We start from the raw sequence: 288,358 nt of genomic DNA on the forward strand, positions 1-288,358 counted from the left end.
TCTTAGCAAATTACTTCAGCATATGCATCAAAAATTCCTTAAAGGATTCTCCATCAGCGAAACGAAGTGTTTTGATATCCCTTTGGATTTCCTGAACGCTCTGTGTTCGAAAACAAATTACTTCAAGTATTTATCAAAAGTTTTTTTTACAAATTTTATCGACAATTACACCAATGACTCATTATGGAAATGCTTTTTTCTATCCTTTTATAAATTCCTTCATAAATTCCTCTCCAAGGGAATATTCCTGCAAGAATTTGCGGTGGATATTCCTACTGAAACATTCACCACTTAAGCGCCATAATACTACTGAACAACTTTGCAGAAGGAATAACAATAATTAATAATAATGAAATAAAACATGCCAAAAAACGCTTTGAACATTTAAATAAACGCTGGCGCAACTAGTGCTTAGTTACACACTATTCTCTATTTGAAAGTTATTAGCTATCTGTTCAACTTAGTTAATAACACGAAGATATAATTGCTATCAACTGTATTAACTGTTTCGTGTGACACCCATTAGCGTAGGTACAGCGATGTGGGCTCCAGCTCCAAAGTAGTGAACGCTGGCTCTAGTGCACAACGAGCGCACACGACATTGAAGCAGAGGGACTAAATGGGTTGTAGTAACGTGCATGGTGACGTCATAACTAGGTATGATGACGTCATACTTTCCCTCTCCGGTATATTGGATCAGCGAGTCTGTTTATAGAGGAGCTACCAATATGAAGAACCATTTCAGCATATATCGCCCCTCACTACAAGTGCTGTGATGGCCTCACTGGAAAAAACGACGAGCTCCTGTTCTAGGTTCTAGCAGTCGTAGGTTCGAATCCCTGGGTTTTATGTATACTATGTGGAGAAGTTTTTTGATGCCAGTAACTTTTTACTTAAAATAAAATTTCACTCTAAAAATTGATTACCCAAAAATGAGTTAATTTTTACACTACTTAATTTTTACCCAATATGTTTATAACTGCTTTATAACAACATGTGATATAATTTGATTGATTTTTTATATCTCATTTTGTTATAAGCTTGTTATAATTGTATCAAGACCTGTTATAATTATGTTATGACTAGAGCAATTTCAGTTATAATTTTTGTTATTTTAACACCTAACCGGCGAATTTTATAACTCATTCTGTTAGGAAAAATCTTTGAAATAAATAACTTAATCGGTTATAATTTTGTTATGCCTTTCTGATCGGGTATGTCCTCTCAGGCCTACGTGTCATGGGAATTTGGGTGTTGAAAGTAAAAGGGTTACGAAAGGATACGATTGGTCAACGTAGGAATTAAAACGATATACAGGAACAAACTCACTAAATTATATAAATTCCAATTCTTCCTAGATGAAATTGTTGACTTCCATTTACGTCTTCCGAGCATCCAGTAGCAATTTCACATAAAATTACACGGAAATCATGCATAATTGAAGACGAATTCCGGCACCCCGATGGAAATCTCGAATAGTCCTTCCCAACACTAAGTGATCCGCTAAACCCAGAAACAGGAGATGCATAGCACTTTTTTAAGACACTACACCGTCTCTAACCAGACGTTGCACAGACTGAACGATCACAAACATGAGCAGGGATGGGAACACTCACTTGCAACGAGTTACATTCACTTGCTATTTTCTCAGCTCAGAAGCGTGCAATCAAGAAACGATATATGGGCGACTTTTGCCTTGTGATTTCGTCTAAAACTTTGCCGGATAAAGTAGGGGTCGCACACGAATCCCAAGGTCGTGACAGAGCTGTGAAAGCGACTCTCCACGAGGTTAGTGTAATTTACATTCACCTCGTGGAGAGTTGGCTTCGCAGCTCCCTCACGACTTCGGTATGCGTGTGCGACCACTACTCTATTCGGCAAAGTTTTAGACGAAATCACAAGGTAAAAGTCGTCCATACATCGTTTCTTGATTGCACGCTTCTCAGTTGAGAAAACTGCAAGTGAGTGTAACTCTTTCCAAGTGAGTGTTCCCATTCTTGCATGAGACAACGGATAACACACGAAACACCCAGTGGTCCAGTGGAGAATTTTCCGTTTGACGAAGAACGAAAAAATTCCCGAGTTCTGCTGAAATATCTGCTTCATTTGTGTGGTGGCCTCCCTTTCCAGATGGAGGAGAGGTCTAGCATCACCGTAAAAATGGTTTTTGCCTTCTGATGGGATTAACCCGTTGAATGGAGCAGCTACTACTATTAGCATAGTAAGCCTTGCTTTTTATATAGGGATGTAGTACCGGTAGTACCGGTACCGAAAATACCGGTATTACCGACCAATTTTTGGTACCGAAATACCGGTACTGACTGAACCTTGGTTCCGGTACTTTCGGTACCCTAAAATCTCCCCCGAATTGCTGAAATCCGATCATTAGTATAGCCGATTTGCAATGGAAATAAAGGAAAACATTTAAAACCAATTACTTTGACAAACAATCATTTCATATATGCAACCTTTCTGCAAATCCAGGATATCATGGCAATGATTGGTTTAATGAACGTTGAATTTTGGAAATTGATTTACTAGCTTAGAATAAAACTTGTTAGATCAGGGTTTCTTGTTATTTCTCCAGTTTTTAGAATCCGTTGATAGCATCAACAAGGAAAAATTAGTTAATTTGTTTCTTCTTCACCTCCCAAGTAACGGAACTAGCTGAATAACAGTTTCTTAAGCCAAAGTTTGCTTGAGAGTTGGTTGTTCCGCTCTTGTACAGCAAAAATGTTTGTTGGGCTTGCAGCTATTTAATAGATAGTATCTACCTGTTTTTGGTACATGCAAGGTTGTTCCTGTTTCATTTTAGACTGACCACTGCCTGTGAAACTGCAGCTAAACAATAGCTCCAAAAACAGTTTCATACAACTCACTTCTTTCTATCTCTTTATGTATCTATTTTTTTGTTTAATTTAGTATTTTATGGTTAGCTATTATGACATTCCAGAAAACCGGAATTCACAAATGTCTGGAAAATTGTAGATTTTCTGTACAAATAGATTACTTTTTTATTCTAGTGAAAAATTTCCCAGTACCGGTATTTTACCGGTACTACCGGTACTGTAAGTCCCAGTACCGAATTACCGGTACTCACCAATAGTGGTCGGTACTGCGATCCCTATTTTTATATATAAAAATAAATCATTCTTATTTCGCTTCTTTAACCGATCAGTCGAGTTAACTCAGCTATCAAGTTATGGACCGTAGTACGAGTAACCATAGAAACGGCCGATCAACAAGCCGAAGATTTTTTTTCCACAACAAGATTTTTTCACGCTAAAGATTTAGAAGATATTTCAAAACGAAAGAAACAAAACTAGGCGTTCCGGAGGCGGTGGCAACCAAATCGGAAGTGGGAATCAAGCCAGAAGCGGACGCGATGGTAGCGGAAGGACCAACCCGAAGGAGGACAAGCGGATGTTACTCTGTGGCCTACAGGTGGTGGTATGTCTCTCATACCGGTGGATACTTGAGAGGACGTGAAAACTACGTTTCCTGGGCGTTTGCCATGATGATGGTAATGATCCGCGAAAGAACGTGGCCAACGGCGGCCCCTACAGAGGGTATCGAGGTGAACGCGGGTCTATCAGAGCGAGCTCTCACGACTATTTGCCTCAGCATCGAACCGTGGTTCAGAAGGCAAAGACGGTGCAGGAGGCGCTATTAAGTGTGAAGACGGCATTCCAGGAGTGCGGCAGGACCTCTAGCGTGCGCAGCTTTTTCTCTTTTCTCACTCGCTCTCGTAAACAAACACGAAAAATTAAAAAGATAAAATAGGGGGCACGCGTCCTTTCTTTTACCTCGCTCTTTCTTGTGTTTATCAAAAATAATGAGCGAGAAGAAAGAAAAAGCTGCGCACGCTAGTGAGCAGGACGCGGAAGATCAACCTGCTACGCAAACTGACGAACTGGAACTGGAAGATTGTTCGTCGGTGGAACGTGGAAGAGTAGGTATGTGTACGAGATGATGCGCACAAGCCACAAGCTCAAAGAAATCGGTTTCAAGTTGAACGACTGGTGGTTTTCGTTGATACTGCTGATGGGTTTAGCGAGGCGGTATGAACCCATGATCATGGGACTCGACGTCTGGAGTACTATTAACGGCGGATGTCGAGTTGAAGATCCTTGAAGATGTGACTTGTGAAAGAGATGGAAGATCTGAACATTCTGCCGGAGCAGGTGGCACGCAACAGGAGAAGCACCAAGAAGAAGAAGCCAAACGTACGCTGCTTCAAGTGCGAGGAGCTAGATTATTTCGCATTTGATTGCCCACATAATCATCTCCCTCCGTACGATCAACGTTGCGCTCTTATACGCTTGTCTATTCTACAACAACGACGTGAACTTCTACAGCGGTTGTTGATCTTCGACATCTTAAGTGGCAATGTTGACTGTTCTGACCTACTGGGTAGACTTGGTCATTTGGCCGAATGCCGTTTGGCCGAAAAATGAATGTTCCCCGCCTCAGTATAACTTGAGTCAAAGAAGGAAAAATCTTTGATAAAATATAGGCAGTTTCAACGCCAACTAAGCCCTGAATATCAAAACTGGAAAGAATAGCCTATTATTATTATTATTATTAAAAGAAGGAAATATTTCTGATGAACATATTGGCAATTAGAATGTCGAAAACTTCTTCTGAATTCTTTTGAACACGATTCGGCCAAACGGCATTCGGCCAAATGACCCATTCGGCCAGATCTCAACATCGACCGCGTCAAGCGGTTGACCACGATGGTCAATGATATCGAAATCCACGGATCGACGATGCTCAGAGGCCCAACAACAACACATGGCGTCTAGTTAATCTCTTTCTAGGTTTAATCACCGAATGACTTTATGATAATTGAATTTTATTGGCTTTTCTCGGTGAACTTTAATACTACTCAAAGAAGGAGGGAGTAACGAAAGTAATTCGCCTTGACGGAGGCTCTCTGAGAGAATTGCGCTGTGCGTGAAATCATTTTTTTTAACATGGGAAAGGATAGGAGCTGCATTTTCAAATGCTTCTAAAATATTTTAGAGACTTCAGATTGAAAAAAGTGTTAATGTTTTGCAATATACTTTCAATTAGCTACATTATAACTGGTTTTAGACAAAAGTTTTTAAATCACAATGTTAGGTCTATAATATAGCGTATCAAATGCAGCTCCTATCCTTTCCCATGTTAAAAAAAATTGTTTTCACGCAAGCGCAATTCTCTCAGAGAGCCTCCGTCAAGGCGAATGAAAGATACGGTGGATAGAATCGCAAGTGTGCGACGAGAGAAATTGAATAGAAGTTGAAAATTAACAGAGGGCCATAATTGAACAACACAATCACAACGACGACCCCTTTGTCTAACGTCGTCGTGTTGAACGGCTAGGTACTAGTAGTTTGATGATGATCAAGGATGCCAGATGATTTTTTCAAAAATCTGTATCAGAGTTTTTAAAAATCTGTATTTATCTGTATTTTCAACATGTTTTTTTGATACCGATTTTTCATGAAAATTGCGTTTTTCATAGACAGCTTGTCGAGCGCAGAAGTTTTACCGAAATCTCACGTACTGATCATTCTATGTTTTTATACCGAAATTCTGTAAAATACCGCATTTCTATCAAATGTTGTCATCCATTTGTAAATCTCTTACGAAGATCGATCAAATCATTTTTTTTCACACAGCAAAGCTAGAATCAGTAAAACGAATTGCCGAATTTTCGGGAAAACTTTAATGGAATCCAGTACAACATTGTGCTTCATCAGCACAAATTGCTGAATGTTTCAGAAAATTGTGCTGAAAATCTGAATGCAATCGGCTTAACAAAAATCAGCCAAATTTACTGGTTATTAATAAACAATTGTATTTGGAAATTTGAATTAAAAAAAATAACATTCAAATTTGTGGGCTTCTCAAATTTTGATTACAAAAAGTCTTAGAACATGATGCAAAAATATCGAGATTCATACGAGAGCAAAGAATCGGATTGTTTAACCCTTCAGGACGCGAGCCGTTGTAATAAGCACGAGTGCGGTGCAGTTTTAGCTGCTTGATGACATGCGTCCTGAAAGGTTTATTATACAATCTAGCATAACCCTTACTATTATTTTTTTGTAAATTTTAGACTATGTTTAAGTCTTTGAGCCTCTTCCAAGATAAAATTTGGACATTTTTTCGGACCATGAGATTGAAAATTTTTGTTTTCTGAAGTTATAAAAAAATAGGTGCTCTTTTTAAATTTTGCTATTTCTATCAACATTATGTTTTGTCAGCAACAATTTCCATATCATCGTTTCAGTTTCACCTCAAACACAATTTTAAAGCTAGTTGAGTTGTTTAAAAAAGGCTTGTGAACAAAGTCTTCTTTTCCACGGTATTCGTATTGAAAAAAACTCATCATCTTTTATGTTCGACGGAAAAAAATGCTTTTGATAATTTTGATTTATATTATTTGTTGGCTAAAACAAAAAAAACTACTCACTTAGTTTGCACAAAAAAATCAACTTTCATATTACTTATATTATTCACCACTTTCAATTTACTTAAACTTACTTAAAGTGTGATTCATTACTTTAAGTAAGTTTAAAAATAATAAAATTTACCTTGCATCTAAATATTTTAATGACAAGGTTTTGACAATTTTTGTCAAACATGAATATCGAAAAGATACAGTTTGTTCGATTTTGTTTTTGAAAAAAAAAACATTTTCTTTAAAAATATGATTCAAGGCAAAACTGGAAGCATTTCCTCATTCATTGGTTTTTGATTTTTTTATTAAATAACGATGCAATGCTCTCAAAATCGGTTTTTGCAATTGCGTTGCTTATTTCGTTACTTTTTACTTGCGGTAGCAATCATATAACGGCCTACTTTTCTTCACTAAAGCAAAAGTGCCGAAAAGTGCTACTTTTCGGCACTCTTTTGAGAACTGAAAAGTACCACTTTTCGGCACCTTTGCTTATGCACACTTTTTACTAACTGGCACATTTTCCGTTGGTACAGCTGTTGCGTCTACATCCACTGAGCACTCGTCCAAATCAGGAAGATTTAGTTTAGTGCAGATCAGGCAGAGAAACACTAGCTGAAACTCTCTTCTCTTGCCCATACTGCTGTTTGATGACGACGGAAGAATGAAAATCTATGACACCTACTACGCCGTAGCCAACCTGATCAAACATAACAGCCGCGCTGTCGTACATGAGAGCTTCCACGTGGTTCTGCCAGATTTCATGTTTGTGAAGCTAGGAAGATTATCCTGAATGGGTATTTTTCGCAATTGCAAAAAATTGTGTATGCAACTTGTTGCAAAACTCGATTTTTTCAGCACTCGTCATATTTATCCAACTCGGCAAGCCTCGTTGGATAAATGTACGACTCGTGCTGAAAACATCATCATTTTGCAACTTGTTGCATAAATAACTATTTCGTGCACTTGTAGAGTATGGATCAAGGTATCTCCTGATTTTTTTTTGTGGAAAATGTTTTCCGTATTGCAGAAACCATGTTTAAACAAAATTTCGCAAAAAAATGGTTTTTGCTAAAACGAAAAACATTTTCCTCCAGGAAAAATCAGGAAATACTTTGATGCATTCTCTACATGTGCAAAAATAAAACTGATTTGGAAAATATAGACTGTTTCAGAAATTATAAATACACTTTGTTTTTCTAATAAAAAGATGTGTTTTGATGATTATAACCAATTGTTTTCACAACACAATATATTGCATTCCATATTTTCACATTTCATGTAAACTGTCATGATATTTTGAAAAACAATCGAGTTCTTCAATTATTTACTTCATGCTTAAAATTTTCATTTGCACAAGGGTGTTTTCAACATTACTTCTTACCAAATTCCAAAAATTAGCTTACTCTTTATCACATTCGCTACCTCAATAGCTTGTCTAAGAAATGCCGTCATCAAAACCTGGGAAAAAATCATGAGTCCATTTCCATAGCACTTTTAAGAGATCAACATTCTTAGTTTTTCAAGGTTTTTCTATGCAACGTAAGGACTTCAATACAGTTTCTTAGCGTTTATGAACACATTTCTTTACAACTAAGTTTGTTTTTTGCAGGTCATCCTATCCTTCAGATGGCAAAGCTTGTCATACTATCAAAGCAAATATAATAAACAATTGTTGAGGTATTAGTTTGTTTTACGTTTGTTGCAGCTAGTGTTGTTCAAAATTTTGCTACTTTTTTCTTGCATTATGATGGCTTTTAATGATGGTTCTTGACTATTTTTTTTCCAGCCAAAATAACTTTGGCTAATAGAGAAACATCTTTTTTTATCGATACAGTAATTTCCATAATGTTTGTTTAAGAAATGTTTCACTTATGAGACTTTTTATATTCCACTGTCTTATATTTCATGACCGTTTTGTGCAACTTTCTTTTTTTAGAATTTGGTTTACAGATCTCGATTTTCTATCTTTTGGACGAAATGGTAACAAAGTTGGTATTATTTGCATCCTTAGGGTGTTAACTATATAACCTATTAGGAACTTTCCTGCATATCACTCTAAAATTAAAATGACAGTCAATCGTAAGTGTATTTATAATTTCTGAAACAGTCTATATGGCTTCGTTGTTTATTAAAAAAAAAACAAAAACAAGTTCCAATGTGAAAAAGATGGATGAATAAATGTTTTTATGTTCCGTATATTTTTTGTCGTTTTATCTTTTATCTTGGGAAAACCTTTATATAAGCAATAAATATGAAAAGGAAAAATCTGTATCATATTTTTGAAATCTGTATTTTATCTGTACTCTGTATCCTGCCTGTATTGACCTCCAAAAATTTGTATAATACAGAAAAATCTGTATATCTGGCATCTCTGATGATGACTACCAGCCCTAGACAGGCAAAAAGATCGTGGTTGTGATCTGTTAAATGTTGTTCGGCTTTGCTTTCGGTCACCGAGAAAAGACAATAAAATTCAATTATCATAAAGTCATTCGGTGATTAAACCTAGGAAGTAAAATCCAGTTGGCAAGAAAGAATGAAAAATGAAACTCGGTTCGAATAAGATCATTTGGACACAATAGGAGCATACGAGATGAAAGCGCGAAAAATCAAATAAGTAACGTTTGCTCGATATGAATCTCTGAACAAGTGTCACAGATCGATAGAACCGAAAGCAAAGCCGAACAACATTTAACAGATCACAACCACGATCTTTTTGCCTGTCTAGGGCCGGTAGTCATCATCAAACTACTAGTACCTAGCCGTTCAACACGAGGACTTTAGGCAAAGGGGTCGTCGTTGTGATTGTGTTGTTCAATTATGGCCCTCTGTTAATTTTCAACTTCTATTCAATTTCTCTCGTCGCACACTTGCGATTCTATCCACCGTATCTTTCATTACTTTCGTTACTCCCTCCTTCTTTGAGTAGTATTAAGTTCACCGAGAAAAGCCAATAAAATTCCAGGGTGTCTGTTACCTGGAAAAGCCTGGAAAACCGGGAATCCTCAGGGAATTTTATTCAACAGGGAAAAACCTGGAATACTCAGTGAATATCGTGAAGCATCAGGGAAATTTTGGACCAATAAAAAAAAACATTAAAAAAATTGGGTCGGTTTTTCCAGAAATTCTGTCAATTTCTTTCTGGAATTTCTTTGGAAATACCTCTTGAAATTCCTCCCAGTTTTTTTTTACAAGATTTCTTCCGTATTTTTTCACGCCATTTGTCCAATGTTAAGTTTAAAACAGTCTGTACAGCCGAAAGCTGAAGACGTTGTCCGTGTCTTTTTTTTAATTCCTTCCGGAAATTCTTCCGGTTTCCTACCAGCATTTTTCCTAGATTCTAACATTTCTTTCCGGGATTGTTCCCTGAGAATCTTCCGCAATTCCGATTGATTTCTTCTGAAATTTTTACGAGGATGATAGTGAATTTCTCTAGAAATTTTCCTAATATTGCTCCCGTGCGTTCTACCAGGATTCATCCCGAAATCTCCACAACAGTTTATCTCAGAATATACCGCAGGATATTGTTGTGGAATTTCTGTTAGAGTTTCTCTCGGTATTCCTCTTGAAGAAGTTATTCCTGGGATTTCTACTAAAGGTCCTCCAATGGTTTAATGAGTTTTTCACTAATTTTCTGCGGGAATTCCTTCCGAGATTTCTTCCGAAGCCTCTCCGGTGATTTCTTCAAGATATTTCCGATAGCTTTCTTCTCCTTGGATTTCCACAGAAGTTTCAGCTGGTATATATCCCAAATGTTGTCGCGGGATTTCTTTTGAGATTACTCGGAGCTTCTGAGAGAAAGATTCCTTCCGGTATTGATTCTGGGATGTCTCAGAATTTTTCTAAATTTATCCTGGACTTTCTCCTTGAATGTTTTAGAGAGTCTTCTGGGATTTCTGCAGGAGCTACTAATGGTGTTTCACATGAAGTTCGTTCCGTGATTTTTTTTTTTGATATTTTCCAAGGCTTTTCCTTGTAGTTGGTTATCTAATTTCTTGCAGTGATCCACCTGAGATTATTTTCTTACAGATTTTCATATTACCAGAGCTCTTCCCGGAACCTCTATCAGAAATTATCCCGAGATTCTGGATGCTCCTCTTTGGAATATCTTTTAAAAATTAATCCCGGAGCTCTTGCTGGATGTTTTCCAATTTTTTCTCGGAATATCTCCTGGGATAACTTACGAGATTTCTTGTTAAAAATTCTTCCTTAAGAAGTATCTGAAGGAATCTCGGTCAAATTTTGCGAAAATCTTTGCAAATACTTATCGAGAGGAACTAAAGAAGAAATCCTGAGAGAAAATGGGATGGGTCGGGAAAAAGTTCTGGGACCAATCCCAGGAGGAAATATTAAGGAAATTTAAGGAGGAGCTCTGAAAACCTCTAAAATTAATCCCGAGAGAAACTACGTGCGATATTCGGCAAAGACATCCACGAGGAATATCTGAAAACTGCCTTGGGAAAAAATCCCTGGAAGAACTTTTGCAAAAATCCCTGGAGAAATTCTTGAAAAACTGTCCCGAAACCACTAAGAGAAATTCCTGGAAGAACTAAGGAAAACATTTGGAAACATCTACAGGAGGAATCCAGCGAGAAACTCTGAAAAAAAGTCCGGGGGGTACGTACTCTAGCAGAATAATACGTAAATAATTAACAGAATATCAGAAATGCGTGAAAACCTCTGGATGTACTTGGGAAAACTGGAGAAAGCGAGAAAAGAAAATCTTTGATAATTTCAAGAGAAAACTCTGCAAGAAACTGGAAATGAATTTAAAGGAGGAATTCTGGACGGATTTGAAGTAAGAATCATGGGTAGAATTTCAAAATCTCAACATTACTACACCACCAGCACAGTACAAACATCCAAGTTCAAATTCAAAACTGTGTATGGAATTCATCTGTCATATACTGCCTATGACCGCATATCAGTCCCATATTTGCTGGATTCATATCGGACAGTTATGCGATCATAGGCAGTATAGTCTGTGGAATTATTGATTGAACTCCTGAATGTTTTTTTCCAGCTTTGCACATTGGTCGGGCTCCATACAAAGGGGCGGCCAAAACTCTCAAAAAACGAAATTGGTATTTTTAAACATTAGTTAATGTATTGTAGTTTTATGATTCTTAATTAAAAGAATACCAGCTTTTGTATTTCAACGACATTTTTACCGCCAAAGTGGCCTAAGTCATAAAATTGAAAAATGAACCATTCGAAAAAAGTAAAATAATAATATTTTGAGAATGGAATATATGTTTTATGTTATCCAGCATATGAAAGCTTGTTGTTGGACTGTTTGAATGCACGTATGGTGCAAAATTAATATGTCACAAAACTTTTCAAATTTTCATATATTGTACCTTACGATTTTTGGTATTTTTTAAGTTAGAAAACGGTTCGTGTCGTCACGTGTCGCCACAATTTCGAATAGTACATGTTAAACATCATGCTTAGGGCTGCATAAGAACATTTAAATATTTTGCAGAAATTTGCAGTTTTTCAAATTAGAGCTATTTAAAAAACTCATGTTTTTTTATATATTTTATGTTATTTTTCCATTTGTGACTGAAATAAAATTTATCTTCCCACATTTTTCACACGTTTAAACAAACTTGATTAGATTTGATCGAAAGTTGATCATTTAATAAAATTCAAATTGATTTTCTAACAAAAAACGCAAAAAATGTGGGGTTTACTGATTTTTACCATTTTTGAAATTATTGAGGTTATGTAATTTTTGAATACCCCTATTTAAACACTAAAAATACGATATAACATATCTAGACAACCTATAACTTCGATTAAACACATAAAAAAAGTTTTGGCCGAACTTTATCTTTTTCCGACCATTGTGCTTTGTAGTGTATTTGGATGTCATTGTAGGTGGAAATGTCAGAGCATTTTTTTGCAATTCACCCAAAAGAACATTGAGAAAAGTTTAAAAATAATCCTCAACCGATTTTTCCATTATTTTCGAAAGATTTTTGTTAAACAGTTCTTTAAAGAATGCAGCGATTTAGTGGAATCTCTTAAGTAATAAATCTTGCACATTTTTTCTCAAATTTTTGTTTTAAGTTTTGAGGATATTATTGTATATTTTTTCAATACTTCTAAATTTTATTAAAATTAGGCTAATTTTTGATTCAATAATATTTAAAATTTCCCTCTGGAAAAACCTGGAAAACTCAGGGAATTTTATTTTGTCTTATGAGTAGACACTCTGAATTCAATTATGTATCATCATACCGAGCGTGTCTAAATGTACGAGTAGGCCCCATGGCGAAGTTAACCTTCACACGATTTGAGTGCTTTAGGTGATATGTATTTGCACAGCTTCAGACATGCAAGTTCGCCCATATGTCCAGGATGCGCAAACTGCGTGGGATTCCGTCACTTCTATATAAAGCTCCAGTGGGTATTGTGGAACCCTATTACAAGTTTTATTTTTGTGTTAAATGTGCTATTTTAACTTGTAAATATTTCACTAGAATTAATGCGCATTTATAGGGTTCTGGCAGCATAGAGGCCCGGAATCCTATTTCGATTGCCAACTTTCAGGCCATTTCGGGCCGTGATTAAGTACTAAAGATGTAAACCTTTCCCTGGCACAGACTTCAAGCTATAGAACTCTAGTGATGAAACCCGAATCGGTATGCCCCCTTAGGATTAGAAATTCCAAAGCCAAACTCCAGCTATGAAAGCAACTAATGCTGCGAACGAAAGGCAACCTGCCAAACAAAATACGATTACAGGATTGACTGATGGACCAACGACATTTAAGAAACCTGTTCATCCTGTCATCGGAAATTGTTATCCACTAGGATAACAGGGCAAAATATATTTTCTGTGTTGTATTTGTTCAACTGTAATGTCCTAATTTATTACGCATTTGTAAGGTCCACTATAATATATTATATTTTAATGTGCATTTGTAGTGATTTATTATTTTTCGTAATAACCCAACGGAACCAGATACGGTGGGGCTGCTTCTGTGTAAGTGCGTGAAGTAGTTGTTCGTAATGTCGTACAAGTTGTGCTTCGGGATGGCTTGTAGATAGGTACCGACCAGGAAGTGTCCTGGGGTAAGGGCTTCCAGGGCACAATGATCGGTAGGAACCGGTCTGGAGTTCAGGCATATCTCAGCTTATGCCAATGGAGTGCGCATGTTCTCATAGCTGACATGTTGACGTTGCCGTTCCCGCGCAGCAGGTTGTTTTTTGCTGATTTGATGACAGCCTCCCATAGATGATGGCTGCCTTCCACAGCCCGCCAAAGTGTTCAGTCTACGACTTGCTTCCGATCTGCTTCGTTGGACTTCGGCATCTCGTAGATTCTGCGCCGTTCGTTTGCTGCACCCTTGGGAGCTGTGCCATTTTCGCTGTGATTTTGTTCATCCTTCCACGGCGGATGACAAAACAGCGGATAGCGGCCAAGAGTGCCGGCGTGGACAGATCGGAAACAAGTTCGATATGAAGGGCAGGGGTAGCAAAACATACAGTTATGACAACTTACGCTTTCATTGGAGGCCGGTTGCGCACCGGTGACTTATACACGGGACCTCAATAGTCAATCCTTAAGTGTCTCGAGTATACCAAAGTGGAGAATCCTTGTCTTTTTGACAGGTCTCCTGCTCGATTGAAATTATGGGGATGACACTAGATCGACTGTTCCAATTTTGACGTTTCTCCTCTTTATTTTATCCAGGCTCGTTAGTCAAACCCACATACGGAACGATCTGGTTGGAGTGACATGAGATGGCGATAAGACAAAAGTCTACGAAAGGGGAAAGGGGTGGTGTGGTTCTGAGATAGCTAAAAATGAGTATACGTAGTTTATAAAGAGTGCCTTATCCTTCTTTGTACCGGAGATTCAGCGAGTGGCGCGAACGAGTGAACATTCAATATACACACTTAAAACAGAATGCTGAGATCGGCTGAGCAAATCTCGGTTAAAGTTCATTCGCTGAAATCTCGACTAAACGCTTGACGTTTAACGTTTGACGGTACCCATGGGTGCTGCTATGAGTAAACTTGACGTTTTGCTGATATCTCAGTTAAATTAGTTGAGCTCAACTGAGTGTGTGGTTTGGAGGGCATTCTAAAGCTATTGGATTGGATTGAAGGTAAATATAGAAAACCAGCAGAATAGGATTATCCTATGAGTTTGTTCCTTGTTTTTTTTTATCTGTATTAACGATATTTTTATCCCTAGGCTAGTTCATCTCGGGACCCACGCTTTACTTCCCTTCCGAAGGAAGAACTCACTTTTTGCGAGTTTGTCGGGAGTGGGATTCGATCTCAGGTCCTCGGCGTGATAGTCAAGTGTTCTAACCATCACACCAGATCCGCTCCACATTGTTTCTTGTTATTCTCTTTTGGATCTCTCCATAAACTACGTAGACTCAGGTGGGGGAGGGGAGTTCTGTCCAAAGTCTACGGTCCATACAAATTTTGAAAATTGTGTATGAACAAAAGTCTACGAGGGGAAGGGGGGGTCTGAGATAGCCAAAAATGAGTCCACGTAGTTTATGGACAGCGCCTTTATATTTGAACATGACATATATATATAGGGATTTCACACGTAAAACAGAATGCCGAGATCGGCTGTGCGAATCTCAGCTAAAGTTCATTTGCTTAAATCTACGCTAAACGCTTGACGTTTAATGTTTCATGATAGCGGCACCCATGGGTGCTGCTAACTTTTTGCTGATATCTCAGTTCAATTACGATAGCCGAGTGCTCGGCTGTGCGAATCTCGGCAAAAAAAAAATTAGCCAAGCTCAACTGAGTGTGAAGGACGCTGAATTAAGTGGTTTCCGGGCAAATGTTTGTGTGGTGGCCACGAGAAAACAACCATCATGTTGTTTTCCGAATGTCTCCAGTGAATTAAGATAACCCTGCTAACCCTGCTACTACAAACCATTAGGTAGATCCGGTAGATCATTCCGTTCCAGCATGACTATCCGGACGGTGATGGGTTACACAATCATCATCGCTGAGGGTACACATTCATTACACAGCGCAACATTTTTTATCTCAAGAGCAAACTTATATGTCTCTGACAGATTTTGGACCGCTGAATCCGAATCTGGGCTCAGAATTGCTCCAGCACGTCAGAATTTTGAACTATACCTCAATTTATAGGGCAAAATATGCGATTTTGGGCTTTTTTGACTGCATGGAAATATTTTGTTAAGTAATCAAATGCTAAATTGGTCAATTAACATCTATATTAACGACACATGCGAAATATTTCATTTTGCTAAATCAAATTTGATAGTTTTAATCGATTTATGTTAGGTACGATATTTCCCATACAAGTCACCCTCCAGAAGTTGCATGCAAGTTTACATACTAACATGAAATGCTTAAATCTATTAAATTTGATTTGGTAAAACAAAATATTTTGCATGAGTCGTTAATATAAATGTTTATTGACCATTGTAGGATCTTGTACCATTTGGGCAGGTGTACCTATTTTGGGCACTTGCCGTTATAACTAAGTCAATTTCAAACCGATTGATTTGAATTTTTGTATAGAGTGAGATACTGTACGTGCCTAACTCTATAAAAAAAATTCAAATCAGTCCGTTTGAAATTGACTTAGTTATAGCGGCAAGTGCCCATAATAGGTACACCTGCCCAAATGGTACAAGACCCTACCTTTTGATAACTTGAAAAAAATATGTCCATGCTTAATGGCTGGCAGTCAAAAAAGCCCAAGATAGTATATTTTGCCCAATAAATTGAGGTATAGCTCAAAATTGTGACGTGCTGGAGCAATTCTGACCCCGGATTCGGATTCAGCGGCCCAAAATCTGTCAGACACATAAGTTTGCTCTTGCGACACACCAAAAGTTAATTTTTGTTGAGTGTAGAATTAGCATTTAAGTTAAAATACACATAAATAAAAATGAAAAAAAAAAATTTTTGTTACGCTGTGTTATCATCATCATCATCATCATCATTAACCACCTCCTAAGAATTTGACCGACCACTAACGAACCCATATAGGTTCTAGGGGTTGATTCTTTCCGCGCTACATCACTTTTTTTTGAAGTCATGAGACCCCATCGATGCAGCATCATTGTTTTCTTTTGGTGTATCATACCTGCACACATTTCATGCTTTCCCTCAGAGGTCACCACGCCACGCACCGTGGTGTGCCGATGATCTTGTCAACTCCTGAAGTCTGGTGCCGCTTCTACCTACTGCACATCGGCCAACTTTCCCAATCACGACGGCGATCGATTGACAGGTTTTGATCCTGCTCCACCCGTCCATTGCGTCCTGCACTTATAGCGATGCAACTCCGCACACACCCAGGTCGCCCATCGCGTCGTGGGTCCGGGTCATTGCGGCCATCTCGCGTTTCCGTGTAGGTTACAGTGAGGGACTTGGCGTTTGCGCGGCGGCGTGTGAGAAAGTGCAATTCGCGGTCGTGGTCGTAATAAAAATAAGATAAAGTGCGTGTTCGTGAACTTTTTATTAAAATCATTTTACGCTCTTCTTCCTCGTTGGGGAATGTGGCCGGCCGGCTGCAGCAGCGCGCACCACGGGCACATATGCGTTGCGGTGCTCACCGCGGAGGGCCAAAGGGGACCATAAATAAATTGATATTAATAAACCGACGACGACGGCCGATGACGATGACAACCGCGGGGCTAAGGATCACAGGAAAAGTGCCCACGCGGAAGGTTCAGAGAAAGGTTGGTTTGGCGTCCCGGGTTCTTCTGCTTTATTTTTGCTTTTACTCTTGCATATTGATGGTTATGACGATGATGACGATGCTCTCTGCAGGGACGCTGATGGTGATTGCATTTAGCGTCATTTACCGGGAGAGTCGATTTCCCATGCAACAAGGAGCACGGCCGGCAGCATCGATGCAGTAATGTAAGCGAGGATCTTCTGGCGGTCGTAGTATGCAAATGTCTTGCTTATCTGAATTCGTTTTTGATTTTTTTTTTTGTGTGCTTCAATTAGAGTCAATAATTCGGTATATTTGGGATGTAATAAATGGAAGTTTGAGCTTCAACGGAGGGGGTCAATTATTCCGGTGGGGTTGGAAAAATAAGAAAGCAATGCGTTCTATAGTAAATAAATTTGAATTTATGGAAAATGTCAATTAAAACAATCTGCACTTGTCAGAGTTAAATACTTTTCAAACTTGCCCTGAGAAGGGCACTGTGATAACGCATAAAGCGTAAAGAGAGCCTAAAGCTCTTTCCCACAACGAGTCAAGAACAACAGAATGTCCAGTTGATTCAGGTTCCTGAAGTCAGTTTCACTTAATAAGTGTTTTCCGAGTACTCGGAAACGCAATTGTGAAAAAACTGGACATATAAAACGATACGAAGTTCCATAATCGGATTCACAGCTATCACATGCAAATGAATCAGCTTGCTGAATATTCGCCATGTGATAGCTGAGTCGGCAGTGGCCAGTCAATGCTTTGACCAGCATGCTGCAATTCTGCTTTGACAGATTTGTTAGATACTTTGCCACCCCTAGAGATGGCTCAGTACAATACAATTTGGTTTGACGACATGACTCCAAACTATTCCAGTATTGTCTGGCTCAGAGCCAATGAAGTCATGTGATACACCAGTGCGAGCTAACTCATCAGCCAATTAATTTCCAGCTAAGGAAGTATGGCTAGGTACCCATGCAAGGTGAACATCGTTTGCTGAATTCAGCTCCTCGATTTGAGTTCGACAAGCGATAACTATCTTCAACCTGGAGTAGGCCGAAGCAAGTGCTTTAATAGCAGCCTGGCTATATGAACAGAAGTACATTATTTACTTTGCCCATTACGTGCTGACTGCATTCCGCACATAAGAGCAAAGATTTCGGCCTGAAAAACGGTGCAGTGTCTACCAAGTGAGTAAGACTGACACAGCCTTAGCTCACGAGAATAAACACCAGCACCTGCTCGACCTTCGAGAAGGGAGCCATCAGTGTAACATACGATGCCGTCTGAAATACTTCTCTCCAGATAACCAGATGTCTACTCTTCCCGGGAAGGGAATTTCGAGGAAAATGTCCTATATGGAAAATTACAAGCAATTAAGATCACTTGGAGCAAGGACAACTTTGTCCCAATTCACCAAAAGTGGAAACAACGAGGTGTGTGTTGAACTGCGGTTCACAGGAGTTTCCTCTAGTAAACCGAGTACCCATAGACGGTAAGTGCAATAAAGTGCTTCTTGTTCGAGATGAATGTGTAGTGGGACAACGTCAAAGATAAATTCGAGCGCTGCCGTAGGAGTTGAAGAGAACGCTCCAGACATCGCCATTAAGCACATCCTGTGAAGATGGCCTAATTTTGGTTGGACCATTTTCACTTCGCCCTTTTGCCACCACACAAGACATCCATAAGCCAATATTGGACGAACAACAGTTGTGTAAATCCATTTGATATACTTGGGTTTAAGATCCCAAGTTGTACAAGCTTTCTTGATTCTGAACTCAACATGAGGTGTCCAGGAAAGCTTGGAATCAAGAATGACTCCAACGTACTTTACATGTTCAGTCACATTGATTTCAGAAACAAAGAGACATAAAGGTCAAACACCATTACGGTTTCGCTTTTCCGTAAAAAGAAAAATAGATGTTTTACTCGGATTTACCGAAGGCCATATTGGCGACACCCACCCTCAACTACCTGAAGAGCGTTTTGCATCAGGTCAAAAAGGGTGCTGATGCCTGATGCACATACCGACTAACAATGTTAGGTAGTCGTCGGCAAAACCATAAGTAGGAAAACCGCTATTATTGAGTTGCCTCAATAGCGTATCTGCTACGAGATTCCACAAAAACGGCGAAAAGACTCCCCCTTGGGGGCATCCACAAACACTCAATTTCCTAATCGCCGCTTGACGCAATGTCGAGAAGAGATGTCGGTTTTTGAGCATTTGGTGAATCCAATTGGAAATCATTGGAGATATAGCATAACCCCGTGCGGCTTCCAATATGGCATCGAAAGGCACGTTGTCAAAGGCACCCTCAATATCTAAGAAAACACCCAAGCAGGAATGCTTTTGAGCGAATGCCTTCTCGATATCGTAAACAACTTTGTGTAAAAGAGTCACAGTGGACTTTCCAGATTGGTAAGCATGTTGGTTCACATGAAGAGGCACATTGGCCAGATGAACACCACGGATGTGATGATCGACAATGCGTTCTAAGCATTTAAGAAGAAAAGAGGTCAAACTGATAGGCCTGAAACTCTTTGCTTCTTCATATGACGCACGACCCACTTTCGGAATAAATTTTGCAGTAATATCCCGCCAGGATTTGGGAATATACCCTGCAGCAAAACTACAAACAAGTAGTTTTTACCTTTCTCGTACAGGGGATAGACAAAATGATCGGGACAGGTAAAATTTTCACTTTTCAAAAAATGTTCAAACAGCTGTAACTTTTTGAAAAGTGCATCAAAAAATCTGAAATTTTTACTGTAAGTTGGTCAACTAGTTGTGTATCAATGGTCAAAATTTGGGAAAGATCGAGCTATTCCACATTAAATTAGAAAAATTCTAGAAAAAGTCAAAATTATCCGATGGCCAAATTTGAACTGTTATATCTCCGGATTCAATGACCCAAATGCAATGAAATTTTGAGCGATCATGACTTATATGATTAGCTTTGAAAAAAGTTTGACTTAGCTCGAACTTATTAATAAGAAAGAAAGTTACAGCGATTTCATTTATTTTATGATTTTTTAGTAAATTGGTCTAATTTTAATATGATTCCCATTACTATTTAAATTTACTATAGGTTATTTTGTTACTTCCTTTCAAAACATATTCATATTTAAGTCAATTAGAGGGATTTCAAATAAACTATAATTTCTATATCGAATATTGAAGCGATGTTAAAATTTTCGATAAATTGGTTTTATATCGGAAAAATAATCTAAGCGCTATAATTTTCTTCCGTGTTAACAATTTTAGGTTATGTCAAATGTTTTTCAAAGCTAATTATATAAGTCATGATCGCTCAAAATTTCATTGTATATCGTTCATTGAATCCGGAGATATAACAGTTCAAAGTTGGCTATCGGATAATTTTGACTTTTTCTAGAATCTTTCTAACTTCATGAAGGATAGCCCGATCTTTCCCAAATTTTGACCATTGATACACAACTAGTTGACCAACTCACAGTAAAAATTTCAGATTTTTTGACGCACTTTTCAAAAAGTTACAGCTGTTTGAACATTTTTTGAAAAGTGAAAATTTTACCTGTCCCGATCATTTTGTCTATCCCCTGTACACTAAGTGTACTGGAAAGGCTATATGTTCACTCCAAAAACGACTTTTTGATAGAAGGCTCGGAGGGTCAAGTCACATATACCAATCAACTCAGCTCGACGAATTGAGGTGATGTCTGTGTGTGTGTATGTGTGTGTGTGTGTATGTGTGTGTGTGTGTGTGTGTGTGTGTGTGTGTGTGTATGTGTGTGTACAAATAAACTCACATCACTTTTTGGCAGTAAACCTCAACCGATTTTAATGACCAACGGTTCATTCGACGCGGAATCTGTTCCCATTGTTTCCTATTGAAAATGGTTCGGATCGGTCCAGCCGTTCCGGAGTTATGGCCATTTACGTGTTCCGGACCAGTACCCTTGGAAGGGGCCATACATAAAAATGTAACAAACACATACATGCGACACATCAAACTGCGGCATTTTGGATAACCTGATGAACAGTTAGAAAGAAAACAGTCTCAGACCATATTTGAACCGGTAGTGTTCCGGAACCGGTTCCGGGAGTCCCACCGGAAGTGGCCAAATATGATAGTGAACCAAATCCATGCATGCGACACATCAAATTGCGGCATTTTGAACAATCAGCAAGAAAACAGTCTCAGACCATATCTGAACCAGTAGTGTTCCGGAATCGGCTCCGGGAGTCCCGCCGGAAGTGGCCAAATATAGTAGTGAACCAAATCCATGCATGCGACACATCAAATTGCGGCATTTTGGATAACCTGATGAACAGTCAGCAAGAAAAAAGTCTCAGACCATATATGAACCGGTAGTATTCCGGAACCGGTTCCGGGAGTCCCGCAGGAAGTGGCCAAATATAAAAGTGAACCAAATCCATGCATGCGATATATCAAAGCGCGACTTTTTTGATAACCCAATGAAAGATTGGCATAAAAAAAGACTCAGACCATATCTGAACCGGCAGTGTATCGGAACCGGTTCCGGATGTCCCGCTGGAAGTTCATATATAAAACTGACCAAACCCATGCATGCGGCACATCAAACTACGGCATTTTCGATAACCTGATGAGCAGTTAGCAAGAAAACAGTCTCAGACCTTATATGAACCGGTAGTGTTTCAGAATCGGTTCCGGGTGTTCCGCCGGAAGTGGCCGTTTATAAAAGTTGACAAAACTCTTGCATACGGCAAATCAAATCACGGCTTTTTCGACAACTTGATGACCGGTTATTGAGGAAGTAGGCTAAGACCACATTATGGACTGTCAGTAGTGCCGAAACTAGTTCCCTCCGAAAGCGGCTAAATATAAAATTGAACCAAACCCATGGCTTTTTTGATAACCTAATAAACTTTAGCAAGCAAATAGGCTCAGACTATTTAAGAGACTATCGGTAGTGTTTCGCAACCGGTTCCGGGCCGGAAGTGACACCAAACCCATACATGCGATACCTCAAATCACGGCTTTTTAGGTAACATGATGAACAGTTGCAAGAAAATAGACGCAAGCCCTATCAGTGTGTTACGGAACTGATTACGGGTGTCCCGCCAGAAATGATCAAATGTAAAAGAGAACCAATACATGCGTCATATCGATGACTTATTCAGTAACAAGATAAACGGTTAACCAACAAATAATCTCAGACCATATTTTGGAGAACCGGTAGTGTTCCAGAACTGGTGACAAGACGAGTAACGCGTCGGCAGTGGTAAAATATAGAAAGGAACTAAACCATAGCGGCGTTTTTGATAATCTGATGAACAGTTAACAAGAAAATAGTCTCAGGCCACAGTAGTTCGGAATCGGTTGTGGGTGTGATTTCATACAAGTGAACCAAAACCATGCATGCGATACATAAAATCGCGGCATTTTCAAAAATTTGCCGAACGGTTAGCAAGAAAATAGCATCAATTTCCGGCTTTTCGGGTCGCACATCAAATAGCGGATTTATAAAGGTTAACAAAATAAATGTCAAAGCGATAAATCAAATTGTGCCTTTTTTGATAGCATGTAAACGTTGGGTAAGATTATAAATGAAGAAATGATCAAAGTTTCATATATGCGAGAGAATGAAATCGTGACCAAAGCGATCTCTTCAAATCACACCATTTCAGATTCCTGCGGTGTAAATGTATAGTAGGATGGATCAACGTTTTATATAAAAAAATATTTTAATCGCGTCAACCTTATACAGTTTTTCAATCTCCAATCTCCTTATGCTTCTAAAATTACTGCTCACAATTTGGGTGCGGCTGGTTGATCCCTCACTCTTCTCATTGCGATTGAAATTTGAATGGAAAATTTACATTTTCTGCATTTTCCTCGTAGGAAGGTCAAATTTTACATGAATCGTGTTACCAATGATAATAAAATATAGCCTAAAGTGTGCTGAAATAAACATTGGCGAAGATCACAAAGTGATCTGTGACTGTGAATAAAGTTAACCTTCTTCAAGCATTAGCTAACGCTCACCCCGCTGCCGTAGTGGATGGAATGGGGTCACAATGACCCCAATACACGACTAGGGTTAAGGTGGTCAAGCAGTCAACTGAGAGGTCTGATCTTTTTCTGCTCTGTTTTGTTGTTCAACATAACATCGGAATATGTATCATCAATAAGTTTCGAAAATCGATGATGGCTTTGTTAAAATTAATGCTAGTGTAAAGTGTTTTCAGGATTCAGGAACATTTTGGCTAACGTCGAAGAAAAGTTTATGAGTACATATTCGACGAGAAAGGCACTATCACCACTAGGTGGATTAATCTGGGTTTTTTCAATACATGTTTGAAATGATCAAATCTCATCTGAAGCAAATTAGGATAAATCCCATTTGCCCAGGAGATTTGAAAGGAGCAAATCGATTCTAAAGTTATGATACTCCGAGCCGAATCTAAAGAATCATAACTACAAGAAAAGAGGGCCCATATAGCCGAGGCGGTAAACGCACGGGTATTCAGCATGACCATGCTGAGGGTGACGGGTTCGATTCCCGGTCGGTCCAGGATCTTTTCGTATAGGAAATTTGCTTGACTTCCTTGGGCATAGAGTATCTTCGTGCCTGCCACACGATATACACATGCAAAATGGTCATTGGCAGAGGAAGCTCTCAGTTAATAACTGTGGAAGTGCTCATAGAACACTAAGCTGAGAAGCAGGCTTTGTCCCAGTGAGGACGTTACGCCAAGAAGAGGAGAGGAGGAACTACAAGAAAAGACATTAGGTTCATCCGAAGATGTAAAAACAACAATGTAATGAACATTCCAGAACTTCCTCATCAGAGGAAGTGAAATCACCATTTGGCAAACGAAGTTCGTTAACTTGAAAATCCTTAGATTTTGCTAGGATTTTGTTCAATCGACTGGCTTCACTCAGACTGGAAACATTTGTACAAAGGTTTTTCCAGCCGGATCGTTCAGCAGACCAAAGAGCTTTTTGGTAGGCCTTGCGAGCCGACCTGAAAGCCTCCGATACAGCTGAACGTCGTCTGTTCCAACTCTTTCTACATTGTTTCCTGAGTTTCGCCAGATCAGAGTTCCACCAAGGGGTTTCTCTTGTGGTCCTCACAGACCGCAGATGGCAAGCTTCTTCAAAAACTTCCATGATGAAGGCCGTTGTAGTGTCAACAGCATCATCTAAATCACTTGGAGTGTCAATTGATGGTGAGTATCCATGAAATTTGGCTGCAACCAAATCGGTAAAGAGATCCCAGTTGGTTGACCGGGGGTTCCTGAGACGCAAAGTTTGCGAAGTAACATTCACATGTTCAAAAAAGATGTAGCGATGGTCAGATAAAGATTCTTCATCTGACACATGCCAATTGGTCAGCTCGTGACTAATTCTGCTCGAGCAAAGCGTTATGTCTAACACTTCTTCTCTGGCAGATACCATGAAGGTTGAGCGGTTGCCTATTTCAAGTAATCCAAGATCTGTACTACTTAAGTATTCCATCAAACTGGAGCCTCTCAAATTGATGTCTGGCTCATCATGCGGTAAATAAACCGAATAATAAACGTATTTCCTGTTGAAGTTTCCAACAGATACATCGATTGTTATAGCACATACATCTCTAGTGGTTAGTTCAGAGATGAGTGTAGCATCGATTGCGTTGTTGACAAGCACACATGCTCGAGGCATGACACGCGAGTTTGTCATTTCATTTTTACTGAAAGTAGCAAACACCGGATTCACAAGGTTTCATAGATAGAAAGTAAGGTTCTTGGACTAACGCCACATGCATAAGTCTGCAAAGATAGATCATTGCTGTTCGTTTGGGCTAAAGATTGATCTGAGTTATCCTAACCATAGTCACTACCCAAACTAGGCAAGATTATACTCTTAACAATCACAGCACAAAGCAGAACAGCAACAATAAAGCCAGATCGGTATCGATTTGAATGCGCCAAAGGCGAGGATACACAGAATACACTGTGCAAAACGCATAATGCGAAACCGTATAGGTGAAATTTTAAACTAATTATTAACATATTCATAATCCCGCCCTTTTTCTGCTTCAAGTATGAGATTGAAGAAGGACATCTGAATGTCTCGGAACAAGGTCCACCGCGCTATTGTTCCGGTTAGCGCAGTAAGGGCAAAATACTGTGGAGGGTGCCCTGGTACCCCACAGGCTCCGTTTGCGATTAGGTTTTTATAAGACCCCCCTAACCATTCATTCCTAGGCACGGTAAGCACAAAGCCGCATAACACCTTGAATTAGGGGCCACCTGATTAGGCGACTCTTACCACTGGAACAGGCGGTCCGTAGTGTTATTCTTAACCAGTTGAACCAACCGCTACCGACACTACACAGCTATCTAGGCTGATCGGGAAAAGAAGTTGATATTGGTGATCAACTTCATACGGGCCCGAAAAGCCGACAGGCCAATCGTTACGACACATTTTTTTATTATCATACAAAAATGTGTTATGATCTAAGGGAAGGGCATATGTTTTAGCGTTACTTAATAAACGGATGCTGCCAGGGCGTAACTGAAGATAGTGATCTATCGAAAATCATCCGAATCAGTAAAGATATTCTCTCAGATTCGGTCAGTGCGACGAGAAATTGCGGTGGGTGCAATACGGAAGACAATGTCTAATAGAAAAAGCAACTGAATCTCACATTTACTCTGTTATTGTAGGGTTGGCACTTGCACTCTCGTCCATCATCCCTCTACTAAAACTAGACTCAATCTGACTAATCCGCTCCAGTGTCATCGCAAACAGACATTCAGCATAGCAACAGCGCTCATCAATCCCCCGAAACCCTTCGAATACTCAGGTGCGTGCAGGCAGGTCGACAGTCCAGAAAAATGGAACCCCCGCTTCAGGCAAATGCGTGGTGGGCACGATCGTGGTGGTGACTTTCCGCTTTTACAAACCACCCACCCTGTCGCGCCTGCCGCCCAACCCTACCATACACAATTCCATTCATTCACATGATATCCCAATTCCCAACGCACACACTACACCACCACCGTTGGCCATCCCGCGGCAAAGGCACACCAAACAAAAACAAAAGCAACAACAAAAGTATACCCCGAAATGAAAACATTCATTTCGATGCGTGAGGTCAATGGCCGGGGAGCTGCGCACATTCAGCGGGTTGCTCTTCGGCGGACGTTTGCTCAGATGATGGGTGTGTATACTGTGTGTGCCATAATGCCATATAATCGAAACGAGGCAGCGAGGATTGCAGCAGGCAGTCAGTCAGTGGCAGCATTGGTCGTTGTCGGTGTGCCGAAATTTGGTCTTCTGGGGCCACCACCACCCAGCTGGACACTGTGGGTCACTACTGGGCCAGGAAAGAGATTCCGTAGCAGACCTTAATTATGTTCCAGTATGTTTATACAAAATACGTCCAAAAATTGTCCAACTCAACTTGGGAACAGCCTTCGATCGTAGACATTGATATCAAAAGTTTCAATTACAGCCCACAGTACAGGGTCAGGAGCGGTGCCCCCTAGATCCGGCAGGCAGGTACATACATAATGCGAACACAGGCATCCAGTTCAGTCCAGTGGGTGTGCGACCGTCGACGACGACGACGACCCGAGGGTGAAACGCAAAAGAGCGAAAACCTGCTCCAGCTTGGACATGCGCCCATGTGCGTGCGTGCGGCGAGCCTGGCGCGTATACGCGCGTTTATTTAGTCCGGTGGTCATCGTCGCCGCATGATGATGAGCGAGCAGCGACCGCGAGTTTTACTTGGGCCATAAGTATATGCTTGGAACGGACTCACACAAACCACCCGTCCCGAATGGACGGACGGACACTGGACAGTGATTTCTTTTTCGGGTTTGTTTTGTTTTGTTTGGTGTGGCCAGTCTTGCCGATGCAACTTATTTACGGACGTTGACAAGTTTTTGGGGTTATTACACCAAAAGAGAGGACGAGATTGGTGGAGAACGAGAAGGTTTTGTACCACACCTTGAAAATTGCGTTTCAATTGTGGTTATCAACATCAAATCACTAAAAGAGAATAAGAATTGGAAAAAGATTGGACAACGCCAAACTTTTAACTGTCAATGATCAAGTTTCTTATGGGCTAGTACCCTACTAACTGAAGGAGTGGTCCAAAGTAGACCCAATCTGGGTCTTCATTCGTTTAAATTGTCTGAAAGTCCTTGGTCAGCTGAACAACTTTATCCCGTTTGAACCAACATGTTACAGGGTCCTTTAGGGAACCTGTGAAGGGTCCTCAAATCGTCCTCCATTTGATCGACCGACCTAGCTCGCTGCACACCACGTCTTCTTGTACCGGTCGGATGACTTTCGAGAACAATTTTAGTCGGGTTGCCATCCCACATCCTGATGACGTGACCCGCCTGTAGTAGTTATAGCAGCCGTTAAATGGAAAATTTTATTTAGTAATAAATCTCGACCCTCCTTAAGATAATGAATAACCTAGAGAGTAACTTTCAATTCCGAAATTAAAGAAAAAAAAAAGTTTAAATAAACTTAAGCGTGTAGACAACGAGAGACTCAGACTGCAATAAATTCTGACTCGGGGAGGTGACTGCCGAAGCTGATGGCAACTATGAAAAGTCAATCTTCGGAACCGTTTTAGTCTGCTCAATAATATGCAGCTTATTGAACGGGAGAAGAGAAAGAGAAAATAGAGCACCCGAAGATGCTCTGGTTGGTGGGTAAAAGAGAAGAGCCTAGGTGAAAGGAAAGGGAAGGAAAGAGAGAGAATATGGGTATGCGGTTCGGGGAAACATATGTGTTCGTGAGATGGCGTTTGGATGTTAGGAGGGGAATGTTAACGAACGAATCATACGAGGGCATTGGACTTCGTTTTGAAACGATACGGCATTCTGTTGGTTATTTTCGGCGCGATAGGACGTACTTGCGGACGATGGCGTCTAAAAGGAAATCGGGCCGGGAATTGTCCGCCGAAAGGCACGACAATGGTGCAGCTGGTAATACGGAGGACGAACCTACCCGGTAAGTTTTATTCAACGCAAATCCTACTTTCTTTTTGAGATAATTGGTTTCAAATCGAGGATAAATTATCAAAAAAGGTGGTTCATATTAACAAAATGGCTACAGAGTGCTACTGGAACTAAAAGAACACGTGGTCGAATAAGAGGGTGGTTGCATGTATGCGGTTAGAAGCGGAAGAAGTCAAAAGATACGAAAGAGTGCCAAATTCGGAAGAGTGAAAAAAAAATAGTCACAAGTGAATGCAAACGAAAAAAAAAATGTCGTTAGAAGCTATAAAGATACGAAAAAAAAGAAATCGGTCTTGAAAAAAAGGATGGAAGAAAAAAATAGAGGAACGGAGAATAGAAAAAATACCAAAAAAATGAGCGGTATTCCAAAAAAAAAAAAAAAATGGCGCGAAGAAACAAAAAAAAAAAATACCAAAAAAAAGAGCGGTATTAAAAATTAAAAAAAAATGGAAGCAAAAAAAAAATCGATATAAAAAAAAAATAATGAAAAAATAATGGAGGAACAAAAAAAAAATAATAAAAAAAAATGAGCGGTGTTCAAAAAAAAACGAATGAACTTTGATAAAGTGCTTCCTGATTTCATATTCAAATCATATTAATAAACAATCGAAAAAAAAAGATAATAACGACCATAATTTTGTTCATGTGCGGATGTTTCAGAAAATCGAAAAAGAAAAACACGAAATTGGAAACGGCACTCAAGGAGTTGGCAGCTGCAAAGGCGAGTAACGCGGTACTGAGTGAGGAGTGGAATAAAGCTCAGGAAACGATCAGATCACTTCAAACAACCTTGAATGCACCCCGGAGTGAGTCTAGCGACGCAAACAGCGATGAATTTATCAGGGAGGTAGGGCCATCTAGTACGTACCGCCTCGGAATGCAAAGGGAGACTAGTACGGAGCTTTCCCGCTTCATGTCTTCCGTCAACCAGATGTCGCTTTCCTCGGTCACCGTACCCGAATGTAAACCATCGGCGGGAAGTGAAGAGATCGGACGTCAGGATTTCGAGGCTTGGAAGGACCTATTGGTAGATACCATGAAGCTTGCCGGGGTTGTGGACGAGCCCACGCAGTTCATCATTTTTAAAGTGAAGGCCGGACCAAAACTCCTGGAGATTTTTAAGAACACGAAATCGTCTGTTGAAGCTCCCGATCCAAGTCTACAGCCATTTGCAAATGCAATGTTCCGTTTGAAGGCTTACTTCACATCGGGATCAGATGTCATGCTTCAAAGACGGAAGCTAGCATTGATGGAACAGAGATCGGACGAAAATGATCTTTCGTTTGTCTTACGAGTGGGGGCAACGGCAAGACTGTGCGAGTTTGCCGAAGACAAAGAATTCGAGGAAGTGGTAGGAGCAGTGGCAGAACACGCACAGAACAGAGAGGTGCGCACCGCAGCTCTGAAACTGCTGAGCAGGAAGGGCACACTTACCGACCTAGTCAACGAGGTCCGCGAAATAGAAGCGATCCGGCTAAATGAGGAATATTTCAACAAGAAACATGGCGGTCTGAATCAGGCTACGATAGCGCGTGTAACGGACGGAGATAATCGCCAGCGATTCAGCGGAAGGCAGACAAGTTACGGGCGCGGCAGGTATGGTATGCAGCAGCCTCACCGAGGTGGAGCCGCACCGGCTTGGGGCCAAGCGAATTGGAGAGGATCAAGCAGTTCGATTCCCGAGCGATGCTTCAGATGTAACAGTCTGTTCCACAAACCGATGGACTGTTTCGCAGTGGATAAGGTATGTCGGAACTGTGGCGTAACGGGACACTTACAAAGGGCGTGTCGAACTTTCGTACGAGGACGGCCGATGCAACTCCCAGGAGAACGAGATCGAAAGGTATCGGAGATTGCCGCAGTGAGCACGAAGGATGAGACCAACACAGAGGATCAGTTGGTTCAGAACACCGTAAGTGATATGTCTTAATCATTCATACGATATTTTGAAGTAATGTAGAGAAAAATATGGTCACTTCTTGCCAACATCACTGCATTGAATTTTATAAGCAGGAGGAATTTAAAATAAATAACTTTAAAACAAATGATTAATATTCGTTCTGACAATATTTCAAAAAAAAAAAACAGAAAAAAAGTCATTCGAAGATGTTAACCAAGCTGCGATTGTTTGTTCCGACAGGTAATGACATCCCAAGAGCAGGGCAACGTACCTCCCCAAATCGCTCAGATATCTAACATGCGAGATGACGGAGTAATAAGGGCCCTAGTGGCGGGATACCCTTGTGACTTCCTCATAGATTCGGGGGCTCAAGTCAACACGTTGACTGAGCACTCATTTAACAAGTTGATCGAGAACGAAGCATGTAAGAAAGGTTTGCATAACATCCAATACGGAGCAGACCGAACACTGAAAGCCTACGCAGTACCTGGAAATATTCCAGTAATAGGGACCTTCGAAGCTTTTATGTTCGTATCGGAGGACCGACCAGTGCTCCTGGAAAAATTCTATATCGTCCAGGAATTGCAGTCGTTACTAGGTAGGCCTACCGCAACACGCTACTGCGTACTATTACTCGGTCTTCAGGTTCCTGTCGCTTCGGATACATCTCGAAATTGTCAGGGTCTAGGTTTCGACATCGCATCCGTAAGTTGTGAGAAAGCTTTTCCGAAGTTCAACATTCCTCCGGTTGTTATTCGATACGATAAGACCAAACCTCCGTGTCGGAATATATTCTTCAACATTCCGATCGCTGTAAAACCACGCGTGGAAGAAAGGTTGCAGCAGTTAATGGCTGCTGACATCATCCAAAGGGTAACAGATGAAATGGACCCTTCGTTTTGCTCCTCCATGCTGGTTATCCCAAAGGGCAAAGACGATTTCCGTTTGGTTATTGACCTTCGAGGTCCTAATCAATACATTCTTCGCACTCCCTTTGCAATGCCAACCCTCGAAAAAATTTTGGCGGAATTGAAAGGAGCCAAATGGTTCTCGACCATTGATTTAAGCAATGCCTTTTTTCATATCGAGCTCCACGAAGACAGCCGACACTTAACCAACTTCATGACGGAGTTTGGGATGTTCCGCTGCGTCCGATTACCGTTCGGCCTCTGTAATGCTCCGGACATTTTTCAAGAAGTGCTCCAACAGAAAATCTTGAATGGCTGTGAAGGTGTCAAGAATTATCTCGACGATGTCTTGATATTCGGGGCGACCAAAGAAGAACACGACCGTAACTTGGCTGCAGTGCTGGAACGTTTCGAAGAACATGGAGTTGAGATCAACCAGTCCAAGTGCGTTATTCGTAGCCAAAGCCTTCCCTTTTTGGGTTTCGTTTTAACCCCGGAAGGTTGGCAAATTGAAGAAGAGAAGCTGACGGCTATCAGGGATTTCCGCCGACCAGTAAACTGTTCGGAGGTGAAAAGTTTCCTTGGGCTTATCACCTTTGTAGATCGCTTTCTGGTACACCGAGCCACGGAAACAGTACACCTTCGGAGCTTGGCCAACGCTGAGAAATTCTATTGGACCGACAAAGAGGAAGCAGAATTTACCAGGCTTCAGCAGGAGACATTGGATAGGATCAAGACCCTTGGATACTTCAGTACCACAGACAGAACAGAAGTTTTCGTTGATGCCTCACCGGTTGGTTTAGGGGCGGTTCTGGTCCAGTTCAGCAACGATAATATTCCCAGAATCATATCGTGCGCATCCAAAAGCCTTACACCGACCGAGCAAAAATACCCGCAAACGCATAGGGAAGCTTTGGCGGTGGTATGGGGAGTAGAGAGGTTCTCGTTCTACCTCACGGGGCGACAATTTACGGTACGGTCGGATGCAACGGCAAACGAATTCATTTACAACTGCCAACATAGAATTGGAAAGCGAGCAGTCTCAAGGGCCGAAGCATGGGCTCTCAGGCTGCAATCGTACGATTTTACAATCAAAAGGGTTTCTAGTGAGGATAACGTCGCCGATGCCCTATCACGTTTGATCCAATACTCCCAGAAGGCGGAACCGTTCGAGGTCGAAAACGAACAACATCTTCTATACGCTTTGGATGGGGGCATGAATATCACCTTGGATGAAATCGAAAAGCAATCGGAGACGGATGAAGAAATGCAAAACTTATGCTTGGCCTTGAGGTTCGACGAGTGGCCACATAGCTTGCGACGATACGAATGCCAGAAAAAAGATCTATCCCATCTCGGTTCTCTGATCTTCAAGGATAATACCATAATCCTCCCCAAGTCACTACGCATCAAAGCCCTGAACTCAGCGCATGGAGGTCACGTCGGGGAAGTCGCCATGAAGAGGATTATGCGGGAGTTCTTCTGGTGGCCCGGGATGGCAAAGGACACAGAGAACTTCGTCAAAAACTGTGAGACTTGTGCGTTGCTAGCTAGGAAGAACCCACCAATTCCGTTGTCGTCACGGGAGTTGCCGGAGGGCCCGTGGGAGATACTCCAAATAGATTTTCTGGCGGCAACGGGCTTCGGCTCGGAGAAGTTCCTGGTAGTTGTGGATACCTACTCACGTTTCCTGTACGTCATTGAAATGCATCATTTGAATGCAGAAAGCACCAATGCCGCTCTGTGTGATATATTTAAGCTCTGGGGTTGTCCATTGATAATGCAAAGCGACAATGGGCCGCCATTCCAGGCTTCGAGCTTCTGCAGTTTCTGGGAGGAAAAAGGAGTCAGAGTGAGGAAATCTATCCCTTTAAGCCCGCAGTCCAATGGTCTAGTAGAGCGGCAGAATCAAGGGATTCTGAAGGCGCTCGCGGCTTCTCGGATCGATGGAACCAATTGGAGGAGTGCTCTTCAGCGATTCGTGCATCACCATAATACTCTGGTGCCACACGCGAGACTTAAATCTACACCATTCGAACTTATGGTGGGATGGAAGTTTCGAGGTAACTTCCCAAGTCTCTGGAAGGAGACCGAAAGGGAAGTGGATCGTATTGATCTTAAGGAAAGGGACTCGGAAGCTAAGCTCATTAGCAAAAAGGATGCGGACAGAACTAGAGGAGCAAAGGAGTCGGAAATCAAAATTGGGGATGTAGTCCTTCTGCATCAACAACGTAAGTCGAAAACTGACCAATCGTTCTCAGCAGAACGTTATACCGTCATTGCCAGAGAGGGGGCGAAGGTAGTGGTAATGAGCGGGAATGGCATTCAATATGCTCGGAACGTTCGCGACGTGAAACTGGCCCCTGGAATATATGAAATTGATGAACCGTCCAGCAGTCTAGCAAATAATTCCCAGGATGATCCAGCACAAAACTTTTTACCACAAACTCAGTCCCAAGCAAATGCAGCCGTACTACCAGATCAGGGCTATCAGAGAGATCTTCGCGCTAGGGGAGGTTTGCAGAGGCCGTCGAGGTTTGACAACAACTTCGTATACCGCATCTACCAATAACCGATCTGCTTGGCACTTATATTGGATTATTTACTAAAACTAGAGAATGATTAATAAACATAATTCGAAACGAAAAATTACCACATAGTTTTTGTTTATCACCATCGCGAAAACCAAAAACAAAAAAATAAAGGTGAGACAAAATTGAAAGATGTTGTGGTTGGCTTAGCACGATTTGCAGATTCACGAAGTAGCAGTATACGTATTTATGACGTACGAGCAGCACGAGCAGTGCTGACAGTAACAAAAACAAAAAAAGAACTGATAACTAATACTATGATGCGTTGGGGTTGGATGTAGAATCGGTAAAATCCGTAGCCTCCCGATTTTTGGCGGTGTTCCACACCAATGATGGTTGATTTTATCAGCATCTGATGCAGTTCGTGCTTCATTCGCCTTCTCCAGGTCCCGTCTTCCATCTGCACTCCACCGTAGATGGTTCGCAATACCTTCCGTCCGAAAACTCCAAGGGCGCGTTGGTCCTATGGTATCTCGTAGAGTCGATGCTTTGTGCCCATAGAGAACTACCGGTCTAATCAGCATCTCATAGATAGTTAACTTCGTGCGACGGCGAACTTTATTCGATCGTAGAGTTCTGCGGTGTCCAAAGTAAGCTCGATTCCACGCCGCAATGCGTCACTGAATTTCTCTGCTGGTGTCATTGTCGACGGTCACCAGTGATCCCAAGTACACGGATTCAACACTTCGATAGAAATTCGGGGTGGCAGGACTGGTGATTCCTCCCTGTAGCTCTTTACCATCATGTACTTTGTCTTCGACACATTAATAACTGATCCGATTCGCCAGGCTTCATTTTTCAGTCGAATGTACGTTTCCACCATCGTCTTAAATTTGCGAGCTATAATTGCAATATCATCAGTGAAACCAAGCAGCTGAACGAACTTCGTGATAATCGTTCCACTCGTGTTTATCCCCGCTCTCCTTATTACCCCTTCTAAGATGATATTGAACAGCAAGCGCGAAAGACCACCACCTTGCCGTAACCTCCTGCGAGATTCGAAGGGGCTCAAGAGTGCCCTGATACTCGAACAACGCACATCACGTGATCCATCATCGCCTTGATCAATCGTATCAGTTTATCCGGGAATACATATTCGTGCATAATCTACCATAACTGGTCTCGATCGATTGTATCATAGGCGATTTAAAAACGATGAACAAGTGAAGTGTGGGCACGTTGTATTCACGGCATTTCTGCAATACCTGGCGGATGGCAAACATCTGGTCCGTTGTAACGCGTTCAACCATGAATCTAGGCTAAGCCCACGAACTCTCTTTGCAATCGGTGATAGACGGCGGCATAAAATTTGAGAGAGTTTCTTATAGGCAGCGCTCAGTAGTGTGATCGCACGATATTTTCCGCAATCCAACTTGTCTTCCTTTTTGTAGATGGGACACACGACACCTTCCATCCATTCCTCCGGTATTACTTCCTCCTCTTAAATCTTGGTAATGAGCCAGTGTAGTGCTCTCACAAGTGCTTCTCCATCGTATTTCGCTTGGTAGTTGATCTGCTCCAGTGGCTTTGTTGTTTTTCAAATCTCCTCAATCTCCTGGAGGTTGAGATCAATATGAGTGTCGAACTAGAATGCGTGTCTTGGAGATCTTAGTATGGTGCCAGTGCCAAATCTTCGGCTGGAACGACGCGTCGGCGAGGGCTTTAGTGGAGTTGGATGCCCACTTCTCAAGCGGAAAACCTGCTGCTGACAACATGGCGGACATCTCCTGTCACTCTTGGAATGCGGAGTCAACATCGTCAGACGCAGACATCAAGTCATCCAAGTAGAAAAACTTCTCGGCCTTCGGCGCTGCGGCTGGATGGCTGGATACTCTTCAGTTGAGTCTTGGGTGATTTGTACGATGGTTCGGGTTTCCAGGAATGGAGTGGAAGCGAAGCCATCCGTAACAGTTTGGATCTCGTTTCAAATCTCATACATATCAATCGGTTGGCATGGATTGGAACGCCAGATGATGCGTTGATATCAAGGTTGTTAATCGATAAATTATCGTTATCGCCGATAAAGTTAACGTATGTTATCGTTTATCGCCGATAACGATAACGTCTTCAGACGTGTTCGTCATCGGCGATACAGTTAACTGTGGAAATTATCGACTCGATAAAGTCTCCGGAAAATTTTCTTCGCGATCTGAGCCGTTGTTGATGCCGTCACTAGCGTAACTAGATTTATCGCAAAATTATCGAAGGTACGTTGATCTTCGCGTTGATTATCGTTATCGAGAGATTATCGAGCAACCATTATCGTTATCGAGTTTGCGTTGAGTTAACTGTCGATAATTTATCGGTTAACAACCTTGGTTGATATTAACGGTAACGGGGATGGATCACCCAAGCAACACACATGTCATATAAGAGTTACGTCAGCGCAAGTTTTGGTTGTATAGAAGTTATTTTGACGTTCTTCTAACGTAAGGTTAAAATAACGTCAAATTTACTTCTATACAACCAAAACTTGCGCTGCCGTATCTCTTATATGACATGTGTGTTGCTTGAGCATAATTTAGAGACACATTTTCGTAACACTGCCTACAAGTACAATCTGGTGACTGCGGAAACGGATGTGGATTGACAGCGGATCATCTTGAACGACGGCTCCAATTAGCTGTAGGTCGTTCACGGAAAATCCAGACGCTGTCTTACACGAGGCATCAAAGACGACTCGAACTGAGACGTGACCTTCGCTGGATTCTTTGAGCACCGGATGGTGTGGAAGATAGCATTGCGGCAGGGTGCCGTCTATTGGTACCACGAGCATCACCATGTGATTAAGGGCTTTGTATTCTGCGATGAAGCGACAGTAGGCCTCCTTGGTGGTTGGATCTTGCTCAACTCGTTTTTCAATGTTGAGGAGGCGGCATTTAGCGATTGATCAAGATTCACCGAGAGTGGTGGTAGTGACCCAGTCAACCAGTGATAAGATGTTGCATAAGATGATAAAATGGAGGCAATATACGTGCATTTTACATGCGCCTAAATGGAGGCATGCATGCATATGGCCTCCACTTTATCATCTAATGCAACATCTTATACGATTACTGGTTATTTGGGGACACACAGTTCTTGACCTTCTTCACAGATATTCTCATCGGCCGTGAACTTGTCAACGGCCTCCAGTTCCCAGAACTTTTGCTGGGCTTGTTCTAGGTTCCGGTCCACAGTGTTGAGATGACAGACTCGCGGCATTTGCGGAGATTAGATGGATGGATACTTTCTCTGCAAAGTCCATCCGAAGCGAGTCTCGGCTGAAAAAGGCTGTCCTTCGCCGAGCGATGTATTGCTGCCAGTGTGCAGTTCGTGGTAGACGGTAATGGGGATGGGCTGAGATGTGGAATCCTGGATCGGCTAACGGATTTTTGGAAAATTTCCGCGACGATACATCTTCCGGAGTGTTTGGCAAGCATACCGTTGGGCTTTTGAGGATCAGGAATTCGACAGACGTAGTGTACAAAAGCATTTTGGACTTAATAGTGGCAATCAACAGGAGTTTGATCTGCTTGGAGGAATCGTCGATTCCAGATAATTTCGTATGGCGGAGGTTCAAAGCGTTGGCCAGTTTCGTCTGACACGAGATTGGAGAGATCTATTACAAAATTCAGGCCAGATAAGAAAACTCCCTCAAAGGATTCCTCAGAAAAATCCACCAGGTATTTATATGGGAATTCTTTACAAGATTTATTCAGAAACCCTGGAAAAGAAATCCTCAAGGGTTTATCCTGGGAGTTTTTCTAAGGATTTCTTCGGAAATTTAATAAGTGATTCATTCGGATATTCTTCCAGGGATTCCTTATGAGGTTTCTTCGTGCATCCACCCAGTGATTCCGGGAATTCTTCAAGGGATCCCTCCGGAAATACCAAAAAAAAATTCCTTTGGAAATTCCTCCTTCAATTATTCCTCTGAAGATATGTTTGGAAATCCTCAACGGGTTTCCACTATGAATTCATCTAGGAATTTCTCTGTCTCTAGTAGCGTTGGGCAGTTTTGAATCGATGTTCGCAACATCGATATTTTTGTCCCACGAAATAGACCGAATTCGATTTTTTACATTCGATTTTTCTTTCGATTCAAAAATATTATAATTTTTTTTTGAATGCACTGTAGAATTTAACCGAAGTACATAAAATCGAGGGTCTATATAATCTATGGTCCACTAAATCGAGGCATACCTGTATATCTCAGGCATCTTGGGAGTCTTAATGAATCTTTCTCAGGATTCTGGAGGAACCCTTCTGGTCCAGAGAGTCCCTTCAGGGTTCTAGCGCATTCTTCTCAGGATTCTAGGTCAGCCCATCTCTGAATTACGAACATTTTTTTTTTTTTTTGAGAATATCCCTCTCAGGATTCTAGGTAAATTTCTCTTAATAATGAGAAGAATCTCTTTCAGGGTTCTGGGGCAAGCTCTTTCAGGATTCTAATGGAATGTTTTTCAATACTGCGGGAGAATTTCTCTCAGGATTCTAGGAGAATTCCTCCCAGGATTCTGGAAGAATCCACCAGGGAGTTCGTCTAAGCATTCTGGGAGAATCCCGATGAAAATTTTGTCTCAGGATTCTGCGGCACAGCATCCAGTGTGAATCCATCTCGGGAATCTGAGAAAATTCCTCAGGAGTCTGATAGAATTCCTCTAAAGATTCTGAGAGAATCCATCTTAGAAAACTGGAGTAATCTCTCCCAAGATTCTAAGGAAATCCTTAATAGAATTCAGGGAGAATTCATATTGAAAGAGTCTTTCTTTCTTTTCTGGGATAATGTTTCTCAGAATGCTGGTGTGATAAATCTAGGAAATCTCCGGATTCTAAGGGAATTCATTTCAGGATTTCGAGGTATTTCCTACCAGGGTTCCCTACCATGGGTGAAATTCCTTTCAGGGTTCTAAGAAATTTCTGGATGATCTGGGTTGATTCGAATAAGGATTATGTAGACCCTCACTCAGGATCCCACTCAGAATTCTAAGGAAATCTTTCTCAACATTCTGAGCAACTCCTCTCAGACTTCTTGGAAAACCATACTCAGCATTCTCAGAATTGTGGTGGAATTCCTCTCTGAATTCTGGGGGAATATTTCTTTGGATTCTGAGAGAATCCCACACAGAATTCTAGTGGAATCCATCTCAGGATTCTGCGTTAGATCCTTCTAATATTCTGGGGGAATATCACTAAATATTCTGCGGCTACTCCTCCCAAGATTCTCTGAAAATTAGGTTTTCTGGGGTAGTCCCCGTCAGGATAATGGGGAAATTTCTCTCAAGATTTTGGGGAATTTGTCTCATGATTCTGGAGAAATTCTTGGGATTCTGGGGCTATATTTTTCAAGATTGTAGGGCACTGCGTGTCTAAATTATTAATTATTGAACAATCTCTCACGAAATTCTGGACAAAATTCTCTAGAGAAATTTGGATGTTGGAGAATCCCTAGCATAGATTTTGTGATTCCTCTTAGGGTTCGTAAGAAATCCTTCTTAGCAGTCTACGGAATCCCAGTAGAATTCTGTTTTCTACAGGATTCTGGGAGAGTCCCTCTTAGTAATCAGGGATAATCCCTGACAAGATTATGGGAAGGTTCTCTTGAGATTCTGGTGTAATAATTTAAAGTTTTCTAGAGGAACTACCCTCAGAATTGTGGAACAATCCCTTTCAGGAGTTTAGGGGAGTCCTTTCAAAGATTCTGGGGAAATGTCATTCAGGAAGATGCGGTAATTTTTCTGTTTTATGTGGGATACCTCTCAGAATGCTGGAGATGTCCATTCTAGATTTTCTTTTTGTAATCCCTTCCAGGGAGAATCCTTATCAGATTTTCGGAAAAATCCTTCTTAAGTTTCTAGATATATTTTTCTTAAGAATGTGGAAGAATAATTCTAATGATCTCAGGATTCGGGGGGAATAACCCGTAGAGCTCTAGGGAATACCTTTCGAGATTCTGGCAGATTTATTCTCAGCATTCTAAAAGATTTCACCCAGGATTTTAGGGAAAAAGGATTCTGGAGGGATTCTTCCCAAGATTCTGGGGGAATCCCATCTCCTAGAATTCTGTGAGAGTATATCTCAGATTTCTTTGGCAATCCCGCCTACTATTTTGAGAAAACCTTTCTCAGGATTCTGGAGTGATCCTTCTTAGGATTCTAAGCTACCCTTTTCAGAATTCTGTGTCATTTCTTTCAAGCTTCTTGGGGAATTCATCTTAGAAATCCGAAAATCTTTTTTTTTTTTTTGAGAATGTCTCTCAGTATACTAGTTGAGTTCATCTCAAGAATGTAAAAGAACCGCTCTTGGAATTCCTCTCATGATTCTGAGAGAATTCATCTTAGGCATCTGGCATAATCCTATTCAGGATTCTGGGATAATTCCTCTTATGATTCTGGAACATTTTGGGAGATTCCTTAGAGAAAGCTTCTCTTAGGGTTCTGAGACAAGCTATCATAGGATTCTGGGAGAATTCCTCTCTTGACTCTGAGACAATCCGTCTCACAGATATGGAGTAATATCTCTCAGGATTCTAGGAAAACCCTTCGCTCAGATTCTGGTGTAATCATTTTCAGCATTCTGAAGAAATCTCTCTAATAATTCTAGAGGAACTGCTTTCAGAATTCTAGAGGAGTCTTGTCAAAAATTCTGGGGGCATTTCTCTTGCAGGGAATTTATCTCAGTACTATATGGGAATACTTCTCTGAGTTCTGGAGAATCTCAGGAATTCTCTTTCATTTCAAAAATATTAAATTACATTTTTTTTCAGAACACACTATTTTAACGAAATATCCATTTTCGAATCAGTGTCGCGAAATGTTTGATTTACAATCTCAAATTTTGAAATTGAATTTATTTAGACAAATAAAACATACCATGAACTTGAATTACACGCAGCAAACGAATCACTTTATAGTTAGATTGCTTTGGAAATCCCTAGAGTGATTCCATCGGAAGTTGCTTCAAGCGTTTTTTTTTTCGGAAATTCCTCCAGAGATTCCCTCCAATATTCTTCCAGAAAGTACTTCTGGAATCCCTTCAGGGTTTTCTTCGCTTACTTATCCAGGAATTCCTTCAATATCCTTTTAAGGAATTTTCGGAAATTCCACCGGTGATTCCGCTGAGGATTCCTTGAGGGATTTCTTTGAAAATTCCAGAAATTCCTTCTGTGATTCATCCACGGATTATTTTTTTTTTTTTTTCACGGATTCCTACTGGGATTCATTGAGAGGTTATTTTGAAAAGTGCTTCAGAGATGCTTCTGATATATAATTTATGGTTTCTTTTAGGAATTCCTTCGTATAATTATGCTGGGGATTGCAGAGGAATTGCTACGAGAATACTTCCTGGCAGTGGCGTAGCCAGAAATTGTCTCTGGGAGGGGTTTTCAACGGTCAATGATACCTTTTTTGATTTGACACTTACAGTTTATAAACAGTAATGAGCAGTTGTATTCGTAGTTTGAAAATAGCGGCGCAGCCGAAAAATTTTTTAGTCGCAAAGCGCTTTATACTGAAAATTTGTTCCACAAATTTTGGCTCTGGGGGGGGGGGGTTTAACCCTAAACCCCCCCCCCCCCGTGGCTACGCCAGTGCTTCCTGGAATTCGTTTGCGAAGTCCTCCCGAGGTTCTTTTAAGAACTTCTGCAGTGTTTCATTTGGAAATTTGTCCTGAAATTAGTTCGTGCAATTTTCCAGAGTGGCATGGCTCGTGGCACAGTTTGTTGAAATTAGAGCCACTGTTTCATTGAATTTTTATCTGGTTTTATATCTCTTTTACCAATAAAAATTCCCGAAGAAATTCTCTAAAACTTTTGTTAAATACTATTAGGGAATCGCGCCACTTGGGCAGTGGCTTCTATATTCGTCTGTTTTCCACTATAAGTCAGAAAAATTTTAACCAATTGACACAACTTTTGGAATGTGGTGAGATAGGTACAGTATCTACCAGTGTACAACATTTCAAGTCAATTGGTTCAAAATTGACTGAGTTATAGTGGAAAACAGACGAATATAGAAGCCACCGCCCATGTGGCGCGATACCCCATGATAACTTCCTGAATAAATTCCCAAGATTATTCATTGAAAACTCCCATGCGGTATTGCCGGATAAAAACTTTCAGAAAATCCTACCGATATTCCTGAAGTAGAACAAAAACCGCAGGAGAAATTTCTTTATACATTTTCTGAAAAATCCTATGAGCCTTTTTAAAGAAATCCCTGGAGGTATACCTGCTGAAATCTCTGGATGTATTCAAAACAAATTAAACTTCTACAGAAATTCTCGAAAAAGCGCCCAACGAATTCTTGAAGTTTTTCTTAAAAATTCCATTCGAACATACCTGAAGAAACCTCCAAAAGAATATAAAAATAAATCATTGCTTCTGAAAAAAATATCGTTGAACGTATTCTTTACAAAAACCGCGGATGCTCTTGTGGAAAAAATCTTCAAAATATCCTAGAGGATATAACTGGGAGGATTCCAGGAGCTTGTAAGTATTCCATGACAAATTCTTGAATGATTTGCCAAGAAAAAATGCTGAATGTATAGCAATGATGATGTCCGTGAAAGCATTCCGAATAATAGATGAGCTTCTGTAAAAAATTGAATTCCGATAAAAAAAATGGCGTTTGTTCCAGTTGAGTAGATGTTACGCTAGAAAGAAGAAAACTATAGTGAAGAGATCTATCTCTTTTCAATCGTCTTGAGCCAATTGAGTGAGACCAGTTTACAATGTCTCAAGCCCTCGCAATCCAACCCCAAGACTTCCTGTATTGATCGTTTAACACTCTAGTGATTGTTAGATAACACTGAAGGCCGTTGACCGGGCAGCTCGATGGTACTGATGCAGCTCTGTGAGTGATTTAAACCAGCCTCCACCTGTGTACCGGCTTTAGGACATTTGGTCGAATGACATTTGGTCGAATGACGTTTGGTCGAATGACATTTGGTCGAAAGTACGTTTGGTCGAAAGGACATTTGGTCGAATGGACATTTGGTCGAAACCCATTTTGTGGAAGAAGAAGCATATGACATTTAGTCGAATGGTCAATTCGTCGAATGGACATTTGGTCGAAAGGCGCTAACCGATGAAAAGAGATTTAAGTGGAAAAAAATATTCTAGATTTGGGTATCTGAATTTATTTGTTACTGAACTTATTTGGTTGAAAGTATGTTTGGACGAAAAATATGTTTTCACCGAAAAAATCAACAAATCTCGAAACATGAAATTTAACGGTGACGAAAAACTCCACAAAGAATAGACGTTGAGTTGTATAGAAATTTAATCAAGTTAATAATATCAAACAATAAACAGCAAATATTTCATTCAAGGGTGTTTATTATTAAGGTAACTTATTTTGCAATGTAGTTTTCGTTGGCATTGGTGAAGTAGTTGATTTTCCATCGAAGATTTCTCCTAATTGGCTCTTCTTCCAAGTTTCATAATTTCACTGCGTTTTTGTGTAGCACATACTGGCTTTTCCATCAAAGGTTTCTCCTTCTTTTCAACATATGTTGTTCTTTCAAATTTGTTATTTGTGCTGACAGTGGACATTATGGTTGTGATTTTTTTATTGATGATTTTTCCTTCTTTTGAACATAGGCTATTCTTTCAAGTTTCGTATTTGTACTATGTTTAAATGTTATGGCTGCTGTCTTTTTCTCATGTATTTTTCCTTCTTTGAAACCTAGGCTATTCTTTCACGTTTATTAACCCTCCTAGGATGTTCGGTTTTTCGCGCCACGATGGCGTAATGTACGTTCAGCGTGCCTGTTTGGATCATATTGACCCCAACATCATTTTCCTGTACGCTGTACAAACTGCTGAATGTTTCATAAGAAATTTTTCCTTTTGACCACAAGCTGTTCTTCATTAGCTGATGCCTTTTTTTAGATATTTTTCCTTCTTTCAAACATAGGCTGGTCTTTCAAGTTTACTCATTGCGTCATGTATCAACTGCTGATTTTTTTCATCAGTGGTTATACCTTCTGGGGTTTTGTTCAAGTTTCCAGATTTTATGTACTATGTTCATATGTTGAAGATGCAGATTTTTCATCTGATATTTTTCCTTCTTTTAAACATAGGCTGTTCTTTCATGTAGTGTTGCGCTTGAACTGAACACGAGTCGAAAATATAAATGCTTTCAATGTTTTGATTGAAACGCAGTAGAAATTTAACTTGCGTGTCAGAGCTCAAGACCGCCCGTTCAGATACCGATTCAGCTCCGAACTCATATGTGCTTACTCTATCGATATGTTATGCGAATAAACTGGTCCGGTCACCCGGAGTTTCAGAAAATCCGTCAATACATTGTGTGGTTGAGAGGGGATGAGGTGTAAGAAAATGTTATTGATAGCCATGACTTTTTGAGATTTTTTTTTTCTGGAATAGCCCACCAATGGACTGATGACAAGACTGATTGGTTTATTGGTTTATGATCTTTGATGGTTATTGTAGCTGACATGCCGAACATATTCCTGAAAATCCGGATTTTCCGAAAACCACGGTAATCAGACCGGTTCACTCGGATAAGCTCCCAATAAAACATAAGTTTCTGAATCGAATCCCAAGATTATTCAAATCTTTGAAAAATGGCAGATATATAACCATTTCAGTTTTGAGGATACCAGGGTATCATGCGTTCCAATTTCCAACTGAAGAATTTTCAAATATGTCTGACCGCAGCGTGCCGAGTTTAAACTTGAACGCATCACTTTTTTCATGTTATCCTATTATGGTAGTATCATGCACTACAAGCAGTATCATCATTCGGGTATCGCTAGGTGTATTTTCGGACATTCTCACGTACGAAGTAAATAGGTACTGCTGATTTGCATTGCTCTAGCAGCGAATGCCACAAGCCGCAGAGCAATATTGTTGGTAACGAGATGATAGTTTTCCAATGACAGGTTCAACAAAATTTGTTTTTCCGTTGATCTGCGAATAGTAGCCCCATTAACGTCGGCATTCTGCAGTTCACGAGCCAGGTGCGCAAGACGTGTGGGTTGAATTAAAGTTCTCACGTTCCAAGATTTGATTTTCCAATCGTTATCCGTAAATCGTTGCCTGGTCTGTTGCCGTTAAATCAATCCGTTTTCTCTAGTTTTGCATTTTTTCTGGTAGGTGACGGTTTAAAACAGGCTTCCTTACCGGGGCTGCTCTGCCTACATGGCGCTCAAGGGGCTACCACCTTGGGTACGCACCTCCCTATTGAGTATTCGGAACGTACCTACTCAAGCTGAAGTCGGAAATACAACAGTGCGCGGACTGCCCTACCTGCTAAGCACATAACTCTTATCTAGCGGTTTTTGTCATCGGCTGGTCTAGTGTCTTTTCATCAGTTAGTGCCTTTCGACCAGATGTCCATTCGACGAATTGTTCGTTCGATTAAATGTCATATGTTTCCTACTCCATAATATGGGTTTCGACCAAATGTCCATTCGACCAAACGTCCGTTCGACCAAATGTACTTTCGACCAAATGTCATTCGACCAAACGTCATTCGACCAAATGTCATTCGACGAAATGTCATAGATTCCTGTGTACCACCGCTGGCGCTGACTGGCTGTTCATTCACATAAAACGAGCAAAAACGACACAACGCTCCACGCTCTCTCGATCGGACCGTGGACGGACGACGGACATGCAGTTATGCAGCGCGCGAAGTGGATAGGTACGCAGATGTGGAGCATCAAGCAGCAGGGCACTGCGCTGCAGTGCTTTGGAGATATACCCCGTAGCGTCCCATCATCGCATCGTTGCCGTCAGCTAACATATTATGCAAATATGACCAGACCTTCATATCGTCCGCCTAAAATGATCGCACCGAACGCACCAAAGAAATCGATACGTTTTTGTGACAACCTATACGTGTGTCCAAAAGTTAGTCGTACACCTACCTATTCGGAGAGAAGCAACCAGCAGCTGATGCAAAACGTAAACAAACCCATAGACGAGGGGCCAACGACTTTATGGCGTGCCGTCCTACAACGAGTTTTGGGTTTAGTGCAACGTTCGAGCACAGCAACGCTCGCACGTGTCCCACCCGGATAGCTTCAGGTGCTTCACATCCTTCAATGACGATGGGTCGTGAAAGTTTTAATTAAATTTATGCAATTCAGTATCATAATGTACATTTTATATAACTCATTTTGGTATCATAATGGCCACTTTTTCCGAACTGGTTCATTATGCAACTAAATGAGTTGCATAATGAAAAATAGTTGCATAATGTTCATAATGGAACTCATTTGAGTTGCATTATGAACATTATGCAACTCAAATGAGTTGCATTATGAAAAAAATCATTGCATATAATTTTGTATGGAACTCGTTGGAAAACTCGATTTTTTCAGCACTCTTCGTATTTATCCAACTCGGCAAGCCTCGTTGGATAAATGTACGACTCGTGCTGAAAAAATCAACTTTTTGCAACTCGTTACATAAATAACTATTATGTATAACACACATATAATCCACTCTCACAGGTTGACAGCGAAATAGTTATTTATGTAACGAGTTGCAAAAAGTTGATTTTTATTAAATATAGAAGACAATCTAAAATACTCCACGAAACAGCACATTGATCAGTGAATGTAGTTTTTAAGTTAAATTTACCATAATTGGGTGATAGACGTCCACGTGCTTTATTGTCTTTATTGTTCACAACTGTATCATTTAAGTACAGTTTAAGGTACACCGGGGCAAGTTAAAACGGGTGTAGTAAGATGAAACAGCGGGTTAATATGATGTTTTCTAATGATGAAAAACAATTTGATTTCCATAATACATAGTTTTAATTCAAAGATTCTAATAGCGATGGATAAATTTTCAAATTTGATTGAAATCTGTTTCAAAACTTCACGTTTCATCTTGCCCCACCCGTTCGAACTTACCCCGGTGTACCTTAACAGAATGCTAACAAATTAAAATTGAACCATGCAAGAGATCTACTACTTAATTTATAGTATGTAATATCAATAGCTATATTTAGTATATTCAGAAAGCTAAACTGAATGAACTCCCCATCCATAATATGATAACACGTTTCACACGCGTCAAGTTTAATTCCCATAAGTATATTTTTCCACTGCATGCGTATTGTATGTCTCGTGTGTACCAGGAAGCCCCAAGTCAGTTTGTATACTGAGTAATGTTATAGTAAACCAAGAGTTACATTTGTTTTGTTGGATACCCTTCGATGCGGACGACAACAACAGCAGAACCGGACCTTCTATAGGAAAAACACCACACTACTGGCCAAAACGAGGAAGACACTGTCAGTTCGGCACAGTCAGCAAAAATCGGCAAGCCTCAACACACCACACGCTGAGACAGGAAGACATATGAGCTTGTAAACTTTGTGGTAGCGATGGCAAGAATGATAATACAAAATAATACAGCTAGTGACAGAACATTTTTTATACTAACTGTAGTCAATATTTTGGTTCCGCTGTTTTTGTTCGTGCAAGACTCAAACAAATATCAGAACTGGAAACAATGCCAACAATAGGAAAGGCCCCAGTTTGCTCAAAAATATCAAGTTGATTGAAGTTGATAAGTACCTAGGGTACAAATTTACTTCTTCATGTGCGCTAATTACCGTCACATCAGATGGAAAATAACCAATCATTACAGCTATTCCGATTTACCTTTGCCAATGCCTCATTAGATCAAAGCAAAAAAGATGTAGACTATCGATAACCAGGCTCTTTAGCACTGGAAATTGAATAATTACACACAATTGACCGTTTCAACTTCTCTCGTTGACTAACGTTTCGTCACAAGTTGACAATTTTTCTCGTTTTGCGTTCGACGAAGGCAACCGCATCAAAGCAGCAGCCAGACTAATTGTTCTTCATCACCGTTCAATTTTGACTTCGCCAGATTCACTTGTTGAACCAACCTACAATTCAGTAGCAAATTTTGAAAACGACGTATAATCAATGGTGTAGCATTGAATATACGTCGTTTTCAAAATTTGTTACTGAATTCACACCCCACAAAAGCTCTGTGGCCCTTCAAAGTTGGATTTCACTGCTGTAGAATGTAGCAAAAGCTGTTCAATTTATTAATTAAAATGTTTTTTACCGTCGGTAAAATGTAAACAACAAGTTGCCTTTGCCCAGAGAGGATGTGAGTGGATTTTCTGTATTTCATCACCACAGAGAAAGATAAGTGAAGAGAAGTTAGTAAATACGTTAGTGAATTGGTAAGTGGGAAAGTCTGAGCTGCCCCATGATTAAGTGAATGAGTCAGTTACTGACTAAAAAAGCATAGAGCTTAGGACAGCGATTTCCTCCGTGAATTTGAGTACGTTAGTAAGAGAATTAGTGTGTTTGAAAAAATTAGTGAGTACGTGAGTTGGCGAGTTTATTAATAGGTGAAAACTCTTTCGTGGGAGTAAGTGTATTAGTGAGTTAGTTAGTATGTGAGTTAATGAGCGTGTTTTTAAATAAGGGAGCTAATGAGTGACTATGGGGAATTATGGACGAGAACAGCTTCCCCGGGAAGCTGACTACCCGAGCAGAGTCTAACAACAAAATGATAGAAAATCGAAAACTCGATTTGTATTCAGCAGCAAATTGATATCAGATTTTGATATCAGATTGTCTTGAATAAATTTGATTACAAATTTAGATTTTGTTTTGCTGTCACTTCAAACTATTATAATAAATAAGTTGTTAAGGTATTTCAAAACTTCTTAGCCAACCTTGTATAATAACTCTAAGAATATACTATTAGTGTAATTATCTTGTAACATTAAGAATTACATATCAATCAAAAAACCCCAATATTTAACGATTTTTTCCATTTTTTCTTACTGATAGCAAAAACAGTTATCAATTTGCTATCACTGATAGCAGGATTTGTTTTCAACTTGCTGTTACGGGAACATTTTTCTGCTCTCATTTTTGATGTTTAACCGTTAAAACGACCAAAACGACAACAACCTGAGTTATCATAAACAACATCAACATTTGTTTTCAATTTGCTGTCAGACTCTACTCGGGTAGACTGATAAGAGCAACGATGGACGGTGTGCAGAACAGCGTAAGGATTTCGGGTGAACTATCCAGTTCATTCGAATCTCGACGAGGACTACGACAAGGTGATGGACTTTCTTGCCTACTATTCAACATCGCCCTGGAAGGTGTTATGCGACGAGCCGGACTCAACAGCCGGGGTACGATCTTCACGAAATCCGGCCAATTTATCTGTTTTGCGGATGACATGGATATTATTGCTAGAACATATGGAACGGTGGCAGAACTGTACACCCACCTGAAACGCGAAGCAGCAAAGCTCGGAATGGTGGTGAATGCGGCTAAGACAAAGTACATACTGGTAGGTGGGACTGAGCGAGACAGGACAAGCCTTGGCAGCAATGTTACTATAGACGGGGATACTTTCGAGGTGGTAGAAGAATTCGTCTACCTCGGTTCCTTGGCTAACGGCTGACAATAACGTGAGCCATGAAATACGAAGGCGCATCATCAGTGGAAGTCGTGCCTACTATGGGCTCCAGAAGAAACTGCGGTCAAAAAAGATTCACCCCCGCACCAAATGTACCATGTACAGAACGCTAATAAGACCGGTGGTTCTCTACGGACACGAGACATGGACGATGCTCGAGGAGGACCTGCAAGCACTCGGAGTTTTCGAGCGACGGGTGCTAAGGACGATCTTCGGCGGCGTGCAGGAGAACGGTGTGTGGCGGAGAAGGATGAACCACGAGCTCGCTGCACTCTACGGTGAAACCAACATCCTTAAAGTGGCTAAAGCTGGACGGATACGGTGGGCAGGGCATGTTGCAAGAATGCCGGACAATAACCCTGCAAAGTTGGTGTTTGCTTACCATCCGGTTGGTACAAGAAGGCGTGGAGCGCAGAGAGCACGATGGGCGGACCAGGTGGAGCGTGATCTGGCGAGTGTTGGGCGTGACCGACGTTGGAGAGCTGCAGCTGCAAATCGAGTATTATGGCGGCAAATTGTTGATTCAGTATTATCATGAATTTGATGTTAAGTAAATAAATGAAATGAGCTAATGGGTGAATGAGTGAGCTGATAAATGAGAGAATAAATGAGTGAGTGAGTGAGTGAGTGAGTAACTTGGTAAATAAGTGAATTAATTACTTACCCGGATAGAAGTGTAATACTGACGATCAAAGCATGATATTAATTTGATTGATATAAGAGAGTACATGTGAATATGAAAATAATATCTAAAAATGTTCCTGAAACATCTGAGCAAAATCAAAATTTAATATTTAGATCAAGGGAACAGCTTGCTGCTATTGGTTAGATTTTAAAAGAGCTATACATGACATGATAGTGATGTTCCAGGAGTAAATTTTAGATATTATTTTTAGATTGTTTATCTTTTATATCAATCAAATCAATATAATTTTTTATCTCCATATCAAAATATGCTATTATTGAGATCCTTTCCTCAACTCGGGTAGTGAGTGAGTAAGTGAGTGGAAGAAAATTAGTGAGCAAGTAAATTAGTCAGGTAATTAATGAGCGAGTATGTGAGACAGTGAGTGAGTAAGTAAGTTGGTGAGTTATTGAGCTAGTGAGCTCATCCCAGGCAATGAGTTATTATTATTATTATTATTTGTTTATTAAAGACACTTTACCACTAGAGTGGCATTCGTGTCGACGGCAGTGAGTGATTTAGTGAGTTAGTGAGAGAAGTAGAGAATTACTAAGTATAAACGAGTGCACCTCATTATCGAAGTTCACTCCATCCGATAATTTTGACACTATAGCGGAGTACCAGGTACTACCCAAGTATGAATTACAATATTTTATTTTGCTTTGCTTTCTCAATAAATAAGTCGAAATATCAATCAGCACATAAACTATTGCTTTACTCTGAATGCAGCAAAAACGGGTTTTGCTTACACGCTTTTTTTAGAGTATACCTCGCTGTAGTGTCAAAATTCTCGAGGCGAGTGAACTCAAAATTCAGCGCTGCACTCGTGTATATGAGTGAGTAAGCGAGTGAACTAGTGTGTTAGTGGATTAGTGAGTGAGTGCGCTTGTTGGTGGGTGAATATGTCAAGAAATGAGTGAATAAATGAAAAAGTGAGTAGGTGAGCCTGTTAGTGATTGATTGAGTGAGTTAATGAGTAAGTTGGATATATAGTGAGTTGATAAGAAAAAGGGTCAATAAGCTAGTGAGCAAGTTAGTAAGTTAGTGAAAAAGTAAATAAGTGAGGGAAAAAGTTTACTTATTAGTGAGTAAATATGTGGCTAAAAGAGTGAGTGAGAGATGTAGTGAGAAAATAATGTATTGAGTGGGTGAGCGTCAGTTATTGACTGAGTGAACCTGATCTTGTACCGACTTTTCGAACCCTCTAAGCAGAATACCCTTTTCGAATGAGTGTAATCAGTTTCGTACCTTTTAATTCCGCCCTATGTTGCTTATCCTTTGACAGATACGCGTATTTCGACTACCACTTGTAATCTTCCTCAGTGTCAGTTATCCAGTGCCCGATCCAAAAACCAAAAATTCGGCACAATTGGGGATTTAATATTCGATGAAAAAACAAGAAAACTGTGTGATACGCCTTGCAAGATAATGTTTTTTTTTTGTTTTTTTGGCGATTACCAAGCCACTAACTCCGGACTCACTAACTCAAATCAAGTATCCAAACCACACAGTATAATCAGAAATGAATAAAATCTCACATTTTTACCAACTTGCTTACACTCTGAGATTTTTCACATACGATAACATATACCAGTCCAGTTAGCCTAGTGGTTAAGGCTATGGAACGCCAATCGGGAGACGGCGGGTTCGATTTCCGTTCCGGTCGGGAAAACTTTCTCGACTCCCTGGGCATTGTACTTGCCTCACAATATACAATTTCATGCAATGGCAGGCAAAAAAGCCCTTCAATTAATAACTGTGCAAGTGCTCAAAGAACACTACGTTTAAGCGAGGCAAGCCAAGTCCCAGTGAGGACGTAGAGACACAGAGAAGAAGAAGAAGAAGAACATATACCAGTCATTAAGGACTGTTCATTTTATAAAGAGGACAACTTTGCAAGGCTATAAAAAGAAAACGCGTAGTTCAAATTTGAGCAGCCTTGGTTAGTTGTTCAGTACATTATATTAGCAGATAATAACCATAAATAAATTGGTTCAATATTATTGAACTTCATAGAAATGTGGCAAAGTGTTTCGAGAGATCAATTTTTCAATTCCCAAAAACTAAAGATAAACACAAAATTTCTGTAAAACATCGGTGTATCGTTTTTAATTGCAAAAAAGTGTTTGCCATGCTGCAGCAGTTTGAGTGATACATATTCTGGCAAAATATAAACCTAATCGGAATAATGGTTGTTGAGATATTAAAGTTACAAATTGAACTCGATTTTCAGAATAAAATTTATTTGTTAAACAAAAATGAATAAAAAATATTAAATTTTGAATGTTTTCAATGGATCTAGTCGAAAGTACTAATAATGCAAATTCAAATGCAGAAAACCGCTTCTTGATAGCATTGTTGGCTTGGTTACTGTGCTTCATGGCAGTTACCGGAGATAAAACCGCTTCGTTCTATGAAGGTTCTTCTAAATAACGATGTACTCTATTGCAAATACAACGTAACAATGATGTCGAAAATAAAAAATAACATGTAGTTATTTTCAAATAAGGTATATAATTACATAGGGTCAGACCTTGCTGAAAATAAATAATAATAAGCTTCTCTAGAATCAAAAACTTGCATTTATGGAGCAAAAAGTATGCAATTTTTCATTATGGCCATCATTAAGTATTTAATTTATGATGAAGAATGTACTTTAAAGCATATTTTTCTTCGGTATCATTTAGAATGCGATTCTCTTCTTTACTGGACAAATTTTGAACTGATTCCGTAGTGTTATTGCATCACTGGACTTAGATAAGTATTTTTTATCAATTTCATTGATAACAAGGCAACTCACTATATCAAGCTGTGTAATGCTTGGTGCATTATTACTGACCAATGTGAGATATAAGATGTACTGAATAAAGCTGTGATAAAGAGAATGATCACAGCAGGCGATATAGCGCATTTGAATGTGATGCGAACTGTCAAGCAGACAATGTTAGCATCCCTGCTTGCGTAGCAACAACTCCAGGCGTCACCCAACCACATTCACTCTTGCCACTTGCGAACCGACGTCAGCCTGGGTAAGTTGAGTGTGCTGCACGTGAGGGGTGATTCCTTCCCAGAGAAATCCTAAACTCCACAACCAACTATTACACTCTACCTTTAGAAGAATAGTATTAGATCCCAACACATTGAAAAGTTCATGAAAATTTCAAAGTTATGTGGAAAGTTGTGTAGAATTTTGAGAAATGGGGTTTTATTGAGTTTTAACGAAAACCGCTTCAGTTCCATAACTAAGGACAATTTGTATAATGTTATATTTTTCCTACACTGTAGAATAGCTATGGAAATTTATGCAAAAAACCGATAATGATTTTATTGAAAAATAAAAAAGATATCACACAAATAAGGTGTCCTCTTTATAAAATGGACAGTCCTTATGTATATCCAAAATCCTCAACGTAATTTTGCATAGCTAATTGCATCGGCATCGTCTTGATACACGACATTAGAGCCTATTGGATAAAACTTTAGTTGAGTTGTGAAACGGACCTTGTGTGATGGTTAAAGAACGTGACCATTACGCTGTGGACCTGGAATTGAATCCCACTCCCGACAAATTCACAAAATGTGAGTGCCTCCTTCGGAAGGGAAGTAAAGCGTGGGTCCCCAGATGAACTATCCTAGGGCTAAAATGAGCGAAAGACCAAAATTTCCAAAATCGGAAGCATTTCACAAAGATATGACCATTTCAGTTAGGAGTTTATAACCCACGGAAACTTTTTGAGGAGAGGGGAGCAAAAGTTCAACTCCATACAAATTTTAAAATTTTTGTATGGATCAAATTTTACGATGGGTATGGGGTATCTGAGATGACCAAAATTCGCTCTACAGGTTTTTTGATCGGCTCCTTTCGTGGATATCCGGGCATGGTACTTAAGGGTGTATCTTTTGCTGATAACACTATGGTGAATTTGTATTATCTTCACTATTTCATTAAGCTTTTTACAATTTGAGTACAACATCAGTATTATATCAATGCATTTCTGCATTGAAAAAACAACAACAAAAACAAGCGTACCAAACCCATGGATCACATTCCGTGTCCACCCAGCGGTGAAGATTTCCTCCAGCAGTAAGATAAATTTTCAATTTTATATTATGTAATCTGCACACAAGCCGCTGCTCCAGCGCACAACCGCATGCACATCCTCATGACTTGGAGGAGCAGCACCTCATCTTATGCGTCGTCCGCAACTGCTGCTGCTGTTCAAGATGCTGCTCGCTGCAACCAAACCAGAAGAGGAAAGACGAGCTTGGAAAAATGATCATTCCGCGTCGAAGTCGTCATACCCACCCAACAACCAACCGAAGTGGTGCGCCGGCGGCGGCGGGTGAGACGCATGCCCCGCACGAAGAAAATATCAAAATGGAATCGGGAAAAACACGGAGAGAGCAACAACCAGCAGCATGCTCGCGCGAGCGCATGACTTACGTGACGTAACATCAAGCTCCCCCCGAAAAGAAGCCCCACCGCACCGCGTGAAGAACTACGACGTCGCGGTAGATACCAACCAACAAGAAAAGAACCCAGCCGCGCACGGGAGAGGCTCGATCGAAGACGACGATCGCGCGCGCACGCGAGAAGTGTGAAGAAAGAGAAAGAGCGCGAGCGCTCGCGAGGCGAGGTTAATGCACTGGGCCCATGTTAGTAGGTCACTGTTGGTACCGGTCATCCACCTTTTGGCCTCAACACACAGCGCGCAGCGCACCAACCAACCAACCAACCAGGGTATTCGCGAGTATTTTATCTGGTTTTCTGTTTTCTGTTCTATCTTTCGCGTATTCTGTGGGTATGGTGAGTGAGAATGGCCTCGCCATGGATCGCGATGTGGAGCATCGAGCAGTGAGTCGGATCAGCAGCGCGATCGCGATTCATGCGGGGTTTCATGGCTCGCGGAACAAGGTGACGACGCGCGTGGTAAAAGTATCTATTTCCTGGGATGTTTTACGACCCTTTTGCTGGACCACGGCACGGCGATGTTATGAACCATACAGGGAAAAGGATGCTGACTGTCGTTTATATGGATGGGAAAGAGGCACCACTGAGCTGTAATATTTTTTTCTGATCACTTCCCGTTTGTAGATTCGATTGGTTTATGACCCTTTATTGGGCGCTACCAAGATATTATATGGCTTTTTTTTCCTCAACTAGGCATTAGACATAAGAGAGGAAACCATCCATGAACCACTCAATGAGTTTGATGACCTGGGTGGTCTGTTAGATGAAGGTGTTCAACCTTTTCTATATGGGGGTATAGACGGCTTCGACAGTTTCTTAGTTAATTATCTACTCCAGGAATAGTCGTATTAGTATTATTTTCAGAATTCCTTGTTGCAGCGGCTGAGCTGCGAGCAACCTTGGGGAAGATCGGGTGACCAACCCCGGGTAGTTTCGGCCGTTGGCTGACAGCGAAGAGGGAGGGGGGTTTCCTCCTGCATATCTGAGCATCTGTTCTCCACGTTACGGGCGGCTGATCGACGTCCAAGGGCCACTGAAGGTCCCGAAGCTCAACTGTGCACCACGGTATTTCGGAAAATTAGGGGTGTCTTGTCTGGCCGTTAGAACCAGCCCTAAAAAATGCAACCGAAAATCAGTTACAGAATGATATGCCCTCAACAAACCGATTGAACGCTCGGTACATGGAACTGATCTTAACTTCATCTGGAGCACCCGCACTCGCCGATCAACTGAAGGACCGCGAATTTGACATCGTAGCGCTACAGGAGGTGCCTTTTTTATATATAATGAGAAAATCTGCAACAGATACCCAAGAGGTGGTTCCTCGGGTGATGTGGGGATCGACCCACTAAAAACTCATTCTCTCTCTTCCTTACCTTCGCGGTACGCCCGTTAGGGATGACTTCGAGAAGGGGGGGGACCGTACATGAGTACACTCTAATAGTAAGCGTTCCACCAGCTACCGCCTTAAGTTGTTCACTCTTCCCTGGAGGCTCGGGTCCTGGCTAGTACTTAGACTACCCATTGAACTCAAGCTCCTGGATGGGGAAGGGCGGCCAACTCAACAAGCTGTTGTTCGGCTCGCCATTTACTCTGTAGTTCAAGTACGATTCGAGAAACCGTGGAAGTAACGGAGTCCCACTTGTCCGCCCCCATACACATCCTTTCAACAATGTTGTCAGGCGTGATATCTCTACCGCATACCTCCTGCATACTCGACCTTTGCTCCACGAAACGTGGACATTCAAAGAGCACATGCTCCGCGGTCTCGTCACAGTCTGCACACTCCGAACATGCGGGGGAGCCTGCATGTCCGAATCTGTGCAGATACCACCTAAAGCACCCATGGCCTGACAGAAATTGAGTCATGTGAAAATTCACCTCGCCATGGGGCCTGCTCGTCCACTTGGACACGCTCGGTATGAGCCTGTGTGTCCATCTACCCTTGTTGGAGGAATCCCATTCGCTCTGCCACTTCAGCATAGACGAGGTTCAGGCCATACGCCTCGCGCCGCGTCGCTCGAAGCATTCTTCATCCTCTGCCACCACTAAAGCTATGGGCATCATGCCCGCTAGCACACATACTGCGTCCTTTGAGACCGTACGGTATGCGCTCACCACCCTAAGGCACATCAGCCTGTGGGTACTCTCAAGTCGCTTCACGTTTCGATTAACCACTAACGCCTTCGTCCTTGCAGCGGCGCCATACCGTAGTATGGAGACCGCTACTGCCGCGAGCAGCTTACGCTTACTCGAGACTATTGCCGAGCTATTTGACATTTGACAATTGCTTCAGTGAGCGCTTAGAGTTGATCGTGCATCCACTTGTGGTGACCACTGCCTGCTGTTCAGACTTGCGGTTGTTTACCACCACCACCTCCGTTTTGTGGTGCGCAAGTGCCAAATGTCTCGACCTCATCCAGTCCTCCACTATGCCAATTGCGTGGGTTGCTGTCAGTTCCACTTCCTCTATCGACTCGCCGTATACCACGAGGGTAATATCATCGGCGAAGCCGACCAGCTTTACGCCCGGTGGAAGTTTGAGTCTCAATACGCCATCATACGCCGCGTTCCATAGTACCGGGCCCAAGATGGATCCCTGCGGTGATGTTGTAGCTCCTCTCGCCTTCCTCGGTATCATAGATTAGCACCCTATTCTGGAAGTAGCTCTCCAATATCCGGCATAGGCTAACCGGGACTCCTAGGTGGTGTATTGCGCACTCAATGGCGGTCCAGCTGACGCTGTTGAACGCATTCTTAACGTCCAGCGTGACGACCGCGCAATAGCGGATTCCTGTTCGCTTCTTTTGGAGCGCTATCTTGGCCGTTTTGGTTACAGCCCTAATAGCGTCCACCGTCGATCGACCCTTCCGGAAGCCGAACTGGTTATCCGAGAGACCTGAGTCATCGGGTTTCTCGGTATAGACCATCAGCCTCGACAGAATGATCCGTTCCAATAGTTTTCCGGCGGTGTCCAGCAGGCAGATAGGTCTGTATGCCGACGGGTCGCCAGGTGGCTTCCCGGGTTTGGGCAGTAGATCTTTGCCTTTTCCACCTCTCCGGAAATTCGCCTCTGTCTAGGCACATCTGCATAGCCATTCTGAACATGTCAGGCTTAGCCTCGATGGCCGTCTTGATGGCTAATGTCGGGATACCGTCCGGACCCGGAGCCTTGTTCAACTTAAGCGACTTCGCTATTGCAATGAGTTCGTCGTTCGTCACCGGGGCTACCTCGCGATGGCCGGTTTGGCTATAGGGAACGGGGGCCCATGGTCTTGTATCGTGGCGCGGGAACAGCGTTTCCACGATCTTCTGCAGCATCTCCGGGGAGCGTTCTGGGGGTGCTAACGCGCCCTTCGTTTTGGCCATGACTACTCTGTAGGCATCACCCCATGGGGTCATGTTGGCTGCCTGGCAGAGATTTTCGAAGCACGCCCGCTTACGAGTCTTAATCTCTTTATTCAGTGCCAGTTTAGCCGCTCTGTAGGCCTCGCTTCGTTCAATTCTATTCTCATCGGTACGAGCCCTTTGCATCCTCCTTCTAGCTCTTAAACAGGATGCGCGGAGTTCTGCGATTTCTGGACACCACCAGTACACCGGTTTGCGTCCATTTCTGGGTAGGGATCGCCTTGTCATAGCGGCGTCACATGCACGGCTTAGGGTTCCGACTAGATCATCGTTGGATAGATCGTCGGTGTTACTCTCCATAAACAATCGCTCCACAAATGCCGGCTTATCGAATCGCGAAGTCAGCCATCCCCGATGACGGTCGATGACGGTCGATGACCTTCGGCTGTGGCCGTCTTCCTCCGTGTTCCACTCTGTATCGAATCGCCAGATGATCACTATGCGTGTATCCATCGTCGATCCTCCAGTCCGAGCTAGGGTTTAGACCCGGGCTCCAGGAGGTCACATCAATGATGAACTCTGCACCATTCCTACTGTAGGTTTTTTTGTCGCCTACGTTCGCGACATCCACGTTTAGTCTAGCCATAGCTTCGAGTAAGGCCCAACCTCTCGCGTTAGTCAAGCGGCTACCCCACTCAATCGCCCAGGCGTTGAAGTCTTCACCGATGACCACGGGACTCAATCCCACCATTGCGCTTGTTAACGATTCCAGCATAGACGAGAACTGGTCTATCGTCCACCTGGGAGGGGCATAACAACTGCAGTAGTATACCCCGTTGATCTTCGCTATTACGAAGCCCTCGTGCGATGTGGAAACTATTTCCTGGACCGGAAAACGACCGGTTGTACAGATCGCCGCTAGCTTGGCCTTATCCGCTACCCAGTTTCCGTTATCGGGAGGGATGCGGTATGGGTCCGATAGTAGTGCGATGTCTGTACTTGACTCCGAGACTGACTGCCATAGCAACTCTTGTGCGGCTTCACAGTGGTTCAGGTTTAGTTGTGTAACCTGCATTATCGTTTGGAACTTCGACCTCCTCGCGTGCCTGGACATTTAGGCCCGTCCGTCGTGTGGCCCTTGTTCGCCGTGCAAATCAGGCATTTTGGTGCAGAGTTGCACTCCCTGGCGATATGGCCTTCTACTCCACACTTCCTGCAGAGCTTACTCCTGTCTGGGCCTTTGCATGCCCAGGACTTATGCCCTTGCTCAAAGCACTTGAAGCACGCCACTGGCGGCTCGTATATGCTGAGCGGGCACACTGACCAAGCTACCTTGATCTTCCCGACTGAAATCGCCTTATTCGCATCTCCTACGGGGAGTTTGATCGCGGCAATCTGCGTACCAGCCGGACCCTTACGCAGGCGGATCGATGCACTTGGTACATCTATCTCACACTGCTGTTTGAGTGCGGCTGCGAGCTCCTCTGCGTCGGTAATCTCGTCCAGGTTTTTACACTGGAGAGTTGCCTCCGCCGTTAGGGCTCTTACCTGCACCTTTTCGCCAAGTACCTCTTGGGCTAGTGCTTTGTAGGAAGTACCTTTATTGGCTGCTTCCTTCTTCAGCACTAGCATCATCTCTCCCGTCCTGGTGCGCCGGATGCTTTTTACATCCGCGCCCAACGGTGAGAGACGATTCTCGCCTCGCATGGCCTTCAGCACCTCGGCGTATGTGTCTGCCTCGGTTTTGAAGACCAGCGCGTCACTTCTCGCTCGTTTGCGGGCTGGTTTCGTAGTTCTCACCTTCTTCTTTTTTCCTACCGTAATCCAAGGGTTCTCCTTCCCTTGATCCGGTTGGCCTCCGTTCTTCCTCTTGTTGGCTTGCTGGGGATTGGTTTCCCTGCCCCTTGCGCGCTTCGCAACCGGCTTAGCAGCCTGGTTACCTACGCTGGTCTTCACCTTCTCTTTCTTCGGGTTTGCACCCGACTCTGCCAGGCGCTTCTTGGGCCGCGTCTCCTCAGCAGGTTCAGAAGGCTCAGCAAGGAGGAAGTTGTCCGTTTGGGTGGACCGCTCTTCCCTGCTCGCACCAGCAGCACTTCGCTCTACCACCAGGAGGTCGTGAGGTCCGCACCGGTCATCTGTGCTTCCTCCGTCGGCGCTGTACCGCTTCGTGCACCACTTGCTCCACTTGAACTTCCTGCCGCTGGTTCGCTGGTGAGTGCACCAGCCCCTCGGAGTGGCGATCTAGCCAAGCCTCCACGCGCGAACGGGTTCAATGCCGCTCCCTCAGTTACTCCACACTCGACCACGTTGTTACAGTTGTTGAATTTCGAAGTCATGTCTGTTGGGCCCCCCTTAGAGCCGCTATCCCTCACTGTAAATGAAGTAGTCGCCAAGGATCCTGGTGGTTATCTATGCAAGCAGAGAGGCCACCCGAGGGTTGGCCCAGGCCCTTATGGGGACTGAGCTCAGAGCCGGATCAGCGCTAATCAGGAGTGTTCATCTGAACCTACTTCCACCCAGTTAGTTGCCTAAGCTGGGCACAGATCAGGAACGTACTTTAAGACCATGCCACGGTTTTATGGGGCGGAAGACAGCGTCGACATTAGCCTATCCACCGTTTCAAGTCAGTGTCACCCGACTTTACTAAGAGGATAGAATGCCGTCGCCATCAGCTCACTTGTGCATAGTTACCTTAGCGTGTACCATCTCATCTACCAATTACTAAGCATGACCAGTATACCATAATCAGGAACTTACTGGCATCGTTCCTGATGTGCCCGAGGCACTTCTAGCTGGGCTGTGACACTTTGGAAGCGGTGCCATATCGCTTGAACAGAGTTGCTTCCGGATGTGTGGAATTTCTGAAGAGGACCAGCAGAGCCACACTGATGTGTGGATATGGTTCGCTTAGGAAAGAATCCTAGGCTCCCACCTCAAAACATGTCTTGTGAGCATCGATTTGAACAAGGCTTTCGACAGAGTAGATCATTCGTATCTGTGGAAAGTCATGAATAAATTTGGTTTCCCAGAATCTCTTATTATAAGGAACATATACAAGACTGCCACATCCAGAGTACAAATAAACGGATTTCTCACCGATGAAATTAAGATTAAAAGTTCCGTTAGGCAGGGTTGCCCCCTTAGTATAGTATATATTCTTTTCACATTATATATCGAGCCATTAATTAGAAAATTTTCAGAAAATATCACAGGATTCTGGGTTTATGACAAATTTTTAAAAATAATAGTTTTCGCTGATGATTTCAACATTATTATTCGAAATGATGAGGAATTTGACCGGATTTTAGAAATATTTGACGAATTCGCATTATGTGGAAAAATAAGAATAAATTTGGCAAAATCTGCTTACATGAGATTTAATCAACCAAAAATGGGACCACAAAAGATTCAAGAAGTAGATCGTCTAAAAATTCTAGGCGTAACCTTCTGTAAAAGCTGGTACATTACAGTGAGTACTAATTACAATGCAATAATAAATAACATTCAATATGCTCTGAAGAAGCACTATGTAAGGAAATTAAACTTATATCAAAGGTGCTGGATACTGAATATTTTTATTTTATCAAAGGTGTGGTATTTGGCCAAAATTTTTCCACCATTAAACAAGCATATCGCTCAAATAAAATCAATCTGCGGAAAATTTCTATGGCATGGTTTCATATTCAAAGTCGAGCGAAACCAGATGTATCTAGACTATTTGAAAGGTGGTTTAAAGTTGGTAGACCCTGAGGCTAAAATCAAAGCTTTGTTCTTAAGAAATATTTTGTACAATCCTGATGGCGATGACGCCATACTAGAGGAAAACTATCTTCTAGAAATGCGAGATTTACATACACAACGGCTGACAAAAAACGCGAGGGAGTGGATTTCAGAAGGAAAACAATTGAAGGAAAATTTTGGATACAATTCAACAAGTCTGATGTATAACTATTTTTAAGTTTAAATAATTGTGTGTCTAAAGTAGAACAGAAATTTGATTTGAACTGGACTGTCATATGGGAAAATATTAATATGAAATTTATTTCAACTGACATTCGGTCAGAGATTTTTTGTTTTCTCAACAATATAGTTGCAAATGGTAGAAAACTCTCGATTTACAGCATTCGCAGTAGTCAAGAGGCTTGTAGAAAATGTGGATTTTTGGATATGAATTTCCATCGAATTAAGGAATGTCCAAAGGAAAAGATCATTTGGGAATGGTGTAGTACAATTGTTAGATCGCGATATAACATAAACGTTGTGGATTTAGAGGACATTCTTCCGTTCATGATAAACAAAACATCGCAAAAACATAAAGCTGCTTTGTGGTTGACCATGAAAGTGATTTCATACAATTTGAGAGTAACAGAACCGTCGCTATTTGTATTCAAAAAAGAAATCAGAGAAGAAAGATGGAACAAAAGGAAATTTTTTGAATTCGAATTCGGAACATGTTTGAATATTTGCTAATTGTTAACAATCGTTGGAGCTACATATTATAGAAAATAATAGTAGAAAAATGTAGAATAGCATGTAGTTAGCTGTAAAAGCCAACATGTATTTCACGAACTTATTATTCTAATCTAATCTAATCTAATCTAATCTAGTGCTTGCACAGCCAGTATTGAAAAGCATCCTGGAAACATCAAAATTTCTTCTGATATTTTCTTGTCAGCATTAATATTTGCAGCATATCAGAGATGATGTGACACAAATATTAAAATGGCCAGGCCCACTGTGCAGACTAATGGATTGAAAGATAATTCAAAAACATAAGGCAATCAGGTTATTCACTTATGAATAACATGATTGACAAACCTTTTTGAATTGGATGAAGGAAGAAACGGGGACAACCGTACCAACCGTTTCGTTTTAGGGGAAAGGTGTTTGGACATAAAATCGTTGGGAGTGGTGCTGCTAAGAATGTTAATGCACACTCCGTTATAGTTGACGTCTCTTCTCCTGGGATGGGGCACAGGCATTTCTCCATGTGTCCTGGCTTCAAAGCCTAGGCTTAAGCGCCATTACTCGCTCTCTGAAACGAGAAAAAATAATAATGATCCCTTCCCCGAATGGAATGTACAGAATAATAAGCCTATATAAAAAGCAAAACAAATTACTACAAATATGTCGAAGAAATTTTAAATGATAATTTCAAAAAGTCATAGGTATCATGATTTACAAATAAATGTCTTCCTGAACCTAGGTTGGATCTGACGATTACCACAACGAATCACAATTGCAAGGCGAACCGTATTTTGGATCGCCTGTATTTTTTCTAGTTATATTTTAAGTCGACACTCTTGATGACAAACTATACAAATTTGATGAAAGAATATGTAAAGGGTAGGTATACTTAGAGGTAAATAAATTTTATCTCTGTATCAGGGTAAAGAGTGTGTTGTGCAAATATTGCAGCACCGTAACAGTCCTCATCCTTTCCGTCGACGACTGACGCTCAATACCGCGGAAGTATTGAATCGTGGTAATAAATAGACATGTATTGTATCAAATGTTACATATCCTAGCAGGCCGATATTTATCTGGTGTTGTGCTTGGCGCTTCAGGTAGATTGTCTGTCTTAAGCATAATTTCACCCCAAACCCGGTGTACGGTGCACACAAATTGGCCATATGACTCGTCAAATTCAAAAAATCCCCAATGTATGCCCAAAGATCAAACCATTATATATTATTACTAGCTGTCCCGGCAAACGTTGTCTTGCCCAGCTGTGGTGGTTTGACAACTGTTGAGCTCATAACGTCACCGCACATTGATTTCATTTCGATCTTTCCTTCCCAGCTCATGAAAAATCAAAATTTTTCAATTTTGTTTCTTTTATAGCTGATTTTCGTAACTTTTTGTACATATAAACACAGCCACTACGAGTACGAACTGAACCGTGCAAGAGTCATCCTGATCGGTTCAGCCGTTCTTGAGTTTTGTTGCCTCAAAGGAGCTTCAAACTCATTTTTATATATATAGATAGATATAATGGTTTGATCTCACCAAGTCAATGCTTTCTCCCGGAATCCATAGTTTGATTCATCTTGATCCTCTGCCTTATAAACGTCCAATTGACGGAATCTTGGATGGAATCCATAGCACTTTGAATCACCATTCACTTCTCATTTTTTCGCAGACCACGGCGGAAAAATTGGTCTGTCGTATCGTATGTGAATTCACTTGCCCGTAGTTGCTATCTACCGATGTGTCCAGTTTTGAACCGTCCAATGTTTATTTTTTTTTTCATACGCCGCACAAACTCCTCTCTATTTGCTATATTTTTTGTTCACTTCGTGTTCACGACCTTTTCAATAACTCTATTGTTTTAGCTATTCCAAATAGGTCTTCATTAAAACTCGCGTTGTTTAACACAGATACGGCACGGGAACACTCCACCGGCAGAATCCTCAGCAGAATTTTCATTTTTTCAGCCGAAGCGTTACGCGTGAGAAAAATGCTACCGCACACCACCACCGCTCACTCTCCTCACTTCTCTCGTGCTGATTTTGCATAAAACTAATTCACATCTTATTTATCATCCAATTCGCTGAACGGATAATTATATGCAACTGACAACGTGTTTCTGATGATGAATATGATCGGGACCCACTCGCGAAATCACATTTTTCGTGGCGTAGCTCCAGCTATACCACAAACAGAAGAGCAAAAATTCGCGGAAGGAAAAGTGACGTGACGAGCAATTTGAAACACCATGTATTTCACGAACTTATTATTCTAATAAATAAATTAAAAAAATAAAAAATAAAAAAAATAAAAAATAAAAAAACCGACCAAGCTGTTCAAAAACCACAAATAACCCCGCCGTTTCGCTCGCGGAATACCTCACGGAATCTAAAGACCGCGACAACGGAGGATCTTTGTTGTTTGGGATTCAGAGAATCGCTGGCTGACCTAAACAACGCCGTAAGATGCACCGTGAAACGTGGGTTAACGAGCTAGAGAAGTTTAAAACTTTACTTGACCACTAGCGCCACCAAGCGGCGAAATCGCCCACCTAACCCTAAAAGGGATACCTGGGGTCCATTGGACCCCAGGCGCCTTTCAGAGCTCGTCTTTGATGGAACACACTCAGCGAGGTGACGAAACTGAGGCCATGAAGGTATCCCTTTTAGGGTTAATGTTGAACCACCAGATAGATTTTGACTTCCTGAAGAACTTTGCCCTGGAAGGCACTTTTCTATTTGATCTGGATCTCCAGAAAAAAAGTCAAATAAAAGAAATTTTATTTGACAATTAGCGCCACCTAGCGGCGAAATCACAAACTAGTTGTTGAATCACCAGATTGCTGTTGATTTCCTGAAGAACTTTGCCGAAGACGTTAACAACCCTGGTCGACACCTCTGATTTATTTTTTATCAAACTTCGGCCAAACGACTAATTGGGCCAGATGTCATTCAGCTGAATAGGGTTTGGTCTAACGACAATTGGCCAAATGGCCGGACACTATAAAACAATGCGAGCATTTTTTTTATATTTTACTGTTTTTATCTAATTTGTTGCTAGTTTCTGCTGGTAAATCAATTCAATAGTTTACTAAAATGAGACGTAATATATGTCTATAAACCCGTATTTAGTCAAATCAAATAAACAACACTGTAGTTAGCAGCCCTTTCATAATTTAAACCACAAGCTCTTTCCGTACCCAAACCTCGCACACACATGAAATGCTATCTCCACTCGTCGTCATCTTCGAGCTAAACTCTAACGGTACTTTCTCCAGCGGTCATTGGCGTAGCTAGGGGGGGTTCCAGGGGTGCCTGGCACCCCCTAGAATGAATTTGGCACCCCCTAGAATTTTCCTTGATATTAGCCTAAAACTAAAACTTCACATGATAATTCCAACATTTATTAATGGCGCATTTGAACAAAAGTAAAGCTACAAATGGAATGACTTCATTAATCATTTTACGTATTAGCGTTTTGGACTTATGCTCTATAATTAAAGCACTAAAAATTATGTTTTTGCTGATTAATTAGTTTAGGATTATCCTGAGACGGTATATGAAATGTGTATCAGTTTTTCGGTTCTGGCAGTGGTCTGGGTGATTAACTTTAACCATTGACAATAAAACTGCACCGCGCTAGCGCTGTATACGACGAGCTTGGTTTTTTAATCAGCAATTTCATTGAAAATTTGTTTTGAAATTTCAACGGCAACTCACTCATATGAATTTCCTTCTACAATTCGTTTTTCAGTTTCTTTGCAAACTTCTTTGGCAATTCCATGGTGATATCTTTTGTAGTTATTTATGATTTCATTTTATTTATAATTATTGCTTTTAAAAATTGCTTCGGCAATATGTCTATATTTTTTCAGCATTGTTTTTTTATTTTATTCGGAAAATTCTTAGGGTATTCCTTTGGCTGCATCATCAATAATTTTTGCAGCGATTCCTTTGTGAATTACTTCGGTGTTCAGCACTTTCTTTGAACATTTCAATTGTTATTTGTGTGAGAAATCTTACAGTAATTCCTTTCTCATCTTCGGCAATTTTATTTCAAGCTTTTTCGTTAATTCCTCTGTAAAATCCCTAGGCAGTTAATTTGGAAGTTTCTCAAACAATTATTTTGGGAATTCCATGGGAATTCATTACACATTTTCACAAGAATATACAAATTCTTTGGGGATTTTTCGGCTATTTCTTTGTGAATTTCTTCGGCCATTCCTTTGCAAATTCTCTGACAGTTCCTTTGGAAACTCAAAAATTCACATTTTACAACGGAATTGTGATTTCCCAAACAATAGCCGAAAAATTTTAAAATGGAGTTTCGGAATCTATTTGCAAAGAATTCTCGAATAAAAAACAACAAAGATATAACAAAACAAAATCCTGAAAAATTCCCACAGAAATGGCTGGATACATTCCATCAAAGTTACTGTTGCGGGAACCACTGGGTCGACAATGATAAATAGTGCGACCGGGCACTCCCTCATTTCTGTTGGACAAGATTGTCAGGCAAATACGTCAAACGATGATGATAAGCAGATTTGAGAAAAGTAAAAAAGTATGTGAATTCGATAACGCTATAATTTGAAGATTTTGTAGATTATTTGAAGTTGTTTTCTTAATAAGTTGAATTTGTACACTATTATAATGACAATAAGTAAGTAAGAATTTAATCCATGCAATGTGCCATCTCTTATTTGATCTGTAATCTAAATTTACAGTTATCGCCAATAGCAACCGCTAATAGATAGCCTAAAACTGTTCTTTTTGCTATAGAGTTTAGGACCAACACTGAAATGTAAGTATCCTCAAATGTAAACAACTGACCCTGAATTTAACGTAAATATAATTGCAGCTTTGAAGCTGTGCAGTAGCAGCTAGCGAAATTTCAGTTTTATTGGCGATATCGCAACATTTTCTTCAAAGATTTCATCGTCTACAAGGATTACGATGAATATAGATAAGGATTCGTCCCAGAATGCGGAAAAGACTGCCACTGGCCAGTGTATCTGTGCGAGAGACCAGATTCTGCGGACAATTTAGTGCAGTGCGATCGCTGTGATTGTTACGTTCATTTCAGTTGTGCAGGGGTGAACGATTCGATATCTAACCCGGATCGCAGTTTCGTATGCAAGAAATGCACAGAGCGTGATGAGATCGTTTCGCTGGTGTCGAGGAGGTCGAGTAAGGCCTCGCGTAGTAGCAGAAGATCTGCACAACTGCAACTCAGCCTGAAGAAGCTGGAGGAAGAAAACAAGCTCCGGATGAAGAAAATCGACGAAGAAGAACGGTTTCGAAAGATGAGGTTGGATGCGGAAGAAGAAATGATGAAGAAGAAGTTCGAGCTATTGCAGGCGGGTTTTAGCAGTGATGATGACCAAGTCAGTGAGAAGAGCGGAGTAAGCTCTCGCAACGTTCGACGAAGCACAGAGTCGTGGGTGGCAAATATAGGTCAGACTGAAGGAGCATGCAGTAATGCTACCACGTCGGCCAACAATCAACGGCAATCTTCGATGATCGAGAAGTCCATCATACCCGAAGATAGGCGAACAATACCTACAGAAACGACGAACAAATCTTCATCATGTCAGGTTGATGTTTCCTTGGCAAGCATTCCGGAGAGTGGACCGGTTGTTGCAATGTTGTCCACGTGCGTGGCGAACCTCTCGGATGCTAACAAGCTGCCAGTTTCATTAGCAAATACAGAAACTCCAGCAACCGTTTCGATGCACACCCCGAAGTGCTCTACGAGTGTGTCAGCTTTGGGGGCTTTTTCGAAAGCTAGCTCCAATATCTGCGCATCAGTAGTGGAGCCCGATAGATCAAATGCGCTGATTTCGGAAAGAAGGAACATCATCTCATCGGCCGAATTACAACAATCCATGACAGCTGGTTCCTCGTTGTCAATATTACATCAAAGGAAGCCATTCACTGCAATCGACACCGCAAATCCAACGCCGGCAAACACGCAACCAGAGTTTGGAGCGCAAATTCGGCCACCGGAGTGGTCAGTATATGGAATTGGCAACAGTGCATTCGGTCAGAATACCATCCAGCCAACCAGCATTTCGTTGAGCCCACAAGCGAGAATGGCCCCAGCTTGCAATAATCAGTCGCCATTCAGGACAGTACCCTCTGCGTCGCACGTTCAATGCACAATCTCGTCAGCTTCATATCCCACAATAGCTTCGTCGGTGGCGGTCCCACCAAGAGTGGATGTTCCGTACAATCAAGCGGCATCCAGGAATGTGTGGCCAGTAACCATGGCTGCATCCCATATGGATCCCGAAGGTCGAGTTCCGCCATCTATGATAACTTCGAGGCCAGCGCAACACGGGTCGGGGCAAATCAACCACAACTGTTTCTCCGGACCGAGTGCAGCACAAATCGCCGCTCGACAGGTTATCCCACGAGAACTACCAGTATTCTCCGGAAATCCTCAAGCTGCAATGACGCAGAAAATTTAGCACGCCTACAGCGATGTCTTCGTGGACATGCACTTGAAGCTGTCCGCAGCCAATTGCTGATACCTGACTCAGTACCGTACGTAATGGCCACCTTGGAGCGAATGTACGGTCGACCAGAAGTCATTATTAATGCGTTACTCAAGCAGTTGCGAAGTGTGCCTTCGCCCCGAGCCGATGATCTGAAAACGCTAATCAGATTTGGCATGGCTGTTCAAAATTTGGTTGGACACATGATTGTAGCTAATCAGCAGCAACACATTTCGAATCCCATGTTGCTATACGAGTTGGTCGACAGGCTGCCGTCAAATTTCAAACTTGAGTGGGCGAACTATAAGCGCACTAGCTTGGACGTGAACTTATCCACATTTTCGGAGTTCATGACTGATTTAGTGGCAATGGCTAGTGACGTAACATTGCATGTCGACCCAATTAGTGAAACGGATACGAGGCAGAAAAGGAACAAGTATGAGAAATCCAACAAGGAGAAGATGTTTGTGCACCAGGTAGATACAAAGCAAAGCCAGGACAACAAGAGTCAGACTACCACAATGGACACACCGATCAAAACATGCACTTGTTGCGGACATCCAGGTCATCGGATTGCAGACTGTGATACGTTCAAGCGTTTAGATATCGACGGTCGCTGGAAAACCGTGCGCGATAAGGGTCTTTGTCGTATTTGTCTTGTGCCTCACAAGTCATGGCCATGTCGATCTAAGAAGGAATGCGAACACGAAAACTGTCGACTACGTCACAATACGCTACTACATTCCACCAGTCCGTCTAACAATCAAGCTGTTTCGACAATCAATGTGGCTCAGCAGAATCATCATTTCGTGAAGGCATATTCTCTATTGCGATACATACCAATCACACTGTATGGCCGTAGATGTTTTCGCCTTGTTGGATGATGGCTCGTCGTCCACGATTCTTGAAGCGGAGGTAGCTGAGTTCCTCGGAGTGTACGGTCCAGAAGAGCCATTGCATATATAGGGTAGAAGCTTCAGTTTTGGCCAGTTCGGAGTTTTGGCCATAGTGCGGTATTGAGCCTGTTGCGATCTAAATCGGCGTAAATTTATTTTTTACTAGTACTAGTATTACTAGTGATGATTACAGCTGTGAAAACCACACATTTTGATTGAAAATTGGAAGAAAAAAATATATTTCCTTAAAAAATCTGCTCCCATATATCTATTTTGGCCAGGGTGCTTCTAATTTGGCCACTCCCATAAGAAATACACGTGATTGGCCAAAATAGAAACCAAACTTAAGAATATGGCCAAAACTGCGGCAGAGCTTCTATTTTGGCCAGTGCCACTTTTAATACAAAAATCAAGTATTGGCATGATTTCTGCATTTTTCCTTCAAAATATAGATTGAAACCTTTCTTTTGACGCATTGATTGTTTTCATAGGATTATTGGTTATTTTTATAAAAATGATTTCCCTTAGACTGGCCAAAACCGGTGCCCGCACCCTACTGGACGAGTGACATTAGTCGAGCCGAGCAAAAGTCGCAGCGTATCCAATTGACAGTATCCGGATTTGAGATGACTCAGCAATATCCTTTGCGAGATGTGAAGACAGTCGCTCAACTCAAACTCCCAAGTCAGTCAATGAACTATGCAGATCTGTGCTCAACACATCCGCACCTTAAAGGGTTACCAATGAAGAGTTACTCGAATGCAACACCACGGATCATCATAGGAGTCGACAACGTGAAGTTAATCAACACAATGAAAATACGCGAAGGGAACAATGGAGATCTTGCTGCCGTCAAATCCAGATTGGGTTGGACCATTTATGGAAGGCACATGGAATCAGAAAGTAAGGAACATCTGTATATTCACATGGAGCAGAAAAAGGAAGTAGTAGACAATGCAACATTGCATGACCTGCTGCAGCAATTCTTCAACATCGAAGAGTCTTGTATCACAGTCAAGCCGGAAACCGAGGAGGACAAAAGAGCATTACAAATACTCCACCAAACAACGATCAGGAATGATAAGGGATTCGAAGTAGGCCTCCTGTGGAAGAAGGATGAGCGTACTGTTCCAGATTCATTTCCCTTGGCTCTACGTCGTCTAAAATGCTTGGAGAAACGTCTGATTCGAGATGGAGACCTTTATGCTAAGGTGCGAGAACTCATCCAAGCGTACCTTCAGAAGGGTTATGCTCATCGTGCGACTGAGGCCGAGTTAAGATCCGTTGATTCCCAGCAGACCTGGTATTTGCCTTTGGGAGTTGTACAAAGCCCTAAAAAACCAAACAAAATACGCCTTATTTGGGATGCGGCGGCAACAGTGCAAGGTGTGAGTTTCAACGACCTTGTTCTCAAGGGTCCCGATTTGACGGTGTCACTTGTCGCCGTATTGATTAGGTTTCGAGAGAGGAACATCGCAATCGGTGGAGACTTGCGAGAAATGTTCCACCAGATTGCTATACGGTCCACTGACAAACAATACTTGCGCTTTCTATGGAGAGACCATCCGGAAGAACAGCCCAGAGTGTACATCATGGATGTTGCCATATTTGGAGCATCCTGCTCTCCTTGTATTGCACAGTTCGTTAAGAACAAAAATGCGGAGGAGTTCTCCGCCAGTTATCCTCGTGCCGCAAGGGCGATCATCGACAATCATTATGTCGATGATTACCTCGACAGCGTGGACACCGCACAGGAAGCAATCGAACTGATGAACCACGTCAAAGACATTCATTCGAATGGAGGATTTGAATTACGTCAGTTCGTTTCCAATTCACCAGATGTTTTGAGTGGGCTTGGCGTGCTACACGCGACTGATAACAAGAATCTTAATCTAGATTCGGAATCGGAACGGGTCCTTGGTATGTATTGGATGCCGGCGCTGGACACCTTCACGTTCGCCTGCCCCTCGAATACCGATATAACGCAATATCAGGTCCCGACAAAGCGACAAGTGCTCCGGATCATTATGAGCGTTTTTGACCCCTTGGGATTAATAGCCCATTACACCATACATGGAAAAATAATTATGCAGCACATATGGAGAGCAGGAACTAATTGGGACGAACCTATTCCGGAATGCCTGCAACAGAGCTGGGCTGCATGGCAATCCTGCCTGGAACACCTGAACAAAATACAAATTCCCCGATGTATACTTGGCCATACCCGTACAGATCAAGATAGATCGTCGGAATTGCACGCGTTCGTTGATGCCAGTCAACACGCTTATGCGTGCGCTATTTATCTACGGACGATTGGCGAATCAGGTGTACAGTGTTCCCTAATCATTGCCAAAACTAAAGTAGCCCCGCTGAAACCAGTTTCCATACCACGGTTAGAGCTCCAGGCTGCATTGATTGGAGCCCGGTTGATGGACCATGTGTGCAAAAATCTAACATTACCGGTACGACGGCGAATGTTTTGGTCGGACTCATCCACAGTACTCTCTTGGATCCATGCAGATAGTTTTCGCTACCATCAATACGTTGCTCTACGGGTAGGCGAAATTCTATCACTAACCAAGGCCAACGAATGGAAATACGTACCGTCAAAACTCAACGTGATCGATGATGCAACAAAATGGAAAGGCAATCCGGATTTCACCAAGGAAGGTGTTTGGTTCAGCGGGCCGAAGTTTCTTTGTCAAACTGAATCAGCATGGCCAGTTCAGCCGAAGACGAAGGAAACTACAGAAGAACAGATGGGTCATCTACAGTGACCCCACAATTTATGAATCGGCAAAAATGACCACAGTTTATGGATCACTCCATTTGATCAACATGGTGATTCATAAATAGTGTACAAAAATTAAGGAGATTCATCGGTGTGGGGTCACTGTACTTCATCACCTAGAAGAATCGTCCGATACTGTCATCGATGTGAACCGATTTTCAAGTTGGCATCGTCTACTCCGGACGGCTGGATTTGTTTGTAGGGCAGTCAATAAGTGGAAGAACTTCAGAACAGAAGACCGATCGCAAGCCTGGTTGTCTTCTAAGGAATTCGTGGAAGCAGAGAATCTTCTATTGAAGCAAGTCCAGAAGGAAGCATTTGCGGTGGAATATCGTCTACTGGAGACAAGCAGTGACGGCACAATCAAGCCAATTGTGAACAAAGCCAGTTTGCTGTATAAGTTGTCTCCATTCTTGGACCAAGCCGGAGTTATACGGATGGGAAGCCGAATTGGAGCTGCTCCCTTTGTTCCATACGAAGCGAAATATCCCATCATTTTGCCGAAAAATCACAAAGTGACACGTCTTCTCACAGATAGCCATCACCGCCGTTTACTGCACGCCAATAACGAAACGGTGGTGAATGACATGAGGCAGCGATACTATATTCCAGCACAACGTCGCATTGTGAGAAAGGTGGTATCCGAATGTCAGTACTGTAAAAATTTGAAAGCTGTTCCTCAAGTTCCGCTAATGGCGCCTTTACCAAGAGCACGACTAACTGCTTTTGTGAAGCCCTTTGCGTACATTGGGGTCGACTATTTTGGCCCTATGTTAGTCACGGTAGGACGGAAGCAAGTTAAGCGCTGGATTGCCTTATTCACGTGTTTGAGCATAAGAGCAGTCCATATGGAGGTGGTACATAATTTATCGACCAGTTCGTGTATCAAGGCTTTTCGACGATTCGTGGCTCGACGCGGAGCACCTCTCGAGGTGTATAGCGACAACGGTACCTGTTTTGTTGGCGCGAACAGACAACTTCGGAAGGAGATACGGATGATCAACGAAGGTTGCGCAGGAACATTCACGAACGCCCGGACGAAATGGGTATTTAACCCACCCGCAGCACCACACATGGGTGGACTGTGGGAAAGAATGGTGCGATCGGTTAAAACTGCTATGCAGGCCATTGGATCGAGTCAACGCCATCCAAATGAGGAGACATTCGAAACTATTGTCCTGGAGGCCGAATCAGTGGTCAATTCACGGCCCCTGACCTACATTGCACTTGAATCATCCGACCAGGAGGCGCTTACACCAAGCCATTTTCTTCTATATGGTACGCAGGGAGTTATCCAACCATCAGTTCAGCCGTTGCAGTATAGTTGCGCCCTCAGAGATAGTTGGACGTTGGCTCAGTGGACGATTGACGAATTTTGGCGTCGATGGATACGGGAATATCTACCGGTATTGACAAGGCGGTCCAAGTGGTTCGAGCGGGTGAAGCCGATTCAAGTGGACGATACGGTGATTGTGGTAGATGGCAATTCAGCGAGAAACGAATGGTTGAAGGGAAAAATAGTTGAGATTTTCGTTGCTCCAGATGGACAAGTGCGGAAAGCAAAGATTCAAACCACCAAGGGAATCCTCTTGAGACCGGCAGCTAAGATAGCAGTATTAGACGTTCGAGGTAGTGCCGGATCACACGGGTCGGGGGATGTTGCGGGAACCACTGGGTCGACAATGATAAATAGTGCGACCGGGCACTCCCTCATTTCTGTTGGACAAGATTGTCAGGCAAATACGTCAAACGATGATGATAAGCAGATTTGAGAAAAGTAAAAAAGTATGTGAATTCGATAACGCTATAATTTGAAGATTTTGTAGATTATTTGAAGTTGTTTTCTTAATAAGTTGAATTTGTACACTATTATAATGACAATAAGTAAGTAAGAATTTAATCCATGCAATGTGCCATCTCTTATTTGATCTGTAATCTAAATTTACAGTTATCGCCAATAGCAACCGCTAATAGATAGCCTAAAACTGTTCTTTTTGCTATAGAGTTTAGGACCAACACTGAAATGTAAGTATCCTCAAATGTAAACAACTGACCCTGAATTTAACGTAAATATAATTGCAGCTTTGAAGCTGTGCAGTAGCAGCTAGCGAAATTTCAGTTTTATTGGCGATATCGCAACAGTTACATAAAAAGTTTTCATAACATTGGCAACTGTTTTAGAAATTTCTTAGGTAGTTTTGATCCAAATTTATCCAGCTTTTCATTTGGGAATATCTCTGAGAAAAACTATTAAATTCCTGAAGAAATTATGGAAGCTTTTCGCAAAAAATGCGATCTGAAGCAAAGCAAAATTGAATTGCCGAAATATATTCCAAAGGGGTTACCGATGAAATTTCCATGAAACTTTCCACAAGTATTAAATACTTTTTTTCTCAAAGGGATTCTCGAAAAAAAAATGGAATAAATTTTCAAAAAGTTGCTTGAAGAATTTCCTAAGAAATTGTCGGCGAAATTCTTAAAGGAATTATTGGCAAAACCATTAAAGGAATTTCTGATGGAATTTCAGAAAGAGTTTCAAAATTGCCGTAATTTTGAAAGAATTGCCGAAGATGTTTTCAAATAAATTCCCGAGGGATATCTATAAGAAATTTGCCGAATAAACTTCCAAAGCATTACCGAAAAAGTTCCCAAAGCAATAATAGAGCCGTAGCGTGGTCCCATGGCGCCTTTGGCAAGCGTCCATGTTGGCGCCCCACGAAAAATTGACATTGTTAATTTGCTTAAATTTGTAGTTTTTCTTTTTGTTCAAATTTTCTTCAAAAGTTATATTTTGATGTTTCGAAAAAAAACACATTCCCTTCGATTTTGTTTTTATTTTCTTATAGTTTTTTTTCATTCGTGTAATTTCTGTAGGAATTTCAATTGGAGTCACCCATAAACTCTCCGAAATTTGCCCATTTTGCATTTCAAGAATCTCACTAAGACCAGCTCAATAATTAGAAATAACATTTCAAATTCATAATATAAATACATTATGCATAATTTTCTACAGGAAATCTTACAGTATTTTTTTAAAGTTTTGTTAATTTTGTACTTAATTGAGTTTCACGGGATTTCAGGAATCGTCAAACGAACAATTTTACTAATTCTAATCTCTACAGAGGTTTATGTTCTCTGGATGAATTCCTGGTGAAATCATTTGAATAAATTATGCAAGAATCTCTAAAGGAGTTTCAGCAAAAATATCCAGAGGAATACAGGATGAAAATCCTGGAGAAATTTCAGCAAAAATTTCCAATTGAATTCATGGAGTAGCTCTTGCAGGAATTTCTGAAGCAATTTGTGAAGAAATGCCTGTAAGAATATGTAAAGAACAACTGGAAGAATTTCTGAAATGTATTTGGAAGATTTTTTCTCAAGGAATTCCTGAAAAAGTTTCTCAAGTATTTTTTTTGGAGATCTAGAAAAAAATCTCTAGAAGGTTTAATGAAGAAATCCCTGGAGGAAGTCGATGGAAGGCTTTCAAAAGAAACACTTAGAGTTATTTTGGATAATATCAAATGCGATTTTTTTAACGGCAAATCTGGAGAAAAAATTTAAATGAATTCTAAATTTACGGTTGTCTGGAGGAGTTTATATGGAAATTCATGAAAGGTTTCTTAGCGCAATTCTAGCAGAAATATGTGGAGCAATCCTTAGTAAACATGGAAGAGTTTTTAAGCGATGTGATAGATTTCTTGTTTTTAAAGAAATCTATAGATGACTTTCAGAAGAAAACTTTAGTTGAATTTCCAAAGTAAGCCGTTAAAAAAATAAAAAAAATAACCTTGGAAAAATTCTGAAGGAAATCTTTGGATTTCTAACTGAATCTGTACAGGATTTTCCATTTCCATTGGTTCTTAGGTTCTAATCCTTAAAGATACTTTTGCAGGAATCTCTAGAAGAGTTCCAAAAAAAACTTTGTAATTCTGAGAAATCGTAGAATATTATTCAATAAAATTCTTGGAAAGATATCGGGACAAATCCTTTGGCTAATTTATGGATAAACTCCTAGATAACTGCCTGAAAGAATTTCTGATGGTATTTAGAAATTCCTTTGAGAAATATCAAGAAAAATCTGCAGAAGAATTCTTTATTTTTTAAGGATCTCTGAATGAGTTTCTGAGAGATTTTTAGAGGAATCCTTGAGGAATTTTTTAAAGAAATATTTTGAGAAAATTTCTGAAATTTTTTCTGTAGGATTTTCTGATGGCAACCTATTAAAAAATTCTAAAAAAATATTTGGGAAAATTGATGAAGTAATTTCTGGAATATAAAAATTTTATTTTGGGGGCTGGGAGTAAAAAAACTCAATGGTACTTAATGGACCTAAAAAAATCTGCTAGATTTGCAAGAGATTAAGCGCAAACAAGCATTCACTGGAAATAACAGTTGATTTTTTTTTTCATTTAAAATACCGTAAACCGGGGTCAAATTGATATTCGGGTCGAAACTGATCAGACGTTTTTCGGTTAGGTCTGGCATATTTTAAACAGTTTCCTCTCAACTATCGTGCAGTTGTGAACCGATACTTAACGATATTTGCTTGGAAACTATTGAGCATGAGCATGAGCATAGATGACCGTACTATTCGTAGTTGCTACTCCGTGATTGACCAGAACAATCGAAGTTGCACAAGGAACCAACAGACGGAGCTTGGGAGTAGCTTACCGTCCTCAATGTGCATCTTCGAGAATTCCAATCTTTATTAGGTCAATAACGGCGCCGGCCACGTCCTTACGGTCATCGAGGAAGGAAAGGAATGTTATTATGACGTGCGTTGCTTACTAAAGACCGAGATCACCTCTGCGTCTCCACGTCTGTCATGGGAAGGACTTTTTGTTAGTGGGGAGGGGAAAGGGCGCATGATATGAGTTCACTTTGGTAAGTGGAGTGATTCATGCAACCCTATTAATATCAAACCACTTATTTTCATTTGGACTAAAACAAAACACATGCCGACATCGAAGATGACGAACCATTCAGATAGTTTTCGAAGTGCGAAAATTAACGAAAGAGAAAATAAAGTGATTTGAACCAACGTGGCTTTGGAACTTGGGCCGACACTTGACGTGACGAACATTTCAATGTCTGTTGACTAAAATCGCAAAAAATGTTGTTTGTTGCATTTATCGTATCATAAACCGCCCCGTTCGAAGATGAGCAGTCAAATAGACGACGACGACGACCGAATGAAAACGCGGCCTGTACACTTTGCCTCCAAAAACTCACTCTCGCAAAAATCTAGCAAAGCGAGCGCGCGAAACTTTGCTGCTGCCGAACTACCGCACACTACTGACTGCTTGGCGTCCCGTCGTCGAAGCCCCGCAGAGGGAAGAGGAAAAAAAAATCGCAAAAATCTAGTAAAGCGAGCGCGCAAAACTTTGCTGCTGCCGAACTACCGCACACTACTCTAACGATATTTGCTTGGAAACTATTTGAAGTAAACTTTATCTAACGGAAAATCGCCTGATCAATTTCGACCCGGAGATCAATTTGACTCCGGTTTACGGTACTTTTTAAATACTGAAAAATATTCCATTAAATGCGAAAAAAATCTTCGAGCTTAACCTCAAGATCACACACCTAACCACAACTCTCTGTGTCAAGACCTTCCCCAGTGCCAATGTTTTTGGAATATTTACTAAACTGTCGAAAGCCTATTGATTATGTTTTGCTCAATAAAAAAACTAAAAAGTATCTAAATTCTAAGGTTATATAAATATTCAAAATAATCTAGAGAAATCTGACTTTTTGAAGAATGCGGAAGAACGTAAAAACATATGATCATTCTCAGATATTGATAATGAAGAAATCTTGATAACATTCAAGTAAACATTAGCATACGCCTGTTTCCTTCAAGCTTTAGGTTCTTTCGGCGCCCTTGACGGGGCCATCCTGACCAACCGTACGCTACGGCTCTGAGCAATAATCGGAGAGGTTTGCCGGATTGCCGGATAATTTTTCAGGAACTGTTAATGAAATTCTAAAGAAATTTTCGAAACAAGTAACATTGGAATTGCTGAATGTATTCTGTAAGAATCTGCTTTAGGAATTCCTTACACACCAAATTTTTCGAAACGCTTCCAGCACAAAAAAAAATCAGCAAAATAAATTGCTGAATTTCAGCAAAATTTTTGCTGATTTTCGGCACAATGTTGCTGATCAACTGTCAAAATTGCTGGATGGTTCAGCAACTTGAAAAATAATTGCTGATATTCAGTAAATTCGCATTGCTGAAAGAAATCAGCACAAAAAAAATCAGCAAAATTTGCTGAATACCAGTAAACAAAATTTGCAGTGTAAATTATTACTGAAGAAATCTAGAAGAAAATGGCGAAGTAAAACTGAATAGCACAGTTGAAACATTAAAAAAAATCCGACGGATTTGCAAAGGGATTTAAAGACAATTACACCGCCATCGACCTTGCGGCCTCTACAGACTGAACATTACAAACATTCGACAATGGACATCATTTGCGAGGAAGTTACTATTTAGTGTCATTGTCGAATGAATTACCAAAAAAACTGCTGAGGTAATTGAAAAATGCTTGAGAGAATACCTAATAAATCCGAATGATTTGTTGATGGAATTAAAAAAAGCCAACCAACTTCTCAAGGGATTTCCGAAGAAGTTTCCATATGGTAATTATCGATGAAATTGTCAAAGGATGTGTCAAAAGGTATTTTGTGAAAAATCTAATTCCCAAAGAAATTGACGAATTATTCGGTCAAGTTTTGGAACTTCCCAAAACGTGTGACTTGCTAACAGAATGCTGTAATAAGCTGAAATTTTGACACTGATTACTAATCAAAATTTCACCAAAGTTAAAATTTCAGCTTTATACAGCATTTCATCTGTATTGTTGTCTTTTACAAAAAGTTTGTAATTTGGCTCAAGAAAAATGCGTTGATGCCACCAACACGATTTGACGCAGTCGCGCACATCTATTTGCGATTGCGATCAGATTTACGGGTTAGTTCTTCTCGCGCAGTATATTATTATACTAGGAAATTGAGGGTATATAGCTTCTGAAACTGGCACCCCCTAGGCACCCCCTAGGAAAAAATCCTAGATACGCCAATGCCAGCGGTCCCTCCGCTTCTTCTAGCCGGCAGCCTGATTTCGCATTCGACCCACACACCCAACAACGTTCGAACCCTATTAAATGCTTTCTCCCCACGAATCCCAATGAATGACTGCATGCAACGCAGGACCCAAAGACAACCAACCGAACCAAACCGCAACAGTGCGATTACGCTCACCACTACGCCCCGATGATACACGTTAAGGGTCATAAAAGAATTAAGACCACCAATAAAATGTTGCCCTACGGGCTGCTCTTCCCACCTCATTCACCCACACCGTTCTGACCCACCTTGCGTCCAAATCGCACACTTCTACCACCCCCTTCTAACCCCCTCACGTGCGTCACGCAGATAAAAACGGAAATCTTCTCATAGGCGTGTGGAGTCTCAGCAACTAAAGATCGTGATTGTACCACTTCTTCACCGCAGCCGCCAGCCGTGCATCATCCCCGTTCTCGTTCTTGGTAACATTATAAACACAGTCTCCCATGGGACCACTCCAGGTTGTGCACTTCCTATATACCTGGCGGATTCACATTCGTCTGTCCGTACCTACTGTACTGTGTGTACATATGGGACACACCAATGACCGACGTTGGCCTACTTCTGCGCACACCGATGCGACGGTGTGGTTTGGTCAGTGTTCCATCCAGCAGAACCTACCATACGTCCATCAGCTGGGCTGGGTGTGGCAACAACGGGTGAAGAACGAAAATTTCATGTTATAGGTAGGTAGATTTATGACTTCTGCTTCTGCGCCGCCTTGAGGGGGACTTCTTCGAGTACAGTCCATACTGAAGCAAATATGTGAGGGAATTGAAATTATTCGTAGAGTACGAAACTTGAAGAATTCACTTCAGATTTTCCCTTATCGTCATATAGCATTTTCACTAGGTGCAATTGTAAGGTTCGTCTCTTATACCCTCGAAGCAGTCTTTCAAGAGCATCCTTCTACTCCAGGATTCAAATAAGCATGCTTTGAAATGATCCTTAATGCCAGGATCGATTTGGATCATGATTTTTTCCAATCCCAGCGTGCGGGATTCGTGCATAAGATTCAATCCCAAGATTGAATCCCTAGTGCACTAGTGCGCTGAATAGGTTGGTTGTTTGGTTTGACAGTGTTTATTTTAGGAGAAAAAATTCCTCTTCGGGGTCATTCAAATATGACGTCCATCGATTAGAGGTAGGGGGAGTCTGAGAAAGTGTGACTCGGTGTATAAGTATACGAAAAAGCGTGACAGAGAGGGAAGGGGGTGTCTAAAAATCTAGAAGAATGATGGACGCCGTATTTGAATCGGCTCTTCGGGTGTCTGTTGCCCGTTACCCGTTACACTGAAATTAGTAAATTGGTAGCTATTGGCAGTAGTACATACCGTACATAGACGAACCCTGTTATTGAACGCAAATGTTTAACGTTTATCGCATTTTGATTTGTGTAGGAGGATCTTCACAAGATGAGCCCCCTCTTGTGTGTTAACTGTAGACCCATTTGTGATAAAAAGGTAGCGTCAGCACAGGAAAATTGTTTTTCAAAAGCACCATCTCCGGCAAGGCTGGCGTTTGAGTCTAGCTATTTGGCACATGTCATGAAGAAAACACCAATGCAAAACCTATAGGCCTATAGCTATCGCGAAGGTCAGCCCAGTTTCCTGGGTTAAACGGTTGGTGACAGACCCTGCGAGCCATCCGTAAAACCACAAACCGTCAGCCTAGAACTTTACGTTCTCCCGTCTCGAAACACTTCTGTGGGTGGTTTTTTAAAACAGTTTCCATGTAGGAATTTGTAATCTCAAAGCAGATTACAGAGACCATTCTGCTGATATGATCAAGGAATCAAATGACTTCCCGTGTAAACTGTCCAAGATAATTTTTCTATCAACACTCAAATGAAATATCTATGGCAACGCGATGCATTTTTCCTGCTGTAGGAATCAATCAAGGATTGAATCATGGGATTCAATCCTCCCATACATGAGGCAAGATTCATTGCATGCCTGGATTGAATCGAAATAAGCGCGTCGAATTGATCATGCTCCTGTGGTTTTGAATCCCAGCAGCTCTTGGAGTGAGATTTTTTGAAGACTGCCTCGAAGTAGTCAACATTTGAAACCAACAACTTTTCGGGGGTTTTAGAGGCGATTCAAGACGTTTCAAAGCGTTTCAAGGTGTTGCCCGGAAGTTTCAGAGGTGTTTTAGGGGCTTCATAGGCTCTCAGGTGAGCTTCACGATGATTTCAGCGAAGATTTTTAAATTCCAAAGCGTTTCAGGACGTTTTAGAGGTTTTTAGGAGGCTTCACAGGTTCTCAGGCTAGTTTTTTTAGGTTTCTGTGGCATTCCAAAGCGTTTCTGGGCGTTTCAGAAGATTTGAGAGGGATTTATTGGGCTTCAGAAGCTCTCAAGTGAGGTCCACATAGATTTCATGGAGGAACGTTTAAGAATTCGTGGAGCACCACTGGAAGAATTAATTAAAGAATACTGGAAGTGTTTTTGGAGGAATACATGAAAAAGTTTCTTAAGGAATCTCTGGAGGATTTTCTGGAGAAAACCTAGAAATCCCTGCAGGTCCAAAACTAACCATCCTTTCCCATTCCTCAGCAGTCGCAAGGACGTGGCCAGGACAGTGCTCGACCATTGGAGGATTGCGTCAATCTTGTCTAAGAGTCAGAGATTAGTCCCAAATATTTGTGCTTTGGTTCGCACGGGAAGGAGGCAACCCTCATAACAGCGGTCTAGGGCTGTACCACCTACGAATTTGTGCGACTCGCTTAATGCTAATGCTAATGCTAATGCTAAAAACCTAGAATTCCCTGCAGGATTCCATGGAAGGCCTTTCAAAGAAACCGATGATGAAATTTTGGATTTCTCAATACCTTAAATTTCTGAAAGAATTCGAAATTTATGATTTGCTTGGGAAACCTATGAGAAAATTTTGGAAAAAAAAAATCGGAAGATTCTCTAAGCAATTTCAGAGATATCTTTTTCCTAAAGGAATAATTTCTAATGAAATCTATAGAAGATTTTCTTTGAAAAAATCTCTGGTACAATTTCTGAAGAAATTATAAGAAGGCAAAAAAAAACACATTATCAATCTTGATAACATTTTAGAAAACTATAGCTCCTCTTAGCCCCTTTGAGGCTAGCTGGAGTGCTTTCTTGGATTCCTCAAGGAACTTCCTGAGAATTGACGCAGTTCACCGGGAAGTCCTGCTGGAGTTTCCCAAGAACTATTCTAAGTGCATTTAGGCGTTCCTCCAGAAGTACCCCGGGAATCGCTTCAGGAGTTTCCAGGAAATTTCTACAGAAGCCTCCGAGAGCTCATCTTGGAGTGCAAAGGGAATTGCTCCAGGATTTTCCGGGAGTTTCTCTGGGAATTTCACAGAATTTCTCCAGGAGTTTCCGATGCTTCTCCACGAATACCACGGAAATTCCTTTAGAAGTTTCCGATGAATTTCTGCATCATTTGTAGCAGAATTCCTCCTAGTTTTCCTGGGAATTTCTCCCTGATTTGACTGGGAATGACGACATAAATTATCCGAAAATTCCCTCTAGAATAAGTTTGAAATTTACTTCAGGAAATCCTAAAGAAATTTTCGGAAAAGTCTTGGAATAACGCCCGAGGAACTTCTGGAGGAAATCGCGAGGAGCTCCTGGAGAAAATTCTGACGAACTCTTGAAGGAATTTCTAGAGGAATTTCTGATGAAATCCTGATGATGGAATTCCAGTGGAAAAGTTCTGGAGGGATTCTCGAAGAACTACTGGAAAAATCTTAATAGGCTTTTTTGAATGAATCTTCGGACAAACCTGCGAGCAAGAAGTTTTTCAGCAATAATGCATGGTTCTCGCAGAATTTTCCTGGGATTTTTTCACAGTTTTCCCGGAATTCCTAGAGACGTTCCTTGGATTTATTTCCAAGAGTTCCACAAAAAAACTCCGGGAATTCTTCAAGCAATTCATCGGGTATTCCTACGGATTCTTCAGAAATTCCTCCAGAGCATCATCAGGTATTTCTCCAGAATATCTTCAGAAATTCATCCTGGAGAACCTCGAAAATTCCTCCAGAAGTAAGTCGAAAATTCCTACAAGAGGTTCTCGGAAATTTCTTCGGGAGTTCCTCGAGAATTCCTCTAGGAGTTCTTTAAGAATTCCTCCAGAAGTATCCAGGAAGTTCCTCCTGGAGTATCTCGGGAATTCTTTCAGGAGATTCTCGGAAATTATTCCAGGTGTTAGGGACGCAACTTCTTGGAAAGAATGAAACCTTTTGACAGCAGCTCTTACTGTATCGGCAGCTTCAAAACTGCAAGGAATTCAAGATTTATTTACATAAATTACAACGAAATCAGCACAATCTTACATTTCAGTAACATTACAAATCTCCCAAGATGCGTTTCTCCTAATCTTAGTTCTCGATTCATAAAGGTATCATAGAAGTATACCGGCACTTATAAGACTAATTGAAAAAGCTAACTAATTCACTTCTGTGCCCACATTTGTAAACGATCCTGCCAGTAAACATTCTCAACTGATCACATCTGGATTCAGCTGCCAGAGAGTGAGAGAATGGCAAACGTTGATATGTACGGCATGCAGAACTCGGAACTCACAAAGCACAGGAGGAAATCGTTGTACTATTTCCAACATACCCCCACCCGTGTAGTTCCGAATTCTCCGATGTGTACAGAGTAACTTGGACACTCTTGTTACCTTTCCATATCTATCATTTGCGGATCAAAACATCTGTTTCTACCCTTATACTTCCCAAATTACCTCGAGCCTTTGCAATAGACTCCCACAAACGCATTTCCTAATAAACATTCCACTGGATGTGAATGTGATCACTCAATACTGCTGTAACCATTGACACTTTGTTGGTCCACATTACCAATAAACTACAATTTGTTTTTACATAGAACAACTGCTTTGATGATGTGTGGTAGCGTACACACTACTGCGTCGTATCTCATTTCCACGATGTTGGTCAGTGTAGTTGACCATGGCACTTTTAATAAGTTGTACAGTAACAGGAACTCGGCTCTCTCAAATTTGTCGCCGCCGTCGCACTCCAACTGTGATGAGTGGTTAAACACGAACCCGTAAGCTTTCAGCTTGATCATCATATGTGTGCTGCAGATATCGACACACATGCAATTTAGACTATCCATCAGGTAGCTAGAACTCCGCAGTATGCCTGGCGTTATCGTTCATCCTCCCGGGTCGAATCCCATACAGGTAGTTCTTCTCAGCAGATCACATCTATCGTAATGGGAAGCGGAGTCCGTCACTTTAATCCCAAAGGCTGCATCAATCGATCGTGCCCGAATAAAGCTAATTTCCACCGCGACTGCATATTGGTAAGATTTACATACCATCAAATAGGGGCACATTTGTGTATAATCTCTGTAGGACATGCGAGTGTGCGAAGTTGTTTTTTTCGCTTGACTGATGGGCACAGTAATAATGCTGGTGTTTAGTTCGGTTTTACCCATACTACGGGAACTACTTGACTTGGACGAAGTGTAAATCTCATCATTGTTACTGCCTTCATACTGGGCGATACTGTGGCAGCTCGAATTGGCACTAGCTGGAAAGTGCATCACTACTTGCACAATCGATTCTTCCTTACTGCGGAAGTTTTCCATTTCGCTGATTTCGCCAGCCAGCTCAGGACCAGATAATGCAGGTGGGTCCTCGACACCATACTCAGCAGCAGGTTTAAAGTGGGGCAGAATATTGGGCTGAAACATGTGGGCTCTCGGCAAAGGTGGATCACGATCTATTCTATCGAGTTGTACAGGCAGGCTATAAGTAAACTTGGTAAGGGTTCCGTCACTAAACGAATTGTACACCACTGGCATTGTTTCGCCGACATTTTCCCTATTACACTTCCTCGCCCTTGCGTCTCTCTTAGCTTTAAAGTACAATACGATTCTTTTAGCAGCTACCTCTGCCGCTTGGTCGATCCGTTCCAGATTTCGATGGTACTTCTCCCGTGAAACTCTGCTTTCTTCATCAAGCTCTGCAATCCGTAGTCGATGCTGCTCTTCTAGCTCCTTAAGACGTTTCTCCATCCTTTCCCTGCGGGTACTGCTCCCGCCGAAATCCATACCTACCATACAGGTAGCCCATGAAATTTTTGAAGTTTGTTAGGGACGCAACTTCTTGGAAAGAATGAAACCTTTTGACAGCAGCTCTTACTGTATCGGCAGCTTCAAAACTGCAAGGAATTCAAGATTTATTTACATAAATTACAACGAAATCAGCACAATCTTACATTTCAGTAACATTACAAATCTCCCAAGATGCGTTTCTCCTAATCTTAGTTCTCGATTCATAAAGGTATCATAGTATACCGGCACTTATAAGACTAATTGAAAAAGCTAACTAATTCACTTCTGTGCCCATATTTGTAAACGATCCTGCCAGTAAACATTCTCAACTGATCACATCTAGATTCAGCTGCCAGAGAGTGAGAGAATGGCAAACGTTGATATGTACGGCATGCAGAACTCGGAACTCACAAAGCACAGGAGGAAATCGTTGTACTATTTCCAACACCAGGAATTCTTCGAGAATTCTTCCAGGAGTTTCACGGAAACTCCTCTAGGAGCATCACGGGAACTCCTCCAGGAGAATCATCGGAATTCCTAAGGGAGATCCTGGGAAATTTCTCTAGGAATTGCTTGGGAATTCCTCCAGGAGTTATTCTGAAAAACCTTCAGTTACTTGAGAATTCCTCCAGAAGATCCTCGGGAAATCCTCCAGGAGATCCTCGGGAATTCCTCCATAAGTTTTTCGCGTAAAATCTCTATAATTAAGGAATTATATAAAACTAGCTGTACCCGGCAAACTTTGTCTTGCCTACTGCGTTTTTTGACGTTTCAAGTTTCTACCCAAGACCAAGTCCCCGGTCACAAAATGTATGGAAGATCAATTTTCAAAAACTCTCATTTTTTTCATATTTTATGCCTCATAAACCTTCCTTGGGTGAAAACTAACAGAACAAAACTAAGACAACCAAAATCGGACCTTCCGTTCGCAAGTTATACGCGGTCCCACGTATGCCACTGCATTTATATATATTTCTCCAGGAGGGCCCATACAGCCGAGGCGGTAAACGCACGGGTATTCAGCATGACTATGCTGAGGGTGACGGGTTCGATTCCCGGTCGGTCCAGGATCTTTTCGTAAAGGAAATTTCCTTGACTTCCTTGGGCATAGAGTATCATCGTGCCTGCCACACGATATACGCATGCAAAATGGTCATTGGCAGAGGAAGCTCTCAGTTAATAACTGTGGAAGTGCTCATAGAACACTAAGCTGAGAAGCAGGCTTTGTCCCAATAAGGACGTTACGCCAAGAAGAGAGAGAGAGAGATTCCTCCAGGAGATCCTCGGATGTTCCTCAAAGAGTTCCTCGGAAATTCCTTCAGAAATTCCTCCAGAAGTGCTTCGGGAATTCGTCCAGGAGATCCTCGGGAACTCCTTCAGAAGATCCTCGAAAAATCCTCCAGGATTTCTTTGGGAGTTCCTCTAGGAGATCCATGGTGATCCTCCAGGAAATCCATAAAAAATCCTACAGAAGACCCTCTTAAATTCCTCCAGAAATTCCTCGAGAATTCCTCCAGATGATGCTCGGGAAATACTCCAGGAGATCCTCTGGGATTCCTCCATAAGTTTTCCGTTAAAAATCTCTATAATAAAGGAATTATATAAAATTCCTCCAGGAGATCCTCGAAAATTCCACAAGAAGTTCCTCGAAAATTCCTTCAGAAGTTCCTCGGGAATTCCTCCAGAAGTTCTTCGGGAATGCCTCCAAGAGATCCTCGGCAACTCCTTCAGAAGATCCTCAAAAATCCTCCAGGATTTCCTCGGGAGTTCCTCCAGGAGATCCATGATGATCCTCCAGGAAATCTACAGGAATGCCTCCAGGAGATCCTCTTCAATTCCTCCAAGAGCTCCTCTGGACTTCCTCCAGAAGATCCTCGAGAGTTCCTCCAAGAGATCCTCGGGAATTCCTACAGATCTTGGGGAATTCCTGCAGGAGTTTTTCGGGAATTCCTGCAGGAGTTACTCGGGAATTACTCAAGAAGAACATTGTGAATTCCTGCAGGAGTTCATGGGGAATCTTTTCATAAGGAGTTTCTCGAGAATTTCTCCATTTGTAAAGTGTTTCTCGGGAATACGTCCAAGCATTCGACGAGAATTTCTCTAGGTTTTTTTTGCAGCTTTAAGGGAATTGCTCTAGGTTCCCCGGAAACCTACTCCAGGAGTTTCCTGTGAATTCCCGAATATTTCCTGTTTGTATTCGTAGAAACATCCAGTTGAACCTCTGATAAACTCCTGAAAGATTACTTGAGAATCTCCTGGAAGAATACCCGTGAAAATGCTAGAGGAAATCTCGAGAAACTTCTGGAGGAATTCCCGAAACACTCCTGGAGGAATTCTCGAGGAGCTCCTGGAAGTATACTCGCGAATCTTCCGTAGAGATTGCCAAGGAAATCCTGGAAATCGTGGAGAAATTCCCGAGGAATTGCTGGAAGAATTCTCGAAGAACTCCTGGAGGAATTCCTGTGGAACTCCCGAAGAATCCTTGGAAAAAATCCCGAGGAACTCCAGGTGATTCCCACGAAACTCTCGGTGGAATTCTCGAGCTATTCCTGGAGGAATTCCGAGGAATTTTCTAAGTACTACTGGAGAAATTCTCGAGGAACTCCTAGAGATATACCCGGAAATCTCTTGAAGAGATTTCCGAGGAACTCGAGGAGAAATTCCCGAGGAACTCCTGGAAGAAATTCTCCGAGGAACTCCTGAAAGAATCCAGAGTATTACATGGAGGAACTTCCTAGGATTGATTGATTCATTTAGCTTTGATAGCGAGCCCTTGGCTCAACTTCCTAGGAATTTTTAAAAGGAATTTTAGATAATCTCCTAGATGAATTTCCCAGAGGAACTACTGAATAAATTCTTGGCAAACTCCTGGAGGAATTTCCGAAGAACTCATGGAGAAATGCCCGATGAACTTCAGGAAGAGTTCCCAGGGAACTCCAGGACGAATTCCTAAGAAAATGCTAGAGGAATTCCCTAGGAACTCCTGTAGAAATTCTGCAAGTATTCCGATTAACTCCTGGTGGAATTCTCCAGGAACTCCTAGGGGAAATCCGAGGAATACATGGAGGAATTTCCTATGAACTACTGGAGGAATCTCGAGGAACTCCTAGAGGTATACTCGAGAATCTCTTGAAGAGATTTCCGAGGAACTCATTAAAGAATCTCCAAGGAACTCGTGGACAAATTCTCGAGGAACTCCTGGAGGCATTCTTGAAGAACTTCTGAAGAAATTCTCCAAGGAATTCTTGAAGGAATTTAGCAGGAACTCCTGGAAGAATTCCGACAAATACATGGAGGAATGGCCCATAGGCCATATAGCCGAGGCGGTAAACGCACGGGTATTCAGCATGACCATGCTGAGGGTGACGGGTTCGATTCCCGGTCGGTCCAGGATCTTTTCGTAAAGGAAATTTCCTTGACTTCCTTGGGCATAGAGTATCTTCGTGCCTGCCACACGATATACGCATGCAAAATGGTCATTGGCAGAGGAAGCTCTCAGTTAATAACTGTGGAAGTGCTCATAGAACACTAAGCTGAGAAGCAGGCTTTGTCCCAATGAGGACGTTACGCCAATAAGAGAGAGAGAGACATGGAGGAATGTCCTGAAACTCCTGAAAGAATTTCAGAAAATCGTCTAGATGAATCCCCAAGGGATTCCTTATGAAATTCCCGAGGAACTACTGAATAAATTCTCGGAAAACTCTTGGAGAAATTGGGAACTATTCAAATATTTTTCTTGGGAACTATTCAAATAATTTTCGAGGAACGCTTGGAGAAATTGCCCGAGGAACTCCAGGAGTAATTTCCGAAGAGCTCCTAGAGGAATGCCCAAGAAACTCCTGTAGGAATTCTCGAGGAACTCCTATAGGTATTCCGAGCAACTCCTGGTGGAATTCAGAGGAACTCCTAGAGGAATTTCCTAAGAAGTTCTGTTGGAATTCCCGAGGTTCTCCTAGAGGGATCCTCAAGGAATTCACAAGGAAATCCTGAAGAAATTCTCGGACAACTCCTGGAGTAATTCCCGAGGAACTCCAAAAGGAAATCGGAGGAGCTCCTGGAGGAATTTCAGAGGTACTCTTGAAGGAATTTCTAAAGGGATTTCTGATGGAATCCTGATGAAGGAATTCTCGTAGACAACTTCTGGAGGGATTCTCGAAGAATTACTGGAGAAATCTTAACAGGCTTTCTTGAACAAATCTTCAAATTGAAGACATGTCTTCATATCTCGCAGGTGAATTTCACGGAGGTTTCGAAGCGTTTCGAGGGGTTTTAGAAGCGTTTCATAGCATTTCAGGGCGTTTCAGGGAAACTTAAGGGGGTTTTAGAGGCTCCTGAATTTCACGGAGGTTTCAGAGGTGTTTCAATGCATTTCAGGGCGTTTCAGGAGATTTCAGCGGGGTTTTAGGGCTTAGAGGCACTCAGGTAAATTTCGCGGAGATTTCATGGAAATTTAATAGGTGTTTGAAAGCGTTTCAATAAAACAGACATCCAAGTGTAGTTCCAAAACTGTGAAAGGAATTTAACGGTCGTTTGAAATGGCAACACAAGTGGCAATTCCGTGGGGGCGCTGCTATCGCAAAGTTCCAATACCGTTGCCAATGGTGAATATGAAATTTTTCTAGATACAGGGGATAGACAAAATGATCGGGACAGGCAAAATTTTCACTTTTCAAAAAATGTTCAAATAGCTGTAACTTTTTGAAAAGTACATCGAAAAATCTGAAATTTTTTCTGTAAGTTGATCAATTAGTTATGTATCGATGGTCCAATTTTGGAAAAGATCGGGCTATTCTGTACGAAGCTATAAAGATTCTGGGAAAAGGTATAATTATCCGATAGCCAACTTTTAGCTGTTATATCTCCGGATGCAATAAACCGAATGCAATGAAATTTTGACCATTTATGACTGACATAATGAGCTTTGAAAAACGTTTAACTTAACTTGAAACTATTAACAAGAGACAAAGTTATAGCGATTTCATTTATTTTTTGATTAATCAGAAAATTTATCTATTTTTAATATGCATCCCATTACTTTTTCAATTCATTACTTGTTATGTTATTACTTTCCATCAAAACATATTTTAATACAAGTCAATTAAAGGGAATTTAATTGATCTATAATTAGAATCTTGAATTTTGAAACGATGTTGAAGCTTTGGAAAATTTAGTGTTTTATTAGAAAAATAGTCTAATCGTTATAATTTTCTTCCGTGTGAACAATTTTAGGTTATATCAAAAGTTTTTCAAAGCTTATCATACAAGTCATAAACGCTCAAAATTTCATTACATTTGATTTATTGTATCCGGAGATATACCAGTTCAAAATTAGCTATCGAATAATTTTGACTTTTTCTAGAATCTTTATAGCTTTGTACAGAATAGCCCGATCTTTTTCAAAATTGGACCATCGATACACAACTAATTGATCAACTTACAGTAAAAATTTCAGATTTTTCGATACACTTTTCAAAAAGTTTCAGCTATTTGAACATTTTTTGAAAAGTGAAAACTTTGCCTGTCCCGATCATTTTGTCTATCCCCTGTATGTATACTTACCACTGATTGTGGAAATATGCTGTATGGTGGCGCTAGTGTTGTCAACGTTAAAAATATTTTAGTTCTTACACAGCTTTTGAAATAAAATTTGCTCTAGTTTGGATGACTGTTCTCTGTGGTTTCAAGGCGTTTTTCACGGAGGTTTCATGCGGGTTTAAGAGGCGTTTCATGAGGTTTCCTGGGGGTTTGAGGGTTCTTCAGAGGCTCGCAGGTGAATTTAGCGAAGGTTCCAAGGTATCAAGTCGTTTGAAAGCGTTTCCATGCGTTTCAGAGCGTTTCAGTAGGTTTCAAAGAGGTTTTAGGGGGATTCAGGTGAACTTCACGAAGATTTCATGGGGATTCCAGAGGCGTTTCAAAGCTTTAGTTGATCAGGTGGGCTGAACTCCAGGAAGTTTTCGGATACTCCTATACTATCATAGAAACCACCACTCGATATAACATTGATGTCTGAGGATAACGTGCCTCTGGAGCCACCCAGATGAACAACGTGAGAAGTGGGCTAGCTAGGCTCCTGTTAACCCTTTGGAGTTGTATTGTTTTGCCCGTCGCTGGCTGCCGCAACCTCGCTAGTCCCGAACACGTTTGTTCGGTTAAATTGCCGGGGTCATATATGACCCATCCAGCTCCAAGGGATTAAGGATATCAGAAGGAGTTGTGGAAGCTGCGCACGTAGTGCGTGAGCCTCCTATCATTCTTGCAACGATTCGAATTTTATCAATACATTCATAATATTTTGCCTTAAAAAAAACTCTTCCACAAAGTTAACCTCTCTAGATTACAAGACACAACACAGAGAATTCCTCACGAGGGAGCAAGGAACTCCGTCTTCAAGCGAACAAAGAACCTATACTCCAGCAGCACCTATGCGCATTGCCTTTAATACTAGTTATACCTATCACGTGTGGCGGATTGCCTTATTGGGCATCATGATGGGGAGGCCTGACTATTAGAATTATGTAATAGCACACACAAAGCACCCTTAGCCAGAGACCGCGAAGACGCTGAAGCAAATCAACTCCTTACTCTATACTTTCCGCAAATGGTCGGTCCCGGTCGTACGACGACGATGATTCCCAGGATCTGACCTAACGGATCGACCGTGCTCCGGCCATCGCTGTGTGTCGGTCGTGATCTTCTCAATCGTTTCTCCAGCCAGCCATCGGCTCCCATATGGGGAGAGAGGGAGAGATGCAAACCATTCCCGGTCCCGATCTTGCGAATATGTGTAATTTTAATTAGAAAAGAAATAACACATTCCCGGTACGGAAAACCACCATCCGTGTCCATAAGAGGCGAACCCGAGCCAAGAAAAGATAATATATTGCATACGGAAGCTGGTTGTTCTGCTGTACGAAGAATGGCGGCAACACGTAACTCAGGCAGGCAGGCAGGCATCACGCTTATTGTCGTCCGCTGGCCGCGGTTTCACCACAAGATTGCCATCATCCCCGGCAGTGCAGGACCGTCCACATGGTGCTACCGCCGCCACCTCACTAGATGCTGGTTAATATCAATAAATTTATGGCGAAACGAGAGATGATTATAGACATTGTTGCACCGCCCGTGTTCGGCCGGCGTTGGGGTCTGCCAAGAACTGTAACAGGGCTGGTAACAAATCGTCCTACGGAAACCATGCATGGTAAGGATTCTAGCAATTCCTTCAGCAGAAATAACCTACAAGAAAAAAAAAACGCTAAAACCAAAGAAAAATCTCATAGCGGATACCAGCCCTGCACTAAGCTATGTTTAGGTGCTATGAAGAGGCTGCTGGATGATCGAATCAGTACGCAGAAGATGAGGGAAAGATGAGCGAGCATCAGCTTTCTTTCATACTTTTTGCACGTCTTCATAAGCCTAAGAGGTAAAAAGGCGTTGCGTCTTTTTCACCCGTCCGTCCGTCGTCGTCCACTATTTTGTAATCGAACCGTAATCAGATTTTGTTCCGCACGGTAATGATGCACTATCGGGGTGGATAGATTCACTTCGAGTCGGTTCACAGGAAAACAGCATACAGCAGATAGATGGAATGTTGCAACGTGTTATGCATTCGGAATGTGTTTTGTGTGGGAACAGTATCATCTTGTGGTGCGGATGGATCATTGTCCTTTGAGTACCTAAAACAGGAGTATGAGCTCAGGTATTGAAGAATGTTTTACGTAGTTTGGAACCTTCTTACTTACTTTCTGTCCTGAGTATCCATGGTGGTGCAGAGGGCTGAAATGAAAGATCTCCATCCTAGGATATTGCTCGCCGTCGCCTTGACCTGTGGCCAGGTCAAATTTCTGTCGACTTTCTTTTCTGGTTGAAGCTGTGCCGACATAAGCCTCTGGATCTGCCTCTGCTGCAATGCACTGTTGGGTTCTAATCTAACGCTATCGCTATCGGCTTTTGATGACATCGACAATGGAGCTCCACGTTGGAGATCCAATTGTAAGACCACCATGCACGAAGTTTGTACCGCTGGCATCTATTGATGAAGACCTGCAGCCGTTGAGTGTTCTCCACTGATACACACCAAGTTTCACTGGCGTATGTACAGCAGCACAGATTTCACATTCGAGTTGAAACTTTGGATTTTGGAGCAACGACTAATCTGATTGTTTTTCCATAAATCGGCACCAACATTTCAAAAGGGCGTAACTGCATTTGGAAGTAATACCTTCTTTCAAAGCTGTAGGTCGTACTGCCTCCCTTACACTCAAAACACCGTGATTGTCGGAAAGAGGAGAGTTTTTCCCATCTGGTACTCGTTGTGAAAAACATGGAAATCATAACACATGATCCACAGCGTTAAAAGAAGGTGATGATTCCAAAAGCAGTTACGCCCTTTTGAAATGTTGGTGTTGAAATTTCTTAAATTCGCAAAAGCAGCCCTCGCCTTCTTGATCCATGCACCTATGTCGATCTTGGTGCCACCATAGGCCGCCATTTGGCTACCAAGATATTGGAAGCTTTCAACATTCTCCACCAATAGCAACCGTAAATCTGAAAGGGTAGACCATGTTTATATTCATCGAATTGGTATTGTTGACGTTGATGGTAAGACCTGCCGCCGAGGGGCGATCGGCAACATCAACGAGCTTACTTTGCATATCAGAGTGCCCTTGAGCTAAGAGAGTCATCCACCAGCCAGTTCAAAGTCGTCGAGGTGCTCCATGGTAATGGGCTACCACAGCAACCCATGATTTGGTTCACGATCAATCGCATCTACCAGAATTTCGTCGATAACAATAAGGAACAGCATCGGTGATAGTATACAACCTAGCCTTCCTCCAGCAACGACCCGGATGGGATCGGACAAGGCGGCGTGGTGTAGTATTCTGCACGAAAATGCCCTGTACTGTGCTTCAATAAGGCCGATTTTTCTCAGGGTCACCCTTGCATCTGAGGGTTCCCCACATGTTTTCGTGATTGAGTGGGTCGAAAGCTTTTCCGTAAACAATGAACATAAGGTAGAGAGACTCTTGGAATTCATTGATTTGCTCCAGAATGATACGGAGTGTTACAATATGGTCCACACAGGATCGTACGGCACGGCATGCTGCTTGCTGCCGCCGGAGAGTTGCGTCAATCTATTTATGTATCGGGTTATTACCCGTTGCAAGAAAATAGCGAGCGAAAAAGGTGCAAAATCGCTAATAGACCTCCGCTGGTATGTTTAATCGTTATGGTGTCTTCTACAATAAGTGCGCGAATTGGCCAAGGAATACTGCGCCGAAAACACCGAAATGATTTTTCTTACAGGCGGAGATGTATGGGCGCTTGCGCGTACAAATTTTCGCGCAACGCATAATAAAGTTCACTTTACAGAGGACGTTGAGAACGATGCACAGCAACATCATACCCCGCCAATTATCGCATACAGTCAGGTCATCCTTTTCGGCTGTTTCTATCTCCTGCAATGATGGAGCTTCGGTGTTGACACGGGTTATGCGTCCAACCCTTTGGATCATGCTGCGGTGTCGGTGGTGTAGTCGACACTTCAAAAAGGTTTCCAAACTGCTCGAACCAGCGTTTCAGCTGGTCAGCGGGGTCGGTCAATAGCTGTCCAGATGTGTTTTTCAAGGGCATCGTAGCATTCATCTTAATCCCACTGCACTGAGGTGTCGTGAGACATCGTAGAAGAGACGAATGTTGCCGGTATTCGTGGCTTTTTCGCCTTCGTCGGTTCGCCCACGCTCTTTTGTCCCACCTACATGAGCGCTTCACTTCCCTCTCGAGAGCCGAATAGCGCTATCGGGCTACGGCTTTGGCTCCTTGTGTTTTCACTCGCTCTATCGCGGCTTTGGCGTTCCTTCGCTCCTCTATCTTCTTCCAGGTGTCATCTGTGATCCACTGCTATCTCTGGGAGTAGCTCGTCCAAATTATTCTCGCCGGTGGCGATGAAGGCGATCTTGGTGGCGCTCCGAAAGCTAGAAGTTCCGACATAAAGCCTGTATCCGCAATATTTGGGACACAGAAACACAGCTGTAACTCTGCAATAGATACATTAAAATTGCTCAAATTTTGTCTAATAACATCTTAAGATGTGTTCATTTCACCTACAAAATTTCATGTAAATCGGTGCAGTACTTTTTGTTGTAGCAACGAAAGAGTAAAATGTGCGCCATTGAATTTTGTACAGCCCCAAGTTTTGCTTGTCAGCGCTGTAACTTTTGAATTTGGCAAAGGAAATGGCTGAAATTTTGAACACAAATCTCTCAATCTACATTTGTTGCATGGGCAAAATTTCAAAAAAATCGATGCACTAACAACAATTTTATAGTCGAAACATGTATTGGGACTGAACGTGATTTTAGCCTCTCAGACAGCAATTAGTCAGCACCCTTTATTGTTTCGGTTGTACTATTGAAAGTGCTATAGCAATAATCATCAAATTTTGCAGGCATAATATACACATAATAAACTAGCTTCCGTGAAATTTTCATGAAAATTGGCAGAGAAATTCAAAAGTTATGAATAGGCAAAAATTGCACATGAAAAACACGAAAAATTTTCACTAACACTCACCCCTATCAACACCAGTAGTAGCGTGGCTCAAAATACCACATGTCAAAAAGTTCGATGGGCCCCCTTCTCATTTCGATCTATATGACGCCACGATGCTGTGGTCAAATTTTCAGCTAAATCCGTTTACATTTGGGCGGTGCTAAACTCATTTGAATTTTGTATGGGAGTTTATATGGGAAAACATCGTTTTTAGCATTTTTCTCATGAGGGGCACTATTTTTACTTAAAACACATAACCGATTGTATTGAACTATAGTCTCACATGTGCTGAAAAACTTTGTCGAAGACCGCAAAGTCATCCGAAGCTTGTAGGAAAAGATATTACACGCAGACCATCTGGTGGTGCTTAACATTTAACATGTAAAGGAATAACAATAGCAATAACATCTCATTGAATGGGCCCGTATTGTCTAGGCTATAGCTTTTTTCGCAAGTGTCTGATCGCGTAGCGGTCTTCGACAAAGTTTTTCGGCATATCCCAGGCTATATTTCTATAGGATCGATTACGTGTTTTAAGGGAAATTGGAACGCCTCAGAAGAAAACTGCAAAAAACGATGTTTTCCCATATAAACTCCCACACAAACTTCAAACAAATTTAGCACCGCCCTAATGTTAACGGATTTAGCTGAAAATTTGACCAGAGCATCGTGGCGTCATATAGAACGAAATGAGAAGGGGGCCCATTGAACTTTTTGACATGTGGTTTTGCCATACAAGCTTGAGCCACCCAAACCAGTAGCTTTCAAACCAATTGGTCAAAGTTGATGAAATTTTGCAAGAAAGTGTCTCTATAAGTATCATAACTGCTAACGAAATTTCATAATTACCACCACAGAACTTTGAACTGTAGCGTTAAAGAACCATCTACTATGCGAATGAAAATTGGTCATGATTGTACAAAATGCTTAAAACCGCGTCTGTTTGTTTTTCATCCACAGTTAAAAGTAATGTATCGATTTTTATGAAATTTGACACAAATAATAAACATACAACAAAGAGTTCTCAGTCAATTATTTGGTCAATTTTATCGATTCATTACAGAGCTAATGACGTATTTCTGTGTCCCGATTATTGCGGATACAGGCTTTATCCGCAGCACGGTTTTGCAGCTCCTCGACCAAGGACCTTTTCACCGCAGCGTCTTTCAGTCGGATTGTGTTGAACCAGCGCCCCATTTTCTACTCCTGTCGATGGATCCTCGCAATGCGCAACCGGATTTCGCCGAGATGGTGGTCGGACGTAATATCGGTGCGTTGTTTGTTTTGCACATCAAGAAGGCTCCGTCGTGGTCGATTAGAATTTCCGTGACGCCATCACGGGCAACCCATGCCACTATGTGCACTGGTCGCCGATTTTCATTTTTCGCGCCGGTGTTCAGTGCACGAATGATCACTATCATAAGAGTTTAACTGCAATAATTGATTTCTCATCATCTATTTTCTCATCTGTAAATGTAATCCGATCATTAGCGAAAGAGAAAATCGATGATTCATATTCGGTTACTTTTGCAGTTGCGTCTAGCATGACTATTGACTATTCTCTAGCAGATTACCAAGAGATGATCTAAAAACGGATCGTATTTTTGAAAATATTATTATTAAGAGAATATCAATGAAAAAATCAATCACTAAAGTTATGCTCTTATGATATTAAAATTGAAAACAGTACGTTCTAACAATTTGAAGTCTAATCATTGGAATTTTCGCTTCATCATTGACTTTTTTTCAGAAGATCTCGACAGGAGTACCTACAAGGATAACTCCAGGATTTCCTTAAGGAATTCTTTCAAGAGGAATTCAGAGACAGACACATCAGAGACTCATCCAGAAGATCCTTCAGGGATTCTCATAAGAGGTCCTTCAGAGATTTGTCTAAGTGTTCCTTCATGGATTCCTTCTGAAGATCCTTCAGGAATTCTTTAGGAACTAGCCTCGGAGTTTCCTCAAAGATTCCTTCAGGAATTCCTCTAGCATTTCTTTATTGGATTTCTCCTGATGTTTTGTAGGGATCACTCAAGGAGATCCTACAGGGATCACTCCAGGAGTTTCAGGAATTAATTCCAGCATCCATCCTAAAATTTCTTCAAGGAATCCTCCAGAAATTCTTTCGGGGATTCCTCTTGGAATTCCTTCGGGAGATATCTCCTGATTTTTTTTCAGGGATTTTTTCAGGAGTTCTTTTAGAGTTTTCTCTAGGAGATCCTTCAGCTACTCCTACAGAAATTCCTTCAGGGTTTCTTTGAGAATTCATGCAGTACAGTTGTTGCGGGGGCAGAAGGGGAATTTCTCACCGGGTTCTTAGCAGCGATGACGCTATCCATGCGTTTAGTGCAGCTTTAAACTGCAAATAGAGTTTTTATTTAATTAAACAAATAACTATAAAAAATACAAATTCTTACACTTCCGGTGTTCTTCGCTAACAATAATTCTTCCGTTACCATTGCAACAATCAAATCCATAAGTGCGCTGTAATGAAAATGGTATCATTTAGTAGGCACTTTTTATATCCGTTTAGGTCCTAATCCCTAAGAAACTTGTCGTAAATAAACAATCTAATTCTTTCTTCTTAGTTAACATTATCACTTACATTTGCACTAATTGTGGAAGTTATCAGTATTAGAAATTAATATAGAATAACCAATTCAACAAATATTAGGCTTCAATAAATTCACCCCGTCCGGGCCATTTCGGCTACATTTCACTTCTCCTATCGTTCATCAAAAACCTTTCTCTCTAGGCTTTGCTCGCTTGGGTTTTAAAATTAAGAAAAATGTATTGATTTTTTGATTTTGTACAAAAGAGCACCTTTTTCTGACCAACCATGATTTTTTCAGATTTTTAGAACTTCATATTGATACCTAAAATCGCTTTCGAAGAGATTTTTCGAAATCACCTTTTGACAGCTGTGGAGCGGACCTGGTGTGATGGTTAGAACACTTGACTATCACGCCGAGGACCTGGGATCGAATCCCACTCCCGACAAACTCGCAAAATGTGAGTTCTTCCTTCGGAAGGGAAGTAAAGCGTGGGTCCCGAGATGAACTAGCCTAGGGCTAAAAATCTCGTTAATAAAGATAAAAAAAAAAAAAATTTGACAGCTGGCCAACAGCTTGACAGCTCCGCCCAGTACAAAATGCGACAAGGGGTGATTCGACAAATCGCTCCTGTAGGGTCTTGGACTGTGCTCACCACTACTGCATGTGTGCGGAAGACACACCTGAAAATGATAGTATATTGATGGAAGAAAGAGAGTGAGAAAGCGCGGGAGTGTAGATGGGAGACGGGTGTGTGGGACAGCAGCGCGAAGTAACAACATTGGAATCCGGATTCCAGAAACGGGTTTAGCTTCCAGTTCCGGCAGGGACCGGGCCACTACAGCTCCCATACAAACTTCAAAATGATTTTTAAATAGGTTCCCGGGCACCAAAATTCATGAGAATTTGGATTTCGGCTCAGTTTTGCATGCAGATTCTGAATAAGGAATTATCTCAACACCGCTAAAGAAGCCAATTTCCTCTTTCGACATATAAAGAGGCAGTGTTGCCAGCGGCAACAACAGTAGTTCTTTCATGGATTACTCCATAAGTTCCTTCGATGATTTCTCCAGGAATTCGTTCAGGGATCTCCCTAATAGCTCCAGTAGGATTCAGGGATGCCTCCATGTATTCATAAGGAATTCCTCCGGAAGTTCATAGATGCCTCCTGGAGATCCATCAAGAATTCCGTCAGAAGTTCCATCAGGAATTCATACAGGAGTTCTTGCAGAAATTAGTGCAGCAGTTCATTCAGAGACCCCTCCAGGAGTTTCTATGATTTTTGAAGATGTTTATTCAGATATTCCTGCTGAATTTCTTCAGGGGTTACTAAAGAAGTTCCTTCAGATATCTCTCTAGGAGTTTCTACAGAGAATCTTAAAGGATCCAAGGATATATCTCCAAGGGTATACCTCCAGGAGAATTCAGGGATTCCTAAGAAGGAAGCTCTACGACTGTGAGAACGTTTATTCTGAAGTTTATTCAATGATTTATATTAAAGAGTTCCTTCTAAGATTCCTTCAGAATATCCTTAGAGGATTCCACGAGAAGTTCCCTTAGGGATTCTTCCAAGAATTCTGCCAGGGATCGCTCCTGGAGTTCTTTTTCCACGATGACTCACGGATGCCGCTAGGATTTACATCAGTGATTTCTCCAGAAGCTCATTCAAAAATTCCTACAGGAGTTCTTTCAGGGTATCTTGTAGGAGTTACTTCAATGATTTCCTTAGGATTATAACCAGGCATATCTCCAGGATATTCTTGAGGGGTCTTTCATGGAGTGTCTACAAGAATTCTTCCAGGATTTCTTTCTGGAATTCCTCCCGGAATACTTTCGGAGATCCCTCCTGGCAATCCTTCGAGGATACCTCTTGCAAATCCTTCCCCCTATTTGGAAAGATTCCCTTTGGGAGATTCCACTGAAAATCCTTCGAGGGTTTTTCCTAGATTTTTTTTCGGGGTTTCCTCCTAGACTTTCTACAAGGACTCCTTCTGAAACTATTTCGGTGATTTCTTCTGAGATTCCGGGTTGGATTTCTCCTGGAATTTCTTGGCGGTTTCCTCATTGAATATCTTTGATGATTCCTCCTAAAACTCCTTCGGCGATTGGCCTCCTAAAGTTAGGTTAAGTTTAGTGAAATCCCATTTCGTATTTTAGTCATTGAGTCGTTTCAGATAAAATTTAATGTGGGATCGGGGTAGAAAAATTCATTTTATCGATAAATTTACCAAAAAATTGATGATTAAACTGATGGGGAACTGGTATTTCCCTTCCAAATTTCCAAATTTTCACGACATAACCTCTACTTTTAATCGCCAATTCCTCCTAGAATTACTTAGGAAATTCCTCATGGAATTCCTCCTTGACTTCCTTCAGGGATTCTTTCTGAACTCCCTTCGGGGATTCCACCTGGATTTTTTTCGAGTATTTCTTCTGGAATTCCTTGGGATTCCTCCTAGGATTCCATCTGGGATTTCATTTAAAATTCCTTCGGGGATTTCTCTTGGAAGTCTTTCTCGGGACTACTCCTGATATTCTGTCGTGCATTTCTCTTGAAATTTGCTTCGAGGTTTCCTCCTGGAATGTATTGGATGATTCCTTTTAATATGCCTTCGGATATTTTTCCTGGATTTCCTTCAGGAATTCCCCATAAAATTCCTCCAGGAGTCCTCCAGGAAATCCTTTGGGGTTTCCATCTAGAATTCCTTCGGTGATTTCTCGTAGAATTCCTTCGGGAATTTGTCCTGGACTTCGTTCGGTGATTTCGCTTTGAATTCCATCGGGGATTCCTCCAAGAGTTCCTTCGCAGATATGTCCTGGGAGATTCCTCTTGGAAATCCTTTGAAAATTCTTCGATAATTCCGCTTAGAATTCCTTTGGAGATTTTCCCAGAATTCTTTCAGGGTTTTCCCTTGGACTTTCTACGGGGATTCCTCCTGGACTTCCTTCGGGGATTCCTCCTGCAGTTCCTTCGTAGATTCATCTAAAATTTCCTTCGGAGTTTCCTCGTAGAATTACATCAGGGATTCTCCTGAAATTCCTTCGGAGATTCCTACTTGAATACTTTCGAGGATTCCTGATGGAATTCTTTCGGGGATTTCTCCTGGAATTCTTTCGCGAGATTTCTCCTGATATACTGTCGTGCATTTCTCCTGAATTTTCCTTCGAGGTTTCCTCCTGGAATGTATTGGATGATTCCTTTTAGTATGCCTTCGGAGATTTTTCCTGGATTTCCTTCAGGGATTCCTCCAGGAAATCCTTTGGGGTTTCCATCTAGAATTCCTTCGGTGATTTATCCTAGAATTCCTTCGGAAATTTCTCCTGGAGTTCGTTCGGTGATTTCTCTTTGAATTCCTTGGGGGATACCTCCTGGAATACCTTCGCAGATATGTCCTGGGGCATTCCTCTTCGGGGTTTCCTCTTGAAAATCCTTCGATTTTTTCCGCTTAGAATTCCTTTACAGATTCTTCCCAGAATTCTTTCAGGGTTTTCCCCTAGGCTTCCTTCGGAGATTCCTACTGGACTTCCTTCGGGAATTCCTCCTGGAGTTCCTTCGTAGATTCTTCCTAGCATTCCTACGGAGTTTCCTCCTAGAATTACTTCGGGAATTCCTTCTGGAATTCCTTCGGAGATTCCTCCTTGAATTCTTTCGGGGATTCTTGTAGGAATTATTTCGGGGATTCCTCCTGGAGTTCCTTCGGAGATTTCTCCTGGACTTCCTTCCAGGATTCATCCTGAAGTTTCAGGGATTCTTCCTGATATTCCTGCGAGGATCACCCTGGACTTTCTACGAGAATTTGTCCTGGGATTTCTTCGAAGATTCCTCCTGGAATTCCTGTACAGTTTTCTCTGGGAATTCTTTTGGTGATTTCTCTACAAATTTCTTCAGATATTCCTGCTTGAATTCTCCTGGAGTTTCTTCGGGGTTTCCTTTTGGAATTTCTTCGGGGATTCCGGCTGGACTTTCAATAGGGTTTCCTCTTCAAAAACCTAGGATTCCGCTTGGAATTCCTTCAAAGATTCCTCCCGGAATTCCTTCGGTGGTTTCTCTTGGGATTCCCGCAGGGATTTCTCCTGTAATTTCTTCGAGGGTTCTTCCTGGACTTCCTAGTATTTCTTCGAGGATTCCTACTGATATTCCGTCGGAGATTCCTCCAGGAATTCCTTCGGGATTTCCTCTTGGAGTTTCTTTGATGATTCCTATTCGAATTTCTTCGGAGATTGCTCCTGAAATTCGTTCGGATTCCTCACGAAATTCCTCCGGGGATTGCTCATGGAACCCCTTCGGGATTCTTCCTAGAATTCCTACTGGAATACATTCGGACATTTTCCCTGGATTTTTTCGTTCAGGAGGTGCAATTAGAATGGAAGGCTCGTGGAAGCCCCTTGCCGGAGGAGCAGGTGAATCCAAGGGAAGCGGAAGAATCCAAAGACGAATTCTACGGATGCAAAGAAGAAACGGTAGTAGAACAACGAGCGCAGAAGCGGTCAACCAGAGGCGTTCATCCGCGGAAATTTGACGATTACGTCGTTGGAGTAGTCGCTAATGAAGGTTTGATGTTCTGAGTTTGTAAGGTGTTTGAATTATATGTAAGTAAACTTTGTAAGAATATACGATAGCTGTAGAGAATTGTCGCAGAAGATGTCGAGGAGCAGTGTTGATTTGACTTTACCACTGGTGTCGAAATTATAATACCGTCGATGGGGGTGACAATGGGTCTGGGGGGTGAGATTGGGTCAAAACGAAGAAACAAACAATTTGAAAAATGTTAATAATATTAATAAGATGTTTAGCAATAATGCTTTTTTGTTAAATTTGTGGCTAAATTTATATGATGAAACTACTACTGAATCACCCTGAAAAAATTTCTCCATCGTAATGTTTCACACAAGTACCTAAGACACATTCTACCGTGACGTTACAACGTGTTGACGCCTTTTTGAGCAGATTTTTCACTATAGCTCGTAAATTTGACCGTAAACCCTCAAATAGTTTTGCATATTCGGATTCCTTGTAAAACTTCCAATAAGTATGATCTGTTGAACAGTTAGTTTTCATTGGAAAAGTATGTTAAAAATGGGAATTAGTAGCGTGACGTTACAACGTTGTAACGTCACGCTACTAATTCCCATTTTACGCATACTTTTCCAATGAAAACTAACTGTTCAACAGATCATACTTATTGGAAATTTTTCAAGGAATCCGAATATGCAACAAATTTTGAGGGTTTACGGTCGAATTTACGAGTTATAGTGAAAAATCTGCCCAAAAAGGCGTCAAAACGTTGTAACGTCACGGTAGAATGTGTCCTAACCATAAATTTTATTATAAGTGGTTAGCTGTACTGCCGTAATTCTGCAAAGTGACGTAAGCGCCATTTAAAATTTCGATATTTTTTAGTAAAGTATACATAATATCTGGGGTAAAAATAACACTGTGGTAATCCTGCTGTATTAGAATGCAAGATCTAGTCGTAATCTATCATCTATGGAAAGAAACTTAGAGGATGAGCAAGAGTTTCATGCATAATAACCAAAACATGGGCCAAAACTAGCAATGTCGCTTACGTCACTTTGCAGAATTGCGGCAGTGTAGGTATAACCTGGTTGATGCAATGAAAAATGACTGTCTTTGCTCTTTTTATTTAAAAATTCAATATTTTTGACCCAATGTCTAAATATTAAGAATGGGGGTGAGATTGGGTCAAGCAAGTTATCGAGTACACATAACCTTAACTAAAAATTCAACTTGTTATTCAGTCCCCATTTGACGTTAGAGTGATGCCATGTTTACCGTATCTTCATAAAAGCACGCTTATCTTCGAAAATATGTCGAAGAAGTGGCAAGCGGGAGTGTTCATACGTTTAACATGATGTTTTGTAATGATGATAAACAGTTTGATCGCCATAACACATAGTTTTTTATTCAAACAATCTTTTAGCGAAGGACAAATTTCCAAATTGTATTGAAATCTATTTCAAAACTTCGTGTTTCATCTTGCCCCACCCGTTTCAACTTGCCCCGGTGTACCTTAGTAAACATAACATTTTCATCTGCAAAATAATTAGGGTCTGGGACCATTTGGGCACGAGCACCTATTTTGGGCACTTGCTGCTATAACGTAGACAATTTCAGACCGATTAACTCAAATTTTTGAACATGGCTAGATACGGTGCGTATCTGATCGTGTCTCAAAAATCAAGTCAATCGGTTCAAAATTGACTGAGTTATAGCAGCAAGTGCCCAAAATAGGTGCTCCTGCCCAAATGGTCCCAGACCCTATGTCTGTTTCATTTTGACTCTGAAACATTATTCTGTAGCATACAGAGGATGACTTGTATGTCGAAGTTAAATCCTGAAACTCTATTAAAATTTAATCAGAATAAATTCTTAAATGCCTTGCGGCCCGCAGCCTTCTTGTAAAATTCAATTGTGGCCCGCATAGACAGTAAGCCTGAGGACCACTGATTTATAACAATAAACCCATGCGTTTGGACAGAAGAATAAGTCTACAAGAACTCATACAAAGTTTATTAAAAAATCCGTTTAAATGTTATTGCGAGAGAGGGTCTAATAATGTGAAATGTTGTGTAACATAATATTTAAACGACCCTCTATCTTGAGATGGGGTGATTTGCTTTGGCAGTATAGAGGCCAATGATCATAAGAGTTTATAGCGGAGGGTTTGGTTAAACATTTCTTATGCAGTACACTAAAAATATCATGTTTTTTTTTCAATCAATCTTTCAATGCGCCCCTCCCTCATTGTAATCCTCCCCCCGGTTGAAACATTACTTTACTAGGATTTACTAGGATAGGGGTCCTTTTTTTTTTTTTTTTTTTTTTTTTTCCTTCTAAACCATAGGGGGATAATCTGCTCAACAGACACCCTAACAGAAGGTTAGGGTAGTGTAGGTCTGACAGGCCGTCTTCTACAACAAAAGTAAAATCCAGGACTACTCTCTCCTCGTACCCACTAAACCATTCCTATGGTCGCCAAACCCTACGTCTCTCCGGAACCACCAAGAAGGTATTGCTTCAGAGAGGGGCTAGTGCACATCGCACCCACAAGGTTAGCTGCGTAGCCTGCAGCAACGAACATCGATGACTCGCTTTGGAGAGTCCATCACGGTAGCATGCTGGCGCTTAGCCAGTTTCCCGAGTGGTCCTCGCCACTCCCTTTGTCCTCGGAAGGCGGGCAGGGTCAACCCCGCCCGCGCCCTACTGCTGAGCGGGCATCAAGAACTGATGCCCACGTGCAACCCGATCTGACCTGCCCGCAAGGAAGGGTATCACTACCCTTCAGGCCCTATCAGATGCACCCGTAGGTTGCAGACAGCAGGATCTCACCTACCCCGACCCTTGCCGGGGACCCCTTTCCAACCGCGGGCTCGGATCCAACCCAGTAGACCGACGCCACGACAGAACCGCTACCGGGACTTCCTCTCCGCGGCCACTTAATCGTTGTAAGGGTCGATCTCGACCGCAGGGCACCGGTATGACCTACGAAGCCGACTTCGAACCCCTGGACCACCTCTTGTACTGCATCTGGACTAGCCATTCTCCGAGTCCACGCGCCACCTCCTCTGTAGCTCCCAGACGATGTGGGTAATAGCCGTTGAAACGGCGTTCCAGCCAAACTCATCCCTACACATCCTCTGGACCAAGTTGTCCGGAGTTGTGTCTTCCCCGCATGTGGCAAGCATGCGGTCACGCATTGTGCGAAAACGCGGGCACACGAACAAAACGTGTTCCGCCGTTTCCTGTAAACCATTGCACACTGGGCATTCGGGAGAATCCGCATGCCCGAAACGGTGTAGATACTGTCGGAAGCAACCATGACCTGTAAGGACCTGTGTCAGGTGGAATGTGACTTCCCCATGGCGCCTATTAATCCAACTATCTACCCTCGGTATCAACCTATAGGTCCACCTTCCTTTGGTGGAACTGTCCCACGCGCGCTGCCATTTGACCATAGAGGCCATCCTGACAGTCCTGCGTATGCCTCTTGTGCCGCGCATTTCGAAGCACTCCATGTCCTCACTGATAAGAATGCTGATAGGCACCATACCAGTAATGACGCAGAGAGCGTCGTGTGACACGGTACGGTACGCGCTCGCAACCCTCAGGCACATAAGCCTGTAAGTACTTTCCAGCTTCCGTCGGTAGCATTTAGTACTTAGCGCGGTGCCCCACGCCGGGCCGCCATACCTAAGTATGGATGTAGCAACACTAGCCAGAAGCTTGCGCTTACTGGCGTACACCGCAGAGCTATTGGACATCATCCGGGACAGTGCCGCAATAGCTGTGGAGGCTCTTTTACAGGCATAATCGACGTGGCTACCGAAGGTAAGCTTATCGTCGATCATCACGCCCAAGTGTTTGACGGAGCGCTTTGACAGGATAGTACAGTCTCCTACACTGATCTCCGTCTGCTGCTCCGACTTCAGGTTGTTAACAACCGTCACCTCTGTCTTGTGGTGAGCCAGCTCCAGTTTCCTGGACCGCATCCACGCCTCCACAACCTTGATCGAGTGGTTGGTAGTCAACTTTACCTCCTCGATCGTTTCACCGTAGACTTCGAGCGTAATGTCGTCGGCAAATCCGACAATCACCACTCCCACTGGATACTCTAACCTCAACACCTCGTCGTACATGACATTCCATAACACCGGACCCAGGATGGAACCTTGCGGGACTCCTGAGGTTATGTGAAAGCACTTCCGACCCACCTCCGTGTCGTAGACTAGTACACGATTCTGAAAGTAACTTCCGAGAATCTTGTACAGGTACTCCGGTATCCCCAGACGCAAGAGCGCATCGGCAATAGCAGACCAGCTGGCGCTATTAAACGCATTCCTTACATCCAGAGTCACTACCGCGCAAAAGCGAATTCCCCTCCTCTTAGGCTCGAGTGCTTTCTCGGCGGTTTTTGTAACCGACAAGATAGCGTCTACGGTGGACCTCCCCTTCCGGAAGCCGTACTGGTTACTCGAAAGACCATTTTCGCCCTCGGTGAACCGCAACATTCTATTGAGGATGATCTTTTCGAGCACCTTCCCCGCCGTGTCAATCAAGCATATTGGTCTATATGCCGACGGGTCTCCGGGTGGTTTCCCCGCCTTTGGCAATAGTACCAGGCTCTGCCTCTTCCAAGCTTCTGGGAAAACTCCCTCGTCCAGGCATTTCTGCATAGCAGACCTGAACATCTCGGGAGCCTCTGCAATAGCTACTTTTAAGGCCAGGTTCGGAACTCCGTCCGGACCTGGGGCCTTACCTACGCTAAGGGACTTAGCTACCCCCGCAAGTTCCACATCGGTGACCCTCTCCTCATCGCCAGCCCTAGGATAGGGGTAGGCGGGGCAATATGGACACCCGGGGCAGAATGGACACCCTCAATATTTTGAAATATCCTCCTCCTCTGCTTGGCGTAACGTCCTCAGTGGGACAAAGCCTGCTTCTCAGCTTAGTGTTCTATGAGCACTTCCACAGTTATTAACTGAGAGCTTCCTCTGCCAATGACCATTTTGCATGTGTGTATCGTGTGGCAGGCACGAAGATACTCTATGCCCAAGGAAGTCAAGGAAATTTCCTTTACGAAAAGAATTGAAATATGCGAACTTTTTTGAACTTTTAATGAATGGAGAATATAGTCCATTTGTCTAAAACGTAGTTTCAGGAAAGAAACATTCGAAATTAAAATTATACTTGATTTTACATGAAAAAGTTGCGTCCTCCGTATTTTTTTGTACATGGAAATTATAATTTTCACACCATCTAAAATAAGATTTAGTGATTAGTAGTTTTGCTGTGTCTACATGCTTAACATGTTTATATTTTCTTCTTTATTATATCAAAAATCAAGTTTGGAAATATCTTCTGCTGCCGGGGCAAAATGGACACTCACCTTTTCGAAAGAAGCGGCAAGGGAAAAATATAACCTAAATCACAAACCAACCAAATTCTTCGATTTCAGTATATTTTCGGTTAAATGTTCACTTTAGTAGACATAGGGTGAAACAAATTGGTCAAAAAACGACATCAGTGGAAAATAGTTATTCTAGGCACAGCTGTACATGCCGACAAAAACAAAGCTTTATCCAAAACAGCCTGAATTTAAATTAACTGAACAAAAATAAACTGCTTCGGCGTATTATTTATCCATAATAGTTGTTTTGTAATTAAATAACTTTATAGGTGTAAATAATGTACGAAATTCGTAAAAGTCTCATGGTGTCCATATTGCCCCATGGGGGTGTCCATTCTGCCCCGTATGCTTGAAGACGGTCATGAAAAACTAACATTTTTCATAACATTTTTTGAAGTGGATAAATCATTTTTCTTTGTAAGCATTCTTATGCAATAGATGCTAAATAGACTTTAACCCTTTGGAGCCGGAGGGGTCATATATGACCCCAACATAGAAACGGCTGTATAAATTCACCCATTCAGCAAAACAGAATACTGTCTTCGGCAAAGTTGTTGCAAATTGAGTCCTCTATTAAGGAAAAATGGGAATACTTGTATTTGAGACATCATTGACAACCTAGAACATCCTGAACACCATGAAATTTGGAAAAACGAAATAATTGACATACCAGTTGTTCTAAAAGCTGAAATTGGATATGGGTTACGTTTATATGTATTCATTGACCCTTGGTCAAGAATATCAAGAGATGTTTTATATTCTGGGATGTTTTAGGTGTTCCAAATTGTCCTAGAGTGAAGTCCTTCAAATCTACAAGAATAATTTTATGTATTTTCGCCACAAATAATAGCATTGCATAACCTACTGTGATCCGTGAAGCTCCTGACATCTACAATGTCATTTAGAGATACCCTGGATATCCCAGGTTAGCCAAGCTACCTTGGAATTCCGAGCTTCAGGTCTACACTCGTAACAATAGCCATATCTGTTATACTGAGTAACGCTGCATAATCTACCGCGATTACTGGAGCAGTCTGAAGTCAACTAGCTTATTTTAACTCTTTCGGATATTCACGGTCGTCCAAAATGTTCTATAATGAAGTCCTTCAAATCTACAAGAATAACTCTATGTGTTTTCGTCATAAAAAATAGTATTGCATAATGTGCTGGGATCCGTGAAGCTCTTGAAATCTCAAATGTCATTTATAGACACTATAGGGATATTCCAGGTCAGCCAAACTTCAGAACCCAGGAGTTCAGAACTTCAGGTCTACACTCGTAACAATAGCCATAGCTGTTAAACTGAGTAAAGTTTCATAATCAATCGCGGTGATTTTGTTTGAGATAGTAACATTATACTACCAAATAGGATCTCTGAACCTCTAAACTCTCAAGGGTTACTTCATGATAATTTTTGTGATAATTCCACATTCCACATCAGCCAATTTGGACAAGTTCATGGTTTGGTGCTCGGTCAGTAATTTGGAGTTCAGAGCTTCAAGTCTACAATTATGGTAAATGAATTTTACAATGGGTTGAAAAACGTTCAATAATCAACAATGTACACTGAACCATTTTGTCAGGTAAAATCGATTACTTTTGGGATATTATAAGTTGTCCAAATAACTTTCAGCTCAGTTCTCAAGATATACAACCGTAACATTAGCTGTTTTCACTGTAAACATTATGGGACACAATCAACTAGATTGCATGTTGGAATATCAAAAGGCTTGTCAATATACTATAATGATGTCAAGCAGACTTACCTGAAATAACTATCAATTCAACATATTGGATGAGAAATTCAAGCAATGGTCAAGTGAAGAAATCATATTCGAAAATGTTCCAACATTTCCAATGTCGTATACATAACACAGCCAGATCATGGTAGTTTATCTTTAGGAGTGTGTATGGGCATCATTTTTTTGTGTATTCTTACAGTGAAACATTAAAAAATCAATTGAAGAATGTATGTTTTACATTAAATATAATTGTAAAAGTTTAACAACTCTAAGACTTACTCTAGTTTTTTTTATGAAAATCGTAAAAACAACGCTTACATATGTACTTATCACATGCAGCGCAACGAGTATCCGTTCATCATTTCCATATTATATGATAGATTATAAATCGTAGCTTTGTATAATGAAAGAAGTTATCGTTACACCCGTAGACTTTAGGATCTAAACTCAAGAACAATTTGAATGACCTAGGATATCTCGACTGAGCTGATACTGCCTATTGAACTTCCAGAAGACTTACTGGACATGATAGATTACAAACCAAAGCTTTGTATAATGAAAGAAGCTACCATTGCGCCCGTAGACTATAGGATCTAAACTCAAGAACAGTTTTGATGACCTAGGATATCCCGACTGATGTAATACTCTCTATTGAACTTTCAGAAGACTTACTGGACACGATAGATTACAAATCATAGCTTTGCATGATGAAAGAAGCTACCGTTACACTCGTAGACTTTAGGATCTAAACTCAAGAACAGTTTGGATGACCTAGGATATCCCGACTGAGCAGATACTGTCTATTGAACTTCCAGAAGACTTACTGGACATGATAGATCACAAATCGTAGCTTTGTGTAATGAAAGAAGTAACCGTTACACCTGTAGACTTTCGGACCTAAATTCAAGAACAGTTTGGATGACCTAGGATAACTCGACTGATCTTATACTCTCAATTGAACTTTCAGAAGACTTACTGGGCATGATAGATTACAAATGAAAACTTTATATAATGACAGAAGTTGCCATTACACCCGTAGACTTTAGAGTCTAACTCAAGATCAGTTTGGATGACCTAGGATAACCCGACTTCTTTTATACTCTCTATTGAACTTTCTGAAGACTTACTAGACATGATAGATTACAAATTGAAGCTTTGTATAATGAAAGAAGTTACCGTTACACCCGTAGACTTCTAAACTCAAGAACAGTTTGGATGACCTAGGATGTCCGGAAAAAATATTCTGCATAATATTCTACCTTTTTTATACTATTTAGCACCAAATCTACAGAAATACGTAGAAAAAACCCCATAATAACGCTTGTAAAAATTCCGGCTTCAAAGGCTTAAAAGGATACATGTATCAAAAAACTAAACTTTTTTGACATCAGCCAGGTAAAGTTGGGAAAAACCTTAGGGTGTCCATATTGCCCCGCCTACCCCTAGTGGCTAAAAATGGCGATACAACATACAAACGTTATTTTATCAAATTTCAACCATTTTTTCGGTTGTATTGACCCTTTTAGGTGGATTAATCATCTTTCAAAATTACCTAAGTTTTTATTCGTCATGATTACATTGCATTTTAAGAATGTTTGCTAGATATGATCAATAAAATTAACTTATATTCTGAGATAGACGATTTCGAATACGTTGACCCATTCTCACCCCCTCTAAGGGATGAGATTGGGTCAATTTTCAATCATTTGTAGTTTAGTAAGCAATTCATATAATGTGATAATTTCTTGCTAAACTGTCATTACCACATTGAAGAGTATGCATACCTAATAAAAAGTTATTCCGGCTTCAATTGTACTTGTTATTTAACAAACATTCTTTGAGTATCATTTTTTGACCCATTCTCACCCCCAATGACGGTACATAAATCAAAATTCATCACAAAAACCGGACTTCTAAACGTCGACGTTACCAACAAACATGTGGGGTTCAATGTTCTGGGTGTAAATTTCCTCAATTTCAACGTTCCCGTTCCATCATTACAGACAATAATTGCATTAATCTGGTGCTCGTTACATCATTGAGCCCGTTTTCGTTTTCCCACCCAGATCATTGGCCTCGCGAGTCGATGCACTGCACTTCGGTCCGGCTGCATCGCGCTCGGTTTAAGTTACAGTGCCACAAGAACATTACACTTCCGCATTGTGAACGTGCTGTTCTTGATCCCGTCTCTTCAGCACCACCACTTTTCGCAGCCCTGACCGCGCTCTTGCTTGCCACAGAACGGGGAAAGCCGTCAGCTGATGGAACCCACCACGCCACGCCACTAACGGTTCTCAGATGGGGAACTACACAAAGAACCGCTGCTGCTGACGTCGATTTCTCATATAGCGGATCCTCCCTGCTGTCCCAACCGACCCCCAAGAACTAACGGAGATAGAAAGCGTGATCTTTGTACTTTTCCCATCCCGCACGGAGTTTCGTTCTCATCATCCCACAGCACAACGGCCGGAGGTGCGCGGTTCAACACGCGCGGTACGATCGCTGATGATAATCACCATCGAAGGTCTATGCGCTTTTTCTATTACACCTAAACCTCATTTTACGTCCACTATTGGCTTAGCGAAATAAAATTCTACTGCCGAAATAATAATTCAAATAGACATTTTTATATTTTTGTACACTTCTCCTAATCACGGAGATGCTTTAAAAAAATATAAAATTGTTGAGTTTGCTCATTTTCTTGGCGGCAGAATTTTTTGTCGCTAAGTCATGCATGGACGTAAAAAAAGGACAAGGTGTACTGCAATTCCGAGGTTCATTTTGTGGTTCCATTCGTGTGGGATTGATGTAATAAATGCACCCATTATATAGCAGCGGAAGAAATCGAACAACGGTTCCGTTAGCGCACGAAAATAACTTTTGATTTCCTCCTGCCCACCGCGCCGCGCGCGCTGGATAGGCTGCCCACCACCACGAGGAAGTCAAACCACGCAAACTTGCTTGCGATGATTCCTGGGACCCTCGCGGCGCAGCCCTCCTACCAAACCGCAACAGCTCCGTTACAGTGCACAATGGGTGGATATTGTTTTTGACCAACATTTTTGCTTTTGCCTGATTTCATACAGCATCAAAATGTTTGATAATTGTTAACTTTCAAACGTCAATTACCTCAAATTATCTGTAGATTGCTTTCATATTGACTGAGGAAATTTGCAATTTTGCAAAAATTAACACCTACACTACCCGTCATAAGTACGGACTCACATAAAGTATTGCAACAATATTGCATCACCCTGACTCACCTCGATATCTCTAAAACCAGAACACCTACAAAAATGCCGCCTTCAGAAAAGTTGTTGCTTTTGGTCTTCTGAATAACTTTCCTGAAGACAGCATCTTTGTAAGTCCTCAGGTTTTGGAGATATCGAGGTGAGTCAGGGTGATGCAATATTGTTGCAATACTTTTTGTGAGTCCGTACTTATGACGGGTAGTGTAAACTTCTCCGAAGAATATCACAAAAAATGTTCTAGAAGCTTTGTTTGCAATACAAGTATTCCTGAAGCCATCGGGAAATTAATTGGTATAGGCTCTTCTCGTAAGAAGTCACCCGTGAAGTACGTATAGCACAGGAAGTAGAAAGCATAGAAGTATAGGAGAATATGCATTGATGCATTTGCACTTTAGTTTCGACAAACCTTATGATCAAAAGCAAAGGAGGTTTTAGCTAAAATGTAGCAATTTGTTATTTTTTTTAGATTTTTGTCCACTACCTCATGTAGACCCCAACCAATGTGCATTACCAAACTTTACCCAATAGCAGCAACATCGTGCTCGGCGAAATGATGACTGGAGCCACCCGACGACTAGTAGGCAATTCGTGCAGACTGAAACTGCTCGAAAAAAAGCGGGCAAAATAAAAGATTGTGTGTAGCGGAAATAAAGCAGATTGATGCTGCTGCTGCTGCTGCCGGTGAAAGTGGCTCTTTCTCTTTGCATTAGTAAACACCAAACGGCACTCCCCGGTGGTGCTCCGGTAGTGGTGTGCCAGGCCAGGCCAGCAGCACCACCGGTGAACGTTTGAAGTTCAATGCACTCTTTCCCTGAACCTAGGAGGTGTGATGCTGGTGGCGGTGGTGGTGGTGGATAGTGGCTGTTGTAACCGCGTCAGCTTCTGTTTCTTCATCAGAGCGGCGGGGAGTTCCGCCGAGAGTTCGTTCAACCCTCGCAAGTTGGAGTTCGGATCGTATGAAGTGCGAAGTTCCTGGTTCGATGTAAAACAAAAGTGCTCTCTTTATTACTACTACTGTGATGACGATCACTTTGCTTCGCATTTTTCGCTTTGCTTAATAAGTACAACATAGGTATAACTGGATTTTTTACGTCGCGCGCTAGCAAGCGACAGGGTAAGTTGACAAGTAACCACTGCATGCGTACCTCAGCGTAACTTGAGGGATTCGCTACTTACGTGATGAATATAGTGTTACATACATGTGATGTGGGCACCGGGGATTACACTTCAACGCAGAAGGTGAGCACGGGCCAGGGCCAGGATCGGTGCGCCAGTCGGTGGATCCGGGATGTCACCGGCACTGCCGGCGATATCGAGATGCGAATATTTGATCGGACGCTCCGACTTGAGACCATGCTTGTCCAGACCGGTGGAGAGCATCATAAATGCGGCAGGACTCTGTGGATAGTGAAGGTTGTAAATAGTATAACAGGGTAAAAGCACGAAATAATTACATAATTTTGCCTAATTAAAAATTGCTTAACAAATTTTAACGGATGCATAATTTTGAAGGGCAAATTATTGCTAATAGTCAATGAGCAACAGCTGGTATTGAAAAATATCTCACCTGATGTCCTCGACAAGTACGGCTCGATGGAAGATTGTTGGCCTGCAGCACGTCCTCTCCGTAGCACTTGCCCGAGTGCATTTCGAAGTCCTCCTTGCGAAGAATGGAAATCTCAAACGGATCTCCAATTTTCTCGCCTTCCTCCTGCAACAGTTGTCCATGGCCGGAAGCCCGGGCCGGTCCATTGTCCATCACAATCGAATGATTGCCAACAGCTAGCACGGCATGCCCCGTCAGGGTTGCGATCGTGAACAGATGGGCATCCGGCATTTTCTCGGCGATGACTCGCTCCTTCATCTGGCACAACGCATCGGCCATGGCCATACGCCCTTCGGCATCGGTATTCCCCACGCGAACCCGCACTCCCGCTCTGGATGTGATCATTTCATCCGACACGTAACATTCCTCACCGACGGAGTTACGAACCATGCACATAACGCCAATCACATGCACGTCCTGCGGCTGCATCTGCTCCACCACTTTCATGAATCCGGCCACGGCGGCCGCTCCGCACTTGTCTCGGCTCATACCGGCCATCACACCTCCAGCCTTGATATCGGCACCACCGGTATCGTAAGTAACTCCCTTTCCTACCAAAATCAGAGTCTTCGTCGGGTTACTGCCCGATTTATACTCCAAGAAGATCAACCGTCCCTGATGACGGGGAACACTAACGGCCGCTCGATTGACTGCGGCAAACAGTGGATATTCCTTAACCAACACGTTGTGATCGGAAATTACAGAGCTGACGATGAGTTTGCTATTGTAGACTCCATCGCTGACATATTGTTCCACTCGAGGAGGAGCCATGCGCTCCGGATCACCTCCACCGATGTCACGAGCAACAAAAAGACCTGCTTCGAAAGCTTTAGCTTCCTTCACAATTAATTCCAGCTTTGCCTTATCAGGATGGAAGAAACCAATCTGTACAAATCGCTGCCGTTTTTCCGGCACATCCTCACGTAGTTGCAGCGGGACATATAGCTTCGCCAACGCTCCCAGAACCGACACCAAATCAGCCTCCGAAAAATCCTTACTGCTTGGAACTACCAAAACCGGCTGCTTAGCTCCGGCCTTGATAGCACGATCCAGAGCCTTCCCGGCGGCCTCACTGTACCGACGAACGTCATCGAAATCGGTCAACTTACCCACGGGAGCGTAGACCACGCGGCAGTCCAAAGCATCCGACTTGAAGCAGCACGTTTCGCTGTCGAAAGCCTCGTCGATCGATTTGCGGGCAGCGAAGCAATTGGCCAGTTCGGTCGGAACCTGGCTGCCATCGATCACGCAAACCGTATCGTAGTGGTTGTCCTTGAGGTAGCCACGATCGAATGACGTCAGCGGCTGTAGGACCTTACACGGCAGGAATCTGCAAAAGATGGCGAGAAAAGAGGTTGGAATGTATAATCTGTAATAGCGAGTGGTGTTCATGTTCAAGGTTGGTTTGAGATACCCATTTTTTGACATTATCTCTTGTCCTAACCGGGACAAAGTCGACTTATCGGCTTAGTATTCTTTTAACACTGTCAGTTTCTCTGTCAATAACTAGTTTGCATGGATTTGGCAGACATGAAAATACTATATGTTTAAGGTAGTGTTAAAGTGCCGGGGCCCGTGGCGTAGTGGCTACACGTTTGCTTCATAAGCATAAAGTTCGATCCCAACCCCGGCACTTTCGTCAGTTGCTCTTTCCCCCTGAGAGCAGCTGACACTGACTCTCTTCAGAGCCCATGGCTCAAATGAACCCGGATACTTGGACATCGGCGAACGGCAACCCATAATGGACCCCCAATCGGACTGGAAACAGGAACAACCAACAGCCACACATCAACATCCTCGTGCTCATCATTCTACCATGATAGGGTAGAAAGTGAAAGCAGCGCAACGGCAACCAGTTCGATGTAGTACAATTAGAATAGAATACATTTAGGCGCTGTACAAAGTGTATGTACAGCTTCCAATTGGAATCGCTCACGCAGTGCCCTAGTGGACAATAGAGCTGTAAATTAGGTTAAGTAATTGAAAAATAAAAAAAGTAGTGTAAAAATGTCATGAACTGACCAAGAATTGAATCCGGTCGTTGGTTGTGGACGGACAAACAGACGTAACATTTTTTCAATATAAAATGACAGCATTAGGCCCATTCATAAACCACGTAGACTTCTTTGAGGGAGGGAGAAGGGAGGTCTAATATGGCCAAATTTTGGTCTACGTGGTTTATGAACAACCCCTCAGAAATGGCCTAAATACTAAGGACCTGTCCATAAGCTACGTAGACTCTTAGGTGGGACAGGGGGCGGGGTCTGCCCAAAGTCTACGCTTCATACAAATTTTGAAAATGTTGTATGGAAAAAAGTCTACGAGGGGGGAGGAGGGTCTGAGATGACCAAACATGAGTCTACGTAGTTATGGACAGCGCCTAAGAAACCTATAATCTGAATAACAGAAGCAACTAATTACAAAGCTATTTTCATAGAAGTTCGATATAAACTCCTTCTAGAATATCCTTCAAGGAGTCCTCTGGTATTTTCTTCAGGCACTCCCCCAGGTGTTCCTTCAGAAAATTCAAGGATTTCTCTAAGATTTTATTCAGATATTTCTTTTCTTCCTTAAGGAGTTCTTTCAGAATTCCTAAAGGATTATTCCAAAAATTCGTTCAGGGATTCCTCCTGAAATTCTTACAAGGACTCCTTTAAAAGAACCTGCTGTGATCCCTCCGTGGTTTTAATCAGATTTATCCAGAAATTCCTTCAGAGATTCCCTAAAGAGTTCATCCACGAACTCCTCCAGGGGTTCCTTTCCCAAGTAACAAAATTATTTTTATAATGCTTTTGAAGTATTCTTCAACACCTATTCTTTAAAACCATGCATAAACCAAATTGCTCTGCAAAACGACATCAACTCAATCATAAACCCGCCATAAGACCGAAGGGGCCCATCCTAAGATGCTCTTGAAGAGTTGTTTTTAAATTTCTCTTAAAACTTGTTGTACTTCCAAGTTGTCCTCAAGGCGAATTGATCTCTCCTTGTAGAACTCTTCAAGTGCACGATAAAACGATAATAAATTTGTCAGTGTTGTTGCTGTTGCAGCTTTTATGTCGACAGAAAAGTTTGGTGAATTAAATTGACAAAAAAAAAAAACACACAATGAAAATGACACATTATTGTAATCTGGATTAATTTATCACACAAATTGGAAATATTTCCGTGGTGTAACAAGGATGCCAAATGCCAAGCAAAATTCATCGTATATACACGGAGAAAAATCAATCCAGTTTGATTCAACTAATACGTTTGTTGAATTATAAACTGGAGAAATAGTTGTTTTGAAATGAACTTTTGTTGTTTTCGATCCACGAATGCAATTTGAAACAAACCGGATTATCAGTTGTTTCTACTACCATGTAATACAGAAAAACAACTACCAAATTGGTTGACTTAAATCGAAAACTTTGTAATTTCTACCAAAGGTACGGTTTGAGTTTACTAATAAACGGGTTGTTTCCTTTGATATGAAGTAGGTACCTCACCACCACTAACAGAAAGCGCAAACATCAAGCTTTCTGTTAATGGTGGTGAGATGCGTGGGTGGATCCCAGAAGGCCCTAAGTCGACAGAAACGTGTTTGTTTACGCAATGTTGTTGAGGCCTTTTCAATTGTTGGTCCGGAGTTATTTCAACAAATTGGGCAGTTATTTTTAACCGATATTTTGTTTGGAGAGGAAACAACCAACAATTTAGTTTGAAACCTGACAAAACAAACTAAAGGTATGGTTTGTTCAACAGCTCAGTTTCGGCACCTGCGTTTTCTTTAATGTGCACCAAATTTTGACTCAATCAAAACCGAGATCGAAACATTGTAAGTTGTCTGAGTTTTTCTCCGGAAGTTAATTTATTCTTCCAATGATACATATTGACTAACATATCAAATTAATTTACGTTCGTTCTTCAAATCGTAGTGTTCGAGATAAGATTCTGCTAGTGGCCTGTAAACAGACAAATTATTTTGTATTTATTTGAACCTTTCTTAGATTATAATGTGCGGTAGAGGAGAACGACTAGTTCACGGAGAAAAATCAATCCAGTTTGATTCAACTAATACGTTTGTTGAATTATAAACTGGAGAAATAGTTGTTTTGAAATGAACTTTTGTTGTTTTCGATCCACGAATGCAATTTGAAACAAACCGGATTATCAGTTGTTTCTACTACCATGTAATACAGAAAAACAACTACCAAATTGGTTGACTTAAATCGAAAACTTTGTAATTTCTACCAAAGGTACGGTTTGAGTTTACTAATAAACGGGTTGTTTCCTTTGATATGAAGTAGGTACCTCACCACCACTAACAGAAAGCGCAAACATCAAGCTTTCTGTTAATGGTGGTGAGATGCGTGGGTGGATCCCAGAAGGCCCTAAGTCGACAGAAACGTGTTTGTTTACGCAATGTTGTTGAGGCCTTTTCAATTGTTGGTCCGGAGTTATTTCAACAAATTGGGCAGTTATTTTTAACCGATATTTTGTTTGGAGAGGAAACAACCAACAATTTAGTTTGAAACCTGACAAAACAAACTAAAGGTATGGTTTGTTCAACAGCTCAGTTTCGGCACCTGCGTTTTCTTTAATGTGCACCAAATTTTGACTCAATCAAAACCGAGATCGAAACATTGTAAGTTGTCTGAGTTTTTCTCCGGAAGTTAATTTATTCTTCCAATGATACATATTGACTAACATATCAAATTAATTTACGTTCGTTCTTCAAATCGTAGTGTTCGAGATAAGATTCTGCTAGTGGCCTGTAAACAGACAAATTATTTTGTATTTATTTGAACCTTTCTTAGATTATAATGTGCGGTAGAGGAGAACGACTAGTTGGCGCCTAAATAATTGCCCCGGCAGCAATGTCCGATACTTAAACTCAAAATTCACCAGAAGCCATAAGGGATTTGCAAGTTAGAGGAACCATCCTTCCCCAGGAAACAAGGGGACAATGGACCATTACGCCATTAGGCCGCAGCCTTTTCTTCTAACGGAGGTCGCTTTCTTCCGAAGGCTGAACGATGATGAGGTTCTGTTTTGTTTTGAGAACGTTGGAGAAATACCGCTCGAAAAGGTTCTCTTGTTGGAGCGGCAAACAAACTCTTTGGATGTGACGTTTTATAATTCCATATGCATATGTATCTATCTTAACAATCTTCATATTCAATAAACAAATTTCAATTCAACAATTATAATGTACATTCAATAACAAAAAAGAAAAGAAAAATAAATCAATAAACATTGCGGTAGTTTTAAACGTTTGGTTTGTAAATATAACTAACTATAATGTTTGTTTCAAACTGAAAATTGTTTGAAACAAACCTTGGGTGCCAGTTGAAACAACTACCAAAAAGCACTGCTGTCATAATGAAACAACAAACACAGAGGTAATTCCAAACGGATGTTTGTAGATTGTACCCGCTAAGGCAACGATTTAAGAACAACCAATTTTAGTTTGTTTTAATTACCGAGGATAGTCAAATCAAACCAATATAGCGTTTGTGCTCATTTTAAAACGAGATTCCGGTTAAAACAAACTGGAATTTTGTTGTGTTTACTATTTATTTTTCTCCGTGTTGGCGCCTAAATAATTGCCCCGGCAGCAATGTCCGATACTTAAACTCAAAATTCACCAGAAGCCATAAGGGATTTGCAAGTTAGAGGAACCATCCTTCCCCAGGAAACAAGGGGACAATGGACCATTACGCCATTAGGCCGCAGCCTTTTCTTCTAACGGAGGTCGCTTTCTTCCGAAGGCTGAACGATGATGAGGTTCTGTTTTGTTTTGAGAACGTTGGAGAAATACCGCTCGAAAAGGTTCTCTTGTTGGAGCGGCAAACAAACTCTTTGGATGTGACGTTTTATAATTCCATATGCATATGTATCTATCTTAACAATCTTCATATTCAATAAACAAATTTCAATTCAACAATTATAATGTACATTCAATAACAAAAAAGAAAAGAAAAATAAATCAATAAACATTGCGGTAGTTTTAAACGTTTGGTTTGTAAATATAACTAACTATAATGTTTGTTTCAAACTGAAAATTGTTTGAAACAAACCTTGGGTGCCAGTTGAAACAACTACCAAAAAGCACTGCTGTCATAATGAAACAACAAACACAGAGGTAATTCCAAACGGATGTTTGTAGATTGTACCCGCTAAGGCAACGATTTAACAACAACCAATTTTAGTTTGTTTTAATTACCGAGGATAGTCAAATCAAACCAATATAGCGTTTGTGCTCATTTTAAAACGAGATTCCGGTTAAAACAAACTGGAATTTTGTTGTGTTTACTATTTATTTTTCTCCGTGTATGTTGCAAGATACTTCCAAAAATTGCAACGCGCTTCCATTATAATGCACTAATAAAATATTCAAAAATATTATTCCTGGTCGTGAGAACATTGTTCGTGAGTTTTCTCAACATGGCTTCCATTGAAATCTGGGCCGGTGGTCGGTCCATTATCGATGGTTTTAATCAACATCACCATAAGATCGTCTTAAATTTCTTTCAACTCATGCCAGAGTTACAAGCATAACTCAAGAATACCTGGATTTATAGCGTTCTCAATGCAGCCTGATTGGCCTCCATCAAGAACGTCTTAAATTTATTCCAACTTAAACAAGGGTAAGAAGTATTACTCCAGAGTACTTAGGTTTATAACGTTCTTGATGTAGGTTTATACAAACTCCGCCGAGAACGTTATAAATCGAGTATGCCAAGTTGTAAACAAACAATAAATTATCGCACTGCGGTGGATTTTCTGAGCCGCCCGTTCAATTTTATCATCCCCGGTACCATTTCTAACCAGGTAGGCCTTCTCCGAGAACCGGCCTCAAGGCGGCGCAGCGCCTCATTCCTCCGGTCAGCATTTCCAACGGGTAAGTAGTTTGTTGATTTTGCAGGTCGATAATTTGACCCCCGATTGCACGGGAACCAACGTCCTGGGTGACCGAACGACCTCATTTCGGTTGCTGCAACCGGAGGAATTTGGTACTGCACCGCGTTGAGGTTTTCCGGATAGGTGTTCTTGATTGATAATCGCTGCCAATGGAACGATGAAAATAAAAAAAACGGATGCTTGAGTTTTTTTTTATATTTTTCATGTATTAAACTATTCTTATGCGAGAACAGTTGCACTTGCTCAAGATTGGTTGATTGAAGATAACTACTAGAACCTTATAAAACTGAAAATATGTTCAACAGTTCTTGTAGTGTTTATGGTTTTATGGATTGAATCTCAAGTATTCTTGGAGGTGTTCTTAAAACCACAAATTGATGAAGAACAGCTATGCTCAGCTGAAACTTCGATACGATCAACTAGAATATGTAATGTTCCGATAAAACTGTCATAAAAACAAATAAAACCAAATAGAATCAAAATTGTTACTTGGGTTATGAGCGATTACTCCCGGAGTTGCCCCAGGAATACTTTCAGGAGTTCCTATCAGGTCTCCTCTAGGAGGAATATAATCTGCGATATTTTTTTCAGGAGTTCTCTGTGTTGTCTCTTGAAGAGTCACTTCTGGGATTACTGCACAAGTTCCTTTAGGGGTTCTACCAGGAGTTCCTTCAGGGATTCATTCTAAAATTCAATCAGGGGTTCCTCGCGGGATTCCTTGGAGAGTTCATTCACGCATTCCTCTATGAATTCCCTTGCGCCAGGAGTCTTTTCAGGGATAGCTCTGGAGTTTCCGCCAGTAATTCCTCAAAATTCCGTCAGGGATCTATTGAGGATAAGAATCAGAAATTACGCCAGGAATCCCTTGAGTAATGTCCCCACGATTTTATTCAGAGATTCTTCCAGGAGTTCATTCAGAAATTCCTACAGGATCAGGAATTCCTTCAGGCTTCTCTTTGAAGCTCCTTCGGGGATTCTCCATGGAGTTCCTTTGTAGATTCTTCCAGAAGAACGATCAGGGATTCCTCTAGGTGTTTCTTCTATGATTTCTCTAGAAATTGCTTTTGGTAGTAGAGTTTCTTCAGAGATTGCACCAGGATTTGTTCAGAAATTCCTTCAGAAGTTTCATCAGAGATTCAGATTTCTCCTTGATTTGATTTCGTAAATCCTCCAGAAGTTTTCTCTGGAATTTCTTCAGATTCCTCCATAAGTTACTTCAGGGGTCCATCTAGTATAATAGTTTCTTCAGAGATTTTTTCAGGAATTTATTCAAGAGTACCTTCTAGGATTCCTGCAGGAGTTTTCTCAGGGATTCCTGCAGGAATTGTTTTGAGGATTCCTTCTAGAATATTCCTAGGGGATCCTGTACAATTTCAATCAGAAATTGCTCCAGATTTTTTTCCAGGATCGCTCCAGGAAATCCATCAGAGATTCCTCCAAAAGTTCCTTCGGTGATTTTTCAGAAGCTCCTACACGTGATCCTTCAAGGTTTACTTTAATAGTTCTTTAATAGGTATTCCTGCAAAAGTATTTTTAGAAATTCATTGTGGAGTGCCTTCATGGACTCCTCAAGGATTTTAATCAGAGATTTCTTTGAAGTTTCTAAAAAAATCCTCAAATTGTCTTGCAGATTCGTCTACAGGAATGGGATCAGTCAGTTACATTCATTTGCTGTTAACTCCCTTCAGTAACATCGTAGCCAAATTTAATGTATAGAACACTTTTTCATTTTTGTTGCACCTGAAACTTTGTAGTGTACCTGATTACCTGAAACTAGCGTAGTATCAATAATAATTAAATCAACAGAAGGCAGGAAACGCAACTCTCCACGGCGGCGTGAATATAATTTACATTCACCGCATGGAGAGTTGCCTTCACAGCTCGTTCACGGCTTTGATATGCGTGTGCAACCCTAATGAATAACAGAGTTAAAAGGATAAAATCATTAAAACATTGGTTAAAATCATTAAAACATTGTCTTTTTGATAGCATGCTTTTGAACTGAGATAGTAGCAAGTGAATGTAACTCTTTGCAAATGAATGATCCCATCCCTGTTCTTCTAGAAGCTTTTTTTTAGGGATTTCTCTAGACGTTAACGTTTTCTCCAGGATTCCTGCAGGAATCGTTTTAGGAGTTCCTTCAAAAAACCTTGAGGGATCTCGCCAGGAGTTTCATCCAAAAGTTTCATAATAAATTCCTCTAAGAGTTCTTCTAGGAGTCCATCTTGGATTAAATCAGGGAGTTACTTCTGGGATTTCTCTAGGAGTTTCTTCAAGAAATTCTTTTCTGGGAAGAGATTTGTCGGAGAAAAAAAAACAACAAGGCAATTACAACAACAAGTAACAGAAAATTGTTTGTGGCAAAACAGAAGCTGAATTTGTAGTATACTTTTCAACTCGTGAATAATCAATTATTACAAACCCATATCCAAAACTGTTTGATTTCAATGTCACAAATTTCCCAAATGGAGGAGAACGTGCCTTTGGAGCCGACCTACTGAAAGCTGTTTGATGGTAGATCTTCAACAGCTTTGCAGTGTTCACCGACTCGAAGTTAGTCCTCGAAAATCGCAATACAAGGCTTGAATTTTTTTAAAACTCATATTGCACGTTCTTAAAGTTATTCTGTTCAAGTTGGGCCAAACCTATTTCGCATTGGGTGGATTGTCGCAACACATCCAGGTTGCGACATTGTCATTTTTGTTGCACGATGCATAAAATTTGATTCAGTGACTTGATGTGCTTGATAATCCTCCTGGAATGCCCCGGAAGGTTATCATGAGATATTTCTAAAGGATTATTTAGGATTCCTGCTGGAACTCTGGAAATTTCTTCTGAGATTTCCAAACAGGTTCCATCAGGGATAATTCCTGCAAGTACTCCTGAGATTGCTTCCGGGATTTCTTGAGGAATTCCGTCTGGGATTCTTCTAGCAGATTATCCCCTTTACGGGTTCCTTCCTTTGCTCAATCTTGGATTTCTTAAGGATTTTCTTCTGTGGTTACACTAGGTGTCCATTCTTGGATCCTTTCAGGAATTTCACCAAATATTCCTTCCCTAATTCCTCCAGAAGTAATTTCCTGGATTGCTTCAAGAATGCATTCCGGGATTCCTTCAAAAACTCCATTCAAAATTCCTGCAGAAATTCTTTGCGAGATTCCTCCAGTGATTTTTTCAGGAATAACTTCCGGAATTAAAAAAAAAAGTTCATCTTTCAGGAATCCTCCAGAAACTTCTCCCGGAATTATTTTGGGAACTCCTTCCAAGATTCTTTCAGGAACTTATTTTAGAAACTGCCTCTACTTTTTTTCAAAAACTTCACCAATGATTCCTCTAGAAACTCGTTTTTAGATTTCTCTAGAAGTTCCTTCTGGAAATCTTGCGGATCCATAATCTAGAATTCTCACAGATGTTCCAGGAATGGAACTCCCCGGAGAGTTTATTACAGAATCCATCCAGAAGTTGTCAAGAAAGGGATTTCTTGAGGAGTTTATTACGGCATTCCCCCAGGAGGAATTTCAAAGAATTCCTTCATCCCTAGAGTAACTTCTTGCAGCAATTCCTGCAGCAATTTCTTAAGGAATTCCTTCATCCTTTTAAGGAATAAGGTGCTTTGTAAGGAATTGCACCTGGAGTTCATACTAAATTTTATCCAATAGTTCCACCCGGGATTCCATTTTTCCAGAAATTCACTCAAGAAATGTCAGATAAACTTTCTGAAGACATTTTACAAAAGAATCTACGAGAAGAATATCGGAATCAATGTCTGAGGGAACCCGAGCAGAATCTCAGATGGAGCTCCCTGATGAATCACAGACAAATCTCGGAATAAATTTCCAGATAAACCACGGGGTGAACGCTTGAAAGAATCCTAGGGAAAATTGCGGGGATTATCTCAGAAAGAATTTCTTGGTGATCTCGGAACAAAGTCCTAGACATTTCGGAACGACTTTCTGAAGGAATAGATCCCTGTTTCCGGAGCATTCAGTTTTGGAGCAGAGGGATTTTTGGAGGAAATCCAAGATGAATTTTCTGGACAAATTATATCTTACAAGTAATTCTAAGCTTAGGGACCGTTCATAAATGACGTAGCATTATAGGGAGGAGGGGGGAGTCCTTGAAATTGCTACGAGCCATGCTGGATTTTGACAAAAGTCTACGGTCTATACAAATTTCGGAATTTTTGCATGGACAAAAGTCTACTTGGAGGGAGGGGGGTCTTAGATTTCCAAAATTGAGTCTACGTAGTTTATGGACAGCGCCCTAGTAACTGGATTCCATAAAAAATCGAAGATCGTTTATTTTATTAAATGAATAAATTCTGCCCATAAATCCACACTGACCAATGCCAGATTGCTGCACAGCCCGACTCAACAGCAGCTTCTACCGAAACCGGACCCCAGACAGATTCTATATTTGTGAACGACGACGATGACCAGTCACCCATCGGCTAGTGGTGTGTTGTTGTTGTTTTTTTTTGCTGAAGTTGCGACGTACCTTTCCAGAAGCGAGAGGGAGAATGCTTGCACTGGACTGGTGTGTAGGTCGTCGTTCCCTCCGAACGAAATTGGGTTAGGAATACCACCTCGACTAACGGTTGTTTTGTGTGCTTGTTTGTTGTTACAGCATTGGCAAAACTGATGGAGTGAGTACCTGATGCAAGCAGGTTCGGATTGGGAATTCCCGAAACAAGTAGTAAACAAAATATTATCAAGTGACAGCGGAAAAGTGGGTTATTTTGAACTAGTTAAATGGACGCATTAACGTTGCCAATTCATGAAGCTACTTGTTCCGAAATTGTTTATTTTTGATTATTATTAACAGAATTTTAACTGAAGTGAAATATTACTTCAATGTGTTTCTTGTCCAACAAAGTTCCAGAAGGTGACTATTAATACCTTGTCTTTTTAGAATTAATTCTTAATAATATTGAAGTGTTGAATTATGCAGCATTTTTCAATATATTGTTAAAATGTTCAAGAGTTTTTTTACACAACAAATGGTAGATACACAAATTCTGCTAATGTGTATCATAACGGAATTCCCAGAGGCTGTGAATGACTGTATGTAGAAAAGAGGATAAGAATTATTAGAGATTAGAGATTTAATTATAAAAATAGGAGTGTTCATGGGGCTCGGATTCAGTTTGGCTTTCTATTCCGCAGAATTGTTACTGTGGCTTAGTTGGTTGAATACGAGGTTGTTGGTTCGAATCTCAGAACGCGATTTTTTTCATAATTTTATCCCTCAATTTGCCAAATGATCAATATTCTGTGCCTTCTAATTTTCAAGTTTATTCCAGTGAATTTTGGTTAGGCGCTGTTCATAAACTACGTAGACTTATTTTTGCACATCTTGGACCCCCCTCCCCTTTGTTCATACAAAATTTGTATGCAGCGTAGACTTTGACCAGACACCCCGTCCCCCCTAAGAGTCTACGTAGTTAATGGACAGGCCCTTACAACATATTAATAATTTTACCTTTAATAAGCCTCAAATTTGATAATCAACAAATTATGTAGCCACACATTCTGACAAACTGGAGTAACAACCCAGGTAACCAATAAGAATTTAAAAAAGCTGTATATCAGCTATAAAACTGCATTATATCTGCTTGCTGCTGTATCATAGCAGTTCGACTGCTGAATTGCTCTGAATTAGCAATTCAAATGCTGCTTAAAATCTGACAGCTGTTGTGTAGCATTTCAAATGCACGATATTTTTTGGTTAACAAGCATCCTAACTGCTACTTTATTGCCATAAAACTGCTAAGAGAGATGAGCGATGCTAAAACTGTTACACATTTCAACTTTTCAAATCATGTACCACGACTCTAGGATCCATTACCATTCAGATGTCCTATCATTTACTGGTAGCAACAAAGTAAATCAATGAGAGAACAAATATTTTCCAAATAAATCGCATGGAATAAGAACTAATTATGCCATCGTGTATTATGTGGATGGCTTAATTATCAGCACTTGTCCGAGCCGTTGTCCGGGCACAGCAAAATAACTGCCGGTGTGGTACTCAAGCCTTTAATAGATCAAAAAATCAACGCACATTATCTGATCGTTTATAGCTCATCCTGTAGCGCGGCTCAGCATCACCATCTGCCAGAGGATTGTGGGATCGAATCCCAATTTCAGCGGGAACAGCAAAAAACAACTGCAAAAATAAACAACAGCCCCAAAGTCGCACAGGAGAGTGTGAGTAAAAATAGAAAGAGAAGAATATGAAGCGACTGAAATGCGCAGGGGAAAATATTTTTGTTCATGTTCGATTTTTTGGGGATAGGAAAGATAAGCATTTAATCAGCCGTATATTGGGCCAAAACCTGCATTTATTTAGCACTTATGGCGCATATACGACATTCTTCTTCTTCTTCTTGGCGTAACGTCCTCACTGGGACAAAGCCTGCTTCTCAGCTTAGTGTTCAATGAGCACTTCCACAGTTTTTAACTGAGAGCTTCCTCTGCCAATGACCATTTTGCATGTGTATATCGTGTGGCAGGCACGAAGATACTCTATGCCCAAGGAAGTCAAGGAAATTTCCTTTACGAAAAGATCCTGGACCGACCGGGAATCGAACCCGTCACCCTCAGCATGGTCATGCTGAATACCCGTGCGTTTACCGCCTCGGCTATATGGGCCCCATATACGACATATAAGCATTTAATAACCAGCCGTAAAGGCGCATATAGTGCTAAATAAATGCAATTTTAACTGCTTATTGGTTACCTGGGAAATGAAACCTAAAAGTAGTATTATAAGCAATGATAGAGTATCAGGGAATAAAATCAAGTGCTTTTAATTGAGGGAAATTCTTTCCTCGAATCCACATTTCTCTTAAAATTGTTTAAGTAGATACTGTACTGTCATATCCTGTTCAAGTTGTCCGGACATGGAAGAGCTGAAATCCGAAATCCGGATACATGGGTTAACGCGAGCTGTTCTCCGAATTAACGCCAAAAAAATGGGTCAAACCAATTTGGAACTCTGACAACAAGCCAAACAAAAACCACCACAATTTATCCGAATATACGTTCAGTATCGACTCAACGAACGAAAGCAAATCACGTGATGTAACCGCGTGATGGATATCGCAGTTGGTCCATCAGCACTATCCGCATAAAAGCATCGAAATTACCCGAAAATCCTAGCAGCTTGCTACCGAGCAAGCAAGTCGAGTGATCCTCCAGGCCTGCCATAGCCGCACCTTTCTCTTGTACACCACCCCCTCTCATCCGTACTCTCACCTGTTCGCATCCGTAACGCGAAGAAGCAATTTGATGCTAATTAACCTACATTTCGTGGTTCGTTCTTCCTGAAAGCGAATGAGTCAGTATGCGCAGAGCGCGGCCGGCCGGTCGGTCGCTGCTCCCCAGCAGCGAGCGGGGCGTGTTGCATTGCATTGTATACTGCGGCGGTGCGGTGGAGTCCGCTACGAATCCCGCAAGAGTTTGTTGACTCCGGTCGTCATTGGCCCGGCTGCTGGCCTGGCACTGCTGGGTGGTGCAGTGCGCGGTGGCGCATTTATATTTGTATCTACATTTTTATGGCGACCCTGGCCACCAACTGATCCGTTGGGGCGATGAGAGTTCTTCGGTTGTGGTTCGGGGCAGAGATTTACAAACTTGTTGGGCTCTATATGGGGTCTCATGCAATAGTACGCCGCAATTTGCGGTTTCATCGTGTCTGCTACTCTTCTCGCCTTCTTGGATCTATGGCGAACACCAATTTTGCTGAGCTCTTGTTTGGGATTCTAGAAACCTGCCCTGCCCACCGTATCCTTCCGGGTTTGGCCACCTTCTAGATGCTGGGTTCGCCGTAGATTGCAGTGTTATTGTGGTTCATCTATCGCCAACTCCTCTGCACACCGGCAAAATCATCCTTGGCAAGCATCGCTCGTGCTCGTAGACGATTACCAGTCTTCTTTTTTGCCGCATTCTTATCTGGAGACCGCAATAGAGACGCCTTCTATTGGTGATACGTTGTCATATTACGAAACTCATATTGCATTGTTATCAGACGGTTCTGAAGTTCTGAAGTAGACGAACTCCTTCACCAACTCGATGGTATCCACGTCTATCGTGACTGACGTTTTGTCCTGGGCAATTCCTGCCATGTTCGGTTCCGCCTACCAGCCATAGAATTTGTTTTTGACCCGTCAGTCCGACTATTGCTACTTTGTGTTTCAGTAGGGGGAACAACTTTGTCACCGTTTCAAATGTTTGGTCCGCAAAGCACTGAAATTGACTGGACTTCCTGAAAAGAGTTAGCGTTAGGCTGTTGAGCCCGTTGTATTAAACCATACAGACCGATGTTGAAGAGTATGCATGAGAGTCTTTCACCTTATCGCAGTCCCCGACGAGATTGAATGAACTGAAAAGTTCACCCGAAATACTTACGCTGTTTTACATACCGTCCATCGTTACTTTCATTAATCTGACCAGCTTCTAGACGTTTACGTCCATAATTTTCCATAGCTCTGTGCGCTTACGTAGTCCTTGCCTCCGTTGCCTTGGTCCACCGTGCCTACGTTATCTGCGGCATTCAGGTGCTCATCGAAGTACTGCTTCCACCTTTCAATCAACTGACGTCCGTCCGTCAAGAAACTCCCGTCATTATCTCTGCCTTCGGCTCGCGGGATGCGTTGATACTTAAGGCAATGCTTAGTCATTCGTCAACGTCTAACCCTCTAACCTTTTCTGTAGAATCTCCATTGCTAAATTTATTGTCATTCAAACAGGATCTGCCACCTGCATCGCGTTGGGAACCCCCCACTGCCGTAATGCAACTCAAGTATGCTCTTTCTCTACCCAGCACCACAGTCCAGAGCCAAGCTGACCATTGCTCTTAACGGGGCATCGTGGTCATCGTCGTCATCGACTGGACTGTTCGTTCTATACACCACACCACCGCTCGCTGCCCGCGCAAACTGGACGAAGGATGAGAAAAGAGAGTCGTGTGGCGGCGGCGGCGGCAGTGGCAGTGAGTGGCAGCAGCGGTGATTTGCAAGAACTACCACCACGCGCAGCAGAGGCAAGACAACACAACTTCAGCTTCCGAAAGTGGGTCAGACGAGCGCGCGAGAACAGTTATCTTTCGAGCGGCGAGATTTCTTCCTTGGGCCAACGATCTCTGCGCTTGCTGGGCCGGTCAGCCAACCAGCGCTTCCTTGTTGTTATTGTTGTCTGCGTCGGGTGTGTGTGCGCAGAGCACTGGCTCGGTGAGCAAGCAGAACGATAATTGTGTTTTAGGAAGGTGAAACTGGCTGGAGGTGATTTGAAAGTGGTTTAGTTTCGTTTCTTCTGGACTTCTGGGGGATCTTGAGCGAGCACTGAGGAAAGTGCTGAGTTTTATGGTTATTACTCATCTCGGTCATCAGAGGAGCTAAATGTTCAGTATGAGAGCAATGACTTGTAGATTATTAAGGGTACTCGACGGAGTGGCTCAAGAGAAGTGACAATGTGTTAAGAAATGAAATTAGTTCAGGGTTGACCTACATCAATCCTTGCGATTCTGCGGAATAATGTGTTCTGCTCGTTGTAAGAATAAAGAATCAAGGAGATCTCGACGACATTATGAGGTACGATGACGACTTTTTTATTCTGCGAAGTCGTCTGGATTGAAAACTTTCCAACAGTAAATATATTGTTATAAAAAAAAACAACCAACATTCTTATTCGGGTGTATGTATGTATGTACACACTTAGAATATAATACCGAAGTCGGTTTAATTTCTTACCGAGTCATATCGGTTTCTTCAGATAAACCGAAAAAATCGGTAGAATTGTGTGGTTCTTGTCTTATGTTTTGATAAGTAAACGAACAATCGGTTTCAGATAACATATTTGACAGATTACAATGCCATATGAACCGAAAAGTTCAGTAAGCCAGCAAAATATACGAATTCGGTACGCGAAAACCGAGAAAACTCGGTATGTTATACCGAAGATCGCTAATAGATGACGTTTGACAGCCGTTGAACTTCACGTCGGAAATTATTACCGAATACTCGGTTTTCACTGTTGTAGCCAGCCATTTTGAGTTCGGAACGTCTGTTGGAGTGCAAAATTTGCAGCGCAATTATCGAGCAACTAGATCCAGTATAAAAATGTGAGGAATAAATCTGATATACATTTTACATAAAATAAAGTTTCCTTGTGTGTGTATTTACAGTTAACGGCAACATACCCACCAATTTCAGATCGGCAGTATCGAGCTACAGAAGAACGTTTTTTGGAAGACTCGTCTGATTCTACCGTATGTTGGGTATAAACAGTGGTCAAGGCGTCCAACATGCATCAACACAGAATCACCGCAGAATTATCTTTATTCGAAATCTGAATTTATTATTTGAGCTGGAATCGAATGCGAAAAGATTCGCATCAAACGAATTGTTCGGTTTCTTTGACAGCATTCGGTAAAATTTTATTAAACCGAAATTCGGTTCAAAATATTAATTAAGGTTTCTTACTACCGAGTTTTATCGGTAAGTTTGACAGATGGGCAGAAAATAAAAGTTAACCGAATACTCGGTTATCTCTTTTTGAACCGAGTGGACTACCGAGCGTTCAGCAGATAAAAACTCGGTTGAAATTCAACCGAGTTCGGTACATTTTTTTAAGTGTGTATGTAAAGGTAACCACTTATTGTTGCAAGGCACAGCCGTTAGACAATAGACTGTCCTCTCTACATGTGTGGATCCAGCAGAACTGCAGATTTTATTCAATCATCAATGTAGAAAATGATTATGACCTCCAGCCTGCTGTTCATCCAGCCATCACACCATATAGAAGGATGTCTCAATAAGTGGGAAAGGACTCTGCCTTGCTCCGCAATATGTTGAAGATAAGAAGTTGGCAATTCCACTCTTCCCTTCCATATTACTTCACTCAGGCATCCTGTTAAATATATTTATTTATGGAATATGTTTCTATGATAACATTTAAAGTAGACCATTCGGGTGTAACACAAAAACGAAATACGATCACAAGAGCAATTCCAAAACTGGAAAAGCTTAATATACATTCTGTATTTGTTGAGCAGCGTGGGAAACTTTCACGATATTATGCATTCCACCTTGAAAGACACACAACTAAAACTCGTTCCTTCAGCAAACGTAGTTAATGTGAATGAATTTTTCGACCGGCCAAAAAACTTACAGCTGGCAGAAAGCCATTCTGAGCGCAATACTATACATCCGGCTTTATGCATACAGAAAGTGCTCTAATATAACGGTGGTTTTTCTTGTAAAAAAAATAATAAAGTTATAGATGCAGAACATGTCCACCAATAACGCTGATCATAACTTCTTATCGACTTTTAGTATAGCTAACGAATGTATTGAAAAGTAGTGGATGAACACAAATTAAAACGATTTGTATTTACAAAGTTTTGATGATCCATCCTTAGATGACCCATCTTGCCCCGCCCCACCTGAATTCTTATTATTTTATTCAGTAAGATCGCGATGAGAGTGTTTGAGATCGATTCCCGGTCGGTCCAGAATCTTTTCGTAACGGAAAATCCATAAATGACGTTGTGGAAAAATAATCAATGACTTTTTCCTGCCCCAAACTTTATGCATGGCTCGTTACACTATCGAAAAGTCACATGCATCCCTCTTCTCTGAAGCAATACCTTCTTGGTGGTTCCGGAGAGACGTAGGGTTTGGCGACCATAGGAATGTGTTTTAGTGGGTCGAGGAGAGAGTAGTCCTGGCTTCTACCGGCATTGTAGAAGACGGCCTCATCCCCACACTACCCTAACCTTCCTGTTAGGGTGTCTGATGAGCAGATTTATCCCCCTATGGTTTAGAAGAAAAAAAAAAAAAAAAAAAACATGCATCCCAGGAATCTCGGAATAGTTGTCTGAAAGAAATCCCTGAATGCAACCTATGAGAATACTGCAAAAGGATTCTGGAGGGATCCCTGGGGGAATCTTTGAAAAAAAAATCTAGCAGCAATGCCGGAAGAAATCCCTGAAGGAATCCGAAAGAATCGTGAAGTGATCCCTTGAAAAAGTCTCAAAAAGGTCCCCGTAGAAAATCATGGGGGAATCCCAGAAGAAATCGACAAAGGAGTTCCAAGACGAATCCATGAAGAAAATCCGAAAGCATTCCTGAAGAATTCATTAAAAGAATTTCAAAAGGATTCTATGAAATAATTTCGAAATAATTTTGAAGGAATTACCCTCTGGAAGAATACTTTAAATATGGTAGAAAGAAACCCCGGGAGAAATGTCTTAAGGAATCCCGGGAAAGTCCTTGAAAGAATGCCAGAAACAATGAAGGTATCCCGACAGGACTGAATAAAGAAATACTGAGATTCAGGCATGAGAATGAGACTTTTTTCTGCCTACCGTTCATCGATACAGGCAGTAAAATAAAAACAAAACAACGGCAGCACCAATACCATCAGACGCCGCGCCGACGGCAGTCAAGCAGACGCTTGATGGTTTTCGCTTCCCCACGAAAATATTTATGAGCAGTCATGCTGAGGCGGGTGATTGCGAAAAATGTCAAATATTTTCAACTGCTAATAACTCACTTGTTTTAATACATAATTTAAATCTATTTGCACAAATAGCTAGAGCACACTCCTAGCTTTGTGATGCATGTAAAGAAGTTTGTCTAGAAGCGGTTTGAAACGCAGAAAAATGCGAAAACGGGAGAGACAGAAATTTTTGTCGTCGTTGTGCTCGAGTACTGGCGCTCTCGCGCTTGGAAACCGTTTCGAGGAAGAAGGCTGCTGGAAAAAAAAATGTTATGACATTTATTTTTCGAACAGTTTGAGTTTGGCTGGGCCTGTGATGTTCGTGTGGAAAAATGTCAAATGTACAGCCGGTAATCGTTTTTTCCAGTACATTTCTCATCCCTGACTGAGATGAATTCCCCAAGGAATCACTGAACGAAATCCAGCTTAGGAAGAATTCTGAGAAAATGCCCTAAAGATTTTCCCTAGAAGAATATTTGACTAATCCACGAAACAATCTCAAAAGGAGTCCCTTTGAATATCTCAGATGAATCGCTCGAAGAAACCCGGGAGAAATCTCTGAAGGAACTCTGGGAGATATCTCTGAAAGAATCCTGGGGGAATCCCAAGAGAAATCACTAAACACTCAGATTTAATCTCGTTGTTCCTTAATTATTTTGCTTAAAAAATTCGGAAAAGTGAAAAAAGTACAATTTTTGATAAAAAAAATATTTATTTTGCAATAGGGTTTCGAGCTACTTGGGCAGCCGCATCAATTCCCGGCACCTCACAGCAAAACAAACCAAAATATCACTTGCCCCATAATTTCCAAACGCACTTCCGTAGGTAATCATCTCCCGCAACATTTCCGCAACGAGGTTCACAGTCAATGAGCTACACGTTCACTCTGAAGCCGCACAAGTGTTCAAAACACACGCACACGAGTGCACTTCGTCAGCACAAAGATGGGTGCCGAAGTGATTTCCCATTTGATTTTGCTGGAAGTTCGGCACTGGTGTTCAAAATCAACTTCTGACAGGAAATCTTGACAAAAATCACTGTTAACAACAAGTTTACGCAATATCTGATTCAGATGGAAGAAGTGGACGAAAACGGTCGTTTCGTTGTGTATTAAGGAGGGGATGCACAATTTTGTTTACCTGTAGTGCCGGGAATGGGGTCAAAAACCCTATAGCGCTCTTTGGAGTTCAAAAGGAATTTTTCAGCCTATCCTGATGCATGGGATATTCTTTGCCTGAATCGGTCAAGAAGTCGTTTTTCTTCGATCGCAGTACGTAATTGCGAAGAAATGACAATTCAAATGACAGTCACTGTAGAAAGTTTCTGCCAGGAATCGGTCAAGAACTTTCTTGAGCGATTCCTTTTAAACACGAAACTGGGCTTATTTCGATAATTTCGTTACCGATTCGTTTGTACGTTTGACACTGTGACAGCATCATCTGTCAAATAACACTCGCGGCGGTCCCGTGATCAAAAATTAGTTGTAACTAAATCTTCAAATGACTATATCTCAGCGATGGCTCAACCGATTTTCAAAATTATTTTTACTAATATTTTGTTCAAATCAGGCTTGTCATTTGCTCCCACAATGTGCCTCAAATGCATGTTTTTGTTCTCTTTATCTTTGTACGCTCCCACCGCTATCGTTTGTGCGGGAGCGTAGCGCAAGGAGGAAGCATGCGAAAACAAAGAGAAACGTCGAACTACAAAAATCAGCATAAAGAGAAACATTTCAGGCCAAACATGTCTAAAGGTCCAATCTGCAAAAGAGAGGCTCTCTTTGGTTTCTCTCTCTTTCGTTAATATCTCAGCTGTTTATTTGTATTTTGATTGCCTCCTTGCATTGAACGATGGTCAGAACAATCGTCTTTTGATTTGTACTGCAAAAATAGTTGAAAAGTGTGCCATTACATCGCAATAATTGAAAGAGAAAGTAAACAAAGAGAGCCTCTCAAATGCAGATAGGACCTATTGAAATGTTTGGCCTGATTTTTGTGCATCATTTTTGAGGCTCCCGCAAAGTTGATCGACAATTTCACCGACGTTTTACGCGGTTTGATCGTTCCGTTCGCATTGCATGACACAATTGCATACATAAATACTTGTACGCTTGTTAATTATTGATTCTATGAGCATAAGCATAATTATGTTAACTCCCGGTGCACAAAGTGCCTCAATTTAGAGCAAACGCACTATTTTGTGCAAACAAATCCGCACATGTTTCGGTGTCACAAGCTGCAAGCAGGAAGGTGAAAGAAACCGAGAGAAGCTGCTCTGGCATTGGATGCGGGAGCGTGGTGCAGATTTTTTGCTCTCTTGTTTTGCTCTGAGGAGGATTCCATCTCTGGTTCAAATCTTCAAATTTTAGACAATTGAACAAAAATTTCCTTGGGGTGTCCCGTAACGTGGGTAGATCACCTTATAATGGTGCGTTACGGCGTAAGATCTACCATAACAAATTTTGATCTTGTATTTTTTAGCTTTGTTAATTTAAATGCAGAAAAAAATCCAAGATCACAATTTGCTCTACTTTTTTTTTCTTTTACATGTTATGTTTTTCATTGTTAATAAACCATCTCTTTCAGGAGGATTCAGGTAATTTGTAATTATGTTACTGTTGTAAGCCTATCACCATTTAAAAATCTATTATTTTACTTTTTATTTCAGATTTGGAATCGAACAAAGAATTAGGAAAGGAACCAGACATCAACCAAAAATATTGCGTGCACCTGAACGTTGACCAAACGTTTCCTTTGAACTTTACCCTTCCACTAACATCCAAATTCCCGTGACGCCTAGGCCTGAAAGAATGTAGAGGTCTCTATGTACTTTCATAGGTGTCCAACTAATCTTCCTTTCCCATCCCTCAGCTGTCGCAAGGACGTGGCCAGGACAGCACTCGACCGTTGGAGGATTGCGTCAATCTTGTCTAAGAGTCAGAGATTAGTCCCAAATCTTTGTGCTTTGATAACGGACAGGAAAGATGCAACCCTCATAACAGCGATCCAGGGCTGTACCACCTACGAATTTGTGCGACTTGCTTAATGCTAATGCTAATGCTAATGCTAATGAACAAAAATTTCCTTGGGGTGTTCAAATTTCCTTCACGCCAGTGCAACAGATATTTTTTTTACGACCATTATTTCTTCATTAGAGGGATTCACTTAACAGCGTAAACCGTTTATTGAAGTTAATTCTGATTATACGTCGCGATCATCCGCAATTTCACGAAACATTCCAAATAATCAGATAATCATGGCTTACGCGCAGAGGTTTTGTGCCACAAGCCGACATGTATCGAAATAATCACGGGAATATTCTCACGAGCGAGCGTGAGGTGTCGAGAGGTGGCGGCAGCATTACGATGAGCACCTCAATGGCGACGTTGCAAGTATCGAAGGTAGCGTGCAGTCTTGTAAACATTCGACATTTCTCACTACCTTCATTTCGTTGCCGCAGTCGAGTGTCAGCTTGTTTTGTTACATTCGTGGGCTACCGTCAACTCTAACACACAACACGAGCGGTAAAACAAATTTAATAAACATAAGACAGCGTCAAATCATTGTCGTCTGACACGATGACATTTGTCTAATTCTAGCTTTTCGCATATATTTACAGCCAATTCCGATTATGAGTGTTAGTATTAGTTTATTCTTGCATGTTGCATTGAATACGACCAAGCCCGGATTAAGGATTGTGGGGGCCCGTGGCCCGAGCGGATGTGGAGGCCCCTCGGAGAGATGACCAAAAATGTTTTTTCCTTATTTTCGAACAGTACTTGAGCAATATGAAAAATAAAGCTAATGTTAGCAACCGAAAATGGTTTTTGTGGGGGCCCCTAAAATGTGGGGGCCCGGGCCCCGGGCCTCCCGGCCCCCCCTTAGATCCGGCCCTGAATACGACACACATTTGGCCAACACAGCTCTCATTATGGAAGAAGACAGGAATAACAAAAACCGAACCGTCTCCCGAAGACGCTATCGTGGTGAAGCGCATTCGTTTGACTTTTTGTTTCGTACAGTAGTTTGATTGCTTGTGTGGCGAATGTCGGAGACAAAGGAGGCCGAATATCGACGAAAAGGTTCAAATGACTGTGATCTCTAACAAGACTGGTAGCGTGGTAACAGATTTAGGAGTATGTGCACAGGACGAAAGACTTCCGGCCCTTGACTTGCAAGAGATTGAGAAGGAGGTTGGCCCATGTTTTTTTTTTTATTCTTAATCACTTAACCTAATTTACAGCTCTTTTGTCCACTAGGGCACTACGTGAGCGATTTCAATTGACGGCTGCACTTACATTGTGTACAGCGTCTAGAAGTATATTCTATTCTTCTTTATCGAACTGGTTGCCTTTCTGCTGCTTTCACTTTTCTACACAATACATGGTAGAATGATGAGCACAAAGATGATAGATGGCCGTTGTTCCTTTCCAGCCCGATTGAGGGTCCATTATGAGTAGCAGTTTGCCGATGTCCAGGTATCCGGATCCGTTTGAGCCACGGGACTTAGAAGAGGGTCAGTGCCAGCCGCTCTCGAGGGAAGAGCAACTGACGAAAAATTGCAAGTGCCGGGGATTGGGAATCGAACCCATGACCATCCGCATATGAAGCGAACGTGTGACCAACTACGCCACGGGCCCCGGCAGCCCATGGGTTGGCCGGTTGAAAAACAACAAAGCCGCTGGAGCAGATCAACTACCACTCGAGCTTCTAAAATGGTGGAGAAGCACTGGTGAGAGCATTACTAAGATTTGGGAGGCAATATCAGACTGGATTCATGGGTGAACGCGCTACAACGGACCAGATGTTCGCCATGCGCCAGGTGTTGCAGAAATGCCGCGAATACGACATGCCCACACATCACTTGAAAAATTATCGCATCGATTTTAAAACGGCGTATGATACAATCGATCGAGACCAGCTATGGCAGATTATGCACGAATACGGATTCCCGGATAAACTGATACGATTGATCAAAGCGACGATGGATCGAGTGATGTGCGTAGTATCGCGAGTATCAGAGACACTCTCGAGTCTCTTCGAATTTCGCAGAGGGTTACGGCAACGTGCATGCTGATTGCTGTTGTTGCTCCTTAGAAAGTGTAATAAGAAGAGCGGGGATAAACACGAGTGAAACGATTTTCACAAAGTCTGTTCAGCTGCTTGGTTTCGCCGCAGAGTTTCGCTGATGATATTGATATCATAGCTCGCAAATTTGAGACTATGGCGGAAACGTACATCCGACTAAAGAATGAAGTCAGGCGAATCGGATTAGTCATTAATGTGTCGAAGACAAAGTACATGATGGCAAAGGGCTCTGGGGAGGAATTGCCGCGCCCGCTACCCCGAATTTGTATCGCCGGTGATGAAATCGAGGTGGTTGAAGAGTTCGTGTACTTGGGCTCACTGGTGACCGCCGACAACGACACCAGCAGAGAAATTCAGAGGCGCATTGTGGCAGGAAATCGTGCCTACTTTGGACTCCGTAGAACTCTACGATCGAATAAAGTTCGCCGTAACACGAAGTTAACCATCTACAAAACGTTGATTAGACCGGTAGTTCTCTATGGACACGAAATATGGACCCTACGTGCAGAGAACCAACGCGCGCTTGGAGTTTTCGAACGGAAGGTGTTGCGTACCATCTACGGCGGAGTGCAAATGGAAGACGGGACTTGGAGAAGGCGAATGAACCACGAGCTGCATCAGCTGCTGAGAGAACCCAACCATCGACCACACCGCGAAAATCGGGAGGCTACGGCGGGCGGGTCACGTCATCAGGATGTCGGATATCAACCCGACTAAAATGGTTCTCGAGAGTCATCCGTCCGGTACAGGAAGACGTGGAGCGCAGCGAGCTAGGTAGGTCGACCAAGTGGAGGACGATCTGCGGAGTAGAGTGGAGACGACTCAGGCCTTAGTCTGACCGGTAAGGTAAGTATCCATGAAGGGATCACGGAAAGAATCTCGAAAGAAATCCGTTAAATCGATGAAGAAATACTGGGATGAATCTCTGAAGAAATCCAGGAGATTTTTGTAGAGAAATCTCTAAAGTAATCCAGCGACGAATCAATGAAGGAACGTAGAAAGGAAGCCCGGAAGAAATCGTTAAAGAAATCCCGAGAATAATCATTGAAAGAGTCCCTGAATGAAGGTGTTCTGAGAGAAATTACCGGGAGAAAACTTAACAAGAATCCTTCACAAATTCCTGATGATTTTGCCGGGAGCCGTGGCGTAGGTGTAATTTATTTGAATATGGCTATAGAAGTAACTAGGGATAGATTAAGATTATTTTTAAGAAATCAACCAGTGCAAAGAAAAATGTTTATCTAGTATCTAAGTAGGGCTTGCAGCCTATAGTCCAAATACCAAGCCAAATACAAATACAATATAATTCAAAAAAAAAATTTAACTAGGTAGTCACTTGGGTAGTCATCATTTGAAATGAAGATTCACATACGTATGATCAGCTCCACCGGAGATAACAAGTAACTTCAAATTTTAAACCATGGTTGAGATACCTATCAGAAAAACAAATTTACTTCACATCTGAAATTCGACTCAAATGCAACATATGGCTGCTGAAATCTTTGCAGCAATGTTTGAGCCACTTAATGTGCCAGTTTAGAAGATTTTTATAATCTTTTTATTTTGGTGAATTTTAACCTTCTTTTGCTAGTTCTTCAAAAAAAAAAAAAAAAAACCAGTTGGTCATTTCTTTTCCAATTATTCCTGCTTACGGTTCGCGGTGCGCAGCTTTCTTCAGGCAATGCCGGCAGCCAGACAACCAGCGTGTGTGCGCGCACGCGGTCTAGCAGAAGTCAGCTTTTTAATTTTGCCTTCTTTCATTCCCAGCCAGGCACTTATAAGCCCCCGATGGATTCTAATGCTTCATTCTCTATTATATCCAACAGCCCACTCCGAGGCGGCATCTCCCGTCCCATCCCATCAGCTGATGTAATCATCATCAAGAACGAAATTCGCTTTATGGCAACCTTCTGCACAAGATTGGATTAGCTGATGGTACTCAGAGAATTTCTCCGCGAAATTTGTTCTTTGGCTTCGCTGAAACTTCTGGGGGTTCTGTTGCCATGCGGGATGATGTTGCCAAACCGAGCCGGTTTGACGCGGTTTCTAGGAGCGGCTTGGTTTTTCCCGAAGCTTAGAACCACGGGAACACTGCCAGGGGCCAAAAAGTGCGTACCAAAGGGGGAAGAAAGAACTCCGAAAATTAACAGCGTGGCCTCTCACCAAATGACTCTACGCAAAATCTGGCGGCTAGCTAAGCTATCTCCAGGCGATGTTCTAATCTTCGCACAGGTTTTTATTGCCATCCACCCTCTTCGGCGGCGGACCACGCCATGGTAATTAACGGGAATTTCGCATCGTTCTGACCGGGGCCGGTCTGGAAGAATAGGCAAATCTCGATTCTTTTCCTCTGTGGCTATGGCGGTCAGTGCCCCGTTCCAGACCGGAGAGAAAGCCTCCTTGGGCATGGTCTCGGGATGATACACGGACGGGCAATGACCGGCGGGAGAATTTCGAGACAGCCGGCCACCCGACAGCAGCGGGATGCCGAAAAAAAATGATGAATCACTTTTTCTAGTTTCGGAGATAGAAGAGTCTGCAAACCTGCGGACTAGCGGATTCTACTGCGGTGGATGCGATTGTGCCATTCGTTAAAGAGCCGTTTTGGCCGACGGGCACGTACTTAGGGAGTGGTGCTTGAGAGGAAGGGGAGCATTCTGAATTGATTATACTGGTATTTGCAATTTGCTTTCTCCGGGATAGATTATGATTGCCTTTGAGATAAACTGGAATCCAATTAGCATGTGCCTTCCGTGGTGGTTATAACTCGTTAGGACTGGTTTCTAATTCATAAATCTAACTAACGAAAATGGGGATTATAAAATAAAAGAATCATGTAAAAGTAGGATTTTTATCTAATTTCCGTCTAACTGAGCGCCGACCAATGATAATTAAGTTTATTCTTGAACATATCATGCAAAACAAAATTATGATAGAACTAATATATCCTTAAAATAAAAAGATTGAATAATTGTCCCTTGAATTCTGTTTCCGTCTAATTCACGCCTATTTCGGGCACAACTTGAATTCAATTCCCAGTACAGAAGATTGTTAAAACTTATGGTTTGACCGTAGGTGTTTATTCGAAAAGTTCTTCGCAATTCAAATTATGTGCTTACAGTTATTTTTAGCAAAAAGCTTTTAAATTGAAATATATTGAAATAGATTTAGCTCGGGTCTCTCGTTAGCCTAGTGGTCAAGGCTACAGATCGCCAATCCGGAGACGGTATCATTGTACTTGCCTTACAATATATAAATTCGAGCAATAGCAGGCAAAGAAATTCCTTCACTTAATAACTGTGGAAATGATCAAAGAACACCAAGTTGAAGCAAGGCAGGCCAAATTCCAGTGGAGACGTAGATCCATATAGAAGAAAGTGCGTTCAAGAAAGAAAGAACTTTGTCGAAGACCGCAAAGTGATCCGACGCCTGTGAGAAAAGTTATACCCTAGGCAAAGTGAGACCGAGTATTGAGATTTCATTATTGATATTATTCCTTTAAATGTACTAGAAAAACAGCCATAATGTCTCGCCTTGCGGTCGACAAAGTTGTTTCGCATAGTCACCTACAATAATACCAAAGGGTTTTATCATTAAACGCTTACAGCGCCACCTAGCGGCAAAAATCGAAAACTTAAAATTTCTGCATACATTTAGCCACGTTTTTCCATACAAACTTCAAGCACTTTGAGCGCCCTATTAGGCATAATCGATTTTGCTCAAATTTTGAACGTGGCTTCTGGGAGTCCAAAACAACCCAAGTAACATTTTAAGTTTTGTTCGGCTCTACAAGAGATCTTCATGACTAATTTTATAAAACTTGCAATAAAACTGAATCATACATCGAAACCTCTTGATAACCTCTTTAAGAGCATCTTCCGGCTAAGTGGACCACTCTCGGAGAGGTTTTACAAATCGCATTAAGAGTAGCAATAAACCCGTTTTGAAATATTTCCCATTCTCGATTGTTGTTGTTTTTTTTTTTCAACAAAAACTATGACAGCTCAAGATGCAGAGAGGCATCTTCGATGGCACGTAAAGTTCAGGAGGATACATCATTCGAAAGTAGAAAGCGATTATTTCAAAGTAGTATTTCAATAGTTATTGTGCTGGTGGGCTTATGCGCATTCGAATTTACCGTGAATATTGGGGTTGCAGAATCATAAAATTAATGCGCTTCGAAAATAGTGAATATTATCGTCTTGGAATAAAATAAATCAATTTGTGAATTTAGTAAAACTATCCCGAATCACAAGAAAACTCAGCAGAGAGAGTTTATTTATGTGAGCATGTTATGAAAATGGTTGCAAACTACCAATTCATTGCTAATTTAAGCAAAATTAACTATTTTTCATTCACGTAAGCTAATTCTTCAATATGGCGACGACCATAATCAGCGAAAATAAAACGAAAGCAAGTTTACTTTTATGATGACCGCAATAAACCTAGCAGTGTCGTAGTTCCTGCTTTTCCACCAACAGATGTCGTTACTAATCGAACGGACCGCCATCTGTTGGGAGTTTTAACAGTTTTATTGCGGTAATAATGATTGCCAGAAGGTTTACATATCGGAAAGTTTTGTTTACTCTTAAAATCTGTCTTTATGGATATCTTCAGGTATACTATAAAACATTTTATTATTGGTTTTCATAAAAGCAGTCATAAAACTGTGAGTTTTAATTATTGCTGTAATAAAACATTAATAAAAATCAAACAAAACCAATCAGCGATGGAATTGTTACTTGGGAACCGATTCAGGAGGTAAGTGTTGCGGGGTGGACTTTCTACGGCACGAATAGACAAAAATTGAAAGCAGCTTTGGTTGGAGCAGCTTCAATGCTGGAAATACATAATTTATTATACTATAAACTAATTAATTAATACAAAAAACTCTCTTACATTTTGCTATCTTCACTCGCACTACGTCCACCTCTTACCACAACAGTTTACTTTCTGCTTCGGCACTGAACCGTGTTGCCAGTTTCACCAAACTCAAATCTTTCCCAACAGTAAGATTTGTCATTTTTCAAAATTTTGTTTTTCATATAAGTGTGGGCCACCCTGTACATGCTTCCATTTAACCTCGTGTAAAGTGTGCGTATATCGCCTCCACTTTTGCATCCTATTCAACATCATATACATTATATATGTTGACTGGGTAGTCTTCTGAAAGTTCAATATACACTAAGGTCTTTATTTACACGGTTTTTTTACACGGCTTTTTTACACGGTTTCTCGAATTAACATGGGTTTGAAAAGTGGTGGGTTTGAAAAGTGAGGTGGAGGCGGATGATGATGTAGGAGGTCTGCAGGAAAGGGATGGGTGGGGGGAGGGGGTTTAATATATGGGGGGATAGGAGGGGTCAAAAGGGGGTTTTCCTGAAGGTGATTTCTGGAGTATGGTTCAGCGTCCTACAGGTCCATGGAACATAATTCTGAAGAGAAGTAATTTTCAAGGTTATTCTAGGGCATCCTAGAACTTCCGCGAGTGAAGGCCTTAAGATCTACAAGCATAATCGATGGATTGTAGTCACATTACCTCAAACCTCAAGGATGTTGCATCGCATCAGTAATGAAACAACAATTCATTGATTACGCTTAGAGATTCTAAGGGTTTTCTCACGGAAGTTCTTGGGAAACATAGAACATCTTTGGAAATAAGTTCATTACACAACAATTCTCCATGGACCTGCAGGATGTTGCACAGCATCAATAATATAATGAAAATCCATATATTGCCCTTGTAGATCTTAAGGCCTCTACTCGCGGAAGTTCTTGGAAGACTTATAATATCTTTGGAGATTTGTTCTCTTCAGCTCAATGCTCCATGGTCTTGTATGATCTTGCACCGTATAAGCAGTGTAACAACAATCCATTGATTGTGCTTGTAGATCTTAAGGTTTTTACTCATGGAAGTTCTTGGAATACCTAGAAGATGTTTGGCAATTATTTCTCAACAGAACTATATGCTTCCTGGGCCTTCAGGATGCCATACTGTATCAGTAATGTGACAACAAACCATTGATAACGCTTTTAGATCTTCAGATCTATGCTCGCGGAAGTTCTTGGGAACTTCCATTGATTGCGCTTATAAATCTTTAGGCCTTTACTTGTGGAAGTTCTTGGAGGTCCAAGATCATCTTTGGAAATTATTTCTCTACAGAACTATGCTCCCTGGACATGTAGGACGCTACACTGTATCAGTAGTGTGGCAACAAACCATTGATAACGCTTGTAGAAATTCAGGTCTTTACTCATGGAAGTTCTTGGAAGACCTAGAATATTTGTGGAAATTAGTTCCTTACAGAAAAATGGTTCATGGACCTGTAGCATGTTACAACGTATTAGAAATGAAACAACCATCCATTGATTACGCTTGTAGATCTTAAGGATTTTACTCGTGGAAGTTCTTGGAGCTCCTAGATCATCTTTGGAAATTATTTCTATACAGAACTATACTCCCTGGACCTGTAGGACGCTACACTATATCAGTAATGTGGCAACACACCATTGATAACGCTTGTAGATCGTCAGGTCTTCACTCGTGGAAGTTTTTGGAGGCCCTAGATTATCTTTGGAAATTATTTCTCTACAGAACTACGCTCCCTTGACCGGTAGGACGCTACACTGTATCAGTAATGTAAGAACAAACCATTGATAATGCTTGTAGATCTTCAGGTCTTTACTCATGGAAGTTCTTGGAAGACCTAGAACATCTGTGGAAATTATTTCCTTACAGAAAAATGGTTCATGGCCCTGTAGCATGTTACAACGTATTAGAAATGTAACAACCATCCATTGATTACGCTTGTAGATCTTCTGGCCTTAACTCGCGGAAGTTCTTGAAGGTCCTAGATCATTTTTGGAAATTATTTTTCTACAGAACTATGCTCCCTGGACCTGTAGGATGCTACATCGTATCAGTAATGTGATAACAAACCATTGATAACGCTTGTAGATCTTCAGGTCTTTACTCATGGAAGTTCTTGGAGGTCCTGGATTATCTTTGGAAATTATTTCTCTACAGAACTATGCTCCCTTGACCTGTAGGACGCTACACTGTATCAGTAATGTAAGAACAAACCATTGATAACGCTTGTATATCTTCAGGTCTTTACTCATGGAAGTTCCTGGAAAAGCTAGAACATCTGTGGAAATTAGTTCCTTACAGAAAAATTGTTCATGTACCTGTAGCATGTTATAACGTATTAGAAATGTAACACAATCCATTGATTACGCTTGTAGATCTTAAGGCCTTTACTCGAGGAAGTTCTTGGAGGTCCTAGTTCATCTTTGGAAATTATTTCTCTACAGAACTATGCTTCCTAGACCTGTAGGACGCTACACTGTATCAGTAATGTGACAACAAACCATTAATAACGCTTTTAGATCTTCAAGTCTTTACTCATGGAAGTTCTTGGAGGACCTAGAACATCTATGAAATTTAGTTCGTTACAGAAAAATTTTTCATGGACCTGTTGCATGTTACAACGTATAAGAAATGTAACAACAATTCATTAAGTACGCTTGTAGATCTTAAGGCCTTAACTCACGGAAGTTCATGGCCGACCTAGCATATCTTTAGAAAAGAATACTCTTCAGTACAATGCTCAATGGACCTCTGGGATGTTACAACGCATCGCTAATGTAGCAAGAAACCATTGACTATGTTTGTAGATCTTCTGGCCTTTACTCGTGGAAGTTCTAGGACATCAAAATTGGAGGTCATGTTTGAAAATAGTTTATTTACAGAACAATGCTCCGTAGACCTGTAGGATGTTGAACAGTATCAGTGATGTAACAACAATCAATCAATTACGCTCGTAGATATTAAAGCCTTTACTCGCGAAAGTTCATGGGTGTCCTGGAACATCTTTCTCTACACCACCTTGCTCCGTGGACCTGTAGGGTGTTGACAATTTCGTCCGTCTAGACAGTCCTTAACACCCCAAAATATCCTCTGCTATCTTCCTTGGAAACAGTATGCACTCTGCTCCCCATAACCCATCCCTTGTCCCCTTCCCCACTAACCCCTAAATTCAACCCTTACTACTAACCTCCCTTTCCTTATTAACTCTCTAAAACAAACCTCGGATATCTGAAGGTGAAGACATTTCAAATATTTTCAGATTTCCCTCAGTTTTTTTTTTACACGGATTCCTGAATTAGCACGGTATTTTTTTACACGGTTTTTCAATTTAACCCGGTTTTTTTACACGGATTCGCGAATTAACACGGTTTTTTTTACACGGGACGTATCCCTCGTGTAAAAAAAAAATACCTTAGTTTACAGTATCAGATTAGTCGGAATATCCTTGTCATTCAAACTGTTCTTGAGTTAAGATCTTAAAGCGTTACTGGTGTAACGGTAGCTTCTTTCATTATACAAAGCTACGATATGTAATCTAGCATGTCCAATAAGTCTTCTGAATGTTCATAGGACATCATCAGATCAGCTGGGGTCATCCAAACTATTATGACGTTTTAAACTTAGCATCTACAGCAAATGAAGTTTCTGTTTTGGCTATGTGGAGTTTGTTGCATAATCTATTATAGTTACTGGAGCTCACAGAATATAATCAGGACTATATCATCTTCGGGATATTCAGAATAGTACACACTAACCTGCAATATATTACATACCCAAGTAACATTTTCAGCGCTGTAAGCTTCAGTCATATTTGCTTCTGTTGTGTAACCATTGAGTTGAAGCAGTCAACGCTGAATAAAAGGGAAGCTAGTCAAATATAAACCATAAGCTAATACACGGCTGCAAAACAAACACCATACAGCTACCCAGCTCGCTTTTCAGAAATCAATCACTTGTCACTGAGGCTGCCTTTACTGCAGTCCCCATTAACAAAACAGCTGCTACTATACAGTACGATTCGTAATGCTGACAAATCCACAAACCAGCAGCTCTTTGAAAGCCGTTATGCGATATCACTACAGCTAGAAGCTGTAATAAAGAAACTGTAGGTATATCAACACGGCTTGTCGTATGCAAACATTATTGTCAAAACAAATTTTACGCGGGATATATAGCTACTCCACAAATACTTTACAGCTATCCATCTCTGTGCTGTGAAATTATTTGGGTTGCTTTTATCGCACTTAAATCCAACTCCGGAAGATGTGCAAATCGAATAAGAGACTCAACCAATAAAACAGCTGCTTTTATACAGTACGTTTTGTAATGTTGATAAATACACAAAACAGCAGCACATCGTAGCTGTTTGAAGAACACTCTTTCAGCTAGAAGCTGTGAAGAAGCTGTTGGCGCAACCACACAGCTTGTTCAATGTAAACATTATTGCGTTTGACGTTTCACAAGCTTTTGCAGCAAGATGAAGTTGGGTAAGGTTTCTTCTATGCTATTCTTCTATGCTATTTATATATATATATATATATATATATATATATTTCAGAGCCGTAGCGTGCGGTTGGCCAGGTTGGCCCTTGCCAAGGGCGCCAGCCTCAGAGGGGCGCCGAAAAGGCCTAAGGCTAATAGCAAACAGGATGAATGTTATCAAGATTTCACTATTTAAAAAGTATATATGTTTGATCACGTTCTTCCGATTTCTCAAAAGTCAGATTTTTCTAGATTATTTTTATTATTATTTTATTACTACTACTTAGATTATTTTTATTACTTAGATTATTTTTATTACTACGATGTTACCTGGAAGTTTAACTACTAGATATTTTATTTTGAGAAACTATTTTAGGTTTTTTTTTTTTTCAAATGAACAAAGCAAAATTAATATGCTTTCAGAATTCCAGTGAAAGTTTCTTTCTGATAATTCCTAAACATTCTCACTGGGCAATGTCTTGAGGTTTCTTCCGAGGACATTCGTTGCATTCATTCAAGTATTTGTATTTTAGAGTGTTGGCAAAACGTATTTTAATAATCTCTCAGTTCATACGATTGTTGGAAAGAACTTTATATGTATACTTGGGCTTAATCTCTTTTCAATGTAGCACAAGCCATTCAAGCCCTATTTACCCAGAAACTATCAGTGAGTTTTTATTTTTATTTCCTCAAAACAAATTAAATATTCTTGGAATTTTAAATAAATTTTACCTGGTTTTTCTTCGGAGTTTCTTGCTAGCTTTCTTTCACAAAATCTTTCAGAAATTCTTCTAGAGATATCTTTGAAAAAATCTCAAAGAGTTTCTCCTGAAATTCTTACCGAAACTTCTTCAAGAATTCATTGAAATAATCAAATCAAAAATCCCTTTGAATCGAATGATGAACCTTTATAATCACCACTGTGCATCTATTAGTTTAACCATGTCTAGAACAAATTTAAGAGAATATTTTAGGTCTCTGAGACATAATAGAATATAGTTATTAAGTGATATAGTTAAGTGAAATTGTAGTCAACGGTATGTTTGACGAAATAAATAAATAAATTTCTCTTGAAATTTATCGAAGGATTATCTCCAGGGAGAATATCTAGGAATTTATTCAGAAATTATTCAAAGGATTCCTCCAGATCTCAAAGGATCTTCCATAGTATCCTTAAGACAATTCTGCAGATATTCTTGCAAAAAATCTTTCAGATTTTTTCAAGGATGCCTTCAGAAATTCCCCCACAGATTCATTGAAAAAATCTTCAAGGGGATGATACTTCCATTTCTCAGTTTTGTTTCTCTATTTTTTCCTGGATTTTGCCTGAAAAATCTCCTTACAAATTTTTGATGAAATTTTCCTTCAGAAATTCTTTAAAAGAATCCTGCAAAAATATAATTATGGATTATGGATAAGGATTAAGGATCCCAGCGATTCCTTTATATATGTTTGAGAATTTCTTTAAAAATTCTGCTAGGGTTTTTTTTTATAGAAAATCATTTATAAATTATTTAAGAAATTCTACCAGTTTCCTTCAGAAATTCAGATTCCTTAAGAAAGAAAAAATCTCTCATGCTGCTTAGAAAATCTCCATTGATTCCGAAATTGTTCCATGTTCATTAGAGATTGCTCAAACAAACTTTTCATCCTCATAAATTCCTAGAAAAAACATAAATTTGGAATTATTTTAGATTTTTTTCCAGGTGTTTCTTTAGAAAATCTGCCATTGATTTCTCCAAAGGTTTTTTTGGAAGTCCTTCCATGGATTCCTCCAGGGATTCATGAAACATTCTAAGGATTTGTTTTAGAAAATCCTCCACAGAATCTTAAGATTTTTTTTCAGGGATTCCTTCAAAAGTTCTTCTCTCAGAAATTCTCCCACTACTGGTTCTCCACATTTTTACAAGAATTCCTTCAGATATTTTTTTGGTTACTGCTCCAGGAATTCCTGCAAGAATTATTCCATGAGTTCCATTGGAAATTCTTGCTGAAATGTCTCCAGGGTTTTCATCATGTATTGCTCCGAATATTCCAGCAGGAATTCCTCCAGAGATTCTAGCATAATTTCCTTCAGTGATTCCAGCAGGATTTTTTTTCCAGAGATTTCAACAAAAACTCACTCAAACCAACAAAACCCAACTAAAGAAACTTTGAAAAAAAAATGCAAATTAGCAATGTTCAATTGTTGTGGGGCACCAATCTGAACGCTATATATATAATATGTAGATCACTATTACGTCTTCTAATTGTATAACAATTATTTAACAACTGTGAAAAGGCTGAAAAAGCGCCTTCTCAAGATGTTATTCAGTTAGTGGTTACATAGGAGCCGAGAAAAGAGCTATGACTTGGTGGCGAAGCAGCTGCTCGCACAGCATATACATGTGGTTTAAGTTCGCCAGATTCATTGGTATAGGGCTTGCATAGAAGCTACCGTCCATATGTACAACACAGTAACTCAGCTTCAAGCCGTATTTAGGACGCTTTAGTTGGGTAGAGTCTACAATTGGGTTTTTAAATTAAGAATAATATATTGATTTTTTGATTTTATTCGAAAGAGCACCTTTTTTTAAGCCAGTATGATTTTTTTAAGATTTTTAAAACTTTATTTTGATACCTAAATTCAATTACAAAAAGATTTTTTGAAATCACTTTTTGACAGCTGGACAACTGCTTGACAGCTCCGCCCAGTACGAAATGCGACGAGGGGTGATTCGACAAATCGCTCCCATACAAATTTTAAATCGATGTTTTAATAGGTTCCCGGGCACCAAAGTTCATGAAAATTTGGATTTCGGCTCTGTTTGGCATTTAGATTGTGAATATGGAATTATCTCAACACCACTAAAGAAGCCAATTGTAATATATTTTTTTGCTTATTTGAGTTATTGTATCTTATTCATCTATTTAGCCTTCCTTCCAGATGCTAAGTTTGTCGTAGAGCATAGCGAGCTCGTGGTTATTCTTGCCACACACCGCCAATCCTAATCATCCCTAACTCGAACGAGCGGAGTGCTTGCATGTCCTTCTCGAGTTCAGGTCTCTATAGATTTTTAATAACTGTGCTCCAGAACACTCAATCTCCAAAGAACCCAAACAATTCTAAGAATGCCTTGTGTTCTTCAACTATTCAGTGAACATGATGGATTATGTACGGTTACTCTATGTAGCGGAAAATAATTTTGATACAAATGTTAACTGGAAGTTCTTAGTTATAGGGAAGTTTAGTAATCCTGAAATATTTCAAAGGTATTTTAGAATGACTCTGAGTTTCACGGATCTGGGTGGGTTAGTATACAAAGTTACAAAGTTAGTATAGCAGATATGGCTACTGTTACGAGTGTAGGCCTGAAGTTCTGAGCTCCAAGGTAGTTTGCCTGATCTGGAATATCCCTATTATGTCTGTCAATGGCATTTTAGACATCAAAGCTTCACGAAACCCGGTAGATTATGCAATGCTATTATTTATAGCGAAAACACATAAAATTGTTCTTGTAGATTTGAAGGACTTCACTGTAGGACAGTTTGGACGTACCTGAATGACTCAAAGGTTTATAATATCTAGTAGACTTCACATTGGTCCAGCAACTGCGGTTGATTACGCAACGTTATTCAGTATATCAGATATGACTTCTGTTACGAGTGTAGACCTGAAGTTCTGAACTGCAAGGTAGTTTGGCTGACCTGAACTATACTATAGGGATAGTATAGATAGTATAGACTTTAAAAGCTTCGCGGATCCCAGTAGATTATGCAATGCTATTATTTATGGCGAAACCACTTGAAATTATTCTTGTAGATTCGAAGGAATTCACTATAGGACATTTTGGAACACCTAGAACATCCCAGACTACAAAACACCATTTTAAATTCTTGACGAAGGATAAATTAATACACTTAACATAACCCATATTCAAATTCAGCTTTTAGAACAACTGGTATGTCAATTATTTCGTATCGCCAAACTTCATGGTGTTCAGGATGTTCTAGGTTGTCGGTTAAGTCTCAAAAACATTTTTTTTTTATTTTTCCTTAATACAGGACTCAATTTGCAACAACTTTGCGGAAGACAGTGTTCTGTTTTATAAAAGATGTGAATTTATACCCCCACAATACCCCTGCTTGATCAGCAATGTGTATGCGAACAACCGTTCAACATTATAAATAGCTTTACTGTGCATTCGTAACTCATGTTCACAGGATTTTTCCTGTTCTAGTCTAGTCTTGTGTTGATTAGGCAATGCCTAAAATGGTTCTGTGAATCAGGTTTTTAAAAAATAAAACGAAAAATTGTGTGAACGATCACCACAGATATCAGGGATGTTTTTGATCACCTGGCAATCGTTTGACTCATTTGTCCATAACTCAGTTCAGAAACTTTATATTGAATTGTGGTGTTCGGCAAAGTTGTAGACTGCGTTTTTCTTACAAATATCACCAAAGATGTCATATTTTAACTTTTATATATACGGCGCTAGAGCGCTAGTACCACCTACTCATACTAAACGATCGAAAAATCCCATCGTTTAGTATGAGTAGCTGGTACTAACACTTTTACTTTTATTAGAGTTAGAATATGGCGTCCTTGGTGATAATTGGGTTCATAAATTTTGGAAAATCTATTGATATTTTGATATGATACGAAAAAGCACCTTTTTCTGAGCCACTATGATTTTTTTCAGATTTTTTGTATTTTATTTTGGTGCCTTTAATCAATTTCAAAGAGATTTTTTCAAATCACCTTTTGACAGCTGGGCAACTGTTTGACAGCTCCGCCCAGTACAAAATGCGACGAGGGGTGATTCGACAAATCGATCCCATACAAACTTCAAATTGATTTTTAAATAGGTTCCCGGGCACCAAAATTCATGAAAATTTGGATTTCAGCTCAGGTTGACGTGTGTGTAGATTCAGAATATGGTATTATCTCAACACCGCTAAAGAAGCCAATTGCAAGACAAACACTAATATACAACTTTGCGGAACACAACATTCCAATATAGGGTTTCTGAACTGAGTTATGAACAAATGCTAGGGATTTTTTGCCGAAATCTAGGAGTTGTAGGTATTTGTAGGTAGCACTGAAGATAACTTCCACTTACCTTTCTGCCATGGTTGCAGTTTATAGCACCGTGCTCACAATCCGAATTTCACCACACAAGATCCAACAATTCCGTTACTAGACCGTACGAGGCTGCCAATCGATCTGAAAAAGTACAAGAAAGCATCAGTATCAACGGAGGGAACAAGTGAAAAATATCTATAACTCTTTATCTGCACCGAACACAGCTTAGATAGGTAGTGAAACCCGAGGGGGCAATAATTGTCTTTCAATCACAAAAAAACGGGCGATAGCAACAAATGGAGTATGCGCTCAATGGTGTGAACACTCGCGTCGCGTGGAGCACTAATCGAATAGTGATCGATCGCTGTCTTGTTGACTGAACAATGTACCTAATGCTGGGACGGATTAAGGCAAGCGGTTGCACGGAATGCAGTATGGAAGCTAACCGCATGTCTACATCGGAAAGTATAAGGCCTGCATGACTAATGAGTGTTTGTCATCTCAGTCGTGATACGTAGTGTAAGTTAATACGTGCAATAAGAGCAGTTTGGGTGTTTACTGTTTATCAGTACGACTGACTATTGAATGTTTCGTCATGAACATTTGAAATCGGTTTTGTTTGGAATCGCTTGCTCGATGATGCAAGTCTTTGGTTGTAATCCTCTTATCATTTACATGATTGAATGCAATCAAAGAAACCTGCGGTTCATTCTGACTCTATACGTTCTCACTGGAACCATGCATGCCTATTCGTAAAGTAACGCCAAAAGATGAAAAAATCCAAAACTAATTTCTCAAATACACTGAAGTTTTTTTTACGACGGTAATGGTCCCGCGTAAAAAAAACCGCGTAAAAACCGTGTTATTTTAAAAAAACGTCGTAAAAAAACCAAGTTATTTAAAAAACTGTCGTAAAAAACCGCGTTATTTCAAAACACGTCGTAAAAAAAGTCAAGTCATGGTAGATGTGGTCCTGACTATTTTACGCGTGTTTTTGAAAAAAAAACCCGATTTTTTTACGACGGTTTTTGAAATAACGCGGTTTTTTTAGGACGGACCGCGCAAAAAAAACTTCAGTGTATTCCTTTTTCTTTTCAAGTACAGTCAGGTTTTTTTTTACGCGGTTTTTTTTTTTACGCGGTTTTCATTTACGAGGTTTTTTCTACGCGGATTTTTGAATTAACGCGGTTTTTTTACGCGGATTTTTGAATTAACGCGGTTTATTTTTACGCGGATTTTTTAATTAACGCGGTTTATTTTTACGCGGTTTTTTGAATTAACGCGGTTTTCACTTACGTGGATTTTTAATTTTAATCCGGAATTTTTCCAAGCATTATTATAGAGTTTTTTCTACAAATTTCTGTAATTTTGGTGCTTAACAGCATTAAAAAGTTAGAATATGATGCAGAATAATTTTCTGGATTTCCAAGGACATCCAAACTGTTCTGAGTTTAGATCCTAAAGTCTACGTCTGTAACGGTGACTTCTTGCATTATACAAAGCAACGATTTGTAATCTATTATACCCAGTAAGTCTTTTAAAAGTTCAATAGACAGTTTCAGATCAGTCGGGATATCCTAGGTCATCCAAAATATTCTGGAGTTTAGATCCTAAAGTCTACGGGTGTACCGGTAACTGCATTCATAATACAAAGCTACGACTTGTAATCTTTCATGACTTACTGAACATCTCAAAGTTTAATAGACAGCATCAGATCTGTTGAGATGTCTAAGGACATCCAAACCGTTCTTGAGATTACATGAACTTTTTTCATTGTACAAATCTACGATTTGTAATCTATTATGTCCAGAGATTATTATTATATCTATTATTGTATCTATCTATCAGATAATTATGTCTATTATGTCCATTTCTGGCTGTTCAATTGGCTGATTTGGAATATTTTAAAACTATTTTGGAATAATTATTGATTTAAACCCTGTCTAATTATGTATAGTTACTATTTTTAGCTTGAGAAACTACTGTCATAGCCATAGACTTTGAAAACTGAGTTCCAGAACACTTAGGATTACCTGCAATATCCCAAATTTTTCTAAGAATGCTTTGTGACCTTTAACTATCAACCCTCGAGCAATCGTGCTGTTGTATTTTGTACAACACGTTGAAATAATCTCGCTTTTCGTGTTCAGTAATTAGCGTGGGGCTGACGGTGGTGGGCAACCACGCAAGCTACGGAAGATTAAGTGAACATGATTTACTGCCTGTACTTCGACACTTATGCGACAACTGTGAGATGGAGTCTTAACAACCAGTGTTGCAAAACTTCATCTCATTCATTTGAACATTAACCAACAAACCTTTTCAAACATTTTTCCTTCTATTCATGTTCAAAACGATTTCATTCAATCAGGACACCTATCAAATGAGAAGCGAATCCTTGTCAATTAAATACATTGTCACTCGAATGAGTAGCTGGGCACGAAACACGAGAAAACCCTGCAAAATTCCGCCAGACTGAAAAAATATCGAATGTCGGGTCAAAGTTGGGTAAATTTTTATCGAATGTTGAGCCACTGTTGGACCAACATCGACCAAGTATTGGGTCCATGTTGGGTTTGGTGGCCAAAATAAAAATAGGTGAATGATAGGTTGATGTCGGGTTTGACGTCATCAATGATGGTGAAAGCTTTAAACTTTTCAAACTGCCAAGCTATTGGCAGTTTGTGTAACTTGTAGAAATTTTGAGTGACAGGCAAAAATCTTAAAATGTTGTCTTAAAATAATTCGTTGAGTTGATTTTTTAATATAAAATTAAGAAGGAAATTATTGAGTTAAAGTTATAAAACATGGTTTTCATTTACGCGGATTTTTGAATTAACGCGGTTTATTTTTACGCGGATTTTTGAATTAACGCGGTTTATTTTTACGCGGATTTTTGAATTAACGCGGTTTATTTTTACGCGGATTTTTAAATTAACGCGGTTTATTTTTACGCGGATTTTTGAATTAACGCGGTTTATTTTTACGCGGTTTTTTTTTACGCGGTATGTATCCCCCGCGTAAAAAAAACCTGACTGTATGTAGTTGACACTTTGAAAAAAAAATCTGAAAAATGAATTTATTATTTTCTGTATGGATTGTTGGCTTTGTTAAAAAAAAAACTAGTTTAATTAAGGCGGTATGTTGGAAGAAGTTTTGTGCTGTTGTTGATGAAAATTTTCATAATTGTTATATTAAAGATATTAAATGATGCTTTACTGTTTATACGATCATGGATATGAACGGTACTGGAAGAGTACGTCAGTGAACATTCTTGTAAACCTTAAGATTTGTTTCAAGGTTTGTTTACTCATTCAAGGTTTCAAGAATTTAAAAATTGCGTCAGATAGGTATTCCATCTAAAATTCAATTATCTCGTTAATACAGATAGAAAAAAAATCAATTAGTGATTCTGCCCAGAAACATGTGTGAGTATTTTATTGAAATTGAATAATGATTTTTTGAAGAAACTTTGCTCGCAAATCCAGAAATTATAATAAGAAACGGCATTGCAGATTTCACCAGCAACAATAAGAGATGTCTGGAAGTTCCACCATAAATCTCACGACTGGATGTTCCACAGGCACCTGATTTTTCCTGAGTTCCCCGGAAGCTGCTTTTAGCGCTTGCAATACAAGACTTTTTCAGCCAAATAAATGATCCGATTAAGGCCTGTACTCGAAAAAAAAAATGCACCACAGAAAATAGTGTACAGGTCGGACTCGATTATCCGGAGTCAGGTTCTGGTGCTTATCAAAACAACGTCTCGCACTCTCGCGAATGGAATGATGTGAGAAGCTGAAATTTTGACTGATCACTAATCAAAGTTGGCTTGACAAAATGTCAAAATTTCAGCTTTATAGAGCATTCCGTTCCTCAGATATATGTTTGAGAAGCTTCAGAACTTGACTCCAGATAATCGAGTCCGACCTGTATAACTTTTGATTGAACGCATCCAATCGATTTTTTAAACAGTTACCGTATAGTATGTGTAGATGATGCCATGAAAATTTCATAAAAATCGGTAAAGTATTGACAAAGACATCTCAGACGCAAAAAATGAGATTTTTTTAAATTTTGTGCACCACTGTAAAAAAATAGTTTTGGCTATAACTTTACTGTTAGTTTGTAAAAAACGTCTGAAAATTTGACAGTAGGATTCTAACCTAATACATATTAAGTGGTAAAATTTTCATCAAAATCGGTTCGGCACTTTGTTTTTCTAGAAATCAAAACTCAAACCGCGTCAGAGTAAATTTAGGCATTTTTTAACAATGCCAAGGTCCGTGTGCACTATTTGGACTAAAGAACTGGCCATACTGCTGATTCTTATTAATATTTGACAGCGTTAAACTATTATATTAAACTGTTTTCAGTCAAATTTTGAGCCTTTTTGGATGAACACTTTCAAAATTAGAATACTTTAAATGAGAACATGTTTGATTATTGCTACATTTGCCACATAAACGACTACAACTTTTTATAGGTCAGATCAAATTGTATGAAATTACCTCAAAATGTTTCCATGTACATACTTTACCTACAGAAAAAATTTCATCGAAAACGGTTGAGTATTTCTGGCTCTAGAGCTAAAAGAGTAAAATAAGGAATTATTTTTTTAATCTTCGTTCGCACAAAATTGAAAAAAAAATTTGAATCTGAGATATCTTCGCTAATACTTCGCCGATTTTTATGAAATTTTAATGGCATCTTCTACACATACAGGGGGTGGCCAAAATGTTTGGGATAGGCAACTTTTTTTTTCTCTCACAAAAAAATTCAACATGCTGTAACTTTTTATAGAGTGCATCAAAAATTCTCAAATTTTGACTGTTTGTCAACCTATTATATGTGCATCATTGAACAAAATTGATAATACAGGCGTACCTCGATAGTACGTACCCTTGGTAGTACGTACCCTCGATAATACGTACCCTCGATAGTACGTACACTTTTGCCTCGATAGTACGTACATCAAAAATTATTAAAATTTTTATCCTCAAAAAAGAGTTCGGATTATTAGTAGACGCATAGTAGAAACTTCTATGCTATGAATATGTGTTACACGGACTAATATGACACTGTTTAGTACAATTATTATAGTTAAATTGAAGGCGTGTTCGAATATCACACGTACATGAAAATATTACATTACTTTACTATTCTCTTAACACAGACAGTTTTCACATAGAACCGCCAGTGAATAGTAATATTTATTAGTTATCATAACATCTCCTTGGGGTCTCCAGTTAGCCTAGTGGTTAAGGCTATGGATCGCCAATCCGGACACGGCGGGTTCAATGCCCGTTCCGGGAAAATTTTTGTCATTGTACTTGCCTCACAATATACAAATTAATGCAATGGCATGTAAAGAAGGTCCTTCAATTAATAACTGTGGAAATGCTCAAAGAACACTAAGTTGAAGCGAGCCAACTGGGATAGCCTGCTTTTCAGTTTTAAAAGCACTTTTACAGTTATCAATTGAGTGCTCTTTTATCAATAAATCGGTCTTCCGAAACAAAATAGGGCTAATGGCTCGTTTTTGTGTGGTAATAAAAACGAAGTTTCTCAGCTCAGAATGCTCTCTAGAACATGAACTAAACGCAAAAAGTTGCTTATCCAAACCATTGATTTTGAATTTTAGATGCTATAAAAGTGGTTCCCTACACTATTAACTACTTGTGTAATTTGGTAGCACTCTGCAATGCCAATGTAAGCAGAAAATGCCATTTTAAACAGCATTTTATCTGTAAGCAAGCGGCCAAAAATAGAAAATCTTAAATAAAATATTTTTTGGCCATTCTTTATTTTTTGGGCGAAAAGTTTTGACTCAAAACACAATTTGTTGCGCTAATGACGACGCTTAATATTTCGTAGCATAAACGGCATACCACAAATTGTGTTCTTTAATCACAGAGATATCTGTTAAGCTTTTAAATTCTATCCCGAAGGCAGAGTGAGCAAAAGCAAAATTAAAAGTGGTTAAATTATAAATTTATATTTTAAAATATTGACCACACATATTTTATGAACTGAGCATGAGCATAGATGACCGCACAATTCGTAGTTTCTACTCCGTGATTAACCGGAGCAATCGAACTTGCACAAAAAAACAATGAATAGGGCTTGGGACTAGCTTACCATTCTCAATGTACACAGTTCGAGAACTCTCAACTTTAGCAAGGTCAATAAAGGCACCGGCCACATCCTTACGGTCATCGAGAATGGGAAGGAATGTTAGTAAGGCAAACGTTGTTATAGAGTCGACCACTCATATGATATGAACTGACCAAAAACTAACACTGATCGTAAAAGAACAAGCATCTCTTAAGTCAAAGAAAAACCACGTGTTTTCCTTAAAGATGGCACCGAATCTGTTGTCGAAACGTCGGATAAAATTTATAGTTTGCTATACTGATGTCAAAATTGCAATTAGTCTAAACGATTAATAACATCAACAAAAAGCCCTTAGAGCTTAAGTTCCCAAACATTCAGGTGCGCGACCCCCTTTTGCCAGCAGACGTACTTTTCGCGATCCACCATAGAAATTCCATCATTTGTTGTCTATGACAGTAAAATATTGGACTGTTCCTCGCGACCCCATGGATGAAGACCGACGACCCCTTGGGGGGTCGCTACCTACAGTTTGGGAAACCATGCCTTATAGCTCAATAATAAAGCTCTATATTTACCTGGTTTAATCACCGCAAGACTTTATCATAATTTATTTTAATTGGCTTTTTTCGGTGATATGAATACTACTCGAAGTAAGAGGGAGTAAGGGAAGTAATGAATGAACACGGTGGATTCATGTCACCGAAAAAAGCCAATTGAAATTTATTATAATAGAGCTCTATGTACATACACTGCCCTAGTAACTGGACACTATCTGAGCAGGTGTCACTTGAAAAATATAGGCCAGATTCAGAGTGATATCTGTTGTAACACGGGACATGAAACCTCGGGACATCTGATATGCAGTTTATTACTGATTCTATAATTTAAGGGGCTTAACAATCTGTTAATTCTCCCTCCAATGCTCTACTCGCTAAATTCAATGCATTTTGGTGGTCTCACACAATTGGGTGATTGAAAATTCGTAGCATTTTACTGTCCCTGCCCGGCTATGGCGCTCTATCGGTTTTAGAATTTTCGCTCAGCCAATAGGTGGCCGTCCGAAAAGAAATCAAGAAGCATAAGCATATTCGAAATCATGTTTACAATCTATTTTCGATCAAAAGGTCTTCATCAAACGTCCTACCTTACGCAGCAAGTACTACACCTGTCTTCTACCCGTCGAACTGCCAACACTGGTCGACGCTGTAGCTACGAAGATGTTGTTGTTGACGTTGCGCTGCCGGGGCCCCGCATCGATGCGATGATATCTTCGTTCTTCTTCTTTACTGCTGTTCAGAACGCGCTCGCTTTGAGCGCTCACTATTCGAGCTCGATCTACTGCGCATGCACACTACCACTAACTGCAACTAGACTCAATTGGTGTTGTGAAGTGCAGCTACCAACACTACCAGCGCTTGTTGATCCACAGGTACACACTAGTTCGTTTCACACACACTACCGCACACTTCTTCAACCCCGGTCACTTCATTCACATTCTCCCTCCTCGGCTCGGCTGCCGCCTTGCAGCTCGAGTGAACGCCGGCTCGCGGCTCGAGTACGGTTGACTGTTGACTCGGTGTGATGCTACGATAAAAAACTCCCTCTTCCTTCTCGGCTGCCGCCTTGCAGCTCGAGCGAACGCCGGCTCGCGGCTTGGATGCAAGTGCGGGATCGCTGGTGTGCGTGTGTCTCGAGCACTGCCGTGCTGCTGGCGATGCAGGTCGTGTTGGCGTGCCTCCTTTGCTCTCACTCTCTCTGCTGTTCGCGGCTGAAGCTACGGTGCTGTGGTGGAGTGATCAGGCTTGACGGCTCTGAACAAAAGGCCCTGTTTGACAAAGCGGGAATTAGAAGTACATTCCAATTGGAATTTCTGCTGGAATTTACCTCCGAGGAGAGCCTTTTCGGTTTCTTCCTTCCTTGAACCGTTTGCCGGATCGCTTTGCTGTCCCAGCTGGAATGGTGTCCGCTCTTGCTGGCTGAATTAGAACTTCGGGTTAATGACGATTTAGGCGAAGAAAATTTGTCCATTACCTTCAGTGAACGACGAGCGATTTCGTTGGTTTGTGACGAGCCCAGGAAGCGATTAGTGGGACGCCATGTGCGTGTGAATGGGATCTACATATGGGTGGAAATCTATTATAATCTGAATTCCAAAGCAGCTTGACGCCATGTTACCTTCTGGAATAGTGGTTGGTCTTACACAGGTTTCCATGCGATCGCGCCTCGATGACTTGGTTGAACAAAATCGTTGTTCGGCACACCTATCGATTTGGTCTGTGGTAATATTCGACCTTTCCACGCGGTGTATACCCACTATTCCTGGTTGAGCACGTCTTAACGTCCACTAGTGAAGCCAGCAGAAAGCGAATGATCGGTAGCGTACCAGCTCGTGTATGCCCTCGCCGTGGAGAATGATTTCAGAGCGCGAGAGCGTGAGAGCTGTCGTGTGGTATCGTGGTGCTTAGGGTTGCCTCGAAAGCAACTGTATTTCAATGATTATGTGCAGTGTTGCGCGTCGCAGTGATTTTTCAATTTGGTTACGAATAATGTCTAACATAACAAATAATTTGTAACAAGTTATGGTACTTTATACACGTGCAAGCAAAGATTTCTAAATAGTTGTTGCTTGCAACCCAGTGCGATCTAGTGTGCAGAACTAGTGAAGGTTTTGGAGTTTATAAACTCCATTGTACATACCCAACAGCGGGAAAGGAAAAAAAGTTAGTTCAACGTGAAGATTTGAAGAAAGCCACACCTCAAATTTTGAAGATCGCAAATAAGATGAACTGGATGCACTGAAGGTTGATCGATTCGTCACCACCAGCGGGTAACCAATCGAACAAGCTTTCGGCGCTAGCCGACATCCGGTTCTTCAGATGTGGGCTCTTAATAATTTGAGGTGTGGCATCGTCACCTTCACCTTAAAAGTGATGAAAGCAAATTCCACATCCCAGCTCCTCAGATCATATGAAAATAAACTAAAAAACCAAGAGTTTCCCAAATGCGTTCATAATTCATACATTTTGAATTTTTTTAGAATATGACAATGCTCAGAAGTTGTATTTAAAATATCACGAAAATCATAAAGAAGATACAACTGATCTAGATTATATTGTACTAAAATATAACTGATCTAGATTGGATTCTACTAAAATATAACTCTAATAAAACCAATGTTATTTCCCAAAGACAAGATACCTCTACAAAGCATCACCAGGGTAATAAGAGTTTTTTTTCAACAAAGGATGGAGCCTAAAGAAGTAAAATTACGTAATTTAAAAATGAACCCTAGGGCCTTATGTTATTTTTCAGCAACCCTGGCATTCTAGACATAATATTGCTTGATTTAAAAATAATATTTGCGATAAAAATTTGTGCCTCGATAGTACGTACGTTTCGATAGTACGTACACTTAACGAAGCGATGGTGTACGTACTATCGAGGTATGCCTGTACCACAAAATAAAAAGTCTAAAAGCGTTAATCGGTAGTTTTCTACTTGAATTTGCTATAAAAAATGTAAAAACCGTTGTTTATTTCAGTTTTTGCTAACTGCACCAACTATAGGTACACGGTTCCTATTATGGGGGTAAAATTTAACATTGGTTCCTATAGTGGCGCGTTCCTATAGGAACACTACCACCACTATAGGTGCAAGGGAGCAAAAAAAATTAAGGAAAATAATTGTATAAATAGGCTTTTCGGCAAATCCTGAACACAAAACTGAATTAATGTTATCAATTATGTATGATGCATCTATTATAAATGCTATTTGCAAGCTTTTTTTCGAAATAGAGCTAAATTGCCACTACCTCCACTAAGGGAGCTTTTACCCTATTTTCAGGGGATTTTGCTCAAATTTAAAGTGATTGACCTATATTTATAATCACCGAGAATCCCACTAATTTGATGCAAAATGTATGTTCAGATGATCGGAACATATTATATTCAGCTTTCTATTTATGCAAAAAAAAAATTAAAATTCGTCGACTGAAACGCCAAATATTTGAATTTTATTGAGTTCCATGTTTTTAAAAACTGTAGAGCTTGATTTTCAGGAAAAACCCAAAAACTGTAGGGTAATTTTCCAATTGTTGCACGGCTAAAAACTCGCCTATTGTTGCACACTCCATGTTATTCTTATGGAGTGTGCAACAATTGGCAAATTATTAGCCGTGCAATAATTATAAAATTACTACCACTTAAATTTTTTTTGAAGCACGATCTTGATATCAGAACATAATTATGCATCAAAATTTTTGGTCGTTGATAGAAGTTCGTTTTTTTTTTGTAAACTAGTGTAATGGTTGTATTGAATGCATTTAGTTGATAGTCTCACGTCCAGAGGCGCGCACATAGCTTTCCTTGTCATTTGACGTTCACGTTCTGTATACCTATAGTGGTAATCACGTTCAAATGTATGCGTGCCTTTTTTGTAGATGTAGTTGTGCAACTGCGAGGAAAACATTTGCACTCTTACCCCGGACGTTAGTTTTATAATTATTTAGCCGTTTTACCCAATTTGATTGGGTAATATTTTCATATGCAATTTGAATAGCCTTTGAATTAGAGTGCATTTTTGTGTGAGGAAAAATTCGCGCTAGTGTTCGTGTGTTGAAGTGTCACTTATCTCTATAGGCCGTTGTTGCAAAAAGAAACCGTTCTCCTGCAACATCATCACCAGATGGTGGTAGTGTAAACTGAGCGATGAAAATTCGAGAAAATCGTTCTAGTTGTTACATCTGTTTGTCTGTGACGAAACAGTCAATCGCCAGAACACAAACGCCCGGGCGCTATTCGTCAACAAATGGGTAACTAGTACAAGCGAATCGTCATTCTTGTTTACAATCTAATCCACTTTAAAAAGTAAATTTACAAACAAACAGTCGTATCACTGGCAAAATCTCCAACAACCTCGCTTTTATCGATCTGTTTAAATCTTCATAGTTTTGACCTTCACAACTAAAAGGGAAGGCATTTTTTTTCTATGCATTTGACTAGTAATCCTACCTTGGGGCAAGACACTGTGCTGGAGAGTGCATTTTCCTTCACAGTTGCTCAGAATTTCTCCGGATTGCTCCCGTTTTTGCTTGGGTGTTGCCTGATTTATCGCAAAATCAAAACAATATTGCCCGATATCTGGCTTTTCTTGCAGTTTTAGGGGTGTTTTTCGACAAATTTCGTCGATCATTGGTGAAAAGAGTTACTCAGAATTTCTCAGAGTTACTCTCGTTTGCACAGTGTCTTGCCCCTAGAATCCTACATTATAGAGATCTGCGGAGGCGGCCATTGTGAGCCAACCGTGCAGAGAGAACTGTCAAAGTGTGAGCCAAATGAACATGCTTATCGTTCGTAGGAAGGCGTCGTTTGAACGGTATTGCAATCGGAACTAAATAAATTAAAATTATTTATTTTTAATATCGAGATATTGGCGGCATATGTATGTTTAGTAAAAAGATAAAAAAAATATTAATTCTGCTTTCAACGACACTTTTGATGCTGAACTTGTCGAAAAAAACTCCATTGCTGCTTCTTGCTTCACTTCTGCCGATATGATTAGCGTAACACTTTTGCAATGAATTTCAGATTTCTTCGATTGCTCCGCTATTTCTACAAAATTTTGAAGAAAAAAAAATACCATAATTAGAAAATGTAGACAAAACAACTTGAACCACAACGAAGTCACGCACAAAGTTTGAACATCTAGCTTTGTAGCAAGTGTTGGCAGCTGTTGTAAACAAAACAAACAGCGTTGCCGAATCGACGTATGTAACTTCCGCTCATCTCTATGTATAGGATTTCTACATTTGACGCTTCACACTAGCGCCTTCTGTCTATTCTGTGCACAGAGCAATATTTCGTGCAACATGCCCACCAGGTGGTGCTAGTGTGAACTGGACCACGGATTTTCACGGAAATTGTTCGAAGCGTTTCGTCTGTTGTCTGTGGTAAATCATTGACATTCTCGTTAACGCTAGTAAGATCAAATTGAATGGATATGGATTAGAACGAATGAAATACGTTCGAAAGTGAAACTTCCGTAAATAAAAATTAGTATGCGCCTGAAAGTATGCAATTCCTCTACTGAATATTAGAAATCCTATACATAGAGATGAGCGGAAGTTACATACGTCGATTCGGCAACGCTGTTTGTTTTGTTTACAACAGCTGCCAACACTTGCTACAAAGCTAGATGTTCAAACTTTGTGCGTGACTTCGTTGTGGTTCAAGTTGTTTTGTTTACATTTTCTAATTATGGTATTTGTTTTTCTTCAAAATTTTGTAGAAGTAGCGGAGCAATCGAAGAAATCTGAAATTCATTGCAAAAGTGTTACGCTAATCATATCGGCAGAAGTGAAGCAAGAAGCAGCAATGGAATTTTTTTCGACAAGTTCAGCAACAAAAGTGTCGTTGAAAGCAGAATTAATATTTTTTTTATCTTTTTACTAAACATACATATGCCGCCAATATCTCGATATTAAAAATAAATAATTTTAATTTATTTAGTTCCGATTGCAATACCGTTCAAACGACGCCTTCCTACGAACGATAAGCATGTTCATTTGGCTCACACTTTGACAGTTCTCTCTGCACGGTTGGCTCACAATGGCCGCCTCCGCAGATCTCTATAATGTAGGATTACTACTGAATATGTGATTTCTTCCGAAAAGTACAATTTTACAGCGCATTTAGTTCACCACTGGACTATCGCACTAGTTTTTACAAGTAAACGAAAATAAAAGTGTGTAATTACATCAAATCAACACGGTGTCTTCAGAGCGCTTATTCTGCATTAGATTGAAGAAATAGTGCACCGAAGACATCAACTTGATTTGATGTAATCGCGCACTTTTATTTACGTTTTCGCACATATGAAGACTGAGTGCGCAGTCCAGTGGTGAACTAAATGCGGTGTATTTTTTAAGTGATTACGGCGGTAGCAACCCTGCGCTGATATTCTACACCACACCTTTTCCCTACGTTCGCTTCTCATTCATTTTTTCGTTTATTTACTATTACATCAAATTCAAGATAAAACTGAATCAACAATAATTCTCCATAATACACGGTTTGTGGCTGCCATTCTCCATCCTCGATCACACCCGATGCTCGCCAAGTCACGCTTCATCTGATTCACTCATCGTACTCTCTGCGCTCCACGCCTTCTTGTGCCAACTGGATCTGTCCCGAACACCAACTTCGCAGGGTTGTTCGGCATTCTTGCAACATGCCCTGCCCACCGTATCCTTCCGGCTTTGGCTACCTTTTGGATGCTGGGTTCGCCGTAAAGTGCAGCGAGCTCGTAGTTCATCCTTCTCCGCCACACACGGTTCTCCTGCACACCGCCGAAGATCGTCCTTAGCACGCGTCGCTCGAAACCTCCGAGTGATTGCAGATCGTCTTCGAGCATTGTCCATGTCTCGTGTCTGTAGAGGACCACTGGCCTTATTAGCGTTTTGTACATGGTGCATTTGGTGCATGATGAAACTATTTAGACCGTATCTTCTTCTGGAGCCCGACTTTAGCTGATGATGCGGCTTCGAATTTTACGACTTACGTTGTTGTCAGCCGTCAGTAAGGATCCGAGGTAGACGAATCACACCTTCCAGAGCAATGTTGAAGAGTAGGCATGAGAGTCCGTCACCTTGTCGCAGTCCCCGGCGAGATTCGAATTAACTGGATAGTTCACTCGGAACCCTTAGGCAGTTTTGCAGGGTTGTGCTACTTTTCCCCGAATTCCGGTTCCCACTGTGTGTTGTTTTAATCAGCTTAATCAATTGTTTGTATGATTGAAATTTTATCAAGAATAGTTCAAATATCAACTACAGAACTCCAGCAAACCTAGTGTAACGCCAATCCGGAGACGGTGGGTTCGATTCCCGTTCCGGTCGGGAAAATTTTCTCGATTCTCTGGGCATAGTGCATCATTGCACTTGCCACACACTGTACAAATTCATGCAATGCCAGGCAAAGGAAGCCCTTCAATTAATAACGGTGGAAGTGCTTTAAAAACACTAAGTTCAAGAGAGCCAGGCTAAGTTCCAATGCGAACGAAGAAGATAAACCACAGAAATCGATTACAAGTAATAGTTTTACAATAGAAAAATGTTTGAGTTTATATTATTCAATATTATGAAGTATTACTAGCAAATTATTGTACTAGAGATAAATATAAACAGCTAAAATTGGTCAAAAATAACAACAACAAAGGAAGGAAAGGAAAGAGTAAATTCTACTAAGCCCTGGCAGTGCACTGCCGGTGGAAGCATAATTGTCACATGTGCATTTTTAGCAATATTGAGGTTTTGCAGTTTATGACCATGAATCATAGTGTACAATCATATAGGGATATGTGTGAAGAATTAGCATTAAGTTAAAATTCACAAATACCGTGACCGTACCTAATTCCGTTCACTTAAGGCGATGCACTAAGTCTAACAGCTGTAGAAAACACATCTTCTGCATTTAATGGCTGTAATTGTGCAACGCTGTTTCATTATGTCTCTACATTGCTAGAAAAATATAATCAAGGTTGCAAGTACTCCACTTATTTTGAAAATGGCCGCCAATTTTAACAAGTTGTTGTTCGTAATTCCAATCAGTATGCTCCTAACTCCGTTCACTTGTGTTCCTAATTCCGGTCACTCAAAGTAATTATCATGTTGACCAAATAATCATATTGTTATTGTTTGTTATAGTGATAGTTATATTTTTTTTGTGTAAAATACATTTATTTCCGCATTAAAATGTGTTAGTTTTATAATAATTTGAAGTAATAATATTAGATTTTTTCACTGTTGTTGCACATTTTAGAATTTTTCTGGATTCTTAGAGTTTTATCAATTTTCAATGATCTCATTCATTCAAAAAATCTTTTCCGTCATTTTTGCTTCTTACTACATGATTTCAATCAAAGCACACACTAATTGAAAATCAATTCCTTTTCATTTGAATAAATTGTCACTCAAATGATTAGCACAGCACGAAACACGCAAAACATTGCAAAATTCCGCCAGACTGAAAAAAAATCGAATGTCGCGTCAAAGTCGGGTCAATTTTTACCAAATGTTGGACCACTATTGGGCCAACATCGCAAAACTGTTGCGTCTATATTGGGTTTGCAGGCCAAAATAAAAACAGGTCAATGATAGGTTCATGTCGGGTATGACGTCATCTATGACGAATCAATCTTTGAACATATGCGAATAAATATTTAAACAATTTATGCTTGCTGCTGGAATTAGCAATGAATGATATGTACCGGTCATCTATCGTCATAGTGCCTTGACTGATGCTGCTGGAGTTGGTTGTTCCGATTGTACTGCATTTTTTTTCAGAATTCCTACGCATCCATATGTTGATTGGAATTAGGAACAAGTACAACCTCTAGTATCCTAATTCCGGTCATGTGCTTTTTTCATTTCCAGCATCATGAGTCGTCGACGAAAAATTTTTTTGAAGTTGAATTTATAAAAATATGTCCTTTACTGTTTTGCTTTGATACTTGTTTGATTGATTTTGTTAGTATTTCAATGAAAATACAATTAATATATGAATTGATGCAATTCCCAGGTACCGAAAAGAAAAAAAAGTAGTATGGCTGCCAATTGGATGATAAATAACATTTAATGTATTTTCACAATAATACGTAAACAATCATGAAAATTTTAATTATAGTCTAGCGTGTACATAATTATTGAAAATTTTAAAAACAATTTGCAAAAGATTTGCGACAATTTCGGCTAATACTCGTCGTTTTGATTCAAGTGAACGGAATAAGGAGCTGATTGGAATTAGGCGCGGTCACGGTACAAAGAAATTAAAAAAAACATATAGGGAAATAAAAACAGGGTAATTTTCCATATCAGAACCGGTAGTGCTCTGGAACCGCTTCCGGATGTCCCGAGGAGGTGGCCAGTTATAAAAGTTAACCAAACCCATGCATGCGACATATCAAAAAGTGGATTTTGATATCCTGATGAACAGTAAGCAGGAAAATTTTCTCAGAACATATCTCAATCGGTAGTGATCCGGAACCGGTTCCGGGTGTCCCGCCGAAAATGGCCAAATATAAAAGTGAACCAAAACCCATGCATGCGACACATCAAATCGTGGATTTTAAGGTATATTGGATTGGCAAAAAAAAAGTTTCCGGTCATATTGGGGACAAGCGGTAGTGTTCCGCAACCGATTACGGTTGCCCCATCGGAAGTGGTCAAATGTAAAGGAGAACCAAAACCATAAATTCGACACATTAAATGACTTTTTAGGTAACCTTATGAACGATTAACAAGAAAAAAATTATAGATCATACTTTGGAAAACCAATAGTGTGCCGAAACCGGTTCAAAGTGCCCCGACGGAAGTGGTCAAATGTAGGACGGAACCAAACGTATACACGCAGCACATTAAATAACGGCTTCGTCGATAACGCGAAGAACGGTCAGCAAGAAAATAGTCTCAGGCCACATTTACCGGTAGTAATCCGGAACCAGTTTCGAGTGCCTCGCCGTAACTGGCGAAATGCACAAATGAACCACATCTATGCATGCATTACATCAATTTGCGACTTTTCAGGAAAGCTTATTAACAATTTGCATGAAACTAGTCTAAGACCACATCAGGGACAATCGGTAACTGGTAAAATGTGAACCGGAAGTGGTAAACTGTGAAATTGAACCAAACCCATGGTGCCATAAAACCACGCTAATTCGCAATGATTGCTATCAAATTACCTGGAGAAACTTTTAATTCGATAAACTAACTCTATGTTAGTTGTGTTTAGATTAGGATTTGTTTTTGAACACAAATCTTACAGATATTGTGGTGACAAATTAATAGCTAGTTCATTTTACGATTGTTGGCCGAAGTTCACTGCGGTTGATCACCAAACGAATCAGGTGTCGGGAAGCACCAAATTTGAACTTCCAGAAGTAGCAGCTGCACGAGGAGCCGCTGCGGATGTGAGTAACATCACAATATCGGATCATTCGTATTTACAGTGTATTACACTGTGACATTTGATCATTTTTTAATTGACCGGGGTGCGAATTAAAAGGTGTCGTACTAAAGAGTGACGAATACGCGGGGTTTGACAGTACATCAAATAGCAGATTTTTGATAACTTCTTCTTCTTTATGGCTTGACGTTCGCATTCTAACTTGGCCTGCCTCTCTTCAACTTAGTGTTCTTTAGAGCACTTCCACAGTTATTAATTGAAGGGTTTTCTTTGCCTGGCATTGCAGGAATTTGTATATTGTATACACTATGCCCAAAGAATCGAGAAAATTTTCCAGACCGGAACAGGAATCGACCCCACCGTTTCCGGATTGGCGATCCATAGCCTTAACCACTAGGCCAACTAGATACCTTTTTTTGATAACACGATGATAGATTTGTAAGAACATAACCTCAGACTATATTTTAGACAACCGGTAGTGTCCCGAAACCAGTTCCAGGGTCCCACTGGAAGTGATCAATGAACGTTAGCAATGAAATAGTCTCAGACTATATTTGGGAGACCCGGTGGTGCTCCGGAACCTATTCCGGTACCGCATCGAAAGTAATCAAATGTACCATGCGACACATCACATCACGGCTTTTTTTAATAACCTGAGGAACGGTTAACTAGCAAATAGGCTCATACCACATTAGAGACTACCGGTAGGGTTGCACAACCAGCGTTTGGTGCTTCGCCGGAACTACGAAAGTAAATAAAATCAATGCAAGGCAAGCGATAAATATGTGTAAGAGAGCAAAATCCTGAAAAATTATATCCACATACAAACAGACGTCTCATTATACTCACTTCGTTCTTGTTTTCAACGGTCAATAAAATATATATCCTAAAATGTGCCGAAAAAACTTTGTCGAAGACCACAAAGTGATCTGTGATTGTGTTAAAAGTTATATCTTAACTTGTTAGTATCGTCTTGATATTGATCAGCCTAGAGTGTTAGTGAAGGTGCTCAGGTAGTCAACTGAGAAATCTGATATTATTCAGCTCTGCTAATACGTTGAACATAACGTCGGACTATGTGCCATTAATAAGTTTTAAGTCAATTCAATGATGGCTTTGATAAAATAATTGCTTTTCTAAAAAAAATATCAGGATTCAGGAACACTTTGACTTACGTCGACGGAAAGATTGTGAGAACATATACGACGAGAAAGGCATTATCACCACTAGGTGGATTAATTTGGGTTTTTAATCTCTAAGATACAAGTAATGTTCTCCGTCCGGATTCTAAATGGACAATGCCTTAATTTTTCGCCACTATGCCCTATTATTTTTTTTCTTTGCGTTCTCTTCGGACGGCTAAGACCAGGGTGGCCAGACCTACCGATTTCTCGGTAGTCCTACCGATTTTCGACACGCCTACCGATTCACAGACATAAAACTACCGATTTTTCAAATTTCCTACCGAAAAAATCGGTAATTCCATCCTGATAATCAACAATGTTAAAATATCTTAAAATAATTTTTTTAAGTTTGGAATCATAGTTGGCATGCATTTTTGAAATCAGATCCAATAATTTTTAAATAAGAAGAGCTTGCCAATTTTTGTCAGGAATATCTGTGAAGTGAAGATATCTGTTTAAATTCGTAATGGAAATTCCCAATAATTTACTGTTGTTTTTACTACAGAAATTCTTCTAAGAAACCGTGCTGGGATTCCTGTTAGTATTCCTCCAGAAATTTATCCTATGATTCCTTCAGGATTTTTTTCGGGAGTTCATCTTAGTTTCTTGCAGATTCTTGTACAGTGACCCCACAATTTATGAATCGGCAAAAATGACCACAGTTTATGGATCACTCATTTGATCAACATGTTGATTCATAAATAGTGTACAAAATTAAGGTGATTCATCGGTGTGGGGTCACTGTAGATATTACTTCAGAGATTCGTTATGAGATTTCAACAGAGATTCCTCCTTGTGTGGCTTCGTGGTCGTGCGGCTAAGGTCACCAAGCCTTTAGTCGCATCGTGCTAAGGAGCGCGGGTTCGATTCCCGCCGCAGCTGTCGGGAAAAGTTTTCGGCTGTACCACTGGGCGTTGCATGCTAGTCCGTTGTCTAGTGTCGTGCTTCCTTCAAAGAGCAAATAGCTCACTGGAAGCATTAAACGTGTCTGTGTCTTTTAAAAAAATGTATCTAGAGTTTTGTCCTGTAATCTTTGGGATTGCTCCAAGCATTTTCCTAGATTCCAGGATTGTTTTTACTTGTATTCCTCCAGGAATTCCAGGGATACCTCCAGGTGTTCCTCCTGGGATGTCACCCAAATGTTTAGGGACTAAAATTGCAAGCCCTAAAGAACACTCTTCCCCTGGAGGAGACCATGGCATCTTAAATAAGTGCTAAAGGAATTTCTGATGGTATTTCTGGTAAATATTTCTAATTAATTCAAAAGTGTTTGTTTATTTATTATGAAAAAAAAACTTTTGCTTCTGTGTTTAGACAAATTGTGGAAGCAATGTGTGGCACTTTTTTTACAGAATGCTTATTAAAATTCTGATAGTTCTCACTTTGTAAAAAAATATTCATGGAATGTTCATTTAAACACCAGAACTTAGCAACTTGGCAGAAGGCATTGCATATTAAAATAAAATAAATTGATTTTTTTCCTCGAATTTTGATAAATTTACTGACAAACTGTGCAACGACATTTGTTGATGCTTGAAATAAGGAGAACTTTCTGAAGATAAAGATGAAATTTTCTGATAGTAACAGCAGGCAATTTTAAACTTCTGACAGCATTCAACCTGACGTCATGAACCAGCCTAAAATTAGCTTAAGTGAAGCTTATCTAATTGTCAATGGCATTACTTAGTTATTTCTTGGAGTACAACGGAATCGTTTGAGGAACTCGAAAGGCATCATTATTTTCTTGAGGTATTTATCAAAAAATAATTCATGAGTTCTTCCAATAAATTTTAAATCGATACTCTGGGCAAGTTTTAAAGTTATTATTAACCGTAGTGTGGCCAGCAAAAAAAAAAACACCCGTAGAAGGCCGGCAGGGTACCCGGGTACCCACGAAATGGAAATAATCATATCTCAGCGATTTTTCCACCGATTTTAAAAGTTTTTGCCTCATTCAACTCAAAAACTCATAATCTATCGAGATCGTATTTGGTTGGACCGGTCCGATCACCATAGGTACTGGAAAATCCGGGTTTCCGGATCCATGTTTTTATACAATACAATATACGGGATTTTCGGTAGGTTAGTAGCAATTTCGGTACCAAGCATCGTAAAATAGGTTTGGCATATTGTATCTGACCGGCCTGGAATCATAAAACGTGTTGATTTTGAAACTGTGATTTCGGAACACGCTTCCCGTGGGGCCATGGTTGACCATAAACACTTTAAGGTATCCTAGCCTTAACAATGTGGGTTTCAATATGGTATAAGGACATTAGTATGGGACACGCTTGCATGGAAAAAATAAATCCTCGCTTCAGTCGACTTTTTCGATCCCTTTTAGGTCCCATATGAGTGCAAAATTTCAGCGCAATCGATGAAACTATAATTTAGCGCAAGCGGTTCAAAGTTTGCATAGGATTTACTATGGGAAAAGTTACACTTTCAAACATAAAATCCCAGAGGTCGCCCTTTGTCTCCTTAATTGAAATTGATTAACGATTCCTATAGAAAAATCATTTATGAAACTTTCCTTCGAAGACCGCAAAACGATTGGATGCTTGTGGAAAAAGTTATTGATTTATTACTGATTAGTGATTCAACAAACGGCTTTTTATTTTGTTCTATCAGCAGCACTGCTGCTGCCGTTGTTGCATGGGGTGGCGGGAGGCATCACCACCCCCAGAAATAGCAGCAGCCAAGGCAGCAGCTGCAGTGCTGCTGATACAACAAAACAAAAATCCGTTCGTTGGATCACTAATCAGTAATAAATCAATAACTTTTTCCACAAGCATCCAATTGTTTTGCGTTCTTCGAAGAAAAGTTTTATAAATGATTTTTCTACAAGAAATGTTGATCGATTTGAATTAAAGTGACAAGGGGCAACTTCTGGAATTTTTTCTATGAAACTTTAACTTTTCCCATAGTAAATCCTATGCAAACTTTGAACCGCTTGCGCTAAATTATAGTTTCTCCGATTGCGCTGAAATTTTGCACAGTTCATATGGGACCTAAAAGGGATCGAAAAAGTCGACTGGAGCGAGGATTTGATTTTTGTCCCATACTAAAGGACATGCTCCCAAAAATACGGATTTTCCGAAATCACGGTAATTAGATCGGTCTAACCAAATATTTTCCCGATAGATGATGAGTTTCTGAGTTGAATGAGCTAAAAATTTCCAAAATCGATAAAAAATTGACGGAGATATTATCATTTCAATTTCGTGGGTACCCGGGTACCCTGCCGGCTTTCCACGTAATAAAAAAAATGCAGGAGCCCCTCCCCCTGCCCCTCCTCACTTCAAAATTCAGTCAACCCCATTAATAGATGTATATTCACGAGTTATAAGATCTAACAGAGTTTCAACATCCTAGTCTCAATAACCATTAAAATATCGAGATTTGAAATTGAAAAAGATACCCGGGTACCCTGCTGGCCACATAAGTGTTAAAAATAAATAAATAAATGTTTAAATAATAATAAAACACATCAAATCTTCATTAAACTAACAAAACTAATGTGATAATCACTAGTTTACAGCATGTTTGAACTTGGTAAGTTGATGATGATTTTTAGTGTAGAATCATTCCCTGAGTTCAAAAAAGTGAAGAAAAAAATTACAGTAAAGCGGAAATTTTTTCGATTTTCCATACATGGCTGTCGATTTGAAATCGATTTTTGTTCTATTTTAAGCAAAGTTGCTCCCTGCATACATCTCTATTTCTGTAACCAATGCTCCGATTGAGCTGAACTGTAACTGGCTAACATCTTATGTTTCAAATGTACGTTGAGAAAGATTTTTTCAATTGTGTTTTTTATAATTGAAAAAAAAAAATACGAATCTTCATTATTTTTTGAAAAATTCGTCAAAATTTAAGGAGATCGTCCCATACACCCACCAATATCTCGACTTCCAATAAACTGACACCAAAAATGTCTCTCATATGATCGAAACATATTATAATTAGCTTTTTATTAACGCAAAAAGATTGATAAATTGGTCGACTGTAACGCAAAATATTTGAATTTTAGTAAATTCCATATTTTTAGAAGCTGTAGAACTCGACTTTGAGTAAAAACTCAAAAACCGTTCTACTTAAATTTTTTTTGAAGCTCGATTTCGAAATCAACACGTAATTATGCATCGAAAAATATGGTCGTTGATAGAAGTTAACGACTTTCGTTTTATTTTGTAAACTTGTGTGACAGTCAATATGTGTGAACAGTGGAAAAAAAAATCCATGGATGCAGCTCAGGAGCAGAAATTACTTGAAGAATCTAAGCAGATATTGCTAGATAGATCCCATAAGAAATTCTTGGAAGAATCACTAGATAAAACCGCTCAAGAAATTCCTGGAAGAATTCTTGAACCAATCACGGGAGGAAGAATCACAGCAGAAATTTTAGAGAAGAAATTTCAGTCGAAATCTTAGAAGGAAAATCCATACAGAAATCCCTAGAGCAATCCCAGTAGAAATACCTGGAGGAATCTCGGAGTTCTTGGAGGAATATAAGGAGTAATTGTTAGAGCCATTCTTGGAAAAATGCTTGGAGCAATCCCTGAAGGAATCTCTAGATACATTTCTAAAGGAATCCTTAGTGAAATCTCTAAACGAATATATGTAAGAATCTCCGGAAAAATATTTAGATGAACTCGTTGAAGAATTCCTGAAGAAATCACAGGAGGAATATCTGGAGGAATCCTAAAAGAAATCCCAAAGGGATTTTCAGAGAAATTCCTGTAGTAACTCAATCCCAGCAAGAATACCTGGGAGAATTTCAGTAGAAATCTGGAATCATCTACACCGTGGATCTCTAGAAAAAAGAAGGTAGAATACAGTGTTGATAAGCTGCATTATTTCAGTACTTACTATCATGTTAGTTCAATATTTCCCATATTTGAATTTTATGCTTCATGTTCTATGCCATAGGGTCAATGGTTATCTATGTTACCAAAGATTCATCAGGTTGATTCTTTTTCAACTCGATATGTCTGTTTTGTTTTGGTTTTTGTTGAGAACTCCATTTCAAGCTATTTTTCAAGCCTACCGATAAGTTAGTTTTACTACCGATTTTTATTCAATGGTCCACTGCACGAATATATTCTGGCCTGCTTACTATCACACGAAATTTGACGTTTGAGCGGTGTCGGCACCGCTCAAACGTCAAATATCCCTTGAGAGTAAGCAGGCCAGCATAAATTCGTGCAGTGGACTATACGTCTACCGATATCGAAGAAAACCATCTGGTCACCCTGGAGACCGCTCACGGTCCCCCCTCCTATTATTTTTATCTCAACAAACTCCCAATTAATTAGCGAAATAGCCGTAACCAACAAAATGTACACAATTTGAGTAATTGCAGGAGTGAAAAGAAGCTAGATTTGTTTTTCAAATGCTCACAAAGTTTCCTTGATATCACTTTTCTAACTATTGAAAATCACTGATTGAGTGATAGGCGTAAACCCATTCTATTCCAAACGAACAAAAACAAGAATTACGCCATCTACTCCTCTGTTTTGTTTGGTGTTTTGTTTACGAAAGTGAAAGGCGAAACTGAAATCAACACGTAAACACGGCGATAGTAGAAGGCGAAACTGAAATCAAAACGTAAACACGGCGAAAGCAAATGGCGAAATTCTGTCAAAATCATAAACAAGGCGAATAGTAAAAGGCGATTCTGAAAATGATATCGATTCGAGGCGCATAGTATTGGGCGAAATTAGCATTCTCAAGTATCAATTCAGGCGTAATTAAATAAATGCAATTTTTAGTGCAAAAAATATCAAATTCGTGCAGTGTTCTTAGAAAAACAAGAAACTATGTCAGAACTGTATCAATTAACCTTATTCAAGTTGAATTATTATGTATTACTTCTAAATAGGAATTAAAATTTGATCAGTAAAATTCGGTTGTTGTTTTCGCATTGTTATTGCTTTGTTAGTTACGCCCTATTCGCGAATTACTCCGGAATTGGGTTTATATCTATATAAGGCAACAAAACTCAAGAACGGATGAACCGATCAGCATGGCTCTTGAACGGTTCGGTTCGTATTCGTGGTGGCTGTGTTTATATGTACAAAAAGTTACGAAAATTAACTAGAAAAGTAAGAAAATTGATAAAGTACTGATTTTTCATGAGCTGGGAAGGAAATCAACATGATCGAAAAAAAAAACCAATCTAGACACGCAAAAACGGCCTCGCTCAAAAATGTGTTCGGCCTGCACATTTTTAGTAAACATCCATGCCGCACATGACTGTGTTCGAAACACACATTTTTTTAAAATTGCTCGTACGCTCATATGAGCATGTATTTTGCAATAATTTCGACATGGCAACCTCACTGGGTTTATAAACCACCTTCAAATACCGAAAAATATTGATATTTTGCAAAAATGTGAGCGTGCGAGCAATTTAAAAAAATGTGTGTTTCCAACACAGTCCCTGTGCGGCATGGGCGCTACTCAAAAATGAGAGCTTTTATTTTAGAGAGGAGTGCGGTGCTATTCTGGGCTCAACAGTTGTCAAACCACCACAAGACGGCAAGACAAAGTTTGCCGGGACAGCTAGTATAAAATAAAAACAACCAAGTTCATCGCCCGGCAAATTTTCGGCGCGCACACATCTACCACTGTGATAAGAGGTCAAGAGGTTCTTTCTTACCAAGTGAGGTTATGTACAGAGCAGGAAACTTTGAGAATAAACATCGATGTTTGATGCGACTGATTTTCTCCTGACCCAAAAGAAACTCTGACCACGAACACTCTCCATTTGTTACCACACCCCTGAATACCTGTTCAACAACTTTGCAACTAAATATTACCTTGCTGACGACGACGAACTGGCCGCAGACACTTTTTCACCTGGATCAGCACTTTTTCGGCAGTGGTGGGCTTCGCCTGCAAATAATTCCACTGCTACGGACTCACCTTCCGATGCGTAACAAACAATACCGCAAAACAACAAAACTCGGCGACGGGGCGGCAGACACGGCCGTCAATCACAATGAAAAACCACAAAACAATAAACACTCTTTTGTTGGGCTGACTCGGCAGTTTCGAACCACTGAATTTGCGCACAGCGACAGCGACCAGCGGACAAACTTCAGCTGCCCCCACTCACTCTGTGTGCAAATATTTTCGCGAACTGATAAAACGTAAACAGAGGCGTAAATGCTGCTGTGCTGCTCACTCACACAATGACAGAGTGCCGGTCGCTCGCGATCTCGGCGACGTCGACGATGCACTTGTGAGCGTCTTTCATGAACTACGGAACGCAGTAGAGAGATTAAATGTTGCGAAGTTATTTATTGGTTTTATTAGAATCGAATATTCTTTTTATGAAAAAGCATTACTTTCGAGCAATAGGAAGCAATCAGTGAAGTACTAGATTGAAAGTAGTGAGCTGGATTTTTGTATGGTGAGATGATCAGTTCTCCATTTCTGCAATGAAATGGTGCAAACAGCATGGGTTATAGGGTGCACCGGTTTTGGCCAGTCTAAGAGAAACCATTTTTATAAAAATAACTAATAATCCTATGGAAACAACCAATGCGTCAAATGAAAGGTTTATATCTATACTTGATAATAAAAATGCAGAAATCAAGCTAATACTTGATTTTTCTATTAAAAGTGGCACTGGCCAAAATAGAAGCATTGCCGCAGTTTTGGCCATATTCTCAGCTCTGGTTTCTATTTTGGCCAATCACGTGTATTTCTTATGGGAGTGGCCAAATTAGAAGCACCCTGGCCAAAATAGATATATGGGAGCTGATTTTTTAAGAAAACATATTTTTTTCTTCCAGTTTTTAATCAAAATGTATGGTTTTCACAGCTGTTATCATCATACTATATTAGAATCTACTAGCAAAAATAAATTTATGCCGATTTAGATAGTAACAGGCTGAATACCGCACTATGGCCAAAACTCCGGGCTGGCCAAAACTTAAGCTTCTACCCTATGGATTCTTACCTAATTTAATGCTGTTTGAGCAAAAGTTTGGGTAACTGTGTTGTTGAAGTTGCAAGAAATAGATAATACAACAACACAGTTACCCAAACTTTTGCTCAAATAGCATCAAATTAGTCAAGAAATCATATAACCCATGCTGTTTGTACCATTTCATTACAGAAATGGAGAACTGATCATCTCACCATACAAAAATCCAGCTCACTACTTTCAATCTAGTACTTCACTGATTGCTTCCTATTGAATGGTTCAAGCATGAAGCCTAGACGAATGTTGCGAACAGTGCAGTTTTAGATCTGTGGCATAGATGTTACGGACAATGGAGGAGCATAATATTATTTGAAGAAACTACAGAGTCTGGGATCCACGGAAAAAGAAGTGGTTCGTTTCTCGTGACGTTATTTAATAAAAGAAAGAAAGCGAAACCAAAAATATTTCCTGGTGCTGACGCGTATGAGCTTAGCGACGAGTGAATTATAATCGAGCCAAAGAATTGTCTTGAAGAAGTTCAACCTGAAAATGTGACAAAAACCCTCCGCCAGTTGTAGTGCCATTCTGAAAGGATTTACTTTTCACGTCCAACAAAGTACGGAACAACGTTGGGAATGTTTGGAAATCCACGCATCTTTATTCCATCTGTTTTAATATTAGTTACTGACCGCACCAGCAATCAGACTCTTTACCGTACCAACTATATCTGGTAGCTTATTGGCCTCGATCAGCAAAACCTTCCGGAACGGCTGCAGTTCTTCGTCTTCCTCCAGCCAATTACCGGCCAGCGCCGTTGTGGTTTCCTTTTGTACTGAATAATCGAAGCTTGCCAAGCTGTCCTTGATGAAGTACTCTTCCTCGTCGTTCGAGTACAGAACTTCCGCTGCCTTGGCCCCGGTGGCAGCCTTCTGGTAGTACTTGACAAACATCAGGAAGTAATCGAATTTGTACGGCATTCCCTTCAGCCTCGCCCGATCCATCTCCACCATCAGATTCTCAAACATTGGCACGCAGACCGCGGCGGGAATGTTGACAAAACGCTCATTCAACAGCAGGGCGGTACTTTTCGTTCCACTCTGCAGTGCCTCGCGGAACAACTTCAGCACAGAATCGGTGGCATACTTTTCCGCTTTTTCAAAAATCATTTTCTGAAGTTGCTTTACGCACGGTTGATCCTGCTTATTGGCAAGATTGATGGCCGTTGTTACTCCGAACACGATTTGGCACGGATCTTCCATATCTTCGTCCTCCTCCTCATCGTCGTCATCGGTGTAGGCTTGCTTCAGCACGCTTCCCACGTAATTTTGTCCTACAATAGAAAAAAAATCTCCCTCAGTTACATACTGCCTTCATCTACATCTTTCACCCCTTCCAATAATTTTACATTTTCCCTAAATTTAAAATTCGCAAGGGGTGAAAGTCCTTTCACCCGCCGGCATGCTTTCCCCCGCATCCTTTCTTACCGATGATCAACCCGGAAAGCTCATTCAGGTCGATGTGTGCCTTTACGAAAAGCTGTCCCAGCATTTGTTTGATACCATCCAAATCCGAATCGATTGGATTGCGTCCCTCAAAGTCCACTGTGATTCCCTACAATTAGTTCCAAAATAATCATCATTAAATCCCACCCTCACATAAAATTCGAAAACAAACCTCATCACCCTTGTAGATGTCCGGGTTCTCGTCGTCGCTGGAGTCTTCGCCGCTGTCGGTCTTCGCCTCCATCTGCTCGGCGTCATCTTCTTCGTGAGACTGGACTTTCGACTTCTTGCTAGTCATCTTTGTACTCTTTAGAACTGGGAATCCTTTAAATTGATTTTTTCAATAGTTTTTTACCGGAATTTCGCGATTATTCGAAATAAAAACAAGAAAAACGTGCAGCGAGATTGATTCACACGCGCGTTGGTGTGGCCGCTTAAATAAACGCGGAGTAGACGTCAAAAAAGCTTTTTTTGGCCTCTTTGTTTTGCTCCCTGTTCGCCGGGACACGTTCTTTAATAATTTAAAGGGATTTCAATTGCAAAACCCACCTCAACTTATCGCTACCCGAAAGGCGGTAGCGGTAGGGCGCCGTCCACAAATTACGTAACGCTCTAGGGGAACGGGGGGACTTGCGGGGGGAGTATGGCCGAGCGTTACGGCCAACCAATACAAAAACTTAAGGTTTTCATACAAAAGAGTGTTTACGGAGGGGGAGAAGGTCCAGAAAATTTAATGTCGAAATGTATATAATAAATGAATGCTGCCTAGTTTGCCGAAATAAAAGAAAGCGCATTTAGTTCACCACTGGACACTATAGTCACAGACAAACAGACGTAACACTTACGAAATTTCCATCGACCACGCTTTTAACGATCATTTTAAATTTTTATAGTTGTGGATTTCACGACCAGAGGCGCGCGCATCGTTTTTCTATGCGTTTGACGTTTCACACCAGCGCCTTCTGTTGACGATATGGCACAACACAGTGATTCGTGCAACTTTTCCACCAGGTGATGGTAGTGTGAACTGGGCGATGGATTTCCATGAAAATCGTTCAAGCTGTTACGTCTGTTTGTCTGTGCTATAGTTTTCAAAGTGCGCGATTGCATTCAATCGATACCAGGAGTGGAAGGGGAACGTTCAAAAATTACGTCCAACATTTGGGGGAGGGGGGGGGGGGTCTAGAAAAGTGTGACAGTACGTGTATTGGGTATAGGGAAATTGCGTGACAGAGGGGGGAGGGGGGGTCTAGAAATCCCGAAAAACGATGGACGTAATTTTTGAATCTTCCCAAGGTTCTACCCTCTACGCCCACCCAAACATGCCCACCTGCGCGCCATCTACTGTTGGTTCTAATTTGTAAACATCTTTTGTTTAATGGTTTTATAAACATCAACATTAGCACAAACATCAGTGTTTCCTCTCGATTTAGATGCTTATGGTCAGTGTTTTCGGTAATTATCGATATTTCTTGAGTCATAGTGTTCAATTATCCTTTCATTTGAGAAAAATAATCGCTCAGGGAGATTTCAATTTTAAGCCAAACAGAGCAACAACAAAAACAAGCGAGAGTAGAGGCTAATATTTCATAATGGTGAAAACAGAACACTGATTTTTTCGGAATGAAATTTTTCAATGTAATATGCTGAATATATTAATCTTTATGTTCAAATCACATACTGACTTGCATTTACCATGATGAAACGGTATTAAATTTAGTTTTGTAATCGAAAATTGAACTTTTTTTGTTTGGTAGTTACGTCTTTTTATAGCGCATTTAGTTCACCACTGGACTATCGCACTAGTTTTCACGAGTGCGAAAACGCTAATAAAAGTGCGCGATTGCATCAAATCAACTCGGTGTCTTCAGAGCACTTGTTCTCCATAGATTGAAGAAATAGTGCGCCGAAGACATCAACCTGATTTGATGCAATCGCGCACTTTTATTTACGTTTTCGCACTTATAAAGTCGCAGTTCGCAGTCCAGTAGTGAACTAAATGCGGTATACTGGATCTAAAAAATGATAGAGGGTAGGCGAAATTTGTTCCCAGTTGAGTTGACAGTCAGCTTACACCCCTGATCGACACGGTGTCTTCAGAGCACTTATTCAGCATACAGTCTGTTTGTAACACAGTCCCGCAAAGAGTGAAACCAAATCCACCTATCGAACTGTCAAATCGGCTACCTATCGAGCACGCCAGCAAAATTATGAAAACAAATTCTGGCGAAGAAGAAGTACAACAATCAAAAGAAGTCGTCTTTGCATGTCTCTATATCAGGCCAAAAATGTCTAAAGGTCCTATCTGCATAAGAGAGGCTCTCTTTGGTTTCCCTCTTTTTCGTTAATATCTCAGCTGTTTATCTGTATTATGATTGTCTCCTTGCATCGAACGATGGTCAAAACAATCGTCTTTTGATTTGTGCTGCAACAATAGTTGAAAAGTGTACCATTACATTGCAAGTGAACAAAGAGAGCCTCTCAAATGCAGATAGGACCTATTGAAATGTTTGGCCTGATATATACAGTCTCTAATTCAGCATACATCGAAGAATTAGTGCGCCGAAGACATCAGTTTTCAGTCAGGTTTTGTTTTACACGGGGGATACGTACCGCGTAAAACAAAAACTCAGTTCAAATTTCAAAAAACCGCGTAAAAAAAGTCTCCCCGGATAAAAACTAACCATAGGGTGTATGGTGAAAACCATTCCTGCGCCATACAATGTACCAGCTACAATAAAGTGTATTGTAATGAAATGGTTCGCTATACTATACATTTACATTGGATTTTTATGTAACAATATATTATACTGTTTTTCTTACGTTTGAACCATTCACTTTTCCAAAACATTATTTTTCCGTGAATTTTTAATTATTTCTGGTGTTCGATTTGAATAGATCGTATGTTTGCTGTGATTCCTATGCAGATTCGACCTATTCAAATCGAACACCAGATTTATTCAGTTTAAGATTGTTTCCGTGCTTTGTTTTGTTGATGTTTGTGACTTTTTTGATGCAAAGGAAAGAGAAAAAAGTGAATAAGTTGAAACATCAATTTAACCTTTTGGAATCGATTTTTTTCGCCGCTGTCGACGCAACCTCGCTGTTGTCGAACACGTTTGTTATGCTCGGTTTCATCGCCGGGGTCATATATGACCCCTCCGGCTCCAAAGGGTTAATGCCAATAACATGTTTAAATCAGTGGTAAACCAGATGTCCTAAGAACTGCAGGTCCAAGCAGGGGTCCAAGAGATATGGCGGGCTCGAGGGCGGGCTAGGTGTGTAGAGTGCGATGAGAGAAATACGAATGCAATGTAGGCCAACCCGGAAAGATGCAGGTCAGATTACCTTAAATCAGTAGATGAGTTCAACACAGCCTCCTGTCACCGCAATACTGCCCCACAGGAAAATAACGAGCCAACATCTCTGGTTCCCACTTCCAGCCGCCTCGTTGAACACAATAGCGGCTGCTCGGCGGCTTGGTTCCCCATGGTAGCGCAACAACATAATTCCAGGAGCAAAAATCAAAAGCGGCGAAACTTTTTTTCACAACCAATTTTTTTTACCTTTTAAAATCGTTAGTTTAAGCGAAACATGATTTTTAATTTCGCAATTATTTATTTAAAAATGAAGCCGTAATAGTATCAGCTCGTCTTCGTCACGGGAATAAAGTTTCCATAAAATTTGTCAATTGTTATTGACATGATGCAGCCACAGTCAATAACCGATCCTGGATTTTGATGCTGACCTCAAAAACATGGCCGCGTGACAGGAGGCTGGTTCAACACTATTCTTTCTGTATTTGCATTTAGAGGAGTTTTCTCCTCTTCTCTCATGTGAACTTGCCTTCGACCACAATCGAATCAAATGCGGTTGACAAACTTTATCTTTGACGTAGAGCCATCTTTAACATATGGACTGGACTGAACACTGAAATGACTTTTAGTATAGGTTCGTCTGCGGGTTCGCTTTTTAACCTAACTTATATTTGAATCGAACTTGACAGTTATCTCATGAGTTGTTATGTATTTCAAACTTTAGTCAAACTGGTGCCTCAATATTGCAATAACGGTTAAGCACGCTGTAATGATACTTATGTACCTCGTCACCCACTTCATGCAACTACATTAGTGGTCTAATAACACTTAGCGCGCTCGGCATAGTTCCATCATGCCGCTCAAAGTGTTGCCACAAATAATGCTAAGTTTGCAAAACCCGGTTATCTGGCTGGTGGGGCATGGGAGCCTAAGCTTCAACTGTTAATGCAATCAGAGACTACTCAGACTTAGACGTGGGCGATCCTATATATGAAGGGTTATCCAAAACGCTCTGGAGAATTCTCAAAGCGCTTTCTAATAAATCTAATAAGGCTAAGATGCCATTAACAGGAGGAAAATGGCAAGATAATATAACAATATATGGTTTATGTAATGTAAAACAATTCAACATAACAAAAGAGAACCATTCCAAAACCATTTGATTAAATGTATAACCAGTAGTGAAATTACAAATAAAAACAATTTATTTACGGTACATTTTATTGTTTGAAACCATTCATGTACCATACAATGTACGGTATATTTAAACCTACGTATCAGTATTTTGAACAATTCATTAACAATAAAATGTATGGTTTTGCAAAAAAATATATATGGAGAAAAATATTTTTTTATATTGTTACGATACTTAACAACCTGTATAATATATTGTAAAAATCTTATTTACAATTCACGGTATGGTGTCCTACATTACATCTTATTGTTTTTGTATTTTTATTTTTACAGTGGTGTCTATTGTAAAAATATGGTTCTAAATAGTACTGTTACAATATAACGTTCGGTTTTTCTACTGTATTTTTTATTCGGGTCACCATTTCTCGACGAATCATGCAAAAATAAGACGATGAATTTTTTTTTGTATGGAGTTTTCATTTACGCGGCCGCGTAAATCAAAACCGCGTAAAAAAAGACCTGACTGTATTTGCGTTTACGCACTCATGAAGACTCAGTGCTCAGTACAGTCACAGACAAACAGACGTCACACTTGTGAAATTTGCAACGACTACGCTTTCAACGAACATTTTAAATTTTCATAGTTGTGGCTTTCACAACCAGAGGCGCGCGCATAGTTTTTCTATGCGTATGACGTTTCACACTAGCGCCTTCTGTTGGCGATATTGCACAACACAGTGATTCGTGCAACTTTTCCACCAGGTGGTAGTAGTGTGAACTGAGTGATGGATTTCCATGAAAATCGTTCAAGGTGTTACGTCTGTTTGTCTGTGGTACAGTGGTGAACTAAATGCGGTAATCACTGAGAAACAGACGTCACCAAGAGTTAACATCTGAGGACGTCGTGGACGCAACTTTCGATGAGCCTACCCTAATGTGAAAAAACAGCTCTAGCAGAGAACGGAATCCAAGTTGTTTATTTAAATTTTGACGTTTCTACTTCTTCTCTCCCGCCGCAAAGTATCGGCAAGAATCGTATGCGAGGCTCAGCGAGAGGTTGTGCAACCATTATTTTTTAAATATAAAAGTAAAATGAATATTAATTGAATTCTATCTTCTTATAGAACTATACTTCTTTGTGCTTAGTATACTAACCAAGTAATGCATTCGGATTTATCGCCACATCTGCATACACCCGAGTGCAATCGGTTGATTGACCTGCTGAAGAAGTGCCACGAAGAGGTGAGTACAAAACAGTCAGAATTTCCGCGGGTTTCCGTACAATCGTCATTTCCGTTTCGTAGAACAAATACGCCAAATTCCTTGGAGTGTGCAACGATTTCGATCATAAGGTCGTTGCGTGCCTGCGGGAGGAGCGAAAGGAACGGAGCCGACTAAACCGGGAGCGGTCTGTGGAGAAGCAAAGGCTCGTACAAGAGCGCATGAAGCAGTTCGACAAAGAGGAAAAATCTCGGAGTTCGGCGTAGGAAGATGACGGATCTGGAAAGCTACTACCTGACGGAGGAGCCGCAAGTAATTTGTGGATTGACGGTTCCTTCTATTGTTGAAGACTTCGTGGAGGATTATCCCTCAACGGTGGAACGTTTTTTCACCCGTTACTACTATGTGCAACCGGGAAAGGAGAACGAGCCTCTCCAGGTGCTGTTCCACTCGAACCGGATCTGTTTGATTGGTCTGGCTTCGGAGCATGAGGCGCTCGCCAAAGGGATTCAGTCGGTTACGTTCGAAGTGGGACGGATAGATCGCAGCGAGAACCAGGTAAGTGGGAAGAAAAAGAGCGGCGGGATGATTGTGCAGATGGATTCAACGATGGCCCTGATCACCTGCGAGGATGGAAGTGTGTACAAAGTGCGGGGTTGTGTCCAAGGAAAGTTGGTCGAAGTGAATAAGCGGTTGGTGGAGAATGCAAATTTATTGCGCGAGGAAGGTGTTGGGTATGTGGCGGTTATTATGCCTAAACCGGAGCAGTGTGAAGCAATCAAGAAGAAGCTAATGTCCCGAGAAGAGTATGATGAGAAATACCGTAAGCCAACGATTAGTGAATAAGACTGGCAGGAAATTAACTGGTTTGTGAGGTTTATGCTTTAGAAAACTGAGAAAGCCATAAGAATCGAGACCGCTCCCAATTCTTTGGAATAATAATCTAACACTACAGTATTTGCCGACTAGTTATAGTTTAGTATATTATAACGCCTTGATACCCCTAGATTGCACTCCCAATCAGACGTGTGCGAACATTCATTTAGCAGGGCTGTCTGCAACATGCCCCGTCCACCGCACCCTTCCGGCTTTGTCCACGAACGAGACCAGTGTGCTGTTTTATGGGGATCAGACGCTGTTGCGGGCCGCTTCTCCTGAATAAAAGATGCTCAGGTTTGGAGAAGCAACCCCCCCCCCTTCCCTGTCAGCCTACGATTAAAGTCCCCATCGGGTTTGGTTACCCGATCTTCCCTAAGGTTCCTCGCAGCCCGCGCGTTGCCACGCCGAGATAGGGATAGGAGTTGCTAGGCAGAGGCTAATGGATCCTAATAAGATCTGAATCACGCAAAATAACCCAGCCTTTACCGTGCCACGGTACTTCATATTCAGCTGCAAATCTATGCAAATTATTGTTGTTTAAATTATAATAGACGTACAATGAAGCTGAACATTGAAGTCTGTTTCGTCGATCTAAATTAGTTGTGATATATAGGCTTATAAAAAAGGCTGCAAGACTAGAGGGTTTCGGATCACGTGTTTTTTCAACGACTTCTTGTTTGCGTGTGGTCGTTTAGAAATTCTTTCATTTCAACAGAAAGTCCCTCAGCAGCAGACGTCGATGATATTCAATTTTTATTTCTGATCAACTGAGCTGTTACAAGAATATTTGTAGTGTTACAATAGCTCCACATGCACAAATTGCAATTGTAAATGCTGACACGTTCCGTTTACACCTCTCTCTTGATACTGTTTTGTATGTTGGTTGTGCATTTTGGGGGCTGGCTGTTGGCTGACTTTTCAAAGCGATCGTTGTTATAAATGTTGTGGCTCTATTGGTGGCGTCTCCCTCGCAGAATTATGTTTGCATTACACCATCACCAGCGTTTATCTTCTTTTTTTTTGTCTCAAATGTAGAGGTTATGTCCTTTCTCATGTTTTCATGGTTTTTCATCAGCCTCTTGCAAACAATTAGAAAATGACTAGAATACACGTTAGATTTGTTTTCTTGTTTTCAAAGCAAGTTTCGAATTTGAAGATGCCGTTTTTCTCGTAGTTTTGTTGTTTCTTTCGAATGGAAGGGTTGAATCCTACGCTACTAAAACAGAACAAAAACTAAAAGTAAAATAACTTCTGCTCATCCCTCTACTAATGCATTGCTATAAATGACAGGTTGCAATTTATATATAGATCAATCATTCGTTCACTTTTACATGGACAATTTGTATTTGTGACACAGATGTGTAATGCTCGTGCATTCGTGCATTACACCTAAAAGCTATACAGATATACAATAACTATATATCGTAACAAAACAAATGTGTATGAAGGTTCGAAACAAAAATTCAACGATTGCGCGTGTGTGAGAGAAACAATAACATCGAACAGGGATAGATGGGATGAGAGGGCGGGGGCGGACTGTGGAGGATGCATTGCGCGCGATGCTCGCCGCCCACTATCTCGTATCACACACTCAACTGCTTGATTTTCCTCGTCCGAAATCAGTAGTTGCCTTCGGGATTTGCAGCTTGTCCAGGGCTGCTTCGGCCATCTTCTTGTACTTGCCGACCAGTTCCGGCAGGTCGTACGCGATGGCAATGTCCAGCTTGTTGATGGGACAGCCGCGGAAGTACGTGCACGTCTCGGACAGCTTCTGGAACTCGTACAGCGGGTTCAGGTGGAAGAAGTCACGGTACACGTCCGGATCGGGCAGATCGTAGCGGGAGATGTTGGTCAACGTGGACAGGCCTTCGTAGATGTGATACTGCTGCGGGTTGCCGATGATCTGCTCGGAGATGTGCTTCTTATTCGCGAAGAGGGTCTTGTGGTTGTAGTACGTCGTCAGGTAGCAGTCGACCATCTTGGCATGATTGCGCACACGTACCTGGAAAATTACAGTCAGAAAAGGTGAATTGTGAAACTGGACAAACAAGGCGTAACACTACGGCTCAACTCACAGCGAAACGACGGGCACTGGCAATCTTGTTTTCGATGCGCTTGTCGATGGCCTGACCCAAGTCGAGCAGCAGCGAGCGCTCCTGGGCCTGCAGTAGACGCACCGGCGCTCCGGATTCGTAAGGATTGGACCACAGGGACACGGTGTACATCACCGGGGGCTGAGCGGACGACATCAGTGGCGAAATGTTCCAGATCAGGGCACCCTGGACGCGGAGCAGCTCTTCCGGTTTGACCTGGTCGGCCTTGTTGAGCAGGATGCGGGTCTGCGAAGGAAAATGAGATATTTTTGACAACTGGTCGGATGTCTCTTCATCGGAATGTTACCTGATATTCTCTTCCCTTCAGTTGATCCAGAATGGCTTCCGTTTCAGGTCCGACGTCGAGCTTGGAGGGATCGTACACCAGGAAGATAATGTCAGCCCTATCGATGAACCACTGGCAGGCATCGTTGAAGGGGAAGTACTGGGAGACCTGTTTGCGCACTTCCAGAATTCCGGGGATTTCGACGATGTTGACCTGGAAAGATAGTAGCACAAGTGTTCTTATAATGAACATCAAAGCAAAACAGTATAGACATTTGTGTACAGAAACGCTAGTTCTGCGGGAATTCTGGAACACCTAGAGGAATTCCCGGTGGAAATCATAGAGAGGTTGGCGTTGCATTTGTAGAGCAATTTCTGGATGAACTGCTTGGGGTGTTTCCGATAGAACTCTTAGAAGAAATCTCGCTAGAACTTCAAGAAGAATTTCCATTGAAACTCATACAGGAAATCCCTGCTGAATTCTTACGAAAATTCCTAGTGGAACTTATATAGCAATTCATGGTGGAACTTCTTCAGGTACACGCGATGGAACTGTTCCAGGGATTCTTGTGGAAATTCCCGATCGAACTTCTAGACGAATTTTTGATGGAACTCGTAAAAAATTTTCTGCTGAATTTCTTGCAGAAATTCTAGAACAATTTTTAGTGAAATTCACAGAGGAATTCCCGATGGAACTCCTGCGTGAATTTGTAGTGGAACTCCAACAGTAATTACTGGTCAATCGTCTATTTTTTTGTGGTATTCATACAATATTTTCCGGTCGATCTCCTATAGGAATAATCGGTGGAAAAACTAGAGAAATTCTCTTTGGAACTTCTAAAGGCATTCCTGGTGATAATGCTATGGGAAATCCCGGTGGAACTTAGTGAGGAATTTTCAGTGGAATTCCCGCAAGAATTCTCGGCCGAACTCCTGCCGGCATTTTCAGTGGAGCTTCTAAGGAATCGGCTCGGTGGAACTTATAGAGACATTTCCGGTGAAACTTCTAGATGGATTCCCGTTTGAACTTCCGAAAAGAATCCCCAGTGGAAATCCCTGTGGATCATATGGAGTAATCATTTGAGGAATTCCTGGAGAAAATCTCTTGGGAACACCTAGTCGAGTGAAGTACGAACCACTGAAGACAACCTTACAGTTTAGGTTCAAATACGTATCTATTATAGGATGCAAACAAATGTAATTGGAATTAAAAGAAACAATATTTAATTCGGTTTTCCTTTACTTACAGGTATTCCACTAACATGCTCAGGTTTATCATCATCAATACACAGGAGTTTTCGGTAAAACTTCGAGCTCCCAGTGAAACTCCCACAAAAATTCCCGGTGAAACTCCTGTCGGATTTTCCAGTGGAATTACTAGGAATAATCGACGAAACTCCTAGAAAAATAATTTTTGGAACTCGTTTGAAACTCCTAGATTCCTGTTGTAACTCTTTTGGAAATTCCCGGCGGTACTCCCATCAGGCCCATCTCGGCGAAAGCATTAGAAGAATTCGCAGTGGATCTTCTGGAGGAATTCACGAAGCGAAGAGCTTCTACGTGTTCACAGAGGAACTTCGAGAGGATTTGGTTTAACTGGGAGAATTCCCACAGAAATTTACGGAAGAATCGAACGCCTTGAAACTTCTGAATTTTTCTGAGGAACTCCTGGAGGCATTCCCGTTGGAACTTCGAAAACAATTATCAGTGGAACTTCCAAAGAAATTGACGGTGGAAGAATGTCTGGTTGAACTTCTAGGAGAACTTTTGGAGCAGCTACTAGAGGATTTTTCGGTGAGACTACTGCTGAAATTTTTGGAGGAATTTCTAAATAAACTCCTTGAGAAGTTCCCAACGGAACATCTAGATTCTAGAGGACTTTCCGACGAAACTGTTAGAGTAACTTTCGATGGTACTTCTAGAGGATTTTCTGGTGCAGCTCCATGGGAAATTCTCTTTTGAACTCCTTGAGGATTTCCTGGGTTAAGTGCTAGAAGAATTTTAGGTGGAATCCCTGCCGGAATTCGCAGTGAAACTCATTTAGGAGTAATCGGTGGAACTCCTAGAATAATTCTATTTTGAAACAGAAAACATGAACGTAAAAGACATCGGCAAAACTCCACCACACTTCAACATGACCGAGACCAGAAAAAAACGAATCAATTTACCTCTCTACCCGAAATTGACAAACTCCATTCAAAACGTTCTCCAACAACAAAGTCTTCAAGCAATTTACAAAAGTAGTCAAACATTGAAGGATCTTCTCTGCACCTTGAAGGACAAAGTTCCACCGAAGGAAATGTTGGGAATTTACGAAATTCCCTGCAAAGATTGTCCCGCAGTATATGTTGAACAAACCAGTCGGAAGCATAAAACCGCCACAGGCAACGGGAAAGATCATGAATCAAGTGTTGCAGTGCATTCTATGGAACTCAACCATACCATAGACTGGGATCAAACGAAACTCAAGAAATGCATCCGAGAAGTTTCTCAATTGGGAATCGATGTTCATCACCATCGCCGAACAACCGCTGATGAATGACGACGATGCTCCGATAGTTTCGCCCCTCTTCCGATGGACAAACAAAAGATGAAAGAGTTTCATCTCCCTCTGACGTGTACGGCAGTACGTACGAAGCTGTTTTTATTTTTGTGAACAGTTGGACATCGTCCTGTAGATGGACAACATCTAGCTCGAAACCGATCGACGAAAAGGTAAATGTTTAATTCCTTTTTATGTTTTGTAAGAACGATAAGTGTTTGGAACACCTAAAAGAATACCTCGTGGAACTCTCTCAGGAATTCCCGGCGGAACTCATGCAGGAACACTTAGAAGAATAACCGGTAGAACTTCTAGAGAAACTCTCGGTGAAATCCACACATAAATTATCGGTGGTACTCCGAGAGGAATTCTATGTGGTACTCCTAGAGAAATGCCTGGTGGTGTTGCTAAAGGAATTTCCGTTTGGTGCTGCTAGAGGAATTCCCAGTGGAACTTCGAGAAGAATTCCTAGTGGAACTCACACACCAACTCCTAGAGTAAATCTCTTTGGAACTCCTGGAGGAATTTCCGGTGAAATTCCCGTTGAAACTTCGACGAGAATTACCAGTGGAATTCCCACAAAATCTATCGGCGGAACTCTTGCGAAAATTCTCAGTAAAATTTATATGGAACTTCTCTGCAATTTTCGGTAAGGCTTCTGAAACATTCTGGCGGAACTGCTTGAGAAATTCCTGGTGAAGTTATTAGAGGAATTCCGGCTGAAGCTTAAAAAAGAATTCCCAACAGTTCGCGGCAGAACTTCTACAAGAGTTCCCAGTGAATTTCAGTAGTAAGTTCCGTTGGAACTTTTAGGGGGAATGTTCGGTGGTACTCTTAGAGGAATTGCCGGTGGAGCTTATAGAGAAGTTTCCAGTGGACCTGCTAGAGGAAAACTTTGTGGAATTCTTATGTGGAATGCGGTAGAATTTCTAGAGGATTTCCCGTTGAAACTTCGGGAAGAATTCTCATAAATATTCCCAGTGAAACTTCTCGCTTTTTGGTGTCAAAATGCCTCTTTTGTGTGAGTCGTATCCATCGTATCCTTGAAGCTTTTGCCACCTTTCGGATGTTAGGTTCGCCGTAGAGTGCAGCTAGCTCGTGATTCATCCTTCGCCGTCACACACTGCAGGAGAACCTGCTCACCGTTAAAAATGGTCCTAAGTACCCGACGCTCGAACACTTCGAGTGCTTGCATGACCAGGTCTCGGGCCCGTAGAGAATTACTGGTCTTATCAGCGTTGTGTACATGGTACATTTGGTGCGAGGGTGAATCTTTTTTTGGCCGCAGATTCTTGTGGAGCCCATGGTAGACCCGCCTTCGTATTTCACGGCTAACGTTGCTGTCTGCCGTTAACCCTCGAGTGGTTGCGCTGTTGTATTTTGTACAAAACGTTGAAAAAATCTCGCCTCTTGTGCTCATCATTAGCGTGGTGCTGATGGTGGTGGCCAACGGCGCGAGTTACGGACGGTTAATAAGGACCCGCGGTAGACGAAGTCCTCCTTCACCTCGAAAGTGTCCCCGTCTATCGTAACCTAGACTTGTCCTGCCTTTCGTGGTTCCGCCTGCCAGCATGTACTTTCGACGCGTTCACCATCAGTCGGACCTTTGCTGCTTCACGTTTCAGGCGGGTGTGTACAGTTCTGCCACTATGTTATCCGCAAAACAGAAAAATTGGCCGAATTTCTTGGAAATCGTGCCTCGGCTGTTGAACCCGTCTCGTCGTATAACACTTTCCAGGGCGATGTTGAACAGCAGGCATAAAAGTCCATCACCTTGTCTTTGTCTCGTCCATGATTTTTCATAGCTCTTTGCGGTCGATACTGTTGTACGCTGCCTTGAAGTCGATGAACAGGCGGCGCGTTGGGAGCTGGAACGTTGGGAGCTCCATTCGATGAAGGCCAACGATGTTTGGAAGCTGATGTTGACCCGCCGGCAAGAAATTGGTGACATTGAAACGGGTTTTGCGAGTCAGGAGGATCAGGCGCTGTAGCACGCATGGTGATCAACGATTTCATACAACGCGTCCTGAAATCAACTTTGCACTAATAGCTAAGCTGTCTACTGTGCGCGTATTGCTGGATCTTACTGGCATCCGACATGGAAGATCACAAGTCGGTTTACGGGTTTCCTGTTTAAAGTTCACGGCTTATGGGCAAGTTGCATGCAGGCAACAGCCTCCATGTCTTAAGGACAAGGTATTTGGAGTACATAGCTCAAAATTTCTAGAGCACCGTTTTTTAGAACTGTTGAACGGATTTGGATGAAAATGCATCACGCGAATTGTTCAGTGGTTGTCAATAGCGTGATGCATTTTAATCCAAATCCGTTCAACGGTTCTAAAAAACGGTGCTCTAGAAATTTTGAGCAATGTACTCCATATACCTTGTCCTTAAAGCCAAGCTGGATTCGTTGCGCTAAATCCAGTCAAATACAAAATCACCTGGTATCTGGAATTTCTGATAATCTGAACTGCTAGATGATAGCCATGGCTGCTTAGGGCATGCCAAGAATGCTGGATCAAAGCAAATCAGTAAATGTATAGGTTTGCTAATAATATTTTTCATAAAATCATTATCGACTATGAAAAACACACATTAAATAGTCAAAAAAATAATTACCCCTTTTAACGTTTTGTCGCATCCATTAAATTTTTGATAACCCCTCTCAGTATCCGTTTCGCGGATCGCGACGAGCACAGAAATAGACGCTCTTGTGCGGTAAAGCTATTTTCGGTTCGTTTGCGTCTACCGTGCTGCTGTACTGTAGTAGTATATAGATAGGATGACCGCCACCACGACGGCGGTGGCAGTCCAAATGTCAGCGTGTTTGCCCACCTAGACGCACGCAACAGCGTGAACAGCTGCTGCTGGCATGTTACTACAATGTGGCATTGCGAAATTTGGACTTGTAATTTTAGGGTAGTATAGAGCAAATTTTGAATAATAATACTCATTAGAGAAGGTTGATGCGTGACATTATGCATTTCGATGACCTATGTGTGCTGTCATCATTGTAGTTTCAACATCAAGAACTGTCGTCTACAACTGTCGTAGACCAGCAAACTTGAAATTGTGTTCGACATAAGCCCGCTAACCTACTTCACCTAACATGAGCCACGTGACTTACCCGTTCGAGCAGCTTGTTTGGCAGTTTGTGACCCCGCAGACGGTCCAACAGTCCTTGACCGAACTTCTGCAGTCCAGAGAAAGTCCAATCGGCAGCGAGTTGGGTTCCATCCAGCACTTCTGGTTCATCTCCGTGCATGAGAATGTTGAAATAGGCTGGCGATGGCTCTGCACCTACAATGTTATCATGAATATTAGACTCCGAAGAAAGATTCTTCGTTATCCTGCTTACCAGTTCTGACCGAATTGGGAGTGTATTCGTTGTGGGTTAGGTAGTTCAGAATGGTTGACTTTCCGCCGCTCCACGGGCCCATGAACAGGATAAGCGGCTTGGAGAAAATTTCTGGATCGCCGAAGTGACGATTACTGAGATCACGGTACTTGTACAAGGTTTCCAACGGTTTGATGGCGGTGTCGTAGATTTTCTTCAGATCACGGAGGATTACGTCGGCAACCTTCTGGAGGGCTTGCTCCTTCTCGGCGGATTGATCGTTGATATGGAGCAACTCGTAAATGTGCGAAGTATCTCTAAGGTTCGATGGGATTTCGTACTCCTAGTGAGACACGAAGAACACACACAGACACAATTGAGGAAGGAAGTGAAATAATTATTCGACATTATTGAAAAGAGCGTGTTTATGGAAAAGATAGAGAATAATTTTCATTACCAGTAGCAGGTCTTCCTCTGGAAGCGGTTCGGATTCTTTGGAACTTTCTTCCGAAACAGCCTCAACAGCTTCTTCGGGAGTGGGTTCAGCCTCTTCTGGTGCGGTTTCTACCTTTTCTGCCGCTTCTTCTGAGACTTCTTCCTTAGCTACGGCTGGTTCCGAGGCCACTTCACCTTCTTCTGCGGATTCTTCTACAACGGCTTCCTCAACCACAGCAGCCTCCTCTGTGCTTTCTGGCACAACTTCTTCAGCAGGTTGTTCTTCCTCAGTAGATACAACCTCCTCAGCAGTAGCTTCTGCAGAAACTTCTTCAGCTGGCTCAGCTGATTCTTCTACGGCTTCTTCTACTGCTTCGGCACTTACTTCTTCTGCTACTTCATCACTAGCTGTGGCTTGTTCTTCTTCAGCTTCAGGGCTTGCTTCATCCACGACTTCTGGACTTGCCTCGGGTTCTGCTTCCGCCGATGGTTTTTCCTCATCAACAGCTTCAGTTTCTTCAACTTCCTGTAATTAAATGTCGACTTGTTATGTAGAAACTAAACCTCTAATGGAATGGATCGGTAAGAGGCATTGTAAATCGATTTTGTATCCCAACCCCGCCAAAAACGATCGGTGAAAGGTTTTTCAGAGGTCCAGGTATGGTAACGTGGTCAAGGTTTTTAGTTGAGGCAATTGGGTTTCATTGTGTACCTCTTCCTCAGCACTAGCTGTAGGTTCGTCATCTTCATCGATAAGTTGTTCCGTTTCTTCGCTCAATGTTTCGGACTCATCCTCTTCATCCGCCGTTGTTCCTACATCTTCTTCTTCTTCATCGTCTTCATCGTCCTTATCAGTGTCATTTTCATCGTCTTCACCCTCGCCGGTTTGATCGTCATCATCATCCTGCTCAAGTTCCTACGTAATTGTGCACAGTTTTCAACACAATCCAAGTTTTGAATTCATATTGAAAACTGTACCTGATCATCATCTTCATCTTCGTCCTGATCCTGATCTGTTTCTGTACTTGCCTCAGCATCCTCATCTCCTATCTCATTGTCTACATCTTCATCATCTACATCGTCTTCATCTTCATCTTCTTCCTGTTATTATGCGATTAAGAGCATGTGTTTCACAGTTGGTTTTATAATGCGTGTGAAAAACTATACCTGTTCTGCACTTAATGTTTGTGCCTCATCTTCTTCCTCGCCTTCTTCTTCATATTCTTCCTCATCCTCTTCCCCATTTTCATCATCTTTTTCACCTTCAGTACCTACTTCGTCGTCTACTTCCTCATCTGCATCTTCTTCGTCTTCCTATGCAACAATACATTAACAGTACAGTCCTTTAACAATTAACCAAAACGATCACCAGTGCGTGTTCGTATTGATTGTTTTTTTTTTCTAAACAACTGTACCTGTTCAGTGCTAATTGCTTGTTCCTCATCATCTTCCCCCGTCTCATCATCATCATTGTCTACATCGTCGGCGTCCTCAGTCTCATTATCCTCATCTTCCTAATCAGCGAAACAAAGACTTTTACTTTACAAAAGTGATCCGCTAACTTTCTTAATTAAGTTGTCAGATCACGATTGATAAACTATACCTGTCCATCGTCATCATTCTCTTCAGCGTCTTCATCTTCCTCTCCATCTTCATCTTCACCGTTTTCTTCTTCCTCCTCCTACATAATAAACATTTTCTAAAATGTTCCAATCTTGTTCATCGGTTTACCATACACACGAATTATGCTGGTAAACGTTTCATAATTTTTACCTCTTCAGCGCTCACCGTCTGTTCTTCGTCTTCTTCGTCCTCAGCATCGTCCTCAGTCTTGTCTTCGTCATCCTCTTCCTGTAAACATAACCACAAGAAGTTGTCACACGGTGTCCACTTCGTATTGGTATTCAAACCTATCGTTTCTCGAGCAATAATGAAATTCTGCTCAGATTTGTCATTACGCTCGACAGCCTACCTCATCGCCTTCTCCATCTTCTTCATCCTCCTGTTCAGCAGCCTCTTCACTTACTGTTTCAGCTTCTTCATCTTCCTGGTCATCAGCGGTCTCCTCATCTTCCTCGGCGTCATCTTCGGCATCGTCTCCGGTCTGCTCTTCGCTAGCTGCTTCTACGTCCGTTTCGTCCGCTTCCTGGGGTCAACAGTTTCGTCAATCAAATGATGAGAATGTATTAAGCTCTAACTTGACCGTAAAAGTCAAGAAGCACAACACAGTTTCAACGTCATGTTAATTTTTGAAACATAAATTTAGTCTGGTGATTTCAATGTCAGTAGCACGTAAAACGATTTTGGCGGGGTATGGGTATATTGGAGATTACAAGTGATAGTATTTATGAGAGATAGAAGTGGAGAAAGAACATTGCGATTGTTGATTCAAAATCCAGTGTACCGATATTTCAACCTGAAAAAGCAACTGAGAATTTGTGTCATGATGTAGAAGGTGGAACGGAGACAAATGGTGAGAGTGCAATAGAAACGAGAAATATTAGGGAACTAAGCAAGGTCTTAGGGCTCTCCACGACCAATGGTACAACCGGTTCGTACTCTCGATGTTGTCGATCATAGGTTACCTCAGCCTCTGCACTTGCTGCTTCATCCTCATCGGCTTCTTCGGCGGCTTCGTCCTCTTCTGCTTCCTCAACGGCTTCGTCCTCTTCTTCCTCTTCGTCGTCTTCGGCTGCCTGTTCTTGATTGTCGGTTACAGCTTCATCGTCTTGTGTGTCTTCTTCCGCTTCCTCCTCGTCTTCTTCTTCTTCCTCTTCCGCTGCTGCTTCTTCAGAAGCAGGCACTTCATCTTCTTCGGCATTTTCCTCGCTACCTTCGGTGGGTTGCTCGGTGGAATTGTCGAATAATGCTTCCTGCACCTCTTCCGATGGTGTCAGCTCTTCGGGTTCTGGAACATCTTGTTCAATACTGGTCTCCTCGGCGGCAGTGTTGTCTTCCTCTTCTTGGCTAGTGACGTCTATGGGTGACTCGGTACTGGGCTCTTCGGTGGCTGTTTCCTCTTTACTCGTCGTTTCTGTTAGTATATTATATGGTGTTAATATCATTAAACAGTCAACTAGCATATTCTACTATACCTCCTGCCTTCAGTTCGTGTAACGCCTTTTCGATATATGGTCGGCATTCATACTCTGTTGGTGCTTCTGCTTTAACTTGGAGGTCTGATTGGAAATAAATTCGAAAGCAAGAATTAGCGGAAATATTGACACGATCAACGCTGGTAGGTGAAATCAGTGGATGCGAAATTTGCTATTGCATCGACGACCGGATGGTTTATTTTTAGTAGTCAATGATTGTTGTAGCTTCGCGTGTAATGGCTTTCTGCCAGAACGTAAACGGCTCCTTGCTGGGAATGATTGTCGATCGTAAATTGTGTGGGACATAATCAATCTGGTGGGTACAACACCAAACAACACAGTATACGTAGTGGCATGAGACCACAAGAATAAATGCGTTTGCTAAGACCCAACTAGGGTGACAATGGGTATTATCGGCAGGTTTGTTCTCTTCGTCATGGGAGGTTTTTGTCAGCCAAATTGCCTGAAACTTGGCCATATAATTCAGCTTAGTTGGGAAGGATTTGAGACCAACTCTGAGTTCAATAGGCTTCAAAAAACCTCTAAAGACGAAGAGAACAAAACGGCCGAGAATAGGTAATTTCCCCTATATAACACATCATGTGCTCATAATAAATTCTGTATCGAGTTTGAAGTTTACCTACTAAGGCCAAAGATAGTTTTAAATTAAATTTTCTCCCATACAGCTAAAATAATATTTTAATGTAATTGTAATGCTGGATGAAATCTAAAGATTATTTTTAGTTATATGATTAGTTATGTTTATTTTATGACATGGAACTTTTTCAAAATATCAATTTTGAACACTTTTAAGGAGAAAGAGTTACAAAAACCCTTTTCCAAGAACATGATCATACGATCATACTTTCCCAACACAACCTCCTTTATCGAGCGCAGAGCGATTTGGAGGGAAAGAACGCATAGAACCCGGCAGAATGTTGAAGGATACAAATATAAGCGATAACAGCAGATCCTCATCTTTCGGGAAAATAAAACGACACCAGGAAGAAGCAGACTGTGAGCTAATGGATCTACTGTGCGTCGTTCTCAAGAAATGTACAAGAAGTTCTATCAGAAATACAACGCATCCCTCAATGGCTTTGTGGCGCGAGCCGAAATGTGCAAGGGGAAAGAAAGACCAAAGTCTACGTCCTACACAAATTTTACATTAACACATTGTACATTAACTAAGGGGGGACGAGAGGGGCGAGGCTGAGATGACCAGCATTTGGTCTACTGCACCCTACTGGGATTGTTTTGATTTTTTTTTTAATTTTTTTGTATTTGTGAATTTTAACTTAATGCTAATTCTTCACACATTGTTTTGATGATTTTGTTACAGGAATCTATATGTTGAGGTTTATGCGATAGGCTGCCTGCTGGAAAACCTTCAGGAATTTGTGGAGAGATTGTTCCAGACATTCTTGCTGCGATTCATCCTGAAATTTCTACTGGGTTTCTTCCAGAAATTATTACTGATATACTTCCAGGAATTTTTCCGGGGATTCTTCCATGGATGTTTATAAGAATCACTAAAGACATGACCACTGTTTTTCTTGGAATTATTTTGCTTCTCCATCAGATTTTTTGTTGATATTCCTGCAAGATTTTTCTCAGGAATTTCTATATGAACTCATCTAGGGATGTAGCATAATTTCCTTCAGAAATTATACCGGGGATTCATCAAGAGAACTCTTTGAGGGATATCTCAAGAGTTTCCTTAAAAAGAAAAAAAAATGTGGGGATGTCATCAGTTATTCCTCTAGAAATCAATCAAACAGTTTATCCCAGGAGATTTCTCTAGAAATTCTCTATAAATTTCCCTAGGTCTTCTACGAATGTCTCGAAGGTTTCTCTTGAGGTTCATCCAGGATTTTCTCGTGGTATTCCAACAAGAATAGGGTAGCGAACCACTTGGGCAGCGGCCGGTATTTTGGGCACTCTACCCTATAAGTCAGTCAATTCAAAACCAATTGATTTGACATCTTGTACACGGCTAGATACTATACGTATCTCATCGCGTTCCAAAAATTGTGTCAATTGGTTCAGAATTGGCTGAGTTATAGCAGAAAAGTGCCCAAAATAGGACCCCTTCCGAGATAGTTCCTTTTCCCTATCTTTTGCTATTGCTTAAACATTTTTTCTGATTTCATCGAGAATTCCTGCAGAAATTCTCCTGGAATTTCTTGCTGGGAATTCTCCTGGAATTCAAGCTATAATTTCTGAAGCCGTTTTGGCTGGGATACCTCCAGTAAATGTTCCAGATAGTTTCCAGAACTTTTTTTTCAGGAATTCCTACGTGGATTTCTCCAAGAATTTCATCAGGAATTCCAACAAAGATTGCTTCAGAGATTTCAATTGAAATTTCTCCAATGAAGAATCATTGGAATTATTCCAGAAATTTTTCATGGTATTCCTTTAGGGATGTTCCAAGGATTTCTTAGGAGATCACAATAGGGTCTTCTTCAACAATTATTGAAGGGTTTTTTTTCCGGGATTCTCTTAGAGCATAGGCTACCAAACTTTCAGGTGCGCGACCCCCTTTTGCCAACCGACGAACTTTTCGCGGTTCACCATAGAAACTCCCTCATATGTTGTATATTATAGTAAAACATTTGACTGTCTCTCGCGACCCCCTGGATGAAGGCCGGCCACCCCCCAAGAGGGAGGGGGGTCGCGACCCACAGTTTGGGAAACTATGTCTTAGAGGTTTCTACATAAATTACTCACGGGACTCTTTCAGGAGTTCCTGTAGAATTTCGTTCTGTACTCCCTCAGGAAACTTCTTCACGAATTCTTTCAGGGATTGCTCCAGAAACTTCAACTGGAATTTCATCAAACATTTCTCCAGTGATTCCTCTTGGGGTTTTTAGAGGTTTCTCTGGGGATCTAAATAAGCTGTAACTCATTTAGATCAGTTTTAGATTTTACAGAAGCGCCCTAGGAAAAAAACATTTTTCTGTGAAGTAGTGTATTCTGCCATTTGTGGCATTTCTTCCGAAAACACATTTACGCATATTCAAAAATGTTCACAAATGACCACTGAATTAAATTCTAACCATCGCGCAGTAATGATGACATTGTCGTGTGTTTGTCCCAGCTTGAACAGATTAGGATTAGGATTTTGTGTGGCTTCGTGGTCGTGCGGCTAAGGTAACCAAGCCTTTAGTCGCATCGTGCTAAGGAGTGCGGGTTCGATTCCCGCCGCAGCTGTCAGGAAAAGTTTTCGGCTGTGCCACTGGGCGTTGCATGCTAGTCCGTTGTCTAGTGTCGTGCTTCCTTCAAAGAGCAAATAGCTCACTGGAAGCAATAAACGTGTCTGTGTCTTTAGGATACCCAAGTAACAATTCCATTGCTGATTAGTTTTGATTGATTTTTATTAAGGTTTTATTACTACAATAATTAAAACTCACAGTTTTATGACTGCTTTTATGAAAACCATTTATAAAATGTTTTATAGTATACTTGAAGATATCCATAAAGGCAGATTTCAAGAGTAAACAAAACTTTCCGATATGTGAACCTTCTCGCAATCATTATTACCACAATAAAACTGTTAAAACTCTCAACAGATGGCGATCCGTTCGATTAGTAACGACATCTGTTGGTGGAAAAACAGAAACTACGACACTGCTAGGTTTATTGCGGTCAGCATAAAAGTAAACTTGCTTTCGTTTTATTTTCACTGATTATGGTCGTCGCTATATTGAAGAATTAGCTTACTTTTATGGAAATAGGTAATTTTGCTTAAATTAGCAATGAATTGATAGTTTGCCATCATTTTCATAACATGCTCACATAAATAAACTCTCTCTGCTGAGTTTTCTTGTGATTCGAGATAGTTTTACTAAATTCACAAATTGATTTGTTTCATTCCAAGATGATAATAAAGCCTGTATCCGCAATAATCGGGACACAGAAGTATGGCAGTAACTCTGTACTGAATCAATAAAAAATGATCCAAAATTAACTGAGAACTCTTCGATGTATGTTTATTATTTGTGCAAAATTTCATTAAAATCGACGCATTACTTTTAGCTGTAGATGACAAACAAACAGACGTGGTTTTTAAGATTTTGTACAATCATCACCAATTTTCATTCGCATACTAGATGGTTCTTTTCCGCTACAATTCAAAGTTCTGTAAGGATAATTATGAAATTTCGTGAGCAGTTATGATACTTATAGAGACACTTTCTTGCAAAATTTCATCAACTTTTATCAATTGGATTGAAAGACACTGGTGTTGATAGGGGATAGTGTTAGTGAAAATGTTTCATGTTTTTCATGTGCGATGTTTGCCCATTCATAACTTTTGAATGTCTCTGCCAATTTTCATGAAATTTTCACAGAAGGTAGTTGATTATGTGTATATTATTCCTGCAAAATTTGGTGATTATTGGTGTAGTACTTTCAACAATACAATCGAAACAATAAGGGGTGCTCACTAATTGTTGTCTGAGGGGCAAAAATCACGGTTAGCCCCAATATATGTTTCAGCTATAAAATTGTTGATAGTGCATCGATTTTTTTGAAATTTTGCCTATACAAGGGATGTATATTGAGAGGTTTGTGTTCAAAATTTCAGCCATTTCTTTTTTTAAATCCAAAAGTTACAGCGCTGACAAGCTAAACCAGGGGCTGTACAAAATTCAATTGCTCGCGTTCTACTATTTCATTGCTACAACAAAAGGTACTTCACCGATTCAATTGAAATTTTGCAGGTAAAATAAATACATCTTGAGATATTATCAGGCAAAATTTGAGCAATTTTAATGTATATATTGCAGAGTTGCAGCCATATTTCTGTGTCCCGATTATTGCGGATACAGGCTTTATTCACTATTTCCGAAGCGCATTAATTTTATGATTCGACATCCTCAATATTCACGGTAAATTCGAATGCGCATAATGGTAGGCACAATAATTACTAAAATATTACTTTGAAATGATCGCTTTCTACTTACGAATGATGTATCCTCCTGAACTTAACGTGCCATCGAAGAAGCTTCTCTGCATATTGAGCTGTCATAGTTTTTGTTGAAAAAAAAACAACAACAATCGAGTGGTTTTACAACGGGTTTATTGCTACTCTTAATGCGGTTTGCAAAACCTCTCCGAGAGTGGTCCACTTAGCCGGAAGATGCTCTTAAAGAGGTTATCAAGAGGTTTTAATGTATGATTTAGTTTTATTGCAAGTTTTATAAAATTGGTCATGAAGATCTCTTGTAGAGCCGAACAAAACTTAAAATGTTACTTGGGTAAAGATAGTGCACTACGAGTTTAGAGATAGTAAAGTCTTGCATTCTGATTTTCGAGAGCTAATTTCGAGTCGGTAAATACAGAAATGCTGATGAAGATCTTCCATCAATCAGTTTCGATTTTGGGTTAGTAATACATAATCGTTTATTCACGAGTTGAAAAATACGCAAGAAACTCGGCTTCTGTTTTGTCATCAACAACATTTTTCGAGATTATGTCATTATCAGTTACCAATTGGGATAAAGCGTAATCGCCGCGCCTTTTTTGTTGCTTGATTTGTGCCTCTTTTGTTCGACAATTCTCTTCGCTGCAAATGGCACAGTGGGCCACTTGACTAATAATGTCGAAAAAGTGGGTTTTAATCAATTTTGAAGCAAAAAAATAAAAAAAATGTTTTACCATTAGGTTTGCAAAAGTTCACAATAGAATGGTTCTTCCATAGCATAAATATACGTTATTAGCGTGGTTGAAAATATCATTTTTGCTCCACACCGCTTATTCAATTCATAACCAGATTCTATGCCTTCTCCCAAAATTTGAGCTTATTTGGTTGAAAATTGAGACTGCACAAGCCCTTCAAAATTTGTATGGGAATTACTAGGGAAACACAATGAAAGATCTAAAAACTGGTCGCAGTGACTTATATAGCACCATAGCATTTCCCCATATAGCACCATAGCATTTCCCCAAATACTCCTGGGCTATTCTATCAGCTATAACTTCACCAAAGACCGCATTTAAATCGGATGCCTCATTTTTTTACAATGAGCACCCCAATGGCGACGTTGCAAGTACCGAAGGTGGCGTGGAAACGGATCTAGGAGTATGTGCACAGGACGAAAGACTTCCGGCCCCTGACCTCCAAGAGATTGAGGAGGAGGTTGGCCGGTTGAAAAACAACAAAGCCGCTGGAGCAGATCAACTACCAAGCGAGCTTCTAAAATATGGTGGAGAAGCACTGGTGAGAGCACTACACTGGGTCATTACCAAGATTTGGGAGGAAGAAGTATTACCGGAGGAATGGATGGAAGGTATTGTGTGTCCCATATACAAAAAGGGCGACAAGTTGGATTGCGGGAACTACCGCGCGATCACTCTACTGAGCGCTACGTACAAGATACTCTCTCAAATTTTATGCCGCCGTCTATCACCGATTGCAAGAGAGTTCGTGGGGAAATATCAGGCTGGATTTATGGGCGAACGCGCTACAACGGACCAGATGTTCGCCATCCGCCAGGTGTTGTAGAAATGCCGCGAATACAACGTGCCCACACATCACTTGTTCATCGATTTCAAATCGGCGTATGATACAATCGATCGAGAACAGCTATGGCAGATTATGCACGAATACGGATTCCCGGATAAACTGATACGATTGATCAAGGCGACGATGGATCGAGTGATGTGCGTAGTTCGAGTATCAGGGACACTCTCGAGTCCCTTCGAGGGTTACGGCAAGGTGATGGTCTTTCGTGTTTGCTGTTCAACATTGCTTTTAGAGGGTGTAATTAGGAGAGCGGGGATAAACACGAGTGGAACGATTTTCACGAAGTCCGTTGAGCTGCTTGGTTTCGCTGATGATATTGATATTATTGCTCGTAAATTTGAGACGATGGCGGGAACGTACATCCGACTAAAGAGTGAAGCCAAGCGAATCGGATTAGTCATTAATGTGTCGAAGACAAAGTACATGATGGCAAAGGGCTCCGCCCGCCACCCCGAATTTATATCGACGGTGATGAAATCGAGGCGGTTGAAGAATTCGTGTACTTGGGCTGACTGGTGACCGCCGACAACGACACCAGCAGAGAAATGCAGAGACGCATTGTGGAAATTCAGGAAATTCAGCTTACTTTGGACTCCGCAGAACTCTACGATCGAATAAAGTTCGCTTAAGATACAAGCAGATGATTACTCTTTTGTTCATATAGTAGAGTCAAATATTTAACCGTATTCTTGCACGTGTGTTTGCGTGTTGGTCGTAAGTAATGAAGAAGTAACAACAAGTAACAAAATCTCAGCCACATTTTAATTGAAAACAAACCTGCCAAAACGAGTACATATGACCTGAACAAAAGAATAAGTGCATTTCTTCGGGTCTCATTTAACAGCTCGTTTCTAAAATTAACAAACCGATTGTCGTACGTAACTTGTGTTTTTCGTGGGTATGTCTTTGCTCCTTTGCAGCAACCAAACAGCTTGCTTTCGTTCCTTTCGCCGCACCTTCGCAATAATTTGTATTCGAAAACAGTCATCAACAAGTACAGAGAAGATGCAATCTCAAGTATTTTAGGCGCATTTCTTGAATGCGACGCCACTTAAAAATACAAATTGTTGGCAAAAAATAGGCACTGTCAATCTAAGTTCTAAAATTGTTTGTAGTATAGTTCTGATGCTTGCGCTATATTGCCTAACCAGCTTGACAATAGGCACGTGACCTATGCTTTAGAATCGAGTATGATATAACTGCATCCATTCCACCTTACGTGGGTGGTGGCGACCGTGGCGACGGCGTCACATTGGTGCAGCAGACGCACGTCACTGATCTCACATCAAGATCGTCTTTCCAAAATGTGTGTTATAGGTATTTATACCGCTCGAGCTTAATCCACAAAATTAACGCTTACGTAGAACACGGTCTTGACATGGATTCAATTCAACCGGAGGTGGATGAGGATGAGCAGTTGCCGCGACCAGCAGCGCAGACAAGCTCCTGCCCTGGCGTCGCGGCGATCGAGAATGTGACATGGTGTCTAACTTTTCGGGTCTATTTTCGCTCGCAGCCCGTTTGGCGTGGAAATTGATGATCTACCTCTATTTCAATGTCGCCAAAGAACGAGCGGTTCCGTCTTCGCCGCGTTATGTTTTTCGGCGATTTGGCTTCATGAAGAGATATACATTATTTTTGTTATATCTATTTCCTATAACCTAGTAAGATCTGGTTTTTAACTAGTTAAATGGCCAATATGATTACACAGGAAGGTCATCGAGAGCACCTGTAACAGTAGGAAATTAAAAAAAAATAATGTACTTGGGCACCGCAATTTTTTCTGGAGCCTTTTATCACTGTCTCACTGTCTCATCGTAATCGACGAGATCTTGGTAAGTGCGATTGATGGATCGTGAAATCGTGGGTTGCTGTGGCAGCCCAATACCATGGATCATCTGAATAACTTGGTCGGGGTTCTGCTAAACCGGACCAAAGACCATATTTTGAAAAAAAAAAATGAGTTTTCTTAACCATTGGATGAAGAAAATGGTGATCTTCATGTCATGTAAAAAACCAGTAATTCTGACAGCTCTTCGTGGAATAAATTCACAATTTCTGTTTGGCAGAACAAACAAAAAATAAAATTGCATCCAACCAGAGTGAACTGTAAACCAGATGATGAACGTTTCAAGTTCTCCTCATCACCATCAGATTTCTCACTTCTAACCGACTCATAGTAACAATCTGTAAGAGAATCCAACACGTTATTTTTAAATACGGGTGTTGGAGGATCTAATTATGTTTCGATGCGCTGATCGCCATTTTTCCAAATCACATTCAGCCAGACAGAACCAAATCCACTGCATGTTACAATAAACTTATTCTCAACAATACAAAAGTCAATTGGCACGGTAAAGGCTGGGTATGCTGCGCAATTCAGATCCCATTGTGATCCACTAGCCTCTGCCAAGCAATTCCTATCCCTACCTCCTCATGGTACCGGCCGGAAACTACGAGCAACCTTTGGGAAGATCGGGTAACCAAACCCGGTGGGAACTTTAGTCGTAGGCTGACAGGGAAGGAGGGGTTTGCTTCGGCAAACCTGAGCGTCTGTTCTCCAGGAGGAGCGGCACCCAACAGCGTCTGATCCCCATGTCAGGGGTGGCTGATCAACGCCCGAGTACCAGGGAAAGACTCTAAGCTCAACTGTGCACTATGGTCCTCCGGAAAGTAGGGGGTTGGTGTCAGGCCCCACGAGCCAGCCGTAAAAAAATATTGTAACGGAAAATCAGCAACAGAAAATTACGAACCGAGACCAACGGCAACGACCCCAGCGAACAAAAATGACTTGCGATTGGAAACTCGGTACGTGGAACTGACGATCTCTCAACTTCATTGGGAGCACCCGCATATTCGCCGAACTACTGAAGGACCGCGGGTTCGGCATCGTAGCGCTGCAGGAGGTGTGTTGGACAGAATATATGGTGCAAACGTTTAGAGGTAAGCACCGTTCGGCGCCAGTTGTGTTTTACGTCGGCGGGTCTAGGAGCTAAGCCTTAAATTCCGACGCCCAGGGAGACGAGACAACCACCACACCTGGGACCCTACATATCGAACCCATCAACACATGGGCCGGGCTTTACTTCCTATCCGAGGGAAGACGTGATCACGGATTCTATGTCTCAGAAAATCCCGTCGGCGTCGACGGGCATTGAACCCCGACCGACTGGGGTGAGAGGCAATTACGTTTACCCCTACACCACCGACGCCGACGCCCACACTCCGGAAGCACTGATGATGACAAGAAAGCTTTTTTACGCGCAGCTCGAACGCGAGTACGATCGCTGATTTAAACGCTCAGATAGGCCAGGAGGAGGAATTCAGACCGACGATTGGTTCAGCGCACACCAGCAGACGAACGAAAACGGCCTACGACTTATTGATTTAGCCGCCTCCAAAAATATGGCCATACGTAGCACCTTTTTCCAACACAGCCTCCCTTATCGTTACACCTGGAGATCACTACAGCAGACGGAATCTCAAATCGACCACGTTCTGATTGACGGACGGCACTTATCCGATATTATCGACGTCCGATAAGATAAAATATCAGTATTTTTATTTTTGTCAAGACTGGAAAGCCATCTCTTCGAGTGACAACAACGTGGGCCGTGAAATTCGGAGGCGCATCATCAACGAAAGTCGGGCCTACTACGGGCTCCAGAAGAAACTGCGGTCGAAAAAGATTCACCCACGCACTAAATGCATCATGTACAAAACACTAATAAGACCGGTGGTACTCTACGGACACGAGACTTGGACCATGCTCGAGGAGGACCTGCAAGCACTCGGTGTTTTCGAGCGACGCGTGCTAAGGACGATTTTCGGCGGTGTGCAGGAGAACGGTGTGTGGCGGAGAAGGATGAACCACGAACTCGCAGCACTTTACGGCCAACCCAGCATCCAGAAGGTGGCCAAAGCCGGAAGGATACGGTAGGCAGGGCTCGTTGCAAGAATGCCGGACAACAACCCTGCAAAGCTGGTACTTGCTACTGATCCGGTTGGCACAAGAAGGCGTGGAGCGCAGAGAGCACGATGGGCGGACCAGGTGGAGCGTGATCTGGGCGCGACCGAGGAGGATGGAGAGCGGCAGCCACCGGAAATCGCAGCAGAGGCACTGAGGCAGACCCAGAGGCTCATGACAGAAAATTTGATCTGGCCACAGGCCAGGACGCCCATATAGCCGAGGCGGTAAACGCACGGGTATTCAGCATGACCATGCTGAGGGTGACGGGTTCGATTCCTGATCGGTCCAGGATCTTTTCGTAAAGGAAATTTCCTTGACTTCCTTGGGCATAGAGTATCTTCGTGCCTGCCACACGATATACGCATGCAAAATGGTCATTGGCAGAGGAAGCTCTCAGTTAATAACTGTGGAAGTTCTCATAGAACAGCTGAGAAGCAGGCTTTGTCCCAATGAGGACGTTACGTCAAGAAGAGAGAGAGACAGGCCAGGACGATGGCGGGCATTCGGCCAGGATAGAGATCTTTCAATTCAACGCTCTGCATCATCATGGGTGCTCAGGACTGAGAGTAAGTAAGTAGTTTGCTCAGGCACTTTTTTCGAAAACGCTTTCTTCTCTTAGAAAAGTCATTCAAAGTCGTTCACAAGCCGTTGCGAAGCTTTACAGCGTAGGGAGACCGTTTCTATTGTTCCTAAGGTTGCTCCTATTTTTCATCCATTTAGGATTGAAGTTTTCTTGTTAGAAGTGAACACGTTCCTTCTCTTCCTGCCGTAACGTTCCCACTGGGACAAAGTCAGCATGTTAGCACCAATTTTACATTTAATAACTAAATAATTTATCTATATTTGATCATTTCGCTTGTGTATATATGTATAATAGTCTCGAAAATACTCTATGTATGCCCAAGGAAGTATTAAAGGAAACTTCCATTACGAAGTGTTCCTGGATCGAACCCGTCGTGCAATCAGAAATTCGGTATATTCTCATTGAAGAAGTTTCGCGATAATCATTGATTCTGTGACGAGACTCTGTCGGGCAAGTCACAAGGGTTCCCAAGCACAAGATAAAACATAACCGATTTTAACATTTTCTAAGAATTTCAAATCGAGCTAACTTGAAGAAGTTTCCGTAATTCATCTAAGGCTGAAAATATTTCGTTGAAAATTCTAAAATGTTTATAAATTTCTTGCTTTAAAAAATCCAAATGAGATTGTCAAACCCTTCCAATGATCCAACAGAAATTTTCGAAACTCCTTCCAAGTATGCATTTCGTAATAAAATGATCAATACCTTGACTACTAGTTAAGGTACACAATTGGCTAAGATCCCATATACGGTTTAGAATCAGGCAATTGGGCCGACAAAACCCCCTCATGCTGAAAAGAATATAAAAATCGCCCAAACTGCCGAAGTCACCCTATGTCCATGAATAATGTTGAAACAATTCGATATCCAGTATTTAGTTCAAAAAAAGTGTTTGTATCAGGATATTAGGATGAGTATCAAATTTTGACTTATGTTGTTTTCTTAAAAAAAATGCAACTTTTAAGACTCCAATACACGTGATAAATATTTAGCCAAATAAGACGGTCGCTGGTCCGCTGATTGAGATAAGCATATTACTTCACGGTTATTTCACCGAGTTAGAAACTAAACTGTATAGGGAATCGCGCCACTTGGGCGGTGGCTTCTATATTCGTCTGTTTTCCATTATAACTCAGTCAAATTTGAACCAATCGACACAACTTTTGGAATGTGATAAGATAGGTATAGTATCCACCCGTGTACAACATTTCAAGTCAATTGGTTCAAATTTGACTGAGTTATAGTGGAAAACAGACGAATATAGAAGCCACCGCCCAAGTGGCGCGATACCCTATTTGACTTTGGGAATACTTAGTATCTTGACTTCCATAAAGTATCTGAGTCCTTGACACATGATATACAAATCGAATTCAATCTTTATGTTTACAGTTGACGTGTTAATAGAATTCTAAGTTGAGGACACAATGTCGCAATCAATGTTGTTTCATTCGTTCATTACCTATCGCAACTTAGAAGTTATTGTGGGACCTTTTGAAACCGAAACTAAAATACCTATAAATGAAAACGTGGATCACCTGTGGATTACCGCCGCAAGTTTGCTGCTCTATAGCACACATATGCTCTGTCTTGTCGTGTATCTAAAGTTTCGTTTGTTTCATGTCAAACATAAGTGCACTCCTACCGGCGACGAATGGATTCTACAGCAAAGTCGCCGCAGAATGTTAAAAATAATTTGCTAACCTCACTCACTGTCATTAGTCGAAAAGGAAATCATCATACCCATACGTACGCTGCGTTGCTAGTCGGTCTCGAAGATATCGCCCACCGAAATATTCATACACACATCACCGTGATCTATCTTCTAGGAGGATCAGCTGAATTTTCCCCACCGCCATTGCATAATGAGATTATATAACAATTGTAGCTTTTTCATCGTTCAATCTACGTTGCACTCTCCGTGGGGGGCATTTCCTCCCAAAAGAAGCTGGTAGGGTCCATCAATCGTTGTTTTGTCTTCTTTCCCATCTCGATCGACGTCGTTGCACCGAAACGATATTTTCGAATCGCACTCAGTGATTTCACTATCGGAAGAATTTCACATCTCTTCAGAACCTACCGTGCACCGAAAGGGTGAACAGTGCAAGTCCTAGAAGGACCCACACCGATAACCGCGCCATGCTGGAACTCCGTTTTCGTTAACCACCGTCCGTGCTTGTGCCTTATGAGGAAAGGCTCTTTTTTCCTATTTTCGGGTTCAACGTGGAAAAAAATCAGAGGAAAATCAGTATTTTCATCAAATACCCGAGTCACACTGCCGAATTTTTCAGGCTCAAAATTCTCTCACTATCCAACGCGACGTGCACACACACACTTGCGCGTGGGAGCCAAGAAAATGAGCAAGAAATAAGCGGATTCGTATCACAAAAATGGCACTCAAAGATTTTCAAACTGACGGGTTTCTTCTTATTTTCAAAATATTTCCGTTATACTTTTTCTCGTAATGTCGTTTTTCGTTACTGCTTGGAATTCTTTTCCATTCGTACGTTTTCTTCTCTTTGAAAGAAATTGAACCATGCAACAAGAACACAAGTCAGATCACTCACTATCACATTAGCGTTTCGAAGTTCCGTTTCTAAATTAATCAGTCTATTAGGTGAGGATTCGTTGTAATGCTGCACGCATTCAAAACCAATTTCAAAACCGAAAAAAAAAACTCAAAAATCACGATTTTCAATTCTTAAAAATAATTCACTATATCGAGAGGACGAATCAAGTGGAAACTCCCGCACGACCTCCACCTGGCAGGCAAGTTCGGTTGATTGTTGGCGCGATGTGGACGTTTGCCCCTCTCGACTCAAGTCACATTACAGAACATTACGAACGGGACGGTGTACTCGTCGATTTTGGGTGAAAAACCGTGAGAGCAAGAGCGCGCGTGAGAAATTCGACCGACAACCGGGATCTTCGTAGGACTGCTGCGAAATTTGCCGGGGCAAATATTATCTCCATTGCTGTATATCGCGGGTCTAGGGTGTCTGCTGGGCGGTAGGGTGGTTTGAAAGTGTGGTTGGTATATTTTAGTAATGTTTTCAAATCTCTAGATATCAATTGAATATTTGGATTTGGTGCAATTATTGCCCATGTTTCTATTTTAATGTTTGAAACATGTTCATTTCTGTTAAAGTGCCTACTCTTTACACTAATTGAAAAGTAAAAGAATTGTGTCAAGAGACGAACTCTGGAAGAACCTTCGCAATGTCCAGTATTTGTCTGCCTATCGATTAACGCATGGCAATATATTTACCATAGTGGACCGAAAACTTACGATTGTTAGATTGTTCTTATCAAGATCCCCAGCAGAACTTTTCTTTGTCATGAAGCACTTCTCTACAGAGATCCATTATTACTGGCAGATTCCTCCTGCCACATTGGTTCGAAAATGCGTTTGATTGTCTGATTTTAAGCTTGAGAAATTAATGAGAACAAAAGGAGTCCGTTTTTGTCCTCTTACCACGTTGTCCTTAATTTATGTTTCATTTAGGAATTCCTCTTAGAGCTACTTATTGAATTCTACCTAGAATTCATTCAGGAATTTCTCTGTTATTTTATTGCAGAAGTTCCAAAGATTCCTTCAGGAATGCCCCAAGGATTTGTTCGAAAATTTTACCAACTTTTCCTCATAGACCCATTAAGGCTCAATTGAAAATGGTAAATGTTTCAGAACTAAAAAAGCACTTTTTTCCAAAATGATCGACAAATCGAAGAAAATAATAATATCCGATTACTTATTTAGTCAATTATGACAATCGGACACGCTGGTTTTGTTCACTTTTTCGTCATTCTGGAGAAAAGTGCTTTTTCAGTTTCGGATAATATGCGATTCACATTTGAGCCTTAAGGATTCCTTCAGGTATTCATCATAGAATTCCTCCAAGAATTAAACCGAAACTTTCTTCTTCAGAAGTTCTTTAGAGATTTTTTTAAGGATATCTTAACAACTTCCTTCAACAAGTTCATCAACAATTCTTCTAATGATTCTCTAAAAAATATCTCCAAGTGTTCCTTCTGGTAAATTAGTAACTATTCCTTAGAAATTATTTCTTTTTTTTAATATTTCTTCAAGCGATATATTCAAGGATACTTTAAGCACAGATAAACAGATGCCACACTCTGATTGCTTCCCATCGATCAGCTTTTTAACGGTTGGTTCAAATATTCGATAGGCTGTCGATTGACCACTTATGAAGCTGACATAATTTATGTTTCTATTGGAAGTTTGCGCATTACCGCCATCTATTCAGCACTGCCAAACTCAGTACAATCATCATTGGGATATTACGTTTTCGTTACGATGTTTTTAGTGAACTTTATTCTAAATGTTACGTATGTTTCTCTGTACTTGAAGTATACCTCAATGGACCTTTTAAAATATTTATTCGAATTTTCTAAGCTTTTATATTTGTGAATTTGATCTTACTGCTAGTTCTACACACAATTTTCAAATAATAATCACTAGGGTGTCCCAAAATAGAAAAAGTGTCAAAAAGTTAACTTGCTCACCCTTAGAATGATAGATTAGGGTCCTAGCAACAATAGTTCCATACATGAAAACTCGATCAAAAAATATTTAGAGGTTGCACGCATCGATTTTATGAAAAATGGACGATTTTTGGTATTTTTACCAAAAAAATGCTAATATGAGTTAAAAAATAAAAGAAATAAAAGTCATCAATCAAAGTAAATCATAGTTCTGGGTCCCGCAAACAAAGTTTGGAGGGAGTTTAGGTCATCAAAGCTGATTTTATATATTTGGCAAAGGTTAAAATATCAAAAAATCGCGATTTTTTTCACTAAATTTCTCAAAAATGCTCAATTTATAAGGATTTTAAATTTTTTCCTGCGATTCACAATTCCCTTATTTTATAGCAAATTTTGTGTAGATTATTTCGGCTGAAGACAGTTTTGAGCAATCTCCTTCATGAGTTGAGATATCGGCATAATAATGATAACACAATCAATGAAAAAAATCGGATTTTCTTATGTTATTTGTTTTTGTTCATTAGTTTTTATGACTACCATGCAAAAAAAAGCAAATAACAAGTTTTTGACATGTTATGTTATGCAAGTATACATTTTTGAAGATTTTCAGATATAATAGGGTTACTTTGATAATTTTACATTGATTGTGCTTACCGGTTCAAAGAAAGACTCAAAAAGTGGCTTGCTGTGATATTTTAATAATATAAGTGATCGCAAGTCAGACAATCAAATTCAATGTGTGATGTTCTATATGAAATATTTTGAGTGATGTGTAGATCGCTCAACAATGTTATCCTTTTTCAAGTAGATTTTGGTGCTCTTGTTAAGCAAACATATAGGTTCTTTCTAGTTATACCAGAACTAATGCTCTAACAGCAAAAACAACTAAAATGAAAATAAAATAGCTAATAAAAACTGTAAGAAAGAAAAATATAATTTTATAGTTTCAACCAATTGACATAAAAATTAAATATGTGCATGGAAATGCAGGTATTTTCACGAATATAAGGATATTTTTTCTTTTTATTCGCGAATTTTAACTACAGTCGACTCTCCATGTCTCGATGATCTACATCTCAATATCTCTTCCTATCTCGATGGTTTGATCGGTCCCTTCAGTCTGCATACACTTTTCCTCTCTAGATGTCGATATCTCCTTATCTCGATATCTCTCTATCTCGATGCGATCTCGTTCGTTTTTGCTTTAGATTTTTTCTCTATATGTCGATATCGCCATTTTCACAGGTTACTAGACCTCGTTTCCTAGGTGCAAAACATTCTGGGAAGGCGGAGTGACACCTGTTTGTTGTCGGTTTTTCCTAGTAATGGAAGTTTTTCAATCTAGTGTGCATTACGAATTGGTTCTTCAATTCGATCTCTCCCTATCTCGATGGTCCCTTCAATATCGAGACGTGGAGAGTCGACTATAAAGCTAGTTCTTTACACAATATTGATTTCTATTATATAATTTGATTTTAAAAGCAAACCATAAGCGCACATATTTGCAGCTAGAGTTGGATCTCAGAAAGCATCAGGATGTTTAGATTCCACTATTATCAACAAAAAATAAACTTAGTGGCTGGCCTAACAAGAGGTGTTAACCTAAGAAATGTCAATGTTGAAATCTTTCTGCTGCGCTGCTTACTTGTTAAAACATAATATTCAACCAAAATTACAAGTTTTGAATCGGTGGCTTGCTACTGCTATCTGATCACCAGATGAAATGTAAGAAAAAAAAATCTTTTCGTATTCACAAAGCGGGTGTGAAAAGTTATGTTCAGCATATGTAGATATGAAACGATGTTTAACTCTCAAAACATTTACATATTGTTACTGCCATGCAGTATGAATCAGTAATGATCAAAGCAACTCAATAATTCCTGAAATTTTTCAAAAATGTACATTTGCCCGTACTATAATGTCTAAAACTTGTCGTGTTTCGTCTAATTGCATGATAGTCATGGAAACTAGTGAACAAAATCGACTAACGTAAGAAAACATGATTTTTTCATTGATTGTGTTATCATTATTATACCGATATCTCAGCTCATGAAGGAGATAGCTCAAAACTGTCTTCAGCCGAAATAATCTACATAAAATTTGCTATAAAATAGGGGAATTGCGAATCGCAGGAAAAATTTCAAAATCCTTATAAATTGAGCATTTTTGAAAAATTTGGTGAAAAAAATCACGATTTTTTGATACTTTAGCCTTTGCCAAATATATAAAATCAGCTTTGATGACCTAAACTCCCTCCAAACTTTGTTTGCGGGACCCAGAACTATGATTTACTTTGATTGATGACTTTTATTTCTTTTATTTTTCAACTCATATTAGCATTTTTTTGGTAAAAATACCAAAAATCGTCCATTTTTCATAAAATCGATGCGTGCAACCTCTAAATATTTTTTGATTGAGTTTTCATGTATGGAACTATTGATGCTTGGACCCTAATCTATCATTCTAAGGGTGAGCAAGTTAACTTTTTGACACTTTTTCTATTTTGGGACACCCTAATAATCACGTATTTATCCAAGAGTTCTATTGAAAAATTCTTCAAGGATTCCTTCAGAAATTTCTCCAATGATTTATTCAGCCATTTCTTTTAGGATTTACTGTTAATTACTCCAAGGAATTATTTAAATATATCAGCAAGGATATTTTCATCATTTTCTCCATGCATACGTAATTTCTTCAAGGGATTTATTTTGAAATTCCTTCATGGAATTTAACATAATTCTTTTATGAATTATATCAGGTATTTATTTCAGGATTCCATAGAAAATTTATCCATGTAATCTAAGGTAAATTTCTCGATGATTCCTTCAAGAAATCTTCCAAAAATTCATTCAAGATTTTTATAAGGATTCTTAACGAGATTTCTACCAGGATTCCTTCAGGAATTCCTTAAATGCTTCTTTCAGGAACTCCTGCTAGGTTTTTTTTTTTCAAATAGCCAAATGGATTCTTAAAACATATTTCCAAACATTTCTTTAGAAACTTCTCGAATGATACCTTCAGGAGCTCCCCTCAGCGAATTCTTTCTGATTAGAATTCCAAAGATAGCTTTAGAAAAAATCCTCCAGTGATTGCTTCAGCAACTGCTCCAACTATTTTTAAGGAACTCCTCTCAGGATTTCCTCTGGAATTATTCCTCAGAACTCTTCACGAGCTCCTCCAAGGATACCTTTAGAAACATCTCCAAAGAATCATTCAGGAGTTCTTCCCAAAATGCCCTTTAAGCATTACTTCATATTTTCCTTCAAAAATTCCTCCAAGAGTTGCTTCAGAAATTTCTCTAAACATAGGTTCCCAAACTTTTCAAATGGCGACCCCCCAGGTACTGGGTTAACCTTTCGCGAATCACCAGGAAAATATGTAAACTTAAATACCAACAAGAAACTTTCTCATGAAACCGAAAAAAAACTTAACCATTTTAAGACAATTTCAAACAACGACTATGACTTGGGCGTTTACGTAGAAAACCTTTAATATCTTCCAGAACATAATAAAATTAAAACATAATCTATTCGTAAACCAATCAATGACAAAGTGAGACTGTCTCTCGTGACCCCCCTTTTGATGACCAGCGACCCCCCTAGGGGGTCGCGACCCACAGTTTGGGAAACTATGCTCTAAAGAATCATTCAGTATTTCTTCCAAGGATACCTTTTTAAAGTCCTCCAAGAATCTATCCAAATCTATCGAGAATTATATCAAAGACTCATTCCTAAATTCTTTCTATTCTTTCCACGCAATAAATTAGCCACCGCAGCTTGAAAGTGGGTCAAGCAATCGCTAGAACCAAATCGATAGATGGATCATATATAAGTAAAATTTTGGCATGGATTCGTTGATTGTGAGGTATATCCCTTACCTCTCGGCTATTTCACCGAGTTGGAAGGGAGGTGATTAATATGGTACTGTTTCTAGGTATCTGCTGGAAATTATCTACTGTGTATGAATTCTTTAGGAAATTCCGCGTAGGATTCCATTGAGATTTCTTTGCCATATTTAGGGTTTCCTTCTAGAATTTTTTCAAACCTTTTCTCGAAAACTCCTTTAAAGAAGTATTCTAGAATTTTTTCCAAGGTTGCTCCGGGAAATCCTTCAACATCGTTTTGACATTGCTTCCAGGAAAAGCTTCGGTAATTCTTTCTAAGTATTCCTCGAAGAGCTCCTGCACGGCTTCCCCCTAAGGTTTTCATCTGGAATTTTTACAAGAATTTCTTTGGGCATTTCTTCAAGATTTTTTTCAGAAATTGCTCCATATGTTTCACAAAATTCTTTGTAGATTCCAACAGAACTTCCTTTAAGGACGTCCCAGACGACCAATAGTCGTATAAGGATGCACGCAGTATATTGTAGAAAGTGCTATTTTTAGATACTATCGCATATATATATACGGCGGAGAGACAATTTTCATCGCATGTGATATTATTTTCCGAACATATTGCGATGTATCTGTCAAAGTCGTATAATCACCGCTGTCATGTTTGTTTAACTCTGGTTGTTTTATTTTGCCTTGTGTTTCATCGTATGCAATATAGGTTTGAAATGTCGAGTGAGGTTGCAGTGAAAAACACATTGGCTTTCCGATCCCCAGGAGATGCCACACAACCCACGGTAGCGGATATGGTTCTTTTCGTGAAGACGCTCAACGGAGACAAGTCGAAGATGGAGACTGCCTATAAGATTTCCGACGAGAAATCTGTATTTTTCCGCTTCATAAGTGCTGAAGCTATGCAATTTGTGCTAGCGAATAATGAAGAAAATCTGCCATTCCACTTCACAAATGGGACAAAAGTGATGGTGCGTATGACGGTTGCGGGTAACACGCGGTACGTGCGCATTTTTGATCTTCCGCCAGAAGTTGAAGACGCCGATTTGGTATTCGTGCTATAGAAGTATGGAAAGGTCCAACGTACCGTGCGGGAGCGATTCCCAGTGGAGTTCCAGCTCGACCTGTTTACGGGCGTTCGCGGTGTCTTTATGGACATTGAGAACGCAATCCCGGATGTCCTGTTTTTCCGTAACAGGAAACGGAGAATATTTTATAACGGAATTACTCCCAGGTGTTTCGTTTGTAAATCGGACAAACATCTGAAAAAATCGTGTCCAATTGCACAAAGTCGTCAGAGTGCCCCACCGAAACCGAAACAAGCAGAAAGGCATCCGAAGCACGCGTCAATGAAGAATCATGCCTGGTTTAGACGGTGCAAGTGACTTGATTCCAGTCAGTTGAAAATGCCCAATTGAATGCGAATTGAACGTGTAAACACCACCGTTCATCTCACTTGAGCAACTGACTTGACTTGAACGAAAGTTGAACATGTTGAACTTTTCCGTTCAAGTCAAACGTAATCATCTCACTTGCCCCGTCTGAACCCGCGATTCATGTGAGTTGAATTCAAGTTATCTGTCAGATGAGCTGAATTCTATTCAGTTTGCTTACGCACCGCGGGAATTGATCAATGTAAACACTTGCTTCAACTGAAATGCATTCAAGAGCATGCAAGTGGCCGTTCGAGTCGTTTGCTGAGTCTAAACACATCATTCGTTTCGAATGAATATATTTGAGGTGTTGCCAAGTGAAATGCTCGTTTCAGTTGGCCCATGTAAACCAGGCATCAGTCTGTGAAGCAGTGGCGATCGTAGATAACCAAAAGAAGAAGTCGGAGACAAAGAGACAACGCTAGTTTGATTCTGCGCGAGAATCGAACACTGATGCGTCCAAGCGAACACAAACGAAGAAGCCGCCAAACAACCCGTCATCGAGCGAAAGTGAGAGCAGTTTGACCAACGTTCCCGATAATTCTCATAGCAGAATGAAGCAGAGGATCGCAACTTACGAGTGGCTTACCGATGCAAACGAACGCCGAGGAAGATAAAACGAGGATAACTGCAGCCTACAATACACCAATGGATCAAATTGATTTTTATCATGATTTAGAATAGAGTATTTTTTTAATGGTCTTATTATAATTGTGAAAAATGATTTCGGCTCCGTTATACCCATGTGGCGCTCGAGCCTTTAAAATAAACAAATAAGTAAAAAAAGTCGTATAAGATTACAAATATCTTTTTAAGGTATGACTACAGCGTAGTAAATGATATTCTGTTGTTTTATTGCGATGAACTTATTCGCATATGCCTGCAAGCGAACTCACAAAGTGTTAAACGAATTAGCATAATTGCGTACTCGGATGATTATACGGGATATAGTACTGGGGCCTGCGAGAAGAGCTGTCCGCGATTTAGCAGCAGCTTGGCAAGATCATCGACTTTGCGTCCACGAAGTCCTACATAAGTAAGGATCTGAAAACGGTCCTGTTGTGACTTCGTAAGTTGATGGACGATGCCAAGCAGGATCTCGCGAGAATCGTGAAAACTGCAGCAGCGGAGGAACCGGCGAAAGTAAAGGTTACGAAGTCTACCCAAACTGAGGCCTTCGCTCCGTCTGTGATAAGCACTCGTAGAAGCGGGTGAAGCAGCCGTCAGGTGAGGAGAATACTAACTCCGATGGTCGGCAGTAATGCTGGCAAGTCGAACCCCAGCCAGGCGTCTCGGAAAGCTAGGGAGGGTGAACTTCAAAAGGCTGGTCCATCCCGAATGGAAGGGAACAGGGGGTTGCGACTGTTTTTAGGCCCTTAGCAACCCCAGTAGAAAAATTAGCCACAGAATGTCAATGTCGCGAGTATTCGTGTGACCAACATCTAGTTTGCAACGCCCTTACAGCGTCAGTACCGGTCCTAGAAGTTTCAAACCAATTTTTACAATCAAAACAAAGGATCCACAACAACATCTGTGTTCTAAAATGATGGATAAATACAACTGAGGGATGAAATAAAATAAATTATTTTACAGGCTACAGCGCCATTAGCGATCTAATTTCTCATACATCTACTGCAACCCCTGAGTAGGGTGAACCACGGGAAGGACCCCACTTGAACTAAAATAGGAGCGGAAGAGGAAGAAGAAAAAAACCGCAGGTTAAGGAGATCAGGGATGCCAAACCAAGAAGGCGTAAAAGAGTAGGTGCCAAGCGCGTGAAAGGCGACGCGCTCGTCATCAAGACCGAACAGTCTAAGTACTCGGACGTCTTGAAGGCGATAGTAAGCTACGCCAAGCGTGCGGGTGAAATGATCCTAGAGCTGAAGCACGACAAGGAACGCAAGGGCGCCGCCTACAAAAGTTTGGCGGAAGAGGTCGTTGGTGAAGGGGTAGAGGTGAGGGCTCTTACAGCAGAGGTTACTCTGAAGCTGAAAAACCTAGACGAGGTCACCGATGTGGAAGAGCTCGTCATGGCACTGTGGCAACAGTGCGACGTGTACGTGGCCACCGCAGTCGTTCGGTTACGGAAGGGGCCGCCAGGGACAGAGGTAGCCTCAGCTACCTGTGGCGGACTTAAGAAAGTCCTTTAAAGTAGGGAGAATGTTGAAGAGGTGGATGCAGATGGGCCCTGCAGAGAAAGAAACAAGTTTGTTTACAAAAAGAAGATGGGCTCTTTTCAAATGTTCGTCTAAAATTATAGTCTCCAGTATGCAAAAAGTTACGTTCTGGGTGCTGTCCCAGCCTATGACATCGTATTTACTGCACCGCCGATTGAATCAACTGATCGAATTCAAAATTCAATTTTAAGCGACTACTCACTACTGCACAAAATCATTTTATTTCCATCGAACAATTCTCGATCACCAACACTTTTTCAGAACCACCCTAGCCTACCGCTCCATCCAAGATTTGTTCGTAATTCGGGGGAAGAGAAAACGGTTATTTTTAACCAAACACATCACCCTCCGTGCGCGCACGTTCGCCCTCGCACATTTTCCTCCAATATGTGCGAGTTTTCATAAAGCGAGAAATTACCGACTCGACGAAGAAGACCAACGACGACGACGACGATAACGATTCACTCGAAATACTCCGCGAAGGGTTTAGATAGATCGCGCACGGTGGTTAACGCACGCGACTCTTCTTCGTATTGCGCCGTCGACGACCTTCAACCGCGCGAACGCGCCAACCTGTCCCGCAGAACCCTGCTTGGTTGGTGCGTGATCGAAACGCATCTTCTTCAATCAGCAATCGCCACCGCCACACACATGTCAATCACAAACCCGCTTGAGATAAAATAAGTTACTACACACCGAAAGACGACGAGCAGACGACGACGAAGACGACCACGGTCAGGTCTATCCCGGTCCAATCCTAAATCGAAACAGAACGTCTCACGGGACATTAGGGAGCCTACTCTGCTGCGGTGGATCAAAGTACAAAAGTGTCGTTTCCTAAGCTGCGCTGAGTACGCAGTCGTCTTAGGTGTAGTTACCTACAGTGGAGTCTTCTTAAATAGCTGCCGCTCGCTCTGCGCAATATTTTGGGTCATTAACAACTGAATAGCAACTTAATGTGTTAAAACACAGCTTCGGAAATCTTTGAACCGTAAAGTGGGTGGCAGCGTCTTGCAGGAGACTTGACTGTACCTATACATTTCAAGCGGTTAGCAAAGAGGAACGACGGCAGCGAGTCACGCAATACAAAATATTCTTCGGATGCGCGTCGGTTCAGAGCGGATCCTGACGATGACGAAACCACCTTGACGACGACTGACGAAGAATCATTTTGGGACCAATTTGCGTGGGTGGGGTTTTATCGCGAAATAGGACCATCTGTTCGGAATGTGATCACCAGCTGTACAAGATAATCGAACTGATAGGAAGGCTAGGAAAGTAGATAACTTAGATTGATGCACCGTTATGTTTGAAGAATCTCCTATCTGCAACAAGTCTCTCCCTTCTAATATCTCATCTGGATCTAAAATCTATGCCGCGAAGTTTAAATTAGCAGGAGATGGCATTGTTGTACCAGTTAATTAGGATTTCGAGATATTCTAGATAGGTCTTCTGTGTAATGTTCTAAGTTGTTATTGTAGCAATACTTCTCGTGAGTTTATACTTATGACGGGTAGTGTACATTCATCTTCATCAGCTCAAAGAAAAAAAAACAAATCGCCAGAACAAACTGCCAAAATGTAAATCCTATTGTGCATGGCTTTTGGTTATTATTTTCATCTCATTTGTTAGCTTAGGTTTATTTTAGTACGTTATAAAATAGTTTTCGACACGCTTGTCGTGTCACATTGCACGGTACGGGAGTATAATTAGAATCACATTTTTATCACACCTCAATGCCTTCAGGGCCACGTAACTAGAGTATGCTTTCTAGTTTCTTCATAATACTTGTGTATGACCAAAGTTAACGGGTACGGTGTTCCACAATGACCGCGGTAGTCGTCCAAATCTAGTGAGAATGCATAGATCCCAGCTAGACGTTTTTCTACCGCCCAATCAATTTTAGCCCGTAGTGATCGTTCGTCCTCGTAGCCAATCCACTCGACCGCGTTGAAGGCGTAAGGGCACTGGGCTTTCTCGTCCCATCGTATTGTCATATTCGGAAGCATTGCGCAGATTTCACAATATCCGAGGTACCCTGGTTCATTGGTGTACTCTCCGGCGGATCCTGCTCCTATTGTTGGTGAGCCTACGCTGTTTCCCTCCGGTGTATCCAGAAGATAGGTGCGTCCGAATAGTGGTACTCCTAGCACTACTTTATCAGCAGGACAGCCTCCTTGTAGCCACAAATTAACTCCGTTTTCAACATTCAGTCCAACGAAGTTACCTTCATCGTGTGCGCGATCAGCCATAGGGCTATGCACATCAGCAAAATTGTTCCACCATCCACGCAAATCGTAACCGATCACATGTATGTAGTCAGCCGCCCTGTTGAATACAAATAATTGATTACTTGTGAATAACGATCTTACCGGATTGTATCTCACTCGCATAGTGCATCGATTTGGTATCCAACGTCGAGACGTGACTTATCTGCCGGTACCTGCACACTCACTTCCCAATCTCGTCCCGTGTCCGTGAACGTTTTTTGCAGCTCTCGAATCAGATAGTAAAAGTTATCCTTATCTGTTATGTTGCCACCTCGTTCGAAGTTTCCCGGATACAACCAAACCACTTCCAATCCATCAAATCCGTATTTATGCAAAAATTTCACCACACTTGCCACAAACCGCTTTCTACGATCGCGTGTCTCCGTCATCTTGCTGAACTTCTCACCGCCATGACCCCAGCCACCGATGGCCACCAGAAGCTTCAAGTTCGGAAACTTATCCTTCAGCGCTGCGAATCGTCGGAACCCGTTTTCCCCTATGTCGAAATCCGGTTGCATAGAAGTTATTTCGAACGTTTTTTCATGAACCGCCACGAAGTTGTACACTACATGGGAACATAGTTTTCCGGGAATGTCCTCGATCGTGTAGGCTCCATCGTTCTGTCGTGTTCGGGACCATGTTGTGTAGTGGCAGATGAAACGTCTTCCTTTGAAGCTATCGTCAACCAATCCACTGGCTTGGTTGATCAACGCTGAGCAGAATACTAGCAAAGTCAGCCAGGATGCCACTGCAAACAATGTAGAAAACAGAAAAATCAGACCCCGAATCAGACAATATATCCAATTCCCGCTCGTAAACTGATGCAAATGAATGAGTTGGCTTGTCTTATAAAGCGTAATTGACGACTTTTGATGACTAGATGAAATTTCCTAGTGATGCACTCCAGCTCCAGCGATACTTACCACCTAGGCCGATCCCCATGCTGAACCGGCGATGCTATCCCGATCGCGCTCGAAATGAAACTAAGCGGCTTTGAGGCTTTGAGCAACAGGTCTTGTCTTTATTGATCCCCTAGCACGCGCTTAAACTCAAAGGTGGAAAAAACTGGAAATGATACCAAGCCACATAGCCTACCTACTGTTTATAAACACACTTACAGTAGCTACACGAGCATGGTATGACTAACGACGACGACGACGACGATGAATAATGACTCGCGATCGAGCCCTTTTGCGATGTTACTGGATGTCTGGAAGGAGGAGTAAGATCTGCATGAATCGTTGGATGCTACAGTTACATACTACGGTTTGAGTCAGAGTAGATGTAATTGGTGCGTTGCTGACCTGACTCAATAATGCGGGGCCTTAGGTGATAAGCAATGGATTTACATGGAAAAAGGGAGTTCTTGGAGATCACGCGTGAGACAGCATGGTACTGGGAAAAACTGTCAATAAAGCTAATAAGAGGGTACATTGCGAAATAATCATTATACATACGTCTTATGAAATATTCACCGATAATGATGACAACATTTCCACAGCTTTCTAGTCAGTTATTCAGTTCGACAGTATTTGGTGAATTTTTATGACCAAAAATTAGTGTTTGTCTTCGAGTTAGCGCCCTACGGAATTCCCAACAGCTGAGCCCTCGGTTTTCACGTCGGAAATTGAATTCCCTGTCATCAACTATGTACGGTGTAACGATGATAGCCTCGGTACGAAATATGGCAACGAGACGAAGGCGACCTTTATGAGGCTCCTCAGAGGACTGCCTGAGTTACAGTTAGTAAAAGCAGCTACACGCGACGCAGCCTAGAGCATTGTCGGGTACGTGGAACGAAGTCGACGGAACGAATGGTTCGACGAGGAGTACAAAGCAATTTTGCAGGAGAAGAATGCAGCGCGGGCGGTAATGCTGCAGCAAGGGACCCGGCAGCACGTTGAATGTTACAAGCAAAAGCTGAAACAGCAGATCCGCCTCTTCCGGGAGAAGGCACGCTGCCCGGAAGAAGTAGAGTGTGAGAAAATTGAGCTGCTGTGCCGTTCGCAAGAAACTCGAAAATTCTACCAAAATCTCTACCCATCCTCATGCGCATAACTACAGCGTATTTGGCCCCTTAGCCTAAGTGCATGACATTGAAGCTGAGGGGCCAAATACGCTGTAGTTACGTGCACGCACATCCTGCAGCGACTTCGTGCTAAGAGTTGCAATCTGCAAGGATAGAGCCTCCTGGTGGACCGGATGATAGTCGGAATCGGGAAACCAAAAAGCTACCGGAAGAGTAGAAGGAAGGAGTAATCTGCCCCATTCACAAGAAGGGAACGGGCGACCATTTGGCCTACAATGATCTATCCCAGATCATCTTACGTCATCTGTCACCTAAATCGAACCAGTTCGTAGGAAGTTATCAAACCGGATCCATAGACGACCGCTTTGCACCGTACAGCAAATCCTCCAAAAATGGCAAGAATACCAGATCCCAACGCATCGCCTGTTCATCGATTTCGGGGAGGCATGAGTATCGACCGCACTGAGCCTTAACAAAACATGGAAAATAACGACTTTTCTGAGAAGCAGACCAGACTGATCAAAGCGAAGATCATTTGTTATCCTTTACGTTCGATGATAACTCTGGTTTCCATTTCTGGTTACCATGATGGTATTCAAGAAACACCAAATCGTCTGGTTGGAATTCACGAAGGATTGCTCAGTGCCGCTTGTTGAACTTGATGTTCTGTTTTTCGTTCCTGAATTTCTTGAGGAAGTGCAGTTCGGAGTTGTTGAGATTATTTCTTCCTTTTTCACTCAACTTCTTCTGTTCTCGCTTCAAAGGATCCACCAATCTTTCGGCTTGCCTGTTGGATTGTGGGTGATACAAAGCTGTGCGGATGTGCGTAATCCCGTTAATACAGCAGAAATTCTGGAAGCTCTAACAAGCGGATTGTGTTCCGTTGTCCGAAACTAACGTGTTTGAATTACCGTAATGATCGAACGTTTCTCGTAGTAATTTGGAGACTGAGAGTTTGCTAAAGCTGAACGCTTGGGCATCCTAATTTTACATATACAAATTAAAGATCACTATAGTTGAACAAGTTCGAGTGTTACGTAACGTAGGTTTACCAACCCAAGTAACAATTTCGATTCTATTTGGTTTTATTTATTTTTATGATAGTTTTATCGGAACATTGAATATTCTAGTTGATCTTATCGGAGTTTCATCTAAGCACAACTATTCTTCGTCAATATGTGGTTTTAAAAACACCTCCAAGAATACTTGAGGCTCAGTTCATAAAACCATAAACACAACAAGAACTGTTGAACTTATTTTCAGTTTTATAAGGCTCTTGTAGTTATCTTCAATCACCCGTTCTTGATCAAGAGCAACTGTTCTCGCATGAGAACAGTTTGGTACATGAAAAATGCAAGAAAAAACTCAAGCATCAGATTTTGATTTTCGTCGTTCCATTTTTGCTGCCAATCAAGAACACCTACCCGGAAACCCAACCGCGACGCGGTGCAGTGCGAAGTTCCTCCGGTTGCAGCATCCGAAATGAGGTGGATTTGGTCATCCAGGACGTCGATTCCCGTGCCATCGGGGTACCAACCATCGATCTTCAAAATCAACAACTACTTACTTGTTGGAAATGCTGACCGGGCGAATGCGGCACTGCACCGCATCAAGGCCGGTTATCGAAAAAGGTCTGCCTGGTTGGCAACGGTACCGGGCTGATGATTAAATTCATCGGACGAGATTCACGAAATCCACCGCGGTGCGATAATTTATTGTTTGTTTACAATTTGGCGTACATGATTTATGACGTTCTCGGCGGAGTTTGCATAAACCTATATCAAGAACGTAATAAACCTGAGTACTCTTGAGTAAAACTTCTTATCCTTGCTTAAGATGAAATAAATTAAAGACGTTCTTGATGGAGGCCAAACAGGCTGCATTGAGAACGTTATAAATCCTAGTATTCTTGAGTTATGCTTTTAGCTCTGGCATGAATTGAAAGAAGTTTAAGACGATCTTATGGTGATGTTGATTAAAACCATCGGTAATGGACCGACCACCGGCCTAGATTTCAATGGAAGCCATGTTGAGAAAACTCATGAACAATGTTCGCATGACCAGGAATAATATTTTTAAATATTTTATTAGTGCGTTATAATGGAAGCGCGTTGCAATTTTTGGAAGTATCTTGCAACATATATACGATGAATTTTGCTTGGCATTTGGCATCCTTGTTACACCACGGAAATATTTCCAATTTGTGTAATTAATTAATCCCGATTACAAAAATGTGTCATTTTCGTCGTTTTTTTTTTCAATTTAACTCACCAAATTTTTCTGTCGACATAAAAGCTGCATCAGCAACAAGACTGACAATTTTATTATCGTTTTATCATGCACTTGAAGAATTCTACAAGTAGAGAGCAATTCGCCTTGAGGACAACTTGGGAAGTACAAAAAGTTTTAAGAGAAATTTAAAAACAACTCTTCAAGAGCATCTTAGGATGGGCCTCTTTGGTCTTATGGCGGGTTTATGGTTGAGTTGATGCCGTTTTGCAGAGCAATTTGGTTTATACATGGTTTTAAAGAACAGGTGTTGAAGAATACTTCAAAAGCATTATAAAATTAATTTTGTTACTTGGGAAGGCCTTTGAGAGTATAGATATTTTACTAAGATAACCACATATTGTGAACTGGTGGGTCACCAAGTTCTATAAAAATCAAAAGTGGGTCGCAGGCTGAAAAAGTTTGAGAACCCCTGATTTAGATTGTTGGGGAGGCGGTGATGGAACGCGTGCGGGTAATCTCGATCCACTTCGAAAATGCTTCCGCAATGACCAGGTCTACTACCAGGTATAAAATGATACGTCAATCGATCCAGCGTAGTCAATGTGTATCCAGTACTCATGTATTTATTTGTTTCAGAATCGCATGAGCATTGAGGATGTCGTCTAAGAAGGATTTGACCAAGAGAATGCCAGCAACCATGCTGTCGATTATGCGCTGCAACGCTTCTGGTGTCGTGTGCATCATAATTGTTCTATGTTAACATGAATTCCCATAGAATATGGGACAACAATGCTGCATAGTATTAGTGCCACCCAATCAAAAAAAAATGGATAGAAGAAATTATGCCGTTGTTTTCCCGACGCTGGAGTTCCGATTTTACTTTTGGTACTGCGACGTTGGCCTCAGGACGCTTCGGACAGTAGATCAGACGTGCTTCTGGCTTGACGTAAAGCTTCACCGGCGCCTTGATGCATCGGTCAAGGGTGTTTTGGAAAATTTCAGGAAACTTCCGCTTGAGTTACTCCACGGAATGGACCAGAGGTCGAACAGGTCCATTGCTTCGATACCAAGCACGTTCAAATCGGGGTTGTCAGCAATAAAAGTGCTTCCTCTCTTGGTAGCATCCCCGATCACGTGATGTTCGTCCAGATTTCCGTGAAGTTTGAGACTAACACCGGATGCTGATATCACTTGCTCTTCAGTGGCGACCACTTACTCCTGGACTTCAATCGGATTTGTGGGCTTCTTCGAGGTGGGGGCTGGTCGCTAGAACATTAGCTTTGTGACCTTGCCGTTTACATTTCGCACAAGTGGGATCGGTGAAAGGACAGTCACGAATGTAGTGAAAACCACCGCATTTACACCAAGGGGCTCTGGGAATCCTCTTCATAGGTTTCTTCAGGTATCGATCGATGACGTTGACACATCGAGTATCATTGCTTTCCATCATCCGCGTGTCTTGCTTAAGAATCACCTTCCGGCATCACTCTTCCACTAGATTCTCCAACGTTACTTTGCTTGCCGTTTTTTTAGTTGTGGTCGCTATCTCGTCTGATTCTAGCTTGGAAATCAACCGAGCACGGATATCTGCATCTTTCCGGCGACTGGAGTCCACAGTTCAGTTGTGCTCGCTATATTGGGAGTTAACCTGGCACGAATCTCTGCGGCTTTTGGCGATTGCATTCCACAGATGAATCGCAAAGCCTTGAATAGATCGCTTGAAAGCTTCGATAGTTGGAATGCTTCACAATGCTTGTTCATTGTGAAGTCATCCGCTTCGCTCTTGAAGTATTGAAGGCAGTGGTACAGCAATGAGGTACAGATACAGGTGGCGCAGATAAACATTGCGAACCACTAGTTCTGGAGCTCGATTTGAATAGGTCGTATGTGCTTTTGTCGATTAAAAATTCGATCAGTTGGATTCGCTTATTATAGCGAAAACTGTTGAAATTGAGCAAAGTTTATACATACAGCAGAATCCTCACAAAACAGGCTTTCTGTTTCATCATTAAAAGTTTGCAAAATATCTGCCATATTGCTACAATGACTAAAATAAACTGATCGAATTTTATATCGACAGAAGCACCTACGACCTATTCAAATCGAGCTCCAGAGTTGTCTCTTTTGTTCTACCGCTGATCTAATATAACAGTGACAGTGACGTCACTAATTCAGTTGCATTAGATCAGCGGTAGAACAAAAGAGACAACTAGTGGTTCGCAATGTTTATCTGCGCCACCTGTATCTGTACCTCATTGGTGGTACAGATCGTGGGAAACGGACTTCTGCCGTCCGAAAAGCATCTTGAGCATGGAAATTTTCTCGTCCAGCTTGTAGAGGATGCTTGGGATGTATACTATTGACGTATCTTTCGTGCACTGCCTTGTTCTCCGTTCCGCTTCTCCCAGTTGGTCTACGTATTGTTCCGAGTTCAGACGCTGTACTCTCTCCGCTTCCAAGATTTCTTCATCCAGTACTTCTATAACTTCATGATCTTGATCCATTTCAATGAAATCCTTCGCATTGGTCAACACTGCTGGTCCAGATTCGACAATGCCGGCGTACGTGACAGGTCCTTGATTTCTTTTCCTTTGAGGTTTTCCCCTTTTTCGCTGTGGGCACGAATCCTTGCGGTGTCCTTCCTCGTTGCATAAAAAGCATCTACCTTTTAGGCCATCATGCATTATGGCCATCCTCACTTTCAAGTTAGCAATCTCAAGTGCCGCCGGAATATCTTTTTCCATGTCAACATATGCACCTCGAACGCCGGTGAACAAATGGTCAAGGCCCAAAATAGCTGGAAATTTTTCCCGAACCATACTTGAAACGTGTCCAAAGTTGGCTAGAACAAGCAAAACATCATTGTCGGGCACCTCCGGTAGGAGATCGAAAACGCGCACATATCGACACTGATTTTTCATTAGGGCCTAACTGACATTTTCGAATTCTCTTCATCGATCCTCTCTTTGTGTTATTACAGAATGTATATTGAGTTTTCCAAAGTTTTTTTGATTGAAATGCGAAGAAGATGTCTACATCTTGCTATAGAAACAAAGAGAATAGTGATTTTGTTTGTTTTGATCAAGTTATTAGCGAAAGAGAGAGTCGACGAAGAGAAATCGATCAAGTCAGTTAGGCCCTTATGAAAAATCATTGTCGATATGCCACATTTCTGCCTGCTACGGACATATGCAATGTACCTTTCCATTGGAATAATGGAATTTTGATTCTTCCACATTCAACTTCATCGCTTTCTCCATCTCATCCAAAGACTTAAACTTTATGCAAAGTAGTCTAGTTTGGGCAATTTGTACCGTGTGCGCACCTAACTTGCGCATTCTTGTAAAATAATTAAAAAAATAACTAAATGTCAACATTTTCACCAGTTTAATCATTGCACTAGCATTGTGTAAACATGAACATTATTTGACGAAAATTATATTACCATAAAATCTTTGTTTATGTTGAATAATAAACAAAAAATACACAAAAACGTCAAAATTTGCCTCGCCTTAACACGGCTGCCAAGAAGTAACTCTACTAAAAATCAACATTTTCCTCGATAAAACTGTGCAACGATGATTAATTTTGCAGTTAATTGACAAAAAAGGTGATATTCTAGTAATATCAATCACAGTTCGTAATATTTTTTTCAATTTAACTAGTAAATAGTGGTGCGCAATGTTTGGAACCAATATTTGCACTGTGTTCCTAATTTTTGCGCACTTTCAGTAAATGCATGATGAACGTGAATACATGGCTTATGAACCATTTAAATATTATGTAACAATTGTATTGACAATTTCAGGCCTGCCTCCACCATGTAGCAAATTTTGTATGGAAATTAGTAGAAAATTGTATGAACCGTAGCACTACGGCAGGCACTCTTGGTCTGTCTACAATGTTACGTGATTTGTGAATAGTCCTTCATTTGACTTTTCCGGCGGTCAATGTTAGGGACGATTCAAATATGACGTCCACCATTTATTTTGAATTTTAGAACCCCCTCCTTCCCCGGGTTACCCCGTCACGCTTCATAGTACCTATACCTAATACATGGCATATCAAACTTTTTCAGACAACTCCAACCCCACCCCCCTCCCACCAAAGATGGACGTCATATTTAAATGATCCCTTATTGTTCCTATCCGTAACGATCACTCCATTTATCAGGAAGCTTTTACCTTTGATCTCTACCCACTGGAAAACCCCTCATGAATTTTGGATTGTTCACAGGGTAGGTGCCTAGTACGAACCGCAGACGAATTCAAGAACTGCCGGAGGCCTCCGTCGCCCCTGTCTCGTAGGACAAAGTATTTCAACAAAGATCAGTTAAGAGCACACTACCTGAATAACTCTAGTTCAATGGGGAAACATTAAATAATAGTATTTTTGATGACTTTTTCAAGCAATCCATAGCATGCGCAAAGTTAGGCACACCATGCGCAAAGTTAGGAACAATCGAAGATTTTGTGCGCAAAGTTAGGAACAAGGCAATGAAATAGTTTTTCTATTTTAAGTATTTTTTGGTTCATATTATGATTTTTTAAATATTGCAGACTCAAAGAAGGGTCATTAGTCTATCGCATGAGCATGTTGTTCATGATATTATTTGTTTATTTGTATTTTTTATAACGATTAGAAATTTGATTTTTCTTAACTGCGCAAAGTTTGGTGCATACACGGTAAATTGCCTCCATATGCATGGGGTCGCTCTTCAACAGTTTAACCAAATCCGCCGCTTCTTCCCAAGAAGGTGGCGGGGTTCCGATCGGGAATCGAAACTGAAGGCTGTTAAACTGCCCCTCTTGGCATGTCAGTCCCATGTTTTTTTTTTTAATGCAAATCATATGTTTGTCTCTCACGAGCCCATTTAAAATAAATTAGATATTTTTCTCGCCTCATTTCACAGCTCAATGTGCCACGAAAAGTTTATGCATCACATGGATACACTTTTTTGAAATCAATTGGAGTTATAGTGCAAAACGTAGGCACTTTGAAAAACAACGTGGGACTGACATGCGAAGAGGGACAGTAAAGACCGCCCCAGAAAGTATGGACGCAGAGAGAAAATATTGGCGTTAAAACATTATGAATGAATAGTTCTTTTTGAAGGCTCCAACTTGTTATTTAATCAACCTATTCTCTCAACATGTATGCAGCGGTATGTACGACTCCAACAGTTTGTTTCAAAATACATAAACTTTTAGCGGAATACCGTCAAAAACATATGCACAAATGATGTACAGAGCTTAAAATGCCACTTAGGAAATGAGCAAAGTATGGGAAGAGTAAGTGAGAAAACTATGTAAGCAGCAAACAGGAAGCACGGTAGGAAGAACACATTTGAGCATACGCAAAAATTGGGTTAAAAGTAAAAATCCTGCTAACCCTCGTTTAGATAGAATTATTAGGAAGGTATTTGAGCGCAAGAAAAAAAAAAACGTTTGACTTACACAGAGCGGGTTTTTACCAAAAAAATTTACCATTTCGAATTCCAATGTTCATCGTGGCAAAGAACGCTTGAATTATCGATCCTATAGTACGCAGAAACAGCCAAAACGAAGCCCGAAACAAGAACCATCGATCAGGCCCAGACATCTGAAGATTAGGTGCGTCCATACGTTCTGGAGCAGTCTTTACAAATAACTTCCATCGTACAGTGAAGGTTTCTTCTAGTCAGCAGACAAAAACAACCGCAGTCTATTGTTATTAAAATCGGCACCAATTGCTACGCAAAAAAACAACCGTGCGACACCGAGTAGGTAGCAACACCGAGACCGACCTGCTGCTGCGTCCGATGCAAACTCGAGTAGAAAAGCAACTGTGTTCATCCTGGTCAAAATCGAACTTTTGAATTTCGCTGGCCAGGGACTCAATGATATTCTCTCTTCCGTCAGTAGAAATTTGTTGCAGCTTGTGGGAAATCAAATTGGGACAGGTGTAGAATGGCGTTCTTGAGGTCGTCGTTGGACATCTTCAGGCTTGGCTTGGTTGAAAAGTGAATTAGGTGGGCTTTTTTCTGCTCTTCGTCAACTGTTTTTTTTTCTGTCTTTTATTTGAAGGCTGGACACAGAAAGAATCCTAAATCGAGACTTGTTGTCAGCATAGTAACGCCATGCCTTGCTCTACGACGCAGCGTAAGTGTGCTGCCATAGTGACGCGTTTGCGGGCGCGAACGCGTTGCGATCAAAGGAATACTTATTATTGATATTCTGCTTTGCGGGTATCGCACACGCGTACGCTTCGCTTGACGCGTTACTATGGCGGCGCCCTAAGGCTTTCAGATGTACTGTCCAGTTCATTCGGAACTCGCCGAGGACTGCGACAAGTTGTCATGTCTACTCTTCAACATCGCTGTGGAAGATGCAATGCGATAAGTCGGCCTCAACAGCCTGGATACGATTTTCACGAAATCCGACCAATTTTGCTGACGACATGGATTATATCCTCAGAACATTAGGAATGGCAGACCTGCACATTCGCCTATAACGCGAAGCGGGAAAGGTAGTGAAAGTGTCAAAAACCGTCTACCCCCGTTTGACCGCATGTAATCTGAACACTTTTTAATTTGACCCCCTCTAATCTGCACATCGTGAAATTATAAAATGGTCATTCCACGAATGGAATGGTGTAAAATGGAACGCAGAATCAAAACAAAACACCAAATAAGATTTCCAGGAGTGTGTTTTTTTGACCCCGTTGATTTGCATGTGGTTTCGTTCAAACCAACGGGGGTGGACGGTACATGATTGAGATCGAGATAGTGGAGGTACTTGTCTACCTTGTTTCCTTACTAGTAGCTGACCACAATGTGAGTCGTGAAGTACGAAGGCCTATCATGTACAGGACCAGTGGTCCTCTACGGACACGTTACATGAACCATGCTCGAGCAAGACCACCAAACGCTGGGAGTTTTTGAGTGACGTGTGCTAAGGATGATCTTTAGCGGCATGCAGGGAATGGTGTGAGGTTGTGAGCTCGCTGAACACTACGGCGGACCCAGTATTCAAAAGGTTGCCAAAGCTTAAGGTGTCATGATGCATCACTAAGCTTTCAAACGAATCATTGACTTTTTGCTTTTCAATGATTGTTTGCCTCGCGTTTTTGAAGTGATAAAAAACTGTCAATATTGCAGCAACGCAGCTGAAAAAGTATCATCGCAATCACTGCGAGTGAGCATATAGGATGATACTTTTTCATACGAATATTCGCTTTAGTGGTAGAGAATTATCACTTTGAAATTTCGAGCCGCATATCCAACATGGCTGCCGACACTGATGATGCCGTAAAAAGCCTTAAACGAAATGATACGCGGGGCATGTTGCAAGAATGTCGAATGACAAGCCTGTGAAAATTGTGTTTGCGGGAAATACGGATGGTACCAGACGATGTGGAAGTGGAACACAGCGGACAAGGTAGGCTGATCGAGTCGAGAGCGATTTGGCGACTGTAGGATAGTTTCCGAGATTAAAAAGAAGCAACAGCAAACCGAATTGTGTGGCGTATCTAGGGGAAATTACCTATTCTCGGCCGTTTTGTTCTCTTCGTCTTTGGGGGATTTTTGAAACCAATTGAACTTAGAGTTGGTCTCAAATCCTTCCCAACTAAGCTGTATTACATGGCCAAGTTTCAGGCAATTTGGCTGACAAAAACCCCCCATGACGAAGAGAACAAACCTGCCGAAAATACCCTTTGTCACCCTATGTAAAGATGTTGTAATAACTAAAAGAAATGAATGATTTTTACTGCTGTTGACTAATGCAAAAATCTTAGGCTTCCGAAAGTAGTAAACAGAATTAATAGAATTAATGCAAAGTATTATACATGTGTGGACTATCTTTTATTTCATAACATAGTATATAGCGTTTTCCAAACTTGGCTCTCGTGACCTCAAAATCTGCTGTGATCTTGCGGTTTGTGCAATATAAATGACATACACTCTTGCAAGTGGTTGGGGGTCTCGTAATAAAGTTTGGGAAGCTATAGTATGTAGAGTATTGTCATAGATTAGCTATTAATAGTTTCTTCTATATAGGTACATTTTTATGATAATTATGTTAAATATTATTTACCTAAAATCACATTAATTTTTATCCACTGGACCACGTTATAAGAGTATCCTTTTTAGTTTCTTCATAATATTTTTGTATAACTCTGGTCAATGGATACGGCTTTCCACAATTACCACGGTAATCATCCAAATCAAGCGAAAATGCATAGATTCCAGCCAGCCGATTCTGTACTGCCCAATCAATTTTCGCCTTCAGAGAACGGTCATCCTCATATCCTATCCACTCGACTTTATTAAACGCATACGGGCACTGCGCCTTCTCGTCCCACTGTAGAGTCATACTTGGTAAGATAGTGCAAATTTCACAGTACCCAAGGTATCCTGGCTCGTTGGTAAATTCGCCGGCCGACCCAGCTCCGATTGTTGGCGATCCGACGCTGTTTCCCTCCGGTGTATCCAGAAGATATGTTCGACCAAACATTGGGACGCCGAGAACTATCTTACTTGCCGGACACCCTCCATGCAGCCAAAGATTAACTCCATTTTGTACGTTCAACCCGGCGAAGTTACCTTCATCGTGAGGTCGGTCCGCCAACGGGCTGTGCACATCCGCAAAGTTGTTCCACCATCCGCGTAAATCATAGCCAATCACATGAATAAAATCTGCTGCCCTAGTAAAAACAAACAGTGTAATCACAACTTCTCTCAATCATCGGACTAAACAATATTACTCACTCGCAAAGTGCATCGATCTGATACCCCACTTCAAGTCGTGACTTATCCGCTGGAACTTGCACGCTTACTTCCCACCCTCGGCCTGCATCCGTGAATGCTTGTTGAGTCTCCCGAACCAGATAGTAGAAATTATCCTTATCGTTCACACTTCCTCCGCGTTCGAAATTGCCAGGATACAGCCAAACCACCTCCAATCCATCGAAACCATATTTGTGTAAAAATTTCACTACACTTGCCACAAACCGCTTACGTCGATCGCGTGTCTCGGTCATGTTGCTGAACTTCTCGCCGCCATGACCCCAACCCCCGATGGCAGCCAGCAGTTTCAAGTTCGGAAACTTATCCTTCAACGCCGCAAACCGCCCAAAACCGTTCTCATCGATATCGAACTCGGGTTGCATAGCGGTCACCTCAAAGGTTTTCTCATGAACTGCGACAAAGTTGTACACTACGTGGGAACAAAGATTTCCGGGAATGTCCTCGATCGTGTAGGCTTTGTCTCCCTGCCGCAAACGGGACCACGATGTGTAGTGGCAGATGAATCGTCTTCCCTTGGAACCATCTTCAACGAGACCTTTGACTAGGGCGGTCAGCGCCAGACAGAACAGTGCGATCGCCAAGGTTGCGTGTGATGCTGGAAAAGAAAAAAAAGACTATCAATCATCCCCGTAGAAAGTTCAAGCATTGAACGTGCTTCCAAACGTGATTTGCAACGCACGATCAACTGATTAGCTCTAATCTCTATCTACTCGGCTTTTGGCCCTAGGCTAGTCTACACTCAATTACTCACCAGCTTGGAAGCGCATTATGATGTTTCTACTGCCGTGTTTGGAATACAACTGATCGAGTAAGCTCAGAAGCAACAGAACTACCTACTCTGTTCCATTCCAGTGCGGTCCGGTACCGGATAAACTGGAAATTCCACTGAACGGAACTACCTACTGCTTTTTTCGAAACGCAATCGGTTATAATGAAGATGGTCAACATACGGAAGAGTTCTGTTTCGTGATGGTGGGTTTGGAGTTTTTCAAGCGACTTCATTATACGACATGATTTCTAGTCTTAGCAACCAAATATTCTCTGCACTGAGCCAACTCTCTCGATCGCAGTTATATGTCGATCATATATTACTGCACTATTGGAATATCATATGAATCTAATCTAAGGTTGAAAATGGGAAGTGAGAGTTATATGCGACGCATGTGGTATGACTCTTAGATGGCCATGATATTGTTATATGCCATGCATTTTGCTTCTATCCTGTGGGCTGAGTGCGCCAATGTATATGCAACTCCAATAATATCCTTCATATGTTGAAAAAAAGTTTCCTTAGGCTGGAGCGGGAATCGAACTCACAACGCCCAAATGACCGACGCCGCTAGCCGCACGACCACGAAGCTCACTTACTGGGATTGCGGAATTCTGCAAAACGTGTTCCACTTTATCTGCCAATGTTGCTTTTCCACCTGGCCAAAGTTATATGCACAGCTAATGTATCGATCGTCTTATGTGCATATAACTCCGATATGCGCAAGTGTCATTTAGTTTTATTAGGAGGTTTATCAATCGGAACTGTTTATGGAATGATACGCATAACGATTCATTTGAAGTGAACGTGTCAGACTAGGTGCACAATTTATGTGTGGTGTCTGATAAAATAGGTTCTAAGAATTATTTCAGTGTGTGCTACTGTGGCAGTGATTGATCAGATTTCAAAACAAGATCAGATAAGATTTACCCACTGAAGATTACATTTATTTCAGAATATGATCTGACAGGCCATTTTGAAGTAATAAAAGATTAATGACGAAGGACGATCAACATCTTACTCTCTTTGTTTTATGAACTCTGTTATCTCTTCTAATCTTTTCCATATTGGTTTTGCTAATTTCCATTTGAAACATTTTTATTCTTAACCGTTTAAATATGCAGTGGCAAAAACAGATTAAGTTTATGGTACGTTAAAAGTTAAGAACCATTCAGTTGAATTTAGTCACTATGTCCGAATTTTGTTTTAACCTTCCGGAACTCGCGCGGTTGGCCACTACCGCCAGCATCACGCTACTGCTAAGTACACAAAGCGAGACATTTTCAACGTGTTGTACAAAATACAACAGCGCGATCAGTCGAGGGTTAAGATTGTATTACACTGCAAGCCGCTCTGAAATCTTCTTTTTCTTCTTCTTTATGGCTCCACGTTCGCATTGGAACTTGGTCTGCCTGTCATCAATTTAGTGTGTTCTTAGAGCACTTCCACAGTTATTAATTAAAGGGCTTTCTTTGCCTGCCATTGCATGAATCTGTACGTACATTGTACAATGTACACGTGCTGCATGTAGCAACCGGGAGTAACAGGCGAAGATGTCCTCATCCTGCTTTCGTTAGCTGAAACCGCAACTAAATTAAGCTTTATCATTATATGGTCTTCTACAAAGTTGTTCCTTGAGGTACCAACTATTATTTTTTCAATTATGAGCCAAATCAAACTCTTTCAACCAGTGTGCTGAATGAGAGACTGGAGGTCATCCAATTTTCCATATATTTGGACTGAAGATCCCATACAAACCTTCAACTCATTTGCGCCAGCTCAGTTTTAAACCGATTGAGCTGAAATTTTCACAGATTGTTCATCTCATCCAAAGGCACGATTCTAGAGGGTGCCCCGTGAAATTTTTCGACATTTTTGTATTTGGGCCAGTCTAATTAATATGTTATATGTTATTTGTGTTATTTTGAAATTTATAACTATTACTTACCTCTGTTTCTTTTCTAGCGCGTGATTCTATTACATATGAGGATTGAACAATAAACACACACTTTGGAAAATGTCCCAAATGATCTATCGGATTGATATACTAATATCAACTACCATCATTCCACATTCCAACACTGAGTTCCACATTTGAATATTCATTCACAGAGATGCAACATACGCCAACTAGTGGGCAAGAGTTGCTTGTTCGGTTGATTGATTGATTACACCAGGAAATCCACATTTTAGCGAAGCATCTTCCAAATCACGCTGGTCTAGCTACGAACATCAGCGGATTGGGGGCTCGCTTCACAGCGAAACCTGTTTGGTTCATTTAACGATAGGTTTTTACGCCTCCATATTTTCTTGATCGCTACTGCATTACTGACATCGTGTTGTTTCATGACGATTTTTGTTTGTTTTATGCGAAATTCACATGTATCGTTTGGTCTGTCGATCGATCGTACTCTTTGAATCATGAGAAATCCCTGTTAAATGTAGATTTCTTTCTACGTTTCCATTGATTGACATCTGCGTAACCGCAAATTTATGAAAATCCCGAAATGAAACACTACAAGATGCCTTACGACTTTAGGTATTACTTCTGGTTGTGAAATCGCAGAATCACATTCTCCGTAACAACCCAACTAACATTTATTGTGAATGTAAACGTCAACAAAGCGTCCTCAATACGGCTTGATGCTGAGTTACTGTGTTGTACATATGGACGGAAGCTTCTACGCAAGCCCTATACCAATGAATCTGGCGAACTTAATCCACATATATATGCTGTGCGAGCAGCTTCTATGCCACGAAGTCATAGCTCTTCTCTCGGCTCCTATATAACCACCAACTGAATAACATCTTGAGAAGGCGCTTTTTCAGTCTTTTCACAGTTGTTAAATAATAGTTATACGGCGTCCCCAAATTAAACGATTAAATATAATTAGGTTATGGATACCGTGACATGTGGAACTGGAATTACCTCTTTTAAAATTGAATAATTAAAGTACTTGCCGCTACTTGGAATTGAACTTCCGATCTCCGTATCCACTGGTCCCGATGACGTCCTCGCTGCCACACTGCTATATATAAATAGCATAGAAAATAGCCCGTTTTGTTTTACTCCAGACAAGGCTTCATAATTGTGCCACAAGAAACCTTACCCAACTTCATCTTGCTGCAAAAGCTTGTGAAACGTCAAACACAATAATGTTTACATTGAACAAGCTGTGTGGTTGCACCAACAGATTCTTCTTCACAGCTTCTAGCTGAAAGAGTGTTCTTTAAACGGCTACGAAGCGCTGCTGTTTTGTGTTTTGGCAACATTACAAAACGTACTGTATAAAAGCAGCTGTTGTAGTGGCTGGGACTCTTACTCGATTTGCACAACTTCCGGCATTGAATTAAAGTGCAATAAAAGCAACCCAAATAATTTCACAGCACAGAGATGGATAGCTGTAAAGAATTCGTGTAGTAGCTATATATCCCGCTTGAAGTTTGTTTTGACAATAATGTTTACATCCGACAAGCCGGGTTGGTAAACCAACAGTTTCTTTATTACAACTTCTAGCTGTAATGAAATCGCATAACGGCCTTTAACGCGCTGCTGGTTAGGGGATTTGTTAGTATAACGAATTGTACTGTATAGTAGCAGTTGTTTTGTTAGTGGGGACTCCTATTCGATTTGTTCAAGTTTTCACATCTTCCGGAAAATCTCCCGGAGTTGGAATAGAGTGGAGTAAAGGCAGCCCCAGTGACAAGCAATGGATTTCTGAACACCGAGTTTGGTAGCTGTATGGTTGTTTTACAGCCGTGTATTAGCTTATGATTTATATTTGACTAGCTTCCCTTTTATTCAGCGTTGACGGCTTTTATACGATGGTTACACAACAGAAAGCAAATGATTGAAGCTTATAGCGCTGAAAATGTTAGTTGGGAAGTACCTAGGGTCTGGGCAGGAGCACCTATTTTGGGCACTTGCTACTATATCTCAGTCAATTTCAAACCGATTGACTTGAATTTGTATTTGTACATGGCTAGATACTGTGTGTATCTGATCGTGTTTCAAAAATCAGGTCAATCGGTTCAAAATTGACTGAGTTATAGCAGCAAGTGCCCAAAATAGGTGCTCCTGCCCAAATGGTCCCAGACCCTATGTACTTGCTCTTATGAATGACACAATTTGTAGATGCTCGTGTTTGCAGTGATTACTGCTCAGTGTAAGACTTTCTGTCCATTTAAAACTGTATGAACTATTTATGAAATCCTTCGTTCTTTACTGGAACTTCCTTAACATGCGAGAAGAACGAATTCATTTTTGATATTTATTGGACGAATTTGTGAAAAAAATATAAATCATTGGTGGCAACTTAACATATTCTTCCCTCTAACAGATTTTGACTCTACAAATAGAACTCATGTAGGGTTTTTGGAGTAATTCCTCGTACGTTTTTTCATTACAAGTATTTGCGGAACTTCTTTGGCTGTTTTTATAACAAAATTTTAGAATAAACTTTTGACAAAATTTCAGGAGATGTATGTTTTGAGGAATTCCGACAGCTTATAGCAGAGTTCCTTAATCCTTTGAAGCCGGATTTTTTTTTTCAAGCGTAATTGCAGAGTTTTTTCTACGTATTTCTGGGGTTTTGGTGCTCAACAGCATAGAAAGGGTAGAATATGATGCAAAATATTCTTTCTGGATATCCTAGGTCATCCAAATTGTTCTTGATTTTAAATCCTAAAGTCGACGGGTGTAACGGTTACTTATTTTATTATATAAAGCTACGATTTGCACTCTATCATGTCCAGTAAGTCTCTTGAATGTTCAGAAGAAAGTATCAGATCAGTCGGGATATCATAGGTCATCAAAACTATTCTTGAGCTTAGATCCTAAAGTCTACGCGTGTAACGGCAACTTCTTTCATTATACAAAGTTTTCGATTTGTATTCTATAATGTACAGTAAGCCTTCTGAAAGTTCAATGAACAATTTCAGAACAGTCGGAATATCCTAGGTCATCCAAATTATTCTTGAGTTAAGATCCTAAAGTCTATATGTGTAACGGTAACTTCTTTCATTATACAAAAGCTACGATTTGTAATCTATCATGTCCAGTAAGTCAAACAGTATCAGATCAGCCGGAATATCCTAGGTCATCCAAACTATTCTTGAGCTTAGATCTTAAAGTCTACGCGTGTAACAGCATCTTCTTTCATTAAACTAAGATCCTAAAGTCTACCTACATGTGTAACGGTAACTTCTTTCATTATACAAAGCTACGATTCGTAATACACCGTGTCCAATAAGTTCTCATACAAAATACAAATTAAGAAAATATCATTTTATTTCATATATGTGATTCATATTTTCAAAGTGAATACATGTATTGAAAGGCCACATAATACTCATTAAATAAAGCATACGGTTTAGAATAACTTTATTTTCTATTTGTTTTTATAGCAGTAAACTTCTGTTTTATGAAATCCGTTTTCTCCGGCACGCACGAAAAATGTTCGAAAAGTTTTTCATTCTACGGTAGCAAAATGGAGTCCATGAGGATAAATTTTGAATTTGTAATTCAAGTTATGTACCAAATGGATATACTAAGGCTTAAACAATACAGTTTTAGTGGTGATATGGTAAGAAATTTGCAAGAAAGCTCAACTTGGGCTGATTTTCATAAGAATAACCGTTATATCAAAGATAAACATCATAAAACCTAAATTTTGGATAAAATTTACCACAATAGGAATACAAGCATGTTTTAAAAGTGAGAATGATGTGAATCAACCAGATAAGATGCACGCATGCTTCTTCAACACAACAAATCTCAATAAAACAGGTAAATGAACATTTTTGTTTAATTTACGTTTTATTTTATACAAAATAAAACGGCTTCGTACTTTACCAATACAGGATCTCCTATTTTTTCTCTGTTGGTCATAGTTGCTACTGGCAATGGAGAGGACAGGAACCTAATTTGTTTCAACTTAAAACCATTACTCGTTAAAATACGACGAAATACCAATGAAGTGGCGTGCGTGCCAGCTGAAATGGACTTACGACACATAAGCGATCAGCAGAGAAGGATAAAGGACAGTTAGTTCCAAAACATATGCTGTATTTGATGTGTGTTAGTTGGCCTTTCAATTAATAAATTTACTTTGAAAATCCTAATTACAGATGTGAAATGAATTGAATTTGATTTTGTATGAGAACTTATTGGACACGGTGTATATCATGTCCAGTTAGTCTTCTGAAATTTCAGAAGACAGTATCGGATCAGTCTAAATATCCTAGGCTTGAGCTTGAGCTTGAGCTTGATTGACCGCCCGCAGTTGCTACTCCAGTATCGCCAGATCAGCTACACTCACACAAGGAACCAATGAGATAGCTGCTTGGGACTAACAGGCATCTTCAGTGTGTGAGCGTTGGTGGTCTTGTATTTTTAGGCGACAATGGCGCCTGCTGCGTCAGGTTGCAGGTCAATGAGGAAGGGGAGGGAAGTGATGATTGCAATCGCTTGCCCACATCAGGCCGTTGAGTCCTCTGCGCCTGCACAAGGTCATGCGGATGATGGTGTGTTGGTGGGAAATGTTTATTTTGGGCACATGGATCATGCATTGGTACAAGGGTGCCAGGCGTAAAGCGATAGATTGTGTGAAGATTACTGTGAAGCGGCACAGTCCGCTTGGTTGCATAACTTGTAGGCGTTATATGATAGATTGACACTGTGCTGTGATGAAAGTTTGAAGGAAGGGAAACGGTTTTTTTTCAATCCGTTTCTGGTTCTAGCGATCGCTACGAACGTACGAATATACGTGAGATGTATATGTAGGAGAGAGATAGTGAGAGAGAAAGTAGATAGGAAGATACAAAGTAGGAGGAAAGGGACGAGCCAGGGATTGAACCCAGGACCTTCTGCATGTGAATCAGAAGCGGTAGCCACTAGACCACCAAGCTCGTCTGGATCAGTCTAAATATCCTAGGTCATCCAAACTATTCTTAAGCTTAGATCCTAAAGTCTATGCGTGTAACGGTAACTTCTTTCATTAAACTAAGCCACGATCTGTATTCTATCATGCACAGTAAGTCTTTTGAAAATTCAATAAACAATTTCAGAACAGTCGGAATATCCTAGGTCATCCAAACTATTCTTGAGTTTAGATCCTAATCTGTATATCTATATCTTCACCTTAGTTGGAAGTTCTTAGTTGAAGGGAAGTTTAGAAATCCTGAAATATCTCAAAGGTGTTTTAAAATGGCTATGAGTTAGACAGAAGTTCACGGATCTGGGTAGGTTAGACTAGGTAACGTAACTTTTTATAGCATAAATATTATTGACTACAACGAATGCAGATTTGGGGTGATACACAAATTATGTCACGCAAAAATCGACCTTTTTCAACCCCCCCCCCCCCTCTCCCCTATGTCACACTTTTTGTATGGGACCTCAATATTTTTTGTAAGGGTCGTCACGTTCTGCAAAACCCCCCCTCCCCCCTAAAAGCGTGACATAATTTGTGTACGAACCCTTTCAAAAAACGAGTTTCATAAAATTTGGAACATGTTTAAATGTTTCAAAGGTACAGAACGATGTCTACTAGTTTTTCAAGAATTTTAGCAAATATGGTTCACTATGCATCATTATGTAGTGTAGCAGGTTAGCATTGTAATTGCAAAAAATTGTGCACTCCATGAAAGATTGGATGACCTAAATTATCACAAATCTATCATGAAGTGACCCTTGAGAGTTAAGAGGTTCATGAATCCTATTAAAGTGATTGTTTTTGTCAACTAGGCTCCATAACAGTAAGTGTGGCCCATTATATCACAAACATATATAACAACGCTTATTGTTCCGCGAACAACCATTGGTAAATACAGTGGATTTTGTAACACTACTTAACGTATTGACAAAAGCTATTATCCCAAGTGTAGACCTGGTCTCCGAAGTAGTTTGGTTGATCTGGAATATCTAAAAACTATCTTGACTTGACTCATGAAATGCCAGAGGGACTACAAGTTACAATTGGATGTGTAATGTTACAGTTCATTGTGAGAATAAGTATTGTTACTGTCAAGAGCTAAACTTCACGACAGTTTGGACGACCCTGGATATCCCAGAGGTTCATAACAATATATATGTAGTAGACTTCTGGTTGTTCCAATCACCGTGATCGATTATGAAATGATTGTAGACCTTAAGTTCTGCACGATAGTTTGACTGACCTGGAATATTCCCGTAGTATCTCTAAATGGCATTTGAGATTTCAAAAGCTTCACGGATCTCAGCAGATTGTACAATACTAGTATTTATGGCGAAAACACATGAAGTTATTCTTGTAGATTTGAAGGACTTCATTATATAACAGATTGGACGACCCTGATGTCCCAATGGTTTATAATAAACAAGTAGAGATTGCTCCAGGACATCTTTAGATGGAGCCCCACAGAAATCCTTGGAAGATTCCCCGGTAGAATTTCTGGAGCAATCTAAGCAGGTATTTTAAAAGGAAATTCTGAAGGAATGCTGCTAGATTGATTTGTCTTTATTAAAGAGACTTTCAGCCCTTGGCTGGTTCGTCTCTCTGCTCCTAGATAAATTGCATAATTAATCCACGCATTCTTAGGAAAAATCATGTATATTTAAGTTCACTTGGATGCACATGAAAGGAGCGGCCCGTTTGACACAAACTTACGTCTTCTATTACAAATAAAGTCGAGCTAGCAATCGCTAAAGCCGAAGCGAGAGATAAAACATATGTAAGTAAAATAATGAACTGGATTCGAACTCTGGTCCGCTGATTGAGAGGCGCGTATTATACCTCTTGGTTGTATCACCGAGTTGTAAGACAAACGATAACTGTAAAACTGTTTCTACCTTTCTGGTCAGACAGGTTTGTTGACATCTTGTGCAACCAACTCGAACTTACATGATAGATGTAAAATTTAGTCAAATTTGCCATTCAATCATGAAATGTTTACGCACGTTTATGGTTTACGTCACGTGTAAATTCCTTATTTTGCGGGGTAATTCTAGGAGGAATTATTTTGGAAATCCATGCAGAAATTTCCGGATACATCCCTCTAAAGGAATACCTGTAGAAATTCCTGGGAAAAGCCCTGCAGGAATACCAGAAAGGTTTATTTATAATCCCAGTAAGAGTTTCTGAAGGAATCTCATGAAAATTTCTAGAGGTAAATACCACATGAATTCCGCCTGGAAAAACTTCTAGGAGCATATCTGAAGGTATTCTTATAAAAATCCTCGAAAAAATTCCAGGAAGAATTCCCGGAGAATTCCTATACCAGCAGAAATGTCTGGATGAATCTCAGCAAACATTCCTGGATAGATCGCAGCAAGAATTCTGGAGAAATCCTACCACGAATTCCTGAAGGGTTTCCAATACGAATTCTAGGAGGAATCACAGGAATAATTTGTGGTGGAATAATAACTAAAAATCAGAAAGAAAACGCTGAGAGACACCTTTTGAGGATATTTTGGAGAAATCCCTGAAAGAACCCTGGCAGCAACTCCTGAAGCAACTTTGCCGGAAATCTACAGCATATACATACCTTAGCATGAATTCCTGTAGTAATCCCAGCAAGCAGTCGTTCATAAAACACGTAGATCGTATTTTGGTCATCTCAAACCCCCTCCCCTCAGGAAGACTTTCGTTCATACACAAATTTCTATGAAGCGTAGACTTTAGCCAGACCCCGTTCCCCCTCTCCAGCCTGAAGGTCTTCCTGTAGGAATCCCTAGAGGCATCTCTAGAAAGAAGAAGAAGAAAATTTGCCTTTTTCATTTTGGTTCAGTTGAAGAAGTTATGTTTGGGGATGTCTGACTTATACTCACATCAACAGACAACGCTTGTTCTGTTCCAGCTATAACTAAACAGAAGAATCTTCCAGCAATTTAAAACGATAATAGTTTAAGGACTTAAAATCCCTGTTTAACATTGCACCAGAACCTCAAATGAATAATTCGCAAGAAGGAAACTTCTATCTATAGTGTAAATTTTATTATGTTCTTGCTCACTTGTAAAGCTTAAAATAAGAAGGTTCAGTTTTTACCGAAATATCAGAAATTGACATTACCGATAATCAGTAAACTTGATTTTTATGACGAAAGTTCGGTATAAATCAGGTTTTGCAGAACCGGTTCGGCGTTTTGGATTACCGAGATGAAAATTCAAGTTTAAGTGTGTAGGCCACGTTAGGTGCTAGGGAGCATCCATTTTTGGCCTATTTTCCCATACCATTATACATGACACGTAGAGACTGCCCTCCCTCCTTAACTGTTACGTCATTTATGGACGGTCCTTAAGGAAGATGAGATGTGTTGATTGAAAAGATATTGGGCCGTTTTCAAAAGTAACACGAGATTTGTTCATTATGTAATTTATAATGACGCCAAAAACCTAAACAGATTGTAAAATAACAATGCTTACAAAATGGAGGTCTTGCCATAGGAAGGAGAGGGGGTTGAAAATAGGCATTTTTTGTGTGACGTAACTGATTCCTCCAAAATTTCCAGAAGCCGGGGACCGGTGCGTATACACTATAGCGATCACACGTTCGCTTCATAAGTGGAGGTCATGGGTCTCCAGTTGCTCTTTCTCACGAGAGCGGCTCATAGCTCTAAGGGGCTGTCCATAAACCACGTGGTCATGAGGGGGGGGGGGGGTTCGGCCAAAGACCGTTTTGTATGGACGAATAAAAAAAATTGTATGCACTAATGACCACGCGGGGGGGGATTGAGAACTCCAAAAAAAATGACCACGTGGTTTATGGACAGCCCCTAACGGGCCTAGAAACTTGGATATCGGTGAACCGAAACTCATAATGGACGACCCCCAATCGGACTGGAAAAGGAACAACAGCCACACATCAGCATCATCGTGCAAATCTTACTATCATGAGCAGGGTAGAAGAGTGAAGGCAGCAAAAAAGCACTAGTTCGATATAGTAGAATAGAATACATTTAGGCGCTGTACAAAGTGTAATTGCACGTAGTGCCCTAGTGGACTAGTAACTATAAATAAGGTTAAGTCGTTAAGAATTTTCAAAAATCCAGAAGCCCGTCTAAATTTTCTGGGAATTACACGATACTCATCCAGAGATCTTCATCAATATTTGTATGACACATATACATTTTGTTCCACACGCTATATTTGAGAATAAATAAGTTCTTTCCATGAAAAAAAGTGGAGTGGTTTCCAGTAAGCCTAATGGTTTAGGCTATGGGTCGCCAATCCGGAGACGGCGGGTTCGATTTCCGTTCCGGTCGGGAAAATTTTCTCGACTCCCTGGGCATAGTGTATCATTGCTTGCCTCACAATGTACAAATTCATGCAATAATGGCAGGCAAAGAAAGTCCTTCAATTAATAACTGTGGAAGTGCTCAAAGAACACTAAGTTGAAGCGAGGCAAGCCAAGTCCCAGTGGGGACGTAGAGCCATCAAGAAGAACAAGAAGTTTCAGAAGGGTAACGATACAACTTGGAAGAGTCAAGGTACCAGCTCCGCTGGTCACTTAAATTTCGCTGGCAACCCACTGGTGAGTTGCGATTAATAGTTGTCATCACGCATTTAATATCTTTAAATATAACCTTGTTTGTTTATTGTAAGTACTGAAATTCATCGAATATTCGTTTCAAATGTTATCCTCAACACTCATCTCTGTTGAAGAATCCTCCGATATTTCCGCAATCTTTCGTTTCTTTGATATATTCGTACAGTTTCCGTGTCAATGGATAGGGCTCACTCGCACAGTCACCCAGATAGTCATCCAAATCCAGTGAAAATGCGTAGATTCCGGCCAGCTGTTTCTCTTTGACAAAGTTAACCTTCTCCTGCAGCGATTGTTCATCTTCGTAGCCGATCCACTCGCGCCCCCGGTAGGTGTACGGACACTGGCCAACATCATCCCATAACTTTGGCCAGGGCGATTGTGCTATTGGCGAACGCGAAAGGAATTTGCGGCAAATTTCGCAGTATCCGAGATATCCGGCTTCGTGTGTGTAAGTGCCGGCTGGTCCTGGACCTGTCGTTCGTGAGCCGATACTGTTCTGTTGAGAATTGGCCAAGGTGTACGTTCTACCGAACAGCGCAACTCCCAATATCATTTTTCCCGGCGTACAACGATTGGACAGCATGTGTTGAACTCCGTCCCGTACGTTGATTCCACGGAAATTGCCCACGTCGTGGGAACGATCAGCCATGGGACTATGTACATCGGCGAAATTGTTCCACCATCCTCGCATATCGTAGCCAATGAGATGGACAAAGTGGGCAGCACTAAAATTAACAAGTGTAATCATTTGGAACTAGTTTGAAAATTGAAGCACAATTGAACTTACTCGCACAAATCTCCGATGTCGTATCCGATGGCCAACCTGGCTTTATCCAACGGTACCTGAACCGTTACCTCCCATCCTCGACCTCGTGACGTGAAAGCTCGCTTCAGCTCCTCCACCAAATAAATCAAGTTGTCTTTATCGTTGCTGTTTCCGCCTCGTTCAGGATTGCCCGGATAAAGCCACGCAATTTCCAGCCCATCAAAGCCATATTCTTCCAAGAAGTTCACCACACTTTGCACAAAGATCTTCCTTCGATCCCTGAAGGCAGCCATCTTGCTAAACTTTGCCCCGCCGTGCCCCCATCCTCCTACAGCGATGGTCGTTTTAAGCTCAGGATAGGTCTTCTTCAAATCAACGAACCGCCCGAACCCGTCCTGTACGATGTCGATCTCTCGCTGTAGCGGTACCAGCTTGTACGTATCTTCATCGATTCCGATAAAGTTGTAAACCACGTGTGTGCACAGATTTCCCGGTACATTCTCCACACGGTAGGATGCTCCTCCGGATCGGCCCTGTGACCAGGTCGTGTAGTGACATACCATTCGGCGAGAAGGACCTAACAAGTTTTCAAATATTTAAAAACTTTCATTCATTGATCGCCCATCTCACTTACCATCATCGATTGCCCTCACCGATGCAACCATAGCCAATACAGCCGTAATAAACAGCATCACATTATCTGTCGTAAATAGAGAGCGAAGGGGTAAGGTCATTATCACTCCAGCAGTAAACAGTGGGAAGCATAGCAACGGGATTCCCCTTTTCGTCATAAACCTGAATAAAAACAAGCTCCGCAAACTATCTCGTCTGACCGGCTACCGAAGTGTATCAGGTTATCGTTTGTAAACAAACCGCCCGTTAATGGAGCAGCGCGATATGTAACTGTAGGTAAAAACTTGTTTGCGGTTCCACTTACCCTTAAGCTCCATCTTGCCCGATGGGAGATCCTACTGTGGCCGGCATCGATCGGGACCGGCTGTTTTAAGCGATGATCGTTTGTGCGTACTCGCGGGAGCGAGTTTGGGCAATACTCTGGGATTGGGGAGTTTCCGACTGGAGCGAGTTCTCTCCACTTGAGACACGTTTGAAGAGTCTAAGAAACTCACGAGAATTTATGTTTTATAGCAGATTGTTTATGGTCACTGATTACAAATTGCGAAAAAGATCGTTGAGAACGAATGTGAGTGCTGAGGCAAATTAAAAGTTTGGCCTGATAAATTGGGTTTTCCAATGGTATTCACATTATTCCATAATCGGGATCTCCAACCCAAAATTAATCGAAATCAGAAAATTTCATCATTGGTGATGCCCGGGAATTATTGGGTTTCGATATCTATAACATTTTGAAAATTTACTAAATTATCATTTTTCAGCTACATAAATAATAATACATAATAATCAAACTTATTTCGTGCACTTAGGCTGGAACAAATCTCATTTTCTTCTTTTGTCACAGTGATCGTTGACTCGTCAAGGGGGAGGATGATAAATAATAAACGTTGAAAAAATACCCTAACAATTGGGCAAAATCACAAAATTCGTCGGATTTGCTAAGAAATTGTTTGGGCCACTCAAATTTCATCTTAAAATTTTAAAATTTCTTGAATAATTTATTTGTTTTCCCTCTCAAAATGTTGAATTCTGACCAACGTTTTCCGAAGTTGTCATAAGTAGAAATCGTAATTTAAGAATCTTTTGTTTGTTTGACCACCAAGACATAGTAACGCAATAAAATGGCGTTATACTCAAAGAAAAACCCTAATCAATCCACCTAGCGATGATGGTGCCTTTCTCGTGCCTTCGAAACCCTATTTTGACAAAACTCAAGTAACATGTTGATGAATATCGCACTTTCATACGTTTAACAAAAATCCATTTCATAACACCAAAAATCATATCGTTTATCTGGTTTTTTGTTTGCGCCTTAAACTCTTAAAAAACGCAATCTTGTATTTCCAGCCGCCATTTTGGATATAAGTCCGCCATCTAGGATATTCTGGTTGCCATTTTGGACTCCAGACTTCTTCTTCATGCCAGATATACTCATATTGATAGGTTCTAGAGAGCCTCAAACTCCAATAAAAAGCCGCCATTTTGTATAATCCGGTCGCCGTTTTTGAACTCCGGATATTTTTACCCATATTTCATGATTCTAGAGCCTAAACAGCCATCTTGAATTTGTAGCCGCCACGTTGGATTTTACACCGCTATCTTGTATATTGTATATTAATGGTTTTAGAGCCTAAAACACCATTAAATAGCCGCCATATTTAATTTGGAGCTGCCATCTTCGATATTATGGTCACCGCCATCTTGGATTTTAGACTGCCATCTTGGATATATTGGTCGGCATTTTTGGACCACCATCTTGCATATTGTATAGTTCTAGGGCCTAAAACGTCAATAAACAGCCCCCATCTTGAATTTTGAGCCTTTATTTTGGATTTTAGACCGCTATCTTGGTTATTATGGTCACCATTTTTGGATTTAGGACATCTTCCCCATACCAAATATACCCGTATTGCATGGTTTAGGTCTAACATGACATTTAACAGCCACCATTTTGAATTTTCAGCCGCCATCTTGAATTTTAGATCGCCATTTTTCGATATTTTAATCGCCATTTTTGGACTCCAGACATCTTTCCCATACCAAATAAACCCATATTGTGTGGTTTTAGAGCCTGAAACACAATTAAACAGCCGCCATCTTGAATTTGGAGCCACCATCTTAGATTTTAGACCGCCATATTGGATATTCTGGTCGACATTTTTGGACTCCAGACATCTTCCTCATACCAAATATACCCTATATTGCATGATTTCAGAGCCTAAAACTCTATGTAACAGCCACTTTGAATTTGAATTTTGAATTTGGAGCTGCCATTTTGAATATAGGGCCGCTATCTTGAATGTTGGGTTGACATCGTGGAATTTCTAGTCTCCAGTGTTAATTTGCGCACAAAATTCGTCACTGATCCGGACCATTTTTAATAGCAAACAATACGGTAAAATTCCGGTTCGATTTGAGCTATCCGAAAAATCGGCCAATGGGAAGTGCTTTTAAAGTGAGTGAACTTATTTTGCGCACAAACATACATACATACACACATACATACACACATACATACACAAATACAGACATCATCTCAATTCGTCGAGCTGAGTTGATTGGTATATGTGACTTGACCCTCGGAGCCTTCTATCGAAAATTCGTTTTTTGAGTGAGGTGCCCTCCGGTAGTTTTCGGGTTTCGGTTTCTGCTGCTTCCATTGTCCTGCCGGCGCCGAGGTCGACCCGTCCATGCCGGTCCCCTTCTGGCTTCCGGTTGGACGGCGCCCCGACTGTTGCAGGAGGTTATAGATGTCCGACCTTGGGGATCGTTGTGGCGTTTGATTTCTGCCGATCTCCTTCCGCTACAGTGTCCGACCTTGAGGGTCGATGTAGTCCCGGCGATGCCGGGGGGTCCGGGGTATTGATAACACAGCGCAACATTTTTTTGTCTCAAGAGCAAACTTATGTGTCTCTGACAGATTTTGGGCCGCTGAATCCGAACCCGGGCTCAGATTTGCTTCAACACGTCACAATTTTGAGCTATACCTCAATTTATAGGGCAAAATATGCGATTTTGGGCTTTTTTGACTGCAAGCCATTAAGCAAGGAAATATTTTTTTAAGCAATCAAATGGTTAATTGGTCAATTAACATCTAAATTAACGACTCATGCAAAATATTTCGTTTTACCTAATCAAATTTGATAGATTTAAGCATTTTATGTTAGTATGAAAACTTGCATGCAACTTTTGGAGGGTGACTTGTATGGGAAATACCGTACCTAACATAAATCGCTTAAAACTATCAAATTCGATTTGGTAAAACGAAATATTTTGCATGAGTCGTTAATTTAGATGTTAATTGACCAATTAACCATTTGATTGCTTAAAAAAATATTTCCTTGCTTAATGGCTTGCAGTCAAAAAAGCCCAAAATCGCATATTTTGCCCTATAAATTGAGGTATAGCTCATAATTGTGACGTGTTGGAGCAAATCTGAGCCTGGATTCGGATTCAGCGGACCAAAATCTGTCAGAGACACGTTAGTTTGCTCTTGAGACAGACCAAAAGTTAATTTTTGTTACGCTGTGTAATTTTGTGGTTTGGTGGTTCCGTGGTGGTGGGGCTCTGCCCGCTGGTGGTTCGTGGTGGTTTGGAGGATCGTTTTGCGGTACGACTTGTCACTTGGGTCCCAGGAAAGCCCGAAGGGCCCAGGGGGCCCACCGGGGGTTCTGGTTCGAGGTTCGTTGGGGTAGGCCTTGAGGTTGAGTGGGGATGGGACTTACCGCTCGGATCCCGGGAACCCGAGAGGTCCGAGGTGCCCACCGTTCCCGGTAGTTTTTGGATTTCGGTTTCTGCTGCTTCCATCGTCCTGCCGGCGCCGAGGTCGACCCGTCTATGCCGGTCCCCTTCCGGCTTCCGGTTGGACGGCGCCCCGACTGTTGCAGGAGGTTAAGGGCGGACGGGACGGTCGGGGAAATATCCGCCATTGCTCTGTTGCTACTAAGATGGTAATCTCAGATTCTACTTCATATTTTGCAACAAAAATCTATCACTGTGTATGCTCACTTGCAGTGCATATGCTGATTGTTTTTCAGCATCTTCAGTGCGATAGAACTCGAGATTACCATCTTCAAAATCGCGAGGCAAATTGTTAGAAAGAGAGGCAAGATAGGAAAAATAACACGGCGTCCCGTTTCACCTTAACTATTGATGTTCTCCTTCGGTTGTATGTTGTGTGAGTGCTCGTGACGGGGTCATTCTTTCCTCCTTGACGACCGGATTGATCGTGGTGTCGTGGTGGAGGGTGGATTGTTTGGAGTGGGACTTACCACTCGGATCCCGGGGAGTCCGAGCGATCAGAATGTTTCATCATGCTTAGTATCTTTTCATTTTCAGAACTTCAACTGTAGAACCCAAATTTTAAAAGAAATTTTTATAGAAATAATATCTTGTGACTATTAGATCAGGTAATCATTGGAGAATACACTACAGTCAGCGTGTCCCAACATTTCCAATATTTCCTAACGAATTGTTGAAAACTTAATAATTTTTCAATATAAATAAATAAAAATTATTGTTTTGCCATCTGATGTTGTTGATAAACCGACGGCAAATACCAAAATTACGTCTTGGTTACAAGCAGAAAAATAGGTAGAGAAGCGAATATGCAGTGTGTAGCCAAAAAATAAACTGGTATCCTATTGAACAAATCTACAAACTTTAACGATTGCCGTTTAAGTAAAGATGAGTATTGCAATCATTTAAAAAATGTGTATTTTCATCAAAAAAAAAATTAGTATCCTGAATAACAGTGTTATTAATTTTGATTCCTTGAATTTACGAAAATTGTTCCATTTTGGAATATCAGTTTGATAATGCCTAGTCAATGAATCGCCGCCATACATCTTTTTCTGATGCAGTATACGAGATTGGCACTTCCTTTGACGGGTTGATTGATCTGCTCAACGGCAGTTGCCAACACCCGAGTGATGAAATCAAAACAGTAAAAGTGTTGCCGCTCAGGCGGCTGTTCACTCTTCGAATCTCTATCTATTTTCTCTGATTACAAGACTTTGATAGTTTTTATTATTATTTTATTGTGAGTAGTTTGTTTTTGTCGTTTCAGTGCATATGTTTTAGTTTTTAAAGTCATGTTACCATTAGAATTTATTTGTTTTCTGAGTTGGAGAACATACCAGGTAACAAATAAGCAGTGAAAATTTCATTCATTCAGCTCTTTATGCGCCTTTACTGTAGGTCATTAAATGCTAATCTGCCGTATATGCGCCATAAGTGCTAATTGAATGCAGGTTTTGACCCAATATACGGTTGATTAAATGCTTATTCTTCCTATCCTAAAACAAAAATATTTCCCCCCTGCTCATTTCAGCCGCTTTATATCCCTTTCTCTTTTGATATATGTATTTCTCACTTTCCACTCTGCAACTTTTGAGGCTGTTGTTCTTTGCTGATCCAGCTGAAATTGAGATCCGATCTTTCGATCCTCTGGTTGATGATGTTGCTAATCTGCGCTACAGGATAAGCTATAAATTATCAGATAATGTGCGTTGATTTTTTGATCTATTTAAGGCTTGAGTACCACGCCGGTAGTTACTGTGTCCCGGACAAAGGCTCGGACTAGTGCTAATAGTCGAATCTACTACATGAGACACGATGGCATAAGAAACCAATCATGGATTTTTTTTGGAAAACATCTGTTCTCCCAATGATTTGCTTCGTTTTCAGCAATAAATAATAGGACACCTGAATAATAATGGGTCCTACAGTCGTGGCACATAAATTGAAAAGTTAAAGTCTGTAGCAATTTTAGCATCACTCATCTCTCTTGGCAGTTTTATGGCAATAAAGCAGCAGTTTTAATGCTTGTTAACCAAAACACATCGTGCATTTGAAATGCTATATAACGACTGTCAGATTTTTAACGGCATTTAAAATGCTAATATAGGGCAACTTAGTAGTCGAACTGCCATGATATAATGCAGTTTTTAAGCTGGAATACGGCCTATTTAAATGCTTATTGGTAATCTGGGTGCTTTTTGGTCGCGGTGACTTAGTGTAACTAGTGTAATTAGTATTCTCTCGCTATACGACGAATAAGATTCAAATCACATGGGCTTCGATTGAACCCTGAAACGCATTCAAACTCTTATGATACACCCTGGTGCACTCTGGAAAGCTCCTCTCAGCCCGTTGAAACTCTTAGAAATATCACTAACCTCCTCCCCAAACCCTCTGTAACCACCTGATCAACATGTGAAAACACTTTAAACCATGAAACCCCCCTCAAACTCTCATGAAACTCGCTGGGAAGCTGCCTAAATCGCCATTAAAACAGAAATAACTCCGAAACAACCCTGAAACGCCTTACAATGGCTTGGAACCAAACCTCACTGAAACTCCCTTGAAACCTTGAAACCTCCTGGTACCCCTGGAAGGTTCGCCGTAGAGTGCAGCGAGCTCGTGGTTCAATCTTCGATGATCTTAAGCTCCTGACGCTCAAAAACTGACACTGAACTTTGCTTCAGTGATCCATTGGTAACACATAAGTTAAAATCTGGGCTACTGAAGTGATTATTAGATGAAAATCGATCCACATTTGGATAAGCTAGCGTAAGGATGCGTTAACATTTGGGTTTCACTCTCTTGGTGAACTTAAGGGAATTCAATATCTGGACGAAATGACAGGATCTAGATGTTCAGTGAATATTTTTCAACTATACTGAGGAATCATGCACGGAAGTGCCGTTGAGTGTTGTCCAGTGATGCACACCAGGCTTCACTGGCGTTTTGCAATATCGGTTTCACATTGTATATTTTGTCGAGTCTTATACTTTTTCTAGTAAATTATATAAATTCTATAACTCGCTGTTTAAGTTAGGCAATATTTTACATGAGCATGAGCATGAGCATTGGTGACCGTACACTTCGTAGTTGCTACTCCGTGATTGACCTGAGCTAGCGAAATTGCACAGAGAACCAATTGGTTGGGGCTTGGGATTTGCCACCATCCTCAATGAACACGTTTCGAGAGCTCAAACTTTATTGGGTCAATAACGGCGCTGGCCACGTCCTTACGGTCTACCGAGGAAGGGAAAGGAATGTTAGTTCGACAACTGTTGCTACTAGAGGTTGTATGTACTACTGGACCCTCCACAGTTGTCACGGGAAGGAGTTTTGTTAGTAGGGAGGGATTGATAGTTACATAGATCAGGGATACACTTTGGTAAGCGATGCGATCCATGCAACCGTACAGTATACACACAAATGTGTCACCTTACAATTTGGAAGAATGGTGAGACCATGAACATTTTAAATTAAAGTTTATGGAATGAAAAAGATTTTGCGTCACCTCGCAATTGAGAGCACTGGTGAACCAATATGCTACTTGCCATGAAATCGATATATTGAAACAAAATATTGTGCCGACACTAACAGTGACGGACCGCACAAACTTAGGCAAAATACTGACGCATAATTACGGATCAAATCAGTGTGGCCAGCACCGTAAGGTGCCGAACTGCACAAAAATACAGGAGAATTTTTTAAACACAAATTTAATTGAAAAATTTGGCCGACACTTGAAGTGACGAACTTTGCAGTTTTGTTGAGTAAATATATAAAGGATAATTTTAAACTAAACTAACAGATGAATTTACTGCATCTTTCAAAGAAAAACAAAAGCTTGTTCACCGATCATCAATCATTCATTCGAGCACCCGTCGACCTATCGCTAAAACGATACAATCTATTGTTTTGATTTTCACGCGAGACAATAGCGAACGCGATCGATTATGCTGTCATACTCATCCCTTACAGGAGCGATGCATGCACAGCAAAGAACAACACAATACTCTTTAAGTTAGGCAATATTTTACACAACACAAACATTTATTCCGCATTACAACATTAAAGCCCAGGTTAATCATCATCATTAAATCGACTTAATTTTATTCATACTTAAAAACTACCAACAGATAAAAAGGTTGTTCGATCGTGGCATGTAAGTTGTGTTGTTTTGATGATGAACTGATTGAAACTGAACTTGAATAGGTGTCGGTATTGTCTTTTCATGTGCAATGAATTCGTTTTTCTCTCTTTAGGTTTAGGTGCTTTCATTCGTTGGATGCAATATCTCGCGGATAAAGAGCAGCTTTCTTGACGTCATCGAACACTCGCAAAAGCATCCCTTGCCTTTTTAATCCACTTGATCATTCTCCAAGTTATTAGTCAGTTCCAAGTCTTGAAAACATATTATGTTCTCGTAAACCCAACACGAGCAAAAACTCCAGTACCTAAAACTGGCCAAATGAATGATTTCGTGAAAAAGTGTTTTAAAAAGTGTCATAAAAATACACCATAGAAAATGGTCATGATATCATGACTCTTTTTTCGTAATACAATCACAGCGTTACGATTTAAATAATTGTTGAGGGAGAATGGCAAATGAGGTTCTAGCACTATGAACTTGGAAGCATGATTCATGATTCTACAGAATAATTCAGTATTTATCATTTATAATCCATATTTTATTGACGCAAAATGGCGAGCGATATCATAAATTCATGACTATGAATATAAATCATTAAAACACACATGAAACTGACAAGATTTATCATATGCATCGTACCTAGATGTAGGCCATTGTTGCTTACTTTGTTGTCACTTTATTCGTACGCAGCAGCTGTTATGTCATTGTTTGCGCGATGAATGAAAGTTCGCTGAAAGAAATTAATACAGTACACAGGAAAATTAAATGTATATAAAAATTAATTCAAAATAGGAACTTATCCGGGTTTTCACAAAATAACAGTTTTCAAATAACAAAGACTATCGGTTTTCTAGCGCAATGTCAGTCACTCACCATGAAATATCACTCATATTTTTTAGGCATGAAAATCACCCCATTGTGACCTGCTACCTTTAGCTGACCTAATTACATGTAAGAATTAATCATGTAAAACCGATCGGACCAAGGAAATCACGAGTGTTTACGTCATTTTTCACATAACTTTGACGTGATTACTTTTTGGAGTATACACAGCTAATCGCGTTCGGTAATTTTTACCGAAATCTCAACTGCTGAGCGTTTGGTAACGGGTTTTTAACGAAATTCTGTAAAAAAATACCAAATTCCGGTAAAATCTTATCGTTTATCTATCAAACTCTAACGAAGTTCGTTTTTTTTTAAAAGACACGGACAACGTCTTCAGTTTTCGGCTGTACAGACTGTTTTAAACTTAACATTAGACAACGGACAACGGAGCATGCACCAGTTGAAACGGGGAAGAAACTATTCTCACGAAAAGTTTCAACGCTCGAAGCGGGAATCGAACCCTCACCCCATAGCATGGTGCGATTATAAGCTTGAGGTTGCAAGCTTTATCGACTTTTTCCTGTAAAAAAAATTTAACGGTTGAGATTTCGGTAAAACATTATCGAAGTCGGTGAGTTTTTCCAAGTGTACAAGAATACACTACACTACCAGTTGGTTGATACTACATTGGAAAGAGCATATTTAATTTTCTGAAGAAAGTAAAGAAGATCATTCATTAAAAATACTTTTTTTTAGATTCTATCGTTTATTAATCGGTAATCCGATCGGCAGTAATCTCGTTCACTGAGTATCTCAGTCGGTTTTACCTTAATCTACAGTCTATCCTAGTAACTGAAATTCAAACAAATCTTCACGACTCGTTTTCCTGTTCACCCGCCTTTCCATCCAGCATGAAATCCTTAACCGTTTTCACCTCGCTGCGACACTCGGCCCGATCGGCATTTTCAGTCCAATCGCAATCATTGGACACCGTGTGGAACGCGGTACCCGGTTTGCAGCTAAATTCAATTGGTTGCCCATGAACACAGCGATAGTACTTGGCGCAGTACGCCGACGCTACGTAGTCCTGTCCATTCGAACAGTCAACATCGGCAGCATCTTCAGCGTCACCACCACTCGGGGCTGGAGCGGGTGCAGGAATTGGCACCGGCGCTGGTTCCGGCTGACGGTCTTCGTCTTCTTCCGAGCTATCCGGAGCAGGGGTTGTGGTTGTAGTCGTAGTGGACTTCCGCGTTGTTCGCTTGGATGCGGTTGTGGTCGGTTTTGGCCGACGAGTCGTGGTAGTAGTGGGTCCTCCAGCTAGGGGAACCTCTTGGACTGAAGATTGCGTCGATGGTGGTCGATTCCATTCAGGCTGGAAAGAATTAGATTATAATGTTTGTCATTGATATTTAGTCTATGGTTTTGTTATAATACCCTTGGAGTGGTTGTAACTGTAGGCTCAGGAACGGTATAATCCTTCATGTGATCATACAACACCTTCATCAAAGCATTTTCCGGGCCGCATAATCCTCGGAAATCATCCATATCAATGGCCCAAGTCATAGCTCCAGCGTACCCTTTTTGCTTGATCCATTGCATTTTATGCTGCAGCGATTCTACGTCTTCGTATCCAACGAACTGGGTGTCCTTATATGTGTACGGGCAGAGACCCACGTCGTCCCACTTCTTAGTCCATCCTTTCTCCTCATCTTGAACTTCTGTGCAGATCTGCAATTCAAGACTTCAGAAATGTCTCGTAGATGAAAATGAATTGCAGTAATTACCTCATAATAAGCCAAAAAGCCACTAGCATTGGTATATGGACCAGGAGCTCCACCGCCGGCTTCCTTGTTGATGTATGATCCAAGGGTGGGATTCTTTGTACTGGCACTCAAAGTGAACGTTCTGCCGTAGAATGGAACGCCGATAACCAACTTGCTCGGTGGACAACCATAGTTGACCCAGAGCTGAACTCCGTCGTTCTACCAAATAACAGTAATCAGATTATCTACAGTCAATATAATATAGCCACTACTTAAACTTACGACATTCAGCTTTTCGTACGCCCACTGATCATGAGGGCGCTTGTACAGAGGGCTATGCACATCGGCAAATCCGGCCCAGTTGCCTCTCAAATCGTACGTCATGCAGTGGATGGCATCCAGGTTCTCACACAACTCCGGAACGTGATAGCCCTCCTGCAATCGAAAGTTCGCCACCGGTACGGCCATCGTGATCTCCCATCCTCGACCTTCCCGATCGAACGCCCTTCGCAGTTCCTCGACAAAATAGAAGAACTTATCCTTGTCGCTGAAGCTGCCTCCTCGATCGGCAGCCCCCGGGTACTCCCAATCCAGATCGAATCCATCAAAGTCGTACGCCTTCATGAACTGCACCACGCTGTCAATGAACGAGTCACGCCTTTCCTTCACCGCCACCATCTGTGAGTATTTCTTCCCGCCTTCTGCCCAGCCCCCAACGGCGATCATAAACTTCGCATTGGAATATTTGCTCTTCAAATTGGTGAAGTTCCGGAATCCATTCTGTTCCAAATCCACTTCTGGATCGATCACCAGCACCTTATAGTTGCTGTCGTCCACCCCGATGAACGAGTATATAATGTGTGTGCACATCTCTCCGGGAATGTCATCGATCGTATACCGGCCGACGTCCGGTCGATAAATGGCCCAATTGCTAAAATAGCATACGATTCGTGCCTGCTGTTGACCTTGCGCTGCCGCAAACGGAAGCACCAGTGTCGTCATCAGTGCCGCCGTCGCCACCAGACAAAGAAGCGTTTGCCGCGTACCTGAGGTGAATTAAAATTAGGTTTGGATCAGTGTTCGTTTGGAATGTTGTTTAGGTTGTTTGGGCTCAATGTACGAAAAATGTGTCTCAGATGGGTAAGTGGATACGTAGCCCTTCCAACTTGATAAAGTTACTGAATTAATTGTTTTTGTTTTGAAAGAGAATTCAACCATTACTAATCGTATGCAATCCGATGATTGTTACCGAAAGTTACCTCAGAAAGACACATGGTCACTATTGTGAGGGTCACGTGGTGACATTCGGCGGTGGAAAAAAATCAGCAAGGGATAAGATCAAGCAATTTCAGAATATCAGAGCACCTTTTATAGACACCTGTGCCTATAGTGGACCACCTAGAGAAAGTAGTTTTGAAAGTTACCAAGAGTTATGATCGACGTTCAATGACTTCCGAAGATTTTGAATCCATGCAAGTTACTCTCAATATCTGTAAATATAAATCTTGATCCTTTAACTTAAACAGCTTTGCAAGTTTGACTTTTTACGTGAACGTTTACCAATGCAACCTGTATCAAAGAAGAATGACTTTCAACTTGGTAAGATTTCACCAGCTACCGCCTTCAGTTCTAGATAGTGCTATAGACTACCCATCAGACTGAAGCTCCTGTAGGGGTAGCGATATGTACTTACTACACCATTGCCAGCTGTCTCGACCTCATCCAGTACTCCGACCTCCACTATACCAACCGCGTGGGATGCTGTTAGCTTCACATCCTCTATCGACTAGCCATATACCACGAGGGTAATATCATCGGCAAAGTCAACCAGCTTTACGTCCGGTGAAAGTGCAAGCCTTAATATGCCATCATATGCCTCGTTCCATGACACCGGACCCATGATGAACCCCTGAGGTAGCCCATTGGTGATATTGTAGCACCTCTCTCCTTCTTGGATATCGTAGGATAACACCATGTTCTGACAGTAGCTCTCCAGTATCTGTCGTAAGCTATCTGGGAATTCTAGGTGGTGAATGGTACACGCGATGGCGACCCAGCTGACGCTGCTCAATAGCGGATTCCCCTTTGCTTCTTTCGAAGTGCTATCTCGGCCATTTTGGTTACAGTCCGAATAGTGTCCATCGACCCTTCCGGAAACCGAACTGGTTATCCGGGAGCCCAGAGTAATCTGGTGTCTCGGGATAGACCGTCGGCCTCAATAGAATGATCTGCTGCACGAGTTAGCCGGCGATGTTCAGTAGACAGACAGGTCTGTATGCCGACGGGTCGCCAGGTGATTTCCCGTGGTTGGGGTGCAAAATAAACCATCAAAACGGTCGGTCGTTAGTTTTCCTCAAAAAACCCAAGTTGTGTACCGTATTTTTCCAACTGGGAAGAACGCCTAAAGTGGTGGAAAATAACGTCAGAAGAACTCTCTACGAAAGGCTTGATTAATGTCCGAAATTCGCTACGTAAAAGGTCCGAACAAAATGGTCAACATCAACATTATATAAAACTTTGTATTAGCTGGGCACATACATTTATTTGTTCAACATCATTAAGACAAGACATAATCAACAATAGTACGCCACAATACTCGGTTTGTGGCTGCCACTCTCCATCCTCGGTCGCGCCCAATTCTCGCCAAGTCACGCTCCACCTGGTCCGCCCATCGTGCTCTCTGCGCTCCACGCCTTCCTGTGCCAACCGGATCCGTTGCAAACACCAGCTTTGCAGGGTTGTTGTCCGGCATTCTTGCAACATGCCCTGCCCACCGTATCCTTCCGGCTTTGGCCACATTCTGGACGCTCGGTTCGCCGTAAAGTGCAGCGAGCTCGTGGTTCATCCTTCTCCGCCACACACCGTTCTCCTGCACACCGCCGAAGATCGTCCATAGCACTCGTCGCTCGAAAACTCCGAGTGCTTGCAGGTCCTCCTCGAGCATGGTCCATGTCTCGTGCCCGCAGAGGATTTCCTCCACCACCTCGAAAGTATCCCCGTCTATCGTAACATTACTACCCAGACGGATCCGGTCGTGTTCGGTTCCGCCTACCAGCATGTACTTTGTTTTTGAGGCATTCACCACCAGTCCGACCTTTGCTGCTTCGCGTTTCAGGCGGGTGTACAGCTCTGCCACCGTTCCAAATGTTCTAGCGATAATGTCCATGTCGTCCGCAAAGCACACAAATTGACCGGATTTTGTGAAAATCGTTCCCCGGCTGTTGAGCCCGGCTCGTCGCATCACACCTTCCAGAGCAATGTTGAAGAGTAGGCATGAGAGTCCGTCACCTTGTCGCAGTCCCCGGCGAGATTCGAAAGAACCGGATAGTTCACCCGAAACCCTTACGCAGTTTTGCACACCATCGTTGCTTTAATCAGTCTAGTCAGCTTCCCAGGAAAACCGTTTTCGTCCATGATTATCCACAGCTCTGCGCGGTCGATATTGTCGTATGCCGCTTTGAAGTCGATGAACAGGTGATGCGTTAGGACCTGGTATTCACGGCATTTCTGGAGGATTTTCCGTACGCTAAAGATCTGGTCCATTGTCTACCGGCCGTCGATGAAGCCAGCTTGATAACTTCCCACGAACTCATTCGTTTTAGGTGACAGACGACGGAAGATGATCTGGGATAGCACTTTGTAGGCAGCATTCAAAATAGTGATCGCCCTGAAGTTCTCACATTCCAAATGGTCGCCTTTGGCAGATTACCCCTTCCTTCCACTCCTCCGGTAGCTGTTCGGTTTCCCAGATCCTGACTATCAGCCGATGCAGACAGGTGGCCAACTTTTCTGGGCCCATCTTGATGAGTTCAGCTGCGATGCCATCCTTACCAGCTGCTCTGTTGGTTTTGAGCTGGTGAATGGCATCCTCTACTTCCCTCAGCGTGGGAGTTGGTTCATTTCCGTCCTCCGCTGCACTGGCGTCGTCGTTCCTTCCGTTGCCGTGGGCTTCCGTGCCTACGTTCTCCACGCCGTTCAGGTGCTGATCGAAGTGCTGCTTCCACCTTTCGATCACCTCACGTCCGATCGTCAAAAGGCCTCCGTCCTTATCCCTGCATATTTCGACTCGCGGCACGAAGCCGTTGCGAGATGCGTTGAGCTTCTGATAGAACTACCGTGTTTCTTGGGAACGGCACAGCAGTTCCATTTCTTCACAGTCCGCTTCTTCCAGGCGGCGCTTTTTCTCCCGAAAAAGGTGGGTCTGCTATTTCCGCTTCTGTTTGTAACGTTCCACGTTCTGTCGGGTCCCTTGCTGCAGCATTACCGCCCTCGCTGCGTTCTTCTCCTCCAAAACCGTTCTACACTCTTCGTCGAACCATTCGTTCTGTCGATTCCGTTCCACGTACGCGATGGTGCTCTCGGCTGCGTCGTTGATGGTTGCTTTCACTGTACTCCAGCAGTCCTCTAGAGGGGCCTCATCGAGCTCGCCCTCGTCTGGAGTCCAAAATACGACCTCCTCTAGGGGTCCAAAATACGACCATTACCCTATGGACCATCTGAACTAGTTCGGCTTGGCCGATGATGTTGCCCTACTGGCCAACGGCGCTCTGACATGTAGAGTAAGTTCAAAGACCTGACCGAATCAATATGCATTTTACAAAGTTATACATCACTCTTGAAGTTTCCAAAAAGTATAAAATTTGGTACTTGCGCAATGTCACCGCTACGTGGCACTAAGTAGTATGCATTTTGACATGTTTGAACTCACAATCCTAAGGTCCTAGATAGTCCGGATCGTCAGCGAAGATGTTGAGAAGCCATATTACTCTCAAATGGTGGAAACGTATACAGTATTGTTCCGATTTTATCACGGCCTCCGCGCGTCAGTCCATTATTTTTCATTCATTTGCTGTTACATTTGAGAGCAAGTGCTCCCCCTCTTCTTTAAGATGAATGTTGAAGGCGCGTTTTGCAACGTTGAAAATATAAAATATGCGTATAGATTTTGTAGAAAATCCAACAGCATTTTTGAAAAGGGGCGTGATAAAATCGGAACAATACTGTAGTATGCAATTTTAACGCTGCGTGGCGCTTTTGCATTTTAACTGTAGATGTTTTCGGAGCCCATTTCTTATATAATTCTGTGGAGTACTTTCAGGGATTGCTTCTTCAGTTTTTCAAAAAATTTATCTTGTAATTTTTGTATGAATTTCTCCTTGGTGTTCCTTCAGGGATCTCTCCAAGAGTTTCCTCTACGATTCTTATTTGTATTCATATTGATGATACTCCAGGCAAATATTCAGATATTTCCCCAAGTATCCTAGAATCATGAGTGGAATTTCTGCAGAGAATTTTTCAGAAATTCAAAGATTACTTCAGAAAATTCTAGAAGGATTCCATCTGGAAGTCATCCAAGGATTTCTTCAGAAAGTCCTCCAACACATTTTCCAGAGGTTCTCCAATTACTCCTTCAGGAAGGCCCCCGAGTATTCCTACATGATATGCTCCAATATTTTATACATCAGTTCCTTCGAGGATTCTGTCAAAAAATGTTCCAAGAATCTGCAAAAATCCTTCAGAAATCCCTCCTCGTGTTCCTCCAGGTAATTTATCCAAGGAGTTCTTCAAGAATTATTTGGAAAATTCCTTATAGAATCCTCCAAGGATTCCTTGAGGAACACTAGAATGTATTTATGAATCTTTTGCAATATTTCTCGAGAATTTATCGAGAATTCAATTTATCCACGGAATATTCTAAAAATTCCTATGATTCATCCAAGAATTCCCTCATCCAAGAATTCTGCAGAAACTCCTCCAAGTTTTCGTTTAGTATTTCTCCAAACATTTTCTGGAAATTCTTCCAAGGATTTCTCAAGTTAACCAGGATACCTTCAGTTGATTTCTCTAAATATTCAAAGAAGCCTCCCAAGATTCATTCTGGAAATATTTCAAGGCTGTTAACAGGAATTCCTGCATAAATTCCAACAGAAATTTATCCCAGGATTCCCAAAGTGATTCCTTCACCTATTGCTTCAGGAAATGGTCAAAAAATTATTCAAAAGATAGCCTAAGGATTTATACAGAAATGTCTTCTTGGATCCATTCACGAATTCCGTCAATGATTCTTTTAGAAATTCTTTTAAGAATTTGTTCAGAAACATCCTATAATTTTAAGTTTATCCAAGATTTATTTGGAAATTCCTCCAATGATTCCGTCATGCGCGTTGGGAACGGTCGAGAACATCTCTCAATATTTCTTCTGAAATATTCGCATGTATTCTTCCAGGAATTCCTCCAAAGTTTTTTTTTTAGGAATTCCTCAAATGATTTCTTCAGAAAATAAGTCAAGGAGTTTTTCAGTAACTCTTCCAAATATTCCCTCAGGAATTCTTCCACGAAATCCTTCAGGGATGCCTTCATGAGTACCTTTACGAACTCCGCCAAAAATACCTTCAAGATTTTTTTTCCAAAAACTCTTAATACTCCGTGTATTTCGCGAGGCTCTCCTCAAAGATTTTGTATGGATTTCTTCAATGATTACACCAAGGATTGCTTCACTACTTCTTACAAGAGTTGCTTAATGAACACTTCCAACGATTTCTTAAAGAGTCTTTCCAAGTATTCTTCAGGTTTTCCTTCAGGCATTCATGCAAATGTTCCTTCTTCAGAAGTCTATCGTTTTTCGGGATTCCCGGAGAGAATCCTTCGAGGCATTGCTGCAACAATTCTTGAAAGTATATGCAAATGAATATTGGACAGACTCTTTAAGAAATCTTTGGAAGCGTCCTTTCCCCTGCTACACTGTTTTCGCATATCTTTTACATATAGGTACTAGCGTGGTTCAAAAAATCGTTTTTGCTCCACACCGCTTATTCAATTCGTAACCAGATTCTATGCCTTATCCCAAAGTTTGAGCTCATTTGGTTGAAAATTGAGACTGCACAAGCCCTTGTATGGGAATTACTATGGGAAAACGATGTTTTTCATTCAATCGACCGTAATATTTTCCCAAGTGCCCTAAAGCATCAGTTGACCCTTGGTACTCCTAGGTTACTCTATCAGCTACAACTTTGCCGAAGACCGCATCCAAATCGCATGCCTCATTAATTAGTTACCGATATTTATCCACAATCGAAATCGTTACTTATGATGGTAAACTAATCGGTGGGCATCACTGCATTTTGCAGTGAAACATAGTAGCCATGATTTCAGTGTGCTATCTTTGGCGCCATATGCAGCAATGTTGCTTACTGGGAAGCTGGAGGATCATTGCTAAAGTTTGCCCAGTTGGATACAAATCGATAACTAATTAATGAGGCGTCCGATTTAAATGCGGTCTTCGGCAAAGTTGTAGCTGATAGAGTAATCTAGGAGTATCAAGGGTCAACTAATCCTCTAGGGCACTTGGGGAAATGCTAGGGTCTATTGAATGAAAAACATCGTTTTCTCATAGTAATTCCCATATAAACTTTGAAGGGCTGGTGCAGTCTCAATTTTCAACCAAATGAGCTCAAATTTTGAGAGAAGGCATAGAATCTGGTTATGAATCGAATAAGCGGTGAGGAGCGAAAACGATTTTTGAACCACGTTAATAGGTACTGGCACACTTTTCTTTCCCCTAATGTTGGACGTAAATTGTTGTCCAACGGTTTCTTCAAAAACTCCTTAGATTCCAAAAAATTCCTACAAGGATTCCTTTTGGTGTTTTTACGAGAAAATCTTCAGAAATGTCTCTTTCATGTTTTTAAATGAATTTCTCCAAGCATTCTTCCGGGATTTTTTTCAAATGTACTTCTGGAGATTCCTGCAAGAAGTATTTTGGATTTTTTAGAGGATTCATACAGTAATTCATTCAATGATTCCTGCAGGATTTCCTCCAAGGATTTCATCAAAGCAAATTTCATATTGTTTCGGAAATTCCTCCAAGGGTTCTATCTGGAATTCCTCAAAAGTTTGCTACAGGAATTCCTGCAAGAATTTTTGTTTAAATAATTCTTGTTAGTTTTGTTTCAGAACTCCTCAGGGATTTATTTATCCAAAGATTTTTTAAGGAGTTGTTCCAAAAAATCAAATAGAAAAAAAAAACAAAAACCGTTATTCTCCTCATTTTCTACTCAATGCAAGCTAGTTTTTCGACAAAAATTAAGAACTGATTCTTATTAACAGGTGTAGACAGACTAGCGAATTGCCACCGCAAGTATTCTTCAGGAATATCTGCAGAGCATCTTTCATAAAGAGTGTATCGGAAATTAGTTGAAAATGTTCAGGATGCTGTAACTCCAAGGATGCTGGGTCATTAGACCGAAGGTCATTAGGCCGAAGGCCATTAGGCCGAAGGTCATTAGGCCGAATGGTCATTAGGCCGAATGGTCATTAGGCCGAATGGTCATTAGGCCGAATGGTCATCAGGACGAATTGAAAGTTAGCCGTTGTTTTTACCTTTTTCAACAATTTTCGACAAAAACTAGTTTAACAATGGAACTAGAAATAATAGCCTATGTTTTAAAGAAGGAAAAATTTATGAATTGAATATCAGCAGTTTCAGCGCCAAAAACTATTTCAGCAATGATACTAGAAAGAACAGCCTATATTTAAAAGAAGGAAAAATTCATGGGTAAAATATCAGTAGATTCAGCATCAATAAAGTATCTTCGTGCCTATCACACGATACACACATGCAAAATGGTCATTTGCAGAGGAAGCTCTCAGTTAATAAGCTGAGAAGCAGGCTTTGTCTCAGTGGGGACGTAACGGCAAGAAGAAGACCCAATGAACATTCGGCCTGATGACAATTCGGCCCAATGACCATTCGGCCTAATGACCATTCGGCCTAATGACCATTCGGCCTAATGACCTTCGGCCGAATGGCCTTCGGCCTAATGACCTTCGGCCGAATGGCCTGACACCAACTCCAAGTATGGTTGGTCTATTTCTTTCGGTTCTTTTATAAAATCTCCACTATATAGTCAAGTTTAGAATAGCCTTGAAAAATTTGGTAAATGTTTAGTATTATTGAAAATAAGATTGAATGAATACACCACACAAAAAACAATCTGTACAAAAAGCTATTTTAAACAAGTAAAAAGAAAATCGTATTAAGTACTGTTCCTTTGCATTCCACTAAGAATTTGCATCCTTTGACAGATACGTATTTCTACCTCAACTGTAAGGTCGTCTTCAGTGTCTTGTACTTGACTCGACACTGTACCAGCTAAAAATCTTCTGGAATTCCCTGAAATGCCTTTGATAATCCCCTGAAGCCCCGTTGGACCACAGATATTCCCCTAACAAGCCCATATTCATCATCATCATATTTTAATCATTTTAAGCGTTACTTTAACTTGTAGCAAATAGAGTTTGTACGGTGAAAAATAAGGAAAATATTAATTTATATTAGCCGTTAAGTACGCCGTACATCTCACTCAATAACGGCATTCAAATCTCTTATTTTCGATACAAAAATTCACAACATTTACAAAATAGTTACAGAAAATCACTTCTTTTTGGTTAAATTTTGACGGTCAGTTTTAAATATCCTCAATGGTTATACAATTCCATTCTTTGGTAGAACTACCACGTCAATAATTTGAAAACATGCTCAATGAAAAAATGCGAATTTTTAACTTTATATTTTTTTATTTGCGTAATCGTGCTTTAGAAGAGCATAAAAAACGGGGTTCCTCAAAAATGGCCTTTTTCAATTTTCAAGAATCGCGTCAAAAAGCAGTGCATTTTTTCCTTAATATATTAATATACCTTACCTACAGCAGGAGCATTCTAGAAAAAAAAATATATTTGCGCAAAAAAATAAAAAATCGTATAGGGTAAACGTACCAATAGTGGTGCTATTAGTAGCTGCTTGTAGTAACATAATTGAATAAAATTAATAATACCACAAAACAAAAAGTTTAAAAACGTTAATCGGTAGTTTTTCACTTAAATTTGCTAGGAAAAATGTAAAAACCATTGTTTATTTCAGTTTTTGCTAATAAATCACTTGCACCAACTATAGGTACACGGTTCCTATTATGGAGGTAAAATTTAACATTGGTTCCTATAGTGGCGCATCCCATTGAATTCTTATGGGACCCACCACTATAGGAACACTACCACCACTATAGGAGCAAAAAAGTTAAGGAAAATAATTGTTTAAAATAGGTTTTCCGGCAAATCTTGAACACAAAACTGAATTAATGATATTAATTAGGTATAATGCATCTATTAAAAATGTCATTTGCAAGCTTTTTGGTCGAAATAGTGCTAAATTGCCACTACCACCACTATTGGTACTACCTCCACTAAGGGAGCTTTTACCCTATTATCCCACAGTTTACGTAATTTAAAAATTTTAGAAAGTTGAAAAAAAAACATGTGTTTAATCTTTCCGATAAAAGTCCAAGATGATTAGTTTTAGTAAATCAGAATTGCCAATCCTTTTCCTACAGTATCTGTTGTGAATATTTCCTTCTAATTTATGATATACTCCTTAAAAAACAGGTATTTTTATGATGATTAACCTGGGCTTGTTGGGGGAATATCTGTAAATAAAAAGAAAATCGCGTTAAGTACTGTTCCCTTAAATTCCACTAAGAATTTGCAACCTTTGACAGATACGTATTACGACCTCAACTGTAAGGTCGTCTTCAGTGTCTTGTACTTGACTCGACATTCAACAAGGAACCGGATACTTACTGAACTTTGTAACGATTGATAGGCACAGAAGGCCCTTAACTTAACATGCTCCTTGAACTAAGTTGAAGAGATAGGTCATTTCTCAGTTGAAACATAGAGGAAGAAAGATACAGAGGATTCGATATATTACGAGATTTTTTTGGTTTTCATCCTACATTACGCAGAGCATCGTAAATTTGAAATAGGAATGCATTGATTTTACTAAGAAACGCTCTTATATAAAAATTGTAAATGTTAGCAAATCATTGTTAATTTATATTACGCGGTTTTGCCGAAACATACGTCAGTTCTCAAGAATAGCCCGTGCTTAGCATTAGCCAAGTTTTGTAAAACTGTAAGTGTGTGCTTTGCTTATAACAACTTTTATTCAAAGAATGGAAAACTATGATGAGAATTTTGATAGCCATAAATTAAAAAAGGGGAAGCCAGCTGTCTAGTTTGAGATTGTTTACGATACTCTCTTATCCATTGTGCATTTATTTTTCGCATTTGTCAAGCAACTACCATACTTCATACCACATCAAACCATGATCATAAATCTGAAAAGCTTTGCCTGTTTTTTTTTTGCACTCATCCAGTTTGACCTACAAAGATCCAGATCACATTTCGTTCTATAGCACAGAAACCCACATTTCGCAGTCGATGTTAATCCAAAATCTTCAAAGTACCGTTACCACGCAGCCCTCTTAACACTCCTCAAATCCATGGGGGGACACTTCGCAAAAACCCGTTAATTATTCATATTTTTTGCTCTCTTTGGTTTCTGGATTGGCTGGAGCTGGACACTTGTAATCAGGTTTTTTTTCGCACTGGTCCATCTTAATGGAGGAGAACACTTTGCCATTTCCGAATCCGCACAATAAACTTCAAACTTCTTTTCGATTGTTTTGTTTTCTTCGATGACCATTAATCCGTTGACCCTTATCGGGACACACCACTTATAATCGCAGCCAATTGGATGATCACAACACCGTATACGATCACTTACCGCCCATCCTGTTCGGTCGAAGACCTTTTCGCGATTAACCGATTCCATGCCGATCGGAAGGTGTATTTATACAGTTAAGCCGGGGCAGCACAGACAGGTGCTGCGCGAATAAAAGTGTCTTTGCAGTAGTGGCGTCAAATGGGGCCGAGTGCGGGTGGAACACCAGGTGATGTTTTATCTCTTCCAGTTCGAATTTTCTTGGGTTTTGTTTTGAGTTTGCATTTCTTTTAGACATGTGGTGGACATGCCTTTGATGAATTGTTCAGAGTTGTGGCCAGATCGAAGAAAAAGTTGAGGACAAAATCAATGGGAATAATGCTTTTGGTCAAATGAGACTGTCGTAAATTTCTTTCTCTTCTATTTTTTGGCCAATCAAAATAGGGGGAGGACTTGAGAATCATGAAATATTTTTCAAAATTGGACGTGCCTACTATATATGACCCTTAAGATATATATTTTTTTAATTTTTCTATGACTAATAAAGTACATGGAAACATCTCATAATATGAATAAATTGTGTTAAACTCTAACGAAGTCTGTCTCAAACTACTCGCTCAGTCTGAAGAACATAGTTACCTGGTATTAAGCACCCCCGTAGCAAAACTCCTTGAGCTATTGCATTATATTACTAAAATTGCCTTCAGATAAAAGCAAACTAGACGTAAAATTGGTCGGGTTAACTCCAAAACTGATTAGAATCATCGAAAGAAAAGCATGGGAATTTATGGTTTCCATATCTAGTTGATTGTCTTGTTTGAAGCGCGCAGAATTCAAGCTATTGCGAGGTGATAATATGGAACCAACCCATTAACTAATGACCAAATCCTACACCTTAGTTAGATGGAGCACCCTGGTATTTCAACAGTTTCTAGCACCTAGAACGCAACACTTTCTTAAATGCAACAGAAAAACAGTTTCTAAAGCTGAAATTCATGATAGATTTTTTAAGTCAGAAAAGTAGACAATTTTTTCCATATATTGAGTAGAATAAATCTGATATGTATGAACCTACACATATACACTTTCCATATGTTCTTGATAAATATCTGTTCACTGCTTCAAATGGATTAGCCCTTTTTTGACTTTACATGACTACTCAAAAAGTATAGAAAAGACCTGTCGGTCAGATTACGCTACGGCTTACTACTGAAAAGTCTATCTAGTTCATAAATTTCTCCTTTTTTCTCTGACGCACCTATTCTTATTATATTCGTTCATTTTTTGTTCAATAAGACCATGCTGGCAGTGGTCAGTTCAATATTTTTCCTGAGGGAGAATCTATAAATGACATTCCGTTTTTTTAATCAATTTTTGCATATAGGGTGACTTAGGGTATTATCGGCAGGTTTCTTCTCATCGTCATGTGGGTTTTCCAAATTGCCTGAAACTTGGTCATATGATTCAGTTTGGATAGGAAGAATTTGAGGCCAGTTCTGGGTTCAACAGGTTTAACCCTCTAATGGATACCTGGGGTCCATTGGACCCCAGAGCCACTTTGAAGTGCTCGCAAAAAAGTTTGGATTGACACATCGGTCCCGTTTTCACAGTACCTTCAAACTACACCACGATGAGTTATTTGTGCAAAAATAACAAATATTTCATGGCGTACTATAGATTATTTTTTATGTCAAAGTTGAACCGGGCGATTTTGGTCCCCTGGGGTCCATTGGACCCCACGACACGAATGATTATATCTTGTGATCGTCACTTCCTAGAATAATGCTGTCTTCGACAAAATTGTTCAATAGACCAAGGGCAATCTTGTGACGAACAAATTGAATTGGAATTAACCCAATAGGTGGCGCTATTGTTTATTCAAATTATGGATTGAAAGTTAAATTTAGCTTGAATATCTTGAGATTTGGAATGTATAGAAAGTTTGTGTCCTCGGCAAAAGTGTTCAATACATCAAGGATTATTTGGTAATGAAAATTATTTCAAAGTTTTTCTGCAAAATGGCGCTAATTAGTTCGTATATGCCCAGCATCCTAGATTACCGAGTGGCAAGCGTCCTCAAATAAGTACGCTTCTTTTGAAGTGAATGTCTTGAGAATAACACAATATAATTACATTCTGTTCACAATACTAATACTTCCAGTTTGGTGGATAATTTACTTCAGAATTGAATCACCCGGATACCTCCAGGAATTCCTCCCAAAATTTCTGAAAGAACTCCTACCAGGATTCTTCCAAAAATTAATACAGGGAATCTTTCAGTAATTCTTCCCGAGGTTCCTCTACGATTTCATCTGGGAAATTCACTTAAAAGCCCTCCGGAAATGACTCCCAAAACTACATCAGGAATTCCACCAGGGATTCAACTAGGAATTCGTAAAAGGATTCTTCCACAAATGCTTTCCGAGATTCTTCCACGAAATCCTCCCAGAATTACTTCAGGAATTTGTCTCCGAATTGCTCCCGGGTTTCCTCCAGAATTTCCTCCCGGGTTTCCTGCATGAGTTTTTCTAGGAAATCCACTTGAAATTCCTCCTGGGATTTCTTCAGGAATTCCTCCGGGGGTTGTTTCAGGAATTCCTCCTGGGATTTCTCCAGGAATTCTTACCGGTATTTCTTAACGAATTTCTCCCGGGATTCCTCCAGGAATTCCTCTCAGGATTCTTTCAGGAATTTCTCCCGGGATTCTCCAGAAATTTCTCCCAGGATTCCTCTAGGAGTTGCTCTCGAGATTCCCCTAGGAATTTCTTCCAGGATTCCTCCAGGAACTCCTCACGGGATTCCTCCAGGAATTTCACTCCAGGAGTTCCTCCCGGTTACGGGAAGGAAACGTTGAAATTTACATTCCATTTTATTCGATTTTTCATGAAAATATATTTTATATCACAGAGAACAGACATCCAAGCCTATAGAAAATTGTCTCGAAAGCTGTGCAAGGATTCAATTTTTTAGCGTTGACAACACTAGCGTCACCTATGCGGCAAGTTGCTACAATTAGTGGTGAGTACGCATATCTACATAAGTTTTATGTTCACCACCGACAACAGCGTGGGAACATTGGGATAGCAGCGCCACCACGATGTTGCCACTTGTGTTGCCATTTCAAATGAACGTTTAATTCCTTACACAGTTTTGAAACTGAGCTTGGATGTCTGATCTCTGTGCTGTGGAAAATTGTGTAGATTATGATCAAAGTATAATTGTATATATCCCATAATCTGTAATATAGACACTATAGATTCCATATGCTTTCCAAGGTGCAGACAACTGTAAGGGGCCGTCCATAGATGAAGTGGCATTTTAGGGTGGTGGGGAGAGTCTCTGATTATGCTACGGGCCATGTATTAGGTATGGGAAATAGGGGGAGAAGGGGGGTGTCAAAAATCTTAAAAAAAATGCTACACCATTTATGGATGGCCCCTAACCAAGCGATCTATCAATTCGTTTAGCCAAACGAGATTTACGGAACGATGACGACTGTGGGTTGTGTGACGTCATTTTCTATTAGTACACACTAAATTCACTATAAAACACTCTAAAATTGCGTAATTCAACTATTTCTCCCCAAGTCTGTAGAATCTATAGTGTCTATATTCGGTAGGTCCATGTCCTGCCAAATAACAGCTGTAGACACCATCTCTATAAATAATAAGCATCCCGCACCAGCGTCTCCCAATAGGAGAGTTCGTATCAAATGGCTCATCAACTGAACATTTTTGACCTACCCAACAACTAAGACACCATTTTTCTAAGAAATCAGGATCCTGAGATATTATGAGATAAAAAATGTGCATGCTATCTAGCACTGCCTAGTGGTGGAATATCGAATCAAACGGTCCATAATCTATAAGTTCTTGACCAACCAAACAACTTTGCCTGGATCCTGAGATATATGAGATTTAAATTTTAATAGTGTTACGTCTGTTTGTCTCTGATTCCTCTTGGGTTTATTCAAATATTACGATACGCAAAATTTGACAACTTAAGGGCTCCTCCCTTTTTTTTTTGAATGAAACGTAACACAGCGCTAGACCACCTCCCACTCCTTTGCGTTACGTAATATTTGAATGACCCCTTTTGACCCGCTGGGCATATATGTCTACTCGTCTACAACAGTGCGATTTACCCTATTGTTTCGGTACGTCTTGTCCTTGTCCGCTTGTTTAGGTACGTTATGTCCTGTAGATCGGGGGCATTTTTCAATGCTCACTAGCACCACCTAGCGGAAACTTTCTGAACTAAATTGTTCATCACTAGATAGGCCTTGACTTTCCTAACATCTTTGCTGAAAACATCACACTTTCAAAAAGTAAGGATCACGAGATACGCGAGAATATATGTTGGGGTCCAATGGACCCCAGGGTCCCAAAACGGACCTTCATTTAAGGTATCCTCTTGAGGGTTAAAAAAACCCCCTTTGTCATGGAGAACAAAACTGCCGAAATTAATACATGGCTCGTTATATTATAGATGAATCTCCATGCACCCACTACCTCCTGCCCTCTCCAAATAAAGTAGTTCTTGTAGAATTCCTGGGAAAAATATCTGCTGGAATCTGGTCTCAAGAAAAATCCCAGGAGAAATCCCAAGAAGTATATTGAAAGAAAGCACGGAAACTATTACTGGAGGAACCCCTCAACAAATTCCTGAAAGAGTCCCGGCATAAATCCCTGAAGGAATCCCATCAGCAATTCATGAAAGAATACTGGAGTACTTAGTCCCTGAAAGAAACTCAAGAAGAGTCTCCTCTAAAATAACCTTGGAAGAAACATCTGAAAGAGTCCTTGGAGAAATTTCGGAAAGAATTCAGAGAAAAATCCCTTAAGAAACCCCAAAGGAGTTCTCAAGAGAATCCTGGAGGAATCTCTAAAAGAATATTCGAAGGAATCTATGAAATTTAGGAGTGAATCCAGAGATAAATCCCTGGAGATATCCCAAAATATTTCCAAAGAAATCATTAATCTCGGAAGGATACCCGGCTTTCCTGGGAAGCTAACTAGACTGAGAATCAACGATGGACGGTGTGCAAAACTGCGTAAGGGTTTCGGGTGAACTCTGCGATTTTTTCGAATCTCGCCGGAGACTGCGACAAGGTGTCGGATTCTCTTGCCTACTCTTCAATATACAATATCGCTCTGGAAGGTGTGATGTGACGAGCCGGGCTCAACAGCTAAAGAACGATTTTCACAAAATCCGGCCAATTTGTGTGCTTTGCGGACGACGTGGACATTAGTAGTGAAAGTCGGGTCTACTACGAGTTCCAGCAGAAGCTGCGGTCTAAAAAGGTTCACAAGCGCACCAAATGCACCATGTACAGAGCGCTAATAAGGCCGGTGGTCCTCTACGGATACGAGACATGGACCATGCTCGAGGAGCTCCTGCAAGCACTCGGAGTTTTCGAGCTACGACGAGCTAAGGACGTTCTTTGGCGGTGTGTAGGCGAACGGTGTGTGGCGGAGAAAGATGAACCACGAGCTCGCTGCACTTTACGGCGAACTCAGCATCCAGAAGGTGGCCAAAGCCGGAAGGATACGGTGGGCAGGGCATGTTGCTAGAATGCCGGATAACAAACCTGCAAAGTTGGTGTTCGCAACTGATCCGGTTGGCACAAGAAGGCGGAGGATCGCGGGGGAAGTCCTTAATGGAAATCCGTGAATAATCTATATAGGAATCACGAGAGATATTCTGAAGAAATCTTCTGTTATGCTTAAGCTTACATGGAATTACAAGGCTTACAAGGAGCATGCTGTGTAGGCAAGTTTATAAGCTGGAGTGAGTTAGTGGATTAGTGAGTTTATCGTGGTAATCGGTGATTCAAAACGGTGAGTCGATAAGGAGAGCGTCCAATATAGCTCTGGTCCTCACAAGTTCCTACCTCATGCTTCCACGGGTCAAGCGATGACAAAGACCGCCAGCTAAGAGTTGTGTGCTTAGCTGGTAGTGCAGCCTGGGCACTGTTGTCCTTCTGACTTCAGCTAGATTGAGGAGGTACGACCCGAGCGTCTGTTCACCAAGGAGGTGCGGCTCAAACAGCGTCTGTTCTGGCATCCAGCGGCTGAGTAAGAAACGCTGTACCACGCCCAGCTAGATCCAAGGTGGTAGCCCCATCAGCGTGGTCGTCCCAGTGTTGGTTGGGACGTTAAACAGAACTGGCACGATGGGCCTCCGGCGAGACAGGAGTGTTGGCGTAGGCCCAATAAGCCACCCGTAAAAATCCCCATTGCGAATAACATAGGAGAAAATACGACTCGATACAATCGGCAAAGACCCACGCGACGAAATAAGGACTACGATTGAAAACTTGGAACATGGAATTGCAAGTCACTAGGTTTCGCAGGATGTGACAGGATAATCTACGACGAACTACATCCCCGCAACTTCGTGGCGTTGCAGGAACTTTGTTGGACTGGACAGAAAGTGTGGAAAAGCGGGCATCGAGCGGCTACCTTCTACCAAAGCTGTGGCACCACCAATGAACTGGGAACAGGATTTATAGTGTTGGGCAAGATGCGACAACGTGTGATCGGGTGGCAGCCGATCAACGCAAGGATTTGCATGTTGAGAGTTAAGGGCCGTTTCTTCAACTACAGCATCATCAACGTCCACTGCCCACACGAAGGGAGACCCGATGACGAGAAAGAAGCGTTCTACGCGCAGTTAGAGCAAACATACGATGGTTGCTCGCCGCGTGACGTGAAAATCGTTGTCGGCGACATGAACGCGCAGGTAGGAAGGGAGGAAATGTACAGACCGGCAATATTATAGTTTGGTGGCTTCGGTCTTGATGGGTTGGTGTCCAAAATGGTAATGACGATTTCTGGTTTGGGTGTTCTCCTTTTATATGCCATGGAGCTCTTCTGTCGCGTTGCGGTTGCTAACAACGTTGTTTAACCGGGCTGCCGTTGTTCCATTGGTAACTGCGATGAATTCTTTGGGAAGCGCTAGGCGCGAACACCTACGTAACGTAAAGAAGCATATTTTTTGATTATATCGTCCGTTTTTGGAATAGGATGAACATGGGAGCACAAGCTGAAGAAGGGTGCTCATAACCTACAAGGAGTAATTTTAAGTGTTTATTTTCATCTATACCCAATTTATCTGAGTAGGTATTTAAAACATTCTCTCTCAGATTCCAGTTTTTCCAGATATTGGTCCTAGACATCCTAACAATAATGTTTATTTCATGTAGGTATTTAGTTGACCAAGGCATGTCCCTAAAAATCGTTTCAAATGGCAACCTTTTTGCAGGCTTGATAATCCTCCTCGAAATCAAAAGAGTTTTGCAACATGCTCTAGAGCGGTGTTTTGCTTTTGCCTCGTCGCGAGGGAGCGAACGAACCCGAAACAGAGAGGCAATAAAAACTGAGCGAGGAAGAGGGGAACGAAAAAAGAGCCGATGATTATTTCGGGTTTTTGAGTGCGATTTTCGCCTCGAGAGTCTTTCTTTGTATGGGAGTGGAACTCGCGAGAGCTTTTTGAGTGTGAGTTGACGTGAGAAACACAACAAGCAATTATGAGTGTTGGACGAACTCATCGCTGCGCGGCAAGCTCGCGCTCGGTGCTGTTGAGGATTTGCGTTGTGAATTCTGAGTTTTATTTTCACTCCTTAGAAAATTGCCAAAATCGCTTCCTCATTTTCTCGCGAGGGAGTTTCTGTCAAGCCTGCCTTTTTGCAACATATCGAATCCAATTTCGCATTACATTCTTTCTCAAGACGCGGATGCATTATTTTCCCTTGCTGGGCCGTAATCGATTCTGACACATGTTCTCCGCTAACCACATTTTGCATACTGATGACCTCCTCCAAGAAAGTAACATCCATCGTATGGTATGAAAGCGTACGATCGACGCGACAGGCCTTCAGAATGCGATTTTTTTGCAATCCGTTGTATTTGTTTGTACTTTCGTTACCCTTTCCGCGAATGACCATTCGTTTGGGCGGGCACACACCCGCCAATAACATTCTGCACGTGTTTGGAATTTGCAATTCGGTAGGTATTCAATAATCCGTAAAAAGAGAAGCGAACGCGATCGCTGCTTCTTGTTACATTCTATTTAAACGATAATCACTCATTAGAATGCTGTCCGTAGGTCTCGTAGGCTGAAGTAAATAAGCATATGTACCTTCGTTTTAAGTTCGCGGCGCGGCGGCATTCCCTATCAGACATGAAGTTTTTGCAGATTGATTCGATTCTTCTAGAGTCAGGAAATAAGATAACAAAACAAAAGAAGCCCCTTCTGGAACGTTTCACGTTGCGAGAATCTTACACATGATCTTACATCTAGTGATGTGTGGGCGGTTCTCGCTTGTTGAAAAACTGAAAGACAAATTGAATTAAGCTAGCTCCATAATGTTAAACGATACTCCGAGTTGTCGGCATCCGATTGATAAGCTAACTTAAAGTCACTTCCGAGTTGGAGAATCGTTGTGTTGACTGGCACGGCGTGGCGTGCCGTGCCGATCGAGACCGGATAAGTTTAAGTGAAAAGAACACATGAAATACCAGGAGGCTCCATCGAGCTATGCATTCACAGAAACAATGAAGATGAAGGAGGCGCGTGGTAGTTAATGGGTTGATCAACGCTTCGTCGCTTAAATTCAGAGCGTTCCTATCCTATCTATCTATCTATCTATCTATCTATCTATCTATCTATCTATCTATCTATCTATCTATCTATCTATCTATCTATCTATCTATCTATCTATCTATCTATCTATCTATCTATCTATCTATCTATCTATCTATCTATCTACCTACCTATCTATCTATCTATCTATCTATCTATCTATCTATCTATCTATCTATCTATCTATCTATCTATCTATCTACCTACCTATCTATCTATCTATCTATCTATCTATCTATCTATCTATCTATCTATCTATCTATCTATCTATCTATCTATCTATCTATCTATCTATCTATCTATCTATCTATCTATCTATCTATCTATCTATCTATCTATCTATCTATCTATCTATCTATCTATCTATCTATCTATCTATCTATCTATCTATCTATCTATCTATCTATCTATCTATCTATCTATCTATCTATCTATCTATCTATCTATCTATCTATCTATCTATCTATCTATCTATCTATCTATCTATCTATCTATCTATCTATCTATCTATCTATCTATCTATCTATCTATCTATCTATCTATCTATCTATCTATCTATCTATCTATCTATCTATCTATCTATCTATCTATCTATCTATCTATCTATCTATCTATCTATCTATCTATCTATCTATCTATCTATCTATCTATCTATCTATCTATCTATCTATCTATCTATCTATCTATCTATCTATCTATCTATCTATCTATCTATCTATCTATCTATCTATCTATCTATCTATCTATCTATCTATCTATCTATCTATCTATCTATCTATCTATCTATCTATCTATCTATCTATCTATCTATCTATCTATCTATCTATCTATCTATCTATCTATCTATCTATCTATCTATCTATCTATCTATCTATCTATCTATCTATCTATCTATCTATCTATCTATCTATCTATCTATCTATCTATCTATCTATCTATCTATCTATCTATCTATCTATCTATCTATCTATCTATCTATCTATCTATCTATCTATCTATCTATCTATCTATCTATCTATCTATCTATCTATCTATCTATCTATCTATCTATCTATCTATCTATCTATCTATCTATCTATCTATCTATCTATCTATCTATCTATCTATCTATCTATCTATCTATCTATCTATCTATCTATCTATCTATCTATCTATCTATCTATCTATCTATCTATCTATCTATCTATCTATCTATCTATCTATCTATCTATCTATCTATCTATCTATCTATCTATCTATCTATCTATCTATCTATCTATCTATCTATCTATCTATCTATCTATCTATCTATCTATCTATCTATCTATCTATCTATCTATCTATCTATCTATCTATCTATCTATCTATCTATCTATCTATCTATCTATCTATCTATCTATCTATCTATCTATCTATCTATCTATCTATCTATCTATCTATCTATCTATCTATCTATCTATCTATCTATCTATCTATCTATCTATCTATCTATCTATCTATCTATCTATCTATCTATCTATCTATCTATCTATCTATCTATCTATCTATCTATCTATCTATCTATCTATCTATCTATCTATCTATCTATCTATCTATCTATCTATCTATCTATCTATCTATCTATCTATCTATCTATCTATCTATCTATCTATCTATCTATCTATCTATCTATCTATCTATCTATCTATCTATCTATCTATCTATCTATCTATCTATCTATCTATCTATCTATCTATCTATCTATCTATCTATCTATCTATCTATCTATCTATCTATCTATCTATCTATCTATCTATCTATCTATCTATCTATCTATCTATCTATCTATCTATCTATCTATCTATCTATCTATCTATCTATCTATCTATCTATCTATCTATCTATCTATCTATCTATCTATCTATCTATCTATCTATCTATCTATCTATCTATCTATCTATCTATCTATCTATCTATCTATCTATCTATCTATCTATCTATCTATCTATCTATCTATCTATCTATCTATCTATCTATCTATCTATCTATCTATCTATCTATCTATCTATCTATCTATCTATCTATCTATCTATCTATCTATCTATCTATCTATCTATCTATCTATCTATCTATCTATCTATCTATCTATCTATCTATCTATCTATCTATCTATCTATCTATCTATCTATCTATCTATCTATCTATCTATCTATCTATCTATCTATCTATCTATCTATCTATCTATCTATCTATCTATCTATCTATCTATCTATCTATCTATCTATCTATCTATCTATCTATCTATCTATCTATCTATCTATCTATCTATCTATCTATCTATCTATCTATCTATCTATCTATCTATCTATCTATCTATCTATCTATCTATCTATCTATCTATCTATCTATCTATCTATCTATCTATCTATCTATCTATCTATCTATCTATCTATCTATCTATCTATCTATCTATCTATCTATCTATCTATCTATCTATCTATCTATCTATCTATCTATCTATCTATCTATCTATCTATCTATCTATCTATCTATCTATCTATCTATCTATCTATCTATCTATCTATCTATCTATCTATCTATCTATCTATCTATCTATCTATCTATCTATCTATCTATCTATCTATCTATCTATCTATCTATCTATCTATCTATCTATCTATCTATCTATCTATCTATCTATCTATCTATCTATCTATCTATCTATCTATCTATCTATCTATCTATCTATCTATCTATCTATCTATCTATCTATCTATCTATCTATCTATCTATCTATCTATCTATCGTTCTAGGTTTAATCACCGCATGACTTTATGATGGTTCTGTCACATTCGCCCGAAAACCATTCGCCCGAATTCCAAATGCCCGAATGACAAACGCCCGAATGTAACAAACGCCCGAAAGTCATTCGCCCGAATAGACCATTCGCCCGAAAAGACCATTCGCCCGAAATACCATTCACCCGAAAAGACCATTAACCCGAAAGACCATTCGCCCGAAAACCATAATAATCTTGGAAATACTTTTCTGAAATTAATTTAGGCGTCGTACACGCATATTGCTTTCTTTGAATACAGTCTGATATTAGACTTATACTGTTAAAAACATTTTCAGCAATATAGCTGTGAAAACATTCATTGGAATTGTCCCTTCTTTTGTTAATAGGCTTTTCTTTCTAGTTCTACATTCAAGGAAATTAAATTCATTCTGATGTCATGTTTTACCATAAATTTGCCCTTCTTTCAATCATTAGCTATTCTTTTAATTTTTTATTTTATGGGGAACCTTGACGTTAAAACAATTTCTGGATTCAAAACATGGTTTCAAAAGAACAGCTTATTCAAATAAGAATGCTGCATTCTAGCGATTTTGGTGTTTTTTCTGCATCCGTTAGCTCACACGTTTTAATTCACATGAACAATTGTTCATTTTAACGATACGTAGTTATTTCGAGTAGATCAATCGTGAATACTATTAATTCAAAAGTATTGACTACTCTGTGCTGAAGTTTCGGTGCTATCCTCTCGATCAACAATGCTATAACAATTAATGACCAATCATGTAATATTTTCACAAGAAATTAGGCCTTCTTCAAAACATAGGCTGTTCTTCCAAACTAAGCTTATATGATTATTATTGGCGCTAGTCCAGCTGTTCTTGTGATTGGTCGGATACTAAGTATACCGTGCGTCTGTCCTTAAACTTTCATCATGGCAAACTAGGAAAAAAACTTGTTCAAAGAAATTGCATGGAATTGGCGAATGACTTTCGGGCGAATGGTCTTTCGGGCTAATGATCTTTTCGGGCGAATGGTCATTCGGGTGAATGGTCTTTTCGGGCGAATGGTCTTTTCGGGCGAATGGTCTATTCGGGCGATTGGAATTCGGGCGTTTGTCATTCGGGCGAATGGTTTTCGGGCGAATGTGACAGAATCCTTTATGATAATTGAATTTTATTGGCTTTTCTCGGTGAACTTAATATGTACTACTCAAAGAAGGAGGGAGTAACGAAAGTAATGAAAGATACGGTGGATAGAATCTCAAGTGTGCGACGAGAGAAATTGAATAGAAGTTGAAAATTAACAGAGGGCCATCATTGAACAACACAATCACAACGGCGACCCCTTTGTCAAACGTCCTGGTTTTGAACGGCTAGGTACTAGTAGTTTGATGATGACTTCTAGCCCTAGACAAGGAAAAAGATCGTGGTTGTTCTGTTAAGCCGAACAACTACACTATCGCTTCATAGATAATGATTGACGATGGTGTCATGTTCATATTGTGTGTTGTCATTTGATTCTCAAAATTTCAATTGAAAGTGCGAATGCCTAGCAACAAGTGTATGCATGTGTATTGCCGTTCAAACTTTATTTTTACCCACAACTTCATCAACAGATTTGGCTAGAGCAGGGATGCCAGGTGATATTTTCAAATGTCTTCATAAGGCACGCTAAAATGTCTTCACACCCCATATTGTGACTTTAGTATAAAATTAATGTCAAAATTTATGCAATGTTCCCATTTAGCTTTATATGAAGGAATATACCGTGAGGTCATCCAGTAATAATGCATGGTTCTCTCCAGAATTTCCATGGCAATTTTAAGGTTTTTTCCCGATAATTCCTAAACAAGTTCCTCGGATTTATGTTCACGACTTCTTAAAAAATCCGAGAATTTCTCCAGGAATTCCTTCGCGAATTCCTCGGAAATTCTCCCAGGAAGTTCATCGTGGAGTTTCTTTGAAATTCCCCCAGATCATCCTCGGAAATTCCTCCAAGTGGTCCTCGAGAATTCCCCCAGGAGTTCCTCGCGAATTCCTGCAGAAGATCTCCAGCAAATCATCCTGCAAATCTTCGGCAGTTCCCCCGAAAGATCCTCAGGAACTCTACTAGAAGTTTCTCGAGAACTCCTCTAGGAGTTCCACCGGAATTCTTTCATAAGTTTCCCGAGAATTTCATCAGGAGTTAAGTTTCCCGAGAATTCTTTCAGGAATTCTTCTACAAGTTCCTCCAGGAGTTCCTCGGAAAATTCTGCAGAAGTTCTTCGGCAATTCCTCCCGGACTTCCTCAAGAATTCTCAGGAGTTCTTCTGGAATTACTCAAGCAGCTCTTAAGAAATTCCTCCACAAGATCTTCGAGAACTTCACTAGGAGCTAGGAGCTCTTCAGGAATTCCACCAGAAGATCTTCGGGAACTCCTCCAGAACATCCTCGAAAAATCCTTCAGGAGATCCTCCAGGAAGTCCTCGGCAATTACTACAGAAGTTCCTTGTAAATTACTGTCGGAGTTCCTCGGGATTTTTCCAGAAGTTTATCGGGAGTTCCTCCAGAATCTCATCGGGAATCCCTTCTTGAATTCCTTGAAAAGATTGTCGGGAAATCCTCCTGTAGATCTTCGGGAATTCCTCCAGGAATTCATAAGAAATTCCTCCAGGCAATATTCGGAAATTCTTACAGAATTCCTTCTAAAGATCCTTTGGAATTACTCCAAAAGTTCCTCGGGATTTCCTCTATAAGTTTGGCAAGAATTCCTTCAGAAGTTTCCCGAGAATTCTCTAAGAGCTCCTCGGCATTTTTTCCAAAAGTTCCCCGGAAATTCCTCCAGGAATTCCTTGGCTATTCTTCCAGGAGTTCCTCGGAAATTCCTACAG

The 288,358-nt window shown here is 40.8% G+C and overlaps 9 protein-coding genes across 13 annotated transcripts; 3 read left to right on the forward strand and 6 right to left on the reverse strand.

Moving 5' to 3' along the window:
* The first annotated feature begins 69,990 nt into the window (after positions 1-69,990).
* Positions 69,991-72,141, forward strand: LOC134292002 (uncharacterized). The gene has a single exon (XM_062860604.1). It carries the CDS (start codon positions 69,991-69,993, stop codon positions 72,139-72,141), a length of 2,151 nt encoding a protein of 716 aa, XP_062716588.1.
* Positions 72,142-114,353: 42,212 nt separating this feature from the next.
* On the reverse strand, positions 114,354-179,291 carry LOC109409079 (putative aminopeptidase W07G4.4). Of its 4 annotated transcripts, none has more exons than XM_029857838.2 (4): positions 178,986-179,291; positions 153,940-154,043; positions 114,945-116,313; positions 114,354-114,775 (listed from the first exon to the last, which is right to left on the reverse strand). In XM_029857838.2, the coding sequence occupies exons 2-4, from the start codon at positions 153,948-153,950 to the stop codon at positions 114,605-114,607; spliced, it is 1,551 nt and encodes a 516-aa protein (XP_029713698.2). In that variant the 5' UTR covers positions 153,951-154,043; positions 178,986-179,291; the 3' UTR covers positions 114,354-114,604. The 4 variants fall into 4 exon arrangements, with proteins under 4 accessions (XP_029713698.2, XP_029713700.2, XP_062703028.1 ...); XM_029857840.2 differs by lacking the exon at positions 178,986-179,291 and adding an exon at positions 154,105-154,382; XM_062847044.1 differs by lacking the exon at positions 178,986-179,291 and adding an exon at positions 154,292-154,331.
* Positions 179,292-180,733: 1,442 nt separating this feature from the next.
* On the reverse strand, positions 180,734-182,046 carry LOC109409078 (protein BCCIP homolog). Its single transcript, XM_019682484.3, has 3 exons — positions 181,775-182,046; positions 181,585-181,711; positions 180,734-181,430 (listed from the first exon to the last, which is right to left on the reverse strand). The coding sequence occupies exons 1-3, from the start codon at positions 181,898-181,900 to the stop codon at positions 180,778-180,780; spliced, it is 906 nt and encodes a 301-aa protein (XP_019538029.3). The 5' UTR covers positions 181,901-182,046; the 3' UTR covers positions 180,734-180,777.
* Positions 182,047-187,048: 5,002 nt separating this feature from the next.
* Positions 187,049-187,540, forward strand: LOC115257405 (COX assembly mitochondrial protein 2 homolog). The gene is made up of 3 exons (XM_029856966.2): positions 187,049-187,109; positions 187,178-187,295; positions 187,358-187,540. Exons 2-3 carry the CDS (start codon positions 187,215-187,217, stop codon positions 187,538-187,540), a joined length of 264 nt encoding a protein of 87 aa, XP_029712826.1. The 5' UTR covers positions 187,049-187,109; positions 187,178-187,214.
* Positions 187,541-187,544: 4 nt separating this feature from the next.
* Positions 187,545-188,137, forward strand: LOC115257821 (protein Abitram). Its single transcript, XM_029857776.2, has one exon. It carries the CDS (start codon positions 187,545-187,547, stop codon positions 188,118-188,120), a length of 576 nt encoding a protein of 191 aa, XP_029713636.2. The 3' UTR covers positions 188,121-188,137.
* A 752-nt stretch (positions 188,138-188,889) lies between these two features.
* LOC109622975 (uncharacterized) lies at positions 188,890-213,430 on the reverse strand. Of its 2 annotated transcripts, XM_062847040.1 has the most exons (16): positions 213,100-213,430; positions 199,941-200,024; positions 199,431-199,879; positions 198,818-198,991; positions 198,619-198,696; positions 198,449-198,526; positions 198,261-198,359; positions 198,013-198,159; positions 197,824-197,946; positions 197,558-197,761; positions 196,868-197,371; positions 196,432-196,753; positions 196,201-196,373; positions 190,554-190,745; positions 190,229-190,492; positions 188,890-190,155 (listed from the first exon to the last, which is right to left on the reverse strand). In XM_062847040.1, exons 1-16 carry the CDS (start codon positions 213,158-213,160, stop codon positions 189,745-189,747), a joined length of 3,363 nt encoding a protein of 1,120 aa, XP_062703024.1. In that variant the 5' UTR covers positions 213,161-213,430; the 3' UTR covers positions 188,890-189,744. The 2 variants fall into 2 exon arrangements, with proteins under 2 accessions (XP_062703024.1, XP_029713509.2); XM_029857649.2 differs by lacking the exons at positions 197,558-197,761; positions 197,824-197,946; positions 198,013-198,159; positions 198,261-198,359; positions 198,449-198,526 and having other exon boundaries at positions 213,100-213,428.
* Positions 213,431-224,430: 11,000 nt separating this feature from the next.
* LOC109622226 (endochitinase) lies at positions 224,431-226,324 on the reverse strand. The gene is made up of 3 exons (XM_029857629.2): positions 226,167-226,324; positions 225,361-225,991; positions 224,431-225,301 (listed from the first exon to the last, which is right to left on the reverse strand). The coding sequence occupies exons 1-3, from the start codon at positions 226,183-226,185 to the stop codon at positions 224,716-224,718; spliced, it is 1,236 nt and encodes a 411-aa protein (XP_029713489.2). The 5' UTR covers positions 226,186-226,324; the 3' UTR covers positions 224,431-224,715.
* A 10,952-nt stretch (positions 226,325-237,276) lies between these two features.
* LOC109623014 (endochitinase) lies at positions 237,277-239,188 on the reverse strand. The gene is made up of 3 exons (XM_020077471.3): positions 239,044-239,188; positions 238,254-238,887; positions 237,277-238,189 (listed from the first exon to the last, which is right to left on the reverse strand). The coding sequence occupies exons 1-3, from the start codon at positions 239,057-239,059 to the stop codon at positions 237,598-237,600; spliced, it is 1,242 nt and encodes a 413-aa protein (XP_019933030.3). The 5' UTR covers positions 239,060-239,188; the 3' UTR covers positions 237,277-237,597.
* An 11,432-nt stretch (positions 239,189-250,620) lies between these two features.
* On the reverse strand, positions 250,621-274,199 carry LOC109409085 (endochitinase). Its single transcript, XM_062860611.1, has 10 exons — positions 274,149-274,199; positions 262,811-263,574; positions 262,550-262,747; positions 262,200-262,493; positions 261,638-262,137; positions 254,607-254,745; positions 252,291-252,321; positions 251,988-252,053; positions 251,375-251,930; positions 250,621-251,312 (listed from the first exon to the last, which is right to left on the reverse strand). The coding sequence occupies exons 1-10, from the start codon at positions 274,153-274,155 to the stop codon at positions 250,682-250,684; spliced, it is 3,186 nt and encodes a 1,061-aa protein (XP_062716595.1). The 5' UTR covers positions 274,156-274,199; the 3' UTR covers positions 250,621-250,681.
* Positions 274,200-288,358: the final 14,159 nt, after the last annotated feature.

This window comes from Aedes albopictus, chromosome 1 (genome assembly GCF_035046485.1).
Source record: "Aedes albopictus strain Foshan chromosome 1, AalbF5, whole genome shotgun sequence".
Taxonomy (NCBI): Eukaryota; Metazoa; Arthropoda; class Insecta; order Diptera; family Culicidae; genus Aedes; species Aedes albopictus.

What these genes read in the sequence shown, in the direction of transcription:
- LOC134292002 (XM_062860604.1), top strand. Translation starts at nt 69,991, where the DNA reads ATGACTCAGCAATATCCTTTGCGAGATGTGAAGACAGTCGCTCAACTC.
- LOC109409079 (XM_029857838.2), bottom strand. An exon ending in GTACTTGTCGAGGACATCAG is followed by an intron (nt 114,776 to 114,944) that starts GTGAGATATTTT and finishes CACTATCCACAG; the next exon opens with AGTCCTGCCGCATTTATGAT.
- LOC109409078 (XM_019682484.3), bottom strand. Translation starts at nt 181,900, where the DNA reads ATGACTAGCAAGAAGTCGAAAGTCCAGTCTCACGAAGAAGATGACGCC. An exon ending in ACATCTACAAGGGTGATGAG is followed by an intron (nt 181,712 to 181,774) that starts GTTTGTTTTCGA and finishes AACTAATTGTAG; the next exon opens with GGAATCACAGTGGACTTTGA. An exon ending in GCTTTCCGGGTTGATCATCG is followed by an intron (nt 181,431 to 181,584) that starts GTAAGAAAGGAT and finishes TTTCTATTGTAG; the next exon opens with GACAAAATTACGTGGGAAGC.
- LOC115257405 (XM_029856966.2), top strand. Translation starts at nt 187,215, where the DNA reads ATGCATTCGGATTTATCGCCACATCTGCATACACCCGAGTGCAATCGG. An exon ending in TGAAGAAGTGCCACGAAGAG is followed by an intron (nt 187,296 to 187,357) that starts GTGAGTACAAAA and finishes TCCGTTTCGTAG; the next exon opens with AACAAATACGCCAAATTCCT.
- LOC115257821 (XM_029857776.2), top strand. Translation starts at nt 187,545, where the DNA reads ATGACGGATCTGGAAAGCTACTACCTGACGGAGGAGCCGCAAGTAATT.
- LOC109622975 (XM_062847040.1), bottom strand. Translation starts at nt 213,160, where the DNA reads ATGGCGCGGTTATCGGTGTGGGTCCTTCTAGGACTTGCACTGTTCACC. An exon ending in ACACGAACTGAAGGCAGGAG is followed by an intron (nt 199,880 to 199,940) that starts GTATAGTAGAAT and finishes ATATACTAACAG; the next exon opens with AAACGACGAGTAAAGAGGAA. An exon ending in AGACGGTGAGCGCTGAAGAG is followed by an intron (nt 198,527 to 198,618) that starts GTAAAAATTATG and finishes TTTATTATGTAG; the next exon opens with GAGGAGGAAGAAGAAAACGG.
- LOC109622226 (XM_029857629.2), bottom strand. An exon ending in CAAATCGATGCACTATGCGA is followed by an intron (nt 225,302 to 225,360) that starts GTGAGATACAAT and finishes TGTATTCAACAG; the next exon opens with GGCGGCTGACTACATACATG.
- LOC109623014 (XM_020077471.3), bottom strand. An exon ending in CAGATCGATGCACTTTGCGA is followed by an intron (nt 238,190 to 238,253) that starts GTGAGTAATATT and finishes TGTTTTTACTAG; the next exon opens with GGCAGCAGATTTTATTCATG.
- LOC109409085 (XM_062860611.1), bottom strand. An exon ending in CAGTTACAACCACTCCAAGG is followed by an intron (nt 262,138 to 262,199) that starts GTATTATAACAA and finishes AATTCTTTCCAG; the next exon opens with CCTGAATGGAATCGACCACC. An exon ending in GGTGAGGGCAATCGATGATG is followed by an intron (nt 251,931 to 251,987) that starts GTAAGTGAGATG and finishes AAAACTTGTTAG; the next exon opens with GTCCTTCTCGCCGAATGGTA.